This window comes from Puntigrus tetrazona, chromosome 6, assembly GCF_018831695.1.
Source record: "Puntigrus tetrazona isolate hp1 chromosome 6, ASM1883169v1, whole genome shotgun sequence".
Taxonomy (NCBI): domain Eukaryota; kingdom Metazoa; phylum Chordata; class Actinopteri; order Cypriniformes; family Cyprinidae; genus Puntigrus; species Puntigrus tetrazona.
In genome coordinates, this window is record NC_056704.1 from 10,003,608 (window position 1) to 10,291,965 (window position 288,358).

Here is a 288,358-nt window from a genome sequence, read left to right on the forward strand (position 1 = left end):
AGCTAGTAATTGCGAGTATAAAAATTTCAATTGTGGTTGGTCCTTTGTCCCTAGTGTAGGTGGAAGCTCACTAAATGGAAACTGTAGGATGTCTATTGTACAGAATTAGAACTACAGAGCTCCAGAAATGTATGGCTATTCCTCTCACTGTTTGTGTTTTGATGCAGTTGTAAATAGTTATGGTAGGAACTGACAAGTGTAAGATCTTCATTTCTCCCTTTCTGATGTTAAACATTCGCCGTCTAGACCAACAACAAATTCTACCTTTCTTTTGGTGGGGCTTGAGTAAACTTCACATATTGCTAATTTCCTTTGCTTCCTCTCCTCCTTTCTTGGCAAATGTGAAGTCCTCCAGCAGTGGGAAATTCTTCAAAATCCATAATTTACGCTGGAGTCGGCCCCCACCCCCAAACCCCAGCACACACACACACACACACACACACACACACACACACACACACACACACACACACACACACACACACACACGCCCCTTGCACAAGTTCTCTGGAATAGCTCACTGAAGGAACCGGTCATGAGAGGTTTGACTGCAAATACAAGCATATGGAAATACAACACACACAAGCGTGCACTTGGACAGCGCCAAACACTTCCTCTCGCTCCACTTTCACATATCTATGAAAATGCAGATGTGCTGTGAAAAACAAAACAAAACAAAGACCCACCCTTAGACAGGAATGCCATTCAAACACACACATACACATGTCTGAGATGTCTGACAGTTTCCAGGGCCTTTCATAAGCGCTCCGATTAATGTCACTTTTCCCACTGTGCTCTGTGTGTGTGAGAGACAGAGAGCGAAAGAGAGAGAGAACTTATTTGAGTGTCTGTGCTAACTGGTGCCAAATCAGGGTTGGGTTACATACTGTTAGTTCTGCAGGATCTGAGCCGAAGCCCCTCTTAGGCCTCTGCAGGCACCCTCTGTTCCTGCTTAAAGGAATAGTTCTCTCCAAACTGAAAACCCTGACATTGTAATACTCTGTATTGCTGGCCATTTTCAAACCCATTATTTCTCAATGGAATAAAATGAAAAAATACGAAAACTGTTTATGCTTCTCTATTCCACACAGTCATTTGGTTTGATCTCATGACGTCTGAGGCACGAGACAACAGCCAGGAACAGGAACCAGCCACGCTGGATATTAAACAAGGCCAGCTTTTACTATAGGCATCATGTTGAACTGCTGAACGATTTCAATTAGGCGTTATTGACACAACACATTTACTGTTTGATACTGTAAAGCTGCATTGTTCATATCTTGTAAATGTAATGCATGGTTAAAAGCACTGTATAAATAAAGGTGACTTAACTTGACTTAATAATATATCTGTTTATCATTTGGTTGGTTTTTTTGTTGTTGTGGTTTGTTCTTTTTTACATATTGCCCTCTGTTTTAATGTTTCCTGGACTGTTTATTTCAATAATTCCATTCATTAAGTGAAACTCGTATATTATTCATTCATTACACACAGACTAATATATTTCAAATCTTTATTCCTTTTTTAATTTTGATCATTAAAACTAATAAAAATCCCCAAGTTCAATAGCTCAGAAAATTTGAATATTACTTAAGACCAATACAAAGAAAGGATTTTTAGAAATCTTGGCCAACTGAAAAAGTATGAACATGAAAAGTATGAGCATGTACAGCATTCAATACTTAGTTGGGGCTCCATTTTCCTGAATTACTGGAGCAAAGCGGTGTGGCATGGAGTGGATCAGTCTGTGGCACTGCTCAGGTGTTATGAGATCCCAGGTGGCTCTGATAGTGGCCTTCAGCTCTTCTGCATTGTTGGGTCTGGCATATCACATCTTCACAATGGGGTTAAGGTCAGGCGAGTTTTTGCTGGTCAATTAAGAACAAGGATACCATGGTCCTTAAACCAGGTACTGGTAGCTTTGGCACTGTGTGCAGGTGCCAAGTCCTGTTGGAAAATTAAATCTCTATAAAGTTGGTCAACAGCAGAAAACATGAAGTGCTCTAAAACTCAAACTGAGTTGACCTTGGACCTCAGGAAGCACAGTGGACCAACACCAGCAGATGACATGGCACTCCAAATCATCACTGACTGTGGAAACTTTACTTTGGACCTCAAGCAATTAGGATTCTCCAGCTACACTCCACTCTTTGTGAATCTCCCCAACATTTTTGAATGGGTTTATCCCTATTGCTTGTAAACTTTTTTTTTACTTCCCTTTGCCTCTCTATTAATGTGCTTGGACACAGGGCTCTGTAAACAGCCAGCCTCTTTTGCAATGACATTTTGTGTCTTGCCCTCCTTGTGCATGGCAGCAATGGTCGTCTTTTTGACAACCGTCAAGTCAGCAGTCTTCCCCAGTCTTTGTGCACCCTACAGAAATAGACTGAGAGACCATTTAAAGGCCTTTGCAGGTGTTTTATGTTCATTAGCTGATTAGAGTGTGACACCAGGTGTCTTCAATATTGAACCTTTTCACAATATTCTAATTTTCTGAGATACTGAATTTAAGGTTTTCATTAGCTGTCAGTTATAATCATCAAAATTAAAAGAAATAAACATTTGAAATATATCAGCCTGTGTGTAATGAATGAATATAATAAAATAGTATATATTGAAAATAGCAAGTGTAAATATAAAGTGTAATGAATATACAATGTCATAGAATTTGTGAAATAAATCAACTTTTTGATGATATTCTAATTATATTAATGTTGCATGCATCTGTATATCCACTTCAAATGGATTAGTTGCGGGGTTTATTAGATCATTTTATTTTTACATTTTAAAAGTACAGACTCTATAAAGTTTTAATGTTACATTAACACTTTAGTTTAGGGACCAATTCTCACTATTAACTATTCTTATTAGCATATTACTGCCTGTTTATTAGTATTTATAAATACATACTGATACTTCATTCTGCAAAATCATTTTGGGGTTTTTTTACTTCAATGTGATTTTTTTTTTTTGAGTAACAGAAGCTTTTGATTGTTTTTTTTTTCTTGGAGAAACACAAAGCATTTGAATTTTGTGACAATAACATGAGCACCTCTGGAACCTCTGGGAGCCAATACACACCATTAAAACAGTCAGAAATCAAGAAGGAACGCTTGAGATTCATTGACTGATTTAATGATGTTTTGAGTTGTGTGATCCGGATGGAAGCAAGTGTCCATGTCTTTGTTTGAGATGGGGGTGGGTTATTTATAGAGTCGCAACCAAGTGTGTGATAGTGTGTGAGAAAGAGGCCAGGGTCATAGAATTCAGTACCTCACACCAGGATATTTCCTTCTTTCTCTTTCTGAATCACAGAAAACATTCAGATGTATTGATCCTTTCTGGAATCAATAAAGTGCATTTTTCCATTCTGTTGAACACATTTTTTGGCTAAATCAGTGAGGTTGGACCAGCTCCATGTCTATTTGGGAAACAAGGTTAAATGAAATGTAACACTCAGGAAGGGGATCATTATCCATTAGCAAAATCTGGATATGTACCAGATTCAACACTAGTTGTCCTTATCAAATTAGTTCCATTTATTTCCATTTTACTCATTTGAATTAGAAACTGACAATGCAGTTAATCCCAATTTGAATTTATATATATATATATATATATATATATATATATATATATATATATATATATATATATATATATATTAAAAATTCAAAAGCCTTCATTGTACAAAGAGAAAAATGTGCAGTCATTACTTGACCTGACTCTTAAAAGTTATCTTAGTAGGTGTAAACTTGACCTATAGTCTAATTAATTAAAATTTTACAACATAAATCAAATTTTTTAACACCCTAAATTTTATAGTGTGGATAAATATTTAGATTTCAAGAAATAAACAAAAGGCTATACAGAGATAAACTACATTTGGTTTTTAAAGAGTAGGCTTATGTGAAACCTTTTTTTAATGATCTTTTGGTTTTGTTAATAATACGTTTCTCATTAATCATGACATTTCTCAGAAACCATATTTTGTTTTGCGAGCGCTCAAAAGCAACCACCATGCATTTAGAGTTTAGTAATTTTCCTGAAATATGATAATCCAGTATGTAATTGATATGAAAATGACTCGTCTCCAGTCAGGACTTTGCTGAGAGATCATTATTTGTGGCAAGCTGCTGATGAATTTTGACTGTAAGTAAATCTGTTCCTCTTTCTCTCTCTCCTGCCTCAGTATATTAACATGCAAACAGGCAAATTAGCCTCGCCGCAAGTTAGGTACTCCAATCAATGGCCTTGTTCCACGGGCAAGAGAGGAAACCAAGGATTTGCATGACAGAGGTGATGGGCACTGGTCCATGAAGAGGAATAAAGTGTGCTAAGATGGGGATATTTCAAAGATATGAAGTCCTGTGGCAGGTGCACAGGTTTACAGTATATGTATTCGTTTTAAGGTTACACGACTTGCTGTAACAGTGGAAACACTGCGTTGAAGAACTATTAATGCTATGAATGAGGTTCGTGGAATGGCCGAATTGTGTTTGTAAAAACAAAAGGATTTGCAAGTGCATTTAATTGAAAAGAAAGAAGCACTTTGATGTCGATCAGCTTTTAACTGACTCTAAACAGACCTTGAGTGCGGTCTTTCAAAATGCCACACACTATTCTTGCGTGCCTTTTGTTAGAGCTTTTCTATAGGTTGTGGTACATGCACGACCCCACACACCCTGATGCACACACTTTTGCTCACTTTCTTTCCCTGTGGCTACGAAGTGTTCAATACAGTATTGACTTGTTCTCCACGGCAACCTGCAGAATTCCACCGACTCCCCTCCACGAGCCTGGCGGTCCGTCTCTCTACCCCTCCCTCATTCGCCTGCTCCGTCTCCATCGCTTCTCCCATCCCCCCATCTCCAGCTCCAGGGATGTGGTGACACTAAATGTGTGTGTGTGGTTGAGAGAGGGAGAGAGTGTGTGTATCATGACTTCAGATGTGCATCATGCGTGTGTGTCCGCACACTGTGTGTGTGTGTGTGTGTGTGTGAGTTGTGGGGGTGGCTCATTGCGTGCTGCTGTAGGCAGTGCGTTTTAAAGAGCCAGTCACTCCAGCAGTCATGGTAACAATGACTCCAGCACAGCCATTTCAAAGCACTAATCCAGAAAACACAAGCAATCATCCGCATCTGTCAATCTATTTTTCCGTCAATAACATAGCTTAATAAAATCTGCGAGAATGCGTGTGGCGAGGTGCACATAATCGCACATGATTCTGAATTTGTTTCCCTCTATCTTACCGCTGTGCAGCTATCAACTGCATTTGATCTCTCTCAGTAGCACGATTCTGACAGAAGGGCCTGCCTGAGGGATGCAGCCCAATGAAATGAGTATGTCTTATAGGGCTTGTGATGGAGCTGGGTACTGATTACGCTGCGCTGTGTTAATGTGGAAATGTGAGGGTGAGAGTGTCTGAAGCTAATAACCTCCTGCTGATGTCTGACTGCCACGCTTGAGGCCACTCCAAACATTTCTCTCAGTCTCCGTCTCATTCATTACATGACATTATTTTTCTTTCAGTTTTAATATAAAGCTGCATTGATCAAATATAAACAGCCAAGAACCACATGGACCAGTGGAGTGTGTAAATGTTCTGGCTTCTAATTTTCAACTATTTAAATATGGCCACCTACAATTATGATGTGCACTTCCAGTACTGTTCCATAAAAATTAATGGAATATTATGGAGTATTAGGAACAGTACCAATGATACCAAGCTGATGGCTGTATGTATAAAACTACTCTATGAAAAAAAATACAAAAGCTGTCACCCGAGTGATACCTGTTATCCTTTAAAATACTGCTATGTGCCCTATTCGGGGTAAATAAACGTAAAACTTTTATGCCACGTCTTAGTAAGGTGTACTTTCTGGAAGTGTACCAATGGCAGCTGTTGTACCTTTTTTTCTAAGAATATATTAAGCCCACAGATTAACCTTTACCACCAGAGAGTTAGTGCGTCAGAGGTGCAAGAGAAAAAGAGAATGAGAGAAAGAGCGGTAGAGCCAGACAGGAAGAGACTGTGTGTGTGCACACAGAATAATAGTGTTCTACGGTGACTCATTCTGACTGGTCGTCATTGTTCAATAATCATGAACATTACCTGCTATTTATGTACTGCACTCTGACAGACTCTGAGCCAATCAAAGGCTTGACAGGCTTGTCTGAGTCACTGTGACGAAAATCTGCTTTTTCTATTCTCATGAGCATTGGCAATAAGGCCTTAAAGTAATGACTGAGACAACCGTTGACACTGTTAGTGTGTGTTTTCAGGTGTGTGTACACAACATGAATATGTGTTAACATATACATATACAACACATTTTAAAGTTGTATCACAAAAACTTTGCATTTTTATATAACACTTTCATTATTCTATTCCTGTTTTACTTAAAATTAAAATCATATTTTCAATGACAAATATATACAATACTGTAATACAGGGATCTTATGACATTCCAGTATATTTCCGGTAAATGGCAAATACAGTAATAGGTACAAAGATTCCCCTCAAAGGGCAAGGACACAGACATCACCTTGGGCTCACCAAAGCAATACAGAAACCTTAGCCCTATGGCCAAGGATGGATGCAATGGCCTTGTAAGGATGGATGCAAGAACTTGCAAAACAAGTTTATGTGAATAAAATGAAGGTTAGGATGATACTTTCCAGGTCCAGGTGTAGTACGTTCTTGCTTCAGTCTTTCTATTCTGTAAAATTACCTGAAATTTGTTTACTCTGTTTATTATAGATACAATTGACGCACGTCTACGAGGGCTTTTTTTGCGAGGAGGTGTGCTTTGAGGTATCTTCAGGTGTTTAGCTATTCATTACAAACTGGTTGGATTAGTTATGGAGGTAGTAATATGCATGTTCGATGATTAGTCATGCATCAGACATTTTCCTGGTCAACAGGACTGTTGAGTATCAGATGTATTTTTCCAACAAAAAAAAAATACACCCTCCCATTTTTATGGTTGGGCTTTGTTTGTGTGTTCAAATTCCAACCTGCTTAGCTGTTAAACTGTGCATTTTCCCCAACATTCCATTAAAGTCTGATTGTAAAGGTTGTGCATTCCTTACAGCCAATGTCAAACAACAACCATTATGCCGCAGAGTACACAATGGGTTATAATCAGTCTGTCTTTACTGGGGCAGTATCAGACTGTTTTAAAGAATATTCAGCCATGTTGCTGCATACTACATAAATACACAGTTCTAGAGTTATTTTATGTGTTCACATTTGCAGTTATGACAAATAGTCATCCAAATATGAAAAGTTGTGCAAAAACGCAATATCCAATGTGAAAGTAACTTCATTGTCACTGTAAACAGGTGTAATATAATTAGTGTTGAAGTGGAAGTCACAACTGGCTGTGTATTACAGGTACTTAATTCATTTCTAAGATGTTTTTGTTGGTTGTGCTCTGTGCTAGTGGGGAAATAAGAAGTCATTTTCTTGTTTGCTTAACGAAGCACGCTGGTGATCATTACTTAGGCCACTGTTGAAAACTGAGCAGGCAGTCTTCCTGACAACTGCGGTTGCCTAACTTGTATCACACAGAACTGTGATGGTCAGCAGCAATGGAATGGAGTGAAACTGAACACACACTGGACACCTGGCCAGATTAGGATATCAGGAAAAATGCAAAACGTGTTAACAAGCAAATTATTAACTAAAGCTATTTGGTACAGCTGTTTGCTCTTCAAAGCAGAGTTTAAAAAAAATCTAAAGTCATGACATGTCTGGATGTTGCAAGATTTTGGAACAACTTGAACTGTTGGTTTCCACCAGCATCACAAGGAAATAAAGCTGGAAGCTCTTAAAGCTCAGCTTCACCAGCCCCTGGATTCCAGCCCTTAATACGACGGGGATTTTAAATAGTTTTTAAACTATATGAGATGCAATAACGAGCACTTTATTAAGAGATTTAATTTGTCCGAACACCGACAATTTCTTCAAAAGGTAGCTAGATCGGTTTGTGATCTTTTAATGACTGTATGTAAGAATGTCTGCGACGTTGAGTTTCAGAAACCAAGAGACCAGTGAGATCGAGGTCAGGACTGTTACCTTCACGGTCTTTATTAGTAACCGCGAGAACCTGATGCATGTCCAATGTTGAAATAAAAAAGCCAGCAGAAACTTTAGAAGTCGTACATTTTCTATCCATGTGACAACGAATTCCTGAAAACATTATTGCGATCAAATCTACTGTTTATTTTCCAAGGACACGAAACAATGTTTAATGTTTTCATTTTTAAAAGATATTTGTGACAGACATCTAAACTGCGTTGACGGGACAGAACACGCTGAAATATCTCTTCGCTTTCAAAGTTTTATCTGGACCAGCATTCAGGGATAATTAGAGATGTCTTTCTCTCAGAGTTGAACGACCCTTTCCCTTCTCATTAGTTACACGGACAATTATGTCGTTTTTCAGAAAATTCGGAGTATTTTATTGCGCGCGGTACGAAGTCGGAATACAAAGATTGTGTTCTGCAATTTAACCTGAAGCCACAGTTGTGTTTTTGGGGCTTTTTTTTAGGTTTTGCGGTGATGTTTAAAAACACTTGGATTTTATGCAGATATGTGAGTGGGCTACTTAATGTAGGGTGTGAAAAAGACCAGACTTTTTATTTAACAAGAAAGTAGCTAACAAATAAGGAGTTAACAGGAACGTCTCACACGAGATACGAGCACAAGAGATCAGGTTGAACATATAGAGATGGCGCTCGTTGATGAAACGAGTAACTAAGCACAGTCTTAACAGTGTTAACACTATCTTGTGCATCGGGCAGACCATGACAGTCTTACAGTACAGACTTCCCTGTAAAATGACATGGACCTGTATTACTGTATAGACAATTCGTCGCCCTGGCAAAGATTCTTTATAAGAAAAACTTTAATCTCTCTTAGAAGTAAATTTTTATATAACTGCGTAATGTCACTGAATTACCGATAGTAATGCATTTTATATATGATATATTCAAGGTATTTTCGCTGCGCTTCAGCAAGTCATTGCCTTATAAGGAAAGGCAGTCGTGCCTCTCTGCAATAGGCTGAGAATTGCCGCCTGCAGTTAACCCTTAATGTGCTGAATTTTTGTTAAGGTTTTTACCGTTTTGGGGTCTCAAAGACACGTTATTACGTTTATATGACCGCGCAGACTGTTGTGTGTGTGTGTGTGTGTAAATGCGTCAGTGTATATTTTAACTACATGCTCGCATTTTTGATCGTACATGTGTTATTGCGCGCGCTTGTGTGCGCGCGCGCGCGAGCGGTTTCTTTCCTATTCGGAAGATGGTACAATAAGCGGCGCGTAGCCTTTGTGGCACAGGCAGTGAATGGGCATAGCCCAGGGTTTTCACACGTTCGTTTGCCACTGCAGTTTATTTTTCACAGGTTTTACAGCAGCCGTTGGCCGTCAGAAGGCAGATGTCACATGAGCTGAGAGCTTGAGGCTTTGAAGACCAACCACAGTGACCTACATATTGTACATTCGCGGTCAACTCTCATGTGCATTGAAGGTGTACACGAGTTTAAACTACTAGCTAACGTAGCTACTCTAATTGTAATCAGACAACGAAGTAAATTCTATTTTAATGCAGTTTATCCATAGAAAGGTAGACGTTAGAACATTAGGCTAGACGCAGCGTTTAAAGCCAGTAGGTACGCGCGATTAACCTAGACAGGACGTTTAAGAATAAAAATCACGAAATTTATTTAACACACAGGACATTCAAATCTGTTATTTTAAGCTACCATGGATTTGTCACCAAATAATTACTGATGATGATTCCTATATTGTAAGTGGAGTGCATTGTTTCAGTGAAGAAAATTAAAATCACTTTTTAAAATGGAGAGTTTCAAAATATATGCTGTTTTTTAATGATGAATTCGTGAATGTATGAGTTTTTGTGTAACCCGAGTGTTTGTTCGACATAAACAAAACGCATTTGTTCATAAGCCTGTCTTCATTTAGATACGCCTAACTGCCGTGTAGTCATTTTTTAAATGTTTCAGAATATTATCTTCCTTCCTAAGTTGTTTCTCCACTGATATAAACCTAAAATGGCTGGCAAATCCACACGAATAAAAACCGATAATGATTTAGCCTGCTGCCTACACTGCTGAACGACAACTGAAGAACTAATCAAGCCTAAAATTTAAAAATTGCCATAAGTGTGCGCTGCTTTGCGTCATGAAGGAGGAATTTTCGCTGGGTACTTGAAGGAGTGCAATAACCTCTCTTCATTCGCTCGGTAAACCCGCGGCACAAGGCTGACCAGCCTCTACGCCGCCCATCCCGCTGTGACGTCACGTCCACGGCTATTTGCATGAAGTACGTTGTGCAGCTCATTTGAGAGTTAAAACCGAATCTCGCTCGAGAAGCGAAAGACCATACGGAGCGGGAGAGCGCGAGAAACCTGCGCGAGAAGAGCACTCATGTTATCGCGCGCACACTGAGAAGTATCACAGCGCGCGCTGAAAATGGAGCTGCCTGCCGCGGGTGAGCACGTATTCGCGGTGGAAAGCATCGAAAAGAAACGCATTAGAAAGGTTTGCGGTTTTTTCTTAACAAACGTGAAATGTGCAGGTAACGGCTTGTATTTTAAAAGAGAAGCGCGCGGTAGATTTCCGAAGCCCGTGATAATGGATTATTTGTTTTATTTACGGTATTTCCCGATCGTAACTGATTTTCTTTTGATGATGTTTGCAGGGAAGGTGTGAGTACCTGGTCAAGTGGAGAGGCTGGTCTCCCAAGTAAGTTTCGCTTCGAGATGCCACTTGCTTTGCTGTTTAATGTGTTGTTGTGTTTGTGTGTGTGTGTGTGTGTGTGAGAGAGAGAGAGAGAGAGAGAGGGAGAGTTAGCTTACTAACTGATGCTGGAATGTTATATGTGCCTGCGATGGTAAGTAATAATATTTAAGATATATGTTGTAGAAATGCGGTTCTGTTTTTACAAAATAAAATGTATGTAGCCTACCAATAGGCTACGCCAAATAGGAAATGAAGCATAAGCCATGTAGCATCAGTATTTTTTTATTCACTAACATCCTTGCTAGTGGTGTTAGTCCCTCAGATGACAGCCACGTTAGATAGTTCGGTTGAGGGAGCTGCTGATATTCACGCTACTCTCTCTCTCTCTCTCTTCCCTCGCTCTCCGCCTCATTTCTTCTCTTTATAGATATAACACGTGGGAACCAGAGGAAAATATTCTGGACCCGAGACTTCTCGTCGCTTTCCAAAACAGGTGAGACATTGCAGTCTTGGCTTGCCGCTATGAGCTCGTACAGCCGAAACGGGAGGAGGGGAGAAAACGCTTTCGCTGCCGCTGTGCTCATGCTCATTCTTTTTCACTTTCTCTCACTGACAGAAAGGGGGTGCAAACAAGAGCTAGAGGGAACTTATGCGCAGGCGCGCCATGATATATGCCTGAATTTAATTGCGCGGTATACCAATGCCACGGTCAGGAAGCAGCCATTAAAGAATGTTTACATACAGACGTGGTCAGAAAACGAGATCGTTTAAGACACCTTGCATTCTTTACGGAACCGTTTTATCTCAACAAGCGCGCCGCTCTTTAAATATGATTAATTCTGCCCGCTTGGCTGACCGTGTCCGCTTTGGACGTACTCTCTAGACGACCTAAATCGAAAGCATTGCTGTAAGCGCGATGTATGTATATTGTAAATGTATATTTTCTATCAATCTTATAACATATGTGCGCGCCCACACTGATTGCATTTTGCTTTACAAATAGGCAGTTTTTTCCTTGGCTAGACACGCTTTTCCGAAATTCCACATACGTTTTTGTCGGGTATTCTTCCCCCTTGACTGGCATCTGCTCGCACCATTAGCAGTCTCCCTCGTGACGCGGAATTCTGTTTGGAGTAATTGCACGCACCCCTTGAGTATAGAACCGTTCTAGGTCGTCTAATTAGGTTTTTGCAATATTACTTTATAGAAGGTCGATGGGAAAAGAGCTGATGGCCCATTTTTTCGCGAGCCCACATTCAGTTTGCGAATAAATACATAACATGACCCATTGGAAAAGCCTGTCCAAAAAAAGGCAATAACAGAAAGCGATTTTTAAAAATACATTTTGTAATCTTTGTTTTTATTTTGTCCTTCCCAACTGTGATTGTCCACCAAATTAGTAAACAAGTGATGTCTGATTATGTAAGTAAAATTTTATGAACGCCTGTAGTGGTCTATTTTAAAGCCAGACTATATTTGAAAGGATACACAAAACAGACAGTAACTTAATAAAGCTAATATTTACACTTTAGTTACTAATATGCAAAGGAGTAACTTTTGAAAAGGTACTGTCCCAGTGACACCTTTGGACATTTTTTTCTAAGCGTGTGGGACAAATTGTCAGAATAAATGAAAATTTAAATACATCAGCTCGTGTCGTATTTTTAACTAGATTTTATTAATCATGATGTTCTATAATCTTTCCATTCAGGGAAAGACAAGAGCAGCTAATGGGTTATCGTAAACGGGGACCAAAACCAAAACATCTTCTCCTGCAGGTAATTCACCATAACCTACATACTTGCATATGCTTCCAATGAACTCCTGTGACAGTCATGTCACTAATTGTTTCTACTGCAAAGCTCACTGTTGACTTGTCTGATTTCTAAGGTACCATCATTTGCTCGAAGATCCAGCGTTCTTACTGACCTTCAGGAGGTGTCACAGGGTGAGGATAACCAACCCAAAACAACTTCAGACCTTGTCCAAAGCCAGCAATACCAGCTTAACAGCAAGAAGCACCATCCCTACCAGCCCAACCCTAAAGACAAGCAAGGGGAGGCACGAATAAATGGGAAAAAGAAGCACTACTATCAGCTCAACAGCAAGAAACACCACCACTATCAACCGAACCCTAAAATGTATGACTCCCTGTATCAGAGGATCAAGGAGACTAAAGTTCCTGAGTTGACTGACAAGGAGTGGAACTTATCCCCAGCTCTACAGCAGAAATGGGTCCAGAGTAAGGATTCTGAATGCCTGAGTAAGGTGAGGAATATTACAATGGAGTTGAAAAAGCTCCCTAAACTAAATGGTGGAGCTGACTTAAACATGAACACAAACAGTGATGCAAAGGAAGACAAGGCACCGCCCAATGGAATAAGCAGCAAACTGAAGATCGTGAAGAACAAGAATAAAAACGGGCGCATTGTCATTGTCATGAGCAAATACATGGAAAATGGCACCCAGGCAGCTAAAATTAAGAAAGGAACAGCAGCTTCTGGAGAAAAAAGGCAAGCACAAGATTGTAAGTCCTGTGGAACAGATGAGAGCACAGAGAAGATAAAGCACACAAAGAAGCAAAGTCTTGTTAAAGTGATTAAAAAGGACAGTAAAGCTGAGTCTGCCTGTTTTAGGCTTTCCAATGGACTATCATCTTATGGAGGGGACAATCCTAAAAAAACATGCTCCATAGTGTTTGAGCCAAACAACTCCGAGACGTCTGGTAGCACTGGAGATTATGTATCTAATGAACAGCCCTTGCAACTGACAAACAAAACCAGTCTGACTACAGTGCCTATAGAGACAAGTGATCAAAAAGGAACCCAATCTACTCAGTACGCCCCCCTTATCTTGCCTCAAAAGCGTTGTTACTCTAAGCCAGACAGTGACAGTGGGGAGGCTAAAAGGCTCTTAATTTCTCAAAGTACTAATGCTCCAAGTACTGATTTGTCTTACTCTTGTAACGGCACCACACACTTCAGTGACCATCAGCACTCTGCCAGGCAGGACTTTGAAATATTGGACTCCAACCAAGACGAACCCATAGACCTCAGCTGTGTAAGGTCAAGAGAAGAGGGAAAAAATCCCACACATTCTCAGATTGGAAACTCTACACTGACCGGGAAAGCGGTGGTCTCTGCAGCAGATCAAGTAGAGGAAGACATGAAAAAAACTGTTCAAAGCTTTACACCTTTTCTTGGGAATATAATAATCACAGATGTCACAGCAAACTGCCTTACAGTGACATTTAAAGAGTATGTTACAGTTTAGGAATATGTATTGGATATAAAGTCTATAAAGACTACTGAATATTTACTGTGAATTTGTATAAATGTAAAGCATGTCTAAATCATCAAGTCCTCAAACTTGCCTGAAATTTTTTGAAACAATCTAGTGTAAGGTTTTGACAGTTTCAGATTGTGTTTGATTAAACTGATCTGAATTCATTTTCAAATTCACACATTAAACTATTCCATGTTAGGGATAGAAAAAAAACTAAACAGGTTTTCCTGTTATTAGCTTGTATCATATTAGCTTAAAGCTGTTTGCAGTGCTGTATTTCAGAAGGCTTAAATATAAGAAGCACTTACTACACATGTAATACTGAGAAAGATTTTCTACTGATCTGTCTTTTATAGTCTTTTTGTAAATGTCACTTGAAATGTGTTATTTAGGTTTGTCTAACCATATTAAAAGTTTTTATTTTAAGTCCTTGCGTAAGATCTTTGCTTATGCTGCATTACACTGAAGTGTTTCTGTTAAACTCACACGTGAGACAAGCTAACAGAAAACCCATATGAGAGATAGTACGACATTACTATCATGTAAATGCCGGACATCAGTAGGCCTATCAGACTGAACTTTGCACAGCCTTTACATAGCGCATGGATTCGGACTCTTGCCATGCTAGCTAAAGGGGGTTTGCCTGCTTTTACTCCATCTACAATGCTAGAATTTGTTTCACATCAAAATTGAGATGGGCACTCATTCTTAGTTCAAACACTGGGAATAAGTCATTGATTTGTTCAGCCCTACATAAAAAAAAGTATAACAGTTAGAACTTAAAGGTTTAGGACTATGTATGATGAAAACTGTCACGTCTGTTGGAGTAAAGAAAGCAGCAGTCTTGTTTCACTTTTATAGACTAGGCCTAACTTAGAAGTCCTCTAAAAAAAGATGGACAGTAGGGCTTTGCAGCCTCCCACTATCCCCGAAGCTCATCCACGCTGATTCTCCAGCTCACATAAAGCATCCCAATTCAAACAGGGTACTCAAGATAGAAACATCTCATTTTCTTCACTGTTGGATTACTTTTTAAGAGATGTTTTGCTACAAAAACATTTTTCGGGGACAACTAAACAAAAACTGTTAATGTACATGTTGATACTGCTATTCTTTGATCTCTCAGGTAAGGCTACAAATAAGCAAGAAGGAAACTTTAAACCGGCGTTTAAATAGATTTTCCTTTTGTTTTCAGCCAGCGCGAGGCAATTTAGATTTTTTTTCTGTAAATCGAATTTTGTGTCGCGGCTGCCAAAGCAAAAAAAAAAAAAAAAAAAAAACTCTTACTATTATACGGGACACATTACTAGCCTACTGTAATCCTTGGACTTGGTGCAGAATATGGGGAGTCTATTCAGCAAGAAACATTTAGAAGTAGCAGCACAAACTGAGTAAAAAAAAAAGCTGTGGGAACAGCTCTGACATTTCAGCAATTACCATCTTACAGTCGTTACTGTATGTATATGTATTATTATAGTACGCAGGCGGAATGCTTTATGCAGCTGCCTCGTAAGCTTTCCGAGTGTGCATTTATATTGTCATCCAAATGACCAACTTTGTTTATGCGCACAATACGGTCCATATAAGACCCGCAAGAAGAGACCCATTCCGTATACGCATCGTCAAACATGTATAGGTAAAACACGCTATATGCTACAAGGATATAACAATAATTATATTAGGCTTACTCGTAGCTTTCTCTTTATAAGCCACTCTCACTGGGCATGTATGAAGCTTTGAACAGCCTAATATGTAAAACTCGACTCCTTTTAGTCAGCGCTAACATGGCGGACAGCAAACGTCTCTCTTTCCCGCGGCAAGATCACGATTAGCGTTAGTTTATCCTAAACCCAGGAAGAGGTCGGTTAGAGGTGAAACGTCTGTTAAAGGTGGGCTGTGGAAAAGCACTTCAGCCTCACTGAATCGGAATCAACCATTTCCTTTCAGCACCGTCTGAGATAAAGCCGCTCTCGCCGCGGTTATAAAATGGCTTCCTTTGGTCCATCCACTTTATTTGCGATCAGCTTATGAATTCAGCTTCAGCGCGGCACGTTTTAGCTGTAAGTGGTTTATTTCGCCACGTTTATTTTAAAGACGACCTGAAAAACGTATTTTGAAATAATAAAATAATATAGAATATTTGAGTTCCGCATTAGGTTACTAAACATCACAGATGACTTTACTACAAACGTTTTGATAATGAGAGAGGTGCAATAAAACTAGGTGATCGCAGTTTTGTTTAAAATATCCCACCTACGATAATAATCACAAAATAATATATTGTTAATACAAGTTACCTTCAGGAACATAACCACAATAAAATAATTAGGCTATATGCAGTTGGACTTTTTTTTTTTACTCAGGGTAGATACTTGAAAATCAGAGATAACCGGCAAAGTTTTGGTAACGTGTTTATCGGCAATGCGTAGATTAATTTTATGTGGTTTTTTTAAATGTATTTATATATTTAAAAAAAAAAAAACATGAACCGGTAACGTCTTTTCCGACATTCGCCCAGGTTCATCTAGATTTTATAAATTAGACTATATGCAATTTTAAGATATATGGTGACCGGTAAATTAATATTCAGAAGACAGTGCTCGATTTATGGTTTTATTAAATCTTTAAGTCCTGACACAATGTGACCTAAATAATCAATGCTCCAACAAAAGCACCGAAACTATGTCAATTTTTTTGGTAAAACAATTTACGTCGAAATACATATTTTTAACATTATCGAAATTTCATCAGATAAACTCAAATAGGGGCAAAACTGTAGTGTATTTGCCGTTTCCTTTTGTAAATTGTGCAGAATTTCACGTGCTGGTTGCCCAGAAACGAGTTAACCAATAAAATCCTTCCAGCTCAATCTAGAGCCCATATACGGATATAACCACTGCAGTAGTCAAAGCACCAATCACCTTCCGCCGAACCAACCACAAGCCTCCGTTCAGCTCGTGTCTTATCTATATAAAGACTAAAAATTAAAACGGAAGCCTTATTTTTGTGTAAAAAACATACAATTGTCATGATATTTCTTCAAACCCCTATTCAGCTGTTCATTACCATTATTTTTACTCACCGAATAAACCTCCGGTAAACTAACTTACAAGCCACCAAGTTATAATTATCCCATCGTTCATGTTCATTATCAAAGTATTAAAATATTATTTGAAGATATTATTGTTTATAGGCCTTATGTAATGTTGCATTTAAAAAACGTCTTAGAATTATCTTCTAAAAATAAGGAACGTATTAATTTCTGTTATAATTTAGCTATATCTGTTTTTACCTGACATGTCTTCTTGAAATTGAAGTGACTGTGCAGAACTGAGCATAATATTGGTAAACCTTTTCTCAAACACTTGCACACTCTAAACAATGTATTCCTGGTTATATGGCTATTAATGGTAAATAATTAATCGCTGTTTTTCCTTGTGTCATAGCTGGTAATGTTTGCTTGCAAATTCAGGCATGATTGCATATTTAAAATATGTTTTTCGTTAAAACAAAAGTGAGATTTTTTAATCGAATATTAAACACCCAGTTAAAAATATATATATTTTTAAATTTATTTTAATAAAATGTGCATCATTAGGCCTATATCTACACCATTTACATCAAATTAGGATATGGAATGATAATAATAAGTTAATAAATAAAATAGTTTGAGCTAAAATAGCGATTTTAATGAAGACAAAGCCTGACCTTTGTGATCGTTGTTTGGAGAACCATTTAAGAGGATGTTATAGTGCTGTTGTGTGTTAGTAACTCTGGTTAATAAAAAGAATTTAAAAAAACCTAAAAAAAAAAAACAAGTAAAAATAGATAAAAATAAGAATAAATAAATAAATAATTTTTAAATGTTCGAGTCGCATTATTTTTCAGACGAGTTTCTGTGTTCCGTTGTCTTTAGAAGAAGTTAACAGTTGTTGTCATTTTTTGCGTATTGTAATAAGATGCATAGGCTATCACTAGAAACATCGTTTTTACATTTTTTCAAATTAAACAGGTATTTATAAATAAAGTATTAAAATAGGCTATAAATCTAGACTACAGTGGTGCTGTTCAAGGTTTGATTTGGCTGATCGACGCTAATTAATTAATTAATTATTATTTTTATTAGCTATTTTTCTGGAAAGAGGCTTACAGTTGAAGACAAAACCTACATATTAATTAATAATAATATGAGCAGACGTGCGGGCTAAATTTAGGCTATTGGATAAAACATAACTAGCTTATGTGTTAATTTTTCTTTATCAAAACAATAATAATAATAATAATATTGCAGTAGGTTATTCCGTGGGCTATGCTTTAAATCATCGTTTAGCATACTTACAAATTCAACCCGTTCCGTTTATTTAACGGCTTTTAGAAAATGTATATAAGACACAACAAAAACAATAATTTTGTGTAAATAGATTGTTTTTTGTTTTGTTTTTTTACTATAGAACATCAAAACAATATTAATTTCCATGAATGATTTGTTTGTCATTGATAGACTTTTTTGGCGGGATAAGTAAAATATTCTAGTGAATAGCAGAATATCGATTATAATAAGAAGTCATATATATTCCTTTAAGAACAGATGTACAGTAGCCTGTATCAAAATAGCTATTAGCCGTTTATTTTAAATAAGTTATGTCTGTTTGAGAAAATATGTATTTTTTTACAGTTCGTATGATATAGCCTACACTTGTTCTGCTAACGTTTAACTGTATGTCTTAACATAATGTCTACGACGAAACTTTAACCTTCTGATGTTTTCCTACCAGTATTGATTAGATCTTAGATCATATTTCTGTCAAGAATGCAGGTATGTCACTAAGAGCGAGCCCCGGCCACTTAGCAACAGCGCAGCCAATGAACGGCCTTCAAATCTTTCCACCTACAAGCGGTGCCAAGGCAACATGCTAAAGAACGTGATGACGTCTGGCTGTGCACGAGAGTATTATGGGCTGTGTGGAATTCTGAAGCTAGAGCAGGCGGACCGGACTCGCGCTCACGGCTAGCTACGCTGCAAGCTAACGGTAGACGAAGGTAAACATGGAGCTGTCGGCTGTCGGAGAGAGGGTGTTCGCGGCCGAATCGATCATCAAGAGACGAATACGACGGGTATGTGTTGTGGAAGAGATATCTCGATATTTTTGCCATATATGTGCTAATGTCGTCGGCTCGCGCTAACGAATTCTTTTTTTGTGCGTCTGATGGCACGCGCAGGGTCGAATGGAATATCTTGTGAAATGGAAGGGCTGGTCACCCAAGTGAGTAATACATGCCCATCCTGTCTGTTGTGCCTCGCACTGGTGTTTTGGTGACAGTGATGGCTGTCAACCCCGTTAGATATCGCGAGGGGCGTACATCCACGGGCAGGTTAACAAGCTGGTTATTACTACAGAGAAGGGTTTTGGCAGATGGCATGCTGCAACGTTAGCTGGCCCTGCTAGTTGGCCGGTAGAGCAGCGGCTTAAATGCAGCTGGAGCTTGACAGTCATCACGTGGAACTTTTTTGTTCTCACAGGTACAGTACTTGGGAACCGGAGGAAAATATCCTAGACTCACGCCTATTCGTTGCATTTGAAGAGAGGTATAACACGAATAAATCAAGCGAAACTCTCAGGCGGCCGAAAATACAGACGTTTCACTCTTGCGCTTGTCTTTTCATGCAGGGAGCGCGAGAGAGAAATATTTGGACCCAAGAAAAGAGGACCTAAGCTCAAGACTTTTCTTCTAAAGGTTGATGTCATTTATTTGTAAAGAAATAATAATAATCCTAAATCAATATTTATCAATACTGTGTATAATATTATTGGGTTTGCGCTTTTAGTTTTTTAAAAATGTTTGTCTGTGCAAATTAATTTCATCATTTTAAATTCTGTGCTGTGTACTTTTCACAGGCCCAAGCTAAAGAAAAGGCAAAGTCTTACGAATTCCGTAACGAATCGTCCAGAGGCATTGCGTATCCCGGTTCAGAGCCTGTGGCAGCCCCTAGAGCGAGAGAAGGACTGCGTGCTGTGGTTCCCACAATTTTCCCTCCTAGCACAGTAAACCGAGGGGAGAGTGTAAGAATTTCACCTCCAGAACCAAGGGAGCATCGTTCTCCTCACTCACCCAGACCGGGCGCTGATGATTTTACCCTCACTCCAAAAAAGAGAGGACGAAAGCCCAAATTACGATTCACAGATGTCTATACAAGCTCCTTGCATCCAGAGCATTCGAAAAGAGCGGCAGATGAAACCATGGCAAGCATTCCTTCCAAAATGGCCAAGTTAGGTTTGGGAGGAGAAGAAGAAGAGAGGTGCTCAGAAATAAGCGGGAGAATTAAGATATCTCATAAGCACATGGATGCTACCTACACGCACAAGCAAAACAGGGCTGTCCCGAGCAGGAGCACCCAGCACATTTCTCCAGAGTGGAGCTTGCATTCCAGCAGAGTTAGTGCAGACTTACAGTGCCACAGGACTAATCCACAGACGAGCCACTTTCACCACAAACACCTGAAACACCTTTCAAAGAGAAGGACATTCGAACACGCCGACTCCACCGGCAGACAGCCTTCGCTTATTGCCAAAATTCCAGTGTCGCGCATATTTGGAGAGCCGGAGGAGGGAGACGCTTGGGCGCCCTCCTTCAGCAATGTGGAGAAAGTCATAGTTACTGACGTGACATCGAACTTCCTGACTGTAACCATCAAAGAGAGTAGCACAGATAAAGGCTTCTTTAAAGACAAAAGATGATTATTTCACTGCCGCCGGTATGCTCCTTCAGAAGTCTTTTATTGTCGAAAATATTCTGTGTATTGTACAAAAAAAATGGTCACACTGAAATCTGTATTTATTGTGAAATTGCTGCTTTAAGAAAGTTGCATGCACTAGACACCATAAACAAAGTCAGAACTTCGTTCAAAATACATGAACGAGTACTCCGATCATTTGTTGTAAGTATTATTACAAACTGTTTACCTATAAATATATAAAAGTATAATTTGTCACCCAGGCGAATATTAAAACATTTATGTACAGATTAAGACATTTTGCACACTTTTTTTGTTTTGCGCCATATCATTACTTTTCAATTGTATTTTACGTTGATTTTGTCAGTGGATGTTGCCAGTTAACTTGTCCAGCCACATTAACAATATACACATATAAAAGTGTTCAATGAAAATCTAATTTTCATCTCAAAGTAAAAAGTAAAGTGTAGAATAATGAACATGTTTTTTGTTTCTTTCAGCTTAAATTCATGTGTGTGTGTGTGTGTGTGTGGTAATGTTAAATTGTGCTTTTTTAAAACTTCTCATTATTCTGTAGGGTGACTGTAATGAGATGATCGAAGTGAATGAAAGGTCTTAATACGACACATCCAGTGTCTATACTCAGATCCTACACGATCATATTTTTATAACGTGTATATGCGTGAATCAGTCCTGTAAGCAATAAAAAGAAAGCACGTAAATTTAATATATTTTTTTCCCAGGTAGAGTAGCGTTTAATGCAAAACGATATTTCGTTGCTTCATGGGAAAAACGGCTACATTTTTTTAAGCTCTCAAACATTTAACTTCTACATTGACGAAAGCTGACGTTTCCATTTCACAGACTTTTATTTAGTTTGCTCGTTTATTTGGATTGATGTTTTTCCTCCAGCCAGACGCTTTCGATCAGTCAGTGTAAGGCCTGCAGAGATCTCTTCTCCTCATCAGTCGGGATTTTTTTCCCGGTTTTATATCATAACGAAACTAAAATACCAGGCTAGTTGAACCCGAAAGATGAAAGTCACAATCAACATTTAGAGCACTGCGTTTTTATTTTATTCACTCTTATTCAAAATGCAATTCCGTAACGCATTTTTATTAAAAAAAAGAAGAAGAAAGAAATCATCTAACGATTCTAAGATTTATCATCTAAATGCATCTACACTATCGGTAGGTGTGTGTGTGTGTGTGTGTCTTCGTGGATGTCGTGTCCTTGTCCTCGACGTTTCTGGGTCTTTTCGTTCTCATCACGATCCATTTCATGATATTTATCGCCGGAGTTCTTTCTTCGTCCTGAAAAAAACACACACTTTGATTTGCCCTCAGACACGTGGGATTTTAGTACCCTGAATATAAACCGCATTTAGCCTACATTTAATATATCTATGTCTTTAAAAGCCAGAGCAGAAGACTAAAATATCCCAAATTATGCAAAGAGCATTAAAATCACCAATGCCTTTAACCAAATCAAACGACGCGTCGCGGATCTAATAGGCTGCTTTTTAATTCCCGCCGTAAAAGTGTGTGAAATCACCTGTTTCCCAGCAGGCCGTCACACGGGGTAGCCGTAGTTTCGGTCACAGCGCGGGAAGCAGTGAGGGTTCATCCAGTGCTCCAAGCTGCTCTCTCGAGCCCTCTGCTCCAGCCTCTGCAGATGCAGCATGTGTTCCTGAAATACACGCCAACTCTGAATCCTACAGTCTTTACTGCAACAGAGAACCACAGCGTGCTGTTTTCTTAAGATCAGTCAGTAAGCGTGTTAATAAAAGGCCCCCAACCCTCATAGGCTCGTCGGGGTGTCCAGGCTTCTGCCTCTTGCTGCGGAGTAGCTGCTTTGCAAAACTCTCCTTAACGACGGGGCTCGCATCTGGGGACATGAAATTGATGAGTATAAAGATTACATTTCCGTACTGTAACATCATGGTAATGATTTATTGTTATGAATGCATTTAGTCTAAATAGCTAAGTGGTCGCCTTTGTGAATAATGTCACAACGTTTGATCGATTAGCCCATGTATATTTTTATGTAGCATACAAATGAGATTAGCAAAGACTTTAATTTGTGTCGTTTAATGCTAGCCTACCGATTTCTCCTCCTTTCTTACTTTTTTACTATATGCTAATTGTATTTTTTCCATTCTTCCCCAGGCGGCCATTCTTCCCGCGAACCTTTATTCTGTCCGATCTCCTCGAGTCCTCTGGGGGTCTAATTTGTATGAATTTTGGCCTTACTCTTTCGCTCTTTCTTCATCTAGTTCCCTCTTTCTCTCTCTCTCTCCTTGCCGCACACACACACACGCGCGCACACACACACACGCACGCACGCACGCGCGCCTCCTCCCTCCCTTTCCCAGAGCTGTTTCTCTATGGAAGAACACAAAGTGTCCATTCATGAGCGTGTCTCCCCGGGGACCCGGAGCCCTGACCCGCGAGGGGGATGAAAACGAGCCCGTTACGGGAAACACCGACGACGTGGCAGATAAACAGCCGCAGAGCGTTTTTCAGAGCCGTTTTTACACGTTTCGCTCACATTAGTGTATAATTAGATACGGTTTTTTTAATTTATAGGGGTGGGCAGGGTGGGTTAAATTATACCACGACTCGTAAAACTAGCTGGCTTATTCAACCGTGACATTTTCAACAACATGTCTAAAACATTAGGGACAGATTGCATGGAGTAGGGATTTATAAAAACGAATAGCCTACAAATAAAATGAAAACAACAAAAAGCAATAAAAATAATATGCAAGATTTGAGTTTGGAATAGGCATCAGAACTCGTCCAGCGAGCGAGGGGGATAAAAACAACGACATAATTAGGCATAAACACAATAATGAAAATAATAACCTCACAGAAATGTGTACTCATTTCTGTCTTTACTAAAGCTAGAGACGAAAATAGGCCTGTTTCGAAAGTCATTATCCAAATATTGCAAAACACTGATTTTACATGAAAATAAGACTTGATAAATAAGAAGTAACAGCCCATGCATACAAACGTCACAACTCACAGCAATAAGAAAAAAAATACACAGTCATTTGTAAATAAAACCCGTGGTATAAGATGTCTGCGTGAAGAACATACCAGTGCAGAAGGTCAATAAGACCACGCAAAAAAGGCATGCCAGCAGCTTCATTTTCATCTCGGTCCGTGCTCAGCTCCAAATAACTGCACTTGAGTGTTTACCCTACTTATGAGGAGGAGAAATACAAGTCAGCACCCCTTCTGCAGATCACTGGATAGGCTACAGAAAGAAGACGGACTGCTGGCTGCACATCTGGATGAGGCTGTAGTTACAGACATCTTCCACAAGATGTCGCCTTCACCCTGATACACAATATGGCTGGTTTTTTAAATAGTAAGTCTACTTTGACAGTTTTATTTTTTATGTTAATTTTGTTTGTTATATCATTTTAGTTGTAAGGGAAGATTATAAAAAAGGGCCTTTGAGCAATGGCTATGGACTCTCTCTGTAACAAACTCAGATTACAGTAGCTATACCACAGATCCTTATGCTGTAAAAGGAGCTTACTTGCGGACAGGCACAGAAGGGCTTCAGTCTTAACATTTTCTTTAGTATTCACACGTTATTGCATCTTACATGCATTTTACTTGTTTACTGATATAAAGGTTTTATTTTTTAGATTTTTCCACCTTCAATGAACATTTTGCACTTGGCTCAAATATATAAATATATAGTGTTTTCATGGATATTTTCATTATCTGACAAGCACCCATACATGGCTACATAATAAACATGACATCAGAAAGGGCCTTTTAATTATTATTATAAAGATGACTTGACAGTGCACAGTTACCCACAAAAAACACCAGACAGAATCGAAGAGACTAATAGACTAATGTAATAAGCATTAGCATACCTAAAACATAAAATGCTAATTAAAAAACAAACAAACCATTAATTCCAATATTGACAAAACAATAAGAAATGTATTAAATACTACTTTTCCAGTTATTAACATGACGCAGTAAGTTGTGTGTCCACCTTGAGAGATAATCACCATATTCATAATGGAACCATCATCAAAATACCGTATTTATTATTACTACTACTGTAAAGCTGTATTAACTATGTACTATATTTCCCTGTATTTTTATATTAACATATTTTTAACAACAGTATTGAACAAATTGTAATTATTTATTTAGCAAAATAAACAGAAAGGTCGCACAAAACAGCGTAATAACTGAATTGATCTAACGTATCTAAAGTTATTGGTTTAATCAGTAATTCACTTAGATATTCACAACATACTATTTTAACTGAAGCATTTGTGTAAATAAGCTAGGTCGGGCCTTGTTTTCAGAATTACAGTATTCTGTATTTATTTATTTATTGTAACATTTATTCTTTCATTATAATACGTCATTTACCATTTTCCCCCTTTCTTACGACAGGCTACATGATGCACGATATTTAACTGTAATCATTCGAAGCACAAAAATCGTGCAAATGTTATGGTTCTCGTTCTGTGTTACGTATTGATTTCCTATTGGTCGCTGAACAAGTTGCGTCACAAGCCTACGTCATCACTTCCGTTTCCGTATATTGAACTAGATCAATCTTGTAGGGGTTTTTTAAATCGTTTTTTTGGTGTTATTCCAGCGCTCTCAGGGTACTTTTAAAACGCGTGGATGACAGAGATGATGACGGGACCTCCCCACTGAAAACACAATGTAGGACATATAGGTGAATGCGTTTATCTGCTGTAAGTACAGTTTGTCTTGCTGTAAGTGTTTGACAGCGAGGAGGTGTTTACGATGGCTGTGCTGTAACATCAGTGTGACTCAGGTTTGGTGCATTGCCTGGTGATGATGTGCTGCTCGGATGGGGTTAGACACGGAAGATCGTTGCGGGACGTTAAAACTTCCACACTTTGACTAATGACGATCGCAGGCACCGACTATTTCCATCTACTCTGACTTGCGCACGAAGAACTCCCTTTAAAACCAGGACTGCGGCTATGGAGGAGAGTACCGAGGAGCTGAGGGAAGAGTGGACCCTGCTCCTCTGGACCACGGTTGCTGTTCTAGTCCCAGTTTTCATTACACTGTGGTGCAGCTTTCAGCGTCCCAAACGCAAAGTTCAGCTGAAAGATCTGTTTCGAAAGGGCAAACACGGCTGGCACTACACGGACCTGTTCAACAAGCCCACCTATTGCTGCGTGTGCTCTCAGCCCATCCTGCAGGGGGCGTTCTGTGACTGCTGCGGGGTGTGTGCGGATGAGGAGTGCATACAGAGGGCAGATCGCATCCTCTCATGTAAGGAGATCATGACCCCGAGTCAGACAGATGGGAGGTTTTGTCATCAGTGGGTCAGGGGAAATGTGCCCCTCGCCAGCTACTGTACCGAGTGCAAACAGCAGTGTGGGACGCAACCTAAACTTTGCGACTATAGGTATTTAATATGACCGTGATCTATCTTTATTTCTTAATTGTTTCACAGAAACCCCCCACAGATTATCCTCATTATGCAAAACAGTCCCATGTCTTATTTTGATTAAATATACTTGTACCACAATTTTGGGCAAAAATAAATAACCATGTCTGAGGAGAAAGAAAAATTGACTGGTGCCAGATCTGCTTTTAGTGAAGTGGTGATATGAAATAATTTTAAAAATGACTTACTGTAAGTTTTACAACGGGGGCTTTGTAGTCAGTACAGCTGCCGAGCTATCAGTTCTAAGTGCCCTCACTCACATTTCTGCTTTTATTTTTTAATATATATATATATAGGTGTGTATGGTGTCAGACCACAGTGCATGATGACTGCCTTTCTAGTCTGAAAGATGATTTATGTGATCTTGGAGAGTTCCGCTCTGTTATCATCCCTCCGTATTACCTCTATCAAGTCAACAAACTCCGCCGAAGGCATCCTGAGGAGTACAGCAAGGTGAGGATCCAGCCATAAACACACGCTTGTATATATTTCAGCATGTAAAAATGTTTATATGTTAAATATGTTTATTTGTAATATAAGATACATTCTTTTGACAGCACTACAACAGAGGCAACTTGTTTAACAGCTTTTGTTGAAACCAAGCTGTCAGAATGACTAGTGTTTCAAATATATATATTATCTTTAAGAGACGTGCCTGCTTTAAACCAGAGCTACAAAAACATGGAATAAAATGTCAGATTATTTCTACTAGTGATTTATTTCTGTTCCGTTTTAATTTAGTGTACATTTTTCTAACGTGAACAGCTAGCCAAAAATATGAGACCATTATGATATTTTTAGCAGCGGACATGAATTATGTCCTATTTTACTTTCTTTTGCACTGTTCTTCTTCATTGTGTAGTTTTAAGTTCCCGGCTGATGTACGTGTTTATTGTGCTTGTTTTTACATATATGACATGCATTCACTTTTTGAGAAAAATTGACAGAACTTAAAATAATGATCCATTTTATTCAAATGTAATTTTGGTGTTTGTAAATGTCATTTCTACATTTACAAACTGATATCTTTGACTTCAGCATCTTGTATAAATAAAGTGTACATGGCATCTTGAGTTACCGCGATATTTTCATTCTTGCAGTATTTGTCTTTTAAAATAAAAACATGAGGCTTTTATTTGAAATGACCAGTATTTGTAGATTAAATGAAACGACGCACGAACACTTGAAAAACTCCAAAAGCTATGATTTTCGCAAACAGAAGAGTTTTTTTTCAATGGTTTCGTTATATTCATCGATCTGTTCTGCAACAACTCATTAATAGTTAATTTCTTCTCTGCGTGCAGCTTGCTGCAGTCTGCGGGAGCGGCTGGACTCCAGTTCTGGTCTTGGCAAACACAAGAAGTGGCAACAACATGGGGGAGGTTTTGCTGGGAGAATTTCGTACCCTCCTGAATCCTGTGCAGGTATCTTTTGATTCACATATTCAGCCAGTCTCTGTTTGCGTGCACTCTTGGCTCTTTTTATTTAGTTTGAAAGATAGATGACATTCTTCCCGCTGACTAATGGTTCCAACTGTTGTTTTCATTTCTTGCAGGTATTTGATCTCTCTGAGCTGCCTCCCTCTAAAGCCCTTCAGCTGTGTACTCTTCTGCCCCCGGGCGGCGTGCGTGTCTTGGTGTGTGGTGGAGATGGCACCGTAGGCTGGGTCCTGGATGCCATTGATACCATGAAGCTGAAGGTGAGAGCTTTAGCACCGTGCCATATAATGACTGTGCATGTACACTGTGCAATGTGATGCTTATATTCACGTTTGTGGTGTTAATTAAAAAAGGAGCTGTTAAAGCGTTTGTCTCTCTCTCTCTCTTTCTGTAAAGGGTCAGGATCAGTTTATCCCTCTTGTGAATATCTTGCCGCTGGGCACAGGCAATGACTTATCAAACTCTTTAGGATGGGGAGCAGGATATGCTGGAGAAATTCCAGTTGAACAGGTGCTTAGGAATGTTCTGGAGGCTGAGGTGGTCAAAATGGACAGGTAAGACCCTGGCTGTGCTGGGAAGTCTTGAATGTGAGGAATGGCTTTTGTCGACAATTTATTTAGTATTTCTTCTGTTAATCTTTTAGGTGGAAAGTTCAAGTTGTCTCCAAAGGAAACTATTTTCGTAAACCAAAGGTCAGTGCACAATATATGGTCAACCAGCAGCAGGATGTACCTCAGAATGCAAATGAAATCATTTGTGCATCAAGCACATTTTAACACGACCAATTTATTAGCATAACATCCCATCGAACAAAGTATTTGTTTTCTCACCAGGTGTTGTCCATGAATAATTATTTCTCCGTGGGTCCGGATGCTCTCATGGCACTGAACTTCCACGCACACAGAGAGAAAACCCCCTCCTTTTTCTCCAGCCGAATAATCAATAAGGTCTGAGACATTTCCTGTACAATATTTTTTTTACAAAGCTTCTATGATTGTTTCTATGTAGCAAGAAGTTATTTCTTGATAAATGGCATATTTCAATATGAAAAACATTTATATCTGTAAAGCCATCTAATTTTCTTTAACTTAAGTTTGCTTACAATTTACTTTTTAATGATTTAATAGTTAATATATTATACACTGACTTTACGGTGAATTTAATTTCTTCACCGTGAAGGCAGTGTATAAGAAAATGTTATGACTGGAGTGGATTTATACATTCAAAATGATAAAAACCATCCTTTTTATATGAAATGTCTTAACTACATCATAATGTAACTATTGTGCTAGCTTTTAAATTATTGTGTACACATTTTATTAAAAAAAATGACATCTTTAATTCATTTATTAGTTACATATATATACACTGTTGACCCTACCACTGCCTTTTAACCCACCATTACAACTAATCAGAGCACATTAAACCTGCCCCTAATCTGAACTGTGTCTCACCTCAGTACATAAAACATGTATGCAGATCACTGTACTAGCAGGACTGTTACACAACGTTTCCTGTATCAACACACTGCTAGCTTCCCCTTTTTCATTAAAAACACAAGTGTTTTGTAAATCCTGCTAACAGTTGTCTTTTCTCACAGGCAGTGTACTTCCTCTATGGAACCAAAGATTGTTTAGTGCAAGAATGTAAAGATCTGGATAAGAGGATTGAGGTAAACCCAACTTACTTCGCTTACTGAGACGAGTGATTCAAGGGAAAAGTGCTTTCTAATTCTTTCCATTGTTGGTGTAGTCATATGATTAGCATGTTCACTGGAAGCCTTGGCCTGATATGAACTTCCTACTTTTGATGTGGTGTCTCATTATGATATAACAATGAAACACTTAAGTTAAAATCACAAAAAAAAAAATCACATGCAGTCATAGAGGAAATCTGGCCATCTAAACGCACTAAACACCTGTGGAGTGTACATACGCTCAAAAGGTAGATATTTATGTTCGCACACAAGTTTTCATATATATATATATATATATATATATATATATATATATATATATATATATATATATATATATATATATATATATATATATATATATATATATATATATATATATATATATATATATATATAAACCAGTGCTCACTCCAGAGCCTGCGCAAAAATCTCTTTCTAAATCCATTTGACAATTGTGTGTATGTGCTTCTCCACCCAGAGCTTACAACGTCTACAGTTAATATGCTTTACCTCATCTGCTTTTCAGTTCCATGCATACTCCGTTCATGTGACGCACTGTTTAACATCGTTTAACAAAGTACATTAAGGAAATATGATATAAATGCCATTTGTGCCATACTTTAATTTTACTGCTAAAAATCATCCAATATCCTTATGTAGGCAATAAACATATCAAAATAAAAAATATACAATAAAAAATAGTTCTGTTAAAAAGGTTATAAGATAAGTTATCAGATTCTTTCACTGGCCAAATAGTATTTCACTTTTAAGCAATTCAGTTTATGCAGTTTTGTTGATAAGGTAAACCTCTATTAGTTATTCCAGTGGAAATATAAGCCTATATTTATTGCAGTGTAAAATTGTGGGAATGCATCATAAACAAAGCATTTTAAAAAGAAAACGTGTAAATTGTGTAAGTTGTAGCCTATCCTTCAGATATTGGTTCTTGTGGTACTATGAAGAGTTTTATAAATGAGGCCCCAGGACTTTTTAATTTCCACCTGAAATAGTATCTGGGTACCTTTGGAATACTCTTTTTAACAAACGATGACCTGGGACATACTAATTCTAATTCTGGATACTATTTAGGATGGATACTATTTGGGTAAATTAGGTTCTTTTAGAGATGCCTCGGTGCTATTATCATTAGACTTATTCAATCCGGATAACGGACCGATTGGCCACCGAATTTAGATGAATTAAAAAAAAATCTGATGTCAGATGGTGTAAAGAACTTTGTGTGTGTGTCTGGTCTCCAAAGAAGGTCATCTCTGTGTGCTGATCTGGATACAGAATGAGAAACAGAATAAGAAATAGACTAATATTAGCATAGATGCCATTCTTTTTACAATGGAATGAGTACGTTGTGTGTTATGGTAAGTGTTCCTGGTTCCAGGCTGATCTAATTAATGTAGCCTAACAATCATTCAGTGTATTTAAATGATAGTAGCGTATTAGTGTGTATTAATATGTAAGCCAGGTTAAAGAGATGGGTCTTTAATCTAGATTTAAACTGACAGAATGTGTCTACTTCCCGAACAGGAGATTCCAGAGTTTGAGTGATAAATAGGAAAAAGATTCGCCTCCCGCGCTTGATTTATTCTAGGTATATTCTCTCTGCATGTGACGTTGAGAGCATAGGTCGTAATTTAGATATGTTTTTGAGATGCAGATTTACAGATGCTAGAAATATGGTTTTCAAAGGAAAGGTCCCTATCAAACAGCACAAATAGGTTCCTACATGCTAAAGAAGAATTAACAGAGCAGCCCTCAAGTGTTAGACATTGTTTCCTGATAAAATCCTGTAAAGCGTGAAGAGTAAAGGCCCTAATACCGAGCCTTGAGGTACTCCGTAATTGAGTTGTGCACGATATGATACCTCCTCATCTACAACTACGAACTGTTGGAGGTCAGATTAAGATTTGTTATTTTTGATTTTTTATATATTATATATATATATATATATATATATATATATGTTTTTTTATTGATAGGAACAACAGCCAACTTAAAGGTTTTGGGAACATATCCTAATGACAGTGATGAATTAATAAGGGTCAAAATAGGATCTATGACTTCTGGAAGCAGATCTTTTAATAGTTTAGATGGAATAGGGTCTAACATACTGTACATGTTGCTGGTTTAGATGTGTTAAGAAGTTTATACAGCTCCAGTGTGTGCTCATTATGAACATGGATATTAAAATCTCCAACAATGAAAACTTGATCTGATATAATATCGAAGTACGTTTGCATCATTGATCATTGCATCATTCCCACTAAAAAATCTTTTCTCATAAGCCAATCCACAATAGATGATGTTAATTGTGAGAAGATGATGGACAGGCAGTTTAAATGGTGATAGGATGCTCATAACTAAGAAACAGAGTACTCCATTAAAGACATAATTATAACAAAGTAGAGAGCTTATGTCTAATATGGATACTTTTAGGGCTTAGTATAAGGAGGCAAATAGGAACACAGCATATTTCTAACAGCTCTGTATTTTTTCTTTGGTTACTGATTCCTGGTGCTTTTGTGAGAACAGCCTTTACTTTATTAAAAACTATACTGTAATTTCTGCTAGCAGCACGGAATGATTACTTTTTCCTAACAGGTTTCCCAAATATTGCCTTGTCTACCTTTGTTCATACGAACAGTTAGACCCAATCCAAAAGCCAACTGACATCTACAGACCCAGCAATACTGAAAGCCCTGCAGTGTTTACAATCTGGTGATCTTGTAATAGGAGAAAGTATTTTAATGTTATGAAGCTAAATACAGTTTTAGATAGTTGTCACCTGCATCGATGTGTGCTATACATCAGCTCCGTGTATCTTTAAGCATAAACTGCAGAAAAGTCCTGTATCTATGAATTTATATTTTCTCTCTTTTTCCACACATGTGAAAGATGCTACATTTTATAATAGTTTTAATGCTTGATAATGCTTAATTTGACTTCTTTAGCTGGAGCTGGATGGAGAGCAAGTGACTTTGCCCAGTCTGGAAGGAATAATAGTGTGCAATATCGGCTACTGGGGTGGTGGCTGTAGACTGTGGGAAGGAATGGGAGATGAGCCCTATCCTCCGACACGGTCAGAACCCAAACCATATACTCTACTGCTGCGTTTAGTCCTCCTTACCTTCGTTACTATGATGTCGGGTGTGTTCAAGTCACTTTGGCTGGAAAAAGATGACCGTTTAACTTTTCAACATAAAATTCAGTGATATTTTAAACTCCACATCTAGAAAATATTGAATGAAGAACGTGTATATACGACATATTCGTGTGCTTTCAACTCGTACTTGAATGCACCGCACTACTCTATACTTTAATATCAGGATTACGTTGAAAAGTTAATACCCGTAGAAAATATTGCCTGTTTAATTAGTTTCTTTATGTCCCTTTTCTTCCTTCAGTGTTGATGATGGTTTATTAGAGGTGGTGGGAGTGTATGGCTCATTCCACTGTGCACAGATCCAGGTGAAACTGGCCAATCCCGTGAGACTGGGACAGGCTCATACAGTACGGGTGAGGTGTACTAATGTTCTTTACTCATACAGTGTGAGTCACAGCAGTATCGGTATCTCTCTTTACCAATATTCCTATTTAACACTGTAAAGCTGCTTTGAATAATGTCTAATGCAGTATGTGAAGGAAGCTGACTCTCTGTCCTCTGCCGTAGCTGGTGTTGAAGAGTTCTCGGATGCCAATGCAGGTAGATGGAGAGCCATGGGCGCAAGGTCCGTGCACCATCACCATTACCCATAAGACCCAGGCCCTCATGCTGTACCACAGTGCAGAGCACACAGATGATGATGACTCCAGCGCCTCAGAGGCTGAAGAACCCTCAGCCGATCACATGGACACGGCTAGCAACACGCAGGAAACTGTGAGCGTATCTTAGTAAGGCTGTAATCATCCTGTCTGCGCTATTTCCAACCCAGAAAGCAGCACAGCATGAACGCCTGGTGTGATAAATGTCTGATGTCGTAAACGTAAATGTACATAATGTGCACGTGCCGCTCTAGTGATAACATCTGCAGAGGTTATTTAAGAGAGGCCCTTTCTCTCTCAAGCACACACAACCGTCCACAAGGTGACTTTATCTGTCGTTTGTAGATTTGCATATTCGTGTGCTTTTTTTTTTTTTTTTTGCTCCCAGGAACTTACCCAGAAGTGGCTCAGGTTTTAGATAGTTGGTCCACAATGGAATCGTATTTAGAGCTCAGGCAATCATAAAAAAGAAAATGCAGTCCGGTGGAGAACGTTACAAAGAAAGCTGCTTGGACACAAATGTTTTTGCACTGGTCTTGAGTGCCATAGGTCTGTGAAGATACAACTCACTGCAAAAGTCTTGTGGTTGAGTTGTGTATGTAAATGAAGCTGTGCAATAATTTAGTTTGGGTCCTTATGTTTGGTGAAACAACTTTGCACTGCTTGAATCTAGAGTAGATTGTGGATCGGCGTGCCATCGATATCTTATCATTTAGCAACTGTTCAACATGTGTTATTGGTTTGCTTTATGAAACGGCAGTAAAATGTTTCAGGACACTGGATTATGAGACCATTCTTTATGTTGTTCACGTGTTATGCTGATTTATTGTTTGTTTTCTCCACATTTCCATACAGATGTGTTATGTTTTTATGCATCCTGCTTGAGTAAAATGTACTTTGCCTAGAATATGACCCTCTTGATAGGGTTTCTGTGTATTTTCTTTAGTCCCACCTTTCTGTCTTTCTTCTTTCAGTGCAGTTGTAGCATAAGAATTGTAATGTTCTTAAAAAACTAAGACAGGATTCTCAGCTTTTGGAGTGATAGTATGTAATGTCACAAGCTTCATATAGTTGTGTCTGCATCAGTAGCTTTTCTGTTAGTAACTCTTCCTGAACACATCTCTTTGCAGGAGGTAGACGTATTCATTAAAAACATTTTTATTATTATTATTATTATTATTAATATGAGGTTTTGCTGATGTATTTAAGCAGTGCATAATTTGGTTTAGTTAATTTCACTGAAAAACAAGATGGCAGCCATTTTCATACTTAATTTAGACCCTTTTTGAAAGATAAAAGTGAGAAAAAAAAAATCCATACTTTTGGTAACACTCAAAGACTCAATATTTTCCTGTAAAATTATATTTAGCAGTCGGCTGCATTTGTTTTATTAAAAAAAGTTGAGTAATGTCTGAAAACATGAGAAAGCTTCTATACCTTCAGAAAGGATACAAATCTAAATTGTGATGTTTTTTGATTAGTGTCTTTGTCAAACATGTTTATGTGTATAAACACTGGAGCAGCACTAGCTGTGATAAAAACATTTTTTCTTTACTGTAATTGCCCTTTTTTTTTCTTTTTACACAGGCTCTGAATGTGTCAAAGGGGTTTAAAGATTGTATTATTCTCATGAGGAATACTGATTGTTCATCATTTGAAGTGTTTGGTAGTGTTAAATGAATTGGGATTATCTGTGATGAATACTTTGCACTGACGTGTGTCTGCTAGGATCACGAGGTTGACCGTAGCTGCTGCTGGAGCTGGGTTTCATGTGTAACTAGGCTGGTTGAAGACCTGGACAACACACCAACATATACTACAAAATGGAAATGATTAAGCCAAAACATTTCATTAGGTTAGAGCATAAAGAGTTCCACGGTCAAAAATTTGGTTTTATTTTTTTATTGTATCTATATTTTTTTATTTTAACAATGTGAGCTGCACAAATGACCCAATCACCATTATAGAAGCAGGATTAAGTCATGCCATAACAATTTCACAAATTCAATCAACACAACGGAAGATGAGAGGAAAAAAAGAACAATGAATCTAGATGATGTTGTATTTATTCTTGTATGAGGTCATGTAATGCCTTTATTGGTATCATTTTGATATACTTTATGTATATTTTCCTCCCCAACTATGTACAATATTTTAATTGACAATTTCAACCAAAATTGTAATATTGCATAAAGCAAACAATAAATGCCTTACTACTACACTTTTCTTTTCACTATTAAGAGTTTTAATACACATCTAACACTTAAAACACTTAAAAACTGACCGGACCAAGCGAGGATACTTTGATCAATATGATTATTTGGAGATTATTTGGCCAGTGGACTTTACACATGTGATGAAACCAACAAACGTGTGACGTTCAAACAAGCCACAGGTGAATCTGCAAAAATAAAATTCACAGGACAAAGCGTGCGTCAATATTTGCAAATCACATATTTACACTGAAATGTCCATTTTCTGGAGCAACGGCATCCATCGTAGCAATTCAGTCAAATATTTTAGAATAATAACCACTTAACTATTCAACAGCACCAGAGCTAGTGTCTTTCATCACCGAAATCAATTTTTTTTTATTTACTTTTATTTGGTAAGTAGCCACATAAAAGGATATCAGTCATCCATCTTTTATTTATTTATTTTTTTGGTCATCATTAAAAATCATTAAGAATACAGTTTATTAATAGATCAAAACTGCTTTAAGACATTCACAACACACCTAAATTAGAATAAAAAAATTATTTGCTTTAATCTTGCCTATATTAGTCCCCAAAAATGTTACTTATGCACCTGTCATTTCAAACCCGTTTCAAAAGACTTTTGATCATCTGTGGAACAAAAATGAAGATATTATTGATAAGATAATATTTTTGGCCATCTATCGAAAGCCATAAAGATTTCACACATTCTTGTTGTGTGAACTTACTGAACGGACACAGAGATGACTAAATAATACAAATATCTTAATTTGTGTTCCACAGATAAAACATCAGTTGAGTAAAATGAGTCTCACTTGGACTTTCAGTTGCTGAGCTTGCACAAAGAGACAGAGGAGCCATTTGAGAAGATCCAGAAAGCGGGATACACAGCCTCAGTGAAAGGAAAGACAAAAGTGTGGAAAGGGTAGGCCCGGTCTTGCACAGTATAGAACGTCGCACTTCCCTGATCGCAATCCAGCAAGACGCCCACCCGGCTTGGGTTGGGATTCTGCAGCACGGTCTCAACGCTGTTGTGCCACGCAGAAAGCTTCACGTTGAACCACTCCACACACCAGGAGTCTGCATTGCGCCCCAGCCGGCTAGAGGGACCTTTGCGATCAATTCTTCCATATGCAAGTCCCAATCCGCAGAAGTTGTTACTGCTCATTTTGATCTCCCAATAATGACGGCCCTGAGAGAAACCCTTCGTGCAGAGCACCTGGGAACAGACGGAAAAGCGAAGGGGGATATCCGGGTAATGAGCTGGGTCGTCCGAGACTGTCGCTTTAGTGTTGTTTTCAGACAGCGAGATCCGTTTGTGAGCTGTTCTGACGTCAAAATTGAGGACAGCGCCACCTGGACAGAAGAAACACGAGCATATAGATGGAAAAGGGGATGAACACGAAGTGGGTAAAATCAAAACTATGTCAAACTCACATTTCAGAAGGTCACTTCGTTTAACAAAGTTTTGCACGGCTGGTGAAATAGCAAGTGAATCTGTAATGAGAGAAAGAGGACATAAAAAGCTTTCAGAAACCACTTTCAAGGGAATGAAAGGTCAGCTCATTTTATTTAATGCATTAGTGTAACAAACATAACACATCGGAGGGGAAATTCCACATAGCACTGTTAGCAAACTATTGCTCTTCTCTTGCTGTTTCAACAAACATTTGCTAACAGGGTTGCAAACCTATCTGGTGGAACTTCATAGTTTGGTAGAACACACGCACGTACATTAACAATCTGTGGCATTTCTCAAGAGTAGACATTTGCATTCATTAACACTACTTTGTTGTGTGGGGCCTGCACCCCCGCAGGACTTTTATTTTCTGCTTCTAGACTAGCATTTGCAGTCTATTCAGGAATTACAGTAAATGGTATTGTTTGAAACAAAGACCCCTTACAAAGATTCAGTTTAGGAGGCCACGATTAAAAAAAAAACAAAAAACCTTTTCCACATACTTATGTCAGGCATGTCTACAGTTTTAGTTGTGATGTCAAGCAAGTTTTCCATGCTTTTGGAGAAAACAGGATTTGCTCCTTTAGAGGGATTCCTAGTTTCTGGCAAAAAGTATATACATACAATGTTAGAATCATTTTTAAGAAATAAAAATTTGATTTACATTTATTTTCATAACAATTAAAAAACAAAATTGTAAAACAAACTGGACCCTCTTTTTTTAATCCATTGACTAAGTGTGAATATCGAGGGGGGAGAACCAAGAAATGGAGATAGATAGATACACATATATATATATACTGTGACGAGTCGGCTGCCCCTCCTCTTTATCGTCACCATCACCCCGTCCTTTATTCGCCGCCCTTCACCAGGCTCCCGACGGGAGTGGGTGTGTTCGAGAGGAGGGGCGTGGTATTGGCCAGGTCTGGCGGCGTGTGACGAGGCACACCTGAAGGGGATTTAGCCTTGTCACCGCCGCCGTTAAATGCCCTACGCGCCTCTCCTCGGGAGACCGGTCTCTTCCCCCCGTGCATGCACGCTGGTGTCCTCGTGGGTCCAGGAAGGGTGCGCGATGGACCTCACCCCACCGTCCGAAGAACACACAGCTCATCCCACTCTGCCGCCCGGAGCAAAGACGAGACGGAGATGCTGCGGAAGAAGCCGCCGCCGGACTCCGCCCCTTACCTGGACCCTTCCCCTGGAACACGGCCTCAACCTTCACTTTCCCATGCACACGACGAGGACACCAGATCCCCCTTTTATTTGGACACTTTTCCCCTGGACACTTTATTTTGTATTATTTTGATTTTGTTAATAAAAAGCCTCTCCGAGGCCTGACGCCACGCCCACTGTGTCTGTCGCTGGCTCCTCCCGTCACAATACATACATATAAAGTGAAAACCATTAATGAGCTCTTTCTATTGGCAAAATCCTTTGCTTTATACTGTTCAGTGCTTTGATGCAACCTGTGTTGTTAAAAGCACTATATAAATAAAAATGATTGATTGATTGATTGATTGAAGGTACTGTCATCCAGACTTCTTAATTTTGGAGAAATGTCACTTGCATCCTCCTGGTTCTCACCCCTCAGAATGTATAAGACACAAAACAGTGCTATGGAGCTCTAGGAAGATCTTACTGTTTGGCTTCTGGTCTTTGTGCTCTTTGTGATCCTTCTGATCTTTAGCTGTCTTGCCTATAAAGAAATAAAAGAACAGTGAGAGGAAGGTGTACATTTTAATATGTGTTGTTTATGGATCCAAAACATTATTTAAAAATATATATAAGCAGTTGACTTGCTGGTATTTTTCTGTTTAGTTCCTGAAGGCTTGGTCTTGAGGCCACGGCTTGGACTGGGAGGTCTCAAATGAGGTGTAGGTTCATGCCACATAATTGGTGCCTTTTGCATCCCTAAGAAATAATCAAACATAGAATTAATATAATAACAAATAGATTTGCGGTTTAAAAACATAGCAATATTTCGCATTCTTTCATCAATATTCCATCAAAATGAAGTCAGTTACATATTTGAAATAACCTAAACAGCATTTATGCTGGCATGTGTCACACTGTGATTTTTCTTTTACTGCAATATTCAAATTAAAATCACATTTGCAAGAAAATGAATAAATTGTATTTCATGTCAGCCATGTTATGCCAAATAATGGCATATTCCAGTTACATCACCTCCAGGTTACATCTCTCAGGATTCCAACACTTCAAACAAAAGCATGTTTCTCTCGTTCCTCTACAATGATCTATTTTGAATTATATAAAAGGCTTGAGGGTGACATCAATGATGGAGGAGCAACGTCAATACCGTTACCAGTTGTAAAATGTGAATTTAAACAATAACTGTTTTACATTTAATATAATCAATATCTAGAAGTAAATGTGAACGTGACTATTAATGAGTAAATTAGTTTGAGATCTTCGAGCCTGTTACTTTTTAGTAAGAGGTTTTGATGTGTGTAACAGGGAGGACACAGGCTAGGTGTCACCCTGTTTTTATTATTGAGCTGTAGGTTTTTGCCAATAACAGATTAACTGCAACTATATTTTATTTTGGATAAAGTCCTTTTTTAATATATGTCTTGTGAAAAAGATTGTGCTGTAAAACTATTAATCGCAATTAATCACATTCAAAACAAAAGCTTTAGTGTACAAAATATACATGTGTGGACTGAGTATATTTATTTTGCATATATTTAGATTATTTTATATATAAATATAAAAATTGGTCTTAAATATTATTGCATGTGCATTTATATATAAATAAACAATCTACACAGTACACAGATATATTATATAAAGAAAAATCGTTTGACAGCACTAACAAAAAAAAGCAACAACACAAACACTGACAATTGTCTGTAACAGGTTTGACTAAAATACCAAAACCTGAGGAAGAAAAATAGTCATAAAATAATAAATTGCTAGGATTAAGACCAGTACAATAAATACCTACAATTTTTTTTAAATATATTTTTAAACTGGAGTTATTACTTACATATAGGATTTGGATTTGGCAGGAGGGCAGGAATATCACTTGGGATTACTGGGAATTTGATTCCTAGACCTAGAGGATTAGGGAAGTGGTTCACATCTTCTGGCAGCAGTTTTATTAAGAATTGTTTTGTTTTTTATAAATCAAGGTATCATGACAGTAAATAGAAATATTGCCAAATGTTAGGATTAGTCATGATGGCAATATGCTAATAATAACAGTTAAGGGAAAACAATGATTGGACCAGAGGAAGACATGTGATTATCTCTATGAAGGACATATTCAGAACATATTTCTAGTTAGGATTTACAATTGTAAAAGAATATGACGGGGCAGTGGAGACATTTAGTGATTTTAAATGAACTAGAATTTTTTTTTCAGCATTTCTTGTATTCTTTTTTAACATACACGTTTAAAAGAACACGCCTCTTATAAATAAATAAATAAATAAGTTAGTTCATTTTCCAACTCCACTAGAGTTAAACAACTGACATTTCCTTTCTGGCGGTAGACTGATACAAAATGAAAAGTTGTGATTTTCAAGGCTTAAAGGACTCTCATCCCGGCGTAACAATCAAGGAACTTTTCACCTGCAAGTAGTTCTGGTCATTTTTGAGCGTGATGCTAATGGTCTTATCAGGTTCCATGATCCATGCTAAGCTACAGTTTAAAGTACTACCGCCAGACCCGGAGATCGGGCGAATCAATTAGAAAATGAAACTCAACTGTTTAACTCTAGGGGAGTTGGAAAATCAGACCATTTTCAAACCAAAGTGGCGTGGTCTCTTTAAGACTAGCTTGTACAATAAGTGATTTGTTTTACATTTATATCATGTTGACAACTTAGGCCCAGATCAGATACAATGAGTTTTTCAAGTTTGAAAATGCATGGGGCAAAGGATTGCGCAGGTTTTTCGCCAACCACTAAATCGATCAATATCCTGTCAGTCTAAACAATGCCAATCCCTGATTTGCCGTTAAATAAAGAGTCATATTAGCAGAAACTCTAAACATAGTGTCAGTTGTGGTTCATTAAGTCAGCTCCAGGTAACCTGCAACCTCCTCGATCACTGCAGTCTCCGGGAATTTAACTTGCTGTAAACTTACATCACCGCAGTGACCTTTATTCATTTGATTGGGCAATGGAAAAAAACACAAATGACATTGGGCATTCAGAGCGCTCCTTTAAAACAGGCAAAGCAGGTGGCTAAAATGTGAGACCCCCAGGGCACATGAACAGCACACAAAACAAGCACTGCTAATAGAAACAGGCACCTCTGCCTGCAAAAAAAGCATTCATATGACTGGCTCCTAATGCGTGTACAGGTTAGGGTTAGATTAGAATTGTGATACATTTTTAAGGTGACTTAAATATTAGTTAAATGTAGTTACATTTTTACAATAAATAAAAATGGAGAAAATCAAGATTTCTCTCACCCAGCCCTAGAATAACCTCAACAACTGGCAACACAATTTTTCATTAATTTGATTAGTATGTCCCAGATCTCCACACCAATTATTTCAGAGCAATCTCACCTGCATCAAGAACAGATTTCTCAAACTCTGTAAAAACACATTAGAACTCTTAGCATGCACTATGACTATGTGTGGTGTACGCTACAAAAATACAAGCTCTGCACTTACACACCTGGTTTAAGTACACAGATTCTGTTTTCTAACGGCTTCTCCATTAATTTGGTGATCCACTCCTTTAGTGCAACTGCAGTGGAATGATAAGCTATCACCTCTTTACCTTCCACGTTCATACGGGGGTTATGAGGCTCAAAATTTACCACCGAGGGCAAATCCACGGAGGCCTGTGACAGAGATCGGTAAAGTCAAAAATACAAACAAAATCTACAATCTACATTTACTTTAGGGAAGAGAATGATCACTGGGCTTTACATACAATATTGAATCATATTAAATGGGCACAAATGCCAGTACTAAAAATGAAAAATGCATTTCAACAAGGGGTGCCCCTGATAGTCCATGATCCGATGCTTTGAGAGCCTGATTGGACTCCCAGTCTCACAGTAAATATTCACAGGGGTGGCTTGATCATGCTTTCTTGGCTATATAGGGCTGCTCAAATGTGTGATTTCACACGGGCTAGAACTGACAGTTTTCTCACAATAAGTTAATATACGGCCTGTTATGACAATGCTGTAAATAGGAATTGGCAAAAAAAGAGCTTTTAATAAATATTTCAACTTTCCATAATCCTTGACTGACATCTTGGAGGCATGGATTTAAAACTTTAGCATGACTGAAACTGACACAGTCAAAGTGAAAGATTGGATTTTTTCAGCGGGTATATGATATATACCTTATATCTTGTATAAGATGTGTTTGCTTGATTTGCACTGGCTGAAGATTACCTGCGGTGCGCAGCCCAAGCAGGACAAACCACAAGGCTATTAAAGACTAGGACTGGGACTGTTTGACTTGCCCCCTGATCATATCGTTCTACTATCAGTCAACTATTTGACTATTCAGGGACACCCATAATTTCCATATTTAGTGACATAATCGTACTCCACATCACCTTTAAGAACGCTAGTGACTGTGACTGGTCCAGCAGAATGTTGATCTCAGATTTGGTCCTACTCATCTTCTCGATGTTCTCATTAAATTTTTTCATCAAGGAGACCAGTTTGATCTGACCTTTCTCCTGTTCCTTATCGATAGCCAGCATGGCTTCTTTCTCATCTCGCTCAATCATTTCTCTAATCTGCCTGTATTCCGCCTCAAGAATACGTTTGCGGGTTGTAGCTAGGTCCTGGGAAAGCAAAACCAAAAGGAAATATAAGCTCCACGTGCTGATATTGTATATGAACATCTTGTCATCTCTCCCAGTACCGTTATCTGATTCTGCTAAAGATTCCAAAAGATAAAAACAATAATACCTTTAATTTGATCTGTTGCTCCTTCATTTGTGTGATAACCTGCTGATTCTTGTCCGTTTTTACATCAAGGAGGTTGAGTTTGTCGGTCAGATCAGTCTAAAACAGATTTAAGAAGATTTAAGATCACACAATGCGACTAAATGATTACATATCAAAAAACACAAACCATTAAGGGGTTAGTTCACCCAAAATGAAAACTAGCCTGTCTTTTCCATGCCTTCTAAGCATCCTAGGACTTTCTTCTTACAGACAAATCTAACTGGAATTATGTTAAAAATGCCCTGGTCTCTCCAAGTCTTTCCATAGTGATAAAGCAGTGTTTGCTGTTTGGAAGATGTGAAATGCACATATCCAGAATAAAACATCTCTCAGATGGTTCCAGGGGGTCAATAAAGGTCTCCTGTAGCGGATCATTTACTTTTGAAAGATAAATATTAATATTTCAAATGTAATAATAACTTTTTTCTCATTTCGGCTGACTGAAGTAAGTGGACGATGTTCAGCTGGATGTGCGTTGCACACATGCTTTTGGGAAATATTTTATGTTAAAAATAAGGATATTATTTTTTAAAAACACATGGATTTGCTACAGGAGGCCTTTAGTTACTCCCCGGAGCCATGAAAGGGACATTTTATTATGGATGCATGTACTTTATTTAACATTTTCCGACATTTATCTCCATGGAAAGGCTCGGAGGAATCTGGACAGTTTAAATATAACTTTTATTAGATTATTCTTATCTGAAGAAGAAAGTCACATACACATAGGATGCTTAGAGGTGAGTAAAGAGGTCTAGAGAGACTAAATCTTTGAACTGCTTTGAACTATTCATCTGAGAATCGCTGGAAAATGATAGAATAATAAACGCATATTTTGAGAAAACAAAACCATTTTTTCACCTTGCATGCATCTACCTATTGTAAGAGACTCCCAATATAATATTAGGGTAAGTTTTAGTCAGTATTTCTAAGATATATACATAAAAAACATTGTCAAAATCTATTATTGGAAAGGTAAGGACAAGACGTTTAGCCAAGTATGGTGTCTCAGAATTTGTGCTCTGCATTTCACCTCTCCACGTGTAGACTCCTACAATCCCTGCTGGAACCCAGACTAGTGGAAACTAAAATAAATAATTCATTTCATATTTGATTACATTTCAACATCCTTTGTTATTGACCTAAACTGAATCAACTTAGAACTTTTCTACTCATGATGCTATCCAGCGTCTACCAGCTGAATTTGTTTTATAATTGATGGACTACAACACTGACAATATTATTGAACTAAACTGAAATTAAACACTGCCTAAATTAAACTGAGCTTCTCTTCAGCTAAAACTAAAGTCATTTTAAAATTTAATTTGTTTGCCAGGTTACCCTAACCCTGATGGTTTCTGGAAAATGATCTCTTTATTCTGACTGATTGATTGATTGATTGATTGATTGATTAGAATGTTGTTCCAGGATGTTCCAGGTTCCAGGTGATCCAGGAACATGCTGTATTATGGGTAATAAAATAATCTAGGTAAAGATTTGTCAGAGAGGGTCAGAGCTGGGCACAACACCTGCGCCTTGAGTAGATCATTCTACAGTAAAAACGATCAGAATTATACATCATATTGGTTGACATCTGTTTCTTCACTGAAGTTCACAAATAGGCCCTACCTTTTGCTTGTAGCGTCGCTCATCTGCCGTGACAAACTCACAGCCTTTATGCACGTCCTGCAGACAGGCACTGCACATGCAGCTCTGGTGCTGATTGCAGTAGAACTCCATCAGTTTGCCATGATTTGAACAGAGACGCTCCATCAGATCTGGCAGAGGATCAGAGAGCTGATGCGCCCGAAAAACGGCATTCTCCCGGTGAGGCCTGACATGATCCTCACAGTAAGACGCCATACACGTCAGGCAAGTTTTGACGGCTTTGGCTTCCATGCAGTTGTCGCATTTAATCGCATCTGGATCTTTCTTTTTCACCTCAAAATGTTCCTTGACGGGTTCAGAGACACCTGCTTTTATCCTGTAGGCGTCCAGCACCGCGCCGAGGACGGTGTTCTTCTTTAGTTCAGGTTTACTTGAGAACACCATTCGGCACTGAGGGCAGGAGAGAGACGATGTCGTGTCGTTCCACGTCGCTTCGAGACAGTTGGCGCAGAAACTGTGTCCACAGATTAAACTCACCGGGTTCTCGAATAGACATAAACAGATACTGCAAGTCAACTCGTCCTCGAGACCGAGCAGAGACATGTTTTCCGCCATTGTGACACGTCCAGGTTGTCGACGCTCACTGACAGCACACTCGACTGCGCCCTCAGAGAAAACGAAACTTAGCAGGCGGAGAAACGAAACTTATCAAATAACTCCTAAACTAAGCGCTGTCTATAGACGAAATATCACAAACTGAGATCGTTCCTAATTTGGAATGTACCGATAGCCAGGTGTAAAGGCCAGGTGTGGAATATTTTTAGTTTATTCAATATAGAATTTGATGCCACTTGCAAATGATCTAAGACCATTTGTATAAAGTAGTTATATTTTAATAGTTTTTAAAAGCTGGAAATAAAACAAATTTGTTTCGAATTCGTTTCGTGTCTATGCGCTAAATATTTGTGCGTATAGGTACAAATATCTTCCGGTTTCTTCAAATGTACACAAGAGGGCGATGTTTGCTATAACATAGTTGTCTGGATATTTGGTTGGTAAAAACAAGACTAGATTCTGTAAGATTCTGAAGAAGATTTTTAAGAATCATTTTAGTATTATCATTATTTTATTTTAACAATAGTAAAACAAGATGGTTATTACATTTTGCCCCTTAATTTCACTATGCCTTCAGCAAATAGCACTCATGTATACTTCTATACTATATACTATATACTGTATACTATACTTCTAGGTGTACACTTCTCTGAATCTGATTTCATACAGACCAGAAGACTTTTGTGGGTCGTGATGAAGTTAAACAATGCACTTTTCCCTTTTTAATACTACAATATGATTTTCAACTATTTATTTTATAACTTATATGTATGGTTATTTATACTTATACTCAAGTTTTCTATATTATCTCTAAACTGAAATTAATAATAAATGTTAAATAAAAAAACTGACCAATTTCCTCATTTATTCCTCTCTTTGTCCATATACATTCTTAATCATTAATCTTGGAGAGTCCATCTACACTTGACCCTACACTAGCACTCTCTATTCTGTTTTCTATTATATTTCTATTCTACTTTTCTTTTTCATATATATTTAAAAACAAACAAACAAACAAACAAACAAACAAACAAACCATAACACCAGCACTCTATACTATTTCTATTCTATATACTTGTTTCATTCATTTATTATAAAAAACATGATTCACAAAATAGCTTAGACCTCTATTATATTTATGCTCTACCTACTATTTAGTATTACTGTCAGTCTGACACACGTTCTTTCTGCATGTTTTTGTGCATATCACATGGATTTTTTTTTTCTAGTTCATTACTTGTTATTGAATCTTCTTGTATAATACATTATTTTGTTGTTTGATATGATTTAAGATCACATAAAGCAGGCCACTTAGAAGAGCATCAAAACCCCAGACTGAGTTTGCCTCCATGCGTCACATGACAGTGACTCTCAGTGGTCTTTCAATCATTTCAATCAATCATTTTTATTTATATAGCGCTTTTAACAACACAGGTTGTATCAAAGCACTGAACAGTATAAAGTAGAGGAATACAATGATAGCAAATAAGTGAATATTCAAGAAATAGATGACCAGTGTTGTTACTGTTTATTAAAACTAAAGCTAAAGACTACATTAAAAATATAAATATTAGGTGCGAAACTTAAAGGGATAGTTCACCTAAAAATTCTGTCATATACTCACTCTGAAGACTAAACTGAATAAATTAAAGTGATTATATTTTCAAAACCAGGATTAAACCACATGACGTTGGATATGTTTTTCAACAACTTTATTACCTTTTTGGATCTCCTATGTTTCGATTACCTTGTCTTTCAATGGAGAATCTTAATGAAAATATCTTTTTTTTTTTGATATTTAGGTTTGGAAGGACATGAGAGCGAGTAAATGATGTTTTCTTTTTAGTGAAATATATGTTTAAACTTAAATCAAAATAAGAAATGTTACCTTGAGCTAAAGTACTAAACTGACTGAAACTAAAATTGAAATAAAAATAAGAATTGCTTAAAGCTAAATAGAAACTCAAGTGGCACGTAACACACAGTTGCTAAAATGACAACTGAAAATATAAAAATATATCCCATAAATCAAACTAAAACAACAATGCAGGGGAGATGTAAAAAGACCTGAGGGGAAGTATCTGTTTGTTTGCTTGACATTTGACTGGGGGAGTGTTTAGGAAGTTTAGGGGGAGTTTATTTGTACAGTCAGTGCATGCTGACACCATGAAAGGCCTGTGGGTGTTTGAAGAGAGCTCTCACTCTTTGTGTGACCCCTGTCTTTGACATCTTCAGGCAATGGCGTATAACATGTTTGGCACCATTCTTAGCTTTATTTTATGTTGGCAGCCGATACGTCTCAGTAATAATTAATCCAGTGTTTAATGTTCGCCCAGTTTCGTTGAATCAGTGACCTTTCTTACAGCAGGAAATACTCCAGGAAACTGCTAAATGTTATTAGGGGCCACTTCTTATTTTAGCAGTGCATTTAGCATAAATAATTTGAAAAACGGAGGACTATAATTTTATGATTTAGAAAGCTTTGTATTTTATTTTGGTCTGCCAGAAGTGACGGACAGTATGGATGATTCAGTAGGTTCTCTGTTTAATTTGAAGTATTGAATCCATGATTTTTTACTTTGTAAAAACGCTAGATGCTGATGGATAAGGATCATGGATGACCATTTCTGGGGAGCTGACGGTCATGACATTTTTACACCTGAAATGTACATTAAAAAAAAGTCCATAATGATGTTAAACAATGCATCACGTTTCTTTGGACTACTTTCACCCAGTAGCGGCACACCAGACTTTTAGAGTGAAGAAGTTTATAATGCCATTCTGCCCAAAGAGGGAACTGCATCATAGGAACTAGAGACAAAGAGAGGAAGAATAAAAACTCTACCTCATATTTGAACTTGATGTTTGGTTCAGGATGACCTATAAATGTCAATGAACTGTGTAAGGGGTGGGTGTGTTTGATATTTGGGATGTGTTGAGTGTCCAGATGCTCACAGCGGGCATAACCTTCACCTCCTGCAGACTGTGTCCGCTTGCTTTTACACCAAAACACACACATTGACCCACAGCAGCTTTCATTAACACCTTACAGTGCCACTGGTCAACACACTCCATTTAGTCGCTGGCTGTGACAGGCTAAACCTAGGGAATAGAAGAAACCTCCATGCTCTTAACCCTGCATATGTTCTAAAAAATATTGTCAAAAATTCTAAATCAATTAAAAGCAGCAAATATGGGAATCAATGACAATTTGATTATTTCAAAATAAAAAGATCAATAATAAAAAATGAAAATATGTAATGAAAAGTGATGAAAAGGGTTTTTCAGCCAAGCTTTATGCATAATTTATCCACACATACACACACGGGGCATTTCAGTGCTCTCTATGATTTGCCAGCATGCTTGTTTTCACCTTGCCCTGGGCCTGAGTATAATGTTCATTAAAACCTGCACATTTTTGGGAATCCTGGGCTCATTGTTTTGATTTTCATGTCAACTTATGAACAGGAGATACCTTAGATTTGTCATTTGCCTGTATGTTATTTATTCATCAGATCACTGCCATTTTCAGAATTTCTTCAGGGTCTTGTACCACCCTTTCTATGAAGAACATTTTTTAGTGCATTGTTTTTCTCCCCCAACTCGCAGACACACAGACTTTCTTTAATTAGGTTGCAGAGTGCTCTGTGGTGCTATGGTTGAATGAAGTCGCTGTCACATAGACTCAGTACTGCATACGCACATAAACAAACATTTCCATTGAACTCAGCACAGTAATTGATTATACTGGGACAGCCAGCAGGCTCTTTTTTATTACCTTGTGTGTGGAGTGAACAAGTCAGTATTCCCTCTACAATTATTTTCTGTGCTTGTATTCAGTATTAACAGAGACTACTGGTACTACCACTCCCTGCATCTACAATCATTTACAATAAATAAGGAGATTTTCTGTATTCTTTTCTTGAACATGCCTTGACAACCCTATCAGCAATGCTGAAATAAGCCTTCATTCATGTAACTTATATCACTCTGTATATTATTTTGAAATGCCAATTACTACTTTACTTAACATAAAAGTTCAATAAATATGAACTTTCAAAATGTTTTAAAGTTATCATTAAAAGCATAAGTAACTAAACTAACCCTAACTATAATCTCTCTCTCTTTAAAATAAGACTGAGTTTGTCTATTGCAGCTTTTGACAGTTGAATAATAACTGACTTTCATAAAACATTGAATTCTAGAGGCTTCACCAAAGCTTGTTAAATATAAAATATCTATGAGCAAAAAGAACAGTCATTTCTTTTCTTATTTGTTTTCAAAGCATACTAACCTAGTTCCCTACTTCAGCACACACTAACCTGATATCCTAATCATTACCATGACCTAGAAAGAGAACATTGAAATGTGTACAAATTCACAGCCTCCAGAAAGTTTAAGATACATATTTAAAAAGGGATCCACATTTGTGATTTCCGGTTTTTTTTTCCTGACCTGACTTCCTGTGCATCTGATTCCCTTTTCTTTCCTGTGACTATGCAATCAGCATGCTGCTGCTTTTGTGCTGATGGGATTTGTCTGCAAGCAACTGATTTCTGAAAGATTTTCCATAATTCCTCCATGTTATAAAAACTCTCCCATACACCCCACAATGGTCAAGCCGAGGATACAATTCTCTTTGAACAAAGCAGCTTTTATGGAACTATATTTAAACAACAGTTTAATATTATTTAGCAGTGATTTAAGAATCCTGAAAATGCAGAGGTAGGGACAGCTGAGGCTTTCTCTTTTCTTTTGTGCAGACCCCATGTGAAGACTATTCTTTCATGGGGGTAAATCCGGTGGAATTCAATTTGACTTGCACTTGCAAACTGCAGGGGTTCTGCGTGTGCAGGCAGAAGGGAGTCTTCAAAATCTAAAGGCATAGATCAATCTGATGACCTCAGCAATTTTCCAGTGATGACAGTTATTGGCTAGAAAATGCTGGAGTGAAGTACAGTACTGAAAAGCATCTTATATGGTCAATGGATGCTTCTTTATCAATCAATTTCAACAGTGTTGGGGAAAGTTACTTTTAAATTCACGTTACAATATTATGTTGCTCCCTAATAAAGTAATTCAACTAATTATGTTACTTACTTTTTATGGAAAGTAATGTGTTACAAGAAGGTTTATTTTACGGATCTGCCAGTCTCTTCCACCAGCCAACCACCATCCAGCCAACCACAACGCTCCCAATCACCAGACTACTAATCAGTCACACCTGCGCAGCATTATCATCATCATCATCATCAACACATAAAAGCTCACACCACAGTATCCTCAGTGTCTGGTCTTATTGCTACCTGAAGTGGTTTGCTGCTGAAGCTCTATGTCGAAGCCTATTGTTACTTACTTAGCTCTTGTCTTCTTCCGTTCCAGTGTGTCTCTTGTTCCAGTTCCCTGTTGCTGTGTGTGTGCTCCAGCCTCTCCGTGTTCAGATCAGAGTTGCTGTCAAGACAGAAAACCCCTGTCAGGTCCCAGCCGTTGTCATTCTACACTCCCCAAACATCCATGACCCACCTGCTATCCATCTCCGTGCAACATCTGTATCAATAAACATCATTATCATTTTACTCGCCTCCTTACAGTTTAATACTCTATTAAAAAAAAATAAAAAGCCACAAAGCACAATTGCTAGTTCATCAAAAGTAATTTTTGGTTATTAGGTTGAACTTGATCATTAAAGGTCAGAGGCAAAAAGAATTGTTAATGAACTGGTGTTAGATACATTTGTGTTAAGGTATTTAATTATTGTAATTTTTTTATGAATATGAATTCCCTTAACTCGCTTTACCCCCAACACTGGATTTCAAGCATGGCAAATGGTTTTGGATATAAACTTACATAATAGATCTGACTGCCATTTTACTAAAGTTTGTGAGAACATTCTTGGTCTTATTGTATGTTCATACTTTGTGTGCATGTCTTTTTTTAGTATAAGTATTACCTACGTATTAAAATGACCTCTGATAATCATTACCTATGCTGGGGGAATGACTTTATATATTCTGTCCCTAGTCATATTCATTATGCAAATCTATTGGCCAAACATGTAGGTCTATCAGCTGTTAAACACTAATGCCACTCTGCCTAAATACAGTTTGTTTAGCCGGTTATTTCATCACATCTCTCTTCATTCTTTTCTCTCATATGTTTTTAGAGAGTTCCCTTTTTTGAGTCTGCTTTTTAGAATACTGAGACATCACCGTATGAAGCATAGAGAAGTCTCTTACAGAGAATCTTTCTGGTTTTCAACATGATAAATCTGTGTGAGAAATGTCTTAGCAATTTATTTAAGAAACATCGTTTTCAAAAATAAACGTAATATCTTCACATTTGGGTGTGTGAAGTTTACAAGGTAGAAAAAAAAGCCCAAAATATCAAGTTATATTCACCACATGCTTTATTTTACTCAGAACCTGAAAAATGCCATTATCAAAGCCCATAAAAAATCTTACATACACTGTGTGTGAAGTTATAAAGCACAACAAAAATTTGTTAAAAGAAATATGATGCAACATGAGAAGATCTGAATTTAATGCAGTCCACGTTCTGCTGTAAAAGTTTTTATTATACAGCATGTGCCGTTTTTTGTCTCAAGCCCTCGATTAATTTTGTAAGTGGTGCTCACTGAAGAGCCATATGATCCAAATGTCAGAGATCCTCCTCTGTGGACCTGATGCGTGGAGTTTGGCCTAGTTACGTTTAGGGAGAGAAATGGGTGTGGTTAGACCTTCAAGATCCACCAATTACAACTAGAGAGGGTGAGCTGGATGCCAAGATCTCCAACCTCTGGCTTTGCAGCAAGCGTCTTCTCATTGAATTTCAGGCAGGGGAAGGCCAGACTCTACACTCTAGGTTGTGAACTATTATTTCACAGTGGGCTGTTATATACATTGAGCTCACACATTAACTCAAACTCCACACCTTGATTAAAAAAGGGCTTTTATTCAGTCTGTCCATGTGAATTATTCTCTGGACTGCAGTCTGAATAGAATCACTGATAGTTTAACAAATTGCATTTAAACAAATAGCCTGTAGCCATTGGTTGACCTGTGGCCAAACTCTTTCTGAGAGAGCCCATGAGAAAACATTCCTTTCCAGATAATTAGCTTTCATTCGCTCACTTTTTTCTCAACCATTCTCCAATGTCTCTACATCTTTTTTTTTTTATCAGGAAGCTAAAATATGGCGGTTAACACAAGGACCCTAAAATCAAGCTCAGAGGGAGAGAAAATCGACACCATCCTTTTTTTGTTCCTTCAAATACCAGGAGAAACAAGATACCGCTTTCCAAATGAGATACCAGGAGGAATGCGAGCTGTAAACGTACAAGTGGTTTTGTTTTGAACTTCCCTCAAGAGCTTTGGCTAAAAGAGCTGGATGTAGTTTTGGGTCACTTGTATTAATGTGACATGAAGTGAGAAACTGAAGACAGGTGCGGATGAAGAAGTAATACAAGAAATAATGCAGGACAGACAGTGCGAAAACTTGATATGGGGAGACATACAGTGTGAAAACAAAACAGGTCAGATGACAAAAATCAGCAATATGTGTCTGAGTCAGCACATGGCTCAGTTTGTCTAGTACGGAGCAGCAGGTGTACGTTATTTCATTAATCTGGGCTTTGTTTGTGAGCAAATGTCTTCAGGGATTATGCTGCTGGGGTCTCATATAGTCACAGGGCTTAGAATGATAAGGTTAACAGGAGAGTTCACTAAAATTATTAGCATTTAGTTCTGAGGTCCATCTCATTTGTTTTTCGCAATTACAGTTTCACTTAATCAGAGATGGCTGCAGGCCTTTTTGAGAGAAGACATCTTTCCAAGTCTGCAGTAGTGCAACACGACCACAAATCCAGTTTCACAATGAATCATAGGCAATGCGCAAACACAAACTGGTCTCGTAAGAAAGGAAGTGAGATTGTGAGGTTTGGTACTTTTGTGATGTGTTGCAATTAATCTCATCTCCTCCAACTTCCCCTTTTGAGACCTTTGTTGTTTTATTTTCATCTGTTTAGATTTGAAAATCATGAATATTTTTCAACAGCCCCTGTTAGCCGCTCAGCTTTCAAACTGAAGCGCTCGTTACCTCAGCGACTAGGTGTACCTGCATATGCAAATACTTTAAACAGCAGCTCGTGTGCAGCTTTTTCGGCTCCGCCCACAAGACCTCCCCTGAAGCCGGTTGCCTGACAACAGCCATTGAGAGATTGAGAAGGGGAGAGTAGGCGTGGCCGAAACCAGCGACCGCTGTCAGAGCTTCTGTGAGCGTGTAGGGTGAGGGTGTGTGGTCAAGCGAACCTGAGTCGAGAAGTGCGCTTGCACAAGTTTGAGAAGCTGCTTTATTCACGCGAGAAGTACGCGTTTGAAAATAATCAGCAGAAGGATACTCTCCTTCTTCCTTGGCCGTGGATTACGGTAGTTAAGGACTTCAACGGGAGCTTTATGGTGGATGGGACCTCACCTGTTTGATTTTGAGTTGGACGGCATCAGTGGATATTAGAAGTGGACTGTGAGGAGAGGAAGAGATCATGGACGCTCTGTGAGAGACAGGGTAAGAGGAGCTCTTTACATTGTGTGTGAGAGAAGGAGGAAAGGAATATAAGGATGGATGTCAAGGGTTTCATTTGTTGCTCACTCGTTACATTACATTACATTTACTTGTTCTGTTCTCATTTTTGATATTTCTCATACATGACATCCATTACTGCCACTAATATGCCTAGCCTGTGTGATCGCCCTGCAGTAATGAGATTAATTGTTAATTGAGGGCACCTGGCATAAACCTAAAAGTCATTTATAGCAGCAGCAGACATAATCAATATGTAGGTCAAAGTATGTGTCACAGTTGATTCTGACCCTGGCACAAAAAAAAGAGTTACTGCATATACGTGATGTAAAACTGACAGTAATCTCAAAATCTGTTTTAACAAATGTAGGTCTTAATCATGTAATTGAAGATAACTGTGTTCCTGAAGCACACAGAATGCACCTCATCTGGTATCTAGATCAGTTTGGGCTATGATAGGCCATTTGAAATGCGTTCCAAGTGAGCTTTTTAGATATAATTTCAATATCACTGAAAATAGATGTCAGTTGCTTAAATATAACTGAAACGCCTACAAACACAGAATTTCCTTAGAATTGTAGTTGTCTACATCGTAGCCCCCATAGAAATATTCCCATTACATGTTGGATAAAAAAAAGTAACTGTTTTGAAGTTAACTTGTTAATGGAGGCATGTAAATGTGTTTGAGACAGTGTGGCGGCCCTGCTGTCCCTATCTGTCATCTTCCTGACATTTGTTATATCACCTGTCCCTTACCCTTGCAAACGGTCTTTCTTTTTCTCTCTCTCTGCTGTCTCAGTTAGTTTGAGTCCGCTAAATATAGACACGACAGGACCAGGGGCTTACTTGATTTTAATTGCCCACTTGACTTTCCACACACTTAACGCATGGTGTAAAATATTCACGCACCAACCTGCATAAAAATGTCTCAAAATCTGCCTGAACTGAAATTTTGGCAGTTGATATTTTCATTAGCGAAAAATTGAGTTTGATTTGTTTAGGACTCTTCCAACATTTATTCAACATGTGATATAAAGCATCAGATGTGCTTTGAGAAATAGTAGATGTTTTGGCTTTGACCACTGTGTTGTTAGAAGTATTTTCTTAAGAGATTCCCTTAAGTGTTTGCTGTATCTTTGTCAGGATATCTCTCACACAAAAGAAGGGCTTGAGTTACCACTTTAGCACAGTGCAGGTTTCGATGCACTTTACAAGCTGCGCACCGGAGTCTAAACAAAGATCAGCTGTATTTCTGAAAATAATAAATCGATGACTGGCATAGCAACCAGGCACAATCTACACTGCGCACATATACAGATGCATATAGCAGTCTAAAGTAACACTGTTTCTAAATATATATTTGTTTTGCCGATGCATTAAATACACAGTTTAAATGTGAGAATGATGCATTTGGGAAGTCCACCTGGTCTTGGCAGGGAGTTCTTGATATCGACAATACCATAGTTTTGTGTTTGTCGTCTTTTCTTTTTTGGATTGCAAAAACTGCAGAGCATCTCAGGATGGTGACTCACTGGTTCCTGTGCATCAGCTCGGCCCTGACAGATCTTTCTGTTTTTTCCTGGGTGTGTGTGGGTGTGAAGCCGTCTCCTCAGTGAGTGAGAAATATGAATCAGTAGATACATTATACTGTAATCATTACAAAAATGGAAAATACACTCGTCACTTCTGTTCTAAAACTGTGCCGATTCCAGATTTCGAGTATGTAAGAAAATACCGAGATGTATATGTGGCAATAGACATTATATTTTACGTGGCAGTTAATTCTAACGCATGACCTGAGCTTGCCTGTTAATGCCAATGTGCCAAAGTGCCTCTTGGGAATCCTCTCCCTGTCTCCTAAAGTGATTCTACAATTAGCTGAAGAAGCCCTGAATCAGTGCTCTGAATATCCTCTGTAGATCATACCGTGTTTCACTGTAGTCCCTCAATCAGTTATCACAACAATCAGTTTTTCTTAAATCTCTAAAAAGTATAATAACTGTCTATATAAAAAAGACGTTGACTTTCCTTATTCTAATAGATATAATAAAAGATTAATTACTTGACTCTAATGACTTATATAAGGATTATATTTAAGATGAAGGGCAGCTAGTTTAGCTGTGACATCATGCTACCTCCTATAGGTCATTCAAGTATTGTCCAAAGAGTTTCTGTTTTTACAGCTGACAAATAGCATTCCATAGAAATCCCTAGTAACCACTCCTCTGAAAACACCTGAGCCTGCTTTGGGCCGAATGGTACGGTCCGGTTCTGTACAGACTGCGGCATCCGCTTGCGATTCTGAAAAAGGCTTATTAAAAAAATACCAGTTTGGCTTGGCAGGATCATAAATTAATTCATTCGGTTTTTACTTCCAGGTTTGCATTTTACTCCAGTAAATATTTGTATGTGAATTTTGAAATTGTACATTTCTGTATTGGGACGTACCTGAATTCTTTGGTTACGTAAAAAGCTGTCGAATATGAAATGAAAACGTGGATCAAGTTACAATGGAACTTGCCATTAAACAATCCATACGAAAGTTTATTTATTTTTTTTATTTGATTACTATGCATTATTGCACTAAAGCAATTATAAACTAATTAATGAAAGAACGGAAATGTAATGTAATGTAATATATGAAAGAAATCAAGCCATTGGAACATTTACAATGCACTGAGAATCATTCCATCTATCAGGTAAAAATCTTAATCTTAAAAAAAAAAAAGAAGTGAAATTTACTCGCATTTAATTTCAGTTCATATTAGAATTTTACTTGGAAGCATACAATTCCGTGTAGTCAGCTTGAAATGTAAAGGTGTATTAACTGACCCCTTGGATCACTCCAGGTAAGTTACTATAATGGGCAATGGGAACTTTTATTTAAAAACCTCCTAGTTCTTGAGATATAGTAACATCTGGATAAAGTCTGGTGGTTAATCTCTGACAGCATCTTCAAGCAGACCCAGTCGCCTTTTCACAGACTAAAATATTGATATAAATCCAAGGTGAAATCATCTGTTAACTCTGTAAATGAATGATCTTAAGTGTTTAAAGAATGTAAGCACTATATGGGTAGAGTCGTCGCACGTTTAACTTTTGGGTGAAGATAGTAAAGAGGCCTGGTGACAGTTGCTATGAATTCTCTAGGCAGTGAGCAGTTAAATGGAGCTTGTGATGATAAGCCGTTAATAAGATGGAAATGAGAACAGGACCCGCGGGGTCTTTGGTTCAAGGGCGGACACGGGACGTCACATTCGAAAGGTCTATGAGACCCTGATGTGCACTATTGATTCTGTAGCTGTCTTTAGCTGCGCCCATTCTGCCCTGAGCGAGGATTATGTTTTTATAATTTCTCCTTGGAGATATCGCATGAGTTTACCTTTCTAGCTTCTGTTTTTTTGCAGTTCATGTAATTACCTGACGAAACCAGTTTGTTGTTTTGGGAGCAGTGTTTCAGCCTGCGTGAAACAGAGACTTCTCTAAGAATGATGTAAGAGGTGGAGAGCCTCGTCATTGTTAAGCATAATCTTCCTTGTTTTACTTAATCCTAGTATTCTGTTCGAATCCATTTTCTTATTTCCCTTTTCGCGCTTGCCGGTTTTGAGTCATTTAATAATTAGTTCACCTCTTGCTTTCTGTCTAAATTAGATCACGCTAACTATACTTGTTCAAATAGTTAGGCCCCTTTTAGTTTTGCTTACTGTATTCGTGTAACAGCTGCCCACAGTGGCCTAAAAGCTGTTTGCTGTAACCAATTAAAGTATTATATAGTGGGTGGTATGTTTGGGAATTCTTAATGCATCTAAGTGAACTGGACGACTTTGACTAGACAACAAGTCATTGCTACTTCACAGTGTCTCAATACTTAACATTGTGTTTGTGCTGTAAATAGCTTCAGATATTGTACTCGGTGACAGCCGGGAAAATCATGAGATGAGAACCTGAAAGATGTCTAACCATGCAGTAAAAAGTATTTAGTCTTAGAATACACATTATAAATCCACGTCACGACAAACAATTGTTTTTTTGTGTCCAGTCATGTCATGGTCTCCGAGGTCCACAAAGAACATGTTTTCAGACAGCATGCCTTTTCAGTTTTTTGTATGGCATATTGTCTGAGTAAGGGATTACATAATGCCTTCAACTGACGAGTGTTCTCAACATATGAAAAATATTTTTTTGTGACCGTTAAAATGATTTTGTAGACCATCTATTGAAAGAGGGCACTGCACTGTGACATTCTATTGCCTTGTACACATGCATGATAAAGCAGTCAGCATGTGCATGTAAGATCACTTTCTAGCCTTTACAATGGAAGTTGGCACCGTTTATGTAAGAGCTTTCTGCAGGGCTTTGAATGTCATTTTTCAAGTTGCGGCGAGTTGTGTGCATTTATAATCAGGTGCTCAAATATGCTCAAATATGCACTCGTACCCTTCTGTCAGGAGACAGGCTAGGATCATATTGTGGAGGAGGAGATCTATTCACAAGTATGAGGGCACACGATTACCTACGTTTTGTGACCCGTTTTCATTTTGTCCTATGACACAAAATTTGAGAAAAGTGAGTGTTTTGTGCATTAAAGGAGGTTTTCGTTGGTGTGTGTGTGTGTGTGTGTGTGTGTGTGTTCACTGCTTGGTGTATGTAGGACCGCTCACTGTTCAAGCAGCCTGACCACACACTGGCATTTTGTATCCCTGCCCCCTCATGTTCAGCACAACGGAATACTAAAGAGCTCTTTTTTTCTTTCTCACACACGCACACCCACCTGCTGTGTGCTCAACTTACAAAAGTGACTGTTAGTTGTAGAGCCAGTTTGGTAAACCACAGAAGCATTGTTATTAATTTAAAAATTGGGAACATATTACAATTTTGCAGTTCTGTCCATTGTTTTGCAAAGTAGGGACATTTGTGCTTGCCCCATTTTAGCTTTGTAGCTTTTGTTTTAGTTGTAGTTCTGTCATGTTAAAGCTTCCTTTATTATTTCGTCTGTGTTCTGAATTTTTTTAGAGATTTTTTTTTTTTATTGTATTAGTATGTATTTGTAAATACATCATTTGTGATAACCATGAATAATATGTTAATCACTATATTCCAAAAGGTTTTAATGATTTTTACTTGATAGTATAATATTCGTTACATTTATATGGTATAAACGGTATAAACTTTCTTTTAAGAGTATGAAATCAGTATGAATGCAAGGATTACGTAACAGTGGCTTTTCTCTTCTTTGTCACTAATATTAATACAATGTAAAATAACTGAACAAATGTACATATTTACAGCTTGTGAAAAAAATGGCAGACATCCGTGCATTCATATTTCCATAATTGCTCCTTTTTTATGTAACGTAGGTTGGATGTTATGTGACGGTTCTAAAATGATGTATTTTGCTTTTGACAGTACAGTGAGGACAGTTCGGGCTGCTATTTATCATGTCCGTTCAGGAGTGCCCAGAGAGTTTGATGCTTGAGGATGAGGAGGGTGAGGAAGGCAGAGGGGTGGAGAGAGAGTCGGACAGAGACAGTGCAGTAGACAGCACTCTGTCGTCAGAGATATCGGATGGAGGGAGAACTGGAGAAAAAGAAGAAAGGATTGGGCTTTGCCTCCCAGATGAAAAGTGAGTGCTTTTATTGTTTTCTTGCGCACATATTTGTAAATAAATCAATGAATTGAATAAATATTGCTTTTATAAATATTAAGTGGAAAAAAATAATTTCCATTTTCTCTTTAATTCCTCAAGGTGTGGTCAGATGTATAACCGCTCTGAGACTTCTGATCACTCTACACGTTCATCTGCCTCATTAAATGAGGAGCAGTTTGAGGACTATGGAGAAGGAGAGGATGGAGACTACAATCCAGGCAGCCCCTGTCCAGACGATGAGATCCGCATCAATGGGTGTTCAGATCTGGGCTCTTCTGTGTCCTCTAGGTGTGTGTCTGTGTGTGGATTCCAAACGCTGTTGTTGTTGTTGTTAATATATTTTTTATGGTTTTTTAAATTTTTTTTACATGTAACAACAGAACTGTCTCTTGCCTGTTTTCAAAGGGATTTACTTTCAAGTGAAAGAATGATTAGTTTAGAAATCTTTCATTACACAACATTTCTTTCAGTATGCATATTAGTGACCTTATTAGTGGATTTTTTTACTCAAATTAGATTTCTTACTTTCTCTTTCTCCCTACTGTCCAAAAGGCTGTATTTGCCATATCTAATATGCAAATCGGATTACAAATCTGGTCATGTATCATAGAGTGTTCAGACAGATGGTGTTACAACATTTCATAGCTTTCTCTATCCAAATATTTTTCTTTGGAAGTTGCATATATAATGTGCTCGGCTGTCGAGGCATGTTTGAATAGGCATGACACTTCTGTCCGGGAGATTTTTATTATACTTGGCTTACCATGGATTCTCACTTTTTTGTATTATACCTTTCTTAGTTTTCAGTACTGTACAGCATTTTTTTCTACATTCTGCTTACCGTTTTTATTGAATGCTTTCAGAACGTGTTTGACCTTGTCTCCGTCTCTCTCTTGCTCTCGGTTTCCTCCAGCGCTGGTCAGACTCCTCGGAAGATGCGCCATGCTGGTGACCAGATGGATGTTTTTTGCTCTCAGTGTTGTAAGAGGGTCAGTCTGCTCAATGATCTGGAGAACAGGCTGAAAAACCTCAAAACCAACAGGTACCGCATAGACTACAGTTTACAGCCGTTATAAAGGATAAAGTTATAAAATGACAAAGCCCTCTGGGTTTTTATAAGCTGGGTGTAAGCTCATCTTGACAAAGAGGTAAACCTTTGAAATAAGAGTTAAATGATTATTGTCTAGTCTACTTTCTCTTGAGCGTCCCCTCACATCTGAGAAATAAACTTTTAGTTGCTTGGAGTCCACATTAGAGGCACTGTAAGAGGATTAGTTTTTATTAGTTCTACATTGTCTTCCTGTGGGCTACAATAGATAAAATTACAGCAGGTTCCTCAAGGAGATAATGTGGGTTTATGAACACAACTGAGGTGGAGGAGCTTTGATATCTTGCTGCAGTCTCTCTGCACCATTAATGATTCACTTCCTTTTCCATACATCATTCAGCCCACCACTTTAGAGCCCATTAGAGCTTTATTAGGCTTCGAGAAGTGAGCTACACACACATCCACACATCTATTTGACTTGGCGCTTTCGTCTCTCGTATCTCTGTATCATTCTCACTCACATCCACATGAAACGACAAAATGACAGCAGGCAAAACCTTCTGAGGCCTCGGATACTTTTCTTGTCTTTCCTTCATCCTTGACAATTTCCAGTGAGTTTGCTTTAACATTTTTTTTTTTAATTTTGAGAAGGCTTGCAATTAGATTTTTATGTTAACCTCTCAAAACAGAAGATGAAATGGGAATCGGATCAGATGGACTAAGAGATTTTGGGGAAGAAAGTGTATATTATAGAAGGGAAAGACAGAAAAAAGACGGGATAGGCTATGGGATAGGGAAGAGGAATGAAAGCTAAATGCCTTGTCAGCAGGCAGCTTCAAGAAATGCATTAGTTCACACCTCATTCTGTCACTGCTAGAAAAGCTATGTCGGCAATAACTCTGTGTGTGTGTGTGTGAGAGAGAGATAGGGAGAGAGAAAGAGCAGGAGAGAGTTGTGTATGAAACCTGTGTGCTTTCACACAAAAATTAATATTTTAATTCTTAAAAAGGAAACTTAAGTACTTTAAGTATGTTTTATAGTTCAGCTATGTAACATTGTACGCTTTGTAAAGGTTGGAGGTATGAGAACTGATGTTCATGTCAGGGCCAACACCTAATATTCAAATATGTTGTGTACAAATGTCCAAAAATAGAATGAAGCCTGAATCTAAAAAAAAAAAAAAAAAAGATTTTGAACTGCTATTTAGTTAATTGTTGTACAAATCTTTTGTTTCGTATTATTCCTTTTCATAACACATTTTCTGCTTGAATGTAATATTGAACAATGTTAAAGTGTTTAGTGTAGCATTGGACAAATTTCAGTCAACCATTTAGTTCTGTTAAACAATTTATTATAGACGTATGGGAAATATTAACAATAACTACAAACCATGCAAACCTCATATACAAGTTTATAATGTTTTACTGAACGGTTGTTGAAAAAGATTTGTAGCTGTTAATATGTCAAAGTTGTAATTAGCGCTTTGTTTTCCAGCCCGAACAGAAAGATCTCCAGCACTGCATTTGGAAGGTAGGTCACTCCGGGTGTGTGAGGTCTATGTGTGTGTGTGATATTCAGTACTGTGTGTGTTTCAGACTGTGAGCCCCTCCTGTGGTTGAATAAATGTTATATGAAGCTGGGATATCAATATTAAGCCAGCAATATTAAATACAATTTGAAGACGGCTTGGGAAAGGAAGTGAGATGGTTTTAGTAAAAGGTTATAGGAATAAAAGTTGGGCAACTATGGGGCAAAATGCCCCCCAGTAAAACAAAGCCATTTGCTTTGAACATTTACAACAAAATCAGAGCACATTACAGTTTTAGCTTAAAATTGAAAAAATGGTCAAAATATTTTGGTTCAGCCAACTAGCTAGATTACATTTTATGGAAAAACTAAGAATTTGATGTTCAGAACAGAATAAGTGCAGTAAATGCCCATCACTGGGGGCGTCCCTCTCTGTATCCTGCTCCATCGATTAGTCAACTGAAAATTAACAATAGAATAGAAGCACATAGAAATTGAAATTCTAAATATGACCCGTAACTGACCTCAGCTAGGTTGCATCAAATCAGAAATGTCCTTCATATGCGCATAAATGAAGTGTAAAATCTGTCTATTGTGATAATCAATCATCAGTCAGTCAATCACTTTGTTATATAGCACTTTTGAGAATACATATCGTCTCAAAGCACTCTAACAGTATCAGTTAGGAGAATATAATGATACGGACACCATATAGAAGATAATGACAACACAATTGACTTTTTATGGCTGTAAAAAGAGTGTCTAAATGTGTCTGTAAATGTCTAAAAAGTGTAAATCGTCTTGAAAATGATGAATTGATTTTCCATCCTAAAATGTTATGGTTTGTGGCATAGTTAGGGTTATGTTGGATTTGTTTTTATTTTATTATTGAAGATGTGCAAATAAGTTATTCTTGCTGAATGATTTTCAATAGAAAGAGCTTAGCATTTTTGTGGAAAAAAAAAAACATCTGCATACAAATACAAAACTTACACACTTAGTTTAACAATCTTTTCAAGAAACCCCTATAAGCTATGGATCCCCCTGGTTGGGAAGCACAGTTCTAAACAGTTTCCTTTGTGCTTAATTGCAAGAATCTGATCAAATGTTGCGTGGGAGTGTAAACACTGGGTGGCAAAAATTGTGTGGGTGAATGGCAGTTTTTCTTGTCCCTTTGGCAACCAGTCTCCTATTCTAAATCACCACGAGACGAGATGAAACTGGCCTGCCGCAGCTGACCCGAGTGTGAGAGAGAGTGAGAAAGCAGAACCACAGAGAGAGACAGATGTGTGTCATTTATATAATGAATTCTCCCGTGCAAAGTCATTGCTGCATTGGGAATGACACACGGCAATAAAACAAAGCGACAAGCAAGACCTGACTCTGCAGAAGAGTTACGTGAATGTGTATTTGTGTACGCGCAAGATTACGGCTCGGAGGCGAACGCATGTGGGACGAGAGGACGGTGCGTGCATGCGCATGCCCTTGTGTCTTAGACGAGAGCTGTATGGTTCTGTGTGGGTGGGTGGACTGGATCGGACACTGCACCAGCTCTCACAATGCCTGTACCGGTCAGTCCCTCCTCTCCCTCGTTACTGCAGTGCTCCTAAAGATGCTCAGACATGGAATATAGATTCATAGAATGGGAGAGTGGTCTGCTGCAGCGATGCAGCATGGGTAATGTAGTTTGCCAGTATTGATGCTGCAGTGTAGTCCGAGCCATGCATAGGTCTGACAGAGAGGTAAGTGGGACGTTACTCTCGCAAAATATATCTGTCAGCATGGGATCTGAATGCTGAGGTTGCACAAACTGAACTGGAATGAAACGAAATATGTGATCGTAATGTTATCGTGATGTCTTTTATGATTCTTGTTGAGATCATCTTGTTTACGTGTGTATTTTGGGTCCAACAGGCAGCTGCTCCACAACAGTAACCTCAGCAGTAGCAACGGCAGCACAGAGGATTTGTTCCATGACAGCATTGACTCCTGTGAAGCAGACATCACTGAGAAGGTACAACCCCTCACAGCATACTCGCTCACTTCCTGAACACAGCATCTCCAATGCGGTCTATCTTTGGAGTGTCTTATTAAACACATGCTTAGTCCTGACCTGCTCTCAGGAAATCACATCCGTATATGTAAGCTTCTTAATGCAGGGGGTCACATGGGTCCACATGATGCTGATGACAAATTGGATTTTGTCTGTGTTTAGGTGTGCACTTGTGTTCCAAAGGTTGATTTTAATTCAACTAGCCGTAACAGATTTCTGATTTGAAAAAAAAAAAAAAAACTTTTCTATCTCTTCATTGTCTGTCCACTATTGAACCTCCTCAGCATGCAGTGTCTAAACATGCACAGGTGCAAAATTGTTTACATTTCATTTTTATTTTATTTGAAACAGGATCACTATAGCTTTGTGCACACAAACACTTTTCAAACTTTTAATTCTGCAACAGCAGTGCAGATTATGTTTCAGTGCTGACAGTCATTCAGACTAAACTGGTTCACAAACGACTACTAATTCAAAAGCTATTCCGTGAGCGATAGCAAGATTTGCATATATTCTAACTTTGTTACAGGTGAGTTACTTGGACAAGAAAGTGACAGAGCTGGAAAATGAGATTCTTATGAACGGGGATGTGAAGTCGAAGCTGAAACAGGAAAACATACAGCTGGTTCACAGGTAAATTGCTACTCTCACCTGCTCTTCAGAGCAAGATCTTTTAATTGGAACTATGTTCCATTCATAGGTATTTGCATACATGTCAAACAGGATTCTTTCAAAGTGAAGCCTTTGCATTTGCAAAAGTGGGCCAAAATATTCACGATGATGATGAGGATTGTGCTCCAACAGGATTCACGAGCTGGAGGAGCAGCTGAAAGACCAGGAGACTAGAGCAGAGAACATGATGGAAGAGGAGCTCAGGAGACACAGAGAGGCCTACAGCCGACTGGAGAAAGACAAAGACACACAGATAGAGCTGCTCACAAATAGGTCGGCTCATCTCAAGACTCTTTTAAAACAAGAACATTTTTTATAAATCTAACGAAACGCAGTTAAAGAAAAAAAGGCTTTTGGGGTTAAGAAAAAGAAATATAATTCTGTGTTTTGAAAACAAATTAGAATTAGAATTACATGTGTTTGTCTTGGTATAATTTCATTGTTTATACATGTTTTGGATTGGAAAACATGATGATAATGATTAAAAAAAAAGGAATAAAACATACTTATTTTTGTCATGCAAAAATGCAGTATAATGTTTTTTTTTTCTTTTTATAAAGAAGTCTGTGTTAGACAGAAGAGTGACAGCTGGGCTACTAAAGAGACACTTATTGTTTATTTATTTAATCTTCATTCAGAATTTTTGATTTCTTTTGATTCTTAGGACTATAGAGCGACGGAGGTTTATTCCTAAAGAGAATGATGGATGGCTTGTTTTTGTTTAGTTATTTTTTTTATTTTCACTGAACAGAGTACACCAGCTAGAGGAGGAAAATGGAGAGATGGCAATAAGCATGAACAGACTGAAAGCCCAGACAGATAAACTGGATGAGGTAAGGGATAGATATATTCTTTTTAGGAGAAAATCGACCATTGTGATTTTGCGTGAAGGAGATGCAAATGAGGATGTGTGAATGCTTGTAATGTTTAAATGTCTAGAACCGAATTAATTCCTTATGACTGTTAGTCTGGAAAACCTGTCTGGGACTTCTCTCTCTTTGAAAATGATGAAAACTACATGCATCTTATCATTTTCAGAGGGGGAATAATAATAACAATAATCTACTATCAATCTATACTATAATCTACTAAGCCTTAACACATAAGTAATGTAATATGTATCTTAGTTATAAATAAAATGAGAGAGGTTTATATGTATGTTACAATGTCTTTAATGTTACATGCACGTATATGTATGCTTAAAAGTAAGCACTGACTGTATGCATAAAATTGTTTGTATGTGGAAAGGAGAGGCAGAGGATGACAGATAAGCTGGAGGATACAAGTTTGCGGTTGAAGGATGAGATGGATCTGTACAAGAAGATGATGGACAAGCTACGACAGAACAGAAATGAGTTTCAGAGGGAAAGAGATACTATGCAGGAGGTAGGACCGTGTGCTGAAGTTTCCAGAGAACAAAAATGTAGAGTACATTTCAGAAAGGGCAGCGAAACACAGTACAGTTATTCTCTGTTCAAAAGCATAGGTTGGCTACTTGGGTGTCAATTGTTTTATGATGTAAATTTTTCGAGATGGAAAAAAGTTGCAGAGCCGGGTTCAATGGATTGGGTACAGCTACATGTCAAACACTATTCTGTTTACTGGTATATTATAATAATACATTAATTTAGTACAGAGCTGCCTTTGTTTTATTCTGTCTAAAGGCTATACAGCAATTGCGTAATTGAATGTCAAATATAAAATATTCATGTTATCAGTTGAGTAGTTTAGTTATTTTCCTTTTTCGTTTGTGTTTAGCTAATCGAGGACCTTCGGCGAGAATTGGAGCACCTCCAAATATACAAGCTGGAGGCAGAGAGAATGGGGCGTGGCCGCAGATCTTCCATTAGCCTATCAGAATACAGCACTCGAACACGTGAGAGTGAGTTGGAACAGGAGGTCAAGAGACTAAAACAGGTGAGAGAGATGGAAAGCTGGTAATTTGATCTTATAGCAAGTGTATCACCTGTGACGGAGGCTACGCTAGTTCTGTGTAGTCAGGGCTTTGAGAAACTAATTATTTTCAATTTACACACAAACTATGCCTATATTAAAAAATATATATATATTTATTTAAAAATGTTCTTTCTTGGAATTGGATGCGATATAACTGGAACAGTGTAAACATTTTAAACAGTCTTTACTTTTTAAAAGAAAGCATCAGAAAACGATGATGCCAAAATAAACTTTTGTTAATCATCTATTTCTTATTGAATCTTGTTTGCTCTGTGTACACGCAGAGGAACGTTACCAGGGACATGCCCTTTGACCTCCAGCAGCTTGTGTCTGCTCGGGCACAACTCTGTCAGAGTCTGATGGTAAACTGTAATTCCTCTGCAGACTTAATATCATTTAATTAACCACTAATTTGTTCATTCACAAGTCTATTTTCAGATGATCTGCCAGGCTTACTTGCCTTCTCATTTAACATCTAATATTGCCACACTTTTTTTGTAAGTTGTAGATTTTGTAGTTCCATGTTCCTGTCAAAAGAAGGAGATAACTACACAATACCACAGAAGTAATATTTAATATCTACAATATGACTTCTTGCCCACAGCGGAGTTAGAGCCATGTTTCTCAAAGCTTTTTGTTTACATGCCACTCTAATTTTCCATTTCCTGCACTCCACTGATGCTTCAGCGTTAAAAAAACACTCCTCACCATCCATCGACATACTTTGGAGTGATACAAATAATAAAGTATACTAAATATGAGCAGACTTGGACACTAACTGTAGTATGAAGAAATATGACTAGTGCAGTAAACATTTAGTAGTGTTTCTTCTTGTGGATGTTTGTTATAAGAAGACATATTTTCTTTTTCTGAAGTCATTCATTATCATCTCAAACCATATAATTTCCTGCTTTCTTTTGCCAACAGAAGCTAACCAACTCCCTTGTTTCAGTTAACAAGGCCACAATAAGGAAAAGGAAAAGCAGGATAACTTCTTTAGGGGGTAAATTGTAACTTGTCCTTCTTTCCTGTCGCAGGAGAACCAGAAACTGAGGGAACAGAATGAAGATCTAAATGGTCAACTTCTCAGTCTGAGCCTCCATGAGGCCAAAAACCTGTTTGCCACCCAGACAAAAGCACAGTCTCTGGCCATGGAGATTGATCATGCGTCCCGTGACCAGGTGAAGTAGATGACTCTACTCTGCTCTGAATATTTTAAACCGAGTATGATGCACTGATAAAACGGAGTAATGCTAGCGGAGGTCTTTAAATATAAACCCATTTTAATGTGTACAAGTCAGCAATAGAACACCAAGAAGGATTATTGTTCTGAAAAGGGCCTCTGGTACTATGTACAACATAAACTAACTAAGGGAATGCTCACACACGATTTCTGACAAAAATAGCTTTGTGTGAGGAGCAGACCAGTTTGTGATTTGTGTCTGTGGTCATCTTGACCCTCTCAGTAGTTCTCATTGAAAATGTTCTATTTTTGGCAAGCCTTCTGTTTATCGGAAGCTTATAATGCGTTGACTGGTTTTGTAGACCTGTCCAATACCATTCTAAATTTGTTTCGATTCCCACAGTTGATGGAAGCCCTCAAGGAACAAGAGGAGATAAACTTCCGACTCAGGCAATACATGGACAAGATCATTTTATCTATTCTGGACCACAATCCGTCTATTCTGGAAATCAAAAACTAAAAGCCTGTCATAAGCTGTTTGGAAAGCCGACCGTGGATCTGGAGCTCCCCCTGAGGAAGCGCTGAACCTCAAATGACTTGTGCCTCTGAATGCACAATAAGAACAATGTGCTGGTGTTTTGTGCACCTTTCTCATGCTACAATATACTGGTGAAATATTTCATGCACTTTTATAGGGCATTTTTTTGCTGCTCTGTACAACACAAGGGAGTTTTTCACTGGAATGTCATTATGGTTACTGAATTGCACCAACTAATATGTGAATGTATGACACTGGATGTTCACAGAGTGTATGTGCATTATATGGACTGTGAATGTTTGCTGAGTTTGCACTAGGGATGTGATGAGAGGCTGAACGATGGGAAAAAAATTACTTATTTGATGGCCATCCAAGCCTGTCCCATTCAGAGTTGCTGAGTATCGGAGAAAAGAGATTTTTGTGGGTGTAATTGTAATGATTTTGGTCGGAGAGTTTTTCGACTGTCTTCCTATTATAAATGGCATGTGAGGGAACGATGTAAGGAGAGACTAATTCGGAGAATAGAGAGGTAATTGAAACTCGAACTGGAACTTGATAACACTGCCTGTTGTAAAAGAAATCCATTTTAGAGCAGGGCGATGCTCTAGTCTGTGATAGCGATGCGACTGTTGCTCATTCTGACAGTACGTGCAGTATGTGTGCTTCAAAAGTGAAAATTCAAGAGGCCGAATGTAAAATGTCGTTGTGAATGTAACAAACAAGTAGTATTTCAGGTTATTTATGGGCTTTAGCGTAATAGTTTAAGACTTGTCTGTTCATCAGCTTTATCAGCAATTCTGTTCTTAATAGCCTTAAAAGGACTTGCACTTGTTCTTCCAAACTAAAATATTAATTTAAAATGGCACGATTCTTGAATTTTCTACAATGTGATTTAAATACAAATAAACATCATATAATACAGGTCTAAAACGCAAAGACAACATCTGTATTCCGGTCACAGGAAGGTTTCATATTTCGAATGTCAGATTTTTAAAATAGTAATTTTTTTTAAAGAGTATTCCTAAAAGTGTCCATCCACAGTTCCACATTTCTCTTTTTCATTCAGTAGATTAATAAAAAGTGATTGATTGACTCCGTGCTAAAATAGGCCTACATTAAGTATGTGATTCTGTAGTATTTCCTTGTAGTATTTGTGTTTTTCACTCATTAGTTAAAATCTCAAGTAAAACCTTTTTTTAGTCACAAATTAAATAATCGCTGAGCTACATTACACTTTATATTTGTGTGGGATTTTTAAAGACTTGTACCACTCAGTTTTTAATTTGTTTCTCAGTTTTTCAGTTTATTTTGTGAATACTTAATTGTAGTCTGATTCTTTCTTGCTCTCTATATGTATGAAGGAGGCTCTGGAGAAGGTGACAGTATTAGTTTTGCTTGTTCATGAGAGCGACTAACTCCGTGGCTCATGATGTCCCGACACGCTTCAGAAAAGGCTATCTTTACGCTTGCATAAAATGTACATTGAATTTAATTTTCTGCATAAGATCAATCTGAAATGCCTTAGCAATACTTAAGACTGTGGGCTTTTTTTTCTGTTTCAGATCTAAATTAGATCAACATGCATAAAGGCATTCACTTTTGCATGACAGGTGTTAAAGAATTTTCAGAACTTTGAATATCTAACAAACTGATCTTTTAAAATAAAACCATATAAAATTCAATGTGTGGCTTAAAGGGTTTGGTATATACATGACCCTGCATTCAAGACTGACACAAAAATGTGCAAATATTGAAATTTATATAATATGAGAATTAATCCCGGTGAGATTACATCTGGCAAGCAAAGAGAAAGAATCATAGGGGCATGACACAATAGGTATATTCCAATAAAGAAAAAAACAAGGGAAATCAAAGCAAATTATATTGCAAACAACATAAGAGCAATGAACACTTGTCACTTCCTGTTGTCATGTCACGCTATAGCCTGCAACAATTTACACACACACACACACACACACACACACACACACACACACACATATATATATATATATATATATATATAATTGTAGTAAAAGGTATGCCTAACTTCCATTGATTGTTCAAGTTATATTTTGTATGTTTTAACACTAAGATGATAGTAAACAAACCTTAACGGCCGTACTTTACCATACGTCAACGTTACCCAACATAGTATATTACTAATATACTACATATATTGGCATTTATATTTATTAAACATCTGCAAGCCACGTTACTTCCGTTGGCTGTTAATCTTCGTCACTATAATTTCCCGCTTCATGCTATACTCGTCAAAGAACATTAAACGTAACACGTATAAGTTCAGAGTGGCCAGGCCTCAAGGCCTTCTAGTTCTCAGTGAGCATTACCAAGAAAATGCCGAGTAAGATCATGTGAAGAAGAGCATTTCAAAGTAATCAGCGCTTGATGGCGTGGTGTTTGCTTCGACCAATCGAGGGCGCTGCTGCAGATTCAGCTCGTGTTAGCTTCATTGTTTTACTCTGGTCTTACTCGAGGAAGTTTTAGAACAGAGACATCTCGACCAGAGGGAACGACCGTCTCAGATCATCACCCATCATTCATCATCATATTCCTGATTACGAGCAACACGCCGTGAGTCTATATAACTCTACAAATCATAAGCTCGGTAACGATGACAAAACGCAAATGAACCAATGACAGAGTCTGATTCAGGCTTGTTGTTTGGCATAGGGAATATTTTTGTTTTGTCACACAAATGTAACTGAAATAAGTATATTTAATTTCATCCACGTCGCGACTTTAACAAGACGTTAAACGAGCTAAAGTTAATGACGAGGATTCAACTCTTCAACATTGTTTTTAATTATTAAACATTTTCCAGTGCAGCAGTTCACAGGACATGTTGACCAGATGTTGGTATTAACTCTACACAGATAAAGAAATCATAATAGAACCCATATTGCATTATATTTAATAAGGTGAAATAGGAGTAAAAAAAAAGTATTGAACACACAAAGAAAAAGCAGTACGCCAAAGCAAGACAACAGTTGATTTCACTGATTGGTTTAACCTCCTGTTTGTGCAAATAAGAATCAGCCAGGTTATTGCAGGTGGATTAGTTAGAAAAAGTCTTAGCCACCTCTGAATGGTGCTTTGATGAACCTGTGTTGTTAAAAGCGCTATATAAATGATTGATTGATTGATTGATTGATTGAATGCAAATACACAAACATCTCACAATGGGTAGAGGCAACAAGATTGTTGTGCTGCAAAAATGGTAGTGTTTGCAGACGGATTTCATAACTCCTAAATGTTCTTGTAAGCACCGCTGGGTCCATTATACACAAGTGAAAAGAACAAATATCCACCATCGACCTGCCACGCAAAGGAGCTCCCCGTGAGATTTCTGATCAGAAAGTCAGAAGGTTTTTCAGAGGAGTAATCCAAGAGCCAAGGACCACTCAGGAAGAGCTACAGAGAGACTTGGAAGCAGCAGGTACAGTTGTCACAGAGAAAACTACAGCCTCCATGCACGCACACCTCGGTAGGCTCAATTTATGAAGAAAAGGCTTGTTGGTGTTTGCTACAAAACATTTGGACAACCCTGTGAATTACTGGGAGAATGTAGTCTGGTCCGACGAGACAAAAATGTAACTTTTTGGCAATAATACTACAGGCCATGTTTTTGAGGAGAATATGACCATAAAAATATCATACCAACAGTGAAGTTTGGAGGTGGAAGCATCATGGGATGGGGCTGTACTGTCAGGAAACCACGTTATTGAAGGGAAAATGAATGGAGCCGTGGACCAGGAAATTCTTGAATCTGTGAATCTGTTACCATCCGCCTGGATGATGAGGATGAGACGTGATGGACACTGTAGCAGGACAATGATCCAAAACACTGCAAAGGAGACTCCGAAATGGTTCCAGAAGAAGAAGAAAAAGTTTTTGGAATGGCCTAGTCAATCACCAGACTTAAACCCAAAGAGAATTTACAGAAGGAACTGAAGTTCAAGATTCACAAGAGGGCCCTGCAGAACATTCAAGGTTTGAAGATTTAAATGAGCCAAAATCCCATCTGCTCTTTCTGAACGATTAGTTTGTTCAGACAGGAAGCATCTTGAAGCTGTTACTGCAAAGGCTTTTCCACCAAGTATTAAATATAATCTCAGTTAGTGTGTTCAATACTTTTTTTCTGTGTCATTTTTACTTTATTACAGATAACCTTTAATATTGTAATATTCAATATTTTATCTCTGTGTAGATTTCTTCAGTTAATACCAACATCTGGTTAAAATTTCATTTGAATTGCTGCACTGGAAATGTGTTCAATAAAAAAAAAAATACCAGAACATAACGTTCTTGTGTTGTTTACACATTTATAGGCCTATAGCATCCCAGTTTCTTCTGAAGACCTTGACTTTAAAGGGGTAAAAAAAAGGAAGAAGAAATGCGTCCACACAAGTGGAGACCAAAAGAAGTATATCTATTCCCTCCGATGGGTAAGAACAACACAGAGCCCCCCGGTCAGGAAGAGGACTGGGAGAAGGAGCTAGAGGACAGTTCACAACACACTCAAAAGAAGAAACAGCCTACTTGTGGTAATTTCATTTCCAAATAAAGTTTTATTGAATCTTCATTCAATAAAAATAACACTGTAATTAGAATTTCATGTGGCTGAAGATTAACCGGTGTATTTTGACCCCAGATTGTGTAGATGATCTGAGTGCTGAAGTAAGGGAGAGGGTTCAGAATGACCCGAGCTCCCGTCAGGATCCCTACAGCCCAGCAGTTCATCACATTAAACCTGTCAAGTGGGTCCGCTTCCTGTATACCACAGTGGATGACCAGTTCGCTGATGCAGAAGAAGAAGGCTGTTAGTTCCTCGCATATGTGCCACCTTTCAGAAAAAAGATTTGTTTCTAGTCTACTGAGCTCAAGCCTAATGTTTTAAGCACTTTTGTTGTTTTTAGCAACCTCTCAGTATTTGATGTTCATTTATAGTTATGTTGAAAAGAATTGCGTTATTGTGTAGAGGCACATTAAAAACTGACCGGAACTGAACTAAAAATGATTTTTGTGCACAGAATGAATTAGTCATTTCACGAGTGTTTCCACTAGATGACAGTATAGGCTTAGTCTTCAGGAAAGCTCTGCCTTTGGTTTGAGCTGATAGACTCAAGATAGACACAGCTCTGCTTTTCCTCTTTTTTTAACATGCAGATAAATGTCAATGTCTAAAAATCATAAAAAAATCATTCCAGGATAGCATGAATCACAGCATGAGCTTTAATGGAAGTACTTCCAGTGCTGCTGTAAAAAAAAAAAAGTTACTCAAATTCTAATACTGATTATTATATACGCTAAAAATGTATGGTTTTTGTGCAGCAAGACTTTTTGGTTTTTTAAACAATTTTTTTTCTTCATTTTTAAACAACATTTAATTAAATGTTTCTAATTCAAACATATATTCTATTGAACTTTCTATTGAAAAAATACAGAAAAAAAAATTAAACAGTAAAACTGCTTCTTTCAAAACATTTCAATTAAACATTTAATCATGTATTGCACCTAACATATCAGCCTCTATATGATCTTTTTTATGATCCATTATAACTGTGAAGACCAGAAAGTAGAAATCAACAAGTTGGTCAGAAACGCTACAAACTACCATTATTTTGTAATCTAGATGAGTTCTTATTAATGCTGCATTATTGTGTGCTGAAGATGTGTTGAACGCAGTCATATAATGTTTTTTTGATCTTGCACTCATATCTTACTGGGGTTTAGGGCAGCTGGCTTTTTGGGCAAAAGTGCAACAAAGTGTCTTAAAACATTAAGGGAGTGATGTTTAGAAATACCTGGCAAGTGAAAAGGCAAGTTTATTGGTACAGCAGTCTATTTCCTAACTCAACTAAACCATAAAATGGTGCAATGCTGTTGTTTTGTGAACGGTGCATGCCTTCCAAGTAGGCCAGCCTTTCTGCATGGTTACGATGGTGCGTGTTTCAGACTAAATGCAGTTTCAGTCTATTACATAAATAGGTTGTTTGAAGTGCTTCTACTTAAGGGCTTTTGCAAGAGTCTTGTGTGACTTAGATACCTAATTTAACACCATTGTATCAGAATCCTAGTTGCTGGCAGGTTATCTGTAGTACACCTGCAGACCCAACAGAGGGTGGTGTCCTACAGGTCTGTGGTGCTGAGATGTTGAGATGTTGAGATGCAGAGTTTGTCTGCAGAGAGCTGTGACGCTCGTCTCCATCACTGTCTAGACCAGCACCAGGCAGCTGTCTGGGTCAACAGACACACTAAAAGAACCAGAAGGACATCCGTTTTTCATACTGTTCATTATAATGCTGCGATGTTTAGATTCAGCTGTGACATTTAAGATCATTCATTTTAGTCATTATTGGTAAACGTTTTGATTTGATACTAAATAGTATGCAATTTTAATAAAGCGGTTTATTGTAAATGATTACCATTTTATCTGCTAGAATTTTAAAGTAACCATGAAATCAAAATTGGTGTTAATATATAATAAACAGTATTTAGTATAAAAGATTTAGCTGTAAACACTCGGGCGCGCATGCGCACGCGCACACACACACACACACACACACACACACACACACACACACATTATTGCTCAACAGCATCACCCAAAGAAAAATACTTACGAAATGTACAAAAATACTTAATCACAAGAAAGTACATTTGTAATACATTCTTATTTTTGTGTTTAAAGAAATTGAAGAAGTGATTAAGTATTAAGTATTACAATCGCTAAAGTATACTAAATACCACTTATATTTAAATAGAGTTTTAGTGAATTGAAATAAAATAAATATACTACTACGGAAATATACAGAAGACTTTTATTAGTGTTTTAAAAGTAACTTTTTGAATTATTTAAAAATAAGTTCAATGTTAGTACACCTTTATATAGTTATTGTAAGTTTAAATAAAAATTGATTTCAAAATGTATTAGTAATGTAATAGTTCTTTCTTATTACAAATTGATTTGAATTGTAGTCAGATAAAGTACCAGCAGTGTTTAAAAGTGTGCTATGATCACTCTGTGTAACATTTGAATGACTTTTATATATATATATATATATATATATATATATATATATATATATATATATATATATATATATATATATATTATTATTATTAAGTTCTATTTAAATTTTCAAAATAGCACATACGTTTGTTATTCCTTTACACATGTTTGGATGTGTACCAAACTTCAAAATTAGTGTACTTGATTGTACTATTTAAATAAACCATAAACATGTAGTTAAATATATCATATAAAGGGAATGTTAACATAACTGCAATACATTTAAAATTATTTATTAATCTATAAAAATATTGCCAATACATTCTAAATACATTTCATATGTATACATTATATATTAATCCTACATCTATGCATAATGCTTATATTTAAACGTGTATGCAAGATTGTTTGTTTTTTTTGTTTTTTTTTTACAGAGAAACCATATATTCATGTCTCTATCATGTTTAGTATAATTCTAAAATGAGTGTGTGAAAATAGAGCACTTTACATTATGGAAGTGTGCTAAATGTACTAAAATAAAGGGACTAGTAGGTGAACAGAATCAGGTTCCACTCTCCACAGTGTGTCTGTTTCATGCTAGCTTCAGTACTGCATCCTTAACTGTGTCTTTCAGTATAGTGATGACTGCTGTTCAGGGCACTTAATGTAGATGATCTGCAAGGCCAAGAGAAGCTGGCTTTGATCACCAGGAGTAAACCCACATCCTCATTTCCAGGATTACTTAGACTTCTGAGGAGGGCATTTCCTCCCATAGACACCTTAAGGAACAGTTCACCCAGAAATGAATCCCTTTTTGTGTGCACACTGGATCATTTCATTCCCTGAGCAGTGTATGGCTGACAAGCATCTCCAGACCAACAGTTAAAGTCTTGTGAAAACTCTGAGCTTCTGGAAAACAAATCTTTAACTTTAAACGGTAGCTTCAGTCCTTTCTCTAGTTCAAAAAAGGTATCAGCTGAATCAAGACAGAAGTATGAATATAATAATATTCAATATAATAATATCAGTATTAAATAATATATGTAGGTTGATATTGAAATGACAACGATATATTTTTACTGAAAGAAGCGCTATTATATGGGTTATTATATGACTAGAAGTAGCAGTTTATAGTTTAAAATGCCTTAATATTGGTAACTGTTTCTTACAGTTATGTAGCGCTATCAAATTCATCGACATCTTGAATGACCCGAGGCTGAGAAGATCTTCATGAAATGGAACATTTTTGTGAACTATTACTTTAAAGACAAAAAGAATGTATTTAAGTATGCCCTCTTGTTTTAAGAATGCGCTTCATTCATAAATCTTGTGTCAGTCTTGGGGCCAATCGTTTTCTTCTTTCTATGTGATTGAATTCCTCCGGGAGCGTTACCTTAGTTACAGGGTGCTAGCAAGTAGTCCGGTTCTAGGTCCTACGGTCTTGTTATGATTCCAAGCAGGATTCTGTTTTGTCTGCTTTCTGCGTTCTGTCTTGCTGACTTTGACGCTCTGTCTCTGGCACACTTTCTGGCCTGCTCTGCTCTGGACCCAGAATCCAGGACAACCCGTAGCAAGGTCACTCCTCCTGATGCAGTGCTGAAAGGTGTGGGCAACCTCCTGCATTCATAAAAGACAAAAGACATCCTTGGGTGTGTACGTGTATTAGAATGAAATTTATTAAAACGAAGAAGAAAAAGAAAAGTGCAAGGGAAGGTGGTTGTGCCCGCCTGTGAGGAAGAAATATAGAGAACCGCATCAAATCACCCTTTCAGCTTATTGCATGCAGTTTTACAAAATAAATGTATTCCTGACATTTTAGTATTGATTAGAATTTATTAGAAACCTTTCCTTTCTTGCATTTCTCTCTCTCTCTCTCTCTCTCTCTCTCTCTCTCTCTCTCTCTCTCTCTCTCTCTCTCTCTCTTTCTCTCTCTCTCCCTCCCTCCCTCCCTCCCTTTACAAAAGGCATTTCTGATTGGAGGACAATGTCTGTCATTATGTTGAAACAGATAAGTCCAGGCAAGTTAAATGTGCTGTGTAAGGGTATTTTATTTTAATGAAGTGATGTCCTTTGGTGGTTATTCAAAGGCAAAACATCAATGAAAGTTTGAGAATTATGTCTATATTAAGTCACTTAGGATTCTAAACTTATACTAATGCTAAGAGAGAGTTATATTCATGGGCCACACTCGTTGGGGTCTAATATTTTATATTAGAATTGAATTAACACATACAATTACATTTGTCTATGAGTGTTTTAACACACCTACAATTCATTTTGATGGTTTTAGATACAGTTGTGGTAATGCAACTCTCCTGCAGATGATGAAAAAGCATAGTTAAAGAGAAAAATCTAATTCTTGAAAAGTAAACTATGTAGCATGTGTTCCAAACAACATGCAGAGACAAATAACCTATATATATATATATAAAATCTGGCTTTTTAGTGACTTTTTAGTTTTAGACTAAAAAATATATATATTTTGACTTGATAAATATAATATTAGTATCATTCTTACATTTTTACAAGTTTTATAGTGGTTAAGAAGGTGTAAGGAAAGTATGTTCTTACTTTTTACACCACTTGAAATGTCAAAGTCAATGACAAAATTTTTCTTTCCTTTTTTTTGTCAAAATAAAATCAACACAAACTCAGTTCATATCTCTACCCCTCCTTATATCCAAATGAGCAAACACTGCAACACGAGCACGTTCCCCGTTTGGAAGAGATGACCTAACCCGCTTACCATTACTATACCCCGCTTACTTTTGATGACAGGTGTTTTTTGCCCTAGAGAAATCATTTGGGCCTCCATTAAATCTACAAACATTCCTTTACAAGAATACGCAAAATGGCGAAACACATTTCAGGTTGCCGACTGTAAGCGAGCGCTAGCTCAGGAGTGTGTGTGTCCGTTGAAACGTCTCTGCAGCAGCGGAGTGGTCCAGTCTTGAGTTTCCGTATCGTTTGTCCAGGTGGAGAAAATAGAACCTGTGCCTTCTCTAAATCTGTCACTTCTGGCTCAGAGCCAGGAGAGAGGGGGAGCGAAGGACAGATAAAGAGAGACAGAGAGGCAGCAACAAACAAGAGGAAAGACACAACTTGTATAGAAACTGATTTTCCATAACTATGCCACAAAACTAGATTCAAGACATGTGATGTGTACCGAGAGATGCCTAACTTCGTAGTCACTTATAACTTCTCATTCTACTACCCTGCCCTTCTTGATGGTTGAGTGGCAAACATATTGCTAAAGAAGGAATCATGTGTTCATGTGAAACATTGTTAAAAGTCCAATCATACCAAGCTTTTGCTTAAGAAGGATTATGGGTAAACAGATGTCTATTACCTTCTACTGACCCCTGAAAGTTTCAGCAGTTTGTCTCCTGGTTTAACTAAAAGGGTCTTGGGCAAGAACGTTTGGACAGGGCTTTAAAGTATAGTGGCCACTTGAGACTTGAGCAGGGAACGACGGATATGCGCTTCCTCTTTCACCTACATTTCTTAGACATCATTCGCAAGACAGTCTGGTGCATTGCGCTGGAAATGAAACCGTCGAATTTACCTTTGCCCGAGTGAACGTAAACCCAGCTGACATTCGTAGAAGATTCGATGCCATAATACAATACACTAATGCCTTTTTTTAGATGATTGTTAAAACGAGAAGTTCAAATTAGTTTAATATACAGATTCCTGAAGTAAACTAAGTTACACTTTAATTGGTGACCGTTTGGATACGTTTTCTATTTATGCTTTTATTTGAAAGAAAGCAGTGTATCCTCGGCTGACACAGAAGAGCGTGAACGCTTTCAAAAATGACACTATAATGTGAAGAGAGCCAGAGGACACAGATTGTCGAATAAAGTCGTTCTTTTTATTATTAAGTATTTTCGTCGCTACATAAAATACAGATTGAACCATTGATGGCAGACCGTTTTTTGACAATGTCTTTCGTTCTTTTCTGGGCCTTGACAGTGTTCACTACTTGGCAGGAAATGGGATATTAATTCAAGATATCTTAAATTGTGTTCCAAAAATGAACTAAGCTTTTACAGGTTTGGAACGATATGGGGGTAAGAAAAATGTGTTTCTTTTTCCTCAGTAAACGTCTAATTCGCTGTTCATCAATAGTTAAGTTTAGGTTTAATTAAGGGATCTGAAATATGGTTATGTTGAATAAGGCAGTTTTACATAAAACCAAGTTATGGCTGTTATGTTTAATACCGTGTGTTATATATTTAGCACTTTATTTCTACTTCTTATTTCACACCCAAGATGAATTACACTGAATAAAAAAACCTCACTCGTTCCTGCGTGGTTTGAAGACTAAATATACCTACGTTTGCATTTCACGCTGTTATCTGAAGGAACAGCACAACAGTTTGTGAAAAATCAGTAATTAAATGGACAAAGTTTGATAATTATTTGAGAAAATCGGAATGACGCTGGAGAGATGAAACAAAATCATTCGAGACAAACAAATGTGTAACAAACAGAGGATTATTAACAGTTTAAAGAAACATAAGTGTTTGTACTGCTGATGGCAGCATTGTATCAAGTCACAACAGCAATCGTATCAAGTAATATTTAACCAGTACAGAGTTATATGTTAAAATAATTAAGGCTTTTAGGTTGTAACTACGTTTCTAGTTTAATGTTTAAGGATTTGAGTTTGTACTCTTGAAAACAAGATAACTGTAAATTGTCTCAAATGTTGTAATTTTGTTTTTCTTTTAATAATTAAATAGCATTAACAGGTCAACAGTCTGGAAAAGAGTATCCTAAGCACTGGAAAACAAGACACTGGCAAAAGAAAAGAGCAGCTTGACCCCTGCCAACCACTGCCACAAGGTTTCCTATCATTTTGCCAAAGTTTCAAGTGCATTTCAAAGTATGAATAATGAATAGATAATGTGTTTGTCAATTTTACACAGTTTTTTCAGGCAGGTCTTAAAATGTAGCCTAGTGAATGAGGTCCTAAAACCACCGACATATTGGCTATAGCTCCTCATATCATAGTGTTCATGTAGGTGTGTTGAGGTAGATCCCATCCTTGCCCGTAGGATCCCGCCACTATGACAAGTTTGAACCGCCGCCTGGGTTTGATGTTGGAGTCTTGTTGGAAGATGATGAGTCATCAAAGCCTGTCTTTGCTCATATCTATTTGCATGCAGACTCCTCGGGTTTATATTACTGCTTCAGTTCGAGCGTGCGTTAGTGTAGTTTTGCCGTTTGCTAAACAACTATTGTTGATACGTTGTTTTCCTTTCAGTAACACTTTATTTCAAGGTGTCCTTGATGCATGTTACATGTCCTTGCTATTATAATAACAATAAATGATGTGTAATTACATGCAAGCCCAACCCTAATAATACAGTACATGTACATGTAGCTAATGAATATTTTCCAGTACTTAAATGTATAATTACACTGTAACAAGTACATGGTAAAATAAACTACATTTCATTAAAAACTCCACATTCAACTACATTTTTTTCCCCCAACCACATTGATCGTTGGATTGTTGCCAGTCATAGCATTACCGGTTCATATAGTCCTGTGGGATTCAATGCAAATACCTGCACCCTCTTATCAACTAAGATAACGCCACAAATTGCTGACAAATATATCAATATATCATTTCTTTAATTGAAACTTTAGAACTCAACCCCTTCATTTCAAAAGATTTCAAAGAATGTCAGACAGATATGTTATGTAAAGCTTTAAAAAATGTGTTAAAAAAGGTATGCAAACAAACAATAGATAAATATAGATAAATAACAACTACCAAAAATGAAAGGATGTGTTTGAACATGCATGTACATTGGGCAAATGTCTACAAATGATATTTTAATTCAATATACACAGTTTTGCTAAAAAATGAATGTGTCAGATACATGCAAGATCTTTGGGAACGAGAAACTTGAAAGCCGCTTCATAGGAAAAGCTAGTTATCTTGAGTACAGCATAGATTAGACCAAGAAAGTGCTCAAATGAAAACAAATGTTCAACACTGACAGTCTGCTGGACTTTGTAGTTATAGGTGGACAGCTGGCTTGCTGTAACTCCACTGGGAGTTCTAGAGAACCTAATCGACCAGCTCTTGATCTGTAATAGTTTTGGTATGTTTTCCTGACAAGCCCACCGACGGCTCTGTGATGTGACAGAGGTCTGGTCTTCATAGCCAGTCTTTAGTTTTTTTTGTGGTTTTCAGAATGGTAAGAGACTCCAGCATTGACTCAGACTTGGTTCAGGGCTGGTGAGCGTGATTTCTTTCTCGTGAGAGTTAAATCAATCTGCTCTGCGTCACCGTTGAAAGAACTGGTCCGGGATCAGTTATTTATTTGAATAAGGGCTTTTGTTCTTGAGTGACTCACGAGGGAGCTGATGGTTAAATCATTAGGAATCTGCACACTGTTAAACCTGGCCCGGTTATTTTGGTTCAGTAGGTTACCCAAGTATGTATTCAACATGGAGGAAATATTCTTTGACTTAGTCACTTGTAGAGTCAGCAGGCTATGTTAGCCTGTAACTCCTCTTATCCAAATGTGACTCCTCATCCGAGCTTGTTATATTATTAGATCTTAAGAGCTCTTTGTCTCAACTAAGAGTAAGGCACAGGTGTTTTCCGATGTTTGAATAGTCAAGCACTTCTCTGTTAAGCACTCTTTCCCTTTCACTAATAATACATGACCGCACACACAACCCGTGCCTCTCTCTCTCTCTCCCTCTCTCTTTCCAAGTAGTCTTTCTCAAGCTTCTCTCCTGAATGTTGATTGTCTGATGAGTGTTAATGTGTTGGCCCCCAGGCATTTGTCATGTATTTCAAAACCATCTGACTGTTGTGCACTATCTAGCTATTATTAGAGACTGGCAAAAACGGCTGCTCCATGCTCCCAGTCAGCGGAAAAAGTGTGTATCTAACTGGTGGAGAGGAGCTGAATGATCTTCGGGGAGGAACGTGGCCGAACAGCACAGCACTAGTGGCAATTTTCTGCTCTTATGAAACTGATTTTTGTAAGAGTTGTTTTGCAAACAAGTTCCTGCCATGCTCTTTGTGTGTGTTTGGGGAGTCCGCTCATTTGATGAAAGGGAATCTCATTGAGCTTCTCGGTAGTGCTAATGCTTAGCCGCTCCGTGGAAATGCTCCTTTAAACACCCGCAGCCTTGATTTTGTGCTTGTACTAACTTGTTGCATGAAAAGCGCATTAAAACCGGAATATAATTTTCATGTAACGTTTTGATTGTGTGTCCATGTCAGGGAAACTTAATCATATGTTCTTTTTTTTTGACCTGGATGAATTAATTGATTAAAAATGCATAAAATGCTAATTATTTGCACACATATTCTATGATATGACTTCATTTTTCTACACCAGTTTTTAACTGGTGAATTCTGGTAAAGTATATTGGTTATGCTGTGATGTCCCTTGTTTGAGAAAATCAGACTGCAAACTAAACGTTTGGTTGCATGTTTAAGCTATGAGGAATTTGAATGATCTTCATTCATTTTCTTGACTAAGAAAGCAGCAGGGAATCCCTCCTCCGCACAGAAGTGCTGAGAATGCACTTCTGATGGGTGTGAAATGTTCTAGAGTACCTAAAGCTAAACTGACATTAACCTGAAGAGGGTCCTGAGTGGGCTGACACCGGCTCCCTCCCTTCTAATATAGATATTTATCATTTATTTATTTATTAGCAAAAAAGCTTAATTATACCATTATACAGCTAAAAACAAGATCCAGTCTGAATCAAAGCAATCTGATCCACGGACAGAATAATAGCGGTGTTGTGATTCATTCTTGCTTTAAGCCAGAGATCGCTCTCAAAATGCTTCAGATGTGTGTGTGTGTGTGTGTGTGTGTGTGCGTGCAGTCCGACAGCATTTCAGTAGTCCTCAAATATGTTTTCATTAATGTTAGATAACAAGACAAAAATCAGCTACAGAATAACAACAAACCACTGTTGGACAGCATGTGCCTTTAATGTGCAAATTGTGCAAACTTTGTACAATTAAATGTGCATAAAAATAACATTCAACATTCCATATTAAAAATATTTTCCTATTGCAGAAATTCATACATTATCACCAACATTTAAAGTCAATAGGTTCATCTTTTCAGTGATTTATTTACTTGTTGTTTTAGCAAGTGTTTACATATAATGAATTGTATTAATAATAAAGTATATCGTGTATATATTTCTATTAGTTTTGTTGTTGTAGACTGACAACCCGGGTTTGAATGTTAGTAGTAGATCTGATCTCCGTATCTATAGAAAATATGCATGTAATATTTGATATGCATGTTATTGCTTACAGTGTTCTCTCAAAGAAAGCGTGTGCAGCTAGTGCTGTGTGTATTATCTCACCGTGCTCGGTGTCAAGCACACATACACATCATGTGCGTCCGCCGCCGCCAGGCTTGACAGGTATGATTCGGCAGTCTTCAGCACACTTCCCCCTGCCTAACTGAAGCAGACTGAGCTTGGGTGGCTCTCCACCCTCTAAAAATACATGAAGTCCATCCTTTACAGGTTACGTCTTTTCCACAGTCATTAGCATTCATCATCATCTTGCTGTGCTGTGGGGGGAGCGGGGGACCTTTTTAAGCACTGATCGAGTTCAGTCTGCACCGTGTGACTAAACACAGGAGATGTAAGGATGAATCTGTATGTCCCATGTCATGGCTTCCTTTGTGGTTGAATTGACATTTCATTCCACCAAGTTCCAGCTCAGCTTTATTGTTGTGTGCAGCTCTAAATCAAACTACGTGAGGGATGAGGATGAGGATAGGAAGCTTTTAACCTAAAGTCAAAACATTGGCTTGCTCGTTATCTGGAAGTAAATAAATATTTTTTAAAAATACTAATTAAATGCTGCTATTCAATGATACTCTGTCTAGTTTAAAATAGCAGTCTTAAAGTTACACATTTTAATGCTCTGCTTTTATGTCTGTAAATAGAAATGTCCTTCACACTTCTTTGCATATAGAAATACATGCACAGGTGCACACATACTCAAAGGAAACACACCTAAACTGATCTGTAAAACTTCAAACATATTGTATTATAATTGAACACACACACACACACACACATTGGACTTCCATGACTTATGGGGTCCCTCCATAGGCGTAATGGAACTGTATTTCCAATGACCCCATCTCTAGCTCTCACACATTTTAGTGGGGAGAAGGTCTTACTATGTTTGTGGAGACAATACTGTATGTACCGTATCACCTGCTTCCACTCTTAGAAAATACTATAGAATAATGCACACCCTAAACCCTAAACCTTATGATATCGTCAGGCTGGGCTGCAAGCTCTAAATATGTATATAAAGCATAATGAAAAAAATATTATAAATAATTATTTAACAATTGATTAATTGCATTTTAAGGGTAAGTAATGTTGTACTTTTATCTTGTGGATTATGAAGAGTGCTCTACTTTTACTGGAGCGATAACTAGCAGGATATGAATGGATTTGATTTTAGTTTGTTTACTTGGTCTATACACACAAACACTGAAAAAAGAACTACAAGGGCCAAGCACATGCCGTTATTAAGAAATTCTCTTCTTTTAGAATATCAGTGGTAGAATGATTTTGGGAATTTTTACTTCCCTTTTTTGATGAGCAGTGATTTTCATGCAAACATTATTTTCAAACGTGCACATTTTGCATTGTTTTTGTGACTTTTTACAGACAGTAAGCATCCAACAGAAAAACGGTAGCGTGTTTCAAAGAACGTAGAAGATATTTGAAGCCGTGATTTATACGATCCATCAAAGAAGGCATTAGCTGCAGTGTTTCAAACTGAAGAAAAAGGCTTGATTTTAAACGGCTTGCTTTGGCCGTCTGTCAAGTACCAGAGGCGATTTCTGAGAATTTAAGGATCTTGTGATATCAGGTGACATCATTACATCTTCAATTAAATTTAACATGGTTTCACAGAATTTTGTCGTAGAACAGCCATTCATCATAAATAGATCTGACATTGATGCTGTTTTTATTAACTTTACTTTTATTACTTGTCTTGCTTTATTTACGTGCAGTGTAAATCGAGTATGCCGTTATTATATAAAAGACCAGAACCTTGAATATTGTTAAATATGCTCTAAATAAACAGTTTGTTCGTCTTAGTTTGACTGCTATCTGTTAAGAGGTTCAGCCTCAGGCTTGGAGTCATGTGCGCGCTCTCTTAGGGACAGAAGATGTGTGTAGAAACACAGCGCGCGAGAACGTTAGCGATGCTAACAACCAGTAAACAAATCAGAATTCATAGGCAGCCGCCATCACGCAACAAAATGTTCAAGATGTAAAAATAGCTTCCTTTTGATCAACTCCATAGTACACAAAGAATATATTGTAACGTCTGGTTTAAAGTTGAAGTACTCCTTAGTTTGTTCATTACTCCTTTGGGTGCAGTAGTCTGCTGGAGGAAAGAGCGGGAGAGGCATTGCATGTATTTCTTTTTTAATAAAATTCCTTTCAATTAATGCTTTAAACGAGTGGGTGAAGAGGTTATGGGTCAAGGATTCTTAGCTTTCAGGAAAACGTCCTCTTACCTCACAGGAACGATCAATCCTCACCCACACAAATCTCAACAAACCTTTATGGACTTGGCTGTGAATTTAAAACAAAGCCTAACAGGCCTGCTATATTCAAATAGCAATTTTCCTGACTGCCTGTTTGAATAACCGTCTGTGTCGCAGACCGTCTTGCTCGTCTGGTTCATGTACACTGGTTCAGAGGAGGTTCACCTCACGCAGATGTGCCACGGTGGCCATAATTCAGTACTGTTGACTTTTTGTAGGTTCGCTGCATGGGCCCGCCGCGGTAAACTCACTCTTTGTTTCTCAAGTTGGTGATTCTGGCACCTTAGACGGGGGCCCCATCTGTTCTGCACACAGACAGCACATCAAAATATAATGGGTAGAAGATAGAAGATAATACAACGTCAGACAGCTCCCTCCACAAATTGAATTAGTTCTTCCATGAGTGCTCACATTTTATATGAAATTTAAATTGTGGGATAAGGTGTTACGGCTTTTAGGCGAGATTATCTGGAAGGCAATGTGTCTAATTATGGAATATTATTATTATTTTTTAAGATGAGATATTTTAGAGCCTTTTTTGGTAAATGTTTGGAAATTCTTAAATCGACTACTGTTTTGAGTGGAAATGCATCCCTCCAATTGAATTAATGGTAACTTGAAGAATTGAAAAAATTAAAAATAAGTAATTTATTTAAGCAATTAATTCAAATTTAAACAAAGTCATTTTAATTTCTTTTTCAATGTTTTTTTTTAATCCGTGTCATGATTCAATGTTGCCTCTTTCTCTTATAGAACATAAGGCTTATGCAAAGATAGAATTATCATGTATAATTAGTAGAAATATTTCCAATTCTTTAAATAATTAAGTACATGCTATAATTGCTAGCAAAAAAAAGAAAAATCTTAACAAGCACTATTGATTACCTGAAAAGGTCTTTTTAAAGCATTATCCCTCACTCTTTCAACTCTTTCAAGCGACATATAATCAACACCCAGGTTCAGTCATTTGACAATGTTTGCATTTTTTGTTGCCGTGACAACATTTTCCAAAATGGTGGTCTGTCTGGCTAGCACATGTTGCAGTGTCAGCAACTTTTTTCAACTATTTGTTTTTGTTACTAAAGGTATGTTTCTACCCATGCAACAATTCTAATCTTTTAATAATATATCCTAGATTACACTCTCTTGAACAAAATGATATAAAACAATTTACAAGGACATTGTGGTGATATACGTCTCCTCTGGCTGTGAACATTGTAACAGCAGGCAGAATTTTTATGTGACAAATTTGTCACATTTAGGAAAATACTAATGAGCTGAAAATAATTAATTTAGCTGAATTAGTTATTTTAGTGTTTTATATTTTCTACTGCTAATTTCAAAGCATATTTTAACAAATCTACATGCATATGTAGCATGTTGACCTCCAGTGTGAGCTAGTTTATTTATTCGTTTAAATGTTTTTATTTAGTTATTTAATTATTTAAAAATTCAAAAATGTAATTTCAGTTTGAACCGCATATATATACGGAAAGGTATCATTTTGATATGTTAAAAATAGTTGATGGAAACTTAAGATTTTAGTTTTATTTTTGTAAAAAAAAAAAAAAAAAAAAAAAACAACAACTCTTATTTAGCAAAAAAAAAAAGTTTTTTTTTTTTTTTTTAATTAAGAAATAAATGCCCAGTGTAACATCCAACATTTATCATAAACACCCAATGTCATATATATGTGTGTTTATATATATATATATATATATATATATATATATATATATATATATATATATGCATTTGTGGTCCATTTGGTCTGTTTTTTATATGCCCCATACAAATGTCCTATAAGGAGAAATTGGTCCGGGTTCTTTTGGGTTAAATGATGTAAAATGCCTGCAGTTATTGTGCTAGAGATACCATGTGGCAACAGTCACATGTTCTCCGTTTTCCATAAACAATGTTAGCCGACTATTAAACATCTACTTAATGAAAAGGCATCACAAAATCCAAAATATATTCAATAAGACAATTTGTGGAGTGCTTCAGTGTGTTTATTTCCTCTGTCACAAGTTTTTTTAACCTTTTAATTCCAGCAATTTGAGGCCCATTTTTTCTCTTGAATAAGAAAATTGTTATACAATACACAGAACTGTCACTATATTATATTACATGCATTTGTTCATAATACATACTACATGCTCATTTTGAATTGATTTTAAAAACAAAAATGTATGAATTGTCTGGATCTAAGTGTCCATTAGGAACATTAATTTCATCAGCCTCTCTAGGATACCAAGGCAAGCTTCCTGATGAAACCCCTGCCTCCATCAAGTAATTCATCCACATATCAGCAATATTAAACATAAGTGAATTGCTCTCCTGTGGAATAAGCTTTTCAGGATACAGGTTAAGCCTGATTTCATCATGCAGAAAGCCGTGGCAATTAAACACGAATCACTGTGCATAAACAGCCAAAAACCTACTACCAGGTATCATACACTCAAGAGGAAAGAAAACACAACCTCACTTTGTTGGATTTTAACAACAGCCTTTAACAACATATTATGGATAGCAACAACCTGAAAAAAAAAGCTGGAGGAAAACATTTAAGCTCTTATATTTTTATGCATACGCTCTATATAATAACCCTTAAGCTTAACGTGAATCATAAATATGTAATCATGCCAATTCAAAAAGTTGTCTTTGCCAAGAGCCAAGACTGGGATTTCAGTAAGTTATTTATTTAACCTTTCCTCCTCTCTTTCAGTCCGTCATATTGAGAAACGCTAAGACCTGTTGGTAGCACACATCCATATAGCTCCTAATGTCCTAAATTGTTTCATGCTGTTTAAATAGAGTTCCATAAATATACCAGTGACACTAAATCATGTTTAAAATGAAAGAGAATGCACGTATTATTTATATGTACGATACTTTCCCACCCTTTCCAAGGATACAACTAGCATTGACCTCTTATTTGCTCTGGAGGTTGTTCAACTATGCGTTTTCCAACTTTTATATTGGAAGGTGGCTGCAGAAATCAGGTCGGGTAAGTTTAGCCTGCAGGGGACCGAGGAGTGTTGGGGGTGGGGGTGGTTGCTGCTGCCTTTCTACGTTTTGTTTGCACGTTGCCTCTCAGTTGTTGTATGTGGACCGGCTTTTTTTGGATCCCACACCCACATGACTGCAGAACCCAGGGAGATGTTTGGAGTTGACACTTGTTAACAGGGTGTGTCCTATTCCAGTGGTGACTCATCAACCTCTCTCAGATTCACCTGGATACCTTTACAAATGTGAGAACAGAAACACAGTTTTTTAACCAGGGCTACTTTTCAGGGCATTTTTGCTCGGCAGGTACCATACCACGTTATAACCTTCACTACTTCAATCATTTCAATCATTTTTATTTATATAGCGCTTTTAATAACACAGGTTGCATCAAAGCACTGTACAGTTTAAGGTAGAAGAGTACAGTGACAGGGATGTATAATGACGAGAGTGAACAATTTGTTATTAAATGAAGAGACGGTCTCTGTGATCAATTCAACGATAATCACTAGAAGTTAAGTGTCCCCAACAAAGAAGACAGAGGAGACAGAAGTTTCTTAATCTGCGATCAGACATTATCGTATATATGCAGTGGCTTCTAAATGACCATGCGACACTGAATACTGAAAATGTTGTTCTTATATCATATAAATTGCATTGTAAAATAGAAAACTTTTTTTTAAATTGTAATTGTAATTTTACAGCTTTACTGCTGTATTCAGTATTTTCGTTCAAATAAATGCAGCCTTGGTGAGCACTAGAGACTTCATTCTGAAAACCTTTTGACTGGTGGTGTATGTAAATGCAATAGACATGTCTTTGCGTTTTATCATCACAATATCCAAACAAGTGGAACGACAAAATACAGATCAACCGTACTTTTCCGCATGCAGCATATGGAGGAAACAAGGCTTGTCCAAATCCAATGATAGTGTCACATCCTTCGCTGTTTGTAACAGCTGAGCTAAAGAAATAAATAAAATGGCATCTGAATATGCAATATTTGTAAATGTACGTTTCTGAACAACTTTTCATTTCATAGATGGCAAGAAGTTTTCATCTAAGTGTTGGCTTTCTTCTCACCGAGGCTCTCTTTGTTTTGTTGGAGACCATCAGACTGCATCAGTTTCATTATGCACCTTCACACACAAACACCATCTACACATCCATTGCAACAAGTCAAGATTTTAGATGCAGCCAATAATAACTCTGACACCAGTTGCTTAACAGTCATTGCAAAACCAGTGGAAATGGTTCAGAGAAAAGGTCAAGTCGTTTTGTCATAAATTCACATGGCCGAATAATTTTTTGAGACTGTTTATGTGTTTAGGGGGCCTTGCTCTGGAGGTGGTTTATAAAAGCATGCAGTTCGACGTAAACTCATCCAGTTTATAGTCTTATCTGAAGATGTTCAAAAGTTAGGTTTCCCAGCAGCTCTCGAGAACCACTGTGCGCTGCAATTTGCCGTCCCCGTGGACACAGGTTGTTGCTGGAGACAGACGGAGTGGGCAGTCTTCACTTACCTCAGACAGAGTCATGAACAGGCAGGCAGCAGCAGCAGCAGCGAGGAGGAAGAGAGAACCTCGATCCTGTGATAGCCATATGAGATTCCACATGCTCTGATGAGTCATTTCTCCCTCCCTCCCTTCCTCATCCCCCACTCCATCCCTCCCTCCCTCGCTTACATATGAAGCGTATGAGCCTGAGTCATCAGCTAGCTTTCTTTCTCTTGCTCCAACCATGCCGCCTTGTCTTTTTTCTTTCTAACCCACCCTTTGCTTCTTTCACTATCCCTGCTTCGGTTACGCTGCCACCACTTTCTACCATTCACGTTCTCTCTTTGCCTGTGTGAAGCTAATACCAAGAGAACAACCGGTTAGAAATGAACATTGGTATTCCCCCATTCACATCAAAAATTCCCCTCACTGCTTGCCTGGGAGACGGCGGATGGCCCTATGCCGAGACATCAAAATGCGCCGTCAATGATAGAAGCAGATATATATGACCTAAGAGTTACTGATCTGAATGCGCAACAGATCTCAAGTGCTGGGATCTGGATTTTACTGCATAAGAACATTTTTAGTACCTGAAACGTACCCAAAAGTGGTAACAAAGCTCAGCTTCTATAAACACTCATCTCTAAAGGATGATGTCCATAAGGAAAGCACGTTTTGAGGCTAATCGCTATATTACAGATCCCGTGGGAGCGGTTACGTTCGGACTGATTTAAGAGCCGTTAATCGCTGAGCATTGCAAGAGCAATAAGGATTTTTAGGGGCATTATGACTGGGTCAGTATAACACAGCTGCCCCTAAAAGTCCCTCACTTTTCTTGCTGACTTATTCACAGTGTCTTTGACCAGCATCTGCCTGCTGTTCAAGAAATGTTTAAGGTTTATACCATTACCACGGTTCTAAAGACTCAAACTAAAGCCCGAAGTAAAGGTCAGTCTGGACTATAATTTCCCTCCTCTCCCTGAACAAGGGCCAACCATAATGTCAGACCCTTATTATTAGAATGCTTTAAATGACTAAACTATTCGAAATGACAAACCGTTTTTTAACTTAACACAATGCGGGTTTTCAGCGACGGTCATTTGCAAACTACAACACCTCTTGATCATTCGGGCAGATTTTTCACAGCACATAACTTTGTGCGCCCTGCTTGTTATAATCAATTTATGCAAATAAAATATTAGAATATTAATATAAGTCAAAACCAAGTGTTTAATGCAAACTTGCACAGCCTGGTAAAACTACTTGGTAAATGTAAGCAAATATGAAACTGAAAAAATAAGTTTGTGAAATAATTGGTAACCAGTGTATGTTTTAATCTGTATATTATATATTATGGGTATATTCCCATTTTTAATTCCTGTATTAGATGTTATGGTAAAATATTATATATATATATATATATATATATATATATATATATATATATATATATATATATATATATATATATGTGAATAATCTTGTAACAGCTAATTAAATCTTTTTAAAAATATACACCTCATTATAAATCCATGCTTTTTGTGCGCTGCATTGGAAGAGGTTAGTTTACAATGATTATAGGCTTTTGCAACTGTGGAGATGTGTGACTGAGCCAGAACAATATACAAACCCTTTGGGAAACTATTGGCAGGCATCTTTGAGAACTGCTTAATATGACAAACTGTATCAAACATGCTTGGTAACTACCCAGAATTCATACACACACTAACAAAGCTGTCCGTAACCTGCCTCTGCCACTCCCTGTACAGTAAAATCTTTAAAGAGAAACTAAATACTTTTAATTTTACAGAAACTCATTTATTTGCTGTCCTTGAACTAGGAATCTTACTTTTGGGCACTCAGAAACAGACTTTTATTTTGAGTTTGAGTCTATTCATTAAAAAAAAACAGGTTGAAAATGTGATGCTAGTCTTTTTTTAGTAAGCAAATAGGCCTAAATTTCAATTTGTTTCTATTTTTATATTTCCTACGTTTTGATTTTAAATATATGTTTGATATACCAATTCAATATTTAATAATAGTTCTGCTTAATAAATGAATAATAAATAATACGACAAACTAAATTATTAACAAAAGCGTATTATATATTTAATTTAAACATTCATAATAACTACCTAACGCAAGTTCTCAAAATAATTGGCTGATACAAGCCTAAACCAGTAATGATCATTTGTATCAAATAATATTTTAATTTCTTTTAATCACACAGAACGCTTTAAAGTTTAAAGAAAGTACAATACTGTAAAACTAATTAAAACCACAACATAAAGATTTTTCTGCTGTAGCCCACATATAATTCTGTTTTCGTATATGCTTTCTGTGCGTGGTAATCTGTATTCTTTACAGGCCTCATATTTATTTTCATGTCAAATATTTTAAATGCATAAATAATTCTAAATAAATACAAATTAAAGGTTTACAAAGTAAAAAAAAAAAAAAAAAACGTGCACAGAACGTAAACATTTTTATATAATCAAAGAATAGAACATAATCTTTAAGCATTCTATTCTGCTGCGATCTATTTCAGTAACATTATTATTATCAATTCTAGAGCTAAACTCCAAGACACACACACACACACACACACACACACACACACACATTCAGCACGGTCAATTGACAGAGATGGTCACATGGGCCGAAAACTGGGACTTTGTAGGCCAGTTGAATAAAAGGAAAACTCACCTTGCCCGCAAAGACCCAGCCTCTGACACACTCTCAATTGTTGCTGAATTTCGCCTCGGGTTGCGTGATCCTGCGTTAAAAGTGCGTTAGCCTGCTTTAATCTACGCTATTTGCAACACACCGTCGGCATATTTCGGTAACACGATCGCCTCAGCGCCTGCGACGCGAGAAATAACGCCGCGACGCGTCCAGCGAAGAGCGCGCGAGCCTATCCAGCCGCCGGGAAGCCACTTTTTACCTGTCACTCTCACCGTGTCCGCCACCAGCCTTCCTCCTCGGAGCTTCTTCGGAAAGAACGGGCATATCGCCTGAAGAAGAACGGAAAATGTTGCCGTGTAGTGAGAAGTTGCTGCCACTCTTCACACATTATCATCACCCGCCCCCTTATTTGCGCTCAACTCCTCATGAAGACACGGTATATCCACAGGGACCGCTTACAACATTCTCCCTTTGCGCAAAAGTGGACGAAGGGAAAAAGTCAATAATACGCGGTGGAACAGTGAGCCTCGTTAATGCGCAAGCCTTTTGAAATTCTCCATGTACGCTGTTTTAGCCAGAGCGACCCCATGTGCTCGTTATTAATGAATTATCCATCTGGCCGCCGTCGACTATCATATTGTACGTGTTGCGCTGAAGCGCCACCGACTGGTCCTTTGACCACATGCGGAATAAATTGTGTCTGGGACCAGAATCAGAAACTTATACTACGGCGAAGGCTTGGCTTATGAATATTAAATGAGCAACGGCTGACGTTGCTTAGTAACCCTCCAGGAGTGTCCATTCACGAACCCTAATTATGTTTTAATCTTTGGACACTCTTTGGTTAAACCGCTTGCTGGTTTGATATAGCGGGTTAGACGTCACTCAAGCTAATTAATATGCATGAGCCGACGCTTCGTCGTAGTAGGATGTGTATATCCGCGCCCGGGACCTCCCAAAATTGGATCGTGGATGTGATCGCATAGCCTGGCTATTTCAAGATCCTCTGTAGAACCGATGAAAAACGCACTCGACCACCTGTCGTAGAAAAAAAAAAGTCATTTATGTTTTATCCAAACGCTTAGTGGCTTTTTAAAATAAATACGTTTTTGCTCAGTGCCTTTGCTTAATATGTAATTAGAATAATCCGTTGTTATCACATAAATGTTGTCTCTGAAGTCTGTTAAGCGATGTAAATGTAACCTGTGTGTGACATTTAAATTAAGACATTTTTTATAGGTCACTTTTGGGGTGAAACAGTCTTATCATTAGGCAACAGACCGTAAATGTATGCATTTTTCTTCCGTTATTTGAGATTCACGTTCTGAAGGGTCTCATTGCAGGTGTGGAGCGGCCCCCTGTGGTGACACATGGATGTAGATCGGTCGTAAACTCCGGTATTATTCCTCTTTTTCCACAAATGTAAACGTTATAATAGCAAACGTAAACGTTACGGGCCTAGTACGAAGAAAAAAAGAACATAAAAACGTATTCAAAATATTTTAAGAGCTCATTTAAATACCAATATTGTGTTTGTAAATGTTTTTTTTCCCGCGTTCTCCGTTGTTGACGTTTTCCCCACATTATGTTGAAAGAGATCTGTGGTTTTCTATAGAGGTTGATTTAATTCATTGAAATAGTTAGTCACTGGAAGACACGCCCTTCGCGGTGTCGTCATCACGGCTCGAGACGGAGGGTGAGGGATTTCATACGGTCACACGGCCCGGTATATTTTCGCAAAATATTCAGCTGTACGAATGATCATCCACACTGCATTCGTTATTCAGCTAACATCGGCGATCCTCTGGTGAGTCTCCATCATTGTTCCTCGCGCGGTTTGTGCAAGCAGGGAGGTCAGCTGACGGTTGTTTCCATCTCTCTGTCGCCTCTCTCATCATTCTCTAAATGCTGGTATTTATCTTCTTTCGGAAACTGTCTGATACGCATAGTGCATTTTTTTCAGCACAGATGATGCTTCTAGCCGTAGAGAGATATGCGAGGCCTAGTGAAGTGAGCAGTAATGGCCTGTAAAGTTGTTGTGGAGCTCCTCATGCTTGTATCACACAGGTAAACATTAGGACTGCGAGTCCAGTCAGGCAGGGGGAAAAGACTCGAACAAAAAACGTTATAATATAAAACATCTCTTTTGGTTTATATAAAAGCCCTAGAGCTTCCTGTGACGAATTCTTCACACAAACGCGTTCATTGTTTTGAACATTTTCCATTTTAAATAATAAAGGCATTACTGTAGGCACCACGGGATAGGAAGGACGCCTGCGCACTGTTCTCTAAACTATAGATTGTTTAATTTTGTGAGTTTTGATAATCAAAATGTTGGGCTACCATTGACTTCCAATGTTTGGACATGACAACATCATGGATTTAAATACTGAAACATTTCTGTGTTCTGCAAAAAAAAAGGCCAGAAAACGTTGAAATGATTAAATGATAACATAAATGTTATAATTATTATTTTCTTGAGCATGTCCATGTAGCATAGTTTCTAACATTTATTTTCATCCAGAGTTGCAGTAATTTAAGTTTGCCTTAATATCTTGTTATCTTAATTATCATCTTAATGATGAGAGAGTCTGACTGCAGTGCAAAGGATCATCTTTACATGCCAGAGATTCTCAGTATTCTCAGACTTTATGGTGGCAAATCGTTGAAAATGACAATTTGAGCCAGAGGAATCCTTGCATTGTCATCTTCGGATATGCCCGTGCCATTAGGGAAGATAATCTAGTTATTCAGTGTATCAGACAGTCATAAAGGTTACTGAACCTAGCTAGACCTGACCAACTGCAGCAACCCCAGGTCATACCATCTATTTGATTGTGGCGCTTTTCCACTGCGTTCAAAGTAAAAAGATTTTTTGGAAGGGCAGTGAATTACAGTAGATAATGTATAGAACAAACATTAAATGTATATTTGACCCTGGACTACAAACTCAGTCATAATGATACATTTTTACACAGTCTGGATAAATAAGAGGCAATACTTTACAATAAGGTGTCAACGTCAGCAAATGTATTAAATAACATGAACAAACAATGAGCAATGCATTTATTTCACTATTTATTAATCTATGTTAATGTTAGTTAGTGAAAATGCAATTGTTCATTGTTTATTCATGTTAGTTCACAGAGGAGTAACTAATGTTAAACACAACTTGTGATTTTAATAATGCATTAGTATATGCTGAAATGAACATTATGATTAATAAATGCTGTAGGAGTATTGTTTATTCCTAGTTCATGTTTACTAATGTTGTTAATCAATGTTAAATAATGAACCATATTGAGAAAATCGCATTTAAAATTGTCCAAACGAAGTTAGCAAAATATAGTTTTGATGTATCTACGGTCGGAAATTTACAAAATGTCTTCATGGAACATGATCTTCACTTAATGTGTTTTATGGTCCAGGGTCACATAGATACATTGTATATACATGTACATTCCAGCGTTGTTACTGTAGGTTGAGGGTACACCCGCTCTTTTTTCTTCTAAAATCTTTTTACGTTTATTCATTTTTTATTATGCAAGCTTATGCTGTCTTCCGTCAATACCACGTGCTCCTCAGGCTTTCAGCATGCCATAGCTATTCTCCTCTCTGTTCTCTGTCTCACAGCGGGGGTGGGGTGCGTGAGGGCCGCTGTCAGGATCCCACCCTGTGGGGCAGCCTCACACTGAATGGTGTCTCCCACAATGAAGGCTTTGGTGGATGCAGTCTGGGTGGTGTGGAGCATCGGGGCCTCAGTCTATGACTACATCCACACCAACGCCATGGAAGAACGCATTCACTCACTGGAGAGCGCTATAACCGTCCACCAGTGTGTCATTGGACTGCTCTCTGCTGGACTTGTGGCCCTCTTCACCTACATTCTTCTGAGGAAGCACTGACCCAGGATTTCAGCCATTTTTTGTATGCAAGACTACATGCCAAGCTTTGTTCAGTTCATTTTAAAGGGATTTTAAGAAGTCTGACTTTTACCTAATTGATTATTTGCTCAACTTTCTTAGTTTCCGCTTCTGTTAAAATGTCCCTACTGTATTAGCTGTGTAAAGCAAAATAACAGTATCTCTAAATTAAATATAGTCTTCCGCCATGTCTCATAATGAACTTTTAAGCTCATTGATGGCTACCACAGAGGAAAGATTCAGAGAAGTTACCTGTTCTCAGTTCTTTGCACAAAGCTTGGTGACAGCTGAACAAACAAAACGCAGAATAACTACTGGATCATCAGGCTTTTCAGCCTGTTTGCTGCTATCATCAGTGTGTCTCGGTTTCATTTAACTTGACAATGACTAAGCATAATGCAACTTATTTATGTTATCCTATTACAGTTCAGCTTATTTCGTAACATTATGGTTAATGAGAGGCATCAGTGTCATCAATTAAATGATTGATTGCACAGCTTGATAGAGAACTTAAAGTGTCCTTAATCACAAGGTATCTCATGTAGTCAACTTCATAAAGTTATCAGTGTATTAACTACTACATGTGAAGTGGGTTTTCAACATTGATTTCATCTGAAAGCTCATCGGTTAATGCACTATTGTTTTATAGGTTCTAATTCTTACTTTTACCATGTTTTTTTCCTTGAGGCAAAAACTTACTCATGTTGCACATGTTCTGTCATAGCAAAGTGAATGTTTAGCTTTGTAACGCAAAAAGAAGTCAGAGTATTTTGACTTTGAATTGATGATACCTACTAAAGCATTTCTCTACTGTACTATGTTTGAACTGATCTGTTTTATTTGGTGTGCTGGTCTAAGTGAGGATCTGTTAACATTCAATGTAAAGCATTTCTTTAAAAGACAAATGTCTTAAATGTTTATTACTGGAACAACAGAAAAGCACAAATGTCCATGCACTAGCATGTTTGAAACATTTCAGAGGAAAAAGGGAATTGGGCTTTTGAAAGAGAAATCGAGGTTTGAGGTCCAAATATGAACAAATCAGAAAAAACGTTGAAGACTGATGTTGTGTTTACATGTGCCCGGTCTGCAGAAGTGTGTACTTCGTGGTAAAACGCTCAACGCTTTCGCCCTCCAGGGTCTTAACAGCCCTCCAGTGGAGCTTCCCGCAGTTTTCTGGGTTTCCATGCCTTTCTAACTCTTCCTTGATGTATTCAATCCAGAGATCTAAGACATCAAATTATTTTAGTTGATAAGTGAAAAAGCGTTCTCTTTAAAGGCTAAAAGCACTGAATCACACTCACCTTCATCTGAGGAACCGAATTCACGAAGCGCTCGCTCATAGTAGTCTCTGAGGTTACTCATCTTTGGTGTCTCCTGAGAGAAAACAAATCAGTAATACATAACATTATTTCTATAAATGTCTGCTGGTCGCTAAATATTTTAGACACCTGTTACACCAGGTGCTACGTCACGTTTACCTGCTCTTTTTCAATCTCAATCATCTTCCTGAAGAATGTCTTGGTGAAGGGTCTGTGTTCATGTAAGCTGAAACCCAAGAGAAGAGATCTTTATTAATTGATTGTGCCTTATTTGTAGATATGCAGTTGTGTCCAAAAAGTAAAAAAAAACAAGAACATTTCAGAATTTGCAAAACTATTGCACAATTTTTTTTTCTAGTGGCTACACTCAGTGTACCTTTTGAAAGTTTTTCTAGCCCTTTTGTAACCACCAGTTTTATATGACCATTCAAGGTATTTCTCCTTCATGGCAGATGACACTGCAGGAGCTGGAGACACAAGCCCTTTCTGCAAGTACAGGTTTAGGAGCAATTTCAATACATTACATTACAAATCAAATATGTAATCAGGACTATAAAAAACCATTAGAAAGGTCTGATTGCCTTTATATTGACTATAAGTAATTGGTCTTAGTTTTAGAGCATGTCTCACCTGAAAAAAGGTCTCGGTGTCTTCTGGTACCTGTGAGGTCATGCTCCAGTCTGCCTGCAGCTGCCATAACGGCAGACTTTCCTGTGGAGCATATCATAGACTGATTATTATATATTTGGGTTTAAACTCTCTATACCACAGTAAAAATATATGGATATTAATATATGAAAAGTTCATGTGCAAAAAAAATGACCTTTTTTTAATTTAATTTAATAATTTAATTTAATTATTATCGGTTATTTCGGGTTAAAAGGAAAAAAAACAAAAAACCTTAATTACTAGCCAACACAATAAAACTTATTTGACAGTCGACTCTTGGAACTCACTGTGTCATGCTGATAATATGAAAATAAGTGCATTTGCATTACAGCTACAAGGATTGGGACCTCGTTGCATTATATTACATTTCATCAGTTATGGGTTCCTACACTTTTCTCAGGTTTCATTTAATATCCCTAATTCCCCAAGAAACTGACAAAACTATATTGTTTGGACAAAAACAAAGACATGAACTGAGAAATCAAACAGGACAGATATCACTCTACAGCATCGTGTTCCCACTTGGTTGGATATTAGCCTCTTTGTCAGGTTATGTAACTACAGGCTTCATAATCCCACACAGCCATTTCTCACTAGCTGGTTTACAAAGAGTACTTAGGACAGAACCGAGCAGAAGCTTAACAAGAATACCTACATAGTTATACGTAGAGCATGGTGCTAGCAACACCAAGGTCAGGAGCTCAGTTCCCAGGGAACTGATAAAACTGTTTTATCATTAATGCTCATAAAGTACAGAAATGAACAACAGTAATATTATCCAATTATTAAAATGTAAGAAAAACATTCAGAAGAAGTTCATTTGTTCAAGTGGACAAATTAGGGCAAATCTGCTGTTAGAAGATGTCCCACTTAGAGGCAGCTGTGGCACAACTGCTACCTTGGGATTCACGTGTTTCAGGGCTTCCTGGAATAGACGTCCCGCCTCTGAGCTTTCCATATGGACCAATATCTGGAGGCTGAAGCTCCACATCTCAACTGATTGGCTGAAGTACTGGGTGGCTGTGATGGCGATCTGGGTAGCAGATACTGTATCCCCTGACGACAAAAGGACCTGCAGCTGTTTTTTTTTGAGGCGATAGAAAGTGGCCTATATTACTACAACAGCTCCATTTTACTCAAATGCTGCAAAAGGTGTGCGAGGAGGAGATATTGCAATGAGATGTTAACGGTAAACATTACCCAGTTCTTGTAGAATGTCTCTTGCAAAAGCTTGGCGTCATGAGCACTCTGTAAGACTCCGAGTAGTCGTTCCTTTCTCTGAAAATATGAACATTAGCACAATGTGTGTCATTAAGGTTACATTTGAATAATAGATTATTTGCAATGCAAATATTATATTTATAGTGCAGCCCTAATTTCAATGGTAACGGGTGAGATCTTTTAGCATTGGCTATTCTTAAACCTAATGTACATAATTGTTTTAAAATAACTACTTTACAAACACCTTAATTTGTAGTTTCCATTTTTTTGTAAAAATGTAACCCTGGACCACAAAACCGGTCATAAGTGTAAATGTTTTACTAAACGTAATTTTGTTAAATTTAAAAATAAATTTTTTTATTTAATTTTTTATTCTTTATTTAATATTCTAATTAATTTTGTCATAAAAGATTTCGACCCATACAATGTATTTTTGGTGACTGCTACAAATACCCCCCCGTAACTTAAGACTGGTTTTGTTGTGCATGGTCACATATGGTTTAATAGAAGAAATCGAACTTCCCAAATATAGCAAGTACTGCTGTGCTATTCTGATCAAGATTATCACAAAAACTACAGGTTTATCACCTTTTCCTTGAGTTCAGTGACGTTTGTCTTCCTCTTATATCGCTCAAGACAGAATGTGACATAACATGTCCACATGGCCTCTTAAAAACAAAACACACGAGTAGACAAATGAAGCCATGAGAATCCACTCGTATTCAATCAGTAAATTCAACATGTTAAATCCTGATACCTGTATTAAGGCTCTTTAGTGCCTCTTCGTAAACGACGCAGCAGCGTTCTTCTCTGCGATCCGTATCAGAAGCTCTTCCCTTCGCAGACTGAAGCTCCGGGGCTCCAGCAGCATCCAGCTCCCGCTTAGCCATGAAATCCCACATCACGCAGTCTTCAACATACTGACTCTGCACGCTGAACACAAATATAAAGTCTCATGTCTTCCTGTAAATGCATTTCCCCCAATATTGATTCAGTGTTAATCTGTTCATTTATACTAACTCTTACAGCATTTTTAAGATGACCAACAAAAAATGAAAAAAAAAAAAAAAAACATGTATCTGCCCAATCTCAGTAAGCAAAAGGGGAGAAAAATAAAAGTCTTTACTCCTGTAGGATGGTGTCCTGTAGCTCCTTTGTGAAGTCGAAGATGGCAGCAATCTGTAGCAGTGACAACATGAATTCAGCCCCTGATAAAACAAGACACATAAATGTACAACACTCAGCCAATGTAACCTTTTGAGTTGAATAGTTCTGCGGAAATCTAGCTGACCTTTAATTTTTTGTGCAGCATCTCTGTACACCACCTCAGCAAGTTTTCCACTCAAGATTTCAGCAGAAAAGGTATATTCCCCCTGAATTGAGTTTTTTTTTTTGTTACTTTCTTTTTAATTAGCAAAAATGAGAAAAGCGCTCAGATCTACACCTATAACCGTACCACGTCTATTTTAGCTTGCTCCAACTCCTGCTGCTGTTTCCTTAGTTTCTCAGCATGCATGAGTTCCATCCGGAAATACTGCACACACACAAATGAACATCAGAGAGGACCGTTCATAACTGAATGTTTTATTCGGTTTTTTTTAGGTCAACTCAAATAAATAGCAATGTCTTCTTACCTCCTGATAGACCTTCTTATTCTCAGGATGGAAGCGCAAGGCACGGAGGAAGAGATGGCGAGCACTCTCTGAAGAGTTCCTGTCCTCCATCTCACACTTAGCAGCCATTATCCACAAAGCTGCCAGCAATATGAAATTGTGAAATTTCCTCTAAAGTAAATGACTATGTACACTTTATAGAACAATAAACCTTTCAGGCAACTATAATTAAAATGAAATTAAATAAAAGCTTACCTGGTTTGTCAGGATGGATAGCTAACATAGATGACAAAACCTTGCTGAGTTGAGACTTTGTGCCCTAATAATAATAATAATAATAATAATAATAATAAAACAAATACCATAATACAATTAAATAACTGACAATCACAATATGGCAGATCTGCTTGTTTTAAATCAATCACATACCCATTTCTTATTGAAGGCAACCTGAGAAAGCCAAAGCTGCACATCTTCCTACAGAAAAGCATTGACTTGAATCAAGTTAAAAACTCAACATCAATTTACAACATCTAAAAAGGAAGGGATTTTTTTTCTTATTGTCCAACCTGCCATTTTGTTGTAGCCCATCTGAATATATGGTTTATGCGATGAATGATGGGATACTCAATTTCCTCCCGTTTAAAATGATAACCAATTCTCTGTACACACAACAGTTCAGTTAGGGTGCATTAGGGTGTACACAGCTGTTTTAATACATTCTACAGCCAAGTACACCAAAGCTCTACTCACTGCTCTTCTCTTCTTGATGAGCTCCAGGACGTTTATTTCATACTGACGAAAATCAGACACAAACACACCAAATTAATCGTCACACATCACGTTTTTTGGACCTTGTAGCAAATCAGAAAGATAACTGCAAACCCCAACCTATCATGTTCCAGGTATCTAATGTGTACTAATGATTTATGTGCAAGACTAACAGATTTTTTGTCAATACAGACCTGTATATACGCAATAAATTCGCCTTTGCTCTGAGATTTTCGGTGAAGCTTGTATTCGAGAGCAGTAGATCTTTTTAACATAGACCTGTAAGAGATGTCTTAATTGAGGAAGCTGTTTGTTTCGGAGTAGAAGAACTTGTTTCTATTTGTTGTGTTTGTGTGCGCTGGGATACTCACTTAACTTCTTTATTGGTGAACAAACCGACTCTTTCTAGCTGTTCGAGCGCCGGTATTCTGTCCTCTAATCGCTGTTGCACACTGTCTGCCATTTCTAAGGGTTGTGAGGTAAATCTTTAAACAAATGTACAAGTTATTCAGAGTCTTAGCAAAGTAGCGAACCCTGACTTGCTTCACATCTCTACACACGTGGGGACGGGAAGTTGTCATGCGCTCTACATCCGGTTGCTCATCAGAAAATATCTCCGACGGGAATTCTGCACTCAGTTGATGGATCCTTGATATTTATTGCTATAGTCGAGTCTGTTATAGTGAAATATCATAATTTAGAGCATTAATAGTTAGAAAAGTTTTTATGAATTGAGGAACTCTGTGTGGCGAGGGCTAAATGTCTTCAACGGTTATCACTATATGATTTAAAATATAGACCACACAAACAGTATTTCGGTTTATATTTCATTAGTGTTTTTATTTGACGTGATAATTTTTAATTATCATTTAAAATAGATAAGTACCGAAACAGCTCGCGATATGTGCTATTCTCCCCCGCGTTCTCTCTCTCTTCCCAGAACCAAAACATTCTTGGCGGCAATTTGTCTCCTCTACCAATCTTAATCTCGCGTCTTTCAAGGTGAGTCAGGCCAATAGAAAGCCTCGATGTCACTAGACGTCGTCTCCGATTGGCTGGAAGGTTGTCATGGGCGGGTTCTCACGGCACTTTCCTGAAGGGCTCGAGCGATACAGTACTACCGATGCCCATCACTTTGGTAGGATTTTCCCATCCAAAATAAACGCAATTTCGGTCGCAAATATCAGATAGTTATTGAGTAAGCCGTTTATTTAATCCGGTACGTGAACAGCTGCTTGTATGGATGGATAACCCGGTGCCGTTTAACTGTGTTTTCGTCGCTGTGAAGGACCGCAAACTAACGTGCTAATTTTCATCTGTTGAGGATCAGTGACCAGACTGAGGACACACACCAACAACGCATTTACAACTCATATGATTTATTCATATGAGTCATATTAAAACATGTACGAGTCACAGAGACTGGTGACCACCAATATCTGATGTTTAGTTGATGGTAGAGAACTGGTTAAAGGAGCGAGGGCAGCTATCTGTCATTAATGTGAAGATATTTCGCCTGGTGTTGTTTTGGTGTGAAGTTTTGGGTAGTTGTTAATTTATGATGGCTCCTCAGAAATACTCGGCTCAGGTGATGAACTGTAAAGCCAATGGTGCTGTATACCCATCCTCTGGCGTTACCTCCATAAAGAAGCCCAAGATGGAGCAGCTGCAGGCCGACCATGAGCTCTTCCTGCAGGCCTTTGAAAGTGAGTCTATGTCTGTCCTAATTTAACACACCACTGCAAAACTGTTATCTGTATCTTTTGCCATTTGGGAAAGTATATTAACACACTCACCACTGTTCTTTTGTCTGCTATTACTATCATTTAGATAGGTGGAGTCCATGGGTGTTTTTTTTTAACATGATGCTGTTTTTTTTTTATTACTAAGTAATAACTAATTTGCAGATAGCTAATTAAAAAGCTCTAGTTTACTGTACATGAAGGGCTTGAAAAGAAACTTTTTCACTTCACAAGCTTTATAATACTATGTTTTTGTTAATATTTCTGCATTTTCTCATCAGAGCCAACTCAAATATACAGATTCCTACGCACAAGGAACCTAATAGCTGTATGTATACCCTTTATAGATGAATCATAAGGATTAACACTGAATTTATACTGAAGTTAGGTCTGTTTGAATTTGGGTTTTATTCTACTTTCTTGCTCTTTCACAGCCAATATTACTTCATAGGACCCTCACGTTTATGTCTCATAGAAACTCAAGAACAAATGCCAAAAGGTAGGTCTTCTCTAAGTTCTAATAGTTATCTGACAGTCTGCTTTGTAGGCCTGTGAAATGGTTGATCGCATTTAAAATAAAATGTTACGTTTACATACTATATGTGTGTGTACTATAATTATATATATAAATACACACACATGCACTTTAAGAATATATTTAAGAAAATTGTTGTTTATATAGTAAATAGTAATATAGTAAAAAAAGTGTATATAATATAAATTATACAAATATAAATGTATTTGTGTTAGTACATACTGTATAATATTTTCAAAATATATACACACACATATATTATATACATGTATTTACATATACATAATAAATACACACACACATATATATATATATACACATATAAATATATACACACACATATATATATATATATATATATATATATATATATATATATATATATATATATATATATATATATATATATATATATGTGTGTGTGTGTGTATATATATATATATATATATATATATATATATATATATATATATATATATATATTAATATTGATATATATTTATATATAAATACATTTAATATATAAACAACATATTTTTCTGAAATATATGCATGCATTATATATACATAAACTTTTATTTTGAATGTGATTAATTGTTTTGCAATTTAATTAAACTGACCCTTTTCTTCAGAAAAACATTTAAAGTGGATGATTTGCTGTCCAGTGTGGAGAGAATGAAAGGGGAGCCCGAGTCTCGGAGGTACCGGTCTTCTACAGATGTTTGTCATGCAGTGGTTTTACACAGATATGAGCGTGAAAGATTGGAATACACTACACAACTTTTAACAATAGGCATTATAGGCTTGCTGACTTTGTAAATGGTTATAGAAAAAATACTGTGCTTTACACACTAAACATACTGAAGTGCATCAACAGACTTTTAGGCTGTTCCTGATTCCCAACACGTATTGATGCTAAAATGCGTGCCTCATTACTAAAAGAAAAACAACAAATAAAAGCAATATTGTGATAAATTCAGCTCAAAATATCCTCTGACTGAATCAGCTCATGTGCCCTGTTACAATAGTGTGTTTTCTTTTTAAAATGCATAGCTTTTGCTACCCCCAATTTTTTTAACCCTCGAAAACTGAGACTTTATAAAAAGCTGCAGACCCTGTTTTAGTTTGAAAACTTGCATTTCAATATAAAAAGAACAAAACTGAAACTTTTGTAAACAGTGATATGGCTGTCCACTTTCTCTCAGTGTACCCTTGACGACTGTGTAAACAGTAACATGTGCATTGTTGTACCCATAGAGATATATATATATATATATATATATATATATATATTATATAAAATATATATTTATAAATGTAAATGGGAAAATGCCATTTTAAAGTGTAATTTAAAGCTAAAAATTTATCTAAAAACACTGTACATCATATATGCAATCTATCAACTTCAACCGCCCAAAACATGCAGAGTGGTTCTGATTTTTGACAACTGGCGTTGACTTCTAAAGTTAGCAAAGTGGGGTAAAAATCTGTTCAGAAGTTGTGTAGTCTATTGAACAGCTTGATAGAGATAGTATTGGTCTGCTGTTTTCAGACAGGAAACAGGAAAATGTGATAGGATCATTTGGTTGCAAATGGTGATTTTTAGTTCTGTATTTTATGTTATTTCAGTGTGACTTCACATCTACAGCTGACGTTCACTGGATTTTTTCACAAAAATGGTAAGCCTACATTTGCCTAAAATGTACCAGTCCATCTGAATTGTGCAACTATCTCTTTAGGGTTCTGATATAATTTTTGTTCTTTATCCAGATAAGCCATGTCAAAACTCAGAAAATGATCAAAACTCAGTTTCACTTGAGGTGCTACTTGTCAAAGTCTGTCACAAAAAGCGTAAGGTGAGCTTTGCTCTAATGTTATTTAATATAGATGTGTTGTTTTGGGTTTGTACATCAGTAAATGTTGATATATGAGTGAGCTGTCCCTTAAAACATAAAAGTGAATAAAACAATTAAAGCATGCGTCTCATTGAGATCAAATTTTTTTTTTTTTTTTTTTTTTTTTTTGACGGTCATTTTGCTCCCTTAGGATGTCAGCTGCCCTATAAAGCAAGTGCCTACGGGGAAAAAGCAGGTGCCTTTGAACCCGGATCTCAGCCAAACCAAGTCTGGTGCCTTCCCTTCCCTGCTGGTGTCCAGCAATGAGTTTGAGCCAAGTAACAGCCACATGGTCAAATCCTATTCTCTTCTCTTCAGGGTGTCTCGCACAGGCAAAAGAGACCCCAACGGTTTCATCAGCTGTGAGACAGATGAGAATATTGGTGAGTGGCAGTTGTGTGTACACAGCGTGTGACATCAACAGTGTTGAAAGCTGTGTAAAGGCTCGGCAGAATTCCCTCCCTTATTTGTTTCGTGACTTTAGTATATTAGAGAGAGATCACTCATATACGAAAGAGGTGCCATCGTTTATTCATCCTCAGGTTTTTACACACTTGTATGACTTTCTTCTGTGGAACAGAAAAGATGTTTTGGTCTGCATGAAAGTCAGTGGGTCTGGTGTTCTTTGGACCCCACTGACTTTGATTCTGGGCACAAAAAATTGTTCTTTAAAATATTGTGTTCCACAGAGTAAAGAACGCCATACAGGTTTGAAAAGCAAAGGCAGCGTTTTATAATTAGGTGAACTAGCCCTTTATTTCCGTATATCTAAAGAGATGGATCACAGTTTAAGAAGTATCATGTTTTTTCAGAAAATCTGATGGTGCGTGACTGACTGAAATCGAACCTTTTCTGTCGTCTATCCATGATGATGTGAAGAACAATTAAAGTCAGCACCCTACATTTTCAAATATAGTCAATACAGTTAATTGAGGACTGCCTTCTGCAGTTATTGTAGCCTCAGCCTAACAAAATGCTAAATGGAACAATACATGCCTGATGCTTTTATTTATAGATGTAAAAGAGGATCTCCCGTCCAGAAAGAAGAGAAACTCATCCCACAGAGGTGACGGAGAGATTCCAGAAACATTCGTTGCTCAGATGACTGTTTTTGATAAAAACAGGTCGGTACTAGTAGTATTTTTAAACGGCCTCATTTTACTTAGAACTATCAGAAAAATGTATCGTGTGATAGAAAAACAGCACAATATAGCTGTGTAATGATTGTCCTTCAGACGGCTGCAGCTGCTGGATGGAGAGTATGAGGTTTCCATGCAACAGATTGAAGACTGTCCAGTCAGCAAGAAGAGGGCCACATGGGAGACCATAATGGATGGAAAGGTTGGTAATCTCTGGAAGAAATAAGCTGCTAGATTTCCTGTCTGGCATTTAAAGTTCTAAACAAAACCAGTGGGGTGTTGCTTCATAGTCAAATCTAAAAAAGTAATCTAGCTGTTTTCTAAAATAAACTTTTATTTCCAAAATTGTAGTAGATGTATGATTTAGTTCAGTCACAGTTGTAGATTGCAACTTTTTGATGCTTGTATTTTGAAGAGGTTGCCCCCGTTTGAGACCTTCTCTCAGGGACCAACTTTGCAGTTCACCCTTCGCTGGACAGGTGACCCCAATGACCCTTCAATAGCTCCTGTGGCCAAACCTCTCTCCACACGCAGTTCTGACACCAGCACCACAGAAAGCAGACCCAGCACTCTCCGAACTGCTCATGTTGGTAAGGAAACAAACAGTGTGTTATCAGTCATGGTCTTTTTTTCTATTTAGTTTTTGTTAGGTTCCTTGTTCCATAATATCTGATCAAAGCTTTGTATAGTATAGGTGTTTAACATTTTATTCTCTCAGTGGCGAGGGATTCAGTAAGCACCAGCATGCAGTCTAGGAGAGAGCAGTCCCCCTGTGAACCCAGACAAAAACTACGCATCTTTTATCAGGTAGGAATTATGAACTCTTTTATTATAGTACATTTATGTATATTGCACTGTGCAAAGTCCCTTGTATATTACCATCTACAGTGTAAAAGTAAGTATCGCAAATTTTATGCAACGTGTTGGTATTTCTGTTCACAGTTTCTGTACAACAATAATACTCGTCAGCAGACAGAGGCCAGAGATGACTTGCACTGTCCCTGGTGCACACTTAACTGCCGTAAACTTTACAGCCTCCTGAAACACCTCAAACTCTCCCACAGTAGATTCATCTTTAACTATGTGGTGAGCACAGCAGGACACAGTCATGGTTTAATTTCAATGGTTCATTTATTAGGTTAAAAATTATTATGCAGTTATACATAGGGCTGGGTGGTATGATATATATATGGTGGGCTTAATATGAAGTGTTAAAGATTTTAATATATCTTGGTATGTAAATATATCCGTATGAAGCAAGATGTCAGAACAATATGTTAGAAGTGCAGTAAGCTGCGAACAATTAAAGAATTACAAGTGAGTTTATTATCCTATAACTTACTGTTCTTGAATGCTGTTTTTCAGCCTCATCCTAAAGGTGCTCGGATAGACGTGTCCATAAATGAGTGCTATGATGGCTCATATGTTGGCAATCCGCAAGACATCCATAGCCAGCCTGGCTTTGCCTTTAGCCGCAATGGCCCTGTTAAGAGGACAGCTGTCACCCACATACTTGTTTGCCGGTATGAAACAGATCTCAGTGAATCAGTGTGTTCAGGGAAAAATGTTATTATTGTTGACTACAGCATCATTTTGATATTTTAGTTTGAACCCGGCAGTTCACAATTATTATTTTTTTATTTTAAATTAATTATCTGTAAAAAAAAACAAAAAAAAACAGCATTATAAAAAATTCTATATATTTCTTTTATTTATTTGGCAGGAAGTGTGTTGTCAGATTATTAAAAATCAGTTTTGACATCAAAATATGTGCAAGGATATGCATATTGAATTAGCTACCAGAATGCTTGTAAAGATTTTAATGTTAAAAAAAAAAATCAGGGTAATGCATTCTCAGGCTGGGCTTCGATTAACCCAGCATTAGGCCATAGTACCTGTAGTTCCTTACATTGAGACAAAGGTAACTTATATTACTTTATAAAACTTTATATTAAGATCAGTGAGTGCAAGTTTCCTTCAGTTGAAACTTACTCAACTGAAAAACTCCCACTAGGGTCCACTAGTTCACTTGCTTTGGTCAGGAGCAAATACAATTTTTATTTTAGTTTGGTGTAATTCACTTTCACACTGCCAAACAAAACCACACGTGTGCTAAGAACAAAATCAGCCTAATCATGCAGTTTTTGTAGTGCAATTATTATTTTACTGATTTTTCTGCTACTAACTCAATATGAATCCAGCAGAGAGAGCATGCTCTTACACATAGCATACTAACAGTGGCACTGCGCCGAAGATGTACTAGCTCAAAAGAAATCGAAAGAAACATATAGGAAAGCGATCGCTGGCTTGCATGTTTTCTTCTTTCTAGCAAATGTAGCAAACAAATCTTTACCATAACGCAACTCCCAACTATGGTAGCCTGTTCATTTAAAAGGTGCAGTGCTTTCTGCAATTAGTCAGATTGTGTTCACAGCTAAACGAACTGTACCTGGGTTAGTTTGGAACTGAACCGAGACCACTTCTTCAGCTGGCTCTCCGGTCAGAGTGCAATTGCTATATTCACACCTGCCCAATCGTGTTAGTTTTACTTGATGAAAAACACTGCTTAGGCATTTACATGACTTTAATTATTGTTGGCATTTTAAGCATAATCAATGTATTTTTTGTGCATCAGTCACTCAGTTTTCTTTGAACTTCTTGCATTCCATGGACTTGTGTAGATAGACCTTTTTTTTTGTTTTATAAAAAATGTAAATGTAAAATAAGCTGTCACAGTATAAGAATATGTAAATAACTCAGGTAGAACTTTAAGGCGACGATGTGTGTTGCATGATCAATGTAGAATTTTATATATATAAGGTTGTAATGCAAGAAATGTTAACCATTTATTTTTTTTTTTTTAATCCTTCACTTTCTTTTAGGCCAAAGCGAATTAAGCCAAGTCTGTCTGAGTTTTTAGAGTCGGAGGACGGTGAGCCAGAGCAGCAGCGTACTTATGTGAGCGGACATAATCGTCTGTATTTCCACAGTGACAGCTGCATGCCCCTCCGTCCACAGGAGATGGAGGTGGACAGTGAGGATGAGCGGGATCCAGAGTGGCTCAGAGAAAAGACCACCACGGTTAGTCGACCTGTCAAACAACTACTGTTTTCAACAAGATACAAATTTCTGTTTGAATTTGAATTTAAGAGTTTATGCTCTTTTATGCATTATGAGTCTGACTGAATTCAGTTCAGTACATGCTTCATGATTGGTATGTTCTGTTTTGCCTGAAGCAAATTGAAGAATTCACAGACGTGAATGAAGGAGAAAAGGAAGTAATGAAGTTGTGGAATCTTCACGTTATGAAGAATGGGTAAATATGTTTTTAGACCCTTGATCATAGACTTCCAAAAAACATCCGGCATCGGTGATGTTCTTATCTCGCTTTATCGGGGATGTTCTTATTCTTCAGATTCATTGCTGATAATCAGATGAGTCAGGCGAGCATGCTGTTTGTGGAGAATTGCGGGCCATACATCATCCGCAGGAATCTGTGTCGGAACTTTCTGCTTCACCTGGTCAATCTGCATGACTTCAACCTGGTCACCACAGCGACCATTGACCGGGCCATGGTCCGTATGAAGGAGATAGAGGAGTCACTTCCTGAACTAGAGGAGGGGCAGAAGTCGTCAGATGCCACTTGCAATGGTCATGCTGTGTCTTTGGGTGTTTCACTACATGGCAAACGCACCAAAAGTGGAGTATCAGACTGACAACAGTTGGCTTTACAAGACAAATTATGAACATAATGAACACAATCTAGTTTGAACTCAAATTCTCCATACTTATCCTATGGAATCATCAATCTTAATCAACAATTTCTGTGGCTTAGAACAATTGTTCTATCTCTGATCTGCCCGTATACCCATTTATTAATAAGGAGCCCATTTGAGACTTGAGTGAGTTAGCTGCTGGTATTACAGACTGACACAAGTTCTGTTGACTGAACTGATGCAATTTTTCAGCGTTTTCAGTGTAGTTTGTCATACTTGTGAAACGGTATCATTTCAGCAGTCTTGTTTAGTATAATCCTTAGGTTTTTTTTTTCTCTTCTAAAAACCCATTATTTGATGAAGTGAGTTACTGTAGAATTGGGAGTACTGTTAGTTGACATTTTCTGTATACATTTTATGATTTTGTTAAACCACTGTGCATTCAGTGATTATTTAGCACATGTGTTACTACTTATTCAGTGGCTGTAGACTCAGAATTGTTGACATGGACACTAATTTGATATTCAGGTTTCTCAAGTCGGATTTGAAAGCGAAGCAACTTTACATTCCCCCTTTTTTTAAAAAAAAATACGTACAATACATACTCTTTTTACCTGTTTTAGATTGGACCAATCAGTATATATGTTGCAGTCTATTATCAGTGTGAAAATCCTTCCATTTTAGAGTGGCATCTTCTCTTGGTATATTTTTAAATATCAGTTCTCATGTTAATTAGCAATATAAATGCACACTCATGAAAGGAGAACTGCCTATGTTTGAGCCACTACAAGTCTTTGTTTCATAAATCATTGTAAACCAACCTAATTATGCCAATTAAAGTGAGGATCCAGAACAGAACGGTTCAATCCAATGTAGGTGATGTCAGACTTTTGTTAATACTGGGTATGTGGTTATATAGTTTGTTGCTATTACAAGGTTCGGATGTTGTACATGCCAAAGTATATCAGATAAAGCGTCCTTTCTCCTTCGATTTGTTTCCTCTGCAAAATGCACAAGTTTGGTGTACACAAGAAAACTATTTACAAATTAAAGATGTGTAAATGCTTGGTTTAAGTGGTTTTTAATTGTGCTCAAAATGCTATGGGGGTACATTTTCGAATTTAGAATGTTTTTTGAAATCATGGTGATTTCACATAAATTACAAAATATACAAATGTTTACAATGCTAAAGCAAAGATTTATTTAATGTATTTGAATCCTAAGCAACTTCACATTCCCTTTTTTAAATCCATTACATACTCTTATTACCTGTTTTAGGTTGGACCAATCAGTATATATGTTGCAGTGATCCAGTCTTCTATAAATATAATGCGAAAAGCCACGCCCCCGCAAAAATCTTATCCAATAGGCGGAGATAACGTCATACGTGAGAAATAATCTAATTGGATGATGCAACTCACGAGCAAGCGATCTTCCGCCAGGCGCGAGATTAGACCGCCAGACTGCGACAGTTCTATCCGGTGAATTAAAAAGTGCTGTAAACCAAGGCACAAAACGCGTTCTTCGTTAATGTGGGGTTATGACTTCATTTCAACAGTCAGAAATGCCAACCGGAAACAATGATGTTTCGAGCACTGCTGGCTAGAGTTTTTTTAACTTTTAGAAATGGAAAATAATTATGTCAAAATGGAGACACATTTTTTTCTACCTCAGCATACTAGAATGAAGAAATCCTCCGGAAATGTCTCCGACAGAAAGGCCTTTTGTGCGGAGAGCCTACTAGAGACCGACAGCAAACCCAAAACGCATGTGCATCCGAAACACAACAAACTAAAACGAGCGAAAACACTAAAAAGATCGGAGAATTTGAGCGGCTGTGGAAACAACCCCACCTATATAACTGAGACCACCGAGTCCAGGTCGTTTTGTGATGATATTCTGTATAACCGTAAAGGAAAGCTGTTTACAGGTGCTGCAATGACTACTAGCCGTAAAGACAATTCACCAGATCTTCCCACAGAGTGCGTAAGAAAGGAAGGCTTCAAAACCCCTGTGAATTCTCAAACGGTTCAAAACGTTTCTCAGGTGCAAAAGGATGGATATTTCAAAAGCAGTAAACTGACATTAAAGAGGATGAGTATGCAGTTCACCCCCGTTCCTGCAGAGAGAGAAAGTGGCTCGAATAGCAAAAGTCTAAAAGACATTTATGTTAGAGCTGAGGTGTTGTCCAGCTGTGTACGAATAAACGCCAGTGGCAAGGACCTTTTAATGGATCAGCCGGTCACTGGACAAATCCCAGAGAGCACGAAACATGCTTGTGGTCAAGCCTTGGCTCTCATCGGTCATCCGGCTACTCGGAAAATCTGTAGTGAAGCAACCAATGACAAACCCCTCAGAGAAATGGTGGGTTTGCTTCAGCTGTTTTGCTAACATAAGAAAAACGAATGAACTACTATATATTTATTCATGATTTTAAGTGTAGCTTTTTTAAAACGATTATCAGAGAAATATCTGAAATAGTTTTAAAAGCAGTTTTTAACTTAGCGACTTTGAGTAAATGTCAGTCACACCATGTTATTCAGATTCAATTATTAAATGTAATTATTAATGTATTAAAACGCTAAAAATACAATTTAAATGAAATGCAAATGTAAAAAATCAAATCCATATTTCTTTTTGTTTTCCTTAATATCTATTGTTTCTGTTGAGAACGTACAGCTCTGAAATGCATCACATAACTTGCAGAATACCAAGATTATTTGTGGTTAATTCATTTAATATATTGAATATGAATATTGTGTTGGACAGCTGTGCCTTTAAGTTAAAAAGGTTGAGAACCACTGGGTTAAGAAGTAGGGATCACATTTTTTTTTTCATAACTGTAATTCAACAGTGTGCAAAACAACATACATATATGATACATTTATATTGCTGATTATATTGTGGAGTGCAGTAGAATGAATAATTGCTCAGTCTTTTGTTTTTGTCCCTCAGAAGTCTGGATGGAGAAATGAATTAGGCAATGAAAGGAGAAGCGAGTTGCTGGAAGAGATACAGATACTCAATTTGAAGTTTCCTGTCCACAGGTTCTTCTCTCTCCTCCTGAGGAAGAGAACTTCACCTAAGGAGGATATTTCTGCTTTGGGTAGGAAAATATACAAACTACTGTTCTTAGCTTTAGCTCTCAATATTTAAAGGGTGATTGCAGACGTAGCTTTTTATAAGATAGTGTGAAATAGTTATTCAGATGATTATAATTACTGTTCAGTAAGAGTTGGAGTTCAAACAAAAAGGTGTGCCTTTAGATTATTTGGGGATTTTTTTTTACCATTTTCTACATGTTTTTTTACACAATTTTTTCAGTATTACAATAAAGGTGTGAAAAGATCTAACACGATTTTACTATAATATACTTAATATATTTTGTGAAAGTATTTTTTCCCCTTTGTTTTTCAGAAGCAGCTGAAACTGATGATTCAAAGCATCCTTCAGCTTCTGTCCAGAGAAAGAGAAAACAAGAGTTGGAGGAGCAGGCGCGGACGTGCAAACGTCACAGGACAAGCAAAGGCTGCGTTTCTGGTGATAACTTGGATTTTGAACAATTCTCTGATGATTTGGCCCCCTCTCGTGCAAAGTACAGAAACAGACTGAGCCGAACAAAACACAGACGGCAGACTACGTTCTGTGCTGTAGTGAGTGAATCTGTTCATCAGGACCCATGGCTTGGTCATTTACGAAGAGAGGATGTTCTCTGGACAGATAAGTATCAGCCTCAGCGGTCTAGTGAAGTCATTGGCAACTCTGCATCAGTAGAGCAACTACACGGGTAAGAGGTCACTGCATTAATGATGGGTGTTGTATACCCTGTTAGGGGGTAGTTAACCCATACACATGGTTATTCTAGGCATTCTGAAAAAGCAGTTCACAAACAAACACTTTTTTTTTACACTAAAACGTGTATATTTTATGTCCTCTTCAAGGACAATCTTAAAGATTCATGAAAATGTAATCTTTTAAGAACGTTCTGCTTTTAAAACTTTAACAATCTGTTTTGTATAAAGCACTCTATAAATGATAAAGAAAAAGGTGACTAGTTACTTATTTTATATATACATACACACAAAATATTGTATACAATGGGGACCCTAAATCCAAAAGCTTGAGAACAGCTAGACGTTGAAAGAATGGAAAATTAATACACTACATAATATACTGAATACACAAGTGTGTCTCGTTTTGTTAATTTCTCCAACGGCAGCTGGTTGAAAGAATGGAAAATAAGAGCAGACACTGAGGTACGGAGAAAACGACAAGATGAGAGGAGGATGAAGATTGAAAATAGTAATGGTATTAAAATTGGGAACATGAAACGCAGGCAGTTATTGTAATAACAATATATAATGTAACATGTCAATCTGTGTGTTTTTTTTTTCTTTAATTCCTGAAACAAATGGCTTCACCTGTAGAGTCATGGGACTGTGGTGATTTTGAAGGTGATCGTGTATCCGTAGACCATGAGCAGGAGCTGTGTAACACAGTGCTCATGATTGGTCCATCAGGAGTGGGTAAAACAGCTGCTGTGTATGCCTGCGCACAAGAGCTGGGATTCAAGGTCTCAGTGCAATATGTTCTCTTTCAGTGCTATTACAAATACTATAATAAGCACGATCCTGACCGTCTGTTAAAGCAGCCTTAATTGCACCTTCCTCTGTTTAATGGTTTCACAGGTGTTTGAGGTGAACAGCTCAGTCCAGCGCTGTGGGCGTCTCATTCTCTCCCAGCTCACGGAAGCAACTCAATCTCATCAGGTGGACATTCAGGAAATAAAAACTCTCAAATCTGAAATCATTAACCAAAGCAAAATCAAACCTGATCCACCTTGTAAGTGAACTTCTTAGGTTATACAATATGAAGAGTCTCATTGATTCTCACATAAAATAAACATCATGAGTAATTTTTTTTTTTCCCCCACAGGCAAGGAAGGTCATCATCTAAGGAAAACTTTAAGTTCTCCTAGCATTTCCCGTCTGAGCACTAAACCACAGCCAGTAAAACTCACTCGCTTTTTCAAGTTGAGTAGCAAAAAGTCTGCAGGTAAAACCTCTGATGATCCTGAACATTATATACACGGTAAGTGTCCTAGAACTAGTCTCTGCTTTGTCTGGATAAGATAAGTGAACCTTTGTATAATGTCTGGAAAAAATAATAATTGAGCATGTGCTGGAAAGTACAAAATTTTAACAATTGTGATTTGTTACACACACACACACACACACACTAAGTCATTTCCACTATCTGACACAGCTGTGTTTAAAATTGAACTGGAAGTTAAGTGCTGGGCGTCCGGTCAGAGGAGAACTGACCCCAACTGAGTCTGGTTTCTCCCAAGGTTTTTTTTTCTCCATTCTGTATGGATGGGGTTTTGTTTCCTTGCCGCTGTCTCCTCTGTCTTCTTTGTTGGGGACACTTAACTTCTAGTGACTATCGTTGAATTGATTACAGAGACCGTCTCTTCATTTAATAACAAATTGTTCACTCTCGTCATTATACATCCCTGTCACTGTACTCTTCTACATTATACTGTACAGTGCTTTGATGCAACCTGTGTTGTTAAAAGCGCTATATAAATAAAAATGATTGATTGATATTATTTTGATTATTCATCAAAAAATGTAATTATAATGGTTGACAAACTGAAACCAGATGGGCTTCAGAGATCCGTGTCTGGATTTAAGAACAATAGACGAGGTGGTCAAGATTCAACATGTCCTCCTAAAGGTCCTACTTCACTTGGACGGAGCCGAACAGTCCCCATGTCACTTATACTATTTGAGGAGGTAAGAGGGATGGATGTCATGATTTGTATCTTTACTGTGTTAATTACAAAATAATTAATTAATTGTGTGACTGGTTTGGCTTATTTTAACTTTTTTTGTTGACACAAGTTTGTAATGTGCTGCCAATGTTAAATGTGTCCCCCAGGTTGATGTCATTTTCCCTGAAGATGTTGGATTTCTTGCAGCTATTAAGACTTTCATGAGCACAACCAAAAGACCAATAATTCTGACAACCAATGGTGAGCAGTGCTTTACGACATAAAATGCACTCAAGCATTTATTTGTTTGTTAAAATGTTCTTGTTCACAGACCCTTCATTTAGTGGAAGACTTAAGGGGCATTTCGATGAAATTCATTTCCAAACTCCTTCACTGGTGAGAAAAGCCAATAAAAACAAGAAAGCAAATATTGTTGTACACCTTTTAGGCCACATTAGCTGTTGTCTAATGGTATTGTCATGATTTCATGATATTATGTATCATTTTAAACTTAGGAAACCACCAGAAGCTATCTGCAGTGTTTGTGTGTGGTGGAGAACATGAGGACTGATCCAGAGGATGTGGCTTTTTGGCTGTGTCAGAATAAGGGGGATATTAGACAGAGTATTCTCCAACTTCAGCTCTGGGTCTGTAGTGGTGGGGGGAGCACAGAACTACAAACTCTCAAGAGCATACTTAAAGTAAGTCAGACTATATATATTAGCATAAGTAAACACATTTAATAAGTATTATATAAATATTCATACACACACAAGAGTAGTTACTACTACTCACTTTTCAAGTGTAAAAGACTTTATTATGGCTTTATCATTTTTAAATATTTACCTACAAATTGAACTGTGGTTGGTCACTTCATCTGTCCTATGTTCCTTTCTTTCACAAAGATAATAATCGTAGAAAAATATTTGTTATTAGCATTTTCTTTATACACACCTAGCATCAACATTTCAAATCAATTTACTTGTATAATTTGGACTCAGAGATTTTTTTCCATCTCAATCTGAAGAAATTATGGGATGAAATGAGGGTGAACAAATTTGACATTTTTGGGTAACCTATTCCACGCCACCTTAAGTGGGTGGATCATGGTGGCGTGAGTAATATATGCTGATAGTCTAATGGAACTAGTAAACCACTTGCACTGATTCGTTAGCAGAAATTGATGCATGTAATATATCTTAAATTACACAGTGTGGATCCTGGGCTGAGTTGGAAAACAGCAGGAATCTGGAGGTCCTGGCAGAGAAAATAGGAACAGGTCTACTATACTCTAACATTGAAAGTCTATTTTCTCCTCATTTCACTTCTAAATCTTCTTGTCAGCAACAGTCAATAAACCTTGATGAAAAGACGAAAGGAGAAAAGCCAATCGAAGGCTTAATGTTACAGAACTTCACAAATGCACATGAGGTTGGACCAGATAGACTCTCCACATGCAAAAGAAAAAAATATTTATCATCTTGTGAGCCAAAAACCTTTTTGAACCCACATTCAACCTCACATCTCAAATGTTTCTCTTTGGATGCATCTTACAAGTCTTCAGTCCCTTCAAAGCAAACTAAATCTTTGGCTTCTGAAACAGATGTCCATGGACAAGATGAATCACTCTTGCTGGTTTTTGCAAGTTTTTTTGAAAATATGTCTTTTCTGGATGCTTATTTACAAAGACCATCTTTCAGAGGAGCTGGATTTTGTAAGTCAGAACCTCTTGGTTGGTTGGGTGCCACGTTAAAGGACGGTTTATTAGACTTACCAAGAGAGGAGCAGATTGGACAATGTTTTAAAAATTCATCACAGATATTAGCCATTGTGGAAGGTTTGGCTTTCCATCAGTGTCGGACTGAACTCTCTAGGATCTTGATGGAAGCCGCGAGACTGAGGAAAGAATCGTCTTTAGAGAGATTAGAACAAATGGTTTGTGCTCCGTCTCTACCGTCTGACCAAAAACCCCTCAGAATGTGTCGATGCAAATTCTGTGAACCTAGGTATATTAAATTAATATTTATATTTAATATATTAATAGACTTAAAATATCTTTTTTTGTTGTTGTTGTTGCATCTGATTCTGACTTCTTTTATAGTGGTGTGCAGAAGCGCAGTGAGGTTTTATCTAATCTGATCTCCAGCAACAAGTTCTGTCGTCGTTGTACTAAATATGTTCTTTCGATGGACTACCTGCCCACTATGCGCTCAATCTGCAGAGCTGAGAAAGTTACAGAACAGCGCTCATTGAGGTATTTGATACAGCAATTACTTGGCATTTGTTCAGTTTTAGATGATTTAAACACATTTCATTATTTCCCTCTCACTTTCAGACATTCACACTACCTCTCGAGCCTTCACCTGCCCAGACGCTTGCTGGAATTCATGGCCTTGGATTTCCCTTGATTGTTTGACATACCGCTTAGGAAAATCCTACATGACTTCTAAACTGTTACTTGTTTGTTGATTTGTAGAGTCACAGAATATATTTGTGATAGATCATTTATTCTAAGCAAATAAATATATTTAAATTCTAATTCGCCGTGGGAATCTTCATCATTAACTCAAACAAGCAAAATAACACCAAAAAGACCCTTAAGTTTCATTTCAAAATGTCTGAACTTCACTGTATTACACACCAAATGTCATCCGTGAACAAATAAGGCTAGAACTTTTTCTGATTTGACCTTTTCTTAGACCACTTATTCAGTTATTTTTAACCAACTCTCAGTTCTCGTTAAAGGGATTGTTCGCAAAGTGATCCTTGTAATGATACTTGCAAAACGTACACGCTTGTATACAACTTAGAGAATATAAACAATGAAAAGATAATCACAGTATTTTATTTTTTTCACTGTAATTAACACACATTTACCTCTATAAGTTCTGATCATTTTGTCCTGGAGTAACCCTGACTGTACACTTTTTGGATGTCTCTTTTATCTGACACAACCAGTTCAGGTGATGCAGCATGGAATCGAGGGTTGGGGATATCCAGGTCCAAGACTCTAGTTAATTGAAAGAGAAGTGCAGCAAGAATCAACACTGGCAGGGATAGTTCCCCACAAAAGACGTTAAGTCATTCCAAACCTTCATGAATATCTTTCTTCAGCTGCACATAAATATACTAAAGATCACTGGAAACCAACCCGTTACTGAAAGCTACTGGTTTCCAATCATTTTTCCCCATACCAAATGGCTACCAGCAACTATTTGCTATTCTTTTGTGTAACAGAACAAAGAATGAAGCTCATACATGTACAATTTGAGTTTTCATTTTGGGGTTGATTCCCTCTTTAACAATGCTATAACAATGTTTATAATTGAGTGTTACCGTAACTTTTACCCTTTCTACATTTTTAAAGTTTCTCCTCGACAGTAGGAGACAGTCCTAGACAGTCCTAGTTTAAGATGAAAATTAAATAAACTCATGTGTCATGTTCAAACAATGTAAATTGTTTTTAATATATAGCCTTTGTTTCAGAGAAAGAACTGTGTAAAGATGTCCAACAAATCAGAAATAGCCATTCAGTAGAAAATTCACTCATGCAGGAGTTCAAAAAACGCAACGGCTTGCAGGAGAGCGTCGCACAGCTCTTCTCCTTTGTTCCTGCTGCTCATCTTAAAGGAGTTTCTGTGCTTTAACACCAAGTCATGAGGAAAAAGAACGCGTGGATCTTGCTTCATCACGGACTCCGTCATCATCTTCCTCACCGTCTCGGCTCCACTTGTACGACAATCCCCCACTATTAGGTTGAAATGGCGGCCGACAGCCGTGCGCATCATGTTAAGGACTTTCGGGGGGCTTTCCGGGTCCCTCGCTGCAGTTAGTAAAGCAAATAACATGGCCTCTACTGTTCGGAGATGGACTAAGACTGGGTAAAGAGAAGTATTCTGGGGAGAGATGTTTGGCTTCTCCACCAAAAAAAAGTCAGCAGGAGGGAAGCTTGAAATAACAGCGGAGAGCTAGGGTTGACAAAGAATATACATCAATATCATTACTGGTTAATGAAGACGCTCTATACAGACTGTAAACCAGCAACACTTCAACAGCTAAAAAATATATTTCTTTCTGCAGAATAAAAACGTTTTTTAGAAGAACGATGCTTTCAACACGAATTAGAATTTAACAAATCTATCTAAAAGCATGTTATTGATCTTACTTATTGAAAGTGTATGAATTCATCTATGCATGCGTTTAATTTTTTAACACTTTTGGCCAAATCATTTTTTATTAAAATATTACAACTGGATATTAGATCAGACATTTCTCAAACATTTAATGATTTGACTTGCCCCTTTATTACCATCAGCTGAAGCTTGCAATCAGTTCTGCCTCCACCCAATCAACAACCAATGCACAGAACTTTCTTTACTGTAATCCTTTTATCCCAGATTTATGTCACAGAACTTAAGGAAATGATCTGTTGATACTTTCGTTACAGTTCTTCAGTCCGCAAGGGTTGCTGGTTTGCTTTCTTAAAAGAATATTCAAATACTGTAACACGAATATAAACCTCAATAAGTCTGAAAAAAAAAGGTCAAAAACTCACATCTTCCAAATAATCGGACGCCATGTATGTTCCTTTCATAAAACTCTTGCACTCTGCTTGCTGCCAGTCTAAGACGGTTCTTGCGTGATCCATGTGTGTCCATGCAATTTTATTAGTACCACAAACAATGGACACTATAGAGCTTGCATTCTGCAAAGAAAGAAAATAAACTCAATAAAAACAACAACTCATTCACAAAAGCTCTTAAACCTATTTGCCTCACCTCCAGCAGAGCTCGGTCGACCTCCGGCCTTATAAATTTAGCCAGCTGGACTTTTCCTTTTCTCCTCTCTTTCTTGTCAGCTGGGTTAAGGATAGAGTTAAAGACTGTGACAGCACTCTTCTGTTTCAGTAAGGGCACGTTCATGACACTCTCCAGGCTGTTAAACGGTCCGTAAGCGGTTCTGTATTTAACGATGTTAGTAGCTTTCCGTCCTCGTAGCAGTTTGACCTGTTCCAGTTCTGACTCTGTGGCTGTATTGAGGTGCTGAAGGATGACAGCACGCTGCTCTGTGGTATAACACCAGTCCAGGGGTTTGTGCTTTTCTTGGCATAATTCAGAGGAAACCGATGTATTCAAGTTGTCAAGCCCACAGATCATGATTCTGCTCCTTCTGCAACAGGTGCAGTGCAAAAATCGGAGCTCATATTTAGGGAAAGAGCTCGGGCGGCGACAGAACAGACTATAGTGCCCTGTAATGATGATTTAGTCCAAAAAAAATTATAATTTTAAAAAAAGCATGCACATGATAAAACAATCAATCCACAAATTCAGCTAAGTTCGGTTTTTATGTTTTATTATATAGTGTCTTTTAAGTCCCAACTATTCAACAAAATATTTTATTGAATATTTATATATAACATAAATATTAAATAAATACACAGATTTGATTAAAAACTTGCACATAATTAAATTAGTGCAACTGATAATCCATCATCGAACAACAACTGATGTTTCCATAATGCTGACACAGAAAAAGGATAGTTCTAATTGAATTCTTTAGCTAATATCTTCACACCTGCTGTTATTTTTTATTATTATTATTTTATTACCTTTGAGGAAGACGGAAGACAGCAGGCGTTTTGCGATCCACATGTTTGATCGCCACAGCTCTGTGTTTTTCTTACATATGACAGTGCCCTACGCGTTGCCCTCGGAGGTCCGACGCGCAAAGGCTCGTGTGGAAACACGGCGTGCGTGATGTTGGTTCCGAATACAAATACAAAATAAAGCTTAAGAAAATAAAGCGCTTCGTGGACTTTCAGTTTCGATTCCGAAAAAACAAATTCACATGATGTCGCTATCATACGACGATATTGTTAAGTTCGTCGCGAATAACCTTAAATGCTCGATATGTATGGAGATTTTCACAAAGCCGGTTACACTAGTTTGTGGTCATAATTATTGTCAGAAGTGCATTAATGCATGCTGGGTAAAGAGCGCCCCAAAGAGAGAGTGTCCACATTGCCGGGCAGATGTAAGCAGTAGTAAACTGGAAATGAATTTCACTCTTTGTGATATTCTGGAATTACCGGACCTTGGTGGTCGGGAGAAATGGGAGCAAATTCTGGCAGAAACAGATCAAGATCTGGCAGAAACACAACACGCTGGAAGAACTAGCAATAAAGTGGCAAGTTCATGGTCTTAATCTTATCAAGCTCATGATTATATCAAATAGCTTAATAATACAATGTAATAATGAATAAGTGGATATTTGAGCAACAGTGTAATACAATCTAAAGCAATGACATTTTACATATTAATCTGAGAGACTGCTTTGAATGGGCATTAGTCATGAAAAGCTAGATTGTTCTTATTTGTATTGGTAAAGTAAGACTGATTCCCCCGTGACAGCTGCTGGTCAAGTTTTAACATGGTGGATATGTTTATGCAACTGTCCCCAGAACAGAAAACCAACTAGACTGGCTTAAATAGTCCTTTTCAGTAAGGAAGTATTGCATTTTAATCTAAATTCTTATTTAGTAGTATGATATATTGCAAACCAAATCAACTGTCAATAAAACAGACTAACTGAAATGAGCCTGGGTTATTTAGTAAACTTGTTTTATGAAACAGGCCCCTGGAGTGCTAACTTTTAGCTTTTGCTAGCTTTCTAACTTTTACTGTGCCTGATGGCTCTTCAGGATAATTTAATGAAACGTCTGGATTGGTTAAAAGCTGAGATCAAAAAGACGGAAGAAACACTTTCAGCTGAGCTAAATTCAAATCAGGCCTCTGAGGTAAGTCTAATGCTTAATGCTGTAAAATGTGCATGCAATATTAAACAAAAATGTATCTTAAGAAATAATGAGTGAATTTTGAATTCAATCTGATCTCAGGATGGGTCAGAAGTTTACAGTTCCTGCATTGTTTCGATGGATGTTTCCGGTTCATCCTTAGACAGCGATTCTTCAAGTTATTATGCTAGCAGAAGTTTTAGTCTCACATCAGCGGATCACCAGGAACTAACTTCTCAGTCTGAAGAGGTACAACACCTTTGGTATCTGATGATATACTATAACTGACTTTAGTGAGGACCAGAAAGGCGTAAATGACATTTCACCAACTTTACAGGAGAGCCAAAACAAAAATGTTATCATTAAAATTTTTCATTATACAAGTTTATACCTTCATGTATGACAGTACTTTTGCCAGTAGAAAATTTGATTATATATACAGGGGTTAGACAATGAAACTGAAACTTGGTTTTACACCAAAATAATTCATTAGTATGGTGCAGGGCTTCCTTTTATGGCCAATACAAATGGGTCTGGGTCACAGATGCATTAACAATTTGTCCTCTATTGAACTCTGATATGTCACAAATAATGTTGTGTGCATTGCAATATTTTAAGCAAAACTGTGCTATTACTCTGCTAATTAAACCTTCACACTCGGCTCTTACTGGTGGAATGTGCAGTCAATGAAGTTTGGCCACCAGGCTGGTCAGATTTATCCATGAAACCTCAAACACTAAATCGGCCAGTGTTTCAGTTTCATTGTTCAGTCCCTGTGTGTGTGTGTGTGTGTGTGTATAAATGTCACTTATGCCCTTCTGGTTATAACAATACCATTTCACTCTTAAGAGGTTCCAATAGTGAGTTTTCACTGCAATGCTCTAGAAGATGTTTTGGTTCCCCAAAGAACCTTTCAATGAGGAGTTCATTTTCTTAGTATGAAGAACATTTTAATAAGCTAAAAACCTTTTCCCACTGTAAACAACCCTTTTGTAAAATGAAAAGGTTGGTAAAGATTCTTTGGTTACAATTGATGCCAGTAAAGAACCTTTATTTTTAAGAGTGTATGACTCTAAGCAAGACCCACAAAAAGTTGTGTTCATATGCATGTATGTGTGTACAGTTCTCTGTGTGGGTAAACACTATATAGCATGAATAAATGTACATAATTAGATGCTGTAGGTGATGTTTACTTGCTTCTTCTGTAGTCTCTTTAATCTGTTTTAATTATTATTGGACCTCCCAAATAATTTAAAAAACGTAAATATTTGTCTAAAGAACTGACATTGATTCTGACATTGCTTACATTGCATTACATTTATATGGACAATAATATTCTGTTTTACTTTGTTTATGTTGTTATGTTCAAATAAATGTGTCCTTGCTGAGCAAAAGCTATACACCCTGAACTATTACCCATTAGTGCAAACAGTTTGATGATTCCTTGAATTCCTGAATTATTTCAAGGCATAAATGTACACATGGGAAGTGAATGAGACCAAATAATGTTCTGGTGAGATGTCTAGATGAGAGGTTTGGGAACCAATGTGTTTTCATCAAATCAATCTAGAATATAGAATTTATGTATTTATTAGTGATTGATGGATCTTGATCAAATTGAAGTAATTAAGAATTCAAAGAAATATTTATTAATATATAATCAGTACTATTTACTTATGGGAAGGAGCTGATTGTTAAAAACACAATGTTTCTCAGGAGAGTTCACAGGAGTTTGCTCCAGAGAATTCAGAATCTCTTTCCGAGGATGCTCATCTCAGTCCTAGCGCAGGCGCACAGCAGCAAAACCGTGGTAATGTTTTATGCTGTCATTGATTTTTATGCAGACTGGAATTGAAAACGTGTCATTCGTGATATTCATCTTATAACTTAAACTACTTTCTCTCCCTCCCAGCTGCTCTTCATGCAGAGTTTGTTGAGCTTTCCTTTTCTCCTCAGCTGGGAAACAGACGACTGTTTTTTCACACAGAGATCCAAACAGTGGAAACACAACCTGGGCGCCATGCAAGAACACCACACGGGCGTTTTGATGCCTGTCAGTGGATGGCAGAGCAGGAATTTAAAGAAGGGTGGGTTTACTGGGATGTGGACGCCACGTTCAGCACTGCATGGGCGGTTGGTGTGGCGTATCCCAGCATGGGGCGTAATGAGCGGTTGGGAAAAACGTCTTCATCTTGGTGTTTGGAGTGGAGCAGTGGGCAGCTCAATGCTTGGCACAATAACAAAAGGACCTCTGTTAAACATAGCATCTTTAACAGGATCAGAGTCATTTTGGACATGGCAAATGGACAGCTGTCCTTTCAGAGTCTGTGTGATAGCCTGCTTGACTTACACAGCTACCAGGTGGATTCCTCCGGCCCTCTCACACCTATCTTCTGGATTTGTGGACTGTCACATAATGCCTTAAACTTTCCTAAGGATAGCATAGACCTGTAGCATATTCAGTAGGGTACTGTATACACTTTTTTTTACATATCTGTTAAATCTCATTTGGCTTTCTGGCTTTCTTTTAAACAACCATAATTCTTCTATGAGACTAAATGTCCCTTTTTGATGTAAGTATCTGTACAATTATGGATTGTGTAACTGCTAATTGTCGGTTCCTTTATGATGTTTTCTTAATCGTATTTTGGCCGCTTTAAGTAAAAGTAAAAAAAAATAGCCTGCACGTAAATGTATGTAAATGTACTGATTGCTGTAATATGATGTATTCTTAATGGTTAATAAAATAGATGTAACGTTATGGTGTGTCTTGATAACATATTTTCAACTTTCAAAACGAATTAATAGTGCATTTTCTTTAAAATCGCGCATAGTTTGTCCCTCAGTGAGACCCGTAGGCATGGTGGAGGTCAGAGGGAGGCGTGTAACACATCTTCATCGGTTAACAGCCGCTCAGCGTCTCCATCCTTTACTCCATCAGCACCAATAGATGCCGATGCCTAGCCTGTATCATCCAGAGATCGTCTTATCCCGTGATTTGGACGAAAATCTTCTAATCAGTTTATTTGTTCACAATGTCAAGCTCACTTAGTGTGGTGGTTGATCTGTGTAGTTGTGGACGTATGTAAAATCCTGAAGGTAATAGGGTCGTTCTGACTTCACAAGTGGAAAATATGCGAAAAGACGTGAGGATTCTGTTGGTTGGAGAACGTAAGTGTTTTATGGTTTCCTAGATTCACTGTTACGAAACGACCGTAACCTTAAATGAATTCAACATTTTCGCTCCTCCGCTGAATCATTGAGTTTATATATGCGGTCAAGTGTTTGAGGTGGTCACGGTGTGGCATTCAATAAAATCGCTATAATGTCGGGTGACAAGGTTTCCGTGTCACCGCAATTCAAGACGATCATAACCTGCCCTTCTTGCGCAGGATAGAGGATTTCATCCAGTATCTACAGTAGCAGTGGGTTTTTTTTTTTTCCAATTCATCCGACTGTAGAGTTTCAGTTTGACCTTAGATGAGTGTTTAGTGCCTGATGATAATAATGTCTAGGTTGATCATTCACTTCAGAGAATGTTGTTTAAGCAGGCAGCTCAGTATGCCTTGGAAGCCAGTTCATTAGCATTAGAGAATGTTGGCAGACATCATTTCCTATAATAATAATAATAATAATAATAATAATACTACAGTAAGACCTTCTGCTGTGGTCCGTAAAGACATAAAGCAGAGGTTCATCTGTGACTAACATTTGTTTAATGCCAAGGGGTTGGTAAATATAAGTTTGCCAAACTCCCATGTATTTGCATATCTGAGCTCCGCAAAGACATAAAACATATTTCCAAGTTTTATGACCATAAGAGGGCTACATATAGCTTCACTTTAGATCTAGTAGTCTATCATATTATAAAAACTCTTCCACTGAAATACAAGATAAAAAATGGCTTGCGAAATGTTGAAGATTGTTATGGTCGATCAGATCGATGGTTTGGATGTAATTAATATGTTAATGCTCTTATATTTGCCTGTGTGGAAACAGCCAAAGTGGGGAAGACATCTCTGATTATGACACTTGTCAGTGAGGAGTTCCCAGCTGTGGTATGTATTATCATATATTAATAATTATTATTCTGACCGACGTTTTATGTGCAACAGTGGCTCTGCCTGTATGTATTTAATAGGTTCCTTATAGAGCTGAGGAGATCACTATACCAGCAGATGTCACACCAGAGAGGGTCCCCACTCATATAGTGGACTACTCAGGTATTACACAAAAGATTTAGAGTTTTATGTACGACGCTTAATTAAAATGTTTGCTTGTTTTATGTACACAGAAGCAGAACAGACAGACGAACAGCTTTATCAAGAGATATCTAAAGTAAGATTTATAAACAAAACTTAATACACACAAGCGAAAACATTTATGATATGTTGATTTCCTTGCTACAATTTTATTTGCATTCCTTTTTAGGCCAATGTAATCTGTATCGTCTACTCGGTGAACAACAAGAAGTCCATTGAGAAGGTGAGAGAACTTGATCATGCAACCTAATTTTCGTGCAGTAGTTTAGAAAAACATAATCATTTAGTAATCAGTTACTTAATGTATGGAGTACATGCTTAACTCGTGGTTTTCAAGTATGACTGATTATACAGTATACATATATTTAGCTTGTTCTTACATTACACCCAAGAAAAATGACTTTGATTTATTCAGCTTCAGTGCAGTAACCTGATAAATAGGGGATAATAACAGAATCAGTGATGCAAACTTAAATTCTTCTTAAAGTGTTTGTTTAGCTCGACAAACTGGTTTAAGATGGAAAGCAGCTGTACTTAAAATAGTATTTTAAGTGGATTTAGTTTTTGTATAGTGTTTTTATCATTCATCATCACAACTCAACTATATTGCTCCTCTGTGTTAATTAGATGAATTAAAACGATTAGTAAAACTTTACAGTTATTCTTACGGTTATGTTGACTGTCCTTGGTCTTATTTGATAAATAATGTGATTGTCACAGGTCACAAGTCATTGGATTCCTCTGATCAATGAGAGAACAGACAAAGACAGCAGGTAGGTGACTACAGCTATCTGTGGTTTACTCTGCTGTGTTACATTTCTCTGTGTATTTCTCACAAATAGACAATTATATGTTTGTCTTTTAAGGAACCATATCTTTTATCATCTCATGTTTACCAGTTGTTTTTGCAATGGGTAAAAAAACATACTGTAACCTCCGGAATATGAAACATTCCTTGTCTTATAACACCAAGCATGTTTACATGTCAGTAATGAAATAATTAGCTCTGGGGTGATGATCAGACATTTGTCCTACCCAATCTTATTCATAACAAAATATCATTTAATGTACCTTTCCAAACACTCTTCTCTATAAATATGATTGGGTGTTTGCTTATTGACAGTCAGCATGATTTCAGTCATGAATGCCTGATGGATCTTTCCGGACTCCATTTTCAAAACTGGCTCCAGTATATTGCATAAATGCAAAGCTGGCCAATTGGCCATAAGCAGATAAGATCAATAATTCAATGAAAGCTTGCAGATAAGTACTACTGCCCAGAATATCCTGTTTTAATTTGTATTATAAATGTGCATATGTAGCTATTTTTGGTTTATCAAGAACTGTATTTTCACATTGAACTCATTATTTAGTTAATGTTGTTGTGTATTATTATGGTTTATAGTGTTATCAAGATCCTGTCATCAGATTGCATAAACTTTATTCTAGCTTTATGCTTCATTTATGCATAGTAAAGTTTTAGTAGTACCAGCTAACTTAAAATAAAATCAGAAGTGTTTTACACAAAAGTTCTTTTTTTTTCAAACCTTATGTGAGGTTTGCTTATTTCACATGCCAAAAAGTATATTCATCTTTTGCACAGCCTTTATTGCCTAAAGTCACAATGAAATTCAAGGTCTTTTCATCCAAGTGTAACAGGTTTTGTTGTGGGGAATTGGTTTTATTCATTAGTTGTTGACTGGAGGTTGAAATGCACTCAAATACAGACAAATGCATTTTTTATGAAACTTATTAGTGGGAAAAAAATTATAAAAAGATCTTTCAAATGTCTATCAAAATCTAAAATGTAGTGTATTTTGACTGAACTAGCACAATGTCAAGATCAACAGTCAGTGTGTTAATTCCCTTTTAAATTAAAAATGGCCAGAAGCTATTAGTGTTCACCTTTCTCTGTGTGTGTGTGTGTGTGTGTGTGTGTGTGTGTGTGTGTGTGTGTGTGTGTGTGTTTAAGGGTTCCTCTGATCCTTGTGGGGAATAAATCTGACCTGGTTGAGCACAGCAGTATGGAGACTGTCCTTCCCATCATGAACAAATACACCGAGATCGAGACCTGTGTGGAGGTGAGACAAAGCGTGCATATGTATGTTGTGTGTGGTCAGCTCAATGTCTTTCTTTGGCAAACTTTGCTTCAATACGTTCCAAAGCATAATAATATCTTAATTCTTACTGCACAACGTTTCATAAATAGAAGTAGTTTTTTTTTCTTCTTTAATACTTAAGAACATTAAACATGTAGTTTTTTTTTTACTCACAAAATCTTTGAATTAGATTCACTAGTAAAAGTAAAAGTTAAACAATTCAAAGTAATTAAGCATTAAATCATATTGAATATGAAACGTAGTTAAGTTAAGTGACATTTTATACTTGAATGCTGTCAAGTAAAGTCTTCTAAAGAAAAAAACTCTAACGTATTGAGCAGAGTAAAAAAAGTTCATGTGTATTGTGTGGATCATAGGAAAACTGATTCATTAAAAAGGGTCACTTCTAACAATCTTCAACAATGTATGCATATATCTGAAATGTAAAGCGCAGTGTCAGTTGTAAAACAATGTCAAAGATGTGTAATAAAATGATGTATGATGGTTATGGTTAAAAGTAGGATGATTATAAGGACTTTGTAGCAGTGTAGTGCAGTTGGGTTCAGCAGAGTCAACTCAAACCTTGATAAGTCTTCTACCACTTTCTGTAGTGTTCAGCAAAGAATCTGAAGAATATTTCCGAGTTATTTTACTACGCACAGAAGGCTGTCCTTCACCCTACAGGACCGCTTTACTGTCCAGAGAAGAAAGAGGTCTGCGCACATTTCTATATGACTACTTTTGAATGATTTATGTAAACCTACAGTATGGCACTAATGTACTGTGTTCTGAAGTCTAACTGTATTTTTTTATTTTACAGATGAGGTCTGCCTGTGTTCGTGCTTTGACGCGTATCTTTAAGGTTTCAGATTTAGACAATGATGGCATTCTCAATGATCACGAACTCACCTTTTTTCAGGTGAGGTTTCTGCCGAGTAGCGTGTATTTCTGTCTTTCTAAGATGCACAGCACAGTTTGTGGACATTCCCTTCTAATTAGGGCTTTGCAGTTTTGACCATAAAAAAAAGATTTTGGTGATAATGAAAATATTTTGCTGAGTGTGTTGTTGTACACAAATTGCATACGTAATGCAGTGGTTCGTTTCCATTTTTATTAATCATTATAAATATGAAATGATTGAAGTTATGAAATGATCAAATAAATACCAATGGCCAGTAACTTCAATGATTTCTGTTCCTCTATAATTAAAAATCCATTCCACCAAAATACGTTAAGTGATCATAACAGAAATCTATATGATTCTTCTGAAGAGACATGGTTGCTTTAATATGATATAAACTATAAATAGACATGGTCACTGTAACAATATGAACCATACATGAACACATTAAATGTGGCAAACGGAAGGTTAAACGTGCTCACTTTACACAGGAACAAAGCTTCATACTTAGCTTTTTGGTTTTTGAAGATGAATGAAAGTCTTGAGCATTTTCAGTGACATAAAGATAGCAACAGAATTTTCCTTTTTAGGTCAACTATCCCTGTAAATGTGATCATTAGGTTATGTTTTGACTTCAGATTGCTGTGTGTGTGTATTCAGTATGACTTTCTGATTCTTATTTGTAGAGAACTTGTTTCAACACCCCACTGGCCCCACAGGCCCTGGAGGATGTGAAAAATGTTGTAAGAAAAAATCTGACAGATGGAGTGCGGGATGATGGACTCACTCTCAAAGGTGACGTTGAGGTCTTCTCTATCAGGTGCTGACGTTCCCTAGAACTGCACATTTTGGATGTCTTTTCCAATTAAGACACCTTATTTGTATCATAAATAATAAAGGCTTTGAGACCGAAACTGGGTGAAAAAAGAGCAGAGCTTGGGTACTGCAGGACCATGCAGGACGGACTTGCCCTTTGAGGCACTGACTGTCCGTTAGGGCAGGGAAATGAGCAAGACTGTGAAACAATGTGTATTTTAGCGGCAGCCTTGTGTTTGCTTACCAATTCTATTGAGAAAGGATTATGCTGAACTTCTCGAGGTAATCAATCAACTTGTTTTTTTCTACATATATATCAGGTTTCCTCTTCTTACATACTCTCTTCATCCAAAGAGGAAGGCATGAGACAACGTGGGCTGTCCTGCGGAGGTTTGGATATGATGACGATCTTGAGCTGCATCAAGACTACCTGTTTCCCCTGTGAGAACAACCTCTTTTAATCATATCATCATCAATATAACTATTCGCGTTTATTATAAAAAAGTTCTGTTCATTTATCTTTTCTGAAGAGACTTCAGACTTTCATTTTAAAGTACATTAAATGTAATCTTAAAATACAGATTTTTTTTAGTTATAATTTTACAATTAATTGTAATTTTAAAAGTTATATTTAACTTTTTTGTGCACTGTCCAGTACATACTATATATATATACATCTAATCTAGACTGTGTGTGTGTGTGTGTGTGTGTGTGTGTGTGTGTTTTTAAGAGTAATTAAGAAGAGTGTTGAACTCTCTAAGCCCCTTTCTTAATCTGCTTTGATTGCTCCCTCTTCGAGACTTTGTAGAAATCCCAATTTAATCCAACTAGACTAATCTTGCAGGTATGGAGATCTGACTCAATGTTTCTGTACCTCCAGGTTAAAAATACCCCCAGACTGCACCACAGAGCTCAATCACAATGCTTACCTGTTCCTACAGAGTGTCTTTGACAAACACGATAAGGTAAAAGCGTTGGACCGCCTCAGACGTGCCTGACATGGCGGGCAAAAGTTTATCAGAATCCAACACATTTTATTAAAAGGTTTAGGTAAAAATGATTAAATTGTAAGAGGCTTTCATTGTTGTTTTCAGGATGTTCTTTTTGTATCTTGTTTTTACTGAAGCATGTTTGTATCTGCTGTAGGACAGAGACTGTGCACTGTCCCCTGAAGAGCTTATGGATCTATTTGATGTTTTCCCCTATGTCCCCTGGGGACTGGATGTGAACAGCACGGTGTGCACTAATGACCAGGGCTGGATCACATACCAAGGCTATCTCTCTCAGTGGACGTGTGTATCATGTGTCTCAGTTCAAGAACAGGGCTAGTTCACCCCAAAATTCGAATCGTTTGCATTCATTAGATTGGAACTTTTCAAAATGGTGAAAATACTGTAACTTGGGGTGAAGAATTGTTGAATAAGTTCTTATTGTTTTCTTTGTGGACGGAAAGTATTCTCATAGCTTTGTAAAATTCTGGTTAGCCTAAAGTCACATGGACTATTAGTTCACCCAAAAATTCATTAACTCAAGTGGGTCCAAACCTCTGCAAAGGAAGATATTTTGAAAAAAAGTTTGTAACCAGGATGTTTTGGGTCACCTTGCTTTGTTCGTGGTAATATCCCTGCTGTCTATGGAGGGTCAGAGATTCAGAGTTAGATTCCATCAGAATGATCTTCATTTGTTCTGAAGATGAACAAAGATCTTAGGGGTTTGGAACGACGTGAGGTTAAATAATTAATGCCAGAATTTCCATTTTGGGGTGAACTATCCTTTTATTGAATGCCAATATATTGCTGTCTGAATGGTTTTAGAATAATTCCTAAGTCTTTTTGCAGGTTAACAACTTACCTGGATGTCCAGCGATGTCTGGAATATCTTGGTTACCTTGGATACTCTATCATTGCTGAGCAGGAATCTCAGGCATCTGCCATAACGGGTAAGTTAAGAGACATCTGTTTACACTAGTTTTAGATATTAGAACATCTGATGAATATGAATCCTGATATCATGGGTCATTGAGCCCTCTCGTGGTTGTTAGAGTAACTACAGGCGCAGATTGCAGAAGTCACATCTCATGGACTTGACACCTCAAAACATTACGTGTTTTGTTCATGTGTGTTTTATTTGCACATGCAAGTAACCCGTGACAAGAAGCTGGACCTCCAGAAGAAACAGACACAACGGAATGTATTTCGCTGTCATGTGTTTGGAATAAGTGGAAGTGGCAAAACTGCGTTCCTGCAGGGCTTCCTTGGCAGAAACCTTGTGGTCAGTTGCAAAAAGAAAAAAAACACTATTTCAAAACCATAATCCACACAGACCTATTAACCTAATTGTGGTATTATTATTATTATTATTATTGTCTTTGGAATGAAATAATAGTTTGTGCTGAATAGTGCCTACACAATTTATTTATATAGATTACTTTTATTTAGTAAATATGTGATTGTTTATTATTAATTAATGTTTTTCCATGTTTAATGTTAAATTCTAACATTTTACAATCTCTTCTGCAATATTTCTGACATCTTTTGATTTCCATTTATCAACAGATCTGTAAAAAAAAAGGTAAATCAATTTTACTGTGTGTTCCTCACAGCTTCAGAGGACCATAAAAGAAGAACACAAGTCCTACTATGCAATCAGCACAGCACACGTGTACGGACAGGAGAAGTTCTTGCTGGTAAACACACTCAGTCTGTCTAACTATAGTAATACTAAGGCTTTCCTCAAACTATTTTCTCTTACATCAAGCATTTAAGCTTTATGAAGAGTTCAGAGGTTTGACCACTGTTTATCACGATAGTTCAAAATGATGTGTATAAAACCTTGTTCTGCGTTTGTTTTTTCCCTTTAGCTCCATGAAATCTTTCCAGATTTTGATTTCCTGTCTGAGACCGAACTTTCGTGTGACATTGTGTGTTTGATCTATGACGTCAGCAACCCATGCTCTTTTGAGTACTGCGCACGACTATTCAAGGTTTGCTTTCACACTTTTATCTCACTTTTTTATCTCTACACAACGAGCAAAAACGCTACGATGAAATTAAACCGCCATACATGAACACAACTTCGCATCAGTTTTACTGTAATTCACTTTAATACGTATTCTGCATGATACCTGTTCTCTTTTTCAACCGATGTATGGGTTTTGAATGCATTTTGCTTCACTTTATTTACTAGCAATACTTCATGGATAGTAAGACTCCATGCATGTTGATTGCTGCAAAGTCCGACCTGCCAGAAACAAAGCAGCAGTACTGTATGACTCCACTGGAATTCTGCCGCAAGCACAAGATGCCGCCGCCTCAGTCCTACACCTGCAACACGGCCGCGGCGCCCACCAGAGACATCTTCATCAAGCTCACCACCATGGCTGTGTACCCGTAAGCCTCCTCTCATCAGTCACAAACTCTTCTGTATTCTTTCTGTTTTAATTGACCTCTCTTGTTTATCTCTCAGAGGTTATTTCCACATACAGATAACAGCGAAAACAATACATGTTTTGGTGGGGTTTTTTTTCCTAAAAATAGAAAGCTTCTCCTGCAGATCATCTTTATGAGTCAAATGATTTCTGTTCTTCAATTGCTGTCTCCTCATGACATCACACTGTCTACAGTACATATGCATTTATATTCGGTACCAATTGCAAAATATCCAAGCATGTGATATAAATCAGAATTTTTTTTTTTTCCCCCTCGCTATGTGACAGTGTAGACAGGAAATACTAGAGTATGTTACTCTTGTTTGAAAGAACCTTAGGAAACATTCAAATGACCTGTTCATTTAATTCTTTCACTTCTTTATTTTTTGAAGACTGTCCTCTGTTGATCATTTAAAATCCGGTTTCTGAGTGACTCTGTTTGCCTGTATCTTTCTGTGTGTGTTGGCAGCCATGCGCGTCTGCGCTGCATGTGTACCTGTAACAGGTGTACCTTCTGTCTGTGTCAGAACTTCCTGAACTCTGAGCTCGTGCAGACCGTTCGGACCAAACTCTACACCGTCATCTTTAGCAGGTTCTCAGGATGGCTTTATCTTGGTTCATCACCTTTCCTTTCACCTTATCTCTTTTTCTCCTTTCCTCATGATTCAGCGTGTTTTTTACTTTATTATTCTCAGTCTGATTCACACTCGTTTAGTTGGGCTTAACAAGCCCTTGACTTACACTACTACATACACCGCATGACCATACACAAGTAGACCGGCGGTGCAGTTATTTTATTTCAGTGATGGGGCGTAGATTTCTTTAGATGGGACACCAAGCCTTTTTGGATACTTTTTCACAAACATGTGATAAAGGAGCAGTACTTCACAAATCTCTGCAGTGAGCAAGTTTAGTGACAAGTAGAAAGTCCCTTAGGTATTTATGTGGATAAGAAAAATCTTTGACGGAAGCAGGAATGTAGGGACTTTAAGGCTGGGGAAGCCCACTTTCTTCTGCTTTACACAAACACGTATGCCTGCATAAAGACAGTTGTTAATTTGTGTGTTAGTAGTTATAATGATAATATTGACTATATTGTTTAATTATACAAAATGACTTCTAATAAAATAACAATTCATACAATCTGCATATGTGATACACCCTCTTATATAGCCTTGCATATACCACATATGACAAAAACTAGTTATAGCTGGCCTTTAGCCTGCCATGGCCAATGGGGGATAGGTATAATGTTAGGTTTAGATTCACGCACTCTCCTGTGCATTGTTCCTGCTTTTAAAATGCATGTGTAGACTCATGTCTTTCTCCTTGTGACATGCAGCAGCTCAGTCTTTCATTCTCCTACGAGTTGCAACACAGTTGCTCTAGTTCTTGTCATTTTCCTCTTTATTTCCTCTTCTTAAAGTTTCTTTATGTTCTCTCTCTGCCATTGCTATTTCCTGACGCTGAAACTTGCCATATTTCTTCATCCTTCCGTTTTGTAATTTTTAGTGTTACACATTAATATCGTTTTTTGGTTTTTTTTTTTCCCATCCCCTTTAAGTAAGTCTTTGTATATGGGTAACTGATGTATCAGTGTGTTGTATCTGTGGTGTGACAGAGAAATGTTTAAAACAAAACAAAAAAAAGAAGATAAACTTCTGAAGAATAAATACACATCTCCTAGAGAGTGTTGTTTTTCTTCTTTTTTTCCTTTTTTGCTGTCACACATTGATACATACATTTTTATTAGTCAACCACCCATATCCAGCATTTATCATGCTGTTCATTTGAATTTGTTGGTTTGTCTGTTTTGGGCATTCATCATCAACTAAACTGTTTTAGTTTTATTTGAATGTTCACTGCAGAAGCTAAACTTTCGATTAGTTTTATTTACCTGAAATACCCTCATATCGCTCCAAACCTGTACAAGTCTTTGAACAAAAAAGATGTTTTGACGAAAGCTGGTCATCGGCCACCATTGACTTCCATAGAAGATAAAGTACCTTCTTGTGTGTTCAGCATAAGAAAGATATTAGACAGGTTTGGAACGACAAGAGAGACATCATTTTCATTTGTGAGCTGTTACTAAAAAACGTTCAATCTCTTTTCTCAGGCATATCACCCATGCTGACCTGAAGAGCTCTACGTTTTGGCTCCGAGCGAGTGTCGGAGCCACAGTTTGTGCTATGCTTGGCTTCGCCATGTACAGAGCCCTTCTCAGATCTCGATGAACAGACCCAAAAACCTAATTCCTTCATTTTCTGTCTACCCTAGCTATTTCCAGTGTACATGGAAAACCAATATAAATATTTAGCTTTTAAAAATAAAGCATAAAGTAACATAGCTGTTATATTTCTATTCGATTATTACTGTAGTATGCACTTTCCCAGGTCTTAAGACTTTGTGAGACAGAAAAATGTTTTTTTTCTTTAAATATGACGCAAACAAACTGTAAATATGTAAATGAGAGAAAATATTTATTTGTTACAAAGTGAATAAAAACATAGCATTCATATTTAAAGCCATCGAATGCAACACTTTGCTTTCGCTCGTCTCGAAATGTCTGATTTGCAATCCAAAAATCGAGCAAGTTTGTGACGAGACAGGAAGTCATGTCTGCTTGTTTAAATGCAAAGCCGTGCAGTCACTCAAGTCTTGTATGATTTCTTTGCATGCTTCAACATTTGACAAATGATACAAAAGTCTGTCGAATGGATTTCTGTTTTCCTTTGACAGTCCTTCTCCAACATTTAAATAAACAGTTCCTTCAACAATGCATTTTTGCGAAGTCGCGATCCCTTTTTTGAGAAAGTGGGAAAACCACTGTTTGCCAATGTATCGCGACATGTTTTATCAGAGCTACGTTGTGCCGCAGACAAAAAGAGCATTCAGATATCAGAAATGCTGACAGTATTTGTAGCATCAGTACCATTAACGTGAAGGTATACAGATGACAGATGAAAAGACAGATGTTACGCTAACAAACGACCTTTGGTTGGTGAGCTGGAGCATCATCATGATCAGCACTTCGTAGAGACACTTTTCATTCAACACATTCAGTTAAATTAATTGACGTAAAAGTTTTCTTTGTTTATCAAATGGGCCACAGAGCTGTTTGCTTCATCCAGTTTTGTAATATCAGTGTGACAGCTTGTGGCTTTTCCTTTGGTGGGCAGCACCCCAGCCATCTCCTCATAAACAGGAACTACAGGCTGTGGCTTTCTACGGTTGAGCCATTTACACTGTGAAAGGAAATCAGTAGAAGGGAGGTGTTTAACCGAAACACTGAATACTCTGTAGGGAGTAAACCATACATCCTCAGACAGCTTCTTTAAACCACATATTAGACTGAAAATCTCTGTCACATGAGATTCAAATGCAAATTTGGCCCAAATAATTGAGAAAAGTATTGCTTAGTTAAAAAAATAAGCATCTGATCACAAGTTTAAGACCACAGCCTTAAAAAAAAGTTACAATTTGCATAAAAAGATGGCTTTCGTGTCATTGTTTTTCAGGCAGTGATTCTGTCAAGATCTACTGATGGCAAAGGCAAAAAGTCTTTCTGTCTTTGAGCGTGGCAGGACTGTTGACATGTCTTTTTACATTTCTTAAAAGATCCTGAGAGTTATGGGGCAAAAAAGTTAAGTGGTAGAACCAAAGAAAAAAAGATCAGGAGAACAGGCAGAAGGGTTGAAAAGAGTGATGTTCTTCTCCTGGAAAATGTCCTTCATGAGGTGGTTGCTGTGGACTGTTCTCAGAGCCCTTCTCTCACAGATGCTGTATTATATTGATTGGGTCTCAGTCACAGCTTCAGTAAGGGCTTTAATTCAAGTTCAGGATCGCTCTGTGTCTGGACAGCCAGTCGGATTCTCTGGCTCAGTGCCACTTAACTTTTTTTTGTCCCATAACGCAGGATCTTTTAAGAAATGTAAAACGACTATCTCACTGAGATCAAGCCATTGCTTGTGCAGCTCAACAATCCTGCCACGTTTAAAGAGCAAAATACTTCTTGCCTTGTGATTGGCTTGAAAAACAATGACATAAAAGCCATATTTTTGTGTGTCTATGGTCTTAAATTTTTGATCAGCTGAAATATAAATATTTGTAATGTTTCCCCTTAATGTTTTTGTTCAGGAGAGTATATGGGTAGTTATATCAATATGTCATATCAATTTGACAGTAAAAATGGAAGATTAATCTCTCTCATGCTGTTTGTAACTTTAATGGAGATGCATTTTTCATGTTATTTCTATGTTTTTTTTCTCTCTACATGTTTTCTGCCACAACATAAGACTTCTTACGTACACACACACACATATGTAATGTTTTACATATTCCCCAATAATGAAGACTACCTTTTTGTGAAAAGCAGAATTCATTATTCAGAATTTAACTGTATTTAGAGGTATTTTGTATTTCTATTGTATTTCTTCTTGCCTAAAGAACAAGTAAAACGTGGCACAGGCTACCTCAACTCTCCCTTAAAGATCAAATGTGAAACTAATATGAAAATACTTACATAATAGGCTGTAGCGAGAGAGAAAACCAGAACACCCAGCAGACATGCAGCTCCAGAGATCACATACAGCAACGGCAGGTAACTCAAACAGTTACAAGGTTCATGAGCTGCAGGAGACACACACAAACCTTCTTGTTTACACACTTCATACGGTCATTGGCATTTAATGTAAGACACAACATTCACGATGACTGCTGTTACAGTAGTCATTTGGATCATTTTAAACCATTTCCTCTTTCTGTACTCTAATTTGTAGGTTTCTGCCTAGCTTTATCTTTTTTTTGAGGTTCTAGAACCATCCAATAAAAAAGCTGAAAAAGACATCACTCAGCAGGTACTTTTGGTCTAAGTAGCTTCCCATCGACATGAAAGAATTCATTGTCAGTGAGTTGAACAATAACATTAATAAAAAAACAAATGACAGACTGCATGGAAATCATGCATCAAGTTAGTTCAATATTTTCAGTTGAAAAAACATGCATCTGATTGAATGATTTTCTTTTTTTTATAAGTCGAATGCAAGATTAACCATGTTGGGGCCAGTCACTTCCTTTGGTGCATATTAGCATAGATCTCGTATCTGAAGTGATATCAGTAGAGGTCACCTACAGGAGTCTTCAACATAGATGAAGAACTCCATCTTGCCGGGAACATTCTGATCATATGGAAGATCTCCATAGTGGAATTCACAGTGGTAGACGTCCGTGTCCTGTCCTTGCAGGGTTGAGATTGTCAGATGAACTGTGTGGTTGTCCAGCTCATCACGTACAGTTATACGGTCCTTCTCCTCAGATTTATTGATGAACGGTGCGAATCCTTTAGAAAGATACAACACTCGTCTGGACTGCAGCAACCTGCGTTTCAGCGAAAAGGCAAATGGTTTTTCTTCTTTTTTTGCCGATTCGCAGGAAATGTCAATGGATGAATTTCTTACTCTGTGGATATAAACAATACCCCCATGTGCTGAGGTGAAATGACTCGAAGTTAGTCACATTTCATAGATGAATCACACGGACAGCTAAAATAAATCCAGCATTAAGCCTTATCAGATTACATGTGATGCAAACATTTTGTATGTGTGAGTAATTTTTGCATGTAAACTTTAGATTCATCGCTGGACATTTTATGAAATTTACGTGATCAGCCTTTTATGATCTTCAAAAACTACAGCAAAAAGGGTAAAACTGAATAAAGCATTTACTCACCAGTTATAGAAGGTGTGATAAGAAACAAGAGAACATGAGCGAAAATAAAACCTAACATTCTTGAAAAAAGAGAATTAAAAAATGCAATAGTGACCGATTAGAAAGCCAGATCGTCTCTGAGCATAATGAAATCATGCTGTGTGGAAATATCAAGCAGGGGTTTGACTCCACCTTAAACCATGAAGAGAAGGAAACCGGTGTTACGTGGTTTTCAGTTTGTTTAATCTGACTGAAAAATATATATATATATATCTACAACTATAGGGTACATTATACTACAAAAGTTTACTGAAGTAAAATACATATAAAGTAAGGAATGGAGAATATTGTTAGACAGAATACATTCGGATTGTTTTCTGTTTACATGCTGTTACAAATCTGGTAAGAAAACAAGCAGTCCAAAGAGTCTTATTCTTTTCATAGTCACAATTTTATTTATTTGATAACAGCAGCCATTCTCACAGGAGGCGACTCACTTTTGACCACCAACTGCACTCTGGGAAGAACTAACTTCTAACCAGTCTGCTAATGACCATTTTTTACATTGTTTTAAGAAGATTGAACACTACATTGATTCAGTGTTGAAAAGATTTTACAATTTTAAAAACATCTTTCAACTTGGGAAAAAAAAAAAAAATGTATTTAACAAAACGTTTTAAGCTTCGCCTCTGCAGGGGTAGTTCTGAAAGTGGAAGAGGTAAAGGAAACCAGAGGGAAAATGCCAAAATGGGTTTTTTCGTTTTAGTAAAGTGCATTCTCATGAACATTTTTAACAAGTCAATTTTTTCTCAATTGCACATATTTAATATTAACTTTTAAGGCCACAGAAGCAGTGGATTTGTGTAGATAAATGTATCGCGGTCTAGCAATAATCTGTAATGTTTTAATCCCGTTTCTAAACAGTGCCTATAGTGCATCTATCTTACTAAAGTGTGCAAAGCTATTATTATCAAGTTGGCTATTCCAAGTAATCCAAAAGAACTAATGTCTGGTTAAATAGATGTAGACGACACTAGAGCAATTTAGCATTATACTCTCCTTATTTAATTAGAAATGGCATTACCAAATTAAAAAGATTGTTCATGAGGCCTCTGGATTAGAAGCGTTGTTGTTACATTACAAGATAAAGCTTTGTAGACATAGCTTTCTTGTTTCCTTCAACTTGGACTATATATTGCATATTACAAACCAAGCAATGAAACGGTCAAGTTAGAATACAGAAGTTTATTTCACATTTGTAACATCACAGTGCAAACCTTTCTGCTATAAATCTTTGTAGATCAGCGTTTCAGCACTGAATTTTCATGACGTCTTAGCAATAAATATAGAACTTTTTCCCTTTCAAATAACAGTGAACTGGGAAGGAAAGATGAAACCCCATCATGGTCACGGCGTCTTGACATGGGGATGAAACTAAACTAAGACAGTAGCTCTTCAACTGCAGGGTTGGCAAACCCCTGATTTAAGGGCACTAGACGTCTGACAGATAATGTGAATACAGATGTTACTTGTTAATAGTGTGACTGTCTGGCAAATTATCTACTGGTTAAATATCTTTATTTTATTTGAGCTTATTTTTCCTGCTGTCTTAGCCAAAACAGTTTCTGGTCAATTCATTACACGATTAAAAAAAAAAGTAAGACCATGGTTGAAATAGAAAAACATGCAATAAAATCTGATTCTTTACAAGGTAATTCACACAGTGGCTCTTACCTGCAGACCAGGAAATGCTTCCAAGCCATTGTACCAATTTAATACTGGTAACTGAGAAATATCAATCAAGCATGTCACAAATGTTTCGTGAATCTTAAATCCAACATCTGGAAAGATCATTCATGCAACTAGGTTATCAAGCAACAAAAGGGATCATTTAACATCTGATAAAATGTTAAGCTGTGATTAGGGCTTTACTTTTGTTTTCTTACTATAAATGACTTTATGGTGTTAACACCAAATACCTTTAAGAACATACCAGAACTTGTTACTGACAGAGCGAGTGTATTTGTAACGTCATTATGGCTTTATCAAGAAAACCAACCTGCCTGAAGACTCCACGGTTCAGGAAACACACTCACACAAAAACAATCAAGAAAAAAAAAAAAAAAAAAAAAAATCAAATTAAGTATGTTTTATTACAATACATAAAGAAAAAAATACAGAAAGACACATGAACCCTTGTGCTATTTAAACCCTGAATATATGGATGCAAACAGTTAAAAGAAAAACAAAAAGCAACATGACAACAGTGATCTGAAGCCCTCACCAAGCTGATGTTGGGGACGTAAAGTCCAACAGCACAGTATGGTGCTGTGAGGGCTTCACTACGAAGATAAAAGCAGAAATCTTACTGGGAACTTGCCTTGAGTATGGAGATACTGTTAGGCCAGCGGCTTCAATATATTATGAACCTTTGTCTAATATACTGTACTTGTACAACCTGAATGAAACACAATAGGAAGAAAAGCAATACATGTATCAACTGTGACATTGATACTGCTGTTATCTTCTTTGTCTTTATTTAAGGGCTGAATCCAAAACTCGTGTGTGATATTATATATCTCAAATGTCCAGTATGCAGTTTTTCTTCAGCAGTGGGTTTAGAGCTCATTGGTTTGGCTACATTAAAAGCACAAGATGAGAAAAGGTTTAACCTCCAAACCTAGTGGGACGACAGGGCCGTTTCAGTACCGGCTGCCTGGAGACATTACAGGTGGCCTTATGCCCATGGGAGGCCCTGGAGGGCCAGCTTGGTATGGGGGCACCATGGGGGCACTCTGTCCATAAGGAGGCATGCCACCACCCATATAACCAGGCATGCCCTGTGGAGGACCACCATACTGACCTGAAAGCCAAAAATACATCCAGTCACTTAACCTTGCTAAAGCAGTTAGGCCTACGATACTTATTTAAAATTTCATTCAGTGATTATCTATTAAACAGACATTACTGGTCCTTGATTATGACTGGCATTCACAGCAGTGGGAAAATATTTGCAACACTGATTGCATCTGTATAGCTGAGCCACCGTACCACACATCTGAGCTCCAAAATGTCCCTTATCTGTTCTAAAAATCAATGTAAACCACAGCTTGTGTGCTTACTGAAACTGTCATGAAAATAACTAGCTGAATGTTTTACTTCACAATTCAAATGCATTTGCTGCAAATCATTTATAGATGCTTTGTTGATGTCCTTGCCTTTAATGGGAGCCCCAACATAAATTTGATGTATGGTATAAAAAAAGGCATAAAGCAAAAAAAGAGGGTTTTAATCCTTATTCAAAACCAGTGGTTCAAAAATCAGTGGCAACCCACTTACCATAATAATTAATAATAATAATAATAATATTTTAAAAAAACGTTTCACAATCGTTAAGACTGCTGAATATAATGAATACTGGTTAAACCAGGTAAGGCTGTTAAATAGCAGTGCCAAACTAGTTAATACAAAAATTACAAGAATAATGACACTGACATTAAAAACTTTCATTCTAGAAAGTTACATGTTTAATAGAAAAAATTAAAAATCAAGCAATCTTTTAATAGAAAAAAAATAAAAATCAAGCAATTTTATTGTGCTGTAAACAACAGAGCTCAATTCATAAATTTATGAAAAAAGCATGGAAATTTTATTTACAATACCAATTATGAGCGTAAAAAAGAAGAAGAAGAAGAATTTAACCTTAAACAGAAATCCTAGGATCTACAGACAGAAACCTACCATGTATGGGATGCCTCATTCCAGGCTGCTGAGGAGGTATGACCTGCTGGGCAGGGATCATTCCTCCCACCGCTCCACCAGCTGCAGCAGTCTGCCCAGGCCGAGGGATTAGCCTCTGGTACCTAGGCAGCTGAGCCCGTCTCTCTTCCTGGATTGGGGCCAAGACAATAACAATGAAATCAGACACTTGCAGTAACAAGAACACACTTTGGACCACATGTATTCACACAATATCAGCTAACGTGTATATTTGTGCTACAGGAATATTTAATAATATCAGTTAATGCATTCACAATTACTTACTGTCAAAAAAAGTAGTTAGGGCAAAACTCAAGCACTCACCAGCGAGATATCCTCATCAGGGTGCATCAACTTACTGGTAGCACTCAAGGTGGTGAGGGTGGCTGGCTTACTTGTGACTGTGGCAGGGGGCTTGGCCACAGTGCTGGAGGAGGCAGCAACAGAGGGAGTGGAGGAAGGCTGCGTGTAGGCTGGGAATGTCACCTTAGGGGAGTCAGAGGGGGCTGACGGCGCTCCTGATACAGTCTGCTGCGCCTGAAACCAAGCAACGTTTTCAAAACATGGTTTGCAATAAAAGGCAGAGGTCCTTGCAAATCGGAGTGCACACTGCAACATCATCCTCATCACTCCAAACAGGCTATTACAGGAAGTACAAAAGCTCTTTCCCTCAAAACAAAAGTTTAAAATAAAACGAGGAATATTTAACATGCCCAATGCAAAAAGCATATGCATGCATGAAGAAACAAATGAAAACATCTAAATATCTGCCTAAATATCTTAACACAGCTTTATATGCATGTGCGTATCCGCTAATGACAGAGACGAGCGTGCCTGATCTGGTCTGATGTAAAGAGAAGCACACAAACTAATGCGTACTTGGGCAGAGCTAGGGAACAGAGGCTTAGAGGAGGCACACTGTGTCTCTGCACTCGCAGGGGCTGCGCTGGGGCTCGCAACACCAGTCCCCATCTGAAGCACAAAGAGAAAGGATAACAGCAACAGTTTCCTCTAACTTCCTTTAACTCCCTGAGAGAACGGAACCTTGTATTTATTTAGTTAGTCTCTTTAAAATGGAAAGATCCACATTTACAGAAAGAAGATAGACTTAAATTCTCACAAAAACTGACCACCCTTCAGTGAAAATAATAACGGTACTCCTACAAATGCAAGTCGTTTAACCTCAAACATACAAATTCTTATGTTTCTGTGACACTAGCTATAGTCCTTTACCGGCACTGTATTTGTTAAAGAAGAAAACTTGTCTAATACAATGACTACTAACTTTACCAATATCGTTTTTACTGGTCCCTTAAGTTTTGTTCACAAACAGCGGCTACACATACTAAACCAGCAAGTACGTCTGATTCTGTATTGACTACCTGCACAGCGCTGGGGAAGAGAGGTTTGGATGCAGCAGTTTGTGTGGCGGGTACAGCCGGTCTACTGGCCATTCCAGGAGCTGTGACTGGGGCGGCGGGTGCCATAGGAGGCATGCCAGGACGGGCAACATGAGGGGGCATTCCTTAAAAACAAGAAAAGGACCAACTATTACAACCAGTTGACTAGGACTTTTCTTAAGCTAATGCAAAAAATGGCTATTATGAACCACTACGCTTAAGCATGATTATTCATTCATTCAGACCAAAAAAATCCAGCCAAAACAGCAAAATGAAAGCAATAGTTTAAGCTTGCCACAGGGCACCACAAAAGTAATGATCACGAATGTGTCAGAGAAAAACAATGAGGAGGAATCAACAATTTAGAGGAAGCGATGATCTGAGAATACTGTTAACAACACTGACCTGGTGGCATGCCGGCCATCATATGAGGCATTGCTGGACCTGGGGGCATCATCCCTCCCATTGGCATCATACTGGGCAAACAGATCCAAAGATAAATCACTGGAGCATATAATACATCAGTTTAAACCTCCATCAATGAAAATTGAGACCTACCCAGGTGGCATGCCTGGAATTACTGGCGGCATACCAGGAATCATTGGTGGGACACCAGTCAACATAGGTGGCATGCCTTTAGGAAGAGAGATGAAAATTTAATGGGGCACACTTTGAGAGGTATTCAAACTATGAGGCTGTTTAAACCATTGGCTTACACACCTGCATAACCAGTGTGTGGCATGCCTTGGCCCAGAGGACCAGGATGCATGCCTGCCTGGGTCATTGGGGGCATGTAGGCAGCCGGAGGCTGAGCAACAGGCTGCTGAAACGACGAAGGTCCAGCTTCATCATCATCATCATCATCATCATCTTCATCAGAATCATCCTGGTTCTGCTTCTTCTTCTGACTATCTGCTCAGATAACAAAGCAAGTTCATATTACCGCCACAAACAATTCTACACATCAGTTTCGCCTAATCACTATAACGCTGTACCTTGTGACTTTTGTTCAAGTACTCTTCTCCGATCTTGCATGTCTTTGTCTGGAATACCCTCCATGCCGTAGATTTCCAATTCAATATCTGTTCTTCCCGGTATAGCATTAGGAACAGCATCTATTGTTTCTTTGTGCACCTGTAAAAACACAGATTAAATAGCTCAACCTTTACCAAACATCAAAGCGAAACGTATCATCGAACACGTCACCCCTGTACATACCTGCATGCAGTGTATGGCTAATCCAGGTCCTGTGTACAGCTTCTTGTGACATATATGACATTTGAAATGTTTGGCTTTTTGGTGCTGAATGAGAATCTTTTCATCATCGAAATCTCTGTTGCAATACCTGAAAGTCTAATTAAGGATCATACTGAGAGAGAAGGTTAACGAGAGAAGGCAAAGTGTAAGATGCTCGAGATCAAACTGCAATGTGTAAAGAACTTGCTCATAGTTAGATGTGCCTGAGAATGCGTTCACAGATTATTATTATTATTAAAGCCCAGTCTAGTGGGACAGCTATTGCGTCAAGAATACGCAATTAATCCTAATAAACAATATAGACTAGGAGGCATTAAGAAAAGAAACATCCCCAATATGAAACATAGAGTTTTCTGTTTTTTTGTCTGATACAAGCTGACAGCATGGTCTGAAGTCAGTTACAGGATCACGCTGCTCTATCAGCACTGAACAGGCCGCGGCGAGACACGAAAAAGATACCAGCACCAGGGCTTCATCTGCTTCTTCTTCTTCCGTCCCATTCTAATAACTCGTTACTGTCTTCCAAACCGACAGGAGAGGAATTCAATTCGGGAATCTAACCGTCACCAAACGCAGCTTTTTGATTTCAGGTCGGAACACACACAAAAAAATGGCGCGGCTCCGCTGAAGTCTCTTCACCCACAATGCAGCGGGATATGACGCAAAGCACGCAACAGCGTCCGCGCGCTGCTGATGACGTTCAGACATGCCTTCCCATTTGGTTACTTGCAGCCGCTTGTAAACTCTTAAGTAATTATCTTAAAAAAGATGTAGATGTAGGATGTAGCTTTTGCAAGCAGAAAGCAGAGACGTGTTTATTTCGGCACTTATGTATTTGTTGTAATCGAACTTCATTAAATGTGTTGAGATTCTGCTCAATAAAAAAAACAACACTTTTTAACCTCATTTTTAACACACACACACACACACACACACACACACACACACACACACACACACACACACACACATTAACATGTACATCTACCTCAACCATAGACCCTTACAGTATTAAAATACAGTGTTGGTGATAGCATAATCTGTTATTATTAAATAATTATCATTATTTGTTAGAACACCAGCCACAACATGTATGCTGTGATCAAGCTATGTAAAGTCTAAGCAAAATATCACTATTAAGTGAGAACATGCATACACACAACTTTGTATTCTTATGTGCCTTTCTTTTAAATGAACAGTACAATACAATTATGATTCAGATTAAGGTTTTTGTCAGGGTAAAAACATCAAATGAAATATCTATAAATGAGTATTTGCATAAAATCCTTGAAAGCAAAACACCTTTGTTTACTGTGTTTGTATTTAGTAGTTCTGCATTGAGGAATTTTGCTCTTTGACAGTTGACAAGAACACCTCAGGGTTTATAGAAGCATCAGAATGCTTTTAGTATTTCTCATTTTATAATTGTGCTTGATTCTTGAGAGGTTGTATGTCTATTTTCAGAAATGTGGCACAAATATTTTGCCTTCTCATCTGATGCATGCAATTCTCATCTCCACCGCATGAGGGCAACAAACATGGCAGATCTCTACATGTGAATTGTGAAGGCTGAGATTTTCGAGCAGATGTGGATGTGTTTGACTGTGAGCATGATGAACTGTTACAGTATAATAAAGTGTGAGGTAAGACTCCTCGATCAATTTATGCTTTTGAATTTTCTTTTAGATAATTCTACCATTTCTTGCAAAGTTTATCTTTGTGGTTTATAGGTTTATGGCTAGCAGTATGGATCAGAACATGATCTTGGTTCATCCTCTAAATTAGGCTATTGAAAACCATTGCTCTATTACACCACCTGTTTTAATATCCCCAAGCACTCAGCAAAAACTTGGGCCATCAGATTCATCTGTAAAATTTGTACTGAGGGTTAGAGGTCTTGTTGGAATCCTAGATTAACTGCAGCAAGAAAGGCACATTGAACTTAAGTAAAGATCACATGTAGCCAGACTAAACAATAAGTTACCACAGGAGAAAGAGCCTATCAAACTATCCTCCAGCACAGAAGCTGAAACTCCAGGGTCCATCTTACACTAAGAACAGTGCGACAAGACCTTTGTATGATACTATGTTCATCTGTGTCCTTCACTATCTAGTCAGCCAACCTGAGAGAGTCTACAAGATTGGTGGAGTCTTCACTGCCACTCAGTTGGGCCTAGTAAACATGTGTATCCCATTAAAAGGTTGCAGTGCAGAGACAAATATCTGTCAAAGTTGACCCTGTCAGAGATCAAAGGTGCCAAACCTCTTCTCCTCCATGTCCTCCAAAGATCATGCCACAGCATACAACTCGGAAATCCAGACACTTGAAAACTCCACATACTCCACTTGAATATTCCACAAAGGTGAATCAAGAAGTCCTTCACATGGTGACTCACAATGAGAAAGCCAGAGTTGTGTTCAACTGTTCCTTTACCTATCAAGATAAGAATTTGAACAAGCTGCTCCTGCCTGGCCCCAACTTGAGTTCTTTACTACTCTGTGTCCTGATGCGATTTAGAGAAAATTCCACAGCTGTCAGCAGCGACATAAAAGGTGTGTTCCATCAGGTGAGAGTCCTTATGGTTCCTGTGGCGTGACATGAAGAGGGACTTACCTTCTAGTGTTTACGAATGGCAGGTTCTGCCATTTGGGACTACCTGTTCTGCATGCTGTGCAACTTATGCAAAGGCATGTCACCGATCACAGTCAAGAAGGCGATGATGTTCGTAAAGCAGTTGAGAGGCACTTCTATGTGGACAGTTGGCTCCATAGAGTTCCTTCTACTGAAGAGGCCAAAGTATTGGTTAACAAATTGAGAAAACTACTAAATAGTGGTGGCTTTGAGTTAAGGCAATGGGCAAGCAATGTCCCAGAAGTAATAAGGCAACTGCTGTGGAATAAGCAGAGAAAATTGGATGACCCATTACTCCCTAGTGATACTGTATACTGGAAGCTTGGTTGGCATGGGAGAGTGAACCGCCCCATCTAGAGAAACTTGAGTTGGCCTCAGTGTTATGTGAAGCCTTATTTGAACCATCACAATTGTATTAGAGAAGTTCATATCTTCTGTGATGCATCAGAGCGGGCTTATGGGTGTGTTGGGTACCTATGTCCTGATTCACACGGTCAAGTCGGGGTAGCTTTCATAACTGCTTGATCACGAGTAGCTTCCAAGAAACAGATTTCTGTGCCCAGGCTGGAGCTGTATGCCACCCTCACTGGTGCCCAAATAGCTGTAAGAAGCGAATTCATTTCTTGAAATCAAAACCTGCCATGCAATAAAACTAATCTCCAAAGGAATAAAAGATTTCACAAAGAGAGCAAACAACACCCTTTTCCCCTGTTGTTTACGACACTCCTCTTCACCTCTGCCCTTTCTGCCTCCCCTTTGCAAAACTTTGCAGAACTGTGCTCTGTTGAGAAGGGGGTGTGTCCTCCTTTAAGGTCTCTGAAAATGTGACCTTGGGACCCTGGAGCACGGGAACCAAAAAACCAAAAGGTATTTTTATGGTTTTACAACCGTTTTAAAAACCTCACGGTCTGGTTTAAGTATATAAGGAGAGTGACAAAACATGACAAGTCGCGATTCTGTAGCCAGATCAACCCGTAGTGTGTGTGTGTCTATACACCACACTATGTACTTTCTAAAGGTCAGGTATGCATCTTTTACTCTAGATCTATCTTTGAGAATTTAACGTTTTGTATTGACACAAATGTAACTCTGAATTGGCTTTTAAATGTTTGGCATGATACAACTTTACCAGACTAATAATAATAATAAATTAATACATTCGACTTCCAAACTCTCTATTAGATTAATGTGTAGTCCATTGTTTCCACAGTCTTGGGGCAGGGTAGAGCATAACCCTGTCGCCATCATTAACATGGTGAAAGTGTTCGGTATTTTGTGGTTATTTAGTTAAATGTCCTCTTTGTTTAGAACATGCTGGGGGGAGTTCACTTAAGGCATTATAACCACCCTTCACCTTCTGAGTAATGTTGGAACTGTCCAGCTGTGTCGAGGGTTCAGTGAACGGCCGCCTGAAATCCTAAGTGACACTGGGTCCGTAATGCAAAAGTTTTCTAAAATAATTCAAATATCTAAATTCTTCCACAATTGGCAATTATGAATGGTACCTAAAATTAACAATCACTTCAAATTGTAGTCAGATTAAGCACTAAATTCTGATAAGGTCAAAAGGAAAGACCCAACACACATTAAACCTTCGACCAGGGCCTCTGGATTCCTTCTCGGAAAGGGGGGGGACCCTTACATAGCACATCTGTTGCAGAGGGAACTGACAGTAAACATTGCCCAAGTTATCTTATGGACAGACTCAACCACAGACCTCACCTGGATCCACTCTGATTCCTGCCATTGTCACAGAGATTAAGGAGCTAACTAACAGCAAGACTGGCACTATGGCGAATCTTTAAACAACCCAGATGATGACATCACAACTAGAATGCTTAATCGACATGTCAATGGCAACCTAAAGTATCCTGGCTCTGAATGAGTAGATACTTCGGGGTCGCAAAGCCATTCGGAAGGAGCAATGTGGCTGTGTAGAATGTCAGAAATGGATAGCTTTTCTGTTGGTTCCTCGCACTGCAGACCTACCTCCCACTCACCTCCGCCTACAATGCCCGCCCTTCTTTTCCACTGGAATGGACTGCTTTTTTGAGTTTAAATAGGTCACCATGACGAAAGGAGATAGGGAATCCTATTTAAGTGTTTAACCACGAGGGCAGTGCACATCGAAATCTTGACCAGTCTTGACATAGACTCATTCCTAATGGCTTTGAGGCAGTTTATTTCTCGCTGGGGCAAGCCTGCTGAGTTACTGTTCAATCAAGGGACTAATTTTAAACGGGGTGAGCGAGAACTCCATAAATCCAGAATCCTGATTTCCAAATCTCTAGGTTACAATACTTTACCTCGATTCAGCTGTACTCAGTCGTCAATGCTAGAGGTCGATGCTGACCGATTCTGGTCACAGTTTCTCAAGAGTTACCTTCCTGCTTTGCAAACCAGCGAAAAATGGCAAACTGACACCAACCCACTTCAACTAGATACAGTAGAACTCATCATGGACCCCCAACCGCCCAGAGCACTATGTGGACCAATTGGACATGTGAAGTTTGTTGAATATTAATATGTTTAATATGTTGAAGGATCACAGTGAATCACAGTGTAATCTTGGTTCCATCTTAAAGACCTTACCATCCTCAATGACTGTTTAGGTTCCACATAGTTCTCTTTAGACTCCATTACAGCAGTCTGGCTTTAAATACCATGTGGAAAACTGATTAAGATGTTAGGACAGCATAGATAGTGTTATTGGTAACACTTTGTTTTGATGGTCCCTTTTGAACATTGTGTCTACCAGGGGTGGGTTTTAGGGAATTTGAGACTTTAGGCATATATAGGACTGGGGTGTTTTATTCATTTAACAGACAATTTTATTATTTTATGTTGTAGGCCACAAAATAGCAATCGATTGAGATTTATTAAATGATAAACCTCACAATTTTACTATTAAAATTTTTTAAAGAAAAGGTAAGAGTCAGAAGTAGAAGTAATGGCATGATTGTCATGGGTTAACTTGCAAATAATCTAAACTTAATCACACATTTTTACCTGTTCTAAATGTAACTTTAATTTAAACTAATACTTTTCATGTTAATACTCTAATGGACAAATACAGAAGCTTTGTTCAATATATGTGTATTATTAGTGATTCATGTCTATGAGACACATGTAAAAAGAGAACATATAAATACTAGGTGGCTTCTCCTTCTTTGCACTGAGCAATTTACTGACACAAACCTTTTTACATTTTCACAGGACAGGGCAACTCACTTCTTCTGAACATGTAAAATGTACATTTATTGTTTATTATTACATTTGCTTGCCTCTCTGTCCCACATACTGCATTTTGATTAGATACTATATTTGATGAAATAGTGTCTGAAACGCGACCAATTAAGACTATATAATCAATCAATCAATCAATCAATCATTTTTATTTATATAGCGCTTTTAACAACACAGGTTGCATCAAAGCACTGTACAGTATAATGACAGGGATATATAGTAAGAGGTGACCAATTTCTTATTAAATGCAGAGACGGTCTCTGTAGTCAATTCAACGATAGTCACTAGAAGTTAAGTGTCCCCAACCAAGCAAGCCAGAGGCGACAGCGGCAAGGAAACAAAACCCCATGCATATAGAATGGAGAAAAAAAAACCTTGGGAGAAACCAGACTCAGTTGGGGTCAGTTCTCCTCTGACCGGACGCCCAGCACTTAACCTCCAGTTCAATTTTAAACGCAGCTGTGTCAGATAGTGTAAATGACTTAGTGTGTGCGTGTGTGTGTGTGCATCAGGATCTGGTGATCTGTCGACGGGCGCATCTAGGTTTTCTGGTCTCTGATGAACATAATCTCTGGGTGCTGATCCACCATCTAGTCTGGATACAAACTGTGAAAACAGATTGAGAAAGAAACAGGACTAATATTAGCGTAGATGCCATTCTTTTTCACGATGTCACAAGTACATCGTATTTTAGGAGTAGTGTTCCCGGTTCCAGCAAATCTAAGTAATGCAGCCTAAAAATCCTTTAACGGATTTGAATAATAAAAGGTGTGTTGGTGTGTTATGTGTAGGCTAAGTTAAAAGATGTGTCTTTAATCTAGATTTAAACTGGCAGAGTGTGTCTGCTTCCCGAACAGAGTTAGGGAGATTGTTCCAGAGTTTAGGTGCTAGATAGGAAAATGATCTGCCGCCCGCAGTTGATTTTGATATTCTAGGTATTATCAAATGGCCAGAGTTTTGAGAACGCAGCGGACGTGCAGGACTATAATGTGATAAGAGCTCGCTCAAGTATTGAGGAGCTAAACCATTCAGGGCTTTATAGGTAATTAATAGGATTTTAAAATCTATTCGATGTTTGATAGGGAGCCAGTGCAGTGTTGACAGAACTGGGCTAATGTGATCATACTTCCTAGTTCTAGTAAGGACTCTGGCTGCTGCGTTTTGGACTAGCTGAAGTTTGTTTATTAAGCGTGCAGAACAACCACCCAATAAAGCATTGCAATAATCTAACCTTGAGGTCATAAACGCATGAATTAATATTTCTGCATTAGAGGTTGAAAGCATAGGTCGTAATTTAGATATATTTTTAAGATGGAAAAACGCAGTTTTACAGATGCTAGAAACATGATTTTCAAAGGAAAGATTGCGGTCAAACAGCACACCTAGGTTCCTAACTGATGATGAAGAATTAACAGAGCAGCCATCAAGTGATAGGCTGTGTTCTAGATTATTATATGTGGGGTTTTTAGGTCCAATTATTAGCACCTCTGTTTTTCAGAATTTAACATTAAGAAGTTACTCATCATCCAGCTTTTTATATCGACTATGCATTCTGTTAGATTCTCAATTTGGTGTGTATCACCAGGCTGCGCTGAAATATAGAGCTGAGTATCATCAGCATAGCAGTGAAAGCTAACACCATGACTCCTGATAATATCTCCCAGAGGTAACATGTAAAGGTTGAAAAGTAACGGTCCTAGCACTGAGCCTTGAGGAACTCCATATTTCACTTTTGATCGATATGATACCTCCTCATTTAATGCCACAAACTGATAGCGGTCAGATAGATATGATGTAAACCATGCTAAGGCGCTCCTCTAATGCCAACATAGTTTTCTAGTCTCTCCAAGAGAATGTTGTGATCGATAGTATCGAATGCTGCGCTAAGATCTAATAGCACTAATAACGAGATAAAACCACGATCAGATGATAGAAGCAGGTCATTAGTAACTCTAATGAGAGCAGTCTCAGTACTATGGTGCGGTCTAAAACCTGATTGGAAATCCTCACAGACACCATTTTTTCTAAAAAGGAATACAGTTGTGAGGATACTACCTTTTCTAGTATCTTTGACAGAAAGGGAGATTAGAGATTAGTCTGTAATTTACTAAGTCTTTGGGATCAAGATGTGGTTTCTTAATGAGAGGTTTAACTACAGCCAGTTTAAAGGTTTTGGGAACATATCCTAATGACAATGATGAATTAATAATGTTCAAAATAGGATCTATGACTTCTGGAAGCAGATCTTTTAATAGTTTAGATGGAATAGGGTCTAACATACATGTTGCTGGTTTAGATGATTTAACAAGTTTGTACAAGTCTTCTTCTCCTATAATAGAGAAAGAGTGTAATTTTTCCTTAGGGATCTAAAGCTCATTATCTGATGTGAAACTGTAGTTGACGGCTGCATAGTTACAATTTTATCTCTGATGGTATCAATCTTAGAAGTAAAGAAATTCATGAACTCATTGCAGCTATACTCTTGGGGCATATTAGCACCTGCTGATGCTTTATTTTTTGTTAATTTAGTCACTGTACTGAATAAATACCGGGGTTGTGTTTGTTTTCTTCTAAAAGGGATGAAAAATAATCAGATCTTGCTATTTTTAATGCTTTTCTGTATGACAGCATACTCTCCCGCCAGGCAATACGAAATACTTCTAATTTGGTTTTTCTCCACCTGCGCTCCATTTTCCGGCTGCTCTCTTTAGGTGCGTGTGTTGTCATTATACCATGGAGTCAGATTGTTTTCTTTTATCTTTTTAAGTGCAAAGGAGCAACTGTATCTAAAGTGCTAGAAAAAGAGAGTGCATAGTTTCTGTTACATCATCAAGTTTTTGCATCGTATTGGATGAACTAAGGAATTGAGATAAGTCAGGAAGGTTATTTAGAAAGCTTTCTTTTGTGGTGGAAGTGATGGTTCTACCATACTTGTAATAAGGTGCAGAGTTTACAGGTTTAACTATACAGAGTTCACACAAGACTAGATAGTGATCTGAAATGTCATCACTTTGCTGCAGTACTTCAACCATTTTAACATCTATTCCATGTGACAGTATTAGATCTAGAGTATGATTTTGACAATGAGTAGGTCCAGAGACGTGTTGTCTAACCCCAATGGAGTTTAAAATGTCTAAGAAAGCTGATCCTAATGAGTCTTTTCATTATCAACATGGATATTAAAATCGCCAACAATTAAGACTTTATCTGCGGCCAGTACTAACTCAGTTAGAAAATCAGCAAATTCTTTAATGAAATCTGTGCTGTGTCCTGGTGGCCTGTATACAGTAGCCAGTACAAACATGACAGAAGATTTATCACTAGCACATGATTCTGTAGATAATGTTATATGCAGCACCAAAACTTCAAATGAGTTATATTTAAAGCCTGCCCTCTGAGAAGTACTAAGAATATTGTTATAAATTGTAGCAACACCTCCCCCTCTACCTTTTAAACGTGGCTCATTTTTATAGAAATAATTTTGGGGGTAGATTCATTTAGAGTAATATATTCATCTGGTTTTAGCCAGGTTTCTGTCAAACAAAGCAAATCTAGCTTCTGATCATTGATCAAATCATATACATAAAGTGCTTTTGTGGAAAGTGATCTAATATTTAGCGAGCCAAGTTTTATCGTTTGCTTATTTGAATTATAGGTAGTTTTAATTTGTTGGACATTAATTAAATTATTGCTTTTGATTAGGTTTGGACGTTCTCTGCATATTCTAATTCGGGGAACAGACACAGTCTCTATAGTGTGATATCTAGGTGAAAGAGTCTCTATGTGCTGAGAATTAACTGCCTTCTGTGACGTGAGGCAGCTAGCAGACGGTCGGTTTAGCCGGTCTGTCTGCTTCCTGACCTGGGCACTAGTTGGTCATGTTGGAGCTATAAGACTATATGCCATATTTCTAGATAGAAGAGCGGCACCACCCCAAGAGGGGTGAAGACCATCTCTTTTCAACAGGTCAGGTCTGCCCCAGAAACTCATCCAATTGTCTATAAAGCCTATGTTGTTCTGCGGGCACCACTTAGACATCCAGCCATTGAGACCCAGCAATCTGCTGTGAATCTCATCACCCCGGTAAGCAGGGAGGGGACCAGAGCAGATTACATTGTCCGACATCGTGCTTGCAAATTCACACACCTCTTTAATATTATTTTTAGTGATCTCCGACTGGCGAAGTCGAACATCATTAGCGCCGGCGTGAATAACAATCTTACTTAAATTTACGTTTAGCATTAGCCAGCACTTTTAAATTTGACAAGATGTCAGACGCTCTGGCTCCCGGTAAGCATTGGACTGTGGTGGCTGGTGTCTCTATTTTCACGCCCGCACAATAGAATCGCCAATTACTAGGGCACTTTGATCAGGTTTCTCAGTGGGTGCGTCACTGAGTGGGGAGAACCTGTTTGATGTTCTGATCGGAACGGATGAGCGGTGTTTTGACCCGCGACTAGCCCGCCTCACGGTCACCCAATTGCCCTGCTGCACGGGCTCTGAAGCTGGAACCGAACAATGTACATGATTCACTGTACTAGTCGCATCCAAAGCAGTATCTACAGCCCTCGCATTCTTACTGTCCTCAATTAAAGTTTGATACGTGTCTCTAATTCTAAAACCTTCTCTGTCAGCCTAGCTATTTCCCTGCATTTATCACACGTGAATCCCTGATCGCTAACAGAGAAGGACAAGCTATACATGTGACAGACAGTGCAAGTGACGATGCAGGAGAAGCCATTTACTCACCGTAAGGGATTCACTTACCACTCTTGTTTTGATGAGCTTGTGAAAATGGAGCGAACGAGCGCGAGGAACAAATGAACAGGAGCGGGGAAAAAGCCCACAATCGGTAAAACGCGGGTGGGAGCGGAAGTGAATCGGCTAACGAGTACTAACTCACCGCCGAGTTTTAGATTAAAGCGAACGAACTAACAGCAGTCTAATTAGTTAGATTAATTTAATAGTATCAACGATATGTACACAGTTAAATTATATTTGATCGTTAGAGAAGAGGTGATAAATTGAAAAGCGAAGCTACACGCAGCTACAAACAAACCAACCTCTCAGCAGACAGGAGCAATCGAGCCTACCTTATATGTTCATCTTTATGTTCATAGTTTGAGCTGGTTTAAGCTGGTCCTCAGTTGGCCATAAGCTGGTTTAAGATGATCATAAGATGGTTATGAACTTTTCCTGTGCAGGGCTGCTTAGGTCTAGCACAGGAACAGCACATGACCAGCTTAAACCAGCCACCATGCCACACTTTCTTTTTCAAAAGTGATATCAGGGGAAAAAAAACATTTTCCAAAATGGTGCAGCGTATAAAATCTAAAGCGGGAGAGTGCAATGAACAGTGTGTAGTGTAAATGCTTATCGATTTGCCCCATTTTGGTTTTACAGTATTTGTGTTAAACAAGCTTCTAGAAATATTTGTTTGGGATACTGACAAGCCAGTCCCCTGGCAACCACTTTGTCTAAATATATTTCATTTGGTTTACTCTTACTTAAATATTGGATTTGGTTTACTTTCACATAAATACTTCTTTCATAAAAAATTCCCTAGGTCTGGATAATGGTGGCCTAAAGTATTAAAGAATCTCATTCATTAGTCCCAGATGTTAGATCGAGCCTCCAGACTTGATAACGCCAGATGGCCTATCCCCTTTGTCTGGTATGCAAACAACTAGATACCCTGTATACGCTGAAATTTCTGTCACCTTATATTATACTATAATATGCGTTCAAATACTACAAGGCATTAGAGGGCGCTTAGTGACTGTATGCCTCCTGTTGTTTGATTTTGGTGGTAAATCTTCATATGTGACTCTTTGACTTTATTGAATTTATTGAATAATCTTAGTATTGCTTGGACTTCGTCTGACCAGCACAATTCCAACAAGTAGTTTTATACAAACTGCTTCACAACAGCATCCCATAAACCTGGAAATTCCCATAAATATTTACATTTTAAAATATGTATCTGTCATTCATACAGACCAAAAATTCATGAAATTCACAATCATGAGATTAAACAATGAAAATGCATAAGCAAAGAAAATAATAACAAATGTACAATATAAAAAGCATCCACGATATAAAAATGATTACAAAAATGAGAAAAGATTATAAAGGTTTATCTTAATATAATAATAAATAGTTATATGATAATTATAAAAAAACTAAGAAATAAAAATGACAAATACAAATATGATTGCTCTTTTAATGCTACACACATTTTGCATTTGAAGATTCTTAGAGCCTTCACACAGGTTTTTAGCAGATGTTTAAAAGTGTTTTTTTCTAGTTGTGAAACATACATAAGAACATTACCCTACAATAATGTACTCTTCAAAAGAACAATTAAACAAAGGTTCCTACTTGAAGTAAAATTTTCTCAGGAATCTAGAATAGTCCACCCAAAAATGAAAATTAAATTAAAATGAAAATGACCTCATATTTTACTCACCACAAAGCCATACTAGGTGTATATGACTTTCTTCTTTTCAGATGTTTTTAAAAAAATGTATCCTTGCTCTTCCAAGCTCAGTAATGTTTGTGGATAGTGGCTATTATTTTAAAGCTCACTAAATCGGATATATCTGCAAGTACTCGGTGCTCAGTCAGTTATTTACATTATATTTGTAAAACTAGAAATATGCTGCAAAAACCCATCAAACTACTTCAGAGGATATGTGATAACCCCCAAAGCCGTATAGGTTAGTTTTACATCACAGTACTTGTGGATATATCTAATTTATGGGGCTTCAAAGTAATGGCCACTATCCATCCTCATTACCAAGCTTGGAAGAGCCAGGATACATTTTTAAGAAACATTTTTAAGTTCGTCTGAAAGATGAAAGTCATATACATCTAGGATGGCTTCGGGGGGAGTAAAATATGGGGTAATTTTCATTTTTGGCTGAACTGTTCCTTTAACTGATCCCATATAGCAACATAATATTTAGAATAGCATCTTTTACAGTGTATTGATTGCTTACAGTTTCAGAATGTTCACTAATACAAACTTGGCCACCCTTTGCTACTCAAAGATACAAGATCACAATTTATGTGATGTAAACATTCTCTGTGCATGCTTTTGGCTTTTGTCCATCACAAAGCTAGTTATGCCTCTTTGAAAAGAGTTGATTAAGTGAAACAGACTCACACTTGACGATTCTCATATAGTCAGAGATAGATTGGACATGCAGTACCACAAAAGTGTCACAAAAGCAATGGAGTCATTCGATTATATAGTCAGTGTGACAGTGCATCATGGTTTACTGCAGTTCTTATCCCTTCTAAGAAATGGGCTTTAAAGGATCTTGTGATCTTGCGAAAGCTAGTGAGGAGAAAATAAAACTGTTTTGCTCAAACAGTGATTAATCTTTTTATGCCTTTGAACAACCTCTAACTTGGCTGAGAAATTTGAAAATGCAAGATGGCAATGACATCTGCACACCTCCAGAGGGACTGAATATTCAAAAAATAAGAAAATACCAAGTTTATTAACTTGTTTTCAAATCACAGCCATGATTATTCTTGTACTTCCAATACTTACTATTTTATCTTGAAACTCTACAGGTTTGGTTTCTTGAAACTCAAATTTTTAAACACAATCTCACAACCAATTCGTAAGTATTTCACGAGGTGGCTAATTCATACCCATTTGTGTGATTTTTGTAGGATTTGTCTAAACCCCAGTGATTGGTAGGTTAAGTGTGTGTCAATCATACAGATTCATATGAATTGGCATGATTTAGTACGGCTCAGCGAAATGTGAGGTTGTGCGAATTTGTACAAATTAGCCACCTCGTAAAATATGTATAAATTGCAATGAGATTGGGCTGCAAATTTTTCCATCAGCACCACTGATGTTTACCCTTGTATGACTTCATGTACTGTCTCTGTATAATTTGCCTCTCTCTTCCATAACTGTATATGAATTTCTTTTGACGTTTAACACAGTAAGCGTGGTTCCACACCAACTAAATGTTTTCAGTGTAGCTGGGAGGCTCAATGCTTACACATTTAAAGGGTTAGTTCACCCGGAAATGAAATTGGGCTGTGATGTACTTATAAGCTCTATCATTGCAGTAGGTGGGTGGTTCCCTTTAACAATCTAAAACATGTTAAAGAAAGTGCACAAATGTAATAAAACGTCCCTGTGGCCCCTGTGCACTTTTGTAAATATCCATATTTTAAACATAATAAACACTTCTGTCTCACTACTGTAGCACTGAGAGACTCAAACAATTATTAGATTGACATTACAAACGTTATTGTGATTACGGTTCACTCAGACTGAGAACATCAGGTTTGGTTTATGAGCCAGGATGGGATGCCTGCTGATATGGGTTTCTTTCATATGCTTTGGTTTCCTCCAAATTCTAAAGACATACGTAAAAAACAGAGTAATTGAACATAAAATTGGCCAGATGTATGAATGTGTTGGTCCTGAGATTAATTATTAACAATAACAATAATAATAATAAAAACTGTAAATGTATCGTTACCATAGAAACTGTAAATGTATGAGCATGCAATGTGTACATAATTGCGTTGTGTAAGATTTGCCACTGCTTTCAGGTCAGGTTTAGCAAGTCAGTGAATTCACAAAATAAAATAAAATGAAATGAAATAAAATAAATCCTGTTATACCTTTACCTCAGTCTTCAGTGTCACATGATACCTAAGAAATCATTCCAATATGTTGATTTACTATCAGAGCTAACCACGTGAATCAATAAATACCTTACAGATCGTTTATTATATCATTTTGAAAATGCTTGTTTTGAGTGGAAACAGAAACGCTCTGATTTCCGTGCCAGTTTCTTAAAATGCAAATGAGGTTTAGTGAATAGATCTGTGCCATTACAGTTCGTATCTGCTAAAAACGTGCTTTGGTTCTGATTATCATGTTTATAGCACTGAAATCATGCATTTTAAATAATATTAGATTAAACATCTAATGTATGGGTTTCTGAATGGATACGTCCAAACAGAAAGTGTCACAGCATGTACTAAACTAAGTTCTCATTCACATATTAAGCATTTAATTTAAGTTAAAAACACACGAGTTACAAGAACAGTTAGTTATGTCTGTGAAGGTAAACAGCTGGGAAATTAGGTTTAAGATCTGTGTGGCAGCAGTAATATACAGTTTTGTTCTCTTGTCTCCTTAGAGCAGGGGTGTCCGGAGCCCTGCAGAGTTTAGATTCAACCCTGCTAAAACACATATACTATGCATGTCTGAAGTACTTGATTAGCTGGATCAGGTGTGTTTAATTAGGGTTGCATCTGAACTCTGCAGGGCTCCGGCCCTCCAGGAATTGAGTCTGACACCCCTGACTTAGAGGCTAGGACTCTAACTGTTAGTGTTCTGTGCTTGTCTGTGCACCCAAAGACAAAGCATATTTTGCTCAAACGTTCGCCATGGCATTAGAACTGGCAACCGTTGTCACTTGTGAAATCTAAATGATATTGAAGAAGGTGGAAAGTTACAGATTAAGGGGTAGTAATATTATGATATCCCTTTGCAACATCACAATGTGTTCGTTAAGGCTTGCAAAAAAAGGCTTACTAAAACAAAGGTACTGGGTTACTCTTTTTCACATTTCCTTGGTTAGTAGATGCACTGGGGACCTGATTATAGAACTTAAACCCTGAAAAAAGTCAGGTTTTCATGATATGTCACCTTTAGATATACTCTAAAAGTTATTTACCCCAAAAAAATGACTTAAGTAAATGTCACAAAGTAATGCAACTCATTACTACACACTTCTGTATTAAGGAAAATGGTTGCTTATAAAGAAACATTTTTGAGTAATTAAGATCATCTATACTGAAATTTGGCCAAAATAATAAGTGAATTTAAGCAGGTTTATCACACGCTTCCAGGGGAATAAACATTCTAAAAGAACTTGATTCACAAAGAAAGAATAAAAATGCCATTTCCAATCACAGATTTTAATGCACTCCCTATTTACATATCAAATCTACAAAATATGTGCATGTTAAAATATGCTTGGTTAACTCATTATTTCTGGCGCCATAGCCCTTTACACAATCCCAGGTTACTTACATCTCAGCATTACATTACACAAGTCAGCACAATGCAAAACAAAAAGTATACTGGCACTTCAAAAGTAGCTTAAACACTGTTAAAGCAGATCCAGTTGTTCACAGAGTACTGGTATGAACTGGGACTGAAGTACTGGATTCAATCATTTTCAGAACTTGAGGGTTTTATTCAGTTCCTCTTTTCCTGTTAGAGAATCAGTGGCAACACACACACACACACACACACACACTCTCTCTCTCCCTCTCTGCAGGCAGAAGATACAAAGCTGTACCAGGATCAGTTTTGCTGTAAATAATGACTGTGCACAGAACTGAGAGGAGATAACCAGTTACTAGTGGCACGGACATTCAGCAACCTGTCCAAAACTACAGCACCAATAGAAATAAACTTCATAACATAGACCACTTACAGTATTTGAGGTACAGTAGATGACACACAATCACAATTCGTCCAAAAAGTACTGCAATACATATCATATATTAAATAACAGAACAGATCAATTCATTTGTAGCATGTATAGTGGTAAATTACTTTTTTTGTTATCATTCAGTTGATCAATGATTTGAACTTGAGTTCTGATGTTCTGATGACTCCCTGGTTGTACTGTCCATTCCACTAACACATGATTCAAATATACAAACAAATATGATTCAATACATCTTATCAAGTGTGCAATCTGTGGTACTGCAAAACACATTTCTTGATAGCAATAAGAACAACAAGAACAACAGCAAAAAAACAGTGTTGGTCTTTCAGTGGAGCTTCAATGACTAAACAAATACCAGTGTCTCGGTGTGAATTCTGATTAGTATTGATAGAATGAATATTCAAATAATGTTGCTGATGAAAAAGGGGAAAAAAACTTCTTTTTACTTCCTTTGGCATTAATGGGGTAACCATTAAAGTTAATTAGCTTTCAATATTATTTTAGTATGTTGTGAAGGCTTTTTAAAGCCACAGGTTACAAACAAATACCTAAAAAAGTCCAAACTCCAGTCAGAAACCTTAATTACCTGGTTAATTACTAATATTTTTATATGTAAAGGAGAAATCTTCTGTTGTATGGGAACATAATTATCAGTAATACAATATAATAGAATGCTTTATTAACTATAATACTGATATACATTAAAAAAGAAATCTGTTGCAGACCGCCACTGACAATGCTAAGGGATTGCAGTTACTTTAAACTGACCTTTTAACATTGAAACATTAATTACAGAAAATAACACTATCTGTTTGCAAGATAGAAGTTAAACTAGCTGTTTCCTCGCTACTCTTAAATATCTTTAAAAGGTCCTTCACACATAATGAGCCATAACAGTGCTATCATGCTACCTCATTATCTTTAGTTGTTTATAAAAATATAGAACACTTACTAAAATGTTCTCATAAAATACTGGTATTTCTCTTTTTGCTCATGCAACCTCAGGCTCTGTGCTTTCAGGAAATATATTCATTCCTTCAACAACTGAAAATAATTTTACCTGGCACCTCGAAAAGCTGACAAGCCAGCAGGGGCTACTAAACCCAAGTTTTATTTTGAAATGAATACTTGTGCTATTGCTGACAACCCTCGAGGGCTGGCACAAAGCATGTAGCTGTAAAAAGCAACAACCTTTGACCCTCTCCTGCAAATTTACATTCACCGTTGCTTAAAAATTGGAATCTGCTGTTTTAGCTGCTTTTGACGACTTGGCATGGTTTAGGCACTAACACAAACTGCAAAACTGCAAGAGGACTCAATAAGGTACTTAGCATTTGTTTCTCATTTACGACCTTTACAACTGTTAAATTATGTCGCCCACACACGAACACACACTCTTGGGCTTCATGGATGTGGGGGTAACTTGACATCCAAGAGACCGTAAGCAAAAATGTTCCAGAAGATTCCACAGAGGATAAAGAGTGTGTAGACACTGAAGAAGATCCAGAACAAGGACTGTTCCTGCAAACGCTGTTCATAGTTCTGAAGAACCACAACGCCGAGGGTGAGGCCCACTGCCACACCCCCCAGATGAGCCACAAAGCTGGGATTAGGGCATGGTGGGAAGGCTGGGGGATAGAATCGAAGCCAGACGGCACGACCGAACTCCACACTCACTGTAGATGCAGAAAGTCATGTGATGCATATATTAAACATTTCATTTCAAAAAGACAGTAAATCTTAAATACACAAAACTTAAAATCTTCATGTTTTGCTTTTGTATATATATTTTTATGTTTCTTAGACACCAGGAGCATGTAGCATTCCGCTCATGAAAACTGTTTGGAAAAAAATGACTTAATGCAGTTTCATTGATTAGAACAATTCTGTAGCCTATATATCCTCCCAGTTCTGGAGGAAATGGACTATTATTATGCATATGTTCCATGATGATTATGATTATCCCATCAGTGTATTTAAGCCCTCAGTTCATTTTTTTTAAAGGGTAATGAAATAAGAAGGCACAAATAAATATCCAATAAACTAAAAAATCTCTAAAATCAGCTGATAACCAATATGGCATCGATATATTGTCAGTCCCCCAGAATATTATGGTCATTCAATATTTCCAAGCATAAACTAAAGACTATTTTAGCATGCTTAACATAAAAACAGTTTACATACTGCACACCAGAGCCATTGCCATGCGAAAGAGCTTGAACTGACACTTCATCCCTGACCAGTTCTGTAAACGGATGGAGACAAACATCAAATTAGGAGAAATAGCAATACAATTGGTAGTTAACTGAATACTGAAGTATTTTTTCTTTGTAAGACTATTCTGTTGTTGTTCCAGGGAATTGGTTTTATTGCTCCATTGTATCAAGGTTGCTTAAATTGAGATGTATATTTGTTCTGGCATTTTCAGTGATCATGTGACTATCACAGCTGGCAAAGGGAGCAGCATTAGCACCTGTGATTCATTAGCTACTTCATGGTTAGTCTGTATATGTATTATAAATAATCTGATTCGACCTAACGAGAGTTCAGTTTTTGTTGTAGAAAGTCTGTGTAATCTGAGTCCATACCATGTATATCACTGCTGACACTAAAAGTTCTATCTGAAATGCTGAGCAAGTACAGGAGGGTTCATGATCTGACTCGAGAGACTGTGGACAAACCCAGTGTTAATATTTAATGACTCTGACCAGGTCAGTACAAAACACCTCCATTCACTTAAAGGGAAGGTCAAAGCTTAGGGCAATAGCACATACGATTGATTGATCAATGACAGAGAAAGAGGAGATACAAAGTAGACAATAAATATGTATATATAGGTTATACAATATACTGTAAACAAGTACAAAGAGAAAAAAACTAAAATGTGTTTCTGGTTCTAAACGTGTTAGATCCCACTGAAAAAGTATAAAGTCTTAATGCAGAGATAAAACAAACATCATATCATATGCATAGCTAAAAGGCGAACCTTACAATCTTTCAGCTATTTGATAATCTATATCTGAAATAGATATAGATATAAGGTGGAAAAAGAGGCAGAACTCAGACAGTTTTAATAGCTTGAGTTTGAGTCATATTTTGTGACAAGAGACATCAGGCTGAACTTCACACTTATCATTTATCCTGAAAGCCTGAGTCAAGGGCATCCTGATATTTTTTGAAAGAGGTTTTAAACAGGAGTTGAATTAGGATTGAAGTCTATATACTACACACTTAATGTCACCATTGCGGTTAATGGATTTTTTGATATCTCTAAGCATTATCCAAAACGGATGCTGAACAATATATAATAATATTTTCACAACTGGTCAAACTGCCATATTAAAAATATATAGTAATTTCTTTATTACCATGACAACATTGGCGAGGTGGGCGGAGACGAGGGCGTAGACTCCGCCCGATGAACCGACCACAGGTGCTGTCATGTCCGTCACTGACACAGCCAATGAACCTGCAGGATGGCGATGCAGACAAACATGTTCAGGCATCAGCAGTATTTTCACTACTGTTAACCGCTGACCGAATATTATAGTATTCTAATGACGGCAACTGAAATTTAAGAGTTAGAAAATGGAAAGTGTATTCTGCAAAATTGCTATAAAATTGGGGTGTTTAAAATGAAATCACAACAAACTGAAACTTGATTTGCTGTATGAAGACATCCATAAAAAGATTTTATTTATAACAAATGTAGACTTCGTGATAGCTTCCTGCTAATTCTCATGACAAATCTGCGAGATTATCAAAATGCGTCAGGAAATCGTTTTACAGTATTTTCAAACGTGACTCAAAATTTACATGGATTATATTTTTTAAAATATGTATTCTCACTTTTTATTTAATATGTACAACTATTAATTAAAAAACGCAGGTTACACAGTGCACCATATGTTTACTCTGCCGCATAATTCAAGGTAAACACACAATGCAAAAAACAAGAAAGTTCTGTATCTGTATCCATTTTGATCATCAGCGCAGATCTGTAGGTGGACATGAAAACAAGCACGCAACCTCTAAATACTATATCAAGTTTCTCTGGGCAGAAAATGGCAGTGCCTTGTAAAAATGAAATCATGTACATCGATATTCAAACAGTGAATACACATATTGTGATCAGACCTAAACATCATTTTCGATTAGCATATTCATTTATTTATTTCTTTTTAGTATTCTTTATACTTGGTTCGCTTGGTTCAGTCTTTTCTATTTGTAAAAGAGAGGAGGTTTCAATATAACAATATCCATCCTTTAATTTATCAAGGTTTTTGCTAAAATTACATGCAATTTAGATCAGACCAGGTCCTCTGGCTATGCAATTCACAAAGAGTTTTGACAAAGTATTGGAGTAGTTAAAATTTTTAAACTTGCATAACCAATCCAGTTTATATCTGCTTTATTTAGCATTTCACATTCTAACTTGCGCCTTTTCCAAAATATTCCAAAAATGTATGACTAATTTCCCAGTTCTGGGTCTGGGCTGCAGTAAAGTAAGGGTTGGGGTTAACCCCCCTTACGACATCTGCTGCTGATTCACCAGGAGTACACACACACACACACACACACACACACACACACACACACACACACTGATATTAGCTGCTAATGTCATCAGGGAGAATGAAATGACATTTCCACTTCAAATCAAACCTCACAGCTGATGGAAAATGCAACTACCCCACTCCTTTCCTCTCTTTTTTGCTCTGCATCATTCTCACTTTCTCATTCTCATGCCTCTTCATCTCTGTTTTTCTTGCATTCTCCAGTTTGTTTTTCTCGTTGTTGTTGTTTTAACCTCTCTCTTCCTCTCAGCAGGGGATGCAGACTGTTGTGTGAGGTTTTCTAATGTTGGAAAAGCTCAGAGTGTTTGTAGCGTTTAATCAGCTTTTCATTTGTTAATCTTCACAAGTCTGAAAGCACATGGCTGGACATGGAAATAATTATATAATCATTATGTTATACCAACATGTTTGCTTCCATCCAGATGACTCATTTGAATAATTTCCAAGATTTTGACGTAATTTTACAATTTTTCTGAATTTTAACTTCAATGGCATAACATTATAGTGGTTGGGACCACATCAAGTGACAAATGACACATTTTACCAATTGATGACTATTTGTGCAGTTAAATATGTGTGGAAAAGGTTTGCACATGCGTCACGTAATCTAACATCCCAACTAATAGATACATTAACAGCAATTTGTATGAGGCCAAATGAATAGAACAACAATAAAGATAAATGTAGCCTCAATAAACTAGTCATAAGTGTCATGTCATGATCAAAAGAGCTGCCTTAACCCTTGAATGAAGGCTGTTGAGTATAAGGAGTCTGAAAAGGGATGATGGGTATTTCTCAAAGGGAAGAGAGAGAAGGTGTCCTTCCTAGACCAGTCCTACTGATGCTTCAAGACAAAGTCCTGTTAAGCACCAAATGCTAGAATGAGATGGTCTAATAAATGTGCATGGTCATATATATTTCTGCCTGCCTTGTAAAAGAACGAAAATACTATTCAAAATATAATTAGAAGAAATGCAGTTTATCATTTGATTAATTTACAACATCAATCAATCAATCAATCAATCATTTTTATTTAATAGCGCTTTTAACAACACAGGTTGCATCAAAGCACTGTACAGTATCATGTAGAAATGCATCCCAATAAAGGCCAAATAAAGGACATGAAATGCAGGATCCTTAAAATCGATCATTTGGCAATGTGCTCGCTCATTGGAGAAGCACACTTATAGCCGTTAGATGCCCAAACAAAAAGATGAATTGGGATAATAACAGCATTCATTCTTCAGTTAAAATGTAAAAAATGATATAACATGTTTTGGAGGTTTGAACGCATTCAAGGTCCAAAAACATTTTTTTCATCATATGATGTCATGAGCTCATACAAAATGAAAAAATGGTCTTGTTTAAGGACCCCGTCTCTCTAAAGCTGCTAACGGTGCATGTTGGAAATTATACTACATCTGAATGCTAGCTCAGCAGACTTCCTTTAGCAGTTGTATACACATTAATATAAACAGTATTAAAATCTTCTTCCACACTGTATCACTACTCAAAGTAGTACGAATAGCAGACGGCCTGCGTTAATCAGCACAATAGAAGACGATAATTTGAGTTAGCAGAAGGCGACAGCTTTGCGCTCTGTGCACTCATATAAAACAAACTACATGTTTCGAATACTCGGCAGAAAATATGTAAATAAATGATTTATCATATATACAGATTGTGACCCGGAGGTGCAAGATACAAATAAAGTGGCTACCGCTTTATCCTTAGTGAATTTTTGCAAATTCCATGTTGTACTCGGCAAGATTTGAAATGCAGTCGTCAGTAAAATGACAGGGTTGAAGTAATACTGCTGTGGTTTTACTGTAAAAAAATCATTGTAATCACTGACAGGTCACATTTTCATCCTATGGGAGTACATGCAAAGTGATTTTTACTCACGCAGGACAGCATCTTCTAGATATAATGACAAACAGGAAAAAACAGCTACAGCTTTTGAGGGCAGGTCAAGGCACACATTGTTCATAAGCAGCCAAAAGAAAAATATAAGTATTATGCAAATGTGTAACCTATGTAACCTATCCTATTTAACCTAGTTTGTTTCAGAATCACCGATGATATGTTTCAGACAGTTCGGTATTGGTGATTTGTTGTATTGGCAATAACTCCAATTGTTGTGCACTTTGCTCTTTAAAATTTTGCAGAGCTTTTACATTCACAAACAGCTGTATTACACACTACATGAAAAGTAATATACTTGAAAAAGCATAAGAGCACTTGAAGGAGATTGCACTAAAAAACACCCTCGTCACAAAAAGAGCACCTAAAATACATGCTGAGTTTGACTCACCTGCCAGGACGCCACACACATACACCAGGCCGATTCTCAAAGCTCCGTGGACCATCTCTAACGGCACACCCACCAAAAGTTGCATGGCCATGTTTAGACCCAGGTGCTCAATTCTGAAACATATAAATCAGCATTAGCACAATTACAGATGTGCCTGAGATAGGGATTGATATTTTTCCCAGATTACATTGGATCAGAGTGTCTGTATTTTTAATCATTTTCAGAAGTAGCTAGATTTTACAATTTGGTGCACTCTCATAAAAACCTCTTATGTGCTGTATGTATCTATGCATGTGCACTCAGTATATGCGGATAACATCTTCACTCAAATCTGTTTATAAAAAAATTCTATTTTTTCAGAAGACTCGGATTAAATTGTTCTATACATTTTGATTACTTTTACAGTATCTTCAAGTATTTTTTGAAGGTTGCATATACTCCCTTGAAGATTCTCTAATTGATCACAGATCAAAAGAGCAAAAATTAATATGATTACTGTGCCACCATCTGCTCTTATCAACCTCCAGATGACCGTGGTGAACTCAAAGTCAAAATGATGCTATTAAGTTTAATTAGCAGAGAACAGTGCATCACTTTTCTTTCTTTATAAGCTGTTCTTTCAATAAACTTTAATTTATGGAAGAACCGAAAATGTTGTTGATAATCATAAACATACAATTTTCAAATAGTTGTCAGAAAAGAGTAATGTGTCAGAGGTGAGACCTTGCAGTGGGTGGCCTCTGAAACACAAGCGACCTGATTTCTCCATTTCCATCCCTATTTCAACTTTGTTTAGTCCAGTTTTTTTCACTTCACCAACTGCTCTATTTCTTTGACTTTCACTACCGCACATGGAAAACTGTTACACTCAAAGTCCTTCACATCTACAACGGCATAGTGACATATCTGGGTGACAGAGAAACTCTTAACAGGTAATGTTCAAATTCACAACTACAGTAATGTCACATACTTGGCTCTCCTCAACATCGCCAAACTTATCCGATAGAAGCCCAGTGGGGCAAAATCTGGACCCAGATGTAAAATAATAAGAAGCAGGACAAGGTCAGAATAATTATCCTCATGGAACAAGGACCTGAAATTCACTAAGCTTCAGATAACTGGGGCATATAACGTAAGTCATAAGATCATACAGAGCTAAAAGAAAGAATCACTCACAAACAGCTTATTCAGGATGCTGATAAAGACATCAGCCCGACAAAAGACACAAAGAAAGGAAGCCGAAGAGCCTTTAATAAAATATCTGAACTGAACGTGAACATCTCTGAATAAATTAGCCAATCTTCAGTACAAGCACTGTCCATCTTCAACAACAAAAGACAGTTCATGTCCACAGAAAGAGGGTATAAATGTAATTGAATTACATATCAGGACAATCTGCATGAATGATTTTGAATTATGAATAGCTAGGGGTCTGAAACCGATCTCTGCTTCAACAAAACCCACACTTTCTAGGATAAAAGATACGAAAAGATTAAAAAAAAAAAATTGAAATATGTATCCGATAAAGCAAGAACACATTTCGACATTTTTCAAGTCTACATACAGTGACATACAAATGATACTGTATGTATATACTGTATTTATTAAAGACGTGTGACAAATTACTGTGCTGTGGTTTGGTAGCTGAAAAAGTAAGTTTTTGTATTAACATCCTGTTTATTGAACTGATTGCAATCATATATCACCACATGAGATCAGAGCAACAAAGCTCTTGCATAAGTATATTAAATATATATTTTTTTATAAGGAATAGCATTAGGATTGTCCCAGCAATCTTTCGTGTGGTGAGATATATTTAAGAATCTCAACATTTTCAAGGACAGGATAATACCAAAAACAACGCACGTACAATAAGTACCTGTTTTGACCTTTAAAATGGCCTTTAGCTATCAGATTACAAGCAGAATCACGCAAAGGGCAAAATAAAAAGCTTATTGGACAATGCACATGCAAAATTACTGTGTTTGTTCCAAACTAAATTATGTTGCGATACAACTGCTGATCATCCGAGATGATATCATGTGGTGTTTAATGCTGCAACGCTGTGACACCATCTCAGAATGAGTCATGTCCAACCCACTGCTGCTGATGAAACCAACTTAGAGAGTGACTTTTGAAAAGCTGTGTGAAAGAGTCTGTGTGTTTTCCTATTGGAATTCTGTTGGTGCAGCAGACAGAGAGGATCACTAGCTTGGGTTAATGGGAAGATTACTCTGTAGATGAGTGTAATATAAAACATTAAACCCCACAGATCACAGCACATCAGACACATCACAGGGGCTCAAGCCATCTATCAACCTGGGACAGAGGCTTCAAATCCTTCATGTCAGAAAAAAGCTTTTTGAAAAGTTGTTTAATAGCATTTTGTGTGCCTGAAAATGCTGAATTGAGGGTGTAAGCATTTTGAAATGGCAGAAAAGAAACAGCTAATCAAAGCAGTATCTAAAAATGGCATGAATTACCAGCAGAGAGACACATTTAGAGATACAAATAAGTCTTTCAATTACAACAAAGAAAAGGGGAAAGCATCATGAAATCCTGATACGTGCATCAGATTCAGATTTGTCGGTTGTCAACTATTCCTATGACTGCTGAACTATAACACAAACGATCAATCTCGTATCACGTAGAGATCTCATCTTTTCATTCCAATTTTTACAGTATCTCAAAAGCATGATCTAGAAAATGTAGTAAGTAGTTATCATGTTTAACTGTGGGTGAAAGAAAAACTGTGGGCATCCTGATTACACTGTATGAGCTAGTTAGTACAAAAACATCTTAATTCTCATATAGAAATTTATATTGAATTATTGTTGCCATGATGATTGATTTTGAAGCTAATCTCCATTTAACATTAAAAGCAATTTGAAATCAAATAAATATTTTATGTTCCTGTAACAGGATAATTATATTAACATAATAAGTTGTGTAATATAACTACTGAGCTACTCACCCTGCGTGCATGAAGATGTAACTAAGGTAGCGCCAGGCCTGAGCTCTGAGCTGTGGGTGGTATGGTAATGGGCCCTTCAGGAAGTACGGTGATGAGACTTGCAGAACCCAGCGGTTGAGTTGGAATCCATAATACATAAAGACAACAACCTGAGGACAATGTGCAAAATAAGAGCCTGTTACTAATGTAAAACTTCAGAAAACAGTGAGGAAGCATTTTGAGGGCACTCTTCACATAATGGCTGTTCTAAAAGTGTTTGCAATATTGTTGAAAACAGTCCCTTATGTTCACCTTTATCAAGTCAAGTCACCTTTATTTATATAGTGTTTTTAAAAACAGAGATTATGACAAAGCACTTAAAGGAATAATTCACCCCCAAAATGTTGATTCTGTCATCATTTACTCACCCTCAAGTAGGTCCAAAATGAACGAATTTCTTTATTCTGCCGAACACAAAGGAAGATGTTTTGAAAAAAGGTTTGTAAGCAGGCTGTTTTGGGTCACCATTGACTTCCATAGTAAGAAACAAAATACTATGGAAGTCAATGGTGACCCAAAATGTTTTCCAAAATACCTTCCCTGGTGTTTGGCAGAACAAAGAAATTCATACAGTTGAGGGTGATGATGACAGAATTTTCATTTTTGGATGAGCTATTCCTTGAACAGTCTCAAAATAGGAGAACAGAGTGTCAGTAATGTAAAATGACAAGATTAAACTTTACTTTAACTTTTCAGTTAAAGGCATTTTATTACAGAAAATAGAGACATTGTCCTGCTCAGTTCAGTTTAAGCAGTATGTGCGTAATGAAATCGATGATAATTGCTGGAAATTAAGTGTCCTCAACTAAGTAAGCCAGAGACGATAGCGGCAAGGAACCAAAACTCCACTGGGGACAGAATGGAGAAAAACCTCGGGAGAAATGCTCAACAAGGCTACATGTATTTGATCATAAATACAGCCACAACTGTAATGTATGTGAAATATAAAAAACATAAACAATTAAAAACCTTTTTCTACTTTAATATTATATAAAATTGTAATTCTGCTACATGATTCCAGTTTGCTGTTTTGTATATTATGTATTATATGTATCTTACAAACTTACTAAAATCTGATTCATATTATCTCGTATTAAAAAGAGGGGCCTGGTATAAAAACTTGCATATCAGTTGCATTTCTGCAGGAACTGGAGGAAGACTTTTAATCAGTGACTCTCTAATTCATTATTTGTTTGTTCATTTTAAAGGAGAGTTAAAGCACAGGGATCTGACTACTGTTCTCTCTATGACTCTCTAGTAATCTATTCTGATCAGAAGTAATGTTACAAAAACAGTAGACGATATATTTATTCTTTCTTATAACTTTCAGCAGTAAAGTTTATTCTTACCTCCGTTATAGTGATGGCCAGCATAAGCCATGGTGGTGGACAGTAGGTGTAACTGTCAAAGTACCACTTGCGGTCCACCTCTCTTGGCAAAGTCTCATAGGCAACGTGACGCACGAGTCTCCGAGACAGACCCAAGCCCACTTCTTCTCTCAGCGCGGAATTCCTGAGCTGCCGACTGCCCTGCAGGATTGCTCGGCGGAAACTGTTTGAGCGCTTATTGCTCATCTGAAAAAAAAACCATGACACAAACAGAACAGTCACGTTCATTGGCACCTGTAAATATGCAAATGATCATGTATCAGTAACAAAGTCAATGGAGTTTTTATATACAGAAAATGTATTTATTTATTGTAGCATTTACTGTAACATCTAATGATCTTTATGGATGATTTTTCTCATTTTCTCAATCAGAAAAAAAACGTTTTTTTTGCGGGAAATATCCGTGGTGTTATTGGCATATGAGCTGTCTTTCTGTCTTTGACAGCGCGCCCCGTGTCCCCCCTTTCTCCGCCACAGACAGAATGCCACTGTTGTCACTTAGCAACCGATTAAAGATTCCACACTCATCTCAAGTCTCAGAGCAGCTGTGTAACAAACAGTGTGTAGGTTATTGCACGAGTGTGTGTTTGTGCGTACGAGACAATGCTGTTCAAACAAGCTTTTCACTGCTAAGGCAAAAAGCCCTCCTCAAAAACCTGGAATGTTCTTTTATCTCACGCCAGGCTCCTGACCAGGAATACAGGTCATGCATTATGTAAGTTGTGGAAGAGGCCCTGAAGAAGGATGAAGAAATTCAGTTGGGAAGCCCCTAAAGATACTGCTTTTGCCATCAGATTGGGATCAAATGAAATAGTTTAAAAATGACTTTCCTACAAAGCTTACAGCAAAGCTTTAAATAACTGTTTATTCTATTAAATACAGGCAAGAAGCCAACTTTGTGAAAAACTAAAGCCAGAAAATAATGACAACAGCCCCCCATTTGGATAAGAGCTAAGATTAAATGAGATTCTGTAGAGGAATATGAGCACACAAACATATGCATGCTGTTTCTACTTATGTTACACCAGTACCTGTTTGCTTTGATGTAGATATACACATGACAAAATACGTACATACGCTGGCTGGCTTGCTTTGATATAGATTACAATCGAAAAATTAAGGACTGATATATTTTTCTTTTTTATAATACTTTAATTCAGCTAGGATTCATTAAACGGATCAAAAGTGACTGTCAAGGCTTTCAGGTACATTGTGTTCTTCTGAAATTTTCAGTTCATCAAAACGCATCATGGTTTCCTCAAATGCAAGCGGCACAATTATTTTCAGGTATAATAATAAGAAATGTTACTCAAGCACCAAATCGGCATATTAGAAAGAAAAGGGTGTGTTGTTGTTGCCTAGTCTATATTCTTAACAATAACCTAATGAAAACGGTCAGACTTTTTTGTTAACGAGTACTTGATAAACTCACTGAACATGGAAACATAACTGTATATTTATCATAATGTAAAAGAAAATGGTTTTGACTTGTGCTGCTTACTTCAGCCTCACAAACAACCACTGTTAATTTCCTCCTACTGTACCACATCAGCTTTAATGAAAGATCTCGCATTAACAGTTATAGTCTGCACGCCAAAACTCTTTATATACACTTGATACTCACTTTACACATTCCCCACAAAAAACAAACCGGCATTAAGTGCTCCCTGTGATGCACTTTTCTGTGGCATAATGATTTGTTGAAGATTTTTGTATTGGCTGTTTCCGTGGAAACCACACAAGGAAAAGTCAAACAATATGGTATTTAGAGAGTACACACAAATCATGTTCTCTACTGTTGGGGAAGCATGGCACAGTCAGCTGAAATAATGCAAGACTGAAGAAAATTTAGTAATATGACATAATGGAGTGGTGCTGCCACACTTTAATTGCTTTCCATCACAGTAAACATAACGGTGAATCACTGTTATTAATGCATGTATGTAGAATTTCCCATCCCTCCCAGTCCCAGTCTTTGTACGTTTTTTTTTTTCTTCTAATCCTTAAAAAAAAATTATTCACCAATAATTATTTCAATCTGCCTTTCCCCTGTTTGTCTGTTCTCACATTGTTATAGTGGACAATGAATGAGAGCTGTACAGGAACAAAAGAAGTGTAGAGACCCCAATCGCATGCTCCTCATTCCTCTCTGTCCCACTTTCACATGACCTGCTGCGGCCAATCAAAACACAGAGTCTGATTCAAAGTTTCCCTGCAATGCTTTATAGCACTATAGCTCTATTCTCCAGCCACTGTGGTGAACAATGAGACTCTTTGAAGAGTTGATGCATTTGTGAAAGAAAGACAGAGAAAATGAGAAAAAGACAGGGAAAAGGGCAGAAGAGGGTGTGAGATCGAGGATGGGTGGCATTCAGATTTTCCCACAGATTTGAAGGCATTTCCATGCAAGTGGAATGGAACATTCCATGTTTGGGTTTTTAGGTCAGGGTCAGAAGTTCTACAAACCTCACCTCAAGTTCATCTGCAGAACTCACCAGGTTAACAAAATCCTGGTAGCAGATCTTTCCATCAGCGTTTCCGTCAGCCAGGGCGAGGAGAACTTCCAGCTTGTGGGGGTCCAGTTCTGATCCATGAGCCTCAAGCAGGTCTCGGAAACGCTCAGTACTGATAAAGCCTGAATTCTCTGGGTCATACTGAACATATCACACAGGAGAAACAGGAAATTAGAATTCACTTTCTGATTCTATCTGATTCACTCATTGGTGAACATTATAAGAACTGCTCTTTAAACTCATAACATGATGATATCCCTTACAGAGGAATGTATCCATCATTCTATCTGAGGACTATAAGCAGAGGGACATTACTGGATATCATCTATTAAATAAATAAATAAATACATACTAAGGATTGCAGAAATGAATGTGTTAACACACTGAATATTGTCATCTTTGCGCTGCCAAGTTTGCACAGAAGCTGTAACTGAAGTGTCAAAAATACTGCACCATTAAATGCATGATATGTAATGCTTTTCACAAAATTAGTAGAAATTGAAATATTAATGTTGTGTATTAATGTGAACTTATACGGAAACATGGTTTTCAGTGAAGAAGGTGGCCCTGACGCTTTCATTCATGCAGATCAAAGCAGCACCTGAACCGCTCTTCTGATCTTATGGTTTTATTCAGTTCTGTGATCTCAACAGACAGAACAGAAGTTTCAGAGCTGATAGGAACTGAGCCACAGCACAAATGTCACAAACAAAGTTTCTTCCAAAGACCTGTTTATACAATAAATGCTATGCAGATGTGTTGTTAACAAAAGTAGATTCATTTGGATTCTTTTTGTGGCCAAATTTAATGATCAATTATTTATTATAAATCACACCCAAAATCAGTTCACTAAATATATAATTGCATGTCAGATTATGTCTATAAAGTGTGTGAAAAGTAGTTTAATTACATATTTATGTTTAGGTAATCTGAAAGATAAGGATGGCTTAATGGCAAAATGTCAATGATCTTTTAATGTCATTGTGTTTAGTGTCACAGAGTCAAAGTTCAAATAGTTCATCCTGTTTTAGTAATTGGTGTCAATGCATTAGCCCTCCAGGCTTTTAAACATTCATTCACTGTTTGCTTGGCCAGCTAAGGTCATAAGGCCACACACACACACACACACACACACACACACACACACACACACACACACACACACACACACATAAAACACGAACCTCTTCTAAACTAGAGAATCTGCATATAAATATGGCTCAAGGCAAAACACGTTTGTTAACCCTATATGACAAAACAGTTTGCTAAACATTATTAAAGCTGAAAACGGTGGATCAACACATACAGATACTGTATCAGATGGATCTGCATAAACCAAGAGAAAAATGTATTACTAAATGGGAACTTTGATGGTTTAAATGTAAGTTGGCGTGTCATGTTAATACATTCTGCAAAGCCAATTAGGTGATGACTCAAACATGTGGACTGCCTTTACATTATGTAAATGACACTATATACCCCCCTTTTTTTCTTTACCTGAATTTAATAATTTAACCAATAGCATAGTAAAATACTGATAAATAATTACATTTCTTATTATGAGGATATATTTAAATATAAATATATATCAAATAATCAAAGTTATTTTCTAATTATTACATTAATAATTGTTTATTAATAATTGCATTCAAGCAACTCATGTTATATTCTTACATTAAATAACATAGTTCATTAGGATGCTTACAGTTGCCAAGTAACACTTTAACCATGACCAGACAACATCCTGTAGATTTGACCCCCAACCAGCTCTAACACAGTTTTGTTCAAATTTCTAGTAATCTTGCGGTCATTGAGTAGCTGATTCAGGTCTGTTTCGTTCAGGTCCTAGAACATTGTACAGGGCAGTGGTCCTCCAGATTTGGATACCCCTGATATAGAATGTGCGGCTGTCAATGGCTTCAAAAGAGGGCTCATCCATTCAGCATTTTTAGACTATATGTTTGGTTGCACTATATTTTACATTATATGTTAGTGTACTTGTTCAAGAGTTAGGTTAATGTTAGTTATTATTGAGCTTTTTTAATTAATCTAGTTGCTTAACAGGTTTGTAAAATAATATGCTAACATCTACAGATAAATATGAGAGAGAGAGAGAGAAAGAAAAGAATTTCACTGTTATTCAGACATTCAAACACACAACAGCCTCTGTAAAGCTTCACTCACCTTCTCTTGAATGATCTCTGATAACTTCTGGGTGCTGATAATTGTGTTCCCACAAGTTTTCATGATATGATCTGTTCCTCTCCCACACTGTCCCCACAGAGGGAGAGAGTGAGAAGCTGGAGACAGAGACTAATCTCTACTCATTGGGGATTTACAGTTCAGTGCAGACCCCCACCCCCAAAACACTCAAACAAACACCCAGCACAAACTCCACCCTCGACCCCTTAGCCTACATTCTTAGTACCCGATCTCAAACACGCACTTTCTGGTGTGAACAAGCAAACACATACATCCTTGGTACCATACCTCCATGAGCTATTTTTAGTAAACTGGGTAACAGACAGATTTGAGAGGATCCAGCACCAACAATGGGGTTTGGATGGCCTATATTCTGCCACTTAACCTAATTATACCTCACAAATATAAATACACCGTCTGCTGAGCCTGCAAACGCACAAATAAAACCAATGTAACTCACAAAATGACTCGGCTAAATGTAAACATGCTACGTCCATTCCTAAAATAGAATTTCGTCCTATTATTTTGATGCGTTTGTGACGTTGATAGTGCTTTTATGAAACCCTGTTGTACATAAAATGTATTATATTGTAGACACCAACCACTGCTGCCCTGATAATTAAATACCACATTAATCCTGCTTAAAGACAGTCCTGGGGCTGATCTTTCATTACAGAGCTAAGAAAAGGGGTGGTGTGTGTTTGTGAGACCCCTGGTATTCCAGGCCTCATTTTCATACAGCCGCATATTAAACAGTCTTCTTTACACAGGAGAGAATAGAGTTCACCAACTGCCACAATCTGTTCGTGTGTGTGTGTGTGTGTGTGTGTGTGTGAGCGTGATTGGAAGAGGAAGGATAAAAACATTAATACATCTGCAAATAATAACAACAATTGCAGAATTCCTTGATTCATATGGAAACTACTTCTACATCTGAATAAAATAATACTAAAAGAATAGTGAGAACTAAGAGATAATAAATGAAGAAACACGCAAACAATAACAATAATATAAGTATATATAGTCGAAAAATTCAATAAATAATAGTTTCTTTTTAAAGAAATACAACGACGCAATACAAAGCCACAGTTGTGACATACGAAAGATGGGATTTCATATTGCAATTGCAATAAACAGACATAAATCCACATAAAATGCTGCAATACTGGAAACGTTCCTCTAGCACTAACACATGTAATTTCACACCCCACTAAGTCTAACCTAGAGCACCTCTGCATCACCAGACATCTCGATTTTAGTCTACAACTGTGGGCGTTTTTTCCCTACGTATATGTACAACAAATCTTGTAAAACTTCTTGGTAAAACGGATGCGTATAGACAAAACTCCAGCAAGTCAGGACTATTAAAGGATTATTGTAAAGATAATCAATTCGCTAATGGACGTTCAGGGCTGAATAGAAGACCTGGTCCATAACTAAAGCATGAAATAAAGACAGGAGTAAAGGGCTGGTGTGTCTCACATACTCTTTAAATGCAGTTGAATCTTAAAAAAGTATAATGTATAATGATAAGAATTATGAATTAATAACATTAAGCATATTTTATGCTGTTCAGCCTGTAAGCAAACTTATACATGTCCATGTCCTCTTTCAAAGAGGAAATATTCAAACCACTAAATGGTTTCACATTTTGTTATGTTGCAGCCTTATATTAAATCGCTTTAAAAAAACAGAACTGTCACAACTTTGTATATTTATAAAAAATCTGAAAAAAAAAAAACTGCATAAGTAGTTAAACTCAATACTCTTTAAAGCCTCAGGTAATTTTGGGTATGATGCACATCATAATTTGGCAATTATCTGCCATTTTAAAATCCAGTACCAAAACAAAATGCTAATATTCAGAAACACGCTACACACACACAACACTGGAACACTGGCTATCCCTCTCCAGCTCAGTGTCATCACAGATCGCTGTTACAAGACCTTCTGTTCTCTCATTAATAGCAAGACCAGAGGCTGGCGTCTCTACAAATAATGACATGAAACAATAGCAGTAGGGTCACAAATGCCATCAGGTGTGAGTTACAGCCTCCATACTGCATTCAGATTAAGATCTGAGCCGAGAAACATGAATTAAAACCTGCTAATTAAAAACAACTGCTCAGGAGGGTCTCAAAGACAACATTCACAAACTGTTAAGAGCACAAACATTGTGCCCAGATTACTGTATGATGTCATTCACAGCAGCTATTAAAAGAAATGTGAAAACAGAGCACTATCCAGGGAGTGTGAACACAAGCTCATTTTCACTGCTTGGGAGCACAGTAATTTCATAGCTGGTGCCTTCAGTACTGAAGATGCCATTTAAAATTACAAAGCAACAGTGTGTGGAAACAAGTCAAGAATGTACAGACAATGGTAATTAGCACTTCAGACAAAGGGTGTTATCAAATATCATCTAGACACTTTTAAATCATACATCTTTAAATCACAGACACACTTTTGTCTGGGTGCTTAGTACCATTGAGTATTTCCATGGCCTCTAGAGCTTTGCACACGCTAGCTATTGCTCAGCTGCTTTAGACTGAAGCAGAAATCGGCCTGACCCTCAGGCTGTGAACCAACAAAGGCTGCACTGCATGGGGTGTACAAAACCACCCAGGCTCATTGGAAAAATGTGCCTCTGGTGTCATTTCTGCAAAATGATATTACGTTGCTTTTTGACACTTTCAAATTGAAATGTTCAGTCAGTGGCGCTAGGAGTGTGCTCAGATCATCCTTAAACAGATGAGTATGAATGTGCTGATGTTTTATTATAATGGTTATTGTACATATTGTAGCAGTTCGGAAATGAAATGTCGGGTAAGGTTAATGCTCATTTGAAAAATAAATCTTGTTCGATATAGCATACCACCTATACTAAACCCTACCCTGAACCTGGTATAATCTGATATTTAAAATAATATTGTTATTTTGTTGCGACTTGTGTTTCTCTCTAGAAAAACATCAGACACACATTCATTTTAGTGTCAATGTAAATTGAATATAAAACATTCCTGCTGTCATTTTCTGTAAACAGTGTGTATTGTATAAAGCCCTATATAAATGACTTTATTTGACTTTAACCACCTAAAACCAATCTGAGCCAAATAATTGCCTTACATTGCGTTGTAATGAGATACAATCTGTACCTGTACATTTTTTAACCAGACTGTTTTGGTGACCTTTGACTTCTATTGTGTGTCTTTTAAGTTTTACAAGAACATGGGGTTGATTAATGATGTCAGTTTTCATTTCTGGGTGAACTATTCCTTTAAGAATCAGCCACTTTTTGTTGTTACCTTGCTGCATCTTTCGTGCAGAGATAAAAAAACAAAAACAACAACAAAAAACAACAACAAATATTTTGAGGATATTCTGTTTTTTGTTCTGGTATCCTTGCCTGGCGTAATTGCCATAAACCACTTGAAACAGCCAAAAGTTCAAAGTTGGACATCCGGTCTTGGAAGAAATAAGTCTACTTCAGCTGGAATGTCTTCCCACCGAAACACAACGGCAGACAGCTTATCAGGGCAGTGCCGTCTCAGCTCACTGCCTAAAATTAAAGACAACCTGTACAGCCTGTCATGTTCTGGATATTTTCCCACACACCAGAAACAAGAGTACATGTCTGAAAGACATCAAAGCCTATTACTACAAGTTTTTTTTGTGCATATTTCTCGCAATAATACTTGATAGGGATAATGTATTGCCAGCCATTATCATAAAATAGGACCTGCTGCAAAAAAGTGCTATATATGTAACGGGTCTACAGGCAAATACGTATAGTCAAAAATATGTACCACATTTCTAATGCTTTGTCGCTTTCTCAGAGGATTGTAAAACAAGACTTCATTCAATCCATTTCAGATGCTGCTCTGAGTAAACAAGATCCATCAATGAAGCCACACTGAACTGATGGATCAACGCTCAGGGCCACTGGGTATTTGTCTGGAGGCCATACTTCACACCATTACTTGCCCAGACACCATTTCTCACATCTACACTAAAGGTCACGTCTAGCTCAGATTGGCCCTAATCATGCATTTAATCTCTCGGAGACTAAATTTAGCAAAAATGTAAAACTAAAAATACTATTACAATTTATCTAATGCATACATTTTTCATTCAGGCCACAAGGAGTTGCATGGTTAGTGAATAAGACATAGTAACTTTGTTGTAAGATTAATTTTACATTTGAATAATTACTATGTTTTAATCATTTTTAAATATGCATTTCTAATATGGAATTACAAATTAACTGCAAAACTAATTGATTAAGCATTGCTGTATACCATTGCTGTATAACATTCTTTGACATTCTGTGCATAGTCTACACAGACAGCTCAGACATGAGCCCTATATTTGGGCCAATTTCACGCAATTGTACCCGCTCTCGATCTCGCTTGCCTCTCTCAGTGAAACTGAATTGTAAACTAATGGGACGTTTTTTTCCAAGCAGCTCTCTGTGCTTTACTTCACTGCTCTATCTGTATCTTGTCTGCACCACAGAAACTGGATAAGCAGTCAAATGCTAGAAGCCAGAATGAAGCAAACATGGTAATAGCACCACAAAATACAGGTGAGGGTAACGCAATCACAAAATCAAAAATGTATGTCATCATTTATTCACTCTCATGTCATCACAGATCTGTATCAATACATTTTTTTAATTAAAAATTAAAAAAAATTTAATTCTTACCCTCATGTTGTTCAAAACCTGTAAAACCTTTGCTTCTTTAGAACACAAAATAAGATTTTTTTGATGAAATCCGAGAGCATTCTGAAGTTCTAGCCTTGTATATTAAAACGGCCAACATCTCAGCCCTGTATTGATGATATTCTGCGACGGAACAATCTCAACAAAAAGGCTGCACACAGAAAACAAGTGAAGCAGAGACTAGACGATTCTTCACAGGAAAAGTGCGTGGTTTCTCCTCTAAAACGCTTGTAAGACTTCAGCAGAGACTCGCTACGGAAATGCTTCCAGTTGTGATACACAAAGAATTTAACAGTGAAAAGATGTTCTTAATAAAGCGAATGAACAAATCAAAACAGTCTTTTTTGCCCTGGCATTCATTTCCATGCACTTCACGTAAAGTTTAGTGACAGGACAGAAAAGCGCTTTATTGTACAGCAGTGCGACTCAAGAGTTTCTAAGGATCGGCGATGGTTTGGCAGCTGGGTGTTTCCATTAGACATATTTTCAGTTCATGATTTTAATTTGCGCAATTTGAAAGGTAATGGAAATGCGGCTAATAACTTCCTTAATTTTGTACGACCCTCTGAGAGATCTCTGATTTAATCAAAAATATCTTAATTTGCGTTCTCAAGATGGGTTTCTATAGCAAACTATACCCATTATATTCAACTATATAGGGAAACGATTAAGACAGTTACGAACTAAGTTTTGATTAAATACAACAAAAACCTATAAAAAAAACATGGATTATTTATTAATTATACACAATAAGTCAAGTAAAATGCATTATTATTATTTTTTAACATTTACAAGGGGCAAAGGTATACATTTTGCAAACTATGATTTTGGTTTTTGTTTTTTTCTCTCATACAATGAAGTTCTAATAAATTATAGTTACACTGATAAAGTGGCTTTACACATCAAAGCAAAGCAATGTTCGAATTTTACCCTTCTACAATAGACATATGATATACCTCAAAGAAAATTAGCTTCTTGAAAAGTTAAGACATATCAAATTGAGCCTTCAGGCGACATCAGCACAAAGAATGTCGTTTTGTAGAAGATGTCTGACCTTGGTGTCACTGTGAAACCCTTTAGAAAGAACTACTACTACTAGCTCATCAAGTGAAACCTGTTTATAAGCTCTACCTTCTACCTAGATTGAAGACTGAAGGAATAGTTTACTCACCAATGTATTGTTCCAAAAAAGCTATGACTTCAAAATAATGACTATTCAGTAGAAATGACTGAATTGAAAGTGTAATTTCGTCACTATAAATTCTAAGTTCTGTCATGAAATTCTAGATGAAACACATTTAATATGTGTTAAATGTGTAATGCCTAGCCAGCAGAGGGAGCCCTCACCTGAGTGCTAGCTGGGCTCAAACCCTCTGCTTGTTCTCCTATCATTTCCTGTTTGAGGGCTTTATAACCCCACCTTAAGACTTTTCTAGAAGTATTACCAGTTCAGGTGCCTTACCAAGCGTTCTACTCATTGTTTTAATTTGTGTTCCAGGTGTATGATCTTTGCCTGTTTCCTCATTGACCGACTCCAGTACCTGCTCTTCTGCTTTGTTTGCCTGATTGGACTCATGACCTGGTATAGAACCATTGCCTGTTTCACGACCACTGTCTTTTGGATCACCCCTAAACTTGTTGATATCGCTGACTGCCTTTGTGTTGCCGACTCTCTGCCTGCCTTATCATCTGTGTTTGCTGCCCTAGTGTTTAATAAACATACACACATGGATTCCACTCCCGCCTCTGCCTCCTCCTTACAAAATGAATCTGATATAATTACATCAGCATGTAATTCATATGTAATTCATATGGTGCGGATGACTTCTTTCAGCAGCCTATGAGCTTGCTGCTCAACATTTAAAAACTTGGTTAGTGGTTGCAGTAGGAGTTGCAGCGTGATTGAGAAACCCCACCTTCCCCAGCTCCACCTGTATAGAGCTGCAATGGGGTCATTTACAATAAAATGGTGTTTACTTCATGTGTGTTTTATGTGCAGCAGTAGTATTTCTTGTCAGTACATTCGGCAACCATATTTAAAAGTTATGAAATAGCATATAAACATGCAGTTATCAGTCAATCGCTTTTATTTATATAGCGCTTTTAACAATACAGATTTAGTCAAAGCACTGAACAAATAGGAGAATAGAGTGATAGCAATGTATAATGACGGGATTAAACACTTCATTTTTTTATTAAATGCAGAGATGATCTGTGTAATCAAATCAACGCTAATCGCTAATCGCTAATCGCTAATCGCTATAAATTAAGTGTTCCCAACTAAGCAAGCCAGAGGCAACAACGGCAAGGAACCAAAACCCTATCCATGACAGAATGAACCCAGAACGCAGGTTCAGTTCTCTTCTGGCCGGATGACCAGTACTTAATTTCCAAATGCAGCTATGTCAGATCTGTTACAACTGACCAAAATGTATCAGCAACATTACTAATGGCTCAGGTTTTTCTTCAGGGTTTGGAAAAGGGCAGTTTGTGCAGCAGATGAAGAATGTTGTCATCCAAGCCCTTGTCGTCAGCAGCAGTTTTGAGGTGTTATCAGCAGGCTCGCAATGACGCAGACAGAAAGAGAGAGAGAAAGTGCTGGCAGCTTGACAGGGGAATCAATGCTGCCTCAGAGACCAGCAATCCCACAACTCCCTGTGTGTGGTGGACAAATAACACTACAAAATGATACTCCCCGAGAATGAAGTTCACTTCTTCTGATTTTAGAGACAACGGAAACAGAAAAAAATGTTAAAACCATGTAAAACAGCTGATTTGACCGTTCTGTCTGTTTTGGAGGGAATTAGTCACATAACTGCCTGGATTGTCAATCAATCAATCAATCATTTTTATTTATATAGCGCTTTTAATAACACAGGTTGCATCAAAGCACTGTACAGTATAAAGTAGAAGAGTACAGTGACAGGGATGTATAATGACGAGAGTGACCAATTTGTTATTAAATGAAGAGACAGTCTCTGTGATCAATTCAACGATAATCACTAGAAGTTAAGTGTCCCCAACAAAGAAGACAGAGGAGACAGCAGCAGGATTGTGATATCAAATGCACTAAAATTGTTACCAAAAAGTTGTTTAGAATTACTACAATGGTAATTTCAAAAGCAGAGAAGAATTAGATTATGATGAAATATTATTCATTACATTTTATGTGCAAACTGTAAGCATGGTCTGTTCTTTCGTTTTGACTTTTTCCATGTTAACTTTGAGATGTGTACATGCGTATTCTCGACACGTATATTCTTCACTTGATTTTCTGCCTTAGTAATGTAAGCATACAGAATTTTCAATAACGAACCAAAGAACCCACAGCTACACTGTGGGCCAAACATAATAATTTCATTCAATACTAATGGAGTCCAACCATAAACCTCTCACAGATGCTCCACTGGAAGTCTTCAGCTCATTATCATAATGTATAATGCTAAATTTAATGAACCATGGCAAAACACAAAATCAGAGAGAGAGAGCGAGAGAGAGAGCGAGAGAGAGAGAGAGAGAGAGAGAGAGAGAGAGAGAGAGAGAGAGAGAGAGAGAGAGAGAGAGAGAGAGAGAGAGAGAGAGAGAGAGAGAGAGAGAGAGAGAGAGAGAGAGAGAGAGAAATTATGTTCTGTATGGCTTATGAATTTCAATTGAGGGTTTTTGTATGAATTTGTGACATAACTGCACGGTGCCTTCCATGAATCCAATGTGTTTTTTGTGAGAAGTAGACATTAACTACACTATAATCTAACATACAATTAACACAGAATATAGCAAGTACATGATGCTATGACATGTATCAAATCCTTTAAAATGGTGACTGCTCTTTATTTTTTCTCTATTTTTATTTTCATAGAAAAACAAAAACAAAAGAAATACTTGAACTATAAACAGTATTTACAATAGATTTTGGAAATTTTGGTGACAGTGTTGAATAAATTGAAAACCAATAACAAAATCTATGGAGAATAAAAACGCCAATATATTTTAATCTACCTCCTTTGAGTACCTTATTCATTAAAGGTGCTGCATGCAATGATAAATGTGCATACAGCGGCTGTCTGCATCACCACATGTCCAAAGAGATGAAACTACATCATCATGGGACGCACCAGTATTTATAGACACTGAAAGCACGATATTGATGTGCTGACAGCATCTAAATATACAATATTAACATACTGACAGCATCTAAAAATACACCATAGACAAAATAACAGAATCTAAAACATTATTTACATTTTAACAACTTTGCAAAAATTCAAATACACCCGCTCCTTTTATTTGCCATAATAACACAATCCGATGTGTTTATTTTCACACTAGAGCATTCAAAAGCAGCATTTACTAGTGAGAAAATTTGTATTAATTTTATACAAGTTTATAAATACTCCTCCAAACATTAGATGCATCTGCACAGGAGCCACGCCATCACACAACCCATGCAAAGAAGAAAACTAAGACGCAAAACCTACAGACTGCAACTTTAATTACTTTGTTTATTTGTACGCTGTAATCCAAAATCTAGGCTTATATGATTACAAGGAACAGACATGAATTCAAGTCTATTGTCATCCCTATGCTCAGTAGTGACTGTAAATGTCAAATTGTAAACTCATTACAAATGAAAAAACTGCAGCTTCAAGAAGCTTAATGGCAGCAGTGTTATCAAACGCTCATTGGCTCTTATCAACAGATATAGAAAATATATATAATATATTTTATATATAGATCTACGCTCTCGCCTGGGTCATCACAAATGAAATCCTTAGGGTGATATGCGTATGATGAAGAAATGCATGCTTGCACAAATTGGACTGGTATAAGATTTTTAGCTAATGACAATTTTCATTCAATGTTTTTTTGATAGGATTAGAAGTAGGAGTGGGATTAGCAACACAAAATATCTTAGCAATGTTATATTGCTACTAAAATTGTCGTTTTTCTTATACATTTCTGATTATTATGTTTATGTATGTTCTTCTTTCTAGTAAAATTCCACATTTGTAACACAGATGAACATATGCCACTGGAAGGTTGAGAAGGCATTATATAGCAGATCAGGCCCTCCCTGTTTTTAAAGCTCTTTTACAAATTTAAGTGAAAATGTAACTGATTGTACCATTCACCCTCAATACTGCAATCACTCACCATAAACCCTGACAAAAGGCACTCATCACAGTAAGCAAAAGAAAAGAGCAACAGTTTCTCACTGTCTTGATCTTCATTCACCCTTTTTTTCTTCTTCAGCCCACCCTGTGTTGACCTTCAGCCTAAAAAGAATCAGTGTCTTTCCCCAATGAGATTTATGGTCTTTAATAGAGGGGGACCGGCCCAGCAGTGACTCACAGGGGGCTTGGATTCATCTCTATATTCAGCAGTGGGAGTTATGTTGTAGAGGGCCATGGGACCAGGAGGTCACTGTCTGAGACATTTTCAAGGTTGCCATCTGGGCCCAAAAGAACCCATCATTGATTATTGTCATTCATAAGGCTCCAGAGTGTTAAAGCTCTGCAATAAAGAGAAAAAAAGCTATCTTTTGAAGAAATTGTTCAGTTCTGTTAAGGCCAAAGGGCTTTTGTTTGGTACTGGCTCACTTGTGTTTCTGCTTTCTGCTTCAGTCATCCAGCAGGCTGCCATGTGGAGGTCGTGGGAGCAGAGATCACTCTCTATTCTCTATCTGTGCCATAATCCTATTGCTGTAATCCCCAGAGGTCAGACCTTTTCTTTTCTCTTTTCTTCTTCCTTTCTTTAAGTCTCTCTTTTACTTTCTCTCTCTCCCATTATTTATGTTTTTCATTGATAGTTTTTAGATTCTCTCTTCATTATTCAATTTCCCTGCCTAATATGGATATTTCTTGCTTTTTCGACTTTTTTTGTTAAAAGTAACACATAAATGCTATAATTTTCTATCCTGGAAATCCCTTGTAAAGCCATTCAAAATTATTATTATTAATTATTATATTATTTTAACTTGGATAATATTAAAGAAACACTCCACTTTATTGGAAAAGGCCTATTTTCCAACTCTGAGTTTTACTCAGGTACGGTAATATCACTTTCAGCATAGCTTAGCATAGATCATTAAATCCAATGACCAGTAGCATCATGCAGAAAATTAAAATGAAACTTGGGATTTTCTAGGCCGATATGATTTCTGCTGGCATTAGTACACAATATAATTACAGAAGAGTCAAGATTTAAATAGGAAAAAAATCGAAACTCATTGGTCATTTTTTGAACGTGATGCTACTGGTCTAAATAGATTCAATGACCTATGCTAAGCTATGCTAAAAGTGCTATCGCCAAACCCTGAGTTTGACTGAATAGATTTCAATATAAAACTTAATTTATTAACTCTGGGGAGTTGGAGAGCTGTTTTTGCAGTAACAAGGACGTTATTCATAGTCAGATTATGAGAGTATGCCTTCTCAGTGTTTCAGGTACACACAACTCGAGCTAACAAGAACTGCTTTTTCATCAACATCGGTGTATATGAAGATACCAAAATACCCCAGAGCCAAAAAAAGTGTCTCGTATCCTTACAGTAAACTACGGCTCACTACAGTGTTTCAAATATTCAACTCCTTAATTTGTATGAAGACAGCGAGGCTCCACACTACACACACTAAAAACCGAAGTCTTATAATTAAGTCATGAATCAGGATTATTGGCCTGTAATTGAGCATAAACGCAGACAAGACACCCATGCTTAGAGATAAACACTGTTACACATTTACAGAGGGAAGATACTTATAGAAGTTCAAAAATAAATTCTTAAAATCATACCTATTCAAATGACACGTACCTCAGGCAGACGACACACACAGATACAGGGCAGCAGCTGCCTCATGAAGTCAAATGAAAACTTAATGTTTAAGCTAATGGATTTAGAGCGCCGAAAGCAACATTTGACAGCAAACAGATGAAGAACAGATAACCACAGAATGCATGCATAGCAAATCTCTAAATCAATATAAGACTGACAGGTCGTCCAGCAATAAAAAGACTAACACACTTCAAAAACACTGTAAGAATATCGATAAAAACGGATATGTTGTAGATTTTACTTTGGGTGGCATGATCATCCAAAGCCAATTAACTGTGCACTTTTCAGGGATGGAATATTTCCCTGAAGTACTTCCCTCATACGGAGTAGGTGATGCAGATCAGATCAGTTCACATTAGTTCTGCTAAAAAATGGAAGTCAGGTTTTATTAAATCTCCTAATACCCTCATTTACATTTTTTAAAGTTAAAAAATATAAGTAGGCTTACTAGAATCATTGTAAATCAAGATATCTTTCTCTGCAGCTGTATCCTGACTCTGGTGAGTAAATCAAGTTCTAAAGTTAGACAGCAGACAGATGAAGAATAGATATGTAATTGCATACTACAATATGTAATTTTGCATAATACGTGAAAATAATTTCTGTCTCAGAAATGAATCTGCCGATGTATGTATATTAAATTATAATAAGCAGGTCTAGTAGGATTTTCTTAAATGAAAAAAAGGTTTTTGTTAACATTCAACCTGCTAGACAAGAAACTTCTTGAAAATGGCATTATGTTCTGACATGCTGGAAAGTGTCTGGAGTGTATACAAGTTTCATTTTCACATGTATTCACGCTTGCTAACAGATTGTAGATTCAAACACATACTGTAAGACAATCCTGCACTAGAGGAAACGTTTCTGTGGCTGAAACCTTAGTTGTGGGAAGGTTTTAATCTTAAAAATGTCAAAAGCTTCAGTGTCTGATCAAATCAGCTACAGGTAGAAGCACTGAAATCTGAGTATCACCTGTCAAACACCCTGAAACTGTTATAGTGATACCTACAGTCACGACTCGCATGTCACACAACACTACGAACTCTTTCACAGGTTTAGAATAGAGGTGTAAATGTAAAACTTATCAACAGTGGTGTGCATTTAATTAGCCACCCATCCCCCACATTAGAATTTCCTTCTAATATTACTTCACTTACCAATTTCAATGTTTTACAATCATTTTGGATTATGGTAAATTATGTATATATGTATTGTTGATAGCACAGCATGTAGGATCATGTAACATTACAGTAATTATGCAGTGACTTGGAACTTGTAATGCAGTGAGTCACACAGTATGTTGATTCAAAAGTCAGTGAATGATATGTCAGAAGGATTCGTGAGATTAATTCAAACCAATAACTGCTGAGATTTTGAGAACCAACCCATGAGTCAATTGTTAATGAATCAGACTAAGTTGTAATATGTTTTGTTTTTGCATGCAGTATATGTGCATTCGGTTCATCACATCAGAAACGTGTACATTTAAGCATAACAATTCGTTTGAATTTGAATTCTGACTAGCAAGACATGACAGACCATGACCCATTCACTTCCACATTCTTTTTTCAAATGGACACAAACTAACTTCAGTGACAGCTTTTCTGGAGGAACCTGGAGCGTTTTATCAAAGGACTCACTTATGAGATTATGCTTCCCCTACCTGAGATTTAACCTGCAACCTCTGCCTCTGTCCACTAGACTGTCTCCACCCCCACTGATGAGCAGATGCTGATCACAAACTGTCTATATGTGTCAGTGTGGGAGAGAATGCTGTGTGTTGACCAGACAGCAGGTGGGCTGTGAGCTCAATTTTCAGCCAAAGCGATGAGAACAGTAGAGCATGAAAGCAAGCAAGGTTCTTTATTTTGGACACACAGCTGTCACACATTTAGCCCATGATACCCTCTAACCTAGTCTCTCTGTTTCTTAATCATTCTCTTTCTTTTTTTTCTGGATTGAAGACCAAAGGACCAGAGACGGCACAGTTCGCTCCTTGCCCCTTAATTAGCACATCAAAGATGTGTGCGTCTTTCTTGGTCCAGTGATCCCACTAACGAAACTGATACGTCGACACTCAATAAGCTACACATCTAATGCTTTTTACATTGTCTGTAATTTGAACAAAGTGGAAGAATTCATATGTTCAGGTGTTATTATTTACAAAATGAAATTTTTACAAAGTGAAAATAAAATGTATTTTTACATTTATAATGAATGAAATTAGACAGTGCTTTTTTTTTATAGCTTTTTTATTTTATTTTATTTTTTTATGAAAGTCAGTGTGAGGAGAAGGTGAATTAACTGTTTTTAGAGGAAACAGCTTATGATGAATCAACAGCCTATTGGCTAATCCTTAATGTTTCGTATTAAACAATACTTCTAACTACTTTTTCATTTACACCAAATAAGTGCCAGAAGTCACTTCTCATTCATTTCTATGATATCCGTAAACACTGATTGTCACACAACTGACTGAAACTCATTGATTAAACGCTTTAGCTGTACTTTCTTGTCATACTCCCAGCAGCCTGTACACCACAACATAGACCTCAAACACAGTAAGACCTTGATTAACGGTTTCAGGTGTGTTTAATTAGACTTGGAGCTAAACTCTGGAGGGCGGTGGCCTGCAGAGTTTAGCTCCGAGTCTAATTAAACACAGGGCAGGAGTCTGGTGACCCCTGCCCTAGGCAAACAGTGTCTTCTGCAGCACAAATATGCTTGTGTAGAAAAAAAGCGGTCATAAAAGTTTTTTTGGGGTAAACTAGCCTGCACAAAGCTCAGACCTGAACCTCTATGAACAACTTTTAGGTCAACTGGAATGCTGATGTTGAGCCAGGCCCCACTGCCAACATGCCTAACATTACTAATGAGTCTGAAAGAGAGCAGTTCTGTGCATCCAGTAGAACACACTACCTTGCTTTTTGATAATCCCTTTACACCACTGGTCTTAAACTCAATTCCTGGAGGGCCACAGCTCTGCACAGTTTACCTCCAACCCTAATCAAACACACCTGATCCAGCTAATCAGGGTCTATAAGATCACTAGAAACGTCCAAGCAAGCGTGACATAGAGCTGGTTGGAGCTAAACTGTGCAGAGCTGTGGCCCTCCAGGAATTGAGTTTGAGACTAATGCTTTACACAGTTTAAAGTAGACCTCTGCACTGAATGTTACTGCACTCCACACTTCCACGCTCCAGAGAGTACTACTGAACTGATATTTTTAGCAACTGTCTGTTTTTTTTTGTTCAAACACGCCAGGATTTTTTTTCATGCTTTGCAAGTTGGAGATTCCTCTTATTAACGCAGTCTCTTAGAAATAAAGTGTCAGAGAAAGAGTGGGCTGCGAAGAAAGCCTATAGAGCGAGGGAGAGATGAGGAAAGTACACTGAAAATAGAACAAGAGATATTGGACAATGACTCGCTGCGTGTGCCTGAAAACAGAAACAAGGCCACATATAGAGATATTTGGCAAACTTTCCTCACTGAATGTCAAGAAACACAAAGAGCTCAGGGTCGCACACAATGTATGTGATTGTTATGTGTTAATTGGCCACTGGGACACACTGGGTTGCGTATATGCACATGGCCCCCTTCTCTGTTGTTGTCTTTTTATTCCTTTCGTTCTTTCATAGACAAAACCTCTCTCAGCTTGTAGAATAAGCGATAAGGAGCAGGTGGTGAGCAGTGGCACAATAATGGGCCGCCTCTTCAAAATACCAGAGAAACAAGACAGACTACTCATTTGATGTCAGATATTAGATATCCCATGTGAAATAGAAGTACACTTTAAATATTTGTAGAATTTAGATGAATACACACAAGTGTAAAATGGAATAAAATTCTGCACAGACCTGAGTTTGCCACTCATGTTTTTTTTTTGTGTAGAAATCAGTGGGTGGGGCTAACAAGGCATTGATGTAAAAGCAGGCATTGATCTAATCCTGCAAAGGCGGTTCTTAGCCACACTATTACATCATAAAGTGGCACATTCAAAACCTCTCATTTTGTTAGATTGGCTTCAATATAAGCTGCTTTTATACTTACATAAAAATTTCTGAAACTAACAGAATGTATAGCACAATGATTATATATAAAAAGATCAAAGCAAATGAATTTCTCCGTTTATGAACCGAAGTGAAGTTGCTGTGATGTTTTGTTGGGGTCTGAAAGTTTGAGCAGCTGTTTTGCGTGACTTTGGACATTGTAAAACTAAATATCTGTGGAATGTAGTTATGTGTTGGTTTATGTTTGGGGTATTACAGGCAAGTTCCCACTGAAACTATTAATGTTAATTCTATCCCCCATATTAATTCTAAGAGCCTTGTGAGCTGCAGCAAATCCAAACAATGAAATAAATTCTAGCACAAAGGTCATATCTAAAACCCACTTTATGGTGATAGCAGCAGAATTATGACAGAGCACCAGTATCTTCTGTGAGCCATATACGCTACACAACAACAATAAATGCTATTAATTACTTAAGGATTCTGCTGCTATTTTCTATTGTTTGTTTAGTTACTGTTTATGTAACACTTAATTCTGCTCTGGCAAGCATTTTGAACTATTTTCATGGCAGAACAAAAATAGATAAAACTGGCGGCAGCATTACCACCTCCGTTATGCATAATCTTTTAATAATTCAATAGACTGTAATACTTTTTTACTCAAAATATTTAGATAATAAACCAAAACATAATAACAAAACAAAAAAAAAGATAATAAACCAAGTTAGACCAGTTTTTGCTAAAATAATAAGTAGCATGAATGAGTTGAGTATTAACTGCTTTGCAGTCATGAAACTTATATAAATATAACTATACTAAATTGGTCAAAATATATCTATGGAGAGAAGTTTAGTCATTGTAAGAGAATTGTTATTAATGCAATGAGTGGCTTAACAGCTTTCAGGTTTTATGGATTTGTTTTCAAAAACTATTTGCTATCACTTCCACCACAGGGTAAGAATGCAATCATCAGATGAACGTGTATGTGTGAATTATAGATTATTTGTACTCTTAACATTGTGTCATGCGACAACCCAGCTCCGCCTCCTCTTTTTCATTAGACTGTTGCATCTGCAGTCAGTGAAGTGTGTTCCTGGTCTTTAGATCCCACAATGCACAATTTACAGCCTTGCAGGGCAGTGACCCCAACACTGGATGAGACCCCAAACAGCAGGCCACTTGAGGGACTCAAAGTGTCGGCTGTTTAAAGAGAGCGGAGTGGGAGGCCCACTTGTGTGGCAGTCCTCTCCCTCGCCTGTCAAATCTAGCAGGGACGGAGGGGGTGTGCCACGAGCCTTCTGCACCCTTACAGCTCCGCTTCTCTGTTCCTGTCTGGCTCCCTCTTAACCCTAAAATCTCTCTTTCCCTTCATATTGATATCCATCTCTCTCTTCTGCATTTGGGCCCCTTCCCGTCTTTATCCCTAGGGAGTACGTGTGAGGGGACAAGGTTAGGCAGGTGCAGAGCCAGCAAGAAAGCCTGAGAGCAAGGGAAAGAAGGGGTGGAGGGGGAACGCTCTCCGTCTGTCACCCGTCTTCTCTTGTGTCCCAGCAGACCACTAACTAACCCCTCCTAATGCCAGATTCTGAGTGGAACAGACTAAGAACTGAAAGCATGATACGTGTATTTAAATCACACACAACCAATATATTGAGATTATTAGCATCAGCCAATAACCATGTCCACCTGGCCATATAACAGATTCCTCACTTTGTCAGCTCCAAAGTCTACTGGCCATTTAAATAATAAAATGTGTGAGTTTTGAGTAAATGTTGTATAAAATACATTTTAATTTCAAGTTTGTGTAGAATGCCTTTTAAATTTCAGATTAGAGTACATTTGTCATCCAGCATTGGGGTCTCGATAGCCAAGCCCCCTTCCCCCTCTGCCATTTAAGGAAAGCTGAGAGAGAGTTAAATTCATTAAGTGTCCAACGTTACACAATTAAGTGTGTCATCTGGGTATTTAAAGTGCACTGAATTTAATTTCTTTAAACTGAGATCCAGCAAGTTCCACTTCCAGTCATTCCAAATGTAATTGAAATGCGAAACCTGCAGAATGTTGCCTATCCAAATCAAACTCATAAACTGAAAGAAATGTTATGTTACGATACGCAATCCAGTTGGATAACCACTAACTGAAACAGGCCTACTCAATAACTTTTTCATGATTTACCTCTTGTGCCTATTTCATATTTTTATGTTATTATTGTCACGTTGGTGAACAAGCATGACCTGCACGTGCGCAGAGTTTGTACAACACCAAAAGCAAACACACAGACAAGATTATGGTCAGGAACAAGAGCGGAAATCCTACCTTGTCAAAAAGAGACTTCCATTGCTGAGGGAAGCATTTGTGTAAGATAGAGAAAGAGGCAGAAGAAAGGAATGAACATGGATGTACTTGAGAAAAAGACGAATCAATCTCAAATGAATCTCTGTTCTTTTCTGCCTTTCAACAACATAAATCACGGTCACTTACGTCCTCTGGAGCTACGGGAAGGACATCAGTGCTCTCTAGCACCTCGATCTCCTCACCCTCTGCGTGAGCAGCGACCGCTGGGGATGAGTTCACCATCGCCCCTGTGCCCCTCTCAGTCCACCCGAATAACGATTATCTCTTCTCATAAAGTTCTGCCATGATGTCTTGTTCAGATATATTTCGCCACATACATCCACATACACGGTTTTGACAACTCCAAACTTCATGCAGAGCTAAACTGGCGTTTCTCCAGCTCTGTCATACTGATATCCTACGGCATGTGAGTTTATCCCAAACTAAGGGGGTATGCGGAGTTCCTCCTCGCTTCCATATTTCATCCCAGGATCTTTTAGTCACTGTAAATCCACGGCACGTCACACATAAGTTAGATTTTTAATCACGCCTGTCTTTCCCAGCAGCGTCTGGCTTCATCCTCAAACAGTCACCTGCAAGAGAAACATCGTTTCCTTCTCAAATCCCTTTACGCTATTTTGCGTTTCGCGTCAGGCTAAACCATGACCATCCAGTGTCGTGCCTGATTTTGCTCAAACTGAATGCCAGGTAGCCTATGTCACCAAACGGAATAAACGCGATAAAGCGAAATGATCAGGTTATTTACAACAGCGGCTTGTCGTGTTTATCGCACCAACGTAAAAGCGCGCAAGACTATAAATAAAGCAGTGAAATGCGTAAGTGTTCATTTGTGGTGCGTCATTGTACCTCGCCGTTGTTTCGCATCCACAGCGCGTGCCAGCAGCGCCCGAGAGGAACGACTCCCGCCAGCATCCACAGAGCGCTTTGCCAAAGTTCAGCGTGACCGAGCGAAGCGCCTCACAGCGCGGGGAGGTAAGCGAGAGGCGCCCGCCTTCTTTCACTGATCTGGAGTGACAGGAGGTGAACAGGGACTACGTATTTCAGCACGTTCGTTTGGATTTGTTTTCTGGATCAATAAAGCACATCTCTTTACAGGGACTAGGGCAATCTGAAAGAAACCGAGCAGGAGTTTTATAAAAGAACTCACACGGAAGTCACCCTCATGGGAAATTTAATGAAAACGACTTTATGTGTTGATGAAAATGTCATAGTTTTTGTATTTTAAGTTTTTTTTAATTAGTTATTTCATTAAAAGTGACAAAAATAGACAATATGCAATTTCAGACAGTTTTAGTCTATTGTCTGCTTTTCTTCCACAACAAAAAATAGTTATATTATTGTGCTTTTAAACAAACTGGCTAAGCAAATTATTCAATGACTCAATAATGATTAATACCACTATCACAATCATAGTGCTGTTATCTGCAGGGCTGTGATTATCTGTGGCCAGCTAAAAGCCTATCAAGGATTATATCATTTCTATGATTAGCCACTTTTAAAATGCACAAGGAAAAAACACTTTCTCATTTTTTACAAACTTAGCATGCTCATTTTACCTCTCAGTCACTCCTGGCAGCAGGATGCATTTCCATGGTAACGTATAGACCTCAGTTATTTATAGCACCAAACACCTACACAAGCATTTATAGTCTTGGAAGTTTCTCTGTACCATTGCCAAAAATATTCCAAAAAAAGTGATGTCTGAGTGAAAATTTTACAGTTTTACTTTTTGAAAAGATGCAACGTTATATTATTAGACCTCCATAATGTATCATATTAGTACACAAGTATGGATATTACTCATTCATGTAAATATGAACCATGGTCATAACTAAAATTAAGTCCAGAGAATACTAACAAAACCAACGTTTTTATACCGTAAAGAAAAGGCAAACAAGCCTCAGAGGCCTGAAAAGTGAATGTGCTGTAGTGAAGCGCTGTGGTGAAAATACAAAACTCAACGTAGCTCTATACTGCCTTCTAGTGTATGACTCGTGCAACACAAGAGCAATAGTGATTAACAAAAAGTGGGTAAAAAGAAAGAACATCGCGAGACTTTTATTTTAAAAGACGTGCATGAAAGCCATCAAACTTCTGTCGGATGCAGTGCCTGAAAAACGCGCTGCGGTCAGGTGACATGTTGATGTTCTTAAAGTCAGTGTGATTATTGTATTATTTCGTAACTTATGAAATAAAAAGTCATACACGTAGTAAGAAATACACGTGCAGTACCTATAAATAACAAAACTAGTACTGCGTGTGCATGAAGGTATTTATTCTATTCAGGAGCACAGGACACCCTCTTCCAGGTCCTGTTAGTATATGCAGTGTAACGGTTGTTTCTATAAGCCAATAATATCATATTAGTTCCACTTTGTGTCATTTTGTATATGTGGTTGCTCATACCAACTTAGTTGTATTAACAAAAACTAGTTTGGGACAGCTATTTAATCAGTAACCTATTAGGCATATTCTTTACAGTCGTCTTAGTTTTTTTTCAATAACTTGAGACTGATATAAAATTATAATAATACTTTACTTGGCACGTTACTTGAGCACAATGCACTTTTCTTAATATCAACTGTAAAATGCGTTTTAATGTCACTTTTGATGAGAATGGTATGATCTTTGAATAATTTCAGACTTTAACTGCAAAAAATATTCAAAGCGCACCCGAAGAAATAGGTATTTAATTGTGTTTAAGTGGAACTAGGTATATTTTTAATTGTACTTCTATACAATTAAATGCGTTAAGTACGAAATTGTTGGGTATTTTATTAAGTACATAAATATTACAATTTATTTGTATTACACTTATCATGAAATAAAAGTATTTCAAATGCATTTATGAACATAAAATATTAGCTCACAAGAAAAAACAAAACAAACACAGTTCAAGAGGAAAAATGCTGTTTATTAATATAGGCTGAAATAATCTCCATACCACATGGAAAGACTTTCGGTGCAAGTCTTCAACGATCACATTCTATTAAAAGGATATTTCACACAAAACAATATTTGATCATTTACGTACCTTCATGTTGTTCCAACCTTGTATAATTTCTCTCTTCTGTTGAACAGAGAAGATATTTTGAAGAACCAGTTGGTATCTCTAGTGAGGGAAACTACGGAAGTTAATGGCTACCAGCAACTGTCTGGTTCAAAATATCTTCACCAGAAGAAAGAAACTCGTACAGCTTTGGATCAGCCTGAGGGTAAATGATGACAAGATCTGAATTGTTGTGTCAGTCATCCATTTAAGGGTAAGGAATAAAAAACATTTAAAAGCCAGCAACATTGTTAAATCTCAGTACGGTCGTGTTCTTAACATCTGAACCATAAAGAGAACCAGCTAGGTTCCCTTTTCACAATGCATCATTCCATTTAAAACACCAGAATGTCAGAGATTTGCATAAACCCACAGTGCTTGGTTGATGATGCTCCTCGGTTGAGAGACACGGAGCATGGTGACGACACTTTAGTATCTGCTGATTAAAATGAAAACTCGTACAAAGAAACTGGAATCCCTAACCCCGCCCCCTCAAAAAGATCCTCGTATCCTTGTAAGGACAGCGTGTCCGGACATACCGTCCCCTCAAACTTGTGCATAGATTCTTAATCCTTATTTCTGCATCTAATGTTAAACCTAGATGAAGAATTAACTCGGAGCATTTTCATCCCGCACTCAAACGCTAGTAAGAAATTCTGGTAAGAGTTCAAGTTCTGTGTTAATCTACAATTCTCAGGCCTTCGCATACAGGCCTCTACTGAAGGACGGATCTTTTACTGGACCTCGTTAAGAAACATCAGGCAAGGTAAAATCAAATAGTGCTAGGTCCTTCCACAACCTAACCAATGAACAAAACGATTTGTACATAATGCGACAGATACAAACAAACATATTTCAAATGGAAAGTACTCCAAGAAATAAAACGCATAGGTTCACTACAAATCTAATATTTGGTAAATGTGTATCTGCTACGGATTAAAATTCAAAGACATTTTCAAATCCATAACTTTCAGTGCGTACAGCTGGATTTCTATCAACATCTATCTTTTTTTTCTTCTTTCATTGACTGATTTGTTCAATTCTCATGATAATCAACACAATAACAGTGGAACTGGAACTCTGGACCCCTAATCTTCCTGAGAAAATACCCAAGTCCGCTGTCAGCGTGCAAGACGGTGACAGAATCACGTTACTTTTACAGAAATGAAAACCGACATGTCGGCATCAGTTCCACCAATAAGAACAATTATGTAATTCATAAGCAAAATACAATGCAACACTGAAACAATCCCAGAGTTCAGCAAGTAGCATACGTCTTCATTTGAAAAGGTTTTTTTTTTTAATTTTAAACATTTATTTGACTGAAGTTTTTTTTTCTTGCATTCTTGTAATATTTTGTTTTCTTTTTGCAAATTCAGACAATTCAACCATTTGTAAATGCTATGTAGATTTGAAAAGAAAAATCACAGAATGGAAGAGAGGCACCTTTTAAAATGAGTCAGAATGTCACTAACTAGCATCTGGTTATCTTTACTGTTCAATCCATGAATGTAACTGCTTCTCTACCAACTTCCTCACTATGGCCAAAGTTCAGTATCTTTTTTTTTTTTTTTTTGTATTTTTAATTTTAGTTTTAGTATTTTTTTTATTTTTTTTTTTTATAATGCAATTGAAATGACGCAACACTCTTCAAAATGATAACTCTTGTGGGAATTAATCCACAATAAAAGCCACTATGAGGATACAATATTACAGGTTTTAAACATTTTAAGATGAAAATAAGTCCATAAAGTCCTTGAGTAAACATTAACACGTGAATTGTCATCATCTCCCCCTGCAGTTTTCAGTTTTTTAGTATAGCCGAGCAAGGGAAAAAAAAAGACACTCAGTGCAACGCTAGATAGTAACCATGTTGGAACAATTTTTAAAACGCACACACAAATAAGAGACAGTACAACATACTAAATGGATCATAGTTGCAGACAGTCGCCCCGTGACGAGAAGCAGTGATTAGAGAGCGCACATACAAAACCACTCAAACACATTCAAACGATTTTTTTTCTCAATTTTTTTTTTTTCTTATTTGTGAAGAAACCTTACGAGTGTGTTATCAAATACCTTGAAAGTGTCAGACCCAAACAAAAATGTAAGAACAAATAAATTCACATTTTACAATTGGCGCACTTTAATTCAAGTATCGGTGAAGATATTTCTTTTGATATGTTTATGATTTTTCATTCTTTGCCTAGAGACAAAAACATGGTTCATAATTAAGGATTACAACATAATGATTGAAGGTATACACAAATACTGCATGTATGTCCTGTGTCATGTCATTTCAAACATGCTCCTCCAGTAAGACTGTTTGGTTCATATCTATCATTGATCACTCGCTATCACTGATTTTCTTTTAGGAAAGTTTTCTCAGATGACACACTGTAAGGATCAAGGTCTATTGCTTAATTCAAATTGTATCTTGCCCAGTAGTTTCAAAAGGGAAGGATTCAGAAATCTGATAGTATTTTTTTTTCTACACAACGAGCATGATAATATACAGGGTAATGTTTAGCTGTAGTCTACCTATGCTGGTGTCACCAGAGACTTCCTGTGATGTTTGACTGTTTGGAATTACAGCCACATTGTGGTTCACTGTCAGTCAGCAGCGACTGAGTTTGGAACAAGGCAGTTACACACACAGGCAACAGTGATCCCCCCCAACCCCCACCCAGAAACAGGAAGTAAAAAAAATCAATCAATCAATCAATCAATCAACAACTTTAGTATCTTAAGACACATCTGCTGAAATGTCTTTTCCCCGAATGAAAAAAAAAGAATGTTTATACAGCATAAAGGCCCAAAACGAACTGAAAAAGAGATGGAAATGTACAGCTCAGGGCCCCATTTTTTACAAACAGTTAATACAGCATACACAAAAAGGCACTCCAGCTTGCTGTCAACCTTCAGAACGTGACCAGCAAGCGGGAGATAATATCAGCAAGAAGTGCATTTTTAAAACGTTATAGATCTTTTTCCTTCATTGTGTTTTTGTCAAACTTTTATAAAAAAGATATTAAAATGCTATTACATTTTTGGTATTCAAAAAACGTACCAGGGTTTGCTCGTTGTCTGTATGCCGATAGCACACCGCAATCCCCAATGCTGTTAAAGTTCTCGCTTGTTATAAAGGATTCTTTCAATGACAGCAACGAGATTATCACAAAGAATCAGCATGAGGTGACAAATACGTCTGACAAATATCCTCAACCCTTTCGAACCCAATCCCACCTCGAACACACGAGAATCATCAAAGTGCCTCCGAACAGAAGTGCTCTACAACAAAACGACACACATTGGAATTTAAGATGTGAAGTCAGAGATGCCACAGTGTACTGTACATATATATATATATATATATATATATATATATATATATATATATATATATATATATATATATATATTGGCACATGAGACCGTAAGGGGAATTCAACACAACCAGCAGCAGAGGTAAGATACGCAGGTCCCATTTACTGTAGAAATCAACTGATGACCCAAACTAGCCACCCTCCTAAATTTATTGCCCCACTGATAAATATCCTCTTGCGTTATTTTAAAATGTACACTTTGTAAGCTTCCTACACATCGCTAAATGTGTAAAGGCGCTTACAAATGATAAATCTTCAAAACGATCAACTTTCAATAAACATAACTTTTGTTCATCTTGTCGTGCCCTGAGATTGTATTGAAATGAGATTTATCAAATTCAGCAGAATTAACACACAGACCTCCGAAACGACGAAATTGGCTTAGCGTCACACAACATTCTAAGTTTACAAGGTTGGCGATGGCCTCGAGCATGTTAGAAAGTATTACGGGAGGACTGTGAGATATTTCTTTCAAAGCCACAGATTGGCACAGGGCGGACATTACGTGCCCATCTTCTCTAACTTTGCATAGTGACAGCATGCTGTGTGCTGTAGTTAAAGAGCCAGTGGCAGAAAGAGTCTGTCCATAGAAAGACTGCTCGGACAGGGCTTTTCAAGTATGGGTGGCTTGTCTCGATAACAGGGTTGGCTTCACCGAGGCCACACAAGAGAAAGAGGATGTTAGCAGCTGAGTTAGAGGTGGGAAACCCAGGGTGAGGTCACATGCATACACATCAAAAGAAAGAGGCCCTAATCTAAATGACCTAAGAACACTGTTAACAACAAAAACAAAACAAATATGGCCCACACCATCGATCTTCATTTGCATTCGTTACACAGGACAGGTATACAGAGGCACCTCTTTTAAAGTGTATCTGCATATGAGCACTGCAGGCAGTTAAAGACCACTGCACGAAGACCGACAGAATGTTTCACAACACTGGCAATTCCTTTCCTTCTCAAACTCCAGCGAAAAAGATTATGCAAGACCATAAGTAGGTAGGAACGCATGAGAGGTGTGATGTTATCCAGAGAAGGAAAAGGGGAACATTCAAAGATCCGTACCTAAGTTATTACGACAAGGATGCAAGTGATAAACGATGACGCCAACGTCCATATTATGACGTCATTACTGTCCTTTCTTGCATTCCATTGTACTAGGTGCACGGAGAAGTTGCGATGGGAAATCAAATGTCCTCCTATCAGTTTCCACACTGAGGCACTAACACATCCTCCTTTTTCAAATCCAAGTCGAATCGAGGTGCCTCTTCCAGACAGATTAAGACATTTGACTATTTCATTTGAGTAACATTGACATTCACTTCGATAGAAAGGGGGGACACAAAAAACATACATTGCAAGTTTTGTATGATTGTAGAGTTTGTTCTTCCCTTCATTCAGATTTTCTTTTGTCTGCACTCAAGTTTCTGGACCAGAGATGGACAACAAACAATTGTTTTTTTGAATACCAGTAAGGTATAAACACAAAGAAAAAAAAATAATAAAAAGTTGCCATAAGAAGTTTTTGTTGTCTTTGTTTTTCTTTTTTTCGTTGTTTTTTTTTTTTTTTTTTTTTTTTTTTTTTTACTATACACTCCATTATCTGATTTATTGGCTTCACAGAAGGAGCATAACTCTTATAAGTGCTATGATAATACCCCTTTAAGAAGAGACATAGAAAATGTTTATGTTCCAAATGCAAAGGTCTCTTATTCTGTACTGCATTAAGAGAAACCCATTGTATTTGGTATTGTGCCTGACTCCCGTGCCATGTGTCTGCACTCCTGGATTCCGTTTCTGTTTGGTGAAGAAGTGGCTGGGAGACTGTGTGATCCCACACATGCTGAGTTCAAAACTGCATGGAGTGACGTCAAACACAATTAACAGTTCCTCCTTTCCACGCAAATACCGAACAACCAGCAAGCCAAGCAGACAGAGGCAAGGTGGGAAAATGAGTTCAAAAGGTTAAATTCTTCAAAAATCTTCAGAGAGAAAAAAAAAGGAGTCTTAAGATTCAGTAAGCTTCAGTGTGGACGGAAGAAAGGGACTCTGGTTTGTATTGCACAATGCATCAGAATGAGTTTCTTGTCTCGGTTGTATCTCAATAAAAATGGCCAACCAAAATACATCACATAGTAACTGAATAACTTCTGATTGATTCAGCACTGAAGTCCATTAGGTGTAATTAAAAAGCCTCCACTGAGAGTGTTTTTAACAGTGGTTATGTACTTTTTAGATGCTTGGTCAAGTTCCAGCAGACGCACTGACATTCATTCATCTACATCAAAGCTTAACATTCAGCTTATTTTTTTTTAACCATACACGTATTTTTGTAAAAAAAAAAAAAACTGGTGTGAGTAAATAGAAATTATAGAGCAGTGCAGCTCCCTTTTGTAAAACTAAAAGAATCAAAGAAAAAAAGATCATTGGTGATTAGTCATGCTGACAGGCCACTGCTAGGAGTGTTCTTCTCATTTGCTCTGGCCTATTCGCTGGCTCAGAAACAGAACTGTGCAAGATACAAAGTTTTTTTTTTGTTGGTTTTATAAAATAAAAGTTTTAAGGAGGACCTGGAGAGAGAGCACTTACGGCTAATATAAGTTCTGAAGAAACTATGCAAAGTTTAAAACCAAAAAAGTACCAGGATCTTTCCAAACATCAGAACAGTGTCGTTATAGGGAAAGGTGTCATGAGGTCTCACTGTGCCTGGGTCGCTTTCAGATGGCTGCCTCGTTGATGGCTTCTCCTGTACAACACTTCTGAGAAAAACAAAAAAAACAACCTTTGGAAATAAAAAAAAAAGCGTTAAAAGGCTTCTGATTCTACTGATTCTTGCTTCTCAAGGTCTTTGAACACTAAAAACAAGATCCACGAATACAACAAAGAGTCTGATGTAAAAACCAGAGGACAAATAAACAGCAGTGGGAGGTTTGCAGCTTTGTTTCACCCTAAACCTCCATTACAGCTCCACAAAAAGTGATTATCGCCACATTGATTTGCTTGGGTTTTGATCCATTTAGGTCTTTTGACTTTGTTGGTTTATGATGTCTGATACATCCTACATGCTCTCTCCGCTCAGCAGGTCTCCCGGGAGCAGAGTGTTAATTGGGATGGGGCTGCCGATTACCCTGGTGTCATCTCCATTTGGGGGAGCCCACAAACTGGAGTACTGTGGCACACCTCCCCAAAGCAGGTCGCCCCCGTTTCCGCTGCTACTGTTGCCGGTACTGCAGACTGCCTTGGCACCTCCTCCACCCCCGCTCCAGAGGCCAGTGGGGTGGCTGGCAGCAGGGTTGCCCAGCCGGGGTTGATTGGAGCCTGGTGCTGGACTGGCCTGCCAGCTGGTAGTGGGGGTAAGGGACTGGCCCTGTGCAAAGAAGCGGTTCACATCGTCCTCACCGGCAAACTCTGCCAGAATGGTAGTGTTACCCAGCACACACCTTGAGAGGTAGACAAACGGTTGGAAGGGATTCACGTGTTAAAATCAGCTTGAAGTGAGAAAAATGACATGATGCACACTTATCTATAGAACTAGAAAGTAAAAATTAAGAAACAACATACAGGTAACATAATTAATCATGAATAAAAGCTATTCTCGAGCCTCCTCTTAGGCCCTGTCCCAAATAGCACATTTCATGTACACTTGCGGTTTTGTTGATAGACCACGGCGGTTGTGTAACTCTAAAGGCTCTAAAGACTACTACATAAAATTTAAAAAGGCATTACGTCACAAAACATGGGGATTTAGGCTGCCATTTGGGACCAGGCGTCAGAGAAGTTTGACGTAAAAAGCATGCTGTCTTACATGTGCAGGGATTTTTGGGCTTTGGCAGCCTCCTCCTTGGAGCTGTAACGTACAACAGCATTGCCCTGCGTCAGGTTCAGATGGAAGGTAATGAGAGGGCCGTGCTGCATGCACAGAGTCCGCAGGGTGGAGCCGTCAATCTGATGCACACACATAGATAAATTATTAAATTCATTGTTATTCATATTCAAGTGCTAAGGGGCAGTTCAGAGAGAATGCGCTCTTGCATTAATAACAGGCACGAATAGTAAAAAAAACTGCACAGAATGTAAGGGCTTTGAAATGCACTTTTTAAAGATTCATCAAAGGTATGCCAAGAGTGTAAATGGTTACAAAAGAAAAACTGGGCATTGTACACTTAACAACTGAGAATACACTAGGCCTGTTGCAACAATTAATATCAACTTATCGCACAATACAGGGGTTAGACAATAAAACCGGAACGTCTGGTTTTAGACCACAATAATTCATTAGTATGATGTTGGGCCTCCTTTTGTGGTTAATACAGCATCAATTTATCTTGGGAATAAAAGGTTGATTCGTCTTGGGAATATTAAGCAAAACTGTGCTATTACTCTGCTAATTAAACCTTCACACTCTGCTCTTACTGGTGGAATGTGCAGTCAATGAAGTTTGGCCACCAGGCTGGTCAGATTTATCCATGAAACCTCCAAAACTAATTGGCCAGTGTTTCAGTTTCATTATCCAACCCCTGTATATGCACATGACCTCAATCATTTTTGGTGATGCAATATATTGCCCATTATATTTACATTAAAAAAAAAACATTTTCCATGAAAAAAGTTTCCATGATCTAAATATTTGAATAATTAAATGTTTGTTGTCAACTGAAAGTGTGTAGGCCTTCTAGCATTATTATGCTGTTATATTATGATTATACTTTTGGTGGCATAAAATGATCTTTAAATGACAATAATATCACTTATTGCAATTTATGGGGAAATACATTATCGTGGCAGGCCCACATTACACACAAAAAAATCTCAAGCCCTTTGCATAAAAAGTGACATACCTGTACATTTCTGCACTCTCATGTGATATGAATGTAAATTAACAATACCACTTTTACAGTAATATAAATAGTTTGCTCTATGCACCTGAGGAGTAAGATTTCTTAGCACCAGCCAGCTGCTTCCTCTGTTGGGACTGTCAGTGCTCCAGGTTCCTCCTTCTATAACAAAAAGTAAAGAGAAATAGGTTTGGAAAAGCATGTCGTATCGTAATTGTTGTTTTAACAATGTGTTATTGGAGTATTAGAGTATTTCGCAAAACCAACTTAAAACCCCTCTACAGAATGCACGCATGTCAAGACTAGTGCGTGTGCGCATTTAGGACTGGTTTCAGTGATTTAGTCTAATGAAATACCTTTAAACTGATTACAAATTTAAGACCTGGGGGCAGAAAATGTATGCTTTTCATATAGCTTAGTTAATCAATTTCACATGAAGAGTGACAGTTTTTCTCCAAAAATTAGCTTGATTACAACTGTGATATTGAATTTTTCAATAAACAAGACATTAATTAAGAGACTTACAATTAGACACAATATTTCCTGTTTTTCACAAACTTTAGGAGTTAGCTGTCCACAGCAGTCCATATGATACCAGCACAATATCACACCTGTAGTTGCAACTGAGCACTTCTTCTACTAAATTCTTGACTTCTGTCCATTTGCAACTCTAAACATACAACCTTGTGAGTTACTGGTGTTGTTTTTACCAAACAGGTGTCCTGAGTATTTACCTGAGGAGTAAGAGCTGGTCCAGCCCTGGCTGAGGCCAAGAGAGTTTCCTCCCCAGGTAGAGGAGGGCTTAGTGTTGGTCAGGCCTGGAGGGGGGCGCGAGGGGGCACTGGAGTTACGTGTCCCTGGGGAAACCTTCCATAACTCATGAGATAAAGAGGCCTGTGTGTGGGAGATGGGTCCAGGGGACCAGGTAGACTTCATTTCCAAGAGTTTACCTGAAGAAAAGGAGGAGAAAAAGAAAGAGTGGAAGAAATGAATAGCAGCAGTAGGTGCAGTCACCACTCATCGTTGCCTTTAAGGTTTGATTAAAACAATATGCTAACAGAAATTTGATTCTGCGAACAGCCATTTCTTTCAAATAAATGCTGTTTTTTTATACCTTTTGTTCATCAGAGTGTTGAAAACATTTTAATCAGCTTAAAATTAGCTGATTGATTCTGAAAAGGATCAACATTTAAAACAGGAATAAATTACAACAGAACAAGGGCGAATGTGGATTTAGGAGAACACACATTGGTGGTGAGGGGGTCTGGCTAGGAGTAAGGATAAATAAGGGTAAGTAGGTCTATTGTGGGGTAAGGCCATTTAGGGTTTAGGGCTGTACCTGGACTGTTAGTGTCCCTCTCATTCTGAGAGGACAGACCGAACGAGTTACAGACACTGACTGACCACTCACTCGCGGAAGACATAGTCCCATTCTGATTTGGGGAGGGGACTATTGTGGTGATTTGTCCCAAGTAGATAGCAAAAGGGGCATGAAGAAACAGTGAAATACATTTATTGTGTAATGATCCTTAAAATAGTGTTTCTGTTACAGCTTTTAATTTAAAGCAATAGCTTTATATGCCATCAATCATTACCTCCAGGCCTGTCACGTAACAGGTAGCGATTCACATCCTGTATGTTAGTGTTAATGGTGGGGCCACTTGGAACACTTCCTGGGGTCATGTTGGGGTCATTCTCTGGGTCAATGTTCTGCAGACCTTTCCATGGCACACCAGGGCAGAATTCTGTGAGATATAATTGGTTGTCTTCAAGATTCAAAGTATGTAATGGGTGTCTGGTCATGAAGTTCCATCTTTAATATTTATGGTTGATTACTATGCCATCTCATACACATAATTAAAAATATATTACTGTGAACAGTGTAGATAATATGTGACTGAAGCTTACCAGGAGGCCAGTTGATGTTAGAGTTACTAGACATTTTCTCATTGGGACTTTTGCCTTGCGTCCAGCTCTCTGGAGACACCAAGGTGCTGGTGGGGGATTCAGAGCTTGACATCATATTGTATGGGCTGAAGGAATCTTCCATGGCGCTCTTTCCGACAGGAACATGGGACTGAGCTGAAGAGATTGAACCTGAAACAAAAAAAAAGTCTCTTTAATCTGTGTATTCACAGGTGGTTTTCCTCAAAACATCATATAATTTAATATTTAGAGATTTATTTAGATGCCCAACTGCTATTTGATTTCTCTAAAAAAAAAAATCCATCTTCAAAGATACAATCAGAATGGTAAAACTCAAGATTACAGGCTTCAGCTTTCGTCCTCAGCTGAACTCGCTCCAGCAAGCTGAAGTGGCTTGGCTGGACGTACTGTTCTGGCAAGGTTCACTGAGAACAAATGCCAAGGAAGGATAATATTTTAAAAGGCCCTGCTGACTCAGAGCAAAAATAACTCTGGAATGTCTGCAAGCACTTAACTTGAGAGGGAGTTTTGTCTGTCCTTTTGAAATACACAAATGTCAGGGACAGAAATTGTGACTCAATGTCTGGAGTTTGATGTTTGATTAAAGATATTGCCGTGTTTCCATTGAGCGGAATGTTGTTTGTGGAAGCATAAGTCTTTTTAAGGATGTTATCATATGATTGTCTTGGCATTAGTGATTAGATTAGATAAACGTATGCATGTCACAGTGCAAAATCAAGCCAAAAACCCATCTGGAGCAATGAATAAATTAATACCATGCTTATTGAGGTTTGCCTCCATGTGCTGGGCGCTAGCTGACAGGGAATCTATGGAGTTTGAATGAGTCCACTGTGAGAGCCGGGATTGAGGCTGAGGGGGGTCTTTGAGAGATAGACTTCCGACCTCCATACAGTTTACATTCATGTTCGGGTTCAAACCAGCTACAGGGGGAAGACAAAGAGACGAGGAAATTATTACTCAATGGGAAAAATTCTAAATAAGCAAAAAACTATAGCTTGTCAAATCAATGAATCAAAAAAGAATAACATTTATTAAACAATATTCTAATACATTATTCACTGTCATACGTTATTATTTGCGGCGAAACCCCCCAAATGAGGTTAATAGAAAGGTATTACATTGTTATGGCAAACAAAAAAAAAAGAAAAGAATGATTTTGTTACAATGAAGTAGTAAATTGAAACTATCAGCTAACTACTCTGCGTTATACAAACAATTACTGAGTATTATCAATTAATAATATGAACTTACTATAAGGTTAGGATTTGTATTAGCGTTAATTGCTTGTAATTCTTCATAATGTACTGGTAATACTACATTAAGTAAATAGAACATGCCTAACGGACATAGTAAAAAAGTGAAAAGTGGACATAAACACACACACACACACACACGCAGCAGTGTGCCCACATAAGGCTTGTTCTCTTACAGAGTGTATAAGGGCTGAAGGAGTTTGGAGAAGACTGCTCTTTGGTCTGCAGGTCTGAGACGGAGAGGCCTGAAGTCTGAGGATGACCCGTGAAAGTGTCCAGGCTTGCCTTGCCAAGATTTGGGTGCAGGCCAGTGTGAGAGGAAGGTGGAGGCTGCTGCTGTTTCATAAGCAGGGCCTGGGCCAGCTGACGCTGGTGCTGCTGGATCTGCTGCTGCATGTTTGTGATTGTACGTGCAACCTGTGTGAGAAGACGACAGTGATCACCAGTTTCATTGTATATGGAACATTATTTGTCATAGTCATCAAACGGTAACTATAAGCTAATATTTTAGGACTAGAATTACTGTAAGTGCAAAATATCAGGGCCATAGAATTAGACTGTCATACTTGCTGCTCTTGTTGTTTGATGGGACCAGAGACATTACGCTGAGCCTGCATCATTTGCTGCTGAATCTGCAAACGCTGATACGCCTGACAGAAAGCGAAATACACAATTTGAGAAAGAAAGGAAATTACAGAGAAACAGAAAGCAGCAGAAATAGAAAGGTGATGGGGTAATTATCGAGACAGAAAGAGCTAGCATCACACTTCCAGCAGACGGACCAGTGGGAAGATGACAATCATTGTTATTCATGTGGAAACAGCAGAACAGGAGAGTGAACTTGCGTGACTCACCACCTGCAGTTGTTGTAGTTGGTACAGCAGGGTCATTTGTTGAGGATTTATTGGTGAGGTTAAAAGTGCAGGATTCAGTCCAATGTTTTTTGCCGCAAACTGTAACAGCTGTGCTTGAACCTACAGAAAAAAGAAAAAACGGTTTATGCAAAGCCTGATGATACATGTTATCCACTATCATTTAAAAATGTTCCAAAGAAAATTTAGTGTGTTTTAGTGGACGTAAGGAAATCTGACTTCCTGATGGAAATGAACAAATTTTCATTTTTTGGCATACTATCCATTTAAAGTCCCTGAGAAATCAATAGGTGTTAGTATCAATATGTCAGCCTTAAGGTTATCTATAAGCCAGTTTTCTCAGTAACAGCGACACAATTTGGGTTTGACAAGATATAAGCATTCAAGTCTCTCAAAATTCTTGTACTTCAGCTTTTCATCAAATTAGTAGTTTATTGAGGCAAAAGTCAGAGTTAATGGTTTATTAAAAGTAATAATTGAACCTTAAAATAAAGTATGACCAATAATCTCAAACTATGCCAAAGAAGAACAGTTTTTCCATAACACTGTAGTTGATGGGGACCACCAAGTTGAGGGTGAGTAAATAATGGCAAAATTTTCGTGTTTGGGTGAAATATCTTTTTAAGTAACAGCCATGTAGTATATTGATTGAGTTTATCAACATGATTGCACTGACTGAAACAACTGAATGAAAACAATACTTGAACTGAATTAAGCATATTGGGATTGTTGTTTTCTGTGGAGCTGCGTTACATCAACACTGGTGCTGCACTGAACTAACATTGCTTGTAGCGGATTAAATTCACACTGCTATGTTATCTGAACTGACTCTAGTTAAATAATGACACTGCTGTCTTTTAGAGCTGATTAAAAGCAGAATCTTCATAGCTGAGCGTCCATAATTATTCTGCCCTAATTAATTTGTCATTGGATATGTAAAAAAATGCCCTTGGATTTTGTCACAGATGCAGACACAATGGAACTTGAAATAATAGATGCAATTTGTACCTGAGGGGTGAGAAGCTGAGGCACTTGAGCACGCAGATTAGGCTGGGCGGAGCTAAGAGGTGGCACTGGCGGCTGAGGGGGCGGGGCCTGCTGCTGCATGACCCGAGTTTGTGCTGCTCCGTTAGTGCCGAACATTCCATTCTGCATCTAGAAAACAAAGAGAGTGGGGGTGGGGATCAATACAAATGAAATGCTTTTATATACTCTAAATGCTTAGATGCACTTGACAAGAAAAATATGATCAATTTCAGCACATAATCAAAGACAAAATCTCTCTTACAGTGCAGTTTCTTAAAAAAAATGTAACATTGACCTGAACACAACGTCAAATTCTCCTGCCACTTTCAAATTAAAATAAACAACTAAATTAAATAATTAAATAGTAAAACATGAATTAAATCTTTAATTACAAATGAGAAATAACTTCATTTTACCACTCCAGCGGCTTTTTAACATTTAACAAAAAAATACAAAATGAGGAGTAGAACATTATCCCAAAACTAGCTTCATAGCTGCATCTAAATGTATATTTCATGAGCTATGCGTACATTCACCTGTCTGTTGTTCAAGTTTTGCATGGACAGGCCAGAGGACACCCCACCCAATCCGTGGCTAGGGAGGCTGCTATTGGCCAGTGGGAGCTTGAGCCCAGGAGAAGGCATAAACGGTGAGGTTGAAGAATCATCTGACAGCCTACCGTCCTAAGAGACCAGAAAATATGTTTGTTGTGAAATTAGCCTAGACCAAATTTCTCTGCACTCCAGTCCAAAAAATGTATTGGATATTTTAATATACCTTGTCCAGGAAGGGGGCACGATCCATTGAGGAGTCTTTGGAGAGGTTTGTGGGTCGGCACACTATGGGTTTATTCATTCCATTACTGTAGTCTGGCATGCCCATCCCCCGTTTGTCCAGTTCGGTTTTCTTCTCCAGCAAAGCACCTGAGGAAAGGCAAGTACATAATCGGTGTTCTAGACCAAGGTCATATGATTCACAGTCCGTCAAGTCTGCCGTTATGGGCTAACTTCAAAGTGTACTACGTACTCATGGCCTGATCCAGATTCATATTGTTGCTCTTTAGGGCCTCTTCTGCAGGATCCTTCTGTATCGGGTAACAGAAAAAAAAATGTTATTCTAAAAATATTTATTTTAATTAAGCAACAAGTCTTTTCAGAGTAAATATGTCTTTAACATACCGGAAAACCCATATCTGTAAGCTGCTTGATAAGTCGGGTCATAATCCAAACATCATCATGCTTGTTGGATACCTTGCCCTGTAATTAACCAACAATAACAATATTACACAATGTATGATATGTGAAAAAAGTTTACAGACACAGATTCTTAACCACACAGCAAGTACGTGACATAACATTGCACAGAGCAATCAAAAGGCTTACTCTTTGTGGGCCCTTCTTGGATTGACCCCAGGAGTTACAAGAGGAGTCTTGGGATGTAGGACTGTTCCACATGTCACCATCATCAGCATCCCATTGGCCAGTGTTCATGCCAATTTCTTCCCCTCCTGATCCCCATCCATCTTGCATAGATTTGGGACCTGGCAAAACACCAATGGACAAGACTGGTCATAATCAAGGCTGTAACCACCTTATACATTTGAATTTAAAGCCTGATTTTTTCGGCTGATATGAGACTGTCACAGATATATCTACAGATATATCCATATCTTCCAAGTCCTACGCAATTATTAACGCTCTTGTGTGATGCGGCTGATGCATGCACTTCACCTTGTTCACAAGCAGAGGAAAGTAATGTGTTTGCATTGAAAATGCTTGATTACTATCCCAGGAAGAAAGGAAATGGTTGAATAAAGTTGTTATTTGTTTACAAATAGTATTCTCGCATTTCAGCAAAAATATCTTACTTTGTGTTACAAAGATGTACAAAGATCTTGAGGGTGAGTAATTATTGACAGAATTCTCATTTATGGGTGAACTATGCCTTTAAAGGATACCTATTATACCCCTTTTGCAAGATGTAATATAAGTCTTAGGTGTCTTTAGAATGTGTCCCTGAAGTTTCAGCTCAAAATATCCAATAGATCATTAATTATAGAATTTTGAAAATGTCTATTTTCAGTGAAAGCAGAAACACACTGTTTCTTTGATTGTCTCCTTAAATGCAAATAAGCTGCTGCGCCCCGTCCTCTTTTACAGAATTTCCCTGCCTTATCAGCTCAAAAATTAAAATTCACAACACAAAGCACCTGTTTGGTTTTTGATTATTATGTCTATCTTGTTGAAATCATGCACTTTAAATCCATCAGTTTAAACGTCTGCACAAACAAGTCAAACACATTTATGTTAAAAACATGCATAAGTTACAAAAACACAGACAGTCTGTTAAACACCAGTTTAGATCTGTGTATTATGTGACAGCTGTGTACTATGCAGTACCTACAGTATACTCTTGTCGGATTAAAAAAGTAGCAGATTCATGAATAAGATGCAAAATAGGTACTATTTAAAGGTGAAGTACGCAATTTCTGTGGCACCAGGGTCACCAAATGAAAATGCAAACATAATGACAGTGTTCAAATAAGCTTCCCAAATACTGCCCTGTACTGTCACTGGTTGGATAAACAGATAGCTCAGCATGAAACCCACGACACTAGTTGGGTCAGTGTTTGCTTATAAGGCTGGTCGAAATGTTGAAGCAGAGAAATTTTTTTTAAAATGACAGAGAACCACAGTCTTTATATTATATATTTTTCTCAGCATGTAACATGGTATAGCATTAAGTAATTAGCAGAAAAAAATAATTACAGTGAGGTAATGCAGTCAGTACTTGAATTATTCAACCACCAGATGTCAGTGTAGTTTAACTTTATCATCAAATGGCAACAAAAAGGAATATGATTCACATGTTTAATATACAGCACATTTAAGTATCAGCAATGTCCTAGTTTCCAAACTTCTATTAATGGAGGATTAATTTAATATGAAAGGATTCTTCATTTCATTACCTTCCTGACAGGAGCCTGGTCCAGCAGGTGCATTTCCTCTGCCATAAGGTCCACTGGAATCATGGCCACCTTCACCCCATCCCCTAGAGGGCTGGCCCCAAGCTGAAGTTCCATTGTCCATAGAGGAGTTCGAATTGGCTGGCTCGCCCCATGAAGAAGGTTCTGAGTTTGGCTGTACATTAGGGAGCTCTCCCCAGCCTGTTGAAATACAGAATATAAAATGTTTTTTATGTTCAAATAATCAATAAATTCAAAATAGTATCAATTATGAAATTATTTACTTTTTTATATAATATAAAAGAAGTGCACTGTATCTAATAAACTAATGATACACTGTAACAGATATAAACATTATGGATCTATTTTATATTGTGGGTCATGCTCTCAGCAAAATGGACAAATCAGATTTTACATTTCAATATCCCAAATTATCTCACAGTGTTTCCAGATATGGACAAATCTTAATGATGATGATAACAGAGTGTCTTGGCCTAGAATATAACAGTCATAGGTATTTAATTCATTTAATTCCTGGCTCAAACCTGTACCAGCTGGCAGGCGAGGGGTAGCAGAATGCACACTTAGGCATCTTAACTAGTGGATTTTTTTTTCAGTGGACAACAGAGATGGCACTAATCTTCACTTTAAGAATCTCTGCATATTTTACTAAATGTTTGACAGATTAAAATGAGCTAAAATTAACAGAAAAATATATGAATTCTCTTACCTGGGTTTACTACAGGCATTCTGTTGAGGGGAGATTGAGCTTGATTGGGTGAGCCATTGTTGTTGCTACCACTGACATGGTTCTGAGTGGGACCTTGGCTGTGGTGTTGGTGAGGCTTGCTATTGTTGTTCGGCCCAGTGAGGCTGTTATTGTTACCACTGTTGCTGGTTCCTGGATGATTTTGAGAGTTGTTCCTGTCCCACATGTTTACACTCCTGCTGTAAGCACTGGGGTCACCCCAGGTGGACGTTCCATCATCAATTTCCATTTTGCGACGAATAGAAGAAGGAGAGGGTTCTTCCCAGCCTGTGGCCTCATCTCCCAGCTCTTGTCGCCCTCCTGATGACCAGCCAGAGTTACTCTGTTTTACAGAATTTGGGCCACCCCATGATCCTATACCTCCAGTTCCACCGTTGCCACATGTGGATTCCTGAGGTTTTCCACCCCAACTTTGGGCTGAACTATTGGAATGTTGTGCATCACCCCAACTACCACCCTGTGCTGGTGCTGCTTTACCCCACCCTCTCTGGGTTTCTTTCCAGTTTCTGTTGTCAGGTTCCCAAGTGGAACTTCCAGAGCCATTCTTCCGCATTTCTGAAGAGTCACCCCACTCTCCACTATTCCCACTGCTACTACTTCCCCAGCCTGGGGAAGTTTTGGTTCCATCACCCCAACCTTGTGTTTTCTTCTGAGAAGTACTATCATCCCAGCTAGGAGACTTTTCCTCAGCCCAGGACTGGCCATTACAGCCATTGGTATTGGGACCTTCAGCCACAGGATCACCCCAGCCACATTGGGATCCATTGGGAACCTTTTTATTTGAAGGAGGTTCCCCCCATCCACTGCTAGGCTGAGCAGTGGCTGAGACTGATCCTCCCCAGCCTGCATTTGGTATGACTCTGCAAGATCCCTCGCTCTTGCTTGTCTCCATTCTAGGAGGTGCACTGAGGTTGGGACTGGCACATCCAGGAGGAGGTGGTGCAGGTCCAGCTGAAGATGTGTTGGAAGAAGACCCCCAGACCTCATTCCCTGCACCATTCTTTTTGTCTGGACTTTCTTCCATTTCCCAAACAGTGTGTTGGCGAACTGGAGTCTGTCCCCAGCCTGTGTTGCAGAGGACACGTGGGTCCAAGTCCTGCCTTGGGAGCAAAGGTGTCAAATCATCACTTGAGGACCTCTCTCTTCTTCCTGGGTGGCCCTCACTACTGTCCCTACTGCCCTCACTTGCTGGAGTATCAGGGCCCCAAGAATTCATATGTTCCTGGGAAGGTCCATCATTTACATCCCAACCTGTAGCTTCAGTACTTGGTTGTTTGCCCCATTCACCCCAGCTGCCACCACTGCTAGCTCCTCCCTGCCCCCAAGAGGAGACACCTGCAGAATCCCAGCCTGAGTCCTTTGATTCTGCATTTTTGGCATCGGTGTTGCCCCAGAAGGCAGTTCCATCTTCACTGGCAGGCTCAGTAGGTGACTGACTGAGATTTCCTCTCCAGCTGTTCACTGGACTCATTGGCTCTGGTTTAGTGTTATTTGGTCCATCAGTTTTAAGTTTAGGAGGTTTCATGTTGAAAGATACATTTGTGGGGGACTGATGCTGTTCTGGGACATCCGGGTTGCCCCATGCACAATCCCCTACAAGGTTTCCATTGACACAACTAATGCTACCATTTCCATTGGTGCCATGAGGTGGTGCCACTCCTCCTTGGCCACACATACTGAGTGAAAGTGGATTTGAGCAAACCATGCTACTAGGGCCTGACCCTACCCCAGGACCCTCTTGTCCAAGTGCTGGCCAAGCAGCAGGGTTGGCACTGGGATTTAGGTTCAGATTAGAGGCACCCCAGTTAGACTGCCCTCTACTGCCCATGGACAAGTCAATTTTTCCCTCTGAGACCCAGCCCCTGGTAGGGCCACTTTGACTAGAGACAATACTAGAAGAGAGATTAATGCTGGCTTTGCTGATTGGGTAATGACCCTGCTGGCTAGCTCCTGTAGCCATAATAGTGCTGCTACTGTTGCTGACGACCTCTGATGTGAGTTCAGCGTTCAAGGTGCATTCTGGTGTCTGGTGGCTCTTGCCGTAAATATTGGAAGGCCAAGTGTTGCCGTCGTTACAGTTAATAATCACTTTATCCCGGTTGCTGCCGTTGCTTTTGCTGACTGGGATGCTCCAGAGACAATTCTCATGCTGGGCTCCCAGTCCACTTTGATGGGGAAGTCCTGTAAAACAAATATCCAGGGAAGATAAAAAAGAATAAAAACAAAGATAAAAAAAAAGATAAAAACACCCATGACACAATTTATCCTAAAATAAAACATATTTTCTTAAAACATATGATATTCTTTTTTATTCTCATTTTAGCATCTCCATCACTAAAAGGGAAGCTGGGGTGGAACAGTGTTCATTTACTGGAATGAAATCAAGACAAGCATGTCATTCATCATTCTTTGAGGTCTGCCGAATCCCCACAAAAATTAAGCTTCACCAACATGTTCCATGGATACTCAAGAGGATGCATGCTAAAGCAGTATGTACACATTTCTCTCTTACTCTCTATCACACAGAGAGCTTTACTTCTTTCCAGCTATAATCAATCATGAGCCAGCAGTTAATCGATGGTGTGTAAATTATGGTAGAGAGCAGAAAGAGGACATTGATCTACAATGCAAAAGCAAACGCACTCTGCACAACCATTGAGAGTATTCCTTAGAAACAGTACGCACATGTAAAATCCTCCCACTTAAAGGGGCATGTGGCAACTATATGCTTGCAAGTCATACATGGTGCCTATGACTAACACGTTTTGTTAATAACAAATGTGTTGGAAATGTAACTCCCCTTACCATAATCATGAGTTCAGATTTCAAACTAATTGTAAACACAGCTAATAATGTCCTTAGTAGTTTTACCATCAGTTCAAGTTGCGCTTGTGCACTGCGCTATGAAATGCCCTGCGCTATGAAATGCCCTGCGCTATGAAATCCATTCATTTTAATGGCTTGTTCTGAGCGAGTGCAAAGCTCCATATTTGAACAGTCGTCGGCAAATACTTAAACTAATAACAACCCATACTTACAGTTGCTGATTCAGAAGCACCAGCTTGTCAAAGCAAAGTTGGAATTTACCCATATTTTTTAGAAATAGCCTTTGCACATCCCTTTGTACAGTGTAATTCTGCAGCTCCTATACACACACACAAACAAAAAGCTACATACCAAACTAAAGAAAAGGAAAAAAAGCAAATCGCATGATATGACCCGATCCACTTTATATTAAGTGTCTCTAACACCACTTACATAGTATGTAGACATGTACATAGTATGTAACCACAGTGTAAATACACATTGATACAAAGTATCTACAGCTCTCATGTTTGTGTAATTACACATATGTAACAACCCACTGAATGGTATGTGTAACTACCAATGTGTAACAGGACTTTGGTAATAAAATTTTTTGGTAAAGAAAGCATTAACCATGTAACCATGTGAGCACACTGGTGCACAAACTACATCAACTTGAGATCCGATTCCCCCAACTTAACACCTACCCATCTTCACTTCCTGGATCCCATTTCCACCCCTAAACCTACCTATCTCCAGTTTCAGTTAGTCTTATACATACTGTTGCCTGATACACACTATTTACGCATTTAGTTACTTTGTAAGTACACAGGTATTAAGAAAACTATATAAAGTGGGACAAATAATTTTCTGTGTCAGCATAAATACATGTGGGATTTATGATATTGCTGGCCACAATACTGCCCAGTGCCTCATAATGCAGTTCTTCCATCTATAAACATATCTCATTTGCACAGCTTTATCACACAGGCTTAGAGTGCATATTAACATCAACCCTTTAACTATCTCATCAGGCTGACTTGGCACCACTGGGCCAATTGTAAAATTTAAATAATCTAACATCTTAGGTGTAGTCATACTAACAGAAAGGCTGAAAAAGCCTTTCACCAAACCAAAAGCTGATATGTTTGCTGTACAACATGTCAGAAATAGTGATTCTTACAAGAAAGAAATCAAATGTTTCTTTTTTTTCTTTTTTTGATGGAGCTCAAACAATCCAGCGATTTATTCTCCTGTAGCCAGCAGCTCTCAGGGACGCCATTTTATCAGAGCTGAAATGCAGCCAAGAGAACAAGGCTGCTGTCTACAATTCTGTCTCTCTCGCTTTCATTCCCTTTTTCACTTTCTCCTCGCACACCCTCCTCTGCTTGCTGTCGCTATTAGTCACATTCTCTCCCTACAGAGAGAAAGCAAGAGAAAAAAGGCTCAATGATAAATTAATCGCATAAGGCAGAGGGTTTTTCCTTTCACCTTTTAACAACAACAACAACAACAACAAAAAAACAACAACAAAACAAAAGACAAAGGAAGTGGCTCCTCATGACTAGCTTCAAAAAAGTAAGATACAAATAAATGCATTGACAATTAAACACCAACTTACTTTATGTCGCATGCTGCTGAAGCCTTTAGTACCTCTGTTTTAAACTGATTTAAATGGGCATTAATTTAATTTATGTTCTTCATCCTGGTAAATGCCTAGAAAGTTTCCAAACTTTGGAAAATAACAGCAGATCCAAAATCCAAAACAAAAAACTGAGATGTTTAGCTACCAATTTTGATTTTCTTAAAACATTCGCTTTAATACAGTCTACAATTACAGCTCTCCAGTGCCAGAAATTCTCTAGCCAAAGTCTCAGTGACGTAAAAGACTGTGCTTTTGTCTGAAAATAACTTCCTTTCATACTAATTCTGTTCTCTGGATCAAAGTCCTCACTTCTTCCCAAGAGCGGAATGGCAAACATGTTTTAAAAGCTCATCAGTTATGTTTTCCACTTGTCAAAGTCAGATCACAGTGTTCTTTTAAAAGGGTGCTGAGAGAAAGAAGAAAGAATTAGACTGAGTGACAAAAAAAGAGAGAGAGACCCAGACAGGTATCAGCTGGGGAGACACTGTGCTAATGAAGCCACAGAGGGGGCTGGCACGCAAGACAGGGACCACCTCTACTTTAGACATGCATGAGATTATATCTGTAACATAACTCAAACGCCAACCTGCTAATTTAGGATGTCCATGCCTTTATACCAGTCTCAACAATGCCTGTTCTATAACAAAACTAATCAAATCTAACTACATGACTACAGCATACAGCACTTATACTGACAATTCCACAATCGTGTTAAATGATACATACTCAACATCTCAAACTGTATTTCTGTTGCTTTAAATATCTTAAAACTAAAGATAAAAAAGGTAATAAAACCACACAGAAAAGCAGCTTTTAAAACCTGTTCTGCTGCCAAGAACTCTTTCAGCTGACCCAAAAGAGGAGAGAAAAACTGTTTTTTTTTGTATTCACGCTGCACATGGACTTGAAAGGGTGCTTAGATCCTTTCTGTGTTCTCTTTAGTTGTAATATTGTATCCAACTACTTTCCAAGAACAGATTTATTTATTATTAACATGCTGTGCTTTTGTTTGCACAGTACAACCCTTTCTGGAAGGACATCTTTCACCATCAGTTGAGATCTTTTTTGAATGTCCAGTTACAACATTTATTACATTTATACATTTAGTAGTTGCTCTCATCTAAAGCAACTTAAACTGTACTCCAGGTATACATTTGATCAGTTTTACATGAGCATCAATCCCATGACCCTGCCTCTGTTTGAGCTACAGGAAAGCTGCATTTGTTAATTAAGATGCAGAGTAAAATGGCCACTTAAACTTAAAAAACCCATAGAAAGACAACTAACTGCCTTGCAGTTGTTACGTGACTGCTCCACAGAAGTAAGTTGGAGTAAGGGGGAAATCACTTACTAATCAATTATCAAAAAATGCACATCCCAGAATGAAACCACAGGTTTAGCAGTTCAAAAGGCCATTTTCAAAATTTTTTACAAATTTCAAAAAACGTATTCTCTGCTTAATTTTTGATGGTGTTTGAATCCCAGAAGCACACCCACATCTAAAACATTAATTAGCAGAAAATCAAATGCATATGAAACAGTGAAGAAAGCCATTAGGAGCCATGAAACAGCTGGTAAGCCCCCTGTTCCCAGGGATTCCCCTCTGTCCAAGCTCTGCTCTTCCACCTGCCATTAAACCAGACTGGAGTGAATTGCAAGCACTCTCAGTCATCAACCAGAGGGATGTAGGGGAGGGGCTCAGTAAACAATAATTGCAAAAAACAATCTAGACAGAGTCCCTCAACCATGCCGCTCCCATGACCTCAGGCTTAGAATGAGACTTAAGAGGTCAATGGCAGGCTTTGTTAGGGCGTAGCAGGATGGGGGACACAATCCCACCCTTGGTCTTTAAATCATAGCCACTCTACACTTCTACATCACAGCTGGGCCACAGCGATGAATACAATCTTCTCTATTAAGACACCAAATGATAAAAAAACATAATTCATCTCTATTCACAGACCTGACATTGGTCAAGTGAAAAGTCTGTGAAAATAAATCTCTCTCCTTCAAAACAAAACGTGATTCTCACCCGTGTGCCGTTTGCTGGTGGGCGTCTCGGGAGGGGAGATGACCCCGGACTGAGTGCAAGCAGAGGTCGGGTTCAGAGCGCCTGTAGGTAAAGGTTGACCCCTCTTCAGTAACTGCCTCTGCTCCTGCTGTCGGAAGCGTGGAGGAACCTCTCTGGGCACATATCGGGGACTAGGCTGCTGTAATGGAGGTAACTGCTGTTGAAGGGAATTACAAGGGCTACGCTTGCCATTGCTGGTGGTAGCAGCAGAAGGTACAGGCAGGTTCAGGGTCAGAATGGGGCTTGATGGGATGCTGGGATTGGGTTTATCAGAGTCTGGCACTGCAAAAGAAGTGAAAATGTAAAGACAAAATCCAAATTTAGATAAATGAACTTACAGAAATAAGCTGCAGAATATCAAACTACAATAAAATGCCTTATGTCTTAAATGTTAAAATGTCTTTGTAGATTTTTTAAGCTGCACCAGGAACATTTTTTCTGTTGTTTTTTAAAAATGAACAACATGTAACTACTGAATGAGTATGTGTGTGTGTGTGTGTGTGTGTGTGTGTGTGTGTGTGTGTGTGTATTTCAAAAAGTCAACTAAGATTTAACATTTCTAGTTACAACAACCTTGGTTGACCTTTAGCTAGAAATGCTTTTTTTGTTATCTAAATTAGCTTTGATATGGTGATCATACGCAAAACCTTGACATTAGCTTTCCTAGGTATATTCTTGAGAATTCTTGAAAGAAACATCAACGTCTGATGATTCTTTAACTTCTTTAAAATCTAAATGACAAAAACCTACATAGAAAATATATAATTTAAAATAAATAAACATCTGACAGTGGTACATACTGTTCATACTCTCTTCAACAGTGTTTTATGAGTGCTGTAGTATAGGAAGAAGAGGATGGGGCAGTCCCTGACCTTTGACGACAAAACACTCGGGGGACTGTCTAAGCTCTGTTGTGCTGTTCATCTCATTACTGCACAGAAAACATTGGGAAAAGCTGCATGCTGCGGACTAAAGACTACCAACAACATCAAGTCCCTTTGCCAGCCTAAGTTTAATTTTCACGATTTCCAGGGTACTCTGGGTAAACACTACACAGGAGGGCCATCTGGGGCAAGGTTCTTTGGGAAGTTTACACACAATGCTCAGGAGAGGAGAAAAGGATTAACATCAGCCTCAAGCACTGAACAGCTCTGGGCAGAGTTACTGTAACTCATCCAAGGATTTGGGTTAAAGATAGACACAGTTCGAAGAAAAGCTTCGTGCCAAGACGCTCGTCTTTATAACAGACGCATTTATAACTTCCTGCCAAGACGCATTTATAACAGTCGGAATGGCAGATTTGCCTTAGGAAATTAAGTGATCTGGAAATGGCAAAAGGAAAAAAAAACACTTAAACTGCCTCATGCAGATCTCTGCACATTTAAAAATAAAAGTCTCGAGTTTGAGTCTAGTGTGTGGGATCAGGAGATACACACTAACCAAGCAAAGAACACTTAATGTTTTCCAGTTGTAAATTGAATACAGAGATCCCCTGGAGTCATTTAAAAACAGAGAGCTGCTGGCCGCTGGCTGAAAATGGTGACGCACATCTATGATTACATTCTGCTCAGCGTACCTCTATCCATCGAACATGCCTCCAGCCAATCAGGATGCAGAGCAGTCTTGCCTGTCTCTTTCTCTCCTGTGCCCTTCTCCTTCGCACATTCCCCCTCCTCCTCTACCTCCCTCTCTCTGTTCTTTCCTCCATCCCCCACAGCCTGTTCGACTCGCTCATTGTCCCTATTGTTCAAAGTGCTTGTGAATTCATTACAGGAAGCAGATGGACACTGGGACCACGAGATCTTCACACTGGCAATCTCAGACAGGCAATTTGCTCTGGGGCCTCTCTCATTCCATCTCTTCCTGTCTGCTTCATTCTTGCTTCGTCTCCCTTTCTTTCTCTCTCTCTCTCTCTCTCCCACTCCCTCTCAAAATTGCACATAAGTAAGCAAATGTGCATGGCCTTAAATCCCAGAATAAATCTGGCACTGCTTCTCTTTAAAGTGCTCAGAAGTTAGAGAAGAAACAGAATCTTTAATAAACGTATTAGCGTATGTGTCAGATGAGTTAGGGGGTGGGAATCATCAGGGACACTGGCAGAGAAAATATATCAGTATTAGGGTCACGAAATAATGCAGTTTTTTTATGTTAACAATTGCTTGCATGTGTTTTATTGTCACAGTTTGCCTGCAGATAAATTTGCTAATTTCCCTCCAGTTTTCCCTCTAGATTATCGCAATTTCATCTGTCCGTTTAACAAATATGAAAAGATCCCAGACTCTCTGAATAACTCTTTTCTTCCCCATAAATATTAGTGAATTATGTGCATGTTCTATGTACCCTCTATCTAAATACAAATTCCATTTGCATTCGTCTTGGGATGATATTCGTTTAACGATGCAAAGAGAAAATGAGAAATTCTCAAAGGCGCACAGGCGTGAACCGCTGACAAAGCACATTAGAGTCAGTGCAGAGGATGAGAGATGGTTCTTTATAATAATACATTTATCAAAAATACCATTTAGGCGGCTTTGAGTAATTCTGCTTAGTTTTAAGCCTGAATTTAAAGCAAGGTTCAAATACTGATACAATTTTTCCACCAAAATGTTGCCATGTGCAAGTTTGCTTCGTTACTTTCCAATGTAGAAAGTTGCGTTTCAAGAGTGGACACATTTGGTAGAATAGGGGATTAAGACTACTAATGCACAAAAATGTATTTTATTTCTTTTTGATGAAACACCAATTGTAATTTTCATTTACCTGAATATAAACATTTGGGTAATTCAATTTGGATAATATAGTAATTGAACTTACTATTCATGAACTTATACTATATGAACTTAATTGAACAAACAAACAAAACTTTGGTTACCTAAAATCTGAGTAACCAAAGAATATTAAAAGATATGAAGGAGCCTCGTTCTTTTCTATAGAACATTTGGACGTCCGGTATTGTGTGGGGTTGTGGGATTGAAATGAGCTGGGTCTCTGTTAATTTGTATAATCACATAGTCACTTCTGGATGAGGAGTTTGAATTCATTCTGACAAGTTCTAATGGACGTTTCTAAATTTGACGGCATTGACAGCTGCCCCTGCAGCGTAGCTAAATCGATATGCATGATAGTACAGTTAAATAATATGATAAACGAAGGCCTCTAAATTGATTAATGTGTTCCAGAATAAATCAACATTACAGAATCTAAACTTTCATGATTCATTTGAGTATTTATAAATGTCACAATTTAAGAACCTCCTTTCTTCCTGTTCAGGAAAATTAGCTGCTAATTAGACTGCAATTCATGAAAATCAGCCTTCATGGTGAGTGTTGACGTAATTAACTGGATGAGAAATTGCAAATTAATTGCATCAAGAATTGCAGTTTATCAAACAGAGAAGTGACGCTGTTATCATTTGTGACACAGTAATATTCTGCTATAAAAGGGAAATCACTGTGAACCTCAAAAAACGTGCAATACAAAAAGAAAAAAAAGCCAAGCATTAAATTTCTTCCATTACCCGTTAAAAGTCAACTGACTGCAGGAAATATACAACCCAGCGGGGCATAATTTGGGCAGAAAATGCCTAAGTCTGAACTTTGTTTTATTGTGGCCTTGCTGTGCCGCACTGAGAAATTGGTGACCTTTGCAAAAAGCCACTTTCACTTACACAGTAAATGATTTTGCATGTTATGAGGAGATGAACCTTTTTAAACAAGTCTGAATGTTCAAAAACACGAGCATAGCTCAAACAGGCTTACTGCTGCTGGGGCCACCAACGTATTAAGCGAGGTCTTTGAGATGGTTTAAATGTTGCTTCTATCTGTCATCTCAAAGTCCTGATCTCGGAAAAATGCTCCTTTATGTCCTCGACATTTAAAGCATGGGCAATTACTGAAGACTATTCATATACTAACAGGAGTTACCAAATGTAATTAAGGTGTAATTATAAACCTTCTACATTCGTGTAAATATGTATGAAGCAGACAGATCAATATTTGAGGATAGAGGAGGACAATACAGACAAGGCTACATTTTCATGGCAGCACTGTGAAAGGCAAACCAAAAATCCATTGAATCTTTCAACGCGAGCAAGCAAAACATTCAAACATCCCCAGAAACAACAAGTAACATTTCACAAGAGCTGTCCATCATTTGGAATCCACCTATAAAAATTTTTTTATGACAGCAGAATTCAAAAACTAATATTTAATAAGCTTCTAATACTGCTAAGACAACATTACAGTAACACGTGCACTGATGTAACCAAAAAACAACAGCAACATACTAAGTAACACCATGGTAGCAGTTTTGCTGGAAGTAGAATGCATCAGTACCAGATGGTACCATGTAAACACCACTGAGAATGATTTAAGAAACCATATAGATATAACTATAGGTAGGGTTGTGCCAATAGATGATAGTATCGTGTATTGATGACAGTCAGAGATATTGACGATATCAGATGTCTTTGACGATATCAGATGTCTTTGACGATAGTCAAGATGATATTAGGCTCATTCTCCTATTAATAATATATAAAACTACTGCTATTATTACTATTATTATTAAGTGGCCAATTATTGGGCTATTAATATTGAATTGCCCCATAATTTCACCTCAGCGCTGCACATATACGCAAATGAGGCTTCTCTTCCTCATTGGAAACGTTTGAAAAACAAACTCTAAAACTAAGCCCACAGCAAAATTCAACTGCAGGGCGATAAAATCTTATTTACAAATTATGTCAAGAGTGCTAAAAGAGACATCACCAATCAAATTCAACTGGAAGATGTTTGTTAATGTCTTGTCATCTTAATATTTCATGTTACAGGTGAAGTGAAGTTTATGTCAAGTTTAAGTACAAATAATACACAGTGTTACAAGTCTGAGTTCATGCATAATTGCACTGAAGGCCGGACTTGATTCCGACTCTGACATTGAGTACCTTAAATATAGTTATAGATTAATTACATCTCTATTTTCCAGCCTGTCAGCGATATTCAATATTCTTAATTGACCAAAATAAAAAATTGAGCAATAAACAAATAAAAAAAATAAATAGAGAGAAAGAAAGAAAGAAAGAAAGAAAGAAAGAGCTTCAAGTGATTGAAACAATTTCAAGAATATATTTTAAAAAAAGCAAGAAAATCTACAATAATGTATCCATAAATGAAATGCCGCAAACCACTGATACTGAGGAGTATCTCTCATCCCAGTATTACCCGTCTGGGTTTCCCTACACCCCAGTGAACATATGCTAATGAAATAATGCATGTGTCACCAAGCATTAGCCCGCACAGGCATGAAATCAGAGCGACAAAAGCTATCTTCAGACTAATGAGGGAGATCTCCATATCCGCTGACCTTACTACACATTAAATTTGAGCTGAATTACACTATTGAAATATTACAATATTGTATTTTCAAAGATTAAAAAGACTTTAAGGTACTTACCTTTGGTTTTCTGTTCAGTATCCTGTAAATGAAAGCAAGATGCGCATTATCAGCAAAAGCCATCATTTATTTCACTGTACTTGTTCAGTGTAGTAGTTTACATGCTATTTGCATAGTATAATGAATATTCATACGGTTTTCTGTAGCAGGCTGCCCTGACATTTTACTGCTGATAAATTATGTATTCCAATTGTTAATTAATATATGGCTAGTCTGCATTTTCTTCCTCGTCAAAAATATATAAATATATGTGTATTAGATAAATATGTGTGTATTAAAATGTAACACTACCAGAGCTGTATCAGTAGTACTGAGGACAGACTTGATTTGGTACCCTGTCTGACTGATAGCTGGCACTAAACAATTTTTATTTGTTCTTAATAAGAACTGATTCTTGATTCCTAACACTAGTCATTAATAATAACGCTGTTTGCTAGTTTTGCTTTCTATAGAAATACTCGTCAGTAACATTGACTTAATTTCATTTAACAGTCGATTTCATTTCAGTCATTGTTTTAATTTCATTTAATATTTATATATGTAGCATTTGAAATTACAGGTTCAAGATCATCCAGGTATATTAAAATCAGCGAAGACTCATATTTTTGTGGTGTAGCTTTTTTGAACTTAGTGAGACATTACACCTCAATTATTATTTTTTGTGTGGGGGGTGGGGGGTGCTAGGGAGGTTCAAAAGCCCAAAATAACAGCATGACTCAACAAGCACCAACCAAATACAAAACTCAGCTTCAAGTCTTAAAACACACCCTGCCTCGTAATCTCAACAAGAGGCCCAGCAGGGGCCTGGAGCGAATCATATTGGCACAAACAGTGGCCTGCTAATCGAGTGGAAACAGACTACAAACGGCCCTCTGTCAGAGAGGAGGCTAGGGGGAAGAGGAGTAAGAGAAGGGAGCAAGGCCAGTGTGCTAGTTTACATTCCCTGGTGCCATTCCAGAACTGTTATAAAGACTGTTCTTTTCTTATTGCCCTTTTAAGTACAGAACACCCGGGTTCTGAATAAAGATAGTGAAGTACTCAATGTGCTTTCGCAGAACCCCAAAAGATCTAACCACTGATTCAAACACTTATTACAAATTCTTGATTCGAAACTGTTAAAGCTAAATCATAATCTGTTGCAAATTACATTAAAATAAACTCATATCAGTTGATATCTAAATACAAGAGACTTTCTAAAACGTATCGTTATCATTCCATATTAGATACTTTATTGTGCATGATATTTTCACCTTTTGATTATGCTTTTCCTCTAACATTAATCTCATCCCATACTTAAATCTTAGATCTTTAGTTATTCTCAAAAGAAAAAAGGGTATATTATAAAGTTTACTAAAATTTCTGATTTTACTTGTATGATTTAAAATGACTGATGTCTTCTAAAGTACTAGAAAAACAAAACACACTGACCGTTTTCTGAGCAGTATCCTTCTTTGTCTCTTCTTCTTGCTTTTTCTTTTTCTTTTCTTCCATCAAATGGTTCTCTCCTTGTGATGTTCAACTTCTCACAGCTAAAAGACAGACACAGGTGGATAATTAATAATTGTCAGAATGGAAGATCATGCAAGAGGATTATAGGACTATTGTGGACCTCAGGATCCACAAAATATGGACAGTAAAATAACAGATACAATGCTTCCAAATCCAACTTTATCAATCACTTATTTAGGTTATGAAGTGGGGGTTAGGGTGCTTTACTAATCAAGCCTTTATTTAATGTATCCGGAGACTAGTAATGATTTCTGAGACCCAAATTGAGGTCAACTTAAGAGCATCAGTCCCTATGGTTATTCTAAGTTCAACACTGCAGTGACCCAAATCCAATACAAAGGCCCCAAAAGACCTTGGTAAAACTCTGACCATGCATCGATTTGACAAATTGACTGTGCTACAGGGGTCCATCCACATTATGCCAGTGGATATCCTGACTTCACTTATCCTACTCATGTGCTGTTTAGACTGCATGACCTAGCCAAGTGGAAAGACGATCATAATCATCTTACATTTAGAAAAATGATAGAAGAAGAAAAAATGACACCATCAATCAAAAAGAAAATTCTACCCAACAACACACAACAAGATTTCATTCCACTGACAATACAAACATAGAAGTCACAAGGTATTAATTTAGAAACGACTCATCATACACAAACATAATGGGGAATGTGTCCTGTCGTGTTGCCAGTTTGTAAAGGAAAAGCTGTCAATCAGTGAAACTGCAAGTGACAACCGGGCATTGTACTTAGAAACAACGCATTGGCAGAGAGCCATGGTATGGCTGGACCAACGCTTAAGAGATGCCAATCAGCTGTCCTGATTTACCCTCTGGCTCAAACCCCTCCCATTGGCTAGTAAACTTATCCCCACTTTTGCTGTCCAATCAGAACACAGGCGTTTGAGCGATTGCCATTCACATTACCTCTTGGCAGAGGTCCTGAGCAAGAAGATAGGAAGCCGCAGAGGATCATGTTGAAATTACCCGGTGCATTTTGTAGAGGGAGACACTGAACGGCTTTATAAATATCCCACACCCTTTGTGTGCTGGAATTTTCCAAAGCCTACCAGTTCAGCTGTTCATAAAATATAACCATCTGCTTCACACAATCGAACTGACAGAGTCCCGTTAGGACTTGTGTAAACATACTCTGTTCTTTGATTTGGACCTTTTTTTTTTTTTTTTTTTTTAATGGCAAGAGCATTCAATAATCTACTTCTTGGAACAGGTTATTTTAACTGCAGGTTTATTTAATGTAAAAATACATAGTCTTTGATGTGTTCAGACATAATATATTTACAAATATACTACATTTCATAATGATAATATAATTCATATAAATATTTTTGTGGTTTATGTTATCATTACATCACCACACAATCTAGGGCTTTAATTCTACAGCAAGTTATCAGGTCAAGTTTTTCACTAATTGGACACATAAGGACAAATTATATTAACAACACTGGCAAGATTCAGTTTGTGAACCCCTCCAAAATATCTGGATTTCTACTTTTATAACTCATAAACTGTGGTCTGCTCTTAATTTAACTTACAATTATAGACAAATATAAACTGCCTTTACTAATAAGACACAAACAATTGAACTTTTCACATTTCCATTGCACTACAGGGTGAAGAAAGTCAATGAACCCTTGACTTTAGTAACTTGCAAATTCTCCTTTAGCAGCGAAACCTCAACCAAATATTTTCTGTAGTTTCTTAAATGACTTAAACCAATCTTGGACCATCCCTCCCCACAAATTTGTTTTAGTTTATCAATACTTCCCTCCCTAAATAATGCCACAGCATCTGCATTGGGTTAAGGTCTGGGAAACACATATTTTCCTTTTGTCCAGCTATTCTTTAGTTGTTGCATCACGTAACCTCACCTACAGTCATAAACTGTCGTTCTGATATTCTCAAGTAATACATCTTGATAAATTCAATTCCTTCCATGACAACAAGGTAGCAGGTTCTGTTCAATAACAATTTCTTACATTTGTAGAGAGGGCTCCAACCCATACTTCTATTCTCATCTCAAACTGATTATCTTCTTTGGGAGATAAAACAGAGGTTTACTTACTTTTTCCAGTTGGCCTCATCAACAATGACTCAATGTCTTCAAAAATGTTTGTGTGTTATTATTAAGTCAGATTGTGCTGGTCTTTTATTGCGAATAAGATAAAGATTAAACCACATTTTGAATGATCAATGCAAAAAAACTGATATTTTTAAAAAGGTTCACAAACATGTTTTTTGCCACTGTACTTATGGTAACTTTTATTTGATATATTTGGTAACACTTTAAGGACCAACAGTCACTACTGACTATTACTAGCATGTTGTCATATAAGACACATATTAAAGCCTTATCCTGCATGACAATGTGTTATATACTTTAACACTAAATCTGAACCTAAACCTAATGACCACCTTATTAACTATTAATAAGCAAAAGTCTGAGGCAGAAGTTGTTAATAGTGAATATGCATTCCCTGATCTAAAGTGTCACCATATATTTTTTTTTACTGAAATCTATTTTTAATATGATATGAAAAAATAAATACCAAACAGAGACTTCTGAGTAAAAAAGCTGCTGAATCAGAATATTACATTGAAAAAGATGGATTAAAGAGATTCTTCGATTTTAACTAAACATATCAGATGAATCTCCAACTTTTCTTTAGGTTTCTTTCAACATACCCACCAAAGTAAAAACAATAAGCTTTACTCTAGGAATAAGCATCACAGTCAATGTTATTTTTTTATACAAGTTACACCAGAAAGCACAGAAATTCACCAACAGAAACTGGCCCAAGTTTCAAGACAAAAATATCTCAGGGCAAGAGATCTGGAGGATAGACGTGGACACACTGAACTATGTAATAAAAACTGTGAGACTTTCTAAATGCTCAAAAATAATGAAAGAGGATGAAAATAAGTCATTAAAACGTATATACCTAAAAGGCAAAAAAATAAATAAACCAAAGAGTGATATTCATTCTGACAAATGAAAAGTCCCAAGTTGTATGATCGAGCTCAGGCCAAGCAGCGTTTGAGATGAGGAGGTGCGAGGGATATGGTTACAGACCTGCAGGCAGGACAGGGGAGGTAAACAGAAAAACACACTGAAGGGTTGTGCGTTTCAAAGTGGGTTGCCTTGGCTGATATCCAGACCTGTGGAGGCTGTGAGCAGAGGCTTGTGTGCTCACAAGGACTTCTGGCAGGCCACAGAGGAGGGGAGGGGAAAAGCGTTAACCTTCGGCCTTCCTGCCGCTGAGTATTAGCAACCTGCAGCTCCCCTCGGTAGTTCACTGCACTTCACTGGGTCATCAAGAGGCCTTCTCAAACTACTAAAGAGCAGCTTAGCACTTCCTATGGGCTAAATTTACTGAGTGCTAAGGATACGAGGGATTGGGGGGGTAGTGGGCACAATCTGCTAAATTTAGAATGCTGGGTCGTCTACAACCTGACTCCAACCGAACTGATTTGGATCATGACTCAAACTCACTGACTTAATGATCTGTGACCTGTTGCATAAACTGCTTAGACTACTATTACAAGTTAGCTAATTGTACAAAAACATAGATTGGGACTTTAATGCGTTTAATTGAGAGCTTAGCTGTGAAGCGTACACAGGAAATATCTCCTATTTGATACTGTTCAGTGCTTTGATACAATCTGTATTGTTAAAAGCGCTATATAAATAAATGTGATTGATTGATTAATTGATCGATAAATAAACTGAGACAAAACAGTTAACTTGCAACCAAATGGAAAACAATTACCGAACACCGTACATTTAAAGTAAAAAAAGAAGCTTAAGTTCTGTGTGTTCTGGCCTTATGTGATGTTTGGAAAGCAGAATTGAGGCTAAACAAGCCAGGATTGTCCTACAGAAGAACAATAGCTTTGTCTAAACTGTCAAAACATCAATGTCAGCTCTATTCTGATGAAATTTATCAAAGTGAAATCGGATAAGACACTATACAAAAACATGCAGCTCCAGGAGATGGAGTCAATATCATTCCCGAATGGTTCTCCCTTTCATCCTGAAGGTTATACTGACAGCTACCACAGAGGCCACACACAGAAGAACAGACAAGCGCTTCTGACAGCTTGTCAGAGGTACAAAGCACAATAAAGGCAAACAAGTAGTTATATATAGAGGAAGGAAAATCAGACGCTCATTTTTAATAGTACACCTGTGAGCTCAAGCAGTACTGAATCAATACCCAGGAAAATCAAACCACTGTACCCAGAATTCTGTTGAAATCATTGAAATTCGAAATGATGATAATCAGCAGAAAACAGAAAACAGTTGAAACAGAATAATTATGATTCATACTCCATTTTGAACAAGCTCAAGCCTCTCAATCACGTATGATGGTGCACTCTCTTTGTGATTCCTCACAAAAGCAATTTTCCATCATTTACATGAAGTACATTAACATTCAAACATTTAGGCTCAATGTTTGTGATGGCTTGCTGCTAATTAACAAAACTAGCCCTTGCCCTAATAGGCCAAATTCTTAATGTTACTGACATTCATTTTAACAACTGGCTAGAAATTCTAAGATGTATGTTATTATGATAAAATTAAATATTTAGAATATGATGAAAAAAAGCATGTTGTCACATGCTACTATTTTAACATCCTTTTTTCTTTATTTCAAATCCACTTCAGACAGTGTACTAACATTGCATTCATTTCTGCTTAATATCGTCTAACACTTTATTTATAATATTAATGTCCTTCTGAATTTTTTTTGAATTTTGGAGTTGCTTGGTGCATTGATTCATGCTGTTTTACCTAGATCGTAAACACATTTTTAAACATTCACAATTATTTAAAATATTTAACATTTTGAAAATACTTTTTTCTTTTGAATCAACCATTCTCAAACTTTTAGACATCCTTAAAGTCTTTAAAAAATTATGTTTTCTGACTAATTATTAAGGATCTCCAAAACAGAAAAAAACAGGTCATCTGAAATACAATAAGCCACGAACTCAAAATCTCCAAGAAATTAAACTTTACTTTACAGAGTAAATAGCAAAACGCTATCATAAGACAGAATGGGGGAAGGACCCTGCAACACAGCAGGGACATTTTCTGGGACACCAGCCAACACTCACAAATCCTTTCTTCTCCAGTTCTTTCCCTAACCCGTACCCCATCCTGTCCTGCTGCGTGGCGCACCATTCTCCTCTCACATGGACAAGAGGATTTCAGCCTCTTACATCAGAGGGTTCAATGTTAAACTGAACTGGACTGTAGTGCGATGATGAGGTAATGAGAGAAATATGGGTGGAAAGACCCCCCCCTTCTTTAAATTTGACACCAGCGAGGAGTTTCCTTTTAAACCATCTACTTAAAAATTTGCCTCAAAAACAATTCAGGTAGACGCTAAATATCTAACAACTCAGAAAGGGGGGTTTGATGCCAAGTCAGCACTGTCTAACCTCTCTGGATATTTTATTTTAAGCAATTACAAATATGCGGTTTGACACTACACAACTACCTTAAGAAAAATACCTCCTTTAAAAACATAATAATAGTTCATTCATTATACATTTTAGGAAATAGTGAAAATCAGGCAAACAATTATAAAGTGCGACTCCAGGAAAAGAGAGTCCACCACAGCCAGCCTTTGAAATCTGTGCAGGCAAGAACAATGTGCTCTAATTTTATCAGAGGAAAACGGAGGCAGCGAGCAGCCACAGAAGCCAATGTTAAATTATGTCCAGCTATAAAGTGGGGCTAGACACCAAATAGAAAGCCACAAAGTACAGAGAATCCCACGAAATACAAGGAATTCCCAGTCTCTTTCTACGTCTACAAGCTCTGCGGTTCAGGGGTTTGTACGTATCCACACAGAGCGAGATCGCTCGTCTCTATCGCTTGCTCTTTTTGCCTTTTTGAAGCAAACTGAACACTGGTGTCTCACGCCTTCAAGCTTTGACCCCGATCCCCTGCAGTGCCACGAGGGACGGAGGTTTCCTAAACCCAGACAAAAGGGGGGAGAGCCGAATCTGGGTCTATTGGAGCAACGGAGCTCCTCGTTTTGGTGTGATTTATAATTAAGGTTGAGCAGCACACACTCAAAGGGTAGACGGGTTGTGAATTACAAGTGAATTGCCCTATTCATTTCATCATTGGCATCAGCCAAGTGTGACGTGATTTTCAAAAGAGAAAAATAGATCGAAGAATAAAATGATTCTCTATTAAGTGCACAAGACAATTTTTGATAATGTAGATAATAATTCTGAATATATATATATATATATATATATATATATATATATATATATATATATATATATATATACAGCTAACAGAGCAAGAATCTAGGCCAGGTCTAACTAACTTCTACTTTTGACTTGTAGTCTTTCTCATCTCTTTCCTTAAAAATGTCAGTTCACTGAACTTGTAGGCTTGTCCTCTTTGTGTGTTTTGCTGGAAATCACAAAACCAACAGAAATTGAATATCACGATGAATAGATACCATTCATATGAAAGAACATGGCAACAGTGCGGAGCTTGTTAATTGGAGGATTTTAAGTGTAATGTTTAATATTACCAAACTGTTGTGATATAGTTATAACCACCAGTTTATATCTTAATTTTACATTATTTTCAAAGACAGGAAGAGTAACGGCGAACGTCCAGCTCCTTCATTTTGTACCACCTCAAACATTTAAAAGTGCATAAAGGTTTAAGAGACTTTTTTTTCCGACATTGACGACCCGTGATACCACTCCCCTTACAAAACAATTCAACATCAAATACACATAGAAAATGGGTTAAAAATAAAAAACAAATATCAGATCAGTTTATTACTAAGGAACTGTGGTAGTCTGATATGCCAATTAACATATCTACGCAGAGTAGGCTATATCTTTACATAAACACACAGGTAAATAAATAGAACCAAATTAAAGACTTAAGTAGGTTTCCGTGTTTTTTCTTAAGTAAATAAAGGCTCTAATTACAGATTAAGCGAGTAAACAGCAATTGCATGAGTCTAAAACAGTATTTTAAGTTATCGTTTATCTTGACACAGTCAGCAAAGTAAGGAACAGTAAACACATTACAGACTCGGTCTACCTGCACCGACTCGGTTAAGAGTGTTTATGGTCAAGTTAGAAGATACAAGCTTTCAGGTAACAGCCCACATTTTTAACCACTACGCCACAGCACACAAATGTCTCCAACGGACTGGATTTAAATTGAACTCCCAAACTGTTTTAGAGATGGACATGCATATACATATTTACATGTGTGTGTATATATTTATTATTATTACTTTTTTTTTTTTTTAAACCTACTGAGCTGCCTATCTAGACAACATTGATTGCTGACGAGTCAGCAGCCGAGGTTTTGAGACGGAGACAATACCTCAACTTACCTTTTTGTTCACAAGTCGAGCTTTGGCAGCTTTCTGTAAAAAAGTGTTGCATGTTGTACAGCGGTACAAAAGGCCTTTTTTTCCGAAAAAGGTACCCGTAAAAACAGACCGTCCCAAGTAACACTGTACTGAATGAGCAGCTGAACTTCCGAAAGAGTCCCAAAAAAGGCAGCGGAACGAAAATAAACGCAAAATTCTGTATGCAAAGGGAAAAGGACTGTTGTGAAAATTTCTATGCAGACTTAGAGCTTTGGGCTCTAATGGAGATTATAGATGCATGCATGCTGGAAAAAACAGCAGATTACATTTCCATGACATATACGCTACAAAACACCCTCGAAAAGACAAGAAAAATACATTAAAACGGCGAGGCAGTTTGTCAAGTACAGTGGCATAAATTGGTCATCAGAAATAGCATCTCATCTACGGTGCAAAACGAAGAAGAGGGCAGTTTGAAGCTGCTACTGTCTGGTAGACTGACATGAGATTATACGATGCGAGCTGCTTCATTAAAGTGCAAAAATAAAGATAGCGAGCGATGAGGCGAGCAGTCTGGCTGTAGTTGTTTGGAGAAATCCAAAGATGTTTTTCAAACGACAGTGGAAATATCCAAAGATAAGTGCGGAGTGTCCGGAGAAAGCGCTGAGAGTATCGGGTCAGGATCAAGCCTCTGCAGCCATTTTGTTCGGTATCAACACAGCAGACGTGCAGCTCAACTACAGTGGGAGGGGCTTATCCGCTGAAGTCATTTCCATATGACGTTAAACCAACCAATAAGAAAGCAGATTGATTTTACATCGACGCACTGCCCATAAAATGTTTTAAAAGCGTCCAGTTGGAATTCACAGGGACCGGAATGGGCGTTCAACGGAGACCCTGCACGTTCTCTACACAAACAAACAATTTAAAAAACTGTTTTCATTTTACGCAGGGTATCTATCTATCTACCTATGACATTACACACGAAGGGAGTAATTTAATCTACATTCAGGATGCTCCCATATAGTGTTAACTCTGCCACTGTTGGACCTATAGTGTGATTCATAGTGTGACATTCTGAAATACCAAAGGGAGAAGGAGAGAACAGATTCATGCAGCAGGGCCCAGGTTGTATGCTGTTGTAATTTCCCATGGGACAAAAAGGGGGATGAAAGAGCTGGTGAAAGAAAACAAGGCAAAGGGAAAAACAGTTCATTTTAAGTTATTTATTTTTAGTTATTTTCAAAATTAAACCGATACAACATTAGTGCAAAATTAAAGGGTTAAGTCACCCAAAAATAAAAGTCCTGTTGTTAGTCACTCACCTTCATGTCATTCCAAACCTTTGTTTATCTTTGGAACAGATTAAGAAATCTTTGATGGAATCTAGGAGACCCTCCATAGTCAGCAAGGATATTAAGATGATCAACGCACAGAAACGTAGCAAGGGCATGGGTTAAATAGTCCACGTGACATCAGGGCTTCAACTAATTTAAAATAATAATTTTATACCACCTTTTGTGTGCAAAAAAACAATAATAACATAACTTATTCAACAATTAATTTGCTGATTTCCCTTTATTAGAATATAAACAAATCAAAATATATTAATTTGTGTACCGAAGATGAACAAAAGTCTTACGGGTTTGAAATGACAGGAGGGTGAGTAATTATTGAAAGAATTTTCTTTAGGGGTGAACTATCCCTTTAAACTAACTATCAAATTTTAGTTGAGCAGCTTTACATGAAACCTGTTCACAAAATGACATCACAGAGGTGATGAAACAGCATGTATGACACAGCACACAACACGGCTACATTAAACTTCTCACAGCACTTAATGATATAAAAGACTCTTTAAATGACACACACACAATCTTGTCGCCACTATTGTGTCCCAGCCTCCCTCATCAAACTAATTATGGAAAATCAGTCCAGTGCTGGTTTTATGGTGTTTTGGGACTTGACTGGTTAATCTGATTTATTGCACACTTAAGCTTAATTGATTGCCTTCATGGATTTAAATGAATAATGAGGAGCTAATAAGCATTGTCTCTGTTTCAAGAACCTGGAAGTGAACATGGAAAAGATGATAATGACCAACGGGCAAGGAGAGAAAGCATTCTATCACTCATGAAGCTGTCATATTTCTGCTCTGCATGTTTGATCTGTTGCCAAGTGCACGTTTTTTATGCTAATAGTTCTGTATAAAACACCTGAAAATACATTTGGGTCCTGAAAAGAAATGCAATTATATTCAGCATTAAGCACTTATTTATACAAAACACACTGCTAGAAATTGAGGATAATTTTAACAACAAAGCCCCTTTTATAAATCTTTGTCAATTTGTAATTGAGATGAGCACCTGACATAATCCTTGTCAGACCAATAATTCTATTGGATTAATTTCTTCAGGTTAAGCCTAATGCCGAAGCAGATGCACGAACCAGCAGATTTACAAGGGATGTATTGACAGAGTTTGGCTAAATTAAGTTGTCACGGCAATATTCTATGGATCACCAGTAGTCTTATCACTAATTTGCGTCTGGATGTTTCAAACCAGAAAGTGATTTTAAATATAAAATTTGACTTAAGTTACATATGTTTTCTATCACACAATTGTGCAGCTTCAATTCTATAACTGAACAATCTTGATCAGTCAATAGGTTCCCAGACAGCTCTGGCCAAGCTCTAGCCGAGCACCCTCTCTGACTTGAGAACCAACACAATCTCAACAAAACAGTGATCTGGCTGCCAGAGGCTTCCAGTCTGCAGGATTTATAATCTGTCATAAAATGGCAATTTGAGAACTTATTTGACCACTTAAGAGTGAATGAGCATTGGTTTAACACTTAGGGTTAAGTTTATTAAAAAACATATTCTTTACAGTGAGCAATTGTAATAGTAATGCTTGCAACAGATTAGTTCAAATGTGGATTGTCTTAAAGACTGAGCTTAGATATACTTGTGTGTAATATAACTTTTGATTCCTCTTAACATGTAAGACTTTAGATAAGTTTGATTTCTGTCATGGGGGACGCCTGGTCCAGTATACAGTCACTCAGCAGTTCCTCTGTATTGATCTGCTTTAACAGTATTAATGTTGTCCTTTAATATGCGAGGAGCTTGGCTCACACTATGAACCTCACACTATGAACTCTATTTGCCAAAAGAGCACAGATGAATTCCACCTCTGTTGTGAATGTTAGAGGCATTTATCCCCTCAGGCGAGGGGTGATATTCAGGAGTACACAGCTGTAATAGGGGTTGGAAATGGGTTAATTTAGTTTTTGGGAAGCAGAGAAACAGAGGTCTTTTGCCACAGGCAGACACAGTGCAGGGCAAGAAAGAGATAGGAAAAGGGAGAGTGTGGGAGAAAGAGATTGGAGGTGTTACTGTCTATGCTACAACCCCTCCTCTTTCTCTCTGTTTCTCCGTCTTTCTCTCTCTCTCTCTTTCTTGACAGGGTGTCGTTGTGATTAATGCAGCTTTCTTTTGTTTGACCCGAAGGTCAAAGGAACAGAGGGAGCGAGGGGTGACACTGAGGGGGGTAAAGCAGTGCATAATTCACTCCTGCAGCAAACGCCTCTCTGCTGCTCTAATCTGAAATGTAATCAAACTTGCTTTAATACAACCGGCTCGGAAGAACCAAAGATTTGTGTAGGGGGTGCTGATGGGAGACAGTAAGCATGAGTACAAGCACACCTGATCAGCCACACCATACACACACACACACACACACACACACACATATATATACATGCATATATATATATATATTTATATATATATATATATATATATATATATATATATATATATATATATATATATATATATATATATATATATATATATATATATATATATATATATATAAAAAAAACAAATAAGTATTAAAGAATTTAGGCTGTTTTTACCTAAAGAAACATGCCTTTTAGAACCCATGTGCAGTTTACCGACAAACCTTAAATCAGATAGAAAACAAAGTAATCAAGACAATGAACCAGTGAAAAGACAGAACCGTAAATCACCTGCTAACCAACCAACGAAAAAAAAAAAACACATGAAGAAAAGGAAGCACATGACATGAAGTAAATAGGAGAAATAGGAAACATCCAATACAAATTTCGAAATTTCGAAGATAAAATATGAAAAAATTAACAAAACCTAACACAAACATGTCACCCAGTTATCACTTAATACCCATGATCTAATCAGTTCACAAAAAATCCTTGTAGAAAATCTGAAAGATGAGTGTAGATACATGCATATGCATACACAAAGATCCTCAGTTTTATGACTTTACTGTAACCTTGTTTTTATCAAGTAAGAAACATTTACGGATTAGCTTTATTGTTGATTCTATAACAACTTGTCAACCAAAAGATACTAATCTAACCAATTCTACTAGACTAAACCTTGTTGTGCACTTTCCAATGTTACTGCTGTGATAAGATATGAAAAAATAGCTTGCGTATTCACTAACAGCCACTTCAGACCAGGCACTTGAGTTCCAAGCATCTTTAAGTATTCAATTACTTTTCATGCGCAAGTAAACAGAACCATTATGGAACTTCAGCATAGGCTTCGAGATTCGTTGCATGGTGTGATTATTAGATGGACAGGCTCTGACTGAATATCTAATGCCTTCACACAGTGTTTCTGAGTGATTACTTTATGCTGATATGAGTCACATCTTTCTGAGTCACACTTAAACAGCTCAAGATTTCCAACTAAGAACCAAGTCTTTCCTTTTGAGTCTGCAGTATAAGGTGCCATCTATTATTCTTCCTCCTGTGTCTGTGTTACTAATGCTTTCTCTCTCTCCTTTCTTCTTCCTGGCTCCTTATTTTCAGTCTAAGCACACACACACATACACGCGCACACACACACATTTCCTGGGTGTCATGAATCTTTCATTCGGCCTCTTGCTATAATCCCTGAGGCGTGCTCCCAGGAGATACACACACTCTCACACACACATACATGCCCATTACCTTACACCAGAGGAGAGAGAGGGAGAGAAAGGGCAAGAGAGAGGAAGACAAATTGATGCATACTGCAGGACTGAGCTTCAGAGCAGCTATTACTAGGGTTCTTTTACAAAAAAGCTTGAGAGACCTGCAAAAAGACAAGGAAAGGCAAGCCTTTTTTCCTTTGTTCCTCCAGCTCTATACCCTCCACTTCCCCCCCAGCTATGCCATGTCAGAGTAAACCTGAGGTATGCTCACACAATTTCCAAACGTCTTCCTCAGCCTCATTTCGAACAGTGAGAGACATATCAGAAGCACTCATGGGAGAGGATTTGCCTTCAGGGGAAACATGTTCCACAGTTTCTACTAATGACCATATAAAAACACAGAATCCAATCTGACCACGGTCAGTAACACTACTAGAGTATAATGAGCACAGTAAACATGCACAATACAAATGAGACCATTTAGTAGTTCTAAAAACATTTGAGCTCTATTAATTAATGATGTGTGTGGTTGCACCAGCCCATAAATACACAGTCTGTGCATTCATACGTCCTCTTGAATATGATGCTACTGATGATAACAAAGTAATATTACATAACAGTTAATAGAGAGTGTACTAGAGAGGCATGATAAGGCCTTTTTTTCAAATAATTAAAACGTAAAAAAAAAGGTTTGATTGTTTTAAAAATATACATATATTATGTTAGAATATACATAATAAAACATTTACTATAAAACAATTCAAAATACAGATTATTTGGTTGCACTTTATTTTACGGTATGTGTGCTTACCTATACTTACAGTGTACTTACTGAAGAACATATAACTTAACTAGGGGTTAGCTAAGAGGTAGTTTCAGAGTTATTAGCTAGTTATTACCTGGTTACTGTAATTACTAAGTACATAATGAAGAGGACTATAAAATATTTTTTTTTTTGCAGTGCAGACAGGAAAATGAGTCACAGAAAAATAGAAAGCAAGAACCACCAGAATATTGGTGAGGTCTTTTAACTTTCAGGACAGAAAGAAGAAAACTGAAATCAAAAGGTATAAATTCACACACACCTAAAACTGCCTTGACTACATCATCTAACAATCCCCAAATGCATTTCCCTGTGCTGTCTCCACACATATATATATGGGTTATAGTATTCTGATAACCACTTCTGAAACACAATTATAGTGAGTTATGAATGTGAAACACAGTGAGTGCAGAAAGTGGGGGAAGGGAGGGTGATAAGCTCATCGGTATAGCAATGGTCTTGCAGTCTTGTGTCGTTGCCTCTTGGAGGGGGCAAATGAAGAGGGCAGAGCAAATTTCACGCCTCTGCCACCATCTTTTCAAGCTACACTTGTTCACCAACTCCAATCCCTCTCTCTGCCCTCATCTCCCCATCCCCCTGTCCCCACGGTCAAAAATGACAAAAGCACAGAAATTCATCTCCAGCTAAACCAGCATAATATCATCCACGTAATGATAGAAAAAGAGAACGAGAGAGAGAAAATATCCATTTTAGTGTTTCAGTTACATTCACAGAGCTGTTTCCATATGCACAGGGACAGCATTTGCTTAATTGGAGATGTTAAATGGCCTATTTATCATGTGTCCAACACCTCTCCACCAGTACATGCCTAATTAATGCCCATAACTGCATAATAGGATTGCAATTATGTTATTTAGATGCAACAACACAGCGTTGACATGTCCCCACCTGTGTTCGTGTCAGATGAATATTGTTTGTGTTCTTATTTTAGCTGCTGCTTTCTTAACAGTGTTAGAACCAGCAGAATGCCGCTGTATACTGCCTCTTTGCAGCTTTTCTTTAATTGCACAAAGCAGAATGAGGAGGTGTTTGATATCAGTTGTTATGGATGAATGTTTATTCCAACAGAATACAATGTTAATGCCTTTGTTTCTGCAGCTAAGTGACAGTGATAAGACACAGCGGTACGTCATTTCAGATCCCTGGCAGCCATATACTAGACAGTTTCCCATGGGAGGTATATGTCTGGGTGGGGGCTTTCAGACATCCTGTCCTTCATTTTCTAGTCTTCAGACCAGAGAGTAGACTGCAGGCACAACTGTTTGCCAAGGACACTTAAAGGTTATTAACATTTCAATTAATATGACTTTAGACAAGACCAAAAAGGCAGAATGTCTCCTATATCACAGCTAATAAACTTTCTTTATACAGATTCAGCTATGATCTTTAAGACATGAATACTCTTTTTTGGGGGGCTTTTAATAGAATTGCAGGATAGCAGCATTTACAGATGTAGGGGTGCCAGCCATGCCTCTGCGTGATTAAACAGCCTGTACTCACACATTACTGGAGCTGAAGGGCTCACATCCCAACTCTTCTCAAATGGGATTTTACACATGGATGAACTGTGAAAATCCATATTTCCATGACCGCATCCCTGCATTCCGGCAGGGGAATTACTTTGCCCTCTAACACTTTACCTCAAATTATAGGGATGTTCATGAATGGGATGTGAGGGAATTTATTATTGGTTGGGTTGGTAGAAATAACACACTATAAATGTAGCAGAAGTAAGCTATTAAATGAGAATCAAACAATATCAATGTGGCAATATCTGAGGAGTAATCTAATAAGTTCAGCTAATAATGAACTATCAATCATAGGTCACTTAACAGATGGGGGTTGGTGCTCTGGAGCAAAAGAGTTCATACCTTCACATGAAGGATTATTTTGGCAATAATTCTTTTGTGTCTTCTGTAATTTGGAAACACATACAGGAAATTTTATGAAACAACAAAGTCTGCTTAAAGGAAAACACGTACTATATAAGCACACACCACAGTTCACTCAGTGTCCAGGCTCGTATGCACAAAGTGGACTCTCTCTCTCACTCCTATTTAGTACTGACGAAAGACTTACCTTGTTACTTACCTCCTGTGTTTCTCTCCATGTCCCAGTTGTCTCCAGTGTCTCTGTCAGCGTCCTCTGTGATTGTGGTGTTTGCTCCTAGGATCTGCTTCGTCTTCTCTGTGAACCTGATTCCAGCAAAAGAAAAGAACTGTGCTCAGTATCGTTGTAATTCCAGTCAATGACTTTCTAAAGACAATATACTCACCAGATTCCTCTGCAATAGAGTTCCAGGAACTCGTTGATAACCTTCGGCGAGTTCTCCTACACACTCACCACCCACAGCTTCCCTCACCAGTCACAGTCAACACTTCTTTGCCTACAATCAACCCCAGTCCCATGACCTAGAGCATCTAAGAGGAGCCACCATATTCACCAAGTTGGACCTCCGCAGTGCCTACAACCTGATCAGAATTTGAGAGGGCGATGAATGGAAAACAGCTTTCGTGACCCCTACCGGTCACTATGAGTACTTGTGACGCTGTATGGACCAGTCAACGCACCATCAGTTTTCCAGTTTCAAGGGGACAACATTGACTCCAAGGGTGTGCGGATGGATAAGGGTTGACGTTGAAAGTTGAAGCGATCATCTCCTGGCCAGAACCCACCTCCAGGAAAGAACTCCAAAGATTCCTAAGATTTGTTCATTTCTACCATTGCTTCATAAATAACTATAGCATCATCTCAGACTGAATCCTAGACAAGCCCAATGGGCGTTGTTTTTTTTAACTGCTTCAACTTCACCAAAAATCCAGAGAATCCTGAGAACATACTTTCTGAGGAACTCTTTGTTAGCCCCAATCAATGGGTCTTCCCTCCAGTTGCCTCCGAGCCAGCTTCTGATAACTTGCCGGGCTGTCCACCAGGTTGACAGTTTGTACCCCGGGCACAGTGCACCCCCCTAATCCATGCCACTCATACATCCTTGGGCACTGGTCACCCAGGGGCCAACAACACTCTATAAGACCGCTACTACAAGACCGCTTCTGGTGGCCAGAGATGGCAAGTGATGTGAGAAGGCAAAAAATAGGGATGTGACTATGCAAAAAACAGTACGTGACAAGAGTATTATGACTCAAATGACCTACTGCTTTTGGTGATTCTGAAGTGTCCATCCCATGAGGCAATGGGAGCGGATTTATGAATGACAGTGAAGCGAACAAAACTCAAGCTGGTCACATGACAATGACAACATGTCCGGATTACATTCATATGAAATTATAGTTTTATAGCATTCCAAAGTATTACTTATTTAATGTCAGTACACACTCAAGAGAGTATGTGATTTCAGATGTAGCTACAGTAACTTTCTTTGTTTTTGAATAAATCAGATGTTCGATTGAATAAGACAGCAACTTAAACATACACTTCTACCAAAACAAATGCTGGTCTTATATTTTATGAATATGCCTGTGTGTGTGTGTGTGTGTGTGTGCGTGCGCATGCAGGTGACCTTAGGGTATTCATCTCAGTCAGAAAGAACATGCCTGAGAAGACCATACATAAATATTATCTGAGTATGTAATTATATGTACATTCTCTTTCTTAACACCTTCTGAAGATTGCATTAAGCTCATTTGTTACAGAACCCAATGGATAAGCACACAGATAAATACAAAAAAAAATTACTACCCTGCCTGTGTGAAGACTGACAGCTCAAACAAGAGCCAATGATCTCATAACAGTAGGATAACTGTAAAATTTAACAGTGTTGGTTAAAACAAATAGATAGATGACAGGGTCACTAACAAAGAGCAGATTCACTAGACCAGCAACATGAGTAAAACATAAAACAGATAAACTCAGTGACACTAACAAAGCAATTACATACATGACAAGACTGTAATTGTATCTGATTGCAGTTCCGTTACATCTATTTGCATCACCTCTCATTATTGTCGCCTTTTTGAGTGCCTGCTAACCTCTAAGATGCCTCAGGATTTATGCATTCTCTGGCAAAGCCACTGAAATATATGCACTTTACTCACACACACACACACACAAAATTATTTATGCATGAGTATGCAAACACATTCATGCATGCACACATACATATTCAGTCACTCGTAGTCACACACACATATTCCTAGAGCTTTCAGCGACACTGCAGAGATCTCTCCATTCAGAGGCTGTAATTACGGACTCTTGAGATAAATCAATTAACACGAACATATAGCCTTTAATTTAATCCACAACTAATTAAAGCCACCAGAGGAGGGTGGGCTGGGGTGGTGGTCGAGCCATGGGAGGTGTTTGAGTAATGAATGAAAAGATTTCTATCTAAATCAATGCTTCAGAAAGATTACAGTAATCTGATCAGGCTACTTAATGGTGTCTATATTCTACAGACATGAAACAGAGTTACATTTTTAATTTTTAAAGCTTTGAATAACTTCTTTTGTCAGATTTAAATCAAAAGTCTTCAAAATCCTACTCAATTTTGTATATGAATTTTTAAGCATTGATTTTATATGTTACATTCATTGTGATGTGTGTATCTTTGATTGTGGTAAGGCTGTACAGTATTAAATACTAACAAATTAACATCCCACAGTCTGCAGCAGCTGGCATGAAAGCACCCAAACTGATCACAATCTTTCCATTTCAATTTAGCATTGCAGCTGACTACGTCCCCACTAGCCATTTATCTTTCTCTGCATCCTTCTCTCATTTGTCTCCCCCGCTCGCTCGGACAAATGGATTGGAGTGGAACTGGACACGGCATCAAATCCTGGCATAGATTGAATCGGACAGTAAGAGTCTGGTCTTATCAGGTTGAGAGCGTGCCGTCTGGAACTAGCATGGGCCAGCTGAGAACAGACCGGCACAGTCTAGTTGCAGCATTTATGCCATTTTCATCAGATTCATTCAGCCGCAAAAACATTCGCTGCTTGAGTTACTGCAGCCATTCAACTATGAAAAGTAATCAAACCCAAGAAATCCAGTCTTAATATCAATGTTTGCAGAGTTTGTACCTCCCTAAGTAAACAACATTCGCTTAATTGGAAGTAAACATAACACTGATTTCAAGGGTATAAAAAGTCTGTTGTTATGAACGCTAACAGCTTGAAGTGAAGTAGAAATAATTTTGCTTTAAAAGATATAATTATTGAAATCATGTGTACAGAAAAAGACTGGAGTGATAGGAGAGACATGCAGATATATACAGTATATAGACAGTTTTTATTAAAAAATTGTAATTATAAAAATAATAAGTGCATAGAACTCAAAATAGCATTTTCTATAGACTCCCTAAAGGCTTTTTGTAGGTCACTTTAATATTTACATATTTACTTGGAATATAGCCTACTTTTCTGGCTGTAGAGAATGCACGTAAAGGGATAATTAAATCAACAATGAAAATAATGTCAATATTTGCTCACATTGCTTTTAACCTGTATATTTATTTTATTTTATTTTATTGAACAGTATATTGTTTTCATTTTGTTGAACAGAAAAGCACCTATTACACAAAATGATGCCTTTTCCCAATATGAAAAATAAAATAAAACAATGCAATGATATTAAGATAAAATTTGGGTAAACTCTGCTTTTTAGACTGAGTAAAATAAGTTGTAAAATTTAAAAGTCCAAACATTCCCATTTTGTAATTTCTTTGTAATGTAAACTGTGTCAGGTGTTCAGGTGTTCAAATAAAAACTACAAGGCATGTATTTAAAATGACATTTTACTTCTCCCAGATACATTTTGCCTAAAGGCAACCTAAATATATTACAAGGTCATACACTCCAGGTAGCTGAAGGAGAAGGATACAGAAGTCCCATTCAAGACAGTGTATTTTTCTTGTATTTGAGGAAAAAATGCTGTTAGAATACAATCTGGCCCAAAATCTCATAATCATAAAATCATGCCTTCATTTTTAATAAAATTTTTGTCTTATTTGTTTATTCACTTTAAACCACCAAACACCGTGATGTAATACAGACCTGCTGCTCTCATTTGTTGTTAGGAATATTTATCTTCATCAGGCGCTTAGTCCTCAACCAGCAGAGAGACATGGAAATGTGCAGAATCTAGATTTAAACCTCCTTTCATTGAAATTTGTCTAATTAAGCCCCCAGATTAGCCCCGAGGCTACATTGATTTTTCAGCCGTTTTCTTATTCAGTGGATTTTCTTTTCCTTGTTGCGAATGTGGATCGAAATTTCAGATAACCTTGATGTTAGAAGGTCAAATTAGCAAGGCAGACACTGCCTAAATTCAATGTTTGGCTTGATGTAAAATTGTTTACACTGGAGACATAAGCCTACTAGGAAATGAGAGAAATGCATGGACAACACATCGATGCTAATTCAACCAAATAGCATAATAAATTTCTTTTTAATCCTTAAATATAATTAGGTCTTAAAATGGACTATTTAACCGCTAAAACTGTCCCTAAGGGAAAGACAGGGTTTTCTAGTCAAGGTTAGGATTGAGTTGCCCACCAGTCAGCAGCGCTAACTTGCTAACCTGAGGCCCTGTGATCGTTTCCAAGGCGACGGCAGGCAGGAGATATAGAACCTGCCAAATGGAAAATGTCAATTACAGCAAATATGTAGATATGGTGCAGTGGGTGTGCAGCAGGGCAGACTGGGAGAAAGGGAGGGGAGGGTAAGGTGGGAGCTAGGGCGAGACAAAGGGTTGAATTGCGCTCTCCTGGCTGATAGAGAACGTCTGTCATATTTCATTGTATAGCAGTCTCTTCAGGAGAGAAGTGGCGATCCAGGTATGGATATTTCCCCTTTAGAAACCCCCCATATACCTTCTCGTTCACCATCAGAAACATTCGTCCAGTTCAGCCCGTAAGACGATTGAGCCGCAGAGATAAGGTCAGCCAGATGAGGAAAGCAAGAAAAGGGATGAGACGGAAGGACAGGCGAATAAAAGGAAGAAACTGAAAGGAATGTTAGGAAGGGAATTGAAGGGGAGAAAAGATAAGACGAGGATATAAGAGGATATTCTGGCAAAGTCACAGCCATTTCTTTCATATGGGCTTGCTTTAGGTTTACATGTTGACATTGAATATAAAGTGGAAGTACCAAACAGTTGTTCATGCTAAATGTAAAAAAATAAAAAAATCTATAGTGATTTTAAAACTTTAAAAAAGCTTTATTTGAAAACTGGGACCCTGAAAGTACCATGAAGTATATTTTATGTGATTTTATCAGAAGGCAATGCTATCTATGTAACATGGGCCTTTGGTTAGTGAATGTCACCACAAAGCATGTTTATCCTTGAGTTCATGAATGCCAAAGTAAAATCTTATTCACCAGGAGACCTGCTATACTTTCTTTTAGTCTTGACATTTCAATTTGGGTGTGTGGTAATTTATGAAAAAAGCACATTGTTATTTGTGAATGTTGATGGTATCCTTTGGTTTGTTCACAATGTCAATTAAAATGGAATATTTTATATAAACATCTCTCATTTAGCTGGTTTATAAAAAAAGGCATGTATGACAGATGGCTTAACCAATAATAATTCAGTGTTCGCTAGTACAAGGCAGAGATCTGATTGTACTCCTCTGAAATATGCACAAGTAAATACTGCTAATAACATGGCAATACCTAATACCTCAGACTCACACATAGTTTTACAGTTGCCAAAAATGGTCTCAGTTTGAAAATTAAATTATTATCAGCTTAAATTATTTCTGTAATTAATGAAGGTTCTGTAAGACTGTGACTGGGAAACACTGTCTGTTGGCATAATAACTATAACAGCCCTGTGTGAAGCTACATTTAATGATGTACTTAAAACTGTCAGGATAAAAAGGAGCTTTATGTTTCCAAGATACTCTGTTTGAATCCATGGAGTGAATACTCATCATTTAGCATGGTTCCTATTAAATGACTATCCTTGTGCTGGCAGGTAGCCTCAGCTAATGGCACAGGTATCTTGAAAATGAAGATAAGTAGGCCTTTTGAACAAGCATCAATATTGTTTAATACATTTCTGAATAATGCAGCAAATTCTTAAACTTAAAACACTTTTCATTTAATCACACAGAGGAGAAATAATAAGAAAAATCAGTAGAGAGGATAGACATGTACTGTGCTAATAAAAATAACAAAACAAAAAAACGACTGGCGGTACTGACACAGATGGAAACAAATAAAGCAAATGCAAAGGTGTTTGAAATAGAAAAAAAGAGGGGCAGTTGTGGAGTGGTTCCATAAATAAATCATACAGCAGATGTATGAGTTCTGACTGGAACCGAAAGGGAAAAAAGCGAACATTCTGACGAGATCAAAGGAAGGTCACATAGAGAAGATGAGAGAGAACATTCTGGAAAAAGGCCAACCATAATGTGAAGAACCGACTGCATAGAGCAGAGTGAAACTATCATCCATACAGTCTGTCAGAAGAGTCTAGAGGAATGAACGCTTTTAACCACTATTCCAAAAAAGGAAAAAGAAAAAGAAAAACATGATCATAGAAGGTTAAGTCTAACTTATAGATAGTACAAGCCAATTAAAACAATAAATAACTCATTGCTAAACTATAATGAGATAGCTTGTTACTGAGGCACTGACACTGACTATGGCTATAATTAATATCATTTTGATTATCACAGCTATAATTATAAGCATCATTATCCCTGACAATATTAATAATGATAACTATGTAGGTCAATTCAAGACACTTTATTTTCACTATCAGTATGTAGAAAGGTAATCCTTTAATTAATCACAATGAGGTAAACTTACTTCATTCTCTGTTTAATCTTTTTTAATCTCCACCCTCAACTGATATTGGTGCAATTTATTAGGTGGCGTGTGTGAAGCTTGGTAGTGCATTACTGTCAGTGTAATCCAATTAGTTTGAGCACAGCGATGTTCAGGCTCCAAGCTGGTGCTGAGGGAATTCTGTCTGCCCGCACCCTACCGAACGCTTCCCTGCTGAGAGTAAGAGCATTAGCAACACTGCCTGGACACAAGCAGGCAGTTTTATTACCGTTATTATCACCTTTCTACGAAGAAGGAGGGGGAAAAGCTCTGCTCAGTAAATAGCCGGGCAATGGTGATCATGGGAATCACCGTTTTAGTCGAGGGCTCTCTCAGAATGCTACCATTACCCTCATAATGGTTATTTACAGAAGTGACTATTCTGGAACATGCTATTGATGATCTTCGTTGAAATTGTCACTGCAGACTGTTGAGGAACAATGTTCGCTTACAATGCTTCCGTGCTGTTTTGGGTCATTTCGACCAATTTTAGACCGTAACACATATTTACTTAACACCGTTTCAGCCTGAAACATCATGTCACCTTTCACAGATGCTTATTCTGTAATTGAAGCAGCAAGGCACTGAACTTTTCTATTCCAAATAGAATGGAATAGAATACAACAGCATAGAATAGATTCACACCATTTATCCCTCTGTGACGTATTTGTTTAACTTCTTTAACTGTTTAACTTTTTGCTTACATCTCCTTTGTAAGTGCTTTACACGGTATAACTAGTCCTCACTTTAGATGCCAACTACTAAATGTTTTATAACTACCTGACTTAATAATGAATAACAGCAGGAACATGGGTTAATAAAGCATTATTATTTATTAACATACCGAGCAACTATTATCATGTGTCTAAATAATAAGGTTTATTAATGTACATTTCAATCATTTACTAATCATTTATTAAGACTTTCTAAATTATCTTATTAAACACTGACAACTCCTACTGGTTTGTAAGTAAAATAATAATTTAGAAATTAGAAATTGATAATTTATTTATAAATGGATCGAGTAAAAAAATACAATTATTAGACATTACATATATGCTCAAAACCAGTGCATGTAAACTGCTTACTAATGCATATTAATGTTAGAACAATGGTTTTATAAAAAATGTATTGAGTATTTACTAATGCTTAACTAATGATTCATAGTGTGCAATGTTACCGCTCTTTCTATTAAGAGATTTTAATGCTTCTATATTTTGTATTAAAAGCCCTAAATAGAACAGAATACCTAGAATAGAATAAAGTATTCCAAATTGTGTAATTTCTCTCCAAATGCTATTATAATCACCCCCTCTGACATTTATGTTTGAAGAATCTGCTTTTTATTAAAGAAATTTACAATTGTGCAATTGTGGTCATTTCAACTATGTAAACAACAGTTTGCAGAGAATACACAATACTGGCTAAAATAGATCTCAAATGCCACAACCCCAAAACAGCCCTAAAGCAATTAGCAACTCCAATCACCATTTATTCATGTCATACGTAATACACAGCCCGGAGGAATCCCTGAAGGCAAACAAAGGTTCCTTATGCACATTGACAGCCGAGAGAGCTACCATCATCAAAAACGACAGAGATGAAAAGGGAAAGGCATTTTTAAGTTACATTAAGAGCCCTTTCTTCGTAACCCTGGACAGCAGAAGCACTTAAATAATCAACACTATTGTATTCATACCTGTAATGACTACTGCCAGAGAGACAGTCATGCATTTGCTGATATTCAAGTGAAAAGCTTGTAGGTCATTACAAACGATTTGTGATGTTCACCGTTTAAAGAGCCCACTTACATCTATTTTCGTGTCCCGTCACTACAAAAGACTTGATGAATAAATGAATATATCAGTTTATTTAAGGTTAATTTTTATAATAGATGCTCTAAAATGATTGAGTCCAAAATGTATATTAAAAATTGATTCACGTACAGCATATAACAGACATTTTGTAAACCTTATACACAGAGATACTCTAAATAAATGTTACAAAACTCGACTGTTATATATATATATAGACAACAAGAGAAAATGGATAACAAGTATTCTAAAATACATATAAAGTGAGAATATCTGAAAAAATGATTCCAGAAATCCATTTTTTGTGAGGGCAGCGGGGTCACAAATAAGGGCGCCTGCAGAAACACTTGCACACAAACACATATATCAAGCTCAGCCTATCTGCGGAGAGGAACGAAATTAGATTTTTTTTCATGGTCTGATACGGTGGTGTGCGGAAATGCGTGAGGCGTTTTATAATCACAGATTCTAGGATTGGGTGTCAGAGAAGGCTTGGGTGACGATCTATCACTGGCTCACCGCAGACATGGGAGGTCTTTAAAAGAGATGACTTCAAATGCACTGAGCAGAGCTTCTGTTCTTTGGCCCATCACTGCCATGTTGGGGGGGGTTACGCACATTCTAAAACGATTGGAGCATTTCAGAAACACACATGAATAGCAATTTTTCTAAGCAGCTGGGAACACTGAGCAATGATAATACAAATTATAAAGAAAACACATACAAAACAGTTAATGTTAAATTTGTTTAAAGCCCAGGAAAGTATGAAAGAGCAAAACATTTTGCGTTGCAGCGTTCATTACTTGGGTTGAGTCAATGGGATAACCAAGAGCTTCCTGATTTTTATCCAAAACATCTTTAGTTGTGTTTTGAGGACGAACAAAGCTTTGGAAAACATGGGAGAAAGTGATAAATGACAGCTCGCTCATTCACTGAATGTCGAATGTATATGACACTATAAAATGGAGGCACTTTCAATTAAGACTAAAACTTAATTGATTGGCTGACTCCCACAGGTTTTCAGATGTCATTAGTAGCATCCCAAATGAAGCTTTATACATTAAACAATTATATACTACTGAGTGCACTCAACTATATAGTGTATACATTTTAGAATGTTATTTTGTTAATTAGTGCCCCAAGGACCCTCAACTATGTAATTAACACTAAACAGCTGAGTGCGTGACGTGTTCAATATTCTACACTTAGTTTTTGTTGTTTCTTTTGGTAAATTAAGTAAGTCATCCAGGTATGTAAAGTGCACATTTTCTGTTTGGAATTATCAGAGTTAACACACTATTCTTAACTATTTACAAAACATATTTCCACACTGAAACTAAATATTGAATAGAAGGTAGGTTTTATTTTTGTGCTCCTACTCTCATCTTTCAATTGCAGCAAACTTATTATTGGAGGGGCAAAGTTAAATATATTCTGCTCAAGCCATGGCCGCCTTAAGCCATCAAACTGAAAAGAAAGGCCATTCCAGAGCAAAAGCAAATGATCAAGTTTTGATTAAAGATTACAAAACATTTTTTTCACAGATATATTGTTCACTTTAAGACTAACAATGTGCGCTGACAAAATACATTTTAATTTCAAGATGACTTTTTTGCATCTTGCATCAAACAAGCTTGTGGTTGTGTGTTCTTTGGAATAAGGACACAAAATCTAACTACTTTAACTTCCAGCTGAAAATAGGACAAAAAAAAGCCTTAATTTCATTGTACTGTTACTGAAAGGTCAAACAGTGAAATCATTGCTTCTCCATATTCAGTTGTCCAAAGGGTCACAAATATATTTGAGTGGGTTTGAAGCTCTTAGATATCAGGACTGTCACTCATATCCCTAACCATTTCCCACAGGAAAATGAAACAAAGGCCTTCATTAGCATACGTGACCCTTCATTACGCATATGACTACTGAATGATGCATAAGAGCTCCACTGAGCTTCTGTTATTAGCAAGGGCCTTCACCTTTGACCTTTCATCCCTCTTATATTTCATACTTCTATAACGATCCTTCATAAAGACTTGATGGATATCACTCGTTATCGGATTGAGGTGTCACTGGGCTTCAGTTGTCATGTTAGTCAAGAGACATAGTGGCTAGCACAGGGTGGTAAAGGCTTTGATTTGAGGTTAGTTAACCGTGCATGCTTCACCCTTTACTCATTTAAATATGCCTCAGTTCCACAAAGATCTAAGGTCAGGTCAGTAAAGATGAGAGGAAATGCTCTCCAGACCATTTTCTCAAATACGAGAGATCTTTCACTAAGGGCTGACACCGTACATAATATGAATGAGTACACAATAGTTCAATAGCTGCAAATCCGTTACTCTGTGTGCATAATTTTAAAGATTATTTATTATAATAATATACATATTTTTTGAAAGAAAGTACAGATTAGACTAAAAATGTTAAAAATGGCTTGTTTCCACTAAGCGGTATGATTTGATACAGTACAGTACGATATGCAGTTATGTCCGTTTTCATTGTAAATGGTACCACAGTAGCAAACTGTACCATACCACTTTTTTGGTAACCTTCCCTAAGGCTACCTAGCACAGCACAAGAGTGGAACGAAACTCACTGCAGAACCCAACAGGTTGACAAGAATCGTCACTTTTGCGTGATACAACGGGATCTCCTTCAGCTCTTTCCGGTCTGCTGTCTGTGAATTTATTTACATTGGCTTATTTACACCAGAGTGTTTTTATAATTTTAGATTTTCCCTCAGACAACAGCCGTTTCTCAAAAGGCATTATTTTCTGTTCTTGTGGACTGGTGAAACGGCATTGCCCAGAAATCCACAAATTTGACTTGTTATTGTGTCATGAAGTATAGTGTTAAAACTTTCAGGTGAGAAAGTAGTTGTTTAAAACTGAAATCTTATTTATAAAGATGGAGCCTATTTGAAAATGTATTATGCCGATTTCAGACCTCTAGGTGATCGCCGGGTGCTCAGTGCTTATTTATCCGAGTAGTAGTTCCCACAGTTTCCACTGGCTCTGACGTCTTTGTAGCGATTAAACATGAGATACAATTCATCTTGGGTAACGCTATATTTAACAGGCAATCGTGGTCTCGTGCCTCTTTTATTTGTTCCTGGTCATATAGTTCTGGCTAAGCACAAAGTTATATTTAACTTTCTATATTTTTTGTCTTTATTTTCTCTGTAGCCTCTTATAACATGTTTACAATGGCTATTACTGTACATTAAAATTGACAGAAAAGGCAGAGTTGTGCTAATTGTCACACTTTGTTGTCGATTGCTACAATCCCTCATACACCACGCCATGCGACAATCGTACCGTACCGTACTATACTGACCCGTACTGCTCAGTGGAAATGAGCCATAAGAGAAGACTGTTCAAAGCAAGAGCATGCACAGTAACCTTTGACAAGGACTGGTCATTTTTGAATGCTGTATTGTGTCTGGCCATTTGTGACTCGTGCTGTTAAGATTTATTTAGTTTCCTGAGTATACCAGACAAGTAACCGGTGATCAATCCACTTCTTGTCTGACACCCAGACTCCCAAAAGAACACTCTGGGAAAGAGGTCATGACCCAAGTCTGACCTCTTCCGCGTGGACATTGATCTCAAGCTAACGATTCTTTGCAATCAATATTGTAGTTGGATTATGTGATTCAACCCATTCAGAAAGCTGCTCTTTATGGGGTCAGTCAAGATAATGCCCCATGAGTACAAAGATAAAAATGGAAGTTTTAATTTCTCACACAGCAGAGAATTCTGTAATACATGGCTTCGAAGAATCACTGACATTTTCAGGTCAGTCTGGTAGGAAGTCCAAGAGCGCCTTGCTCTCCTTTTGATCAAAAGGTCAACACAGCAGGGTCTGTTATCAGCCTTATAAGCGAGCGTTGAGGAATGGGATGGCTTGGTTCCTTTATGGTTTTCAGGCAATAAAGGTTCTCATATGCTGGCTGCATGTCTGGTGGTGTGAGATTATTGTCAAATTTCTCCCACATGGCTTCTCTTTGTACAGATTTGCACAGTTCAGCGAAGCCAGCTACTGATAAACACTGATTTCATGAACCTTCAGCTCTTTCTCTTTCTCTTTCTCTTTCTCTTTCTCTTTCTCTTTCTCTTTCTCAAACTAAATCAGAGGGTTCACACACACATTGAATGCCTCTTTGTAACTACTTTGTTGCTTGTATATCTCTTTCATGGATTTTCTATGAATTCCTAGATCACACTGCTACTCAAAAATGAAATCATATAGATTATCTAATCCTCTACATAATAAATCAGCACACCCTTTTTGGGGGGTCCTGCACAAGGGTGTAGAAGCACCTATCCCTGATCATACACCTAAAACAGATATTTCCAGAAAAATTTGTCCCTCAAATCCCTCAACAAGAATGTTTATCCAGGATCACCTTATTTGTTATATTCCAGTGTTATCTGTAAGGTAAATATGTTTGACGTAATAAATATTTTAAATGTTTTACTTTATTTTGATGGTTCCTTTAACACATTCTGTTGACTATAAGTAACGATGCACCTGCATATATATACTTTGTTAGTAGAGGTAGGTAGGTAGGGTTAGGATTAGAATAAGTTGACATGTACTTGTAAAGTTATTTATAGTCAGCAGAGTATCTTTTGTGATACTATCACAATAAAGAGTTAGCAGATATTAATCAGAGAGTGTACTCATACTCTACTGAGAGTTTGTTGACACATAATTGCAAAGTTCCCTATTGTCATGTCAACAGAATGTTCAGAAGGGACCATCAAAATAAAGTGTTACCAATGTTGGTAAGTACATATAGCAGACTGTATTTGTGTCATTTTGTCAGGTTAATACCTCAGACAGAGATGATGTGCGGTGCGTTGCACAGCTGCTGCAACTAGTTAAATTGTATTAACTGGGTTTCTAGCTTTAACAACATTCATTCTTGCTAACGTTACATGAGATACCTGTCTGTGATGCAATGCTCTGTTATGCTGCATGTACTGATAATATTTATGGTTTATGTAGCTGTGGCATCATTATGATGGTATTAAGAAGAGTTGCATTAGTTCATGTAAGACGCCACTGAAAGCCAAGGTAGGAAATGCACGGCATTATTTGTGTCCCCTGTAAAAATTGCTCTTCATTTTTTTGTTTATTGTCCCCTCCAACTGTTAGATGAAATTTAAGCCCCTGCTCAAAACATATCCTTTATAGTACAAATGGTGCAAAATAGTGTAAAAGTCTGCAAATGTAGAAACAGACCAGCAAGAGCATTGTATTTTTAATTTTTTGGATTGCTCTTGTCACATATTGTCGTAGATCATACCTAGATGCTATTAGACTCTGCACAAACACTATAGTAATATCTAGTACATACTATTGTGTTTTTGAACCATACTACAAAGTATTTGTACTACAAAGTATTTAATACTGCAAAGTATTTACAATACTTTGTTAATAAATGCTTTAGCATACTGTAGCATTAACCATCGTGATACACTGTAATAAGTAATATACTTTAGTTTTAGAGTTTACAGTAAACTGTAGTGTGTTGTGATATAATGTACCTATAGCTGTAAATACTTACCGTGTTGGGTGATGTAGGCAAATATGTCTATATTACTATGGCAGCTATAGAATTACCACAAAAAAGTATTTAGTACTTTACTATAGTATGGTTAAAAATATACAGTATTTACTAGAAATTACTACAGTATTTTTCATGTGAGCTTAATAAAAAAGAAAGGCATGACATGCCTCGACATGATTCTCGACATGGTGAACCAAAAAGTGAAAAAGCAGGAAAAAGCAAATGCAAAAAATACTTCATAACAATTGGATATGTGATGTGATGCTTTAAATTGCTCTGTGGCTGTTTTGTTTTTGAGCTGGTATTTTTTTGATGAATTAGAGGAGAGGTCCAGTTAATAAATCAGCTGAATGATGAATCAAGGCCTTAAGTAGGATATTAAGATTTATATCAGCAGCCTGGTACCCACTGACAACTACACAATCACTTTCCAGCTCACAGCAGACAAATCCACATTGCTGCAGACAGGCCGATTCCTTATCACAGAGAGAGAGAGAGAGAGAGAGAGAGAGAGAGAGAGAGAGAGAGAGAGAGAGAGAGAGAGAGAGAGAGAGAGAGAGAGAGAGAGAGAGAGAGAGAGAGAGAGAGAGAGAGAGAGAGAGAGAGAGAGAGAGGGGGTGAGGGTGAGGTGCCCAGGGAAGAGTGATGGAGCTCAGCTGCATTAGAGATTGAAGAAGGAGGAAGAGGGTGAAAAAAGAGAAAGAATAAAAAAGAATAATGTACATGGGCATGAGAAATGGAGGGTAGAGAATGAAGGGTAGAGATGGGGAGAGTTACAAAGGAGAGGACACATGTTTCAGAGGAGAGAGGAGTTTCTTATTAAAGGCTGGCACATGAGAGGGGAGTGTGTATGTGCGCCCGTCACACTCTGCCTCACTCTCAGCGCTCGCTGATGGTGAGTTATTTACCCCAGTGCAGACTCTGGAGGTCACAGTAATTGCTTTTTTCTGCTCCTGCAGCTCAGAGGAGGAGAGAGGCTTTGTTCCTAAGATGCAGGTGATGTCCACCACCTGCCATGTCTTTGAAGAAGAAAATATTCTGATAGAAAGGTTATTGGTAAGAGGGCATCATTTGCGTTATGGGAGGTGGGGACGTGTCTCGGCAGGGATGTACACTAAAAAAAAATATGTTAAAAGAGGTATATCTGATTTCCAGGAAAATTCTTAAACAAGATACAGAGGTTTGTGGAAGACCTGTGTAAACTAAATTTTTAATTAAAGTTTATTTAATTATTTTACATTTAATTGTTTTCTTGTTTTAATAATGCATGCACAACAAAGGCAAAGCAGAAATTATACTAACACAATAGTAGAAAATAGCTGCAATTTTAAAGCAAACTCCTTTGTCACGGGAAAGATCATAGACAGGAATTTTCTAACTTGTGTTTGGAGAATTTATGTTGTTGTTTGTATTTCTATTCAATTTCTCATTCATTAACATTGTCCAGAAAATGTTGACAAATAGAGAAAATGTATTTTTATTCACGATTTTCCCCTTCTAAATTTAGATTATAAAATATTTAAAAGACATGCTTTGTGTTTAAAACAATAAAGAAACTTAAAACAAGACAGTTCTGGTATATGACTATGGAGAAGGAGAAAATGAGAGGTAGAAAGTGAGCAGAGAGAAACTGAGAAGAGAGAGAAACTGTTCTTAATAAGGTAAATAGAGTAAGAGAAATGAGAAGAGATTCAGAGAGAATGGGTTTCTTAACTGTTTCCCCTCTTTCAAGAATGGCATCCAAACAGGCGTGAAGGAGAGTAATTGATGTTGCGGTTGTGGCTGTTGAGGATGTGAGGAGCTCTATTAGAGAACTAACAGATGGGTTTTCACCCTCGCTCATAATTAAGCCTACAGAACAATTGAACACTCGAAACCATTTAGCTGCACGAGTAATGAGCTAAATTAAAGGTCTGACGAAAAGAGCAGGATTACCTTTAGACCCACCAACCATAACGGAACCTATTAAAAGAAAACACACACACATACACATTTCATTTTCTGGGTAAACATTCTGTTACATAACATGTTACACATTAGCGATAATGGCTACACATTTTTGTCTCAGAAAAATGTGATATTGCAAACCTGTAATTTGATTCTCTCACCTTAAACACACCAAGTAGCATTTGTAAGATTTTTCCTTGATCAACTTAAAATATATTCTGTGGCACTTCGCTGGAAATTCAATTGAAGTCTCATTAAACATATACTTTATAGTTTAGTCTGTCATAATTTACTTGCCCACATTGTTATAAGACAAATAGAAAATACAGATAGATTTAATAAAACCTGCCAAACCTCTGTCAATCTATTAAAAGTCTATTTATCCAAAAATGTTGTGCTTCAAAAAGTTCGCATCCTTATGATGAACAGATTTAAATAAAGCTTGTATTCACAAACTTTTGTCAGTTCACGTATATAAAGCACATCTTATATGTTCAATATAATCTCTGCCTTATCTGCTTCATATACAACAAACAGGCTCAGAGCTTGTTCTTGTGGAAGCACAAACATTACATGAAAGAACAAATCTACATTAAGGTAAAACACACATGATTATATAATGCCGTCTTCTCTCTTATACACATTATTCTGGCACACAAACATGCATAGGTACTCATATCCTGATGCAGATTCATGGAGCAGTATTGCTGTCATGATATATGGTCTGGGAAATCAGGAAGAGGAATAAAAATATAAGAAAGAAAACCCCTGAGAGGGCCATTACACATGTTTACAACTAAAGGGCTTATTGAAAACATCTGTCCATCCAGCTGTTCAACACATGCTATTATCATGTTGATGAAAACGTGTGTATGCATACCGTACATTCACATGCTCAGTACAACACACAGCTGGAAACCAACAGGAATGTACAATATCGCATGATGGTCCAACACAGGAAATGATAGATTGTTTCTGATATTGTACAGGTTTTAAGGTTATGTCAAGGCCATGAAAAGGTCACCCGGTCCATGTTTCTTCAGAAGTTATTCCGTCTCTGATACAGATCTCATATTTTTCAACTGAAATCCTCTGGGACACTCAGACTCAGACAAAAGACTTCAGTGATTAAATGCCTTTGGCCAATGTCATGCTGTCGCTGAGCGTCTGTCTGCCCAGTTTTGGTCTTCCACTCCACTCCACAGACAACTATCATTAGGTTTTTGCCTGACTGCGCATCAAAGCAACCAATAGTGAAAACTGGTAAAAAAAGATTTCGATTGGCTCACTCTCTTAATATATATATATTGAGATATCTTATTTCATTAATTAAATATTTTTTATATCGCTATGATTGTCAGAAATAGAAAATGAAGACCAGTTCATTAGAATGACTCCTATTTAAAATGGCAAGAATGTGCTGATTTCTTTACAGTTCATATTCTCTTGTAGACGCAAAATGTATTTTCTAGGTGTCCAATGGCTATAGACTTTGCGGTATGTCCAGTTGTAATTTTTGGCCCAGACATACAGTAGGTGACGTAAAGCAACACTAGAGTCAGTTTTCATTGCCATTAATCCTTTGATGTTGGTTTGGTATGTAACAGCTTTACAAGAAACGGTCGAGCAGGTGGATTTCTTAGATAGATAACTACAGTATTCCATATGAACTGTTACATTGTGAAAACCGGACAACCCTCAATATGGCAACTCATAAAAATGTAAAGTCTATTATGATCACACAATTAATCGCCGCAATAACAAGAATACCACAGTAATCTAAAGCTGTCTGTTTCAAGCCTCATTTGGCTAGATTGTTCTGATGAATTGTTTTTGCTTTATGGATGATGGTTAATTGAGTTTGTTCATTTAAACCGTTTCTTTTGAAAATTATATATTTCCTCTCATAACTCAGAGCCACAGCCTTACACGCCCATCGATCTCCATCCCCACATTCACTTCATCTTCAGCCCTTTTTCTTCTCTCAGCATACATGCTTTGCTTTTCTTTCATCCAATTAGTTTTCCTCAGTTCACTGCCAGCACTAGACTGCCCATGTAAGGTCTTCACACACACCTCCCCTCACTGTCTCTTTAATAGTGAAAGAGTTAATTAGGCTCGTCTCTCACACCCTCTCTTTGAGCGTGTGCCCATGGGTAGAGACGCCCCTCTTCTTCACTGATCACAGCTTTATTTTTAGAAACACAACACAAAAGAGTCTGCTGAAGGTCACATTGGCTCTTCAGTGCGTGTGTGTGAGAGACGCCATTAAAAATTTGGCTGACTGACTTGTCTGTGGAGAATAATGGATCAGCTCTGCTGGAATAACACAGTGTGAAAACAACACTTAATTTAAAGGGTTTTTCAGATACGAGAAATTTTAGGATCAAAAAATGTTAACATGCAACAACATGCTTTAGGAACGCGATGTTTATTTGAGACTTTTCACATGAACCCATGAAAGAAAATTTTAGCAGATAAAAGTAATATAGATTAATGTATTTATGAATGAATTAGTTAATTAATTAATGAAATAACTCAAAGCACAACTGAAAACACAACTGTAAAAGATCAAAAATTCTGTTCACAAATAAACCTATCACTTGATGCAAAAGATGCAATTAATGGGTAATTATGGGAAATAACTGGTTTCCCCATACACTTTTAATGTGTGTTTTACCCCATGGCCCATAACCCGCCACCAGCCCCCTCCAGACCACCTCATAATTAACAACAATCTTTATCATAGCAAAATACTCCTTATTCTTTCAATGCAAGGGCAGAAGATACACTGTGTTAATTAACCAATATAAAAGTGTGAGCGAACTGAGTTACACTGTATACAATGCTCTATCATCAGTCTTTTTTTCTGTTTATACCTTTGTACTACTGTCTGATGTTGTTCCAAATCATTCATTAATTCAGGTAAGATGATATTTCATGGTTCTTTGCATGAAAAACTCTGGAAAAGTAACAAATCAAACCTAATCTGCATCGGATGCTCTTTATAAAAGAACTTCCAACTGTTTTACCAGCAAATACACACACTACCAAATACAATCAATGAGATCCCCTAAGAGGACATGCAGTAGGCTAATAAAGAAAGCAAACTCTTAGATAAAAACAACAGAAAATAATAGATTAACTGGAAGTAAATTTGGACCCACTTTATATATTAAGTGTCTTTAACTGTTATCTACTTACATTTCAATTACGTATTTAATACTTGTATTGTACATTCATTAATGTACATTCATTGTTCTAAAAATGCATCTAATTACATCTGCAACTGATTTAGAATAAATAATATGATGTTGTTCACACTGCACATAGTGTCACCCATTGCATTTTTTAAATAATATAATAAACAGAATAATAAATAAAGTGTGAAGAATTATATTTTAAATTACAAAGTATATATTAAATGTTGATATTTAGTTTACGTCCCTTTTCTTTTAATTCGCTCTCTTTTTATTCATAATTTTTAAAATAAAATTATCAAACTTTTATTTTGTTGGGTTGCCAACAAGTGAATATACAGGTAAAAAATATATAGTTTCCGAAAGCAGGTCACATTGTGTACTGCCAGGCAGAGAATCCCAAAAAGTAATCCAAAACTCAAAAAACAGGTAAACAAAAAAGATGAGGGATACCATACAATAAATGCAAGACTGAATGCAGGAAAGGGAAGAACTTAAATACTGTTACAAACAAGGTAAATTAATGACACACAGTTGAACTCAAGAACCAATGGCAATGATTTGGAAAGTCAAAACAAGGCAGACAGGCAATAAAGAATACAAACAAAAGTTTAAGAAACATAACTGAACATTAAGTGAGAGAAGAAGCATTTTGGCTTCCCCGAAGAACTTTCAGTTAACAGTTTTTAAAAGTTTCTTAGTGTAAACAAGGTTTAGTAATCTAAAGAACTTTTTGTGCAATGGAAAGTTTCCATGGATGTTTAGTGTTTTTAATGCAACCATCAACGCCCGTAAAGTACCTTTCTTTTTAAGAGCGGGACATGCTGGGAATTTAGCGTCGCATGAGTAAAGCGCATCATTGAATGAAATGTCACTGTTTTGCATTTCGCTTTGAAACCAGCAGCTCGCAGCCTAGATGTATGCTTTCAGTTCAAATGGAAATCTTGTGCAATATTACAGCACTAACAGCTGTCAACCATATCGGTACACAATTGAGCAGTCTGAATGTATTTACCCATTGCATTTTTTATTTCTGCAAACCACTTATGCGTATTCCTGTCTCTAATTATACTGTTACACAGCAAGCTTTCATCGTTGCTAGTTCTTCTGTTAGCTTGGGGGGGGTCACAGCTTTAACAGGTTCAAAGAAATTTTTAAATTTGAGTAAAAATGTAATAGCCAATTTTACCTTGAGTTATTAAAACAAACAAATCCATAACCAAACAGAGGCACTGTTTACACCTCATGAACAGCGTCAGGCTGTATACATGCTAATCATTTATTATACTGTTTTGCCCCTTGGAGGCTCATTTTCCACTCCAGAATCTTTAATAAATTCCCCTTTGCATGCAATATTAATTTCAGACAAGCTGTGAATAAATACAAGTGATGTACAGTCTTTCAGTGTCAATGAAAAGAGTGAGAAATGTAGGTACGTCGCAGCAGAGACATTCACATGTCTTACATCTCACCAAAACAGACCACAGGCTTTCCCAAGAGAGCCATTAAAATCTCCTCATCACTAGAGAGCTGTTTGTGAATCTCGCTTCCTGCTAACCTTGAAGCGCGAGCACACACTCGCACATCCAACGGAGGAAAACCTTGAAATAAAACAAGAAAGAGATTAAACAAGAGTCTGACTGCTCTGGCCTTGAAGGAGGCTACGTGTCTGCTATTTTTCAGCGCTATCTAATATCTGCAGCAGTTTGCTGAAGAGCCCTCCCCAAGTCTGAGGCTGTGTTTCAGGGGCACATAACTAACTCTGGGTTCATCCTGCCATTAATATGATCTTATAGGCACTTCCACATATCAAAATGCCACGACGGTTGTGGTGAAAAGCCACCAGGTGACAGAGCGAGTCAGAGGAGCGGAACTGATTGCAATGTGGTGGCTGTTCCTCTCAGCGCCATTACCCCCCACCCCTCTTCAAACCCCCAGGTCCTGCTCTTATAAGCCGTTTCTCAGTTCCCTGCTATTGCTGCCGATATTGCCTTGCCATTACATCAGTCACGGCAGCTGCCCCTTAAGGATCCACAGCACAACACGTGGGAGGGAAAGCTATTTCACTTCTATCGTCAAAACCTGCTTCCTCTCTGTTTATAACTTCCCATCTGAGCGCAGACATAGAAACAAACCGCATCCAAACCCACAAGAGCTCAGTTTTCTTTTTTTTGTTGTTTTGTTTTTATATACTTGCAGTGCTCTGAGAGAGATGCAGTGCATTTGATAGAACCCATCCAGCCCTTTACTGTGACCTCAAACAGCAGTGCACCTATCACCTCTTACATGTCCAGATTGTTCCTACATTTGTTTCTGTTTGTTACAACTAACAAACTATTCCTACAGTATATTGATAGAAAATAGGAATATCTTTCTGGACCTCTAAGTAAGAAAAAACAGCTTGGTTGCGAAAAAGTAAAATATTTTTTTGTTTGTGGAGAATCTAATGTTGCTGGATATTTGGGGATTGACCCAGACATTTGGAATCAGTTTAACAAAAACACTATATACGGGTATATAATAATAGTATAAGGTAAATAAAATGAAATAAAATGTTACATAAGTGAGGATCATAGATCATTTTCTAATTTACTTTGGTGTCAGCTAATATTCTATTACCTCTTACATGTTCAGATTGTTCCTAGTATTCATTGTCAAAGAAATATCAAAAGGGGAGCTGGGTACGTTATGTGTTTACTGGGTCAAAGGTCAAAAAATCTGTTATTAAAGAAATCTAATGACTCAGTGCTCATGGCATTTGAATCTTGCACATGTGGCAAACATTCTGCATATTCTGTCACTTTTTCCTTTCGTAGCACAAAACCTCCTGCCGAAGAGGAAAACAAGCTTCCCTTTCTCATTGCTTTCTGCTCTCTCTCCTCTCCCACTATTCCTGCTGAGGGCACATGCTTAAGAGATTGATGTAGTTGGCAAGAGTGTTGCCATGGTGCTACCTGACGATGAGGAATGAACCACAAAGCGAACACAGGGTGTAAGAGAGTGAGTGAGAGAAAGAAAGAGCATGTATAACGAAAGCGACAGACAGTGAAAGAGAGAGAGAGAGAACGTGGGGTCTCTGTTTCATAGAGTGCCGACGTAGCCGCAAACTCCATTCTGCAGAATTAAATCACTGTGCTTTCCCATAGACACCTCACTGAATTATTTATGTTCTCTCTACGCCCGCTCCGCCTCTAATAAAGTTACAGCTGCCACTAATCTCCAATTTGATGAGGTGAGCTTTAAGCAAGGGATTCTGGGCAAACATTAAGCGCATATTGTCTTTACAGATTTGATTGCTTTTTTATTGTTATTGTTATTAATGCACTAGGCACAGTTCCTGCAAATGCCAAATCACTACAATAGGGAGAGTGACCCTTGACAATGAAGTCAAATGAAGTCTGCACATTTAAAAATACACCCAAATGCCATTTGCCATTATAACCCATAAAGTAAACAGCGATTTGTGTCCTGAGCAAAAATTCCATTTAATATTCAGCAGCTAGAAAGCATTATTTGGCATTTTTTATTAAGGTTCCCAAAGATTTCCCCTCCCTGGCTCATAACATCAAGACATCAAGACAGCAGCTGTCACAAAAATACAACTACAGGCACTTTTTTTAGTCATATGATTGGGTATTATTAAAACTATCAGATTGAAATATTTTTAAATAGTAAAATACCCCAAAATAATGAAACTAACCTATATTTCATTTTTTATTTAAACCAGCATAGAATGTTTATTTTGTGAACTGAGAAATTTATTTGACAAATCGTGACTGCTATTCAGTCAATAGTGTGCATTTAGGATAAATAAAGTTATCATTATCCAGACAAGGAAGTCTAATACTAATTTTAAAAGTTTAAAATGTTAACAAAATAAAACTTAATAATTTAAGAGAGTGAAGTAACACCCAAATTAAACACACTATTCTGTCTCATAATTATAATGACTACTTTAAACTGAATTTATTTCAATACACCCTTCTCCACATAAAGTGCCACTGGACAGAGAGACAGAGAGAGATTTAGTTCTGGAGTGCCATGTATTGAGCTTGTTAATTGTCCCAGTGGACTGGTATTACAGCATAGACCAGCATGCTATAGTTGTGAAGGCCATTCCCCTTATTATGGCTTCTGTCTGGACAGAGATAAAGTGAACTGGTGCAATTGTCTCTGTTAAGAAATGCTATGCAGCTTCAGTTTAATTAATCAAAACAGGACATCAAAAGCAAAGATGCTCCTGGGATCCAGAATTTGATGTCACTTGCAGCCGTGCCTTTGCAAAGGGAGGAAAGTAGATAGCCATTGGTGCGTGTTGTTACTAGGACGTCTTAATCGCTGGTTGTGCGATGCTGTCAACTTGCAAAAGCCCCCAGAGTAGCTTTGGAAACGTTCTCTTTGGTATATAAAAGGATAGGCCTTTTCATTCAGCTAAATGGTTTGTGAAAGGTCCCATTGACTAAATAAGCAGGCTGGCTCTCCAGTGCTCTGGGCTTTTGTGTGCTGTGACTGGGCTGACAGGACAGAACAGCAGGTTCTCTCCTACTGATGGCTGCATCTCAACATCCTTGACAGAGATGTATCATCCAGCGGACGCATTAAACGCTCTGCCATCTGACAGATGGAAGCTCAGAGGATGAATATGATTCTGAAGAACATGTCATTGGAAAGATAGGTGGCTTTATAGATCAATACCACGCTTAAACCACTCTGTCCCTTACACACACAAATGCTGCTTCAAGAGTGTCAGAGTGCACTCTCAGAAGAGAAAAATCCTTGAAACTCTTATGAAGGCTGTCATCAATCAGAATGTATTGGCTGTGTGTGTAATAACTCCAGTTCCACTTGTTTTTGCAGTAATGGCTCCAGTCACAGTGGTTCTACTCTTCTTTAATGGTTTAGGCCTCCAGCCACAGCTGATTCACCACTTACAGGTGTCAGGCTCAATCTTCAAGACTGCCATGATGCATGGGTGTGATATACAGTAAAGTGACAAAGGGGAATATAATAGAAATAGCTTTCTTGGCTCCTAAGTGACTGTCAGAAAGACAGTTGGGTGTGTAAAAGTAAAATATTTTTTGCTTGAATTTGAGTGTGCAGAAGGTAGTGGAGGATCTAATGTCACTGGATACTGGGGGATTGACCCAGACATTTAGATTAGTATGGGGCGATTCATTTAACAAAAACAATATAGTGGTTCATAATAGTATTATAAGTTCAATAAAATGAAATAAAATGTTACATCAGTGAGGATGCCTCCTTGAACAGGTGATATGATGTTTATTGTAGCTATAGGTGCTTAGTTTTTCTTGTTTAATACACTGGGCCAAAATCGCAAAAGAAGCGCTTATGCACAGGTTAAGTTATATTGGCTAGATTGCAAAACTGCTTCTTCCCTGCTCTTCAAACACACCAAAAACATTACTCTTTTCAGACATAATATTTGAGTAAAGAAAATGAAAAAATTGCGAAAAAACAAAGATCTGTCTCCTCCAGTCTGTGCGCAGCATGTCAACCTGAATGGAGTCAATTAAGTTTCGAGGTTTCGCTGAGAGCTTGATTTTGTAGTGCTCTTTTTATACTTGCCATTGGTTAACCATTTTTAAAACCCTTTGATTTAAAATAATAATGACAAATTATAATAGAAATAAGAAGGTTGGATAATTTTTTCACGCCACGCCTGACTGGGCTAAGTATTTATTATGTTTAAAATATAAATACTTATCTTACAAAAAGGCATGGATTCACTACAGGAGGCCTTTATTCAACCCGTGTGAGGGACGTTGGATTACAGATGCGCACACTTTATGTCACACATCTTTTGAGCTGTTGGCAACAAACACCTACTTACCCCCATTGAAAGGCTTGGAGGGGCCTGGACATTTTTAATATAACTCCAAAACCTCTGAAAGAAGAAAGTTACATATACCTAGGATGCTCTGAGGGTGAGTAAAACACAGGCATTTTTTCATTTTTGCGTGAATGAACCCTTTAGGCTCCAGAAGCCTGCTTTTTAGAGTAGTAAATACACACAAATAACAGGGTCATCAGTTATTCTATTTTGGCACACTGTGTGGTTACTGAACAGGCTAGTGCTGGCAGATATAAGTGGCAGCAATACAACAACACAAGTGACAACCATTACACAGACAGAGGGAGGAAAAATAGTCAAAATACACAAAGAAAAAAGAGGATGCAAAAAGTTTAAATATGAAACACAGAGACATGTGTGCAAAATAAAGATGAAAATGCAGCAGAACAAGTGATTCTTTGGACAAAGACAAAATACATTGCTTATGGGAGAAACAAGAGGGGCTGTTTCACTTTCCAACAGCATTCCACGTCATTTGCATAGTTTATAAACAGTCCTCTCAATAAGCCTTTCCATGTAAATGAATCACAATGCAACAGAGAGCAAAGAGGAAAGCAGAAGTACATTAACAGAGGCCTGGCAGCCCTAAATCTATTTCAATTAGATGACATTTTCAATATCTTGCTTTCGAAGATATTGAAACCTCTTTTTTATGCACATATCTGCAGAAGCAATCTCCCTTAAATACACTCTCTACATAAATTATTCTATCCCTTTTTGGGATATTTTGAGGAACAACTGTAATTTCACGCAATTAGGTGAATTCTCAGCACAACTGTAAAATAGATATCAACATAAAGCTGCGTTGGTCAAACAGATACATCATGCAACATACAACATACTGTTCTCTTTCTCTCTCTCAAACACAGACACACACACACACACACGCAAACACACACATTTCATGTTCTAGCCAATAAAACCTCCATCTAAAAGGAGAAATATCCTCCTCTGCGAATGAGGATGTGTAAAGCATTCCCTGCTTTGCTCCTGAAAGGCCTGGGTAACTCTGATAACATGCTGGAGAACAAAGGTAATATTGTAAAACTAATGAAAGAGATCTGGCTGCAAGAATACTGTCTATCAATCAAAGACTTGGCGTTGAAGTGCTTTTCAAACAGCAATAAAAAGGCAATAGTTCTCTCCCTCTGGAGGCGAAGGCCATTTCCACATTCAGCACACTGAAATAAAGAGCAGAGAGATTATTATGAGCGGGGCGGATGTGTCTATGTCCGATATACCAGTCTCAGCGCTGAGAGACAGATTATAGCTTTGAAAACTGAGCCATTTTTTAAACATCAACATTTCCATTGAGAGTACAGTGTGGGATTGTTATGGTGAGAATATCTCACACCATGAATGTGTTGGCGTTTCTTTGGATGATGAATCAGAGGTGTTGGATCTTCACTAGACATTTTAACATGCCAAAACGGAAACTGAAATTTCAGATCAGTTTCCAAAGGAAGTGTAAATGTTAGAAGTCTAAACACAAACAAACACAGATGGTCAGCTTTGTGAAATATTCACACGCACATTTCATGTGGTGAGTTCTACAATGAGGAGACAGCATTTGAAGAGTTCATTTGCAAAAACAGATTTTGTACTATTTTTTTTTTTCATTGTGCAGTCTAGTTAATCTCAATCAAACTGAAAACACGAACTACAATTAAAAAAAGCTTCTTTCATCTTTTATGTATTACTTTTCCCTTTTTTTGCTGCAGTTATAATTAGTATTTTAAGTTAATTTCCACGACGTTATGCAAAAATTATGCCCTCTGAGTTGTTTACATTGTAATTCGTCTCTTCATTTGCAGTATGGGTCAAAGACAGATCAGACTGACTGGCTAATCTGCATTACACCTTTCACATTCATGCTGTGCTTTAGAATCTCAGTGAGAACTTTCCCCGCTGAAACTATCTACTGCTTCTGCTCTTGATGTTACATTAAAAAAGTGCTGTATACACTACAACTGTATGCAACATGAAATTTGTTTAGATTTAGTTTGGTACTGCAAAATTACTCCCCCACACCTTTCCGCCTTGATCACAAAAAAGCCCCTAACATGTACAATAGTGCAGAAAAATGCTCACCCTCTTCATACACACATACACAGTCAGATTATAGTGATTTTTAACAGTGGTGCATTTGCATATTCTCAATTCTTTCCTTGCTGTTCATCTTCTCTTATTTCAGACAACAGTCATTGTGCTGCAGAGGCACTGCAGCCGCCAGCTTTGTTCAAGACAGAGCAAGAGAGAGAGAAAGAGAGACCGACAGAGAAAGAGAGAGAGAGGATGTGGGGAGGGATGGGGAGTCAGAGGAGACATACTGCACAAGCCATGAATTTCCATTAATCATAACTCCTCTATTCACTCACTATCACCACATACAGGGCACTCCAGAGAGAGAGAGAGACCTGTTAAAAATAATAAGCCACTACAGAGATGGGAAGTGCTGATTAAATTAAACTTGCGTTAATCAGAATTTTGACACCGCCTCATCTCTCTCTCTCTCTCTCTCTCTTTCTACCTCAGGGCAGGCTTATGTTAATATCTATGCCATAAGGTAATATCTACAAAGACATGCAATAAACCTTTTTATCATTGAAAGAAAAGCTGACCACAAAATTACAGTGGTTCAGCCAGACAGCAATAAAGTCTATTTCTGTTATTTCTAAGCAATCAAACACATTTGACAACAGACGAAACAGAATCTGTAGAGAACGGATATTCAGTTTGTGCATCTAGAACCTGCAGAGAAATAACATAACTATATGTTCTCTCAGGAACCAGGAAAATTAATGCTTCAACTTTCCTTGCAAGGATTGTAATGTTGTAAGGATAGCACTGTTGTCCTTACGCCAACTTCTTATAACATTGTTTTTTTAACTTTTTTTTAAAACAGTGGCTTTAAAATTATTTTTGAGATTTGTGTCATTTACTATATGTGTGCTATATGTTGTAGAACAAAATGTTAAAACATTATATGTTTATTAGTTAAAGGAGTTAAAGGTGCCAAGTCGCAACCCAACAATTCAGCACAGTTCAGGATTGTGTCAAGAAGGATGTTCAGGGAACGAAGGTAACAGAAGTAACTGAGACTCCATTTCAGTCAGTCACTATGAAGTTGCTTCATTGAGTGACGCCATGAAGTCCCTATGGAAAACGGCACAACCTGAACTGCGTTATGTAATTGAGGTACACTTGCTGTCAGTCAATGCTGTCATGCATGTTAAAACAAATGGACCTCAGTACGTAACCATCCCAACGCCCTGCAGGCTGAAGTAGTGGGCCCACCAGGGGTGCCAAAGCAACCGTTGGGGGCGGAGAACAAGACATAATAGTCCTGTGGATTGGAGATAAGTATAGGAAAGGAAACACGGTTAGGCAAAAACTGTGGAATATAGACACATGGATGCCAAATGCGAAGAGAATGAAGGAGACCCCTTTTGGGCACAGCTCAAACTACTCAGACTAGTTTGAATTGTGAGGCATGGAGGAGCCAGTGTCTTTCACAAAAGAAACAACTGGAAAAAAGAATCACAAATCCTTGGGGAATGGCACTACAAGCCGACAGCCCACCGACCTCCCGCAATCACCTGATGTCACCCAATACACAGGAGGACACCTGTAGACCTTTAAGGACAACGGACAGTTCTCAAGAAGGGATGAGGTCTAGGAGGATTTAACCTTCTCGCACCCTTGAGGAACCTGATGATCAGGTGATGCCATCTCAAACACAGCCCATACACTGCATTGTGATGAGCCATGATAGCAGCGACGTAGACTTTTAAGTAGAGGTGGACAGCCTCCACTCCAACTTATCCTGTAGAAAGGAGAAAACCAAACCGACCGAGCCTCTCTGGGGGTCCTCTCATCGAGAGAAACACCAACAAAAAGACCTCACTTCAGAACATAGGCCTGCCTACTGCCAGTAGCCAGATGTGTAGGATCCATAGTTTGAGATGTGTATGCCAAATTGTGCCATCTCCTGAGAAAGAAAGGAGGGGCTGTCAAGAAGAGCATGAGATCCAGAACCTGCTCCTTGTCCTTCCTGATCACTGGAGAGATGTCATACTTAAGAAGACCCCAGGGCCGACTGTGGACGGTAAAACAGCTTGCAATGGCTGGATTCTTGGGAGGCAAACAGATCTACCTGAGCATAGCTGAATCAACTCCAGATAAACTTGATCATCCCTGTGTGGAGTCTCCATTCTCAGAGGAAAATGAGTTGTTGTGAGAGCGAGAATATGAATGGCCCGCAGCAACTTGAGCTGCATCTTACTCCAATGGAGGAGATGGCGGGCAGGATGCAATAAGCAGCGAAAGCGGATACCATCCTGGTGGTTGATGTAAGTCACTGTCACTATGTTGTCACATGGTTGCAGTCGATTCCATGCAGACCAAGCAGAACTGCTAACAACACAAAACAACTGATGTGCCACTACGGTCAAGCTCCTGTCCAGGAGCCCAGTGCTGCATGCTGTGTTGACTACTACATGAGTGCCTTTAGGTGACTCCTGCCTTTAAGAACATAGGGTCTGACCATGGGCTGAGAAGACGATGACACTTTGGGGTTACGCTGACCCAGAGAGTGCCCTGAACGGCCATGCAGCCAATGCTGAGGCTCTATTGCGTTCTTCGCTAATAGGACTGCAATCTCCGCATGCTTTGGCATACTTGTCAGCAAGCCAGACTGTGTAGAACCAGTAGAAGCAGTACAAGCAATAGCATCCTGTAGTAGAGACAGGCTACTGGAGGAAGCACTTACCTGTTGCTCCCCGGTCCAGCATTGGCGATATCTTGACCCAAGTCAGTGCGAGGAAGCAGTGCATCTCTCACCACCCATACCCGGCGCGTAAAGCCTTCTGGAGCCCCTTCTTATTCACTGCTCAAGAAGGCATCGGCTCTGAAGCAGAAATCTGAATCACCCTTCCTTGATTGACAGGCGATTTGACCGATCATAATACCAAGTCTGACAGAATCTGAATCATACAAGTAAATAGATAAACATTTTGTGCTTTTAACAATTTTCCATGGTTGCAAAAAAAAAAAAAAAAAAAAAAATATATATATATATATATATATATATATATATATATATATATATATATATATATATATATCTCTAGAAATTGCAGGTAGAAGCCATAAAAACAAATTCAGTTTTTGGCCAAAAGATGAAAGTGAATGTGAAAATGTTTTATTATGTTGGTTGTGGGCATTTTGAAAAAAAAATATCAATGAGTGGTGTTAAAATTGCTGTTTTATCATATTCGAAAATAACATTTCAAATTCCATGTACAATAAATGTTACCCTAAAACATTTGCAGAGTCTTTAAGCTTCTTTTAGTGCTTTGTTGTGCGTTCCAGTTGTACTCAGACGTTTCTGCTAGGAACTTTTAAAAGGAATGCCCCCTCCAGGTGGAGGTCTAACTCAGAACCACAGAGGAACTGTAACAACTCAGACTGCACACTTGGCCTTCCCCTGGCCAAATGGCTGCACAATGTATCAAGTAAGTGAAAGTATTGTTTATTACTTTAATTATGGTTTATTATGTACAATTTCTGTCTCAATAAACTGTTGTGCACTGAACACAGTACTATATGTAACATACATTACACTTTGCCATTATTGTTGAAAAATACTCCTTTTTGGTGTTTTTATGAATATAACAGTGGATGCATGTATTTTGGTCTTCAGATCTTTGTAATGGAACATCATGGGTTTGACATCATTCCCTGCTCCGATATCTGACTTCAGAGATAAATGAAATAAAGCAATAATGAGACTTTTACAGGATTTTATGGAATGCTCTGCAATACTGCTGAGCTACCAAGCTATTTTTTTCTGCGCCAAAAAAGCCATACATATGGAGCTGGTTATGTGACATAAATGCACTATTGCAAAAATGTTTCTGAGGTCATAACATGACATTTTGCAAGGAAATCGTTGTTCTCTTTTAATGTTCCCTAATCTTGATATGTCATTTAGAGAAAAAAGAGCTTTAGAGAGCCACTTTAACACCTGAAAAATGCAGGGATTTTTATATACAATTATTATTATACATTTTTATGGATTCTATATATTAAGCAGAAAAAAAAATATATATATATATATATATATATATATATATGTGTGTGTGTGTGTGTGTGTGTGTGTGTGTGTGTGTGTAAGAAATATGTATAAGAAATATGAGACTGCGTGGCATTTACATTGTGACATACAGTTTCTCAAGCAAAAAACAACAAAAAAACTAAACAAATATAACAGAACATTAAATAGTGCCAACTGGCACAATTTGCATATGCATTATGATACAATAGTGATGTTTACTTACAGTGAAGCAGCATGAAACAAGTGTATGGTGCATGTTTGGTGCCGCAATGTTGGGTTTCATTACAAGTAAAAATCAGTGCTAACCCCGCTTCTAAATTACAAGTGTAAAACAATTCAGTTAAAAGCAAGGCTTAAAATGAAAACCCAGGGTTAAGAGCAGCATGGAAAGCCCTTAAAGATTACAATGCAACACAAATTACATACAATACAGTAAAATTAATTTGTGACAAGATATTCTTGCAAATACTTCATTTAACAGTATACACTGTACGGTACATGTCATGGTTTAAAAACAGTATTTGTTTTTTTATCTTGTTCTCTCACTTGATTTCTTTTTCTCTTTCATTCTTTTTCCCTGAATATAGTGCGTCAAGATTGATGAGTTCCTTTCTAAACCCGACCCCGCATTTCAAATGTCACTATACCGAGAAATACAGAGTGAGTGAAAGGGAGGGCACTGGAAAAAAAACAAAAAAACAGTGAAGGTGAGAGGAGAAAGGGATAGCCTAAAAAAAACCAGAGACTTACCCATGTGTGAAAGACATAATAGAAAATGTCAAAAGATGTGAGGAATGATGCTTCTGAACAGGCTGTAAAAGCTTCTGTGCCTTCAGACTGTCCAGGCAGAGTTTTCATAGTTGTCTGTCTCCAGTGTTGGGAAAAATTACTTTTAAAGGTTGTGCATTACAATATTGTGTTACTCCTTAAAAAAGTAATTAATTACATTATTTAGTCATTTTACTGGACAGCAATATGTATTTTTTTTTTTAAATATGAGTAGAGCTTTGTTTTTAAAATAAGAAGTTCCATTTATAGAAAAATGTATAGCCCTTTCACACCAAAAAGTGTACTGAATAAACCTCAGACTGAAGAAAAAATACATTTACATCTGTCCATAAAACACAGAAGAAGGTTCAATACTCTTCAGCAATTAAAATAAACGAAGCACGATTGTTAGTTTATCTAAAGTCATTTTTGCTTATAGTTGAACTGGATTGTCAAAGGTCAGCAGCAAGAACATTAGCATATTTAATTATTGCAGGTTTGTGCCATTTTTTGCATTTCACCGTTTTAATCTATTTCAAATTTCTAAATCAGTTGTTTTTTTTTCCGCAAGTGTGATGGATTCATTCACATATAGTCTAGAACCACACGGTATTCACACAATGCACACAACACTTCTGCACTCCCAATTTCTCCCAACATGTGGACAGGAGACTTGTCAGTCAATAAATGGGAAAAAAGAAGTAACTAAAAGTAATCTTAATCTAACATAACTTGCGTTACTTGTAATGCATTACCCCCAACACTGCCTGTCGCTGCTTTCTCTCTGTATGGTTTTTCTAGTTGAAATGTACATTGTAAAGGACTAACTATGTGTAACAGCTGGTATGTTTAGCTTGTGCTAATGTTCCCACAATAAAATCAAAGCAGAACCTATTTTCAGAACTGGGTTCTTTGGCAGATTTCTGTTTTTTTTTTTTTTTTTTTTCTTTTTATTTTTCCATTCCAAATGAGGTAAGCTAGATAAATAATAATACAACAGCCCCTTGTGTGACATCATTTTCAAATTCTCATTTACCAGATATTAATATTCAAGGCTTTTGAAGTCTAGAGACAGTTGCTATAAAAGAGTTGGCAAATCATTAACAGAAATTCCTTTCCTTGTCAACATGAAACATTATTTTTTATAACATTAACTTTGGTGGGAACATAACTCACACGTAAGCATTAGCTGGATGAATGAATAAATCTGTGATATTATGAACTCTATATATAGACCTGTGTGTTTTTCTCAGAGCAAATAATTTGTAAACGTCCATTGAAAACATATTCCTCTTTATTTCTGACATATATCATGTACACATTATCTGGACTCATGAATTAAACATTTAGTTAATGTTACTTACATTACAATGCTATAACAGTGATGTATATTACATACCAGTTGGTACCCTTGTAGTTATAGCTTGTAACTATTTCATTAAAAGTTACTTAGTTTCTTAAAATGCAATGACTGTATAATTTATTTGTTTTGGCAGAGGTTAAAAACTGATCCTACAGTGTAAGCCAAGTTCTGTCTAAGGGCTCATTGTGGGAGTTAAATACTGTGCATGCTAGCACGAATGTGAAGATGCAGACACAGCAAACATGGTCATATATGGAAGCTAATGGGATAAGTGGGGGCTTTGCAAATGTGGCAAGTGAAGTGTGAACACAGTGTTAAATATGCAAATGAAACTAGAGGTCTCCCTTATGTCATATCTGTTCGCTTCAAAATACAGACACCTCATACAAGTCTTCTAGCCATACACAACAAGCAACAGCATGGGAGGTAGCTGCTCAATGAGTTTTGTAGTTGAAATCAGTGTGTCACTTTAAAAAAAAACAACCAAAAAAACTAAACAAAAGAAAACACGCTGAACCTACGACATATGGAACAGGACGAGCACTGCTGAGCATGATACACTTCGAGGGCAAATTAAATCTGCTAAATGTTCCTTTTTGTTTACAACATAGACACATCAAGGTCACGATTATTAGACTTTCTTATTTTTTATAAATACCGCAGACCAGTATATAAGATGTGAAAAGGCTGAGATAGCACACTATGTTGGTTCATTTAAAGTTTTTTCGATAAACAAGTAATATGCTTCTCTTTTTTCTTAAAGTCTGTGTGAAATCAACATTGGCTATTTATTTTGTTAGCTCACGTTGCTATTTATGCGGTGAACAATTCATTCAAGTTAATACACACACACACACAAAAAATGATAATCTTTAATCTTTAATGCAAATTTAAAAATGCTCCTCCCCTCTAAAATGATGAGCCGTCTTTAAGACGTCAGTTTGACAGCTTAGACGTGGGCATGACATCCTTAATCACGCCCCTTTAAACCATCAGTACTTTACTACATCCAATCAGTTCCCAGTATTAATAAAACGGTCACACCTTATATTAGGTGGAAGTAATTGTTATGTACTTGCATCAAAGTATAAATACAATGTACTTATTTTTTGGTCATATTGCAATGCAAAACACTTGCTGGTATTGAGGTGGGATACAGGAAAGCATAGGAACAGGCTTGGTGGTATTAAGGGGATGGGTCAACAGTGTAAATATAAATGTAATTACAGAATGTAATGTATTTTTAAAATTGTAAGTGCAATGTAAAAACATGTATGTACACAAGAAGTGCATTGCACCAAATGATTCATTTAAATGTAAGTATGTAGTCAAGTATGAAAGCTTACTACATGATTTTATGAACACTTGCATAGTTATGAAATTCCAGTATAACCTGTAGTGCTAACAAAAATATAAGACCGCTAATATTCCTGAAACTTGTGGATTTATGCAATGCCTCAGAGGAATGCAAATGACGGCAGCTTCAGGGTTTTATTAGAGCTGAGGAAATAATGATAACCGGGATCCAAGAACTCTCATAATTTGTGTCAAATTTCAAAGTTTTTCCTGATCCACCAATCCTAATGGGCCCAACCTTGAACTATCTTTTGGAAGTGTTTAAATCCCCCAGAACAGCTTGTTATTGTAGTTATTTTCAGCTCAAATTGAACGAAGCACTAAAACAACGCTATTTTGAGGAGCCTGAAAACCCAGACGTACCACTGGTTTAGAAACAAACAAAAGAAAAAGATCTCTTAAAGCACATAGGCGTGTGGACTTAAATACAGACAATCAGAAAACCATAAAGATAAACAGAAATGTGAAAACAATTAACTAAGCCTATTCATTCATTAGTTGCTAACTCAAGAAATCAGCATAAGGTAAACATAATAACGTGCAAATAAAGCAAATTCATTCAAACCTCTATTTTAGCTCTAAGATTAGCGAGCGATCAATTGCTTTACTTCTATCTCATTACAAAATTCATATGTTTGACCATTTCGCATGATCAAAACAGCACAATGGCAGCGAGGTGCTATTTCATGCAGGAGAGCAGATTAGTGAAAAAACCAATATTCCATCTTTGAAGCTGCTTGTTATTCATACTGCGGCCCATCTAGGGGGGTATGTTTCCTGCTGTGCATAAACAAATAAGGTAGGAAATTGATGGGGGCTGCACAGAGAGCCTAATGAAATGGCGAATTGCTCTGGCTTCTTTGAAGAACAGCGAGAAACCCTTAAGGAACACAAGGAGAAATGTGATTTTTCTCCTCCTTTTGCTCTTTCCTTTCTTTTCTCTTTGTTCTTTCGTCCCTCCCTTCTCTGTCCCCCCACTCTCACCCTTCCTATCGCTCATGTTCTGTCTCTCTCACGTACACACACATATACACATTCCCCCCTCCCTATTTTTCTAATTTTCCTGAGGACAGAGCAGCTTGGCACATGACATTGATTTCCATCAGCGTTTGGAAATAACCTCGCTGTTGCCCAGGCAACACACATTTACCTTTTCTGTCTTTTTTGCATATTGGTGCGAGTTTTTCCATCAGTGAGGGAACGAATGTGGAACGGTGATGACAAATGTGCTCAGGTGGGGCAGCGAGCAGTAATGCATGTGTGTGTGTGTGTGTGTGTGTGTAAGTAATAAATGGTGATGCCCAGCTCTAGCAGGGCGATGCAGCATGACTGGGGGAAGGGTAAAGAGAGCGCTTAGGTATTGAGATGAATATTCTTCTGTAATAAAAGAGCACTCTCTCATTCTCATTCTCTCATTAACACATTTCTAATGCTGAAAACCAGTTCCAAGTAATGCCGGACAGTGACATACAATCTGTGCGTTATATATTTACCTTGGAATACTTTTGTTTCAGTTCATACCAAGGCATACATTTTTACTTGGTATATAGATTACTACAAATCAGAAACGCTATTTTTTATTTTATTACATTTTTTGGCCTTTTTGCAATTTAATTTTAATAGGACAGATCAAAGCGGTTGAGAGAGAGAGGGGGGACTCGAACTCACGATGCCCGAAGCAGTATTATTTTTGTATCATTTATATATTATTATAGTATTGAATACTATTTAGAAATAGCTTTTATATTTTCATATTTTTAGCTTTCATTTTAAATTGACGTTACTTGCATAATTTTTTTCTTCTCTAGTTGAATGATCTTTTTTGAGTTTGAGCAACTTTAATAGGTCTAATTAAACTTTTCAGCATTTCGAAATTAATTTTTACATTTTTCATCTAACATTAATATTTAATCATTTATTTCCAAGTTACGAAAACTATTTCTAATAATTTTAGTTGTAGTTAATAACAGTACTGCGCATTTCAGAAATAAACTAAGCAAACAAATCCTTACTCCGAGACCCAACATCAATATTTGATCAGAAGTTACTCACTTCTTCAATAATTGATTCGGAGCATGACTTAAATTAAAATATCACTGAACTGGTCTCCACAAAAATAATTCACATACCATTAATAGGTCTGAACTACCGTTTGTGTGTGTGTGTGTGTGTGTGTGTGTGTGTATATACTGTATGTGTATATATATATATATATATATATATATATATATATATATATTTAACAGATGTCTGGAGTGGTTAGCAGTTTAGTTTCTCAAGCTCTGATCGTATATTATTGATATATTATTATTGATATATTATGAACCTTTCGTCTCTCCATAGGGACTGCCAGTAAGTAAAAGTACAGGTGTGAAGTTGATAAGTGAGTTCATATTTAAGATTTAAGTATGAATGCGTGCGTATTTCTTAAATGATTTTGCAGTAGCAAAAGAGTTCCCCAGCAGTAGCCCAGTGCAGTGTGAACAACTGTTTGAAATTGATCCTTAAATGGTAAAAAGTTAAAAAGAGGTACAATTTTGTAACTCTAGAGGTAAAACTATTCAAAGTGCAACCAAGAGGAAAATTAATTTCATATTGCCTATTATAGTATCAGGTTTCACTTGGAGAGTCCAAAATATTCCATATCTGCATTTCACTCATTGTCACATTTCCACATACAATTGGAATGAATAGTAACGATTGGAGACAAGGCTTCTCAGTCTCAGAAATAAAGATTGGCATTGCCAATATGTTGGTAAAAAGTCATTTGCACCATAACTGGGTTCTCTCTCCAAATTCCCCACACCTTAAATGCCCAGGCCCTCGTCACTGAAAGTTTCCACATCCATGATCAATAGTTTTATATGCAGCACTGCACATACTTGATATGAAAAACAAAACAAAACACATCATCTAAAGATTCAGTGGGGTTGTTTGAGGAGTTTTTGGATGTATTTTAGTGTGTCTGGGGAATGAGAGCAGAAATCAGGTTTCCTGGAACTCAAAAAACACCCCAAATGGTGTTTCAATGGTGTATTCAGTGTTCCTTTTGATATGACGGATCGAAGGCTCAAAATACCCCTATAAGACTTCAGCTGGGTCTACATAAACACATTTGTTATTACCAAATTCATGAGGTGGGAAAAAGAACCCAACTTATATGTGGATTGCTCCTGGAGGGAAAGTTATTATTTTTCGGCCACTGCAAATGTATTCCCAGCAATCAGGTATTTGAAAGGGCAGATTTGCATAGCTACCATAGGAGAGTAAATCTGATCATATAAATGTAAATAAGGAAAGATTTAAGTGTGTTTTCACATAAAAATAAGTTGAAAATTGTGTATGCGTAGGCATGTGTGTGGGTGAGACAGACATAGCAAGGGGTAAAAGAAAGAAAGTGTGTAAGAAACATGAAGAGCTGCAGGGCACTGTAACTGTGAATCTGACAGCAGACTTAATTATAATTTTCCTAGTGTCTAATATAGCAGAACAAGACACTACACTCACTACACTGCATTAACACAGGGGGCAGCAGAGATTTAGTAACGTGCTTGTACATATGGTAGAATGACATTATGGCCCTAAAGGCACTACATGTAGAATTCAAAAACTCTTGATATAAGTGACACTTGGTGGCTGCTTAGTGAACTACAACCTGAGCACACATCCACAGGTCACAGAGAAGAGAATGAATGGAATTGGATGTCACCATATTTTATGCTCGCAGCAAAGTATTTCTTTATTTGCTTAGTAAAAAGAAGTAAAATAAAAACCTTTGCAGCAATATACTGTTAATGAACATTCATGTTGCTAAGAGATGAATATATAGATGAATATATGTGTTGCATGCTCTCCTCTCAATAACAAACCAAACACAAAAATGTGAGAAAACCGCAGTTAAGAAAGCATCGGATCATAGAGATATGGATATATACGGGCCGTAAAATTCACAGGATTGATGTCAACAAGTGAGGTTATTGAAACTCCACTGATAGTTTGATTATAAAGCGTAATAGACTAAAGACTATAGATCCGGCTATGTGAGACTTTATTTTGAAGTAATTTCTTCTCTTTGTATGACACATCAAAATAAAATGGCTTTTCATTTCATGTGTGAGCTTCTGGTTTTGATTTCCCAGCAAAAACACCTTCACATAAAAATCAGTCTACACTACAGGCTTTAAAAAACAACCCAGGGAGCGTTACGAGCCCTTTACACATTCCCAAAAAACTGATTAATAAATGAACGTTCTTTCATATAGCCCCAAAATAAAGCATTTTACAGTCTAAAAACACTGTGATATATTCTACAGTTGAAATAAAGAAAAGAAAAATAAGCAAAAGTTCAGTACTCCCACTACCACATTAAGCCATAATGCAAATGCAAACCTGTCTGGGGAATTTAATAACAGATGTGACTTTTATACACATGCCTTTTACTCTTGCTGAGTCTATAGAAGCTTTTAATGACAACCATTAACAAGTTAACCCTTTCAAGAATGTTTATTTTTGCTTATGTGACTCATTCAACAATTTGAAAGGGATTAAATCACTATTGGTATAGATCACCAATTTGTAATTGCCCTAAACTTATTTTATATTATTATAAATTATATATAATATAAATAAATTGTATAATATTTTATTATGTTATATTAGTTAAGACAGCTCTTTTAGGTTTCCGCTATGCTGTTATTCTGTTTAATGTTACAATCTCATTAAAGAATGCAATCATCAGCCATGTTCAATAGAAATGCCTCATTGCCCTTCTGCAGCAACATACCTTTCTCTTTATCCCTGTGTTTACTTCAACTGCAAGAGTAGCAAACATTAATTCAAGCAAATCACTCCCCTCCAGAGAGGACCGGTATGATATTTCTCTCTGCTGTAGAATCTAATTAAATTTGCAGCTGTCTTTTAATCAAAATGAGGCTAATTTGCATATGGGTAGGGTAACAGCCCAACCTTCCCTCGTAAAAAAAAAAAGACTTGGCATCATGCCAGGAGACAGTAAAAGAATAGGGTTTTGGTGTGAGAATACAGCATGTACGTATGTGTGCATGTGAGTATTAATTTGAAGAGGGTGGGGGAGTAGAGGTAAAAGGCGACGAGCAAACGAGGAAGAATGGAAATCAAAATTATGCAAGCGAACAAATTGATACTAGCAATTAAGATTTGTTAGAATAACAAACAATGTGGCCATTTGCTAAATTGGCTCAAGGGTATTGCAAACAGAGCAATGCGGGAGCTGTCTCCACAGAAAACTCCAAATCACCGTATCAGGTTAATTACTAAAACTAGCAAGTATAGCGAAACACACACATTTATATAGGTGTTAAATATATGGCAATTCATTATCAGCAATTACCTTGGTTTTCTTGGTCTGAACAGATGTGCTAGCGTTGCGGCGATTAGCTGATCTTTAGAAGGATGACGGGCTTTTGTTTTGAAGCTTGTTGACTTTCATGGATGAAGATCAGAGGAAACGGAGAGAGGATGACGACTTCTTATGGGGAGGCTAAGGACTTGAATTAGATGACTGTCTGCCACCAGTGTGTATACACTCACACATGCATGCACACAAAAATGATTAGCAAGCTAGGTACCTAGATGTCTAAATGAAGACTCCTACTACTGTCAAATAAAGCAGTTTTAAAGCAAATGTAAACATTTTTGAGTTGAAAATAAAAGACATAGAACACTGGTAAGTCATGTATTAGTGCGTGCATTGTGGATGAATGCAAAAGCTCACTTCTATGAGCATAATTTATATATCAAAACAGTGATGCAGTTTGCAAGAACACTGAGAATGAGACAACATTCATTGACTGGCACATGTGCACTAATACAGTAGATCCTTTGTAAACCAAAATGGTCTATTGAGTAGCTGAACTTGACTATTTACTTCCACATCATGACATAGTCTACTTCTGAATAAATAGAAGTATGAAACCACAAACCACACTGTGCAGCTTGTCAAGTGTAGTAACCTACAACAACGGCAAAATAACCCAACAGCAGTAGGAGAGCAAAAACATACCCATGATTCCTTTAATCATGTCACATCCTGTCTACTAAAATACCTTCATCTGATTGATATGTTCTTCACTGCCTGCTCGCTTTTATACTGATTACCCACTGTTCTGTTGTTGTGACAAAAAACTCAGGAAAGTGGGATACAAACGCAGATTTTACATTAATAACAAAACAAAATAAAAAAACCCCACACTTCTAACATTTCATTAACATTTCTGTGTTTTCAGATAAGGATGTCAAAGAAAGTCAAAGTCCTGGGTTTTCAGAAAAGTTGTCTTTAAAGTTGCAACACATTCATTTTAAGGAGGTAAGCCACCATTGCTATGTTGACTGTGCAGACCAGTACATGCTTGCCTTGTAGCAGCAGTTGAAACCGGCAAACAGCAAGCGGTACTGCAAGAAACACAAGGCAATTGAGTCAAGGTCCCGTCCAGGAGCCCAATGCTGCGAGCCCATTCACAGTCTTAAGAAGGGCTTTTTCACTAATAGTTAATACTGGATCATTCTAAACCCCAGAAATAAAATCCTAAACTCTGGGTTAATGTTCTTGTTTGCAGTGTCATACAACCACATTAAAAAGAAGAGCTCTACAGTGGGTGGGAACAA

General features: G+C 37.6%; 16 protein-coding genes and 1 long non-coding RNA gene across 40 annotated transcripts; 9 read left to right on the forward strand and 8 right to left on the reverse strand.

Annotated features, from left to right (window-relative positions):
* Positions 1-10,281: 10,281 nt before the first annotated feature.
* Positions 10,282-14,485, forward strand: LOC122347046 (E3 SUMO-protein ligase CBX4-like). 2 transcript variants are annotated; one of them, XM_043242029.1, is made up of 5 exons: positions 10,282-10,573; positions 10,734-10,777; positions 11,202-11,267; positions 12,486-12,552; positions 12,665-14,485. In XM_043242029.1, the coding sequence occupies exons 1-5, from the start codon at positions 10,505-10,507 to the stop codon at positions 14,045-14,047; spliced, it is 1,629 nt and encodes a 542-aa protein (XP_043097964.1). In that variant the 5' UTR covers positions 10,282-10,504; the 3' UTR covers positions 14,048-14,485. The 2 variants fall into 2 exon arrangements, with proteins under 2 accessions (XP_043097964.1, XP_043097965.1); XM_043242030.1 differs by having other exon boundaries at positions 10,282-10,523.
* Positions 14,486-19,006: 4,521 nt separating this feature from the next.
* On the forward strand, positions 19,007-21,275 carry cbx8b (chromobox homolog 8b). The gene is made up of 5 exons (XM_043242031.1): positions 19,007-19,174; positions 19,280-19,323; positions 19,581-19,646; positions 19,729-19,795; positions 19,957-21,275. Exons 1-5 carry the CDS (start codon positions 19,106-19,108, stop codon positions 20,794-20,796), a joined length of 1,086 nt encoding a protein of 361 aa, XP_043097966.1. The 5' UTR covers positions 19,007-19,105; the 3' UTR covers positions 20,797-21,275.
* Positions 21,276-21,845: 570 nt separating this feature from the next.
* c6h17orf67 (chromosome 6 C17orf67 homolog) lies at positions 21,846-24,073 on the reverse strand. The gene is made up of 4 exons (XM_043242033.1): positions 23,897-24,073; positions 22,591-22,679; positions 22,347-22,481; positions 21,846-22,105 (listed from the first exon to the last, which is right to left on the reverse strand). The coding sequence occupies exons 1-3, from the start codon at positions 23,952-23,954 to the stop codon at positions 22,365-22,367; spliced, it is 264 nt and encodes an 87-aa protein (XP_043097968.1). The 5' UTR covers positions 23,955-24,073; the 3' UTR covers positions 21,846-22,105; positions 22,347-22,364.
* A 1,287-nt stretch (positions 24,074-25,360) lies between these two features.
* Positions 25,361-35,407, forward strand: dgke (diacylglycerol kinase, epsilon). Of its 5 annotated transcripts, none has more exons than XM_043242432.1 (12): positions 25,361-25,542; positions 25,616-26,231; positions 26,570-26,726; positions 27,578-27,697; positions 27,829-27,972; positions 28,109-28,266; positions 28,356-28,404; positions 28,546-28,659; positions 29,313-29,384; positions 32,378-32,505; positions 32,831-32,942; positions 33,097-35,407. In XM_043242432.1, the coding sequence occupies exons 2-12, from the start codon at positions 25,798-25,800 to the stop codon at positions 33,316-33,318; spliced, it is 1,710 nt and encodes a 569-aa protein (XP_043098367.1). In that variant the 5' UTR covers positions 25,361-25,542; positions 25,616-25,797; the 3' UTR covers positions 33,319-35,407. The 5 variants fall into 5 exon arrangements, with proteins under 5 accessions (XP_043098367.1, XP_043098366.1, XP_043098365.1 ...); XM_043242431.1 differs by having other exon boundaries at positions 25,626-26,231; XM_043242433.1 differs by having other exon boundaries at positions 25,363-25,523.
* Positions 35,408-35,819: 412 nt separating this feature from the next.
* Positions 35,820-45,261, reverse strand: trim25 (tripartite motif containing 25). Of its 4 annotated transcripts, XM_043242426.1 has the most exons (11): positions 44,448-45,254; positions 42,780-42,875; positions 42,419-42,652; positions 41,519-41,687; positions 41,407-41,433; positions 39,874-39,942; positions 38,664-38,774; positions 38,503-38,559; positions 37,367-37,465; positions 36,842-36,901; positions 35,820-36,760 (listed from the first exon to the last, which is right to left on the reverse strand). In XM_043242426.1, the coding sequence occupies exons 1-11, from the start codon at positions 45,039-45,041 to the stop codon at positions 36,228-36,230; spliced, it is 2,049 nt and encodes a 682-aa protein (XP_043098361.1). In that variant the 5' UTR covers positions 45,042-45,254; the 3' UTR covers positions 35,820-36,227. The 4 variants fall into 4 exon arrangements, with proteins under 4 accessions (XP_043098361.1, XP_043098364.1, XP_043098362.1 ...); XM_043242429.1 differs by lacking the exon at positions 37,367-37,465 and having other exon boundaries at positions 44,448-45,261; XM_043242427.1 differs by lacking the exon at positions 41,407-41,433 and having other exon boundaries at positions 44,448-45,250.
* Positions 45,262-53,290: 8,029 nt separating this feature from the next.
* rab11fip4b (RAB11 family interacting protein 4 (class II) b) lies at positions 53,291-69,921 on the forward strand. 3 transcript variants are annotated; one of them, XM_043242119.1, is made up of 14 exons: positions 53,291-53,600; positions 59,027-59,238; positions 59,362-59,550; positions 60,176-60,304; positions 61,805-61,840; positions 63,752-63,851; positions 64,420-64,523; positions 64,695-64,835; positions 65,314-65,395; positions 65,811-65,948; positions 66,321-66,479; positions 66,803-66,880; positions 67,556-67,699; positions 68,105-69,921. In XM_043242119.1, exons 2-14 carry the CDS (start codon positions 59,054-59,056, stop codon positions 68,219-68,221), a joined length of 1,602 nt encoding a protein of 533 aa, XP_043098054.1. In that variant the 5' UTR covers positions 53,291-53,600; positions 59,027-59,053; the 3' UTR covers positions 68,222-69,921. The 3 variants fall into 3 exon arrangements, with proteins under 3 accessions (XP_043098054.1, XP_043098052.1, XP_043098055.1); XM_043242117.1 differs by having other exon boundaries at positions 53,292-53,600; positions 59,022-59,238; XM_043242120.1 differs by lacking the exon at positions 66,803-66,880 and having other exon boundaries at positions 53,293-53,600; positions 59,022-59,238.
* A 23,401-nt stretch (positions 69,922-93,322) lies between these two features.
* LOC122346827 lies at positions 93,323-97,798 on the forward strand. The gene is made up of 2 exons (XR_006251178.1): positions 93,323-94,867; positions 96,694-97,798. It is a non-coding gene; the product is annotated as an uncharacterized LOC122346827 (long non-coding RNA).
* Positions 97,799-97,875: 77 nt separating this feature from the next.
* On the reverse strand, positions 97,876-103,201 carry utp6 (UTP6 small subunit processome component). The gene is made up of 19 exons (XM_043241684.1): positions 102,951-103,201; positions 102,774-102,858; positions 102,562-102,603; positions 102,378-102,470; positions 102,238-102,285; positions 102,064-102,127; positions 101,830-101,948; positions 101,652-101,729; positions 101,487-101,568; positions 101,322-101,403; positions 100,953-101,128; positions 100,784-100,863; positions 100,175-100,252; positions 99,873-100,052; positions 98,936-99,016; positions 98,682-98,791; positions 98,465-98,531; positions 98,288-98,360; positions 97,876-98,210 (listed from the first exon to the last, which is right to left on the reverse strand). The coding sequence occupies exons 1-19, from the start codon at positions 103,040-103,042 to the stop codon at positions 98,056-98,058; spliced, it is 1,785 nt and encodes a 594-aa protein (XP_043097619.1). The 5' UTR covers positions 103,043-103,201; the 3' UTR covers positions 97,876-98,055.
* A 371-nt stretch (positions 103,202-103,572) lies between these two features.
* Positions 103,573-112,674, forward strand: suz12b (SUZ12 polycomb repressive complex 2 subunit b). Its single transcript, XM_043241682.1, has 17 exons — positions 103,573-103,717; positions 104,153-104,285; positions 104,603-104,649; positions 104,756-104,820; positions 105,489-105,557; positions 106,486-106,535; positions 106,627-106,712; positions 106,903-107,134; positions 107,767-107,875; positions 107,987-108,092; positions 108,306-108,480; positions 108,609-108,697; positions 108,833-108,976; positions 109,256-109,413; positions 110,773-110,971; positions 111,127-111,206; positions 111,306-112,674. Exons 1-17 carry the CDS (start codon positions 103,703-103,705, stop codon positions 111,604-111,606), a joined length of 2,058 nt encoding a protein of 685 aa, XP_043097617.1. The 5' UTR covers positions 103,573-103,702; the 3' UTR covers positions 111,607-112,674.
* A 335-nt stretch (positions 112,675-113,009) lies between these two features.
* Positions 113,010-119,918, forward strand: atad5b (ATPase family AAA domain containing 5b). 4 transcript variants are annotated; one of them, XM_043241165.1, is made up of 14 exons: positions 113,010-113,970; positions 114,562-114,712; positions 115,024-115,393; positions 115,826-115,914; positions 116,034-116,179; positions 116,295-116,448; positions 116,542-116,697; positions 117,346-117,404; positions 117,550-117,643; positions 117,714-117,778; positions 117,898-118,083; positions 118,595-119,388; positions 119,484-119,636; positions 119,718-119,918. In XM_043241165.1, exons 1-14 carry the CDS (start codon positions 113,233-113,235, stop codon positions 119,788-119,790), a joined length of 3,228 nt encoding a protein of 1,075 aa, XP_043097100.1. In that variant the 5' UTR covers positions 113,010-113,232; the 3' UTR covers positions 119,791-119,918. The 4 variants fall into 4 exon arrangements, with proteins under 4 accessions (XP_043097100.1, XP_043097098.1, XP_043097097.1 ...); XM_043241163.1 differs by having other exon boundaries at positions 115,826-115,908; positions 117,271-117,404; XM_043241162.1 differs by having other exon boundaries at positions 115,027-115,393; positions 117,271-117,404.
* A 289-nt stretch (positions 119,919-120,207) lies between these two features.
* On the reverse strand, positions 120,208-123,134 carry tefm (transcription elongation factor, mitochondrial). Its single transcript, XM_043240990.1, has 4 exons — positions 122,991-123,134; positions 122,161-122,630; positions 121,938-122,087; positions 120,208-121,350 (listed from the first exon to the last, which is right to left on the reverse strand). Exons 1-4 carry the CDS (start codon positions 123,031-123,033, stop codon positions 120,925-120,927), a joined length of 1,089 nt encoding a protein of 362 aa, XP_043096925.1. The 5' UTR covers positions 123,034-123,134; the 3' UTR covers positions 120,208-120,924.
* Positions 123,135-123,168: 34 nt separating this feature from the next.
* Positions 123,169-126,936, forward strand: LOC122346392 (E3 ubiquitin/ISG15 ligase TRIM25). Its single transcript, XM_043240989.1, has 5 exons — positions 123,169-123,568; positions 124,083-124,178; positions 124,278-124,424; positions 125,892-125,985; positions 126,088-126,936. The coding sequence occupies exons 1-5, from the start codon at positions 123,230-123,232 to the stop codon at positions 126,627-126,629; spliced, it is 1,218 nt and encodes a 405-aa protein (XP_043096924.1). The 5' UTR covers positions 123,169-123,229; the 3' UTR covers positions 126,630-126,936.
* A 102-nt stretch (positions 126,937-127,038) lies between these two features.
* rhot1b (ras homolog family member T1) lies at positions 127,039-138,000 on the forward strand. Of its 3 annotated transcripts, XM_043240983.1 has the most exons (20): positions 127,039-127,346; positions 128,175-128,233; positions 128,317-128,398; positions 128,470-128,513; positions 128,607-128,660; positions 129,158-129,210; positions 130,410-130,518; positions 131,148-131,249; positions 131,357-131,455; positions 132,124-132,232; positions 132,574-132,694; positions 133,134-133,218; positions 133,400-133,545; positions 134,092-134,192; positions 134,394-134,524; positions 134,856-134,939; positions 135,114-135,236; positions 135,440-135,642; positions 136,150-136,272; positions 137,797-138,000. In XM_043240983.1, exons 1-20 carry the CDS (start codon positions 127,310-127,312, stop codon positions 137,912-137,914), a joined length of 1,983 nt encoding a protein of 660 aa, XP_043096918.1. In that variant the 5' UTR covers positions 127,039-127,309; the 3' UTR covers positions 137,915-138,000. The 3 variants fall into 3 exon arrangements, with proteins under 3 accessions (XP_043096918.1, XP_043096919.1, XP_043096920.1); XM_043240984.1 differs by lacking the exon at positions 136,150-136,272; XM_043240985.1 differs by lacking the exon at positions 137,797-138,000 and having other exon boundaries at positions 136,208-136,272.
* Positions 138,001-138,139: 139 nt separating this feature from the next.
* cd7al (cd7 antigen-like) lies at positions 138,140-141,561 on the reverse strand. The gene is made up of 4 exons (XM_043240992.1): positions 141,408-141,561; positions 140,812-141,165; positions 140,203-140,309; positions 138,140-138,925 (listed from the first exon to the last, which is right to left on the reverse strand). Exons 1-4 carry the CDS (start codon positions 141,463-141,465, stop codon positions 138,749-138,751), a joined length of 696 nt encoding a protein of 231 aa, XP_043096927.1. The 5' UTR covers positions 141,466-141,561; the 3' UTR covers positions 138,140-138,748.
* A 1,055-nt stretch (positions 141,562-142,616) lies between these two features.
* znf207b (zinc finger protein 207, b) lies at positions 142,617-148,457 on the reverse strand. Of its 3 annotated transcripts, XM_043240987.1 has the most exons (12): positions 148,262-148,457; positions 147,764-147,890; positions 147,541-147,679; positions 147,266-147,457; positions 147,104-147,179; positions 146,951-147,021; positions 146,528-146,670; positions 146,025-146,117; positions 145,470-145,682; positions 145,128-145,275; positions 144,067-144,249; positions 142,617-143,844 (listed from the first exon to the last, which is right to left on the reverse strand). In XM_043240987.1, the coding sequence occupies exons 1-11, from the start codon at positions 148,300-148,302 to the stop codon at positions 144,089-144,091; spliced, it is 1,404 nt and encodes a 467-aa protein (XP_043096922.1). In that variant the 5' UTR covers positions 148,303-148,457; the 3' UTR covers positions 142,617-143,844; positions 144,067-144,088. The 3 variants fall into 3 exon arrangements, with proteins under 3 accessions (XP_043096922.1, XP_043096921.1, XP_043096923.1); XM_043240986.1 differs by having other exon boundaries at positions 142,617-144,249; XM_043240988.1 differs by lacking the exon at positions 146,025-146,117 and having other exon boundaries at positions 142,617-144,249; positions 148,262-148,456.
* Positions 148,458-163,628: 15,171 nt separating this feature from the next.
* rhbdl3 (rhomboid, veinlet-like 3 (Drosophila)) lies at positions 163,629-199,149 on the reverse strand. 5 transcript variants are annotated; one of them, XM_043242579.1, is made up of 10 exons: positions 198,963-199,149; positions 198,243-198,688; positions 198,078-198,101; positions 177,955-178,137; positions 175,445-175,669; positions 174,057-174,205; positions 171,083-171,195; positions 167,560-167,660; positions 166,376-166,436; positions 163,629-165,867 (listed from the first exon to the last, which is right to left on the reverse strand). In XM_043242579.1, exons 2-10 carry the CDS (start codon positions 198,336-198,338, stop codon positions 165,596-165,598), a joined length of 1,224 nt encoding a protein of 407 aa, XP_043098514.1. In that variant the 5' UTR covers positions 198,339-198,688; positions 198,963-199,149; the 3' UTR covers positions 163,629-165,595. The 5 variants fall into 5 exon arrangements, with proteins under 5 accessions (XP_043098514.1, XP_043098515.1, XP_043098519.1 ...); XM_043242580.1 differs by having other exon boundaries at positions 177,979-178,137; positions 198,243-199,147; XM_043242584.1 differs by lacking the exon at positions 177,955-178,137 and having other exon boundaries at positions 198,243-199,144.
* A 1,860-nt stretch (positions 199,150-201,009) lies between these two features.
* tnrc6c2 (trinucleotide repeat containing adaptor 6C2) lies at positions 201,010-239,818 on the reverse strand. 3 transcript variants are annotated; one of them, XM_043241384.1, is made up of 22 exons: positions 239,119-239,818; positions 231,622-231,722; positions 230,194-230,215; positions 224,701-225,021; positions 218,180-220,399; positions 217,453-217,650; positions 215,867-216,024; positions 215,663-215,740; positions 215,511-215,568; positions 215,262-215,407; positions 215,021-215,167; positions 214,467-214,613; positions 213,441-213,560; positions 213,153-213,236; positions 212,763-213,003; positions 212,089-212,253; positions 211,295-211,483; positions 210,982-211,131; positions 210,121-210,336; positions 209,475-209,548; positions 208,357-208,496; positions 201,010-207,991 (listed from the first exon to the last, which is right to left on the reverse strand). In XM_043241384.1, the coding sequence occupies exons 2-22, from the start codon at positions 231,682-231,684 to the stop codon at positions 207,610-207,612; spliced, it is 5,319 nt and encodes a 1,772-aa protein (XP_043097319.1). In that variant the 5' UTR covers positions 231,685-231,722; positions 239,119-239,818; the 3' UTR covers positions 201,010-207,609. The 3 variants fall into 3 exon arrangements, with proteins under 3 accessions (XP_043097319.1, XP_043097318.1, XP_043097320.1); XM_043241383.1 differs by having other exon boundaries at positions 215,015-215,167; XM_043241385.1 differs by lacking the exon at positions 224,701-225,021 and having other exon boundaries at positions 215,015-215,167.
* Between the last annotated feature and the right edge of the window lie 48,540 nt (positions 239,819-288,358).

What these genes read in the sequence shown, in the direction of transcription:
- LOC122347046 (XM_043242029.1), top strand. Translation starts at nt 10,505, where the DNA reads ATGGAGCTGCCTGCCGCGGGTGAGCACGTATTCGCGGTGGAAAGCATC. An exon ending in CTCGTCGCTTTCCAAAACAG is followed by an intron (nt 11,268 to 12,485) that starts GTGAGACATTGC and finishes CTTTCCATTCAG; the next exon opens with GGAAAGACAAGAGCAGCTAA. An exon ending in CAAAACATCTTCTCCTGCAG is followed by an intron (nt 12,553 to 12,664) that starts GTAATTCACCAT and finishes CTGATTTCTAAG; the next exon opens with GTACCATCATTTGCTCGAAG.
- cbx8b (XM_043242031.1), top strand. Translation starts at nt 19,106, where the DNA reads ATGGAGCTGTCGGCTGTCGGAGAGAGGGTGTTCGCGGCCGAATCGATC. An exon ending in TGGAAGGGCTGGTCACCCAA is followed by an intron (nt 19,324 to 19,580) that starts GTGAGTAATACA and finishes TTGTTCTCACAG; the next exon opens with GTACAGTACTTGGGAACCGG. An exon ending in TTCGTTGCATTTGAAGAGAG is followed by an intron (nt 19,647 to 19,728) that starts GTATAACACGAA and finishes CTTTTCATGCAG; the next exon opens with GGAGCGCGAGAGAGAAATAT.
- c6h17orf67 (XM_043242033.1), bottom strand. Translation starts at nt 23,954, where the DNA reads ATGAAAATGAAGCTGCTGGCATGCCTTTTTTGCGTGGTCTTATTGACC. An exon ending in CTTATTGACCTTCTGCACTG is followed by an intron (nt 22,680 to 23,896) that starts GTATGTTCTTCA and finishes TCATGTCCCCAG; the next exon opens with ATGCGAGCCCCGTCGTTAAG. An exon ending in ACCCCGACGAGCCTATGAGG is followed by an intron (nt 22,482 to 22,590) that starts GTTGGGGGCCTT and finishes CGTGTATTTCAG; the next exon opens with GAACACATGCTGCATCTGCA.
- dgke (XM_043242430.1), top strand. Translation starts at nt 25,798, where the DNA reads ATGGAGGAGAGTACCGAGGAGCTGAGGGAAGAGTGGACCCTGCTCCTC. An exon ending in CCAGCCGAATAATCAATAAG is followed by an intron (nt 28,660 to 29,312) that starts GTCTGAGACATT and finishes CTTTTCTCACAG; the next exon opens with GCAGTGTACTTCCTCTATGG. An exon ending in ATCTGGATAAGAGGATTGAG is followed by an intron (nt 29,385 to 32,377) that starts GTAAACCCAACT and finishes TGACTTCTTTAG; the next exon opens with CTGGAGCTGGATGGAGAGCA.
- trim25 (XM_043242426.1), bottom strand. Translation starts at nt 45,041, where the DNA reads ATGGCGGAAAACATGTCTCTGCTCGGTCTCGAGGACGAGTTGACTTGC. An exon ending in AGCGACGCTACAAGCAAAAG is followed by an intron (nt 42,876 to 44,447) that starts GTAGGGCCTATT and finishes AATCTGTTTTAG; the next exon opens with ACTGATCTGACCGACAAACT. An exon ending in GCCAAATCCAAATCCTATAT is followed by an intron (nt 38,775 to 39,873) that starts GTAAGTAATAAC and finishes ATTATTTCTTAG; the next exon opens with GGATGCAAAAGGCACCAATT.
- rab11fip4b (XM_043242119.1), top strand. Translation starts at nt 59,054, where the DNA reads ATGTCCGTTCAGGAGTGCCCAGAGAGTTTGATGCTTGAGGATGAGGAG. An exon ending in GGCTCTTCTGTGTCCTCTAG is followed by an intron (nt 59,551 to 60,175) that starts GTGTGTGTCTGT and finishes GGTTTCCTCCAG; the next exon opens with CGCTGGTCAGACTCCTCGGA. An exon ending in AACATACAGCTGGTTCACAG is followed by an intron (nt 64,524 to 64,694) that starts GTAAATTGCTAC and finishes GTGCTCCAACAG; the next exon opens with GATTCACGAGCTGGAGGAGC.
- utp6 (XM_043241684.1), bottom strand. Translation starts at nt 103,042, where the DNA reads ATGGCAGACAGTGTGCAACAGCGATTAGAGGACAGAATACCGGCGCTC. An exon ending in AGACATTCTACAAGAACTGG is followed by an intron (nt 100,053 to 100,174) that starts GTAATGTTTACC and finishes AAAAAAAAACAG; the next exon opens with CTGCAGGTCCTTTTGTCGTC. An exon ending in TGAAACACGTGAATCCCAAG is followed by an intron (nt 99,017 to 99,872) that starts GTAGCAGTTGTG and finishes TATGCTCCACAG; the next exon opens with GAAAGTCTGCCGTTATGGCA.
- suz12b (XM_043241682.1), top strand. An exon ending in TGGATTTTTTCACAAAAATG is followed by an intron (nt 106,536 to 106,626) that starts GTAAGCCTACAT and finishes TTCTTTATCCAG; the next exon opens with ATAAGCCATGTCAAAACTCA. An exon ending in ACCCACATACTTGTTTGCCG is followed by an intron (nt 109,414 to 110,772) that starts GTATGAAACAGA and finishes ACTTTCTTTTAG; the next exon opens with GCCAAAGCGAATTAAGCCAA.
- atad5b (XM_043241161.1), top strand. Translation starts at nt 113,233, where the DNA reads ATGGAAAATAATTATGTCAAAATGGAGACACATTTTTTTCTACCTCAG. An exon ending in TCAGTAGAGCAACTACACGG is followed by an intron (nt 115,394 to 115,825) that starts GTAAGAGGTCAC and finishes CTCCAACGGCAG; the next exon opens with CTGGTTGAAAGAATGGAAAA. An exon ending in CACAAGAGCTGGGATTCAAG is followed by an intron (nt 116,180 to 116,294) that starts GTCTCAGTGCAA and finishes ATGGTTTCACAG; the next exon opens with GTGTTTGAGGTGAACAGCTC.
- tefm (XM_043240990.1), bottom strand. Translation starts at nt 123,033, where the DNA reads ATGTGGATCGCAAAACGCCTGCTGTCTTCCGTCTTCCTCAAAG. An exon ending in GTCTTCCGTCTTCCTCAAAG is followed by an intron (nt 122,631 to 122,990) that starts GTAATAAAATAA and finishes TCATCATTACAG; the next exon opens with GGCACTATAGTCTGTTCTGT. An exon ending in TCGACCGAGCTCTGCTGGAG is followed by an intron (nt 122,088 to 122,160) that starts GTGAGGCAAATA and finishes CTTTCTTTGCAG; the next exon opens with AATGCAAGCTCTATAGTGTC.
- LOC122346392 (XM_043240989.1), top strand. Translation starts at nt 123,230, where the DNA reads ATGATGTCGCTATCATACGACGATATTGTTAAGTTCGTCGCGAATAAC. An exon ending in GAAGAACTAGCAATAAAGTG is followed by an intron (nt 123,569 to 124,082) that starts GCAAGTTCATGG and finishes ATGGCTCTTCAG; the next exon opens with GATAATTTAATGAAACGTCT. An exon ending in TAACTTCTCAGTCTGAAGAG is followed by an intron (nt 124,425 to 125,891) that starts GTACAACACCTT and finishes AATGTTTCTCAG; the next exon opens with GAGAGTTCACAGGAGTTTGC.
- rhot1b (XM_043240983.1), top strand. Translation starts at nt 127,310, where the DNA reads ATGCGAAAAGACGTGAGGATTCTGTTGGTTGGAGAAC. An exon ending in GTGAGGAGTTCCCAGCTGTG is followed by an intron (nt 128,234 to 128,316) that starts GTATGTATTATC and finishes TGTATTTAATAG; the next exon opens with GTTCCTTATAGAGCTGAGGA. An exon ending in ACGAACTCACCTTTTTTCAG is followed by an intron (nt 131,456 to 132,123) that starts GTGAGGTTTCTG and finishes TCTTATTTGTAG; the next exon opens with AGAACTTGTTTCAACACCCC.
- cd7al (XM_043240992.1), bottom strand. Translation starts at nt 141,465, where the DNA reads ATGTTAGGTTTTATTTTCGCTCATGTTCTCTTGTTTCTTATCACACCT. An exon ending in TATCACACCTTCTATAACTG is followed by an intron (nt 141,166 to 141,407) that starts GTGAGTAAATGC and finishes ATTTCACCTCAG; the next exon opens with CACATGGGGGTATTGTTTAT. An exon ending in CATCTATGTTGAAGACTCCT is followed by an intron (nt 140,310 to 140,811) that starts GTAGGTGACCTC and finishes TGTCTCCTGCAG; the next exon opens with CTCATGAACCTTGTAACTGT.
- znf207b (XM_043240987.1), bottom strand. Translation starts at nt 148,302, where the DNA reads ATGGGACGGAAGAAGAAGAAGCAGATGAAGCCCTGGTGCTG. An exon ending in GATGGCCGGCATGCCACCAG is followed by an intron (nt 146,671 to 146,950) that starts GTCAGTGTTGTT and finishes CTTGTTTTTAAG; the next exon opens with GAATGCCCCCTCATGTTGCC. An exon ending in TGTTCCCTAGCTCTGCCCAA is followed by an intron (nt 145,683 to 146,024) that starts GTACGCATTAGT and finishes GCTTGGTTTCAG; the next exon opens with GCGCAGCAGACTGTATCAGG.
- rhbdl3 (XM_043242579.1), bottom strand. Translation starts at nt 198,338, where the DNA reads ATGGTGAACTCATCCCCAGCGGTCGCTGCTCACGCAGAGGGTGAGGAG. An exon ending in TGTGTGTGGCGTCCTGGCAG is followed by an intron (nt 167,661 to 171,082) that starts GTGAGTCAAACT and finishes GCCATCCTGCAG; the next exon opens with GTTCATTGGCTGTGTCAGTG. An exon ending in GGCAATGGCTCTGGTGTGCA is followed by an intron (nt 165,868 to 166,375) that starts GTATGTAAACTG and finishes CTGCATCTACAG; the next exon opens with TGAGTGTGGAGTTCGGTCGT.
- tnrc6c2 (XM_043241383.1), bottom strand. Translation starts at nt 231,684, where the DNA reads ATGGAAGAAAAGAAAAAGAAAAAGCAAGAAGAAGAGACAAAGAAGGAT. An exon ending in AGGATACTGCTCAGAAAACG is followed by an intron (nt 230,216 to 231,621) that starts GTCAGTGTGTTT and finishes TTTCATTTACAG; the next exon opens with GATACTGAACAGAAAACCAA. An exon ending in AACTACAACAACTGCAGGTG is followed by an intron (nt 213,237 to 213,440) that starts GTGAGTCACGCA and finishes GCTTTCTGTCAG; the next exon opens with GCGTATCAGCGTTTGCAGAT.